The sequence below is a fragment of the Osmia bicornis genome, chromosome 5 (genome assembly GCF_907164935.1).
Source record: "Osmia bicornis bicornis chromosome 5, iOsmBic2.1, whole genome shotgun sequence".
Classification (NCBI taxonomy): domain Eukaryota; kingdom Metazoa; phylum Arthropoda; class Insecta; order Hymenoptera; family Megachilidae; genus Osmia; species Osmia bicornis.
In genome coordinates, this window is record NC_060220.1 from 2,448,343 (window position 1) to 2,681,201 (window position 232,859).

General features: G+C 41.5%; 7 protein-coding genes and 3 long non-coding RNA genes across 29 annotated transcripts; 4 read left to right on the forward strand and 6 right to left on the reverse strand.

Moving 5' to 3' along the window:
- Positions 1-38,000: 38,000 nt before the first annotated feature.
- LOC114876560 (uncharacterized threonine-rich GPI-anchored glycoprotein PJ4664.02-like) lies at positions 38,001-45,208 on the reverse strand. Of its 2 annotated transcripts, none has more exons than XM_029188187.2 (3): positions 45,118-45,208; positions 44,626-44,704; positions 38,001-42,352 (listed from the first exon to the last, which is right to left on the reverse strand). In XM_029188187.2, the coding sequence occupies exons 2-3, from the start codon at positions 44,698-44,700 to the stop codon at positions 39,947-39,949; spliced, it is 2,481 nt and encodes an 826-aa protein (XP_029044020.2). In that variant the 5' UTR covers positions 44,701-44,704; positions 45,118-45,208; the 3' UTR covers positions 38,001-39,946. The 2 variants fall into 2 exon arrangements, with proteins under 2 accessions (XP_029044020.2, XP_029044019.2); XM_029188186.2 differs by having other exon boundaries at positions 45,012-45,199.
- Positions 45,209-53,517: 8,309 nt separating this feature from the next.
- Positions 53,518-173,360, reverse strand: LOC114876538 (potassium voltage-gated channel protein Shaker). 11 transcript variants are annotated; one of them, XR_003789405.2, is made up of 9 exons: positions 131,634-132,636; positions 69,751-69,874; positions 67,394-67,659; positions 66,337-66,980; positions 64,987-65,116; positions 60,773-60,963; positions 60,156-60,329; positions 59,631-60,057; positions 53,518-53,944 (listed from the first exon to the last, which is right to left on the reverse strand). XR_003789405.2 is itself a non-coding variant. In XM_029188111.2 (9 exons), exons 2-8 carry the CDS (start codon positions 163,532-163,534, stop codon positions 60,163-60,165), a joined length of 1,689 nt encoding a protein of 562 aa, XP_029043944.1. In that variant the 5' UTR covers positions 163,535-164,276; positions 173,328-173,360; the 3' UTR covers positions 56,390-60,057; positions 60,156-60,162. The 11 variants fall into 11 exon arrangements, 8 of the variants coding, with proteins under 8 accessions (XP_029043944.1, XP_029043943.1, XP_029043940.1 ...); XR_006829376.1 differs by having other exon boundaries at positions 58,777-60,057; XM_029188111.2 differs by lacking the exons at positions 53,518-53,944; positions 131,634-132,636 and adding exons at positions 163,368-164,276; positions 173,328-173,360 and having other exon boundaries at positions 56,390-60,057.
- Positions 173,361-174,693: 1,333 nt separating this feature from the next.
- On the reverse strand, positions 174,694-179,565 carry LOC114876566 (U1 small nuclear ribonucleoprotein 70 kDa-like). The gene is given in 9 exon segments (XM_029188199.2): positions 174,694-175,386; positions 175,475-175,830; positions 175,899-176,139; positions 178,317-178,343; positions 178,346-178,390; positions 178,673-178,754; positions 178,826-178,888; positions 178,972-179,154; positions 179,311-179,565. Coding segments are annotated over 9 exon segments (1,305 nt in total). The 5' UTR covers positions 179,455-179,565; the 3' UTR covers positions 174,694-175,222.
- Positions 179,566-186,028: 6,463 nt separating this feature from the next.
- On the reverse strand, positions 186,029-193,376 carry LOC114876564. 6 transcript variants are annotated; one of them, XR_003789412.2, is made up of 5 exons: positions 192,150-193,376; positions 191,775-192,055; positions 190,996-191,104; positions 190,365-190,577; positions 186,029-186,606 (listed from the first exon to the last, which is right to left on the reverse strand). XR_003789412.2 is itself a non-coding variant. In XM_029188195.2 (4 exons), the coding sequence occupies exons 1-4, from the start codon at positions 191,798-191,800 to the stop codon at positions 186,547-186,549; spliced, it is 408 nt and encodes a 135-aa protein (XP_029044028.1). In that variant the 5' UTR covers positions 191,801-192,138; the 3' UTR covers positions 186,029-186,546. The 6 variants fall into 6 exon arrangements, 2 of the variants coding, with proteins under 2 accessions (XP_029044028.1, XP_029044029.1); XR_003789414.2 differs by lacking the exon at positions 190,365-190,577; XM_029188195.2 differs by lacking the exon at positions 192,150-193,376 and having other exon boundaries at positions 191,775-192,138.
- Positions 193,377-193,505: 129 nt separating this feature from the next.
- LOC114876565 lies at positions 193,506-196,029 on the forward strand. Its single transcript, XR_003789416.2, has 2 exons — positions 193,506-194,657; positions 194,796-196,029. It is a non-coding gene; the product is annotated as an uncharacterized LOC114876565 (long non-coding RNA).
- Positions 196,030-196,517: 488 nt separating this feature from the next.
- LOC123987816 lies at positions 196,518-201,674 on the forward strand. Of its 2 annotated transcripts, XR_006829433.1 has the most exons (3): positions 196,518-200,067; positions 200,157-200,345; positions 200,670-201,674. It is a non-coding gene; the product is annotated as an uncharacterized LOC123987816 (long non-coding RNA). The 2 variants fall into 2 exon arrangements; XR_006829432.1 differs by having other exon boundaries at positions 200,157-201,674.
- Positions 201,675-206,771: 5,097 nt separating this feature from the next.
- Positions 206,772-212,019, forward strand: LOC114876535. The gene is made up of 2 exons (XR_003789403.2): positions 206,772-209,947; positions 210,016-212,019. It is a non-coding gene; the product is annotated as an uncharacterized LOC114876535 (long non-coding RNA).
- LOC114876536 (UDP-N-acetylglucosamine--peptide N-acetylglucosaminyltransferase 110 kDa subunit) lies at positions 211,455-223,906 on the reverse strand. 2 transcript variants are annotated; one of them, XM_029188104.2, is made up of 11 exons: positions 223,354-223,906; positions 220,717-220,867; positions 220,381-220,624; positions 220,172-220,240; positions 216,760-216,956; positions 215,208-215,297; positions 214,958-215,138; positions 213,752-214,869; positions 213,222-213,675; positions 212,768-213,144; positions 211,455-212,684 (listed from the first exon to the last, which is right to left on the reverse strand). In XM_029188104.2, the coding sequence occupies exons 1-11, from the start codon at positions 223,475-223,477 to the stop codon at positions 212,495-212,497; spliced, it is 3,195 nt and encodes a 1,064-aa protein (XP_029043937.1). In that variant the 5' UTR covers positions 223,478-223,906; the 3' UTR covers positions 211,455-212,494. The 2 variants fall into 2 exon arrangements, with proteins under 2 accessions (XP_029043937.1, XP_029043936.1); XM_029188103.2 differs by lacking the exon at positions 223,354-223,906 and adding an exon at positions 221,316-221,857.
- A 2,262-nt stretch (positions 223,907-226,168) lies between these two features.
- On the forward strand, positions 226,169-227,481 carry LOC114876547 (nucleoside diphosphate kinase). The gene is made up of 3 exons (XM_029188149.2): positions 226,169-226,422; positions 226,909-227,010; positions 227,101-227,481. Exons 1-3 carry the CDS (start codon positions 226,240-226,242, stop codon positions 227,332-227,334), a joined length of 519 nt encoding a protein of 172 aa, XP_029043982.1. The 5' UTR covers positions 226,169-226,239; the 3' UTR covers positions 227,335-227,481.
- LOC114876548 (lipopolysaccharide-induced tumor necrosis factor-alpha factor homolog) lies at positions 227,345-232,132 on the reverse strand. 2 transcript variants are annotated; one of them, XM_029188151.2, is made up of 4 exons: positions 232,025-232,132; positions 230,126-230,232; positions 228,058-228,202; positions 227,345-227,961 (listed from the first exon to the last, which is right to left on the reverse strand). In XM_029188151.2, the coding sequence occupies exons 2-4, from the start codon at positions 230,205-230,207 to the stop codon at positions 227,859-227,861; spliced, it is 330 nt and encodes a 109-aa protein (XP_029043984.1). In that variant the 5' UTR covers positions 230,208-230,232; positions 232,025-232,132; the 3' UTR covers positions 227,345-227,858. The 2 variants fall into 2 exon arrangements, with proteins under 2 accessions (XP_029043984.1, XP_029043983.1); XM_029188150.2 differs by lacking the exon at positions 232,025-232,132 and adding an exon at positions 231,854-231,956.
- Positions 232,133-232,859: the final 727 nt, after the last annotated feature.

Below are 232,859 nucleotides of genomic sequence, written 5' to 3' on the forward strand. Positions count from 1 at the left end.
TTTCTCTGGCCATCGATCTGCCGGAATTGCATTACGCGCGAATCCGGAAACCGAGGAGAAAGCGACGGAAAGGTAGGACGCGATCGAAAATTTCAGCTAAACCTGAAGGGAACTGTACTCTCCTGGCCAGGGATTTCACGGAATAGATGGATGAAACAGAAACGATCGTTGAAACGTCGGCTGTATGATCGAGCACCGGGAATTAAGATCCTTCATCCCCTTTTCGCTTTGTCTCTCCGACCAACTATGAAATTTCGTTGTATTGCTCGGACGTGAGAGTTATAAAAACGTGATCAAATCTTGACAGGGAGAGATTTTATTTATAAAAATAGAATTTGTAAGCAGAGTTGCCGAGCCGAGTTTGAAATTATCTACACTCGGCTGCATAAATGGCTCGGCTCGGTAATGCTTTCAGAAATTCGAGTATTTGCAGTTCAAAATAGGTCATCGTGCGCAGCATACGCGGAGGAGGACTGGAAAATCGTAATGACGAGCTAATAGAATTTGTAGAGGTAGATCGTGAAAGTTACGCCGATTTAACGAAGCTTATACAACGTCGTGAGAGACATTATCGTAGTTAAATACAACAATACCTGGAACCGTCGCAGCACACAGTATCACACCGTGTCACTTTGTCACGATGGTATAATGAAGTTGTGTCTTTAACTATAACATAATACTTGCGAGTAAACTCGTGACGGTTCTAATGTATTGGGAAAGTTGTTCGAGGTGTTCCGAAGCTCCTATCGTGATTAAGATTTTCTAAAATTAGAGCTTGTTCGAAAATCGATAAGATCTTCTCGTTAATGGATTTCTCCATTAATTCTCTAACTCCGCAAAATATTAAAAATGATCTCGGGATTCGAATAAAGGCGTTTGTCAAAAGGTGAAAGAAGAACGGGTCCGTTTGCGAGTCTCGTTCCCTCATAAATTGTTCGTTTCAAGAGAAGCTGAACAGCCCGGGTCCCTCGAAGGACCAAAAAGTTTAGACACAACCACCTGCCTGCTGGTTGGCCCTTTTTCGAGGACAACGGGTCTAATCCTGATATACGGGAAGTTTCTAAGAACGACACACCAGCTTCTCGACTGTTAGTCATTCGTTCTAGCCAGCCGTTTCTACAACGAACAGATTGCATAGAGTTTTCTTCACTTTCATCCGACTTAACGCGACGCTGTCGGAAGAAGCTTGCTTTTTGGTAAATAACAGGAATAATGCTCGCAGTTTGCGACATTGTTCGCGCATACAACGTTTGAAACTTACGAATCTATTTGTTGACTGAATACACTTTTCAACGGGTACATAACTCGAGTTAAGAAATTAAGGACGGAAAGTGGTTGCGCTGAATGAGTAAATCTTGTTAGCTGATACTTTGCCAATAAATCCATTAATCAGCGAAAAGTATATTAATAGCCTTCGGAGGATGAGGAATGAAAAGGAGGCACGGAAACTTGGAAAAGCACTCGATGAAAGTAAATGTTTAACTCATTTGTCTGCCCTCTATCGAAATAAAGTAGGCAAACGTGTAGCCCAGGTTGAAGGATACCATGGCGTTTAATGCATCCATAAAGTCGGGGCAGGATGCTTGCTTATCGATTTATTACTTCGACGTCAGGTGATGTATCAGTGACAAAGGAAGAACGATAGGTTCCCGTAACCAACAGCATTTTACTAGTCATCGATGACGAACGGCATAATAGAAAACTTTGCTAAGCGGCCGCGTCGCCGGAACATGGAATATCTCGGCTAATTTGTCCATGAATCAAACCCAGTCACCGCAAAATCAATTGATCCCATGGTATATTTTCAGATCAAGGAAATTTTATCCCTTCTTCTTCTTCTTCTTCTTCGGGAAAACTGAAATTTCTTACCTCCGTGGAAAACAGCCAGATAAAAGGGTATTATCTTCCTTGTAACGTTATAAATCCGAACTGTCAGCTAGTCGGGATCATTGTTCATTGTTCTTTCTCGTCGGTACGGTGCGTGCAATAAGATGGTTGTTCGCGTTCAAACGAAACGTCAGACGCAGCTGACACTCTATTAATCTTATACAGAAATTTTCATGCTTCCTCCGGGCGAACGAGTCGGACAGACTTCCGAATCGAGTCGATAAACTCGTTCAACTTTCTCTGGGACAAACTCGACCAACGGCAGTCCAAGAATTTACCAATTTTTGTCCCATTGCTAATGATTCGAGTGGAAGAAACTGCGGTGCAAACTTTGCGTGTCTTTTTGACGATTGCGCTAATGTTCTCTGTTAAAGAGTCTTCAACCCTTTGCCTTAGAACGTCGAGAGACGCATCTTACAAATCAGTTGGTTTTAAAAATGTGCTCGAGCAGCGTTTATCTTTTGAATTTCCATGAATTTCGTGGAATGCAAGTAACGCGCCAATTGATTCCATCCTGATCAGTGCCGGGCTCTTGCCCTATCCGCGAACGCTTCGTTTTTCCGAAGCGATGGAAAGTTTCGCTCGGTGCAAGTTCGAATATGAACGTCGATAACCGTAATTTCATTATCCAAGTTTCTCTTCTATCTAAGAAGTTGGACACTTTGGCCGTGAGGGTAGTGGAATACATCAAACTACCGTACAACGAAACGTCCAGGAACTTTCCCTCCCTTTTCTTACTCTTTTTCTCAAGTATATCCTTTGCATACGACTCGCTACAAGTTTTCATGCACTTGCACGACGATAGCGCGTCGTAAAGAAGTCGTAAACGACACCATCGTTGCCTATTCCCGTTTTAAAGGAATAATCGGTACGTAGATAGCCGGGAAACGACGTTTCCCTGACGTTCGATCTGGTTTCCTTTTCGTCGTCATCATCCACTGATTCAACGTTTCAATAAGCTTCGTTCAAAGCGCAGAAAATATTCGAGAGTCTTGTACACAGTCCTTTACGGCATATTAATATCCTCCAGAAATGAGATTCTTTCACAGGGACTTCGTGCTATCGTGATTTTTCAGCGAAGCAGCTCGCGCACCGTTCGAACCAGCTGACAAGCTTTCGACAAGCCGCATTTCCTGAACAAAAGGCCATCCATCGATCTCGTTTCCGCGACGTTTCACCGGATCGATCATCGTCTTACATCGTTTGCCTGAATTTTGTCATTGAACGCGATATTTCTTCCTGCTACGGAAAAATACCTGGGTTTCGTATGGTGGTTGAAAAATACTACGAAACAAAGATTTTCAACTTCCGGTGTTACGTTTCGAGTACACGGTAGTCGTGTCACGTTTAAAAACGTCAATCTTCAACGACAGCTTTATCAACAACGTACGTGGTTCGAGTTTGATGGATGTTAGTCGCATTTACTTTGAGACAGGAGCCTCTATTAATCTGCACCAATTAATTCGCACCAATGAAATAATTACTGACACCCTCGTTTTTTCTTTTTTTTTTCTTTTGTCCCGTGTATTCTTTGATCGGAACTCGTGTTAGTCAACAGCCAATCACGCAAACCGAACGATAAAATAATTGGTTTATTCGATGGACGTTAATTAAATCCATCCACACCCTACTTTTTAACTCCTTGATTAATTTCCTCTCTGTGAAATATGATGTTTTATTAGATAGATCGATCAAATGAAAATTAAATTATTTTAACATACATAAAATGGGATTTCACCCAAGTTCCATAACACAGTCGTAAGGAATGAAGTCGAAACAAAGCGAACAGGAAGATGTAACGAACGCGTTTGAGAAACAGTGATCTTAATTATCCGGCATCGAGACGAGCTCAATTAGCAGGGACGAAACACTGGTTTCACGGATTGCCAGCTGCCGTTGGCGATTCCGGCGTACTTGCGATCGGTTCATCGATCTTTCGCTAATAAAATCAACAGAGAACTGTAGGACGCGATGAAGGCAACGATTACGAGGTCAATAAATTATCCGTATCATGAATCAGTCCGACCTAATGCCTACTGTGACCGACCGATGATCGATTATTGCCTATTTACATGCTCCGTTTGCCGATGAACCCTGTCATTGTGACCAGATATCTATCAACCGATTCCTTATCTCTCGTTTCCATTCGCTAGAGGAAGATGGACACAAGTATTGTTCATCGAGGTTAATTAATGACACGATGGGGAAATTTTGTAAGCAAATTGCGAATTGAACGAACGAAATCCCTTTGACCGGTGTTAATTGGATGCAACGATCGGCTGGCTCCAATTTGTTTCGTCGATTTTCCAAGCGGTACGGCTGCCTCTATTTGGCTGGGATTCGAATGAAATAATCAATCGGATCGAACGAGCAAATCGCTGAAACTCCGTCGACGCGTTAATGCTTCGAAAGACAATCGCAGTCGCGGTCGATCCGTTATCTTTACCGCTTGTGTCTGCCTGTCCGAACGTCAGAATGATCGATCGTGCCTAATCGTACCTCTGCTCTTCGCGTTCACGCGAACCGACTTGTTTCCAGGCGATGGAAATTCGTCCCGAGATTCGGTATATCGTTCAATCGCAAGCAGAATTTCGTTGATGAGTATAGAATTTCAGAAGAGACAGGAAGATTTTAAAAAAGTACAATTTTTCGAATGTGTAAACTGAAGGAAAATGAACTTTTAATCGTCCTCGATAGACGGCTAATGTGTCAAAAGTAAAGGGAACTGTGAAACTCTCGAGCTCTCCTATTTAGCAGTCCTACTGCGAGTTGGCCAAAGTGTTGGGAAGGTGAAGATCGATCGTTCAAAGTTCGATGGTTATCCTCGTCGAATTTAAACGCTCGCGAGTCAAGCTCTGGATACAATTTTCACGCGAACATCTCGAACGAGAAGAGAGAAGGGTGGTTAAACTTTTGCGAAACGGTCGAATCCTCGAAAGAGGGAAAGTTTCGAGGGAGAGAAGGGCTTCGGTTCGCAACAGTTTCACCGTAGCCGAGTGGTCGAAGGGAGGCTGCTCGAGCAAAGCTTGTCAGAATTGATTTCTCGCCGCGGCGCGGAATCGACTCGTTCTTTCTAACGGAAGTCAGTTTTCGTTTTGCGACAAGAAACCACAGAGGAACTGGGACGACGACTACGACGACGGTTCGGCGAAGCAAATGAATTCAAACGTGCATGAATATTCAACGGACGTGTTTTTCTCGCCCCGAGGAAAAAGGCGGACCATTTTATTACCGCTTCCTCTCGTTCGATTCGTCGTGGCGAGTAGTTTCTTGTCCGAACTCGCGGGCAAACGTCCACGCGTTTTGCGCATTGTCCTGACATCGTGGACCATCAATTCGCGTTTATGAACGATTCGAGGATAAAGCGTTTCTTTTACTTTCCAGCTGTACAGCCTTGTATGATGTTTTTTATCGAGTTGAAATGGTGCTCTTTTGAACCTTTTAACTCGACCACTTTACCGATCGAACACCACTTCTCTTCTGCGTCTGATAAAAAAGAAATGAAAATGGGATGATTCGTTTTATCGATGAGAGATAAGGGTATAAAACGGGTTCTCTATTTACTGGGTACACTTGTTTTGAGACGTCTTGTATATTTGAAACAGGGCGTTTTCTTTGGTTTCAGCCCTTCTATGAGAAATACAATGACTATCAGGTAATAAATCCCCTCGAGTAACGAGCCGTCGAGTAATAAGCCGATTACGTAGCCGAAAGACACTGGCAAAGAAGATTCAGGACACGTTCCTCTCGCTCGTTAATATGATAATCCGATAAAAATATGCACCGACCGGTAGACGAATTCGCGAGAATACTGGAACTTCGATTATCCGACATCTAAAATGGAAGCGAAACAAAGCCGTTGGGGTGTCAATTAAATCTACGAGCTGAATCTCGAAAATACTCAAACGCTTTCCTCTTTCGTCTATGTTTTCCCATAAGAGTCAGTCATAAAGCTCATTAAAATATAAGAAGGGCATTTAGGAAATTTTCCACGAAAAGGAGATTTACAGACAGAGCATAGTAGAAATACACGGGAAAGGAAGATTTTCTTCATTAAAATTAAATTATAGTAACACTCTGCTGATTCAGTAGTCGCTTTCAGGGTTCACTGACAACGAGGTCACAAATCCTTGGAAGCTGGATCGAAATCAGATCAATGGATAGACAGGGGGATGGTATCGCATCTGATTTGAATGAAGATCGTTTAAATCGCAACGAAATCATCGAGGTCCGGGGGTTTCGCAGTTTTCTATCCGTTGGTCTGCTCGGATTCCCGTGGCTTAATGCCTTGATCAATTCCATTGGTGCGTTATGATGCGAGCTCCGGCTGCCGGCTGCCAACGCATCCACTGGATTAAATTTTTCCTGGTGTATTCGAGAATTGTTTTTCGGCTTACTTGCTTAATTGGATCGCCGTATTTTACGTACTTCGTAGCTTAGCTGGAAGGGTGACCGGGATGCGGCACCAAGCTAACGCAATACCACTTTTTATCGCGTTCATAAAATTTTGATCTTGTTTCGATGGAGCACGCTATCGAAATTTCGTAGCGAAAATATTAAATAAACAAGAATTCTATGGATATTTGTGCTTACCACGTTTACAGCTACCTACTACGGTATTTCCAGTCCGTTATCGCGTTTCGTTTTATTCCTGCCCGTTCGATCCCGTATCTGCTAATTTACGGCACCTACGTAACCTCGTTGTTTCCGAAATTTTAAACTTTGATCCACTCCAAATGGATCATTATTTAATAAAATTTATATAGCGAATAATACTCATCGGATTCTCTTATCACGTCCGGTAATCAACAAACTTAGCCGTGGCTAGTGCGCCAAAAAAAAAAAAAGGAAAAAGGAAAAATTTATGGGGCGGAAGGTCCGTGTTATTTACAGAGGACTAAATCTGCGTGAAACAACCTCGCTTCCGTGGGTTGCTATTCGTCCAGAGAATACGGTTCGTTTGTCAACGTTGTTTCAGAACGTGCTTCCGTGTCGCGGGAAATTTTTCAAGGACCACAAATAACCTGGCAAGATGCTTGTCGAGAGTCACTTTGCAGAGCCGTGAACATAAAATTAAATAGCTTCGTGCAACCGTGAAAGATATTACCCGCTGGATGCCGCCAACCTTCGTCCAAACAATTTACAATTATCTGTAACGCCGCTGTTCCAGTTTCTTTTCATTCTTACGATAAAGGGTAGGGTTCTCTACCTTAAAGTGCAGTATGGTCAGATTTAGGTTACAGGGTATATATAGATGAATGGATAGTTAGGCAAGGACTTGCGAGAAAGTGGGTGGGTATTACGGATGATCCGTGTGGTAGCGAATGCGGCAACCACCGCCACAAGGTGTTCAATATTCGAACTTTAACACTGTTCGAGGTAGCATAAGCGATCCTGCTACTTCCGGCAAGCGATGAAGTGGAAGTTGAAGGAGCAACGGAACCGGCACTTCGACTCCGTACATTTCACAGTAATTTCGTTCGTTGCGGCGAATCCGTCACGTTTACGTCCGCGACGACCAACTATCGACGCGTCGCACGCGAAATCAGACAAGTTATTTCCGAATGATACGCCGACAGCCACGCAGAGGAACACGATAGAATCCGGTTATGGAAATAGAGCTACGCTCCTGGGTTATCTACATCGTGTCGAGTAAGAATATCCCATAAAAACCCTTTCGAAATTTGCCCTCGTCGGAGCGGTTTTAGATTTTCCCATGCATTTTCTCAAAATCTTCACCTAACTTCGAATTTCCTTGAATATCCTTGGGGTTTCTCTGAGATTCTTTTCGCTATTTCACCCAGTTCGGAATAATAACGTTTTTCAAAGACACCCGGTATATTCGCCGGAGATTTTTATTATTCACAATCCGGAAGCAAGCGATCACGATTCCACCTAGTTTTTCAATCGCAGCAAATTCCTCTGATTCGACGAACGAACGAACGAAGGAACGAACGAATGCGAGATTTTAATTCTTTTCGAGAGTGAAAATTTCAACTGATCTCGTCTCTTCCGGCGACTCGGCTGGATGAAACGTTTAATAAAGATACGCTGGCTGTCGCATTTTATGCAAATTCACCGGTATAAATAAAATCTATCGGAACGTTATGCGCTCTCCTTTTTTTCCTTTCGCTCTTCGCAACGTTTAAAGGAGGTTCTGTTAATTTTCCTGAATTACGGGGTCACCGCAGAATCGTTGAGCTCGCTTTAAAGTTCGCAACAAGTTTAAACGCGAGGATCGTTCGGGAACCGCACTGTTCGTCCTCCGCGTGCTTCTGTTTATATTAAGAAACTGTTTAACACGGTTTTCCGAAGCTTTTCTTAAACGAATCAATTAACGAAGTCGCCGGCAACTCGAAACAAACTCCATTAGACTCCTTGCGTCGATTAATCGCGAATGATGAAAACAATTTAGAGAACAATCATGCATAAATTTCATTGTTTCAGGGCGGAGAATCAATCGGAGCGAAGAGAATCAACGGAAGGTGTCGAGAGTACCGGGGAAGCTGGTGAAAATCCATTTCTCGATCTGCGAAACTAACGCAGCCTTGTTTCGCAGTTTGACGCCAGAATCGAGAGACCGGAAGCTTGGTGATTCATCGACTCGGTGCCGATTCACGTCGAAGCTTCCTGAGACCGATTGAACGTTCGTATCTAGCATCAGTCGTGTACTCTGCTTTTCGATCTCTCAATATTTCGATCATAGCCACATGGATAACGTACGCTTTTTCATCCACCAACTAAATGAATATTTTAAATAAATAATAGACCTGTAATTGAATAACGAATGGGCTTCGTGCGTTGAAAATGCACTCGTCAACGAGCTTTTCAATCTTTAATAGACTGTACACCGATACGTCAATTAACTAGATGGATCCATGGTACACGGAGATTGCTTTCAATATTATTCTAGTGTTTGAAATAGCGCTGTTTACAGGTTTCTACCATTTGTTCTACGCAGGTTCAATAGACGATAGTGTAACAAACAGTAATTTAATAGATGATAACGGTGTAATTTTTCATTTCAACTTCGAGGATTTGGTTTGATCCTTACGAATATCTTCGTACCGTTCTCCTCGAAGAGCATAGCTAAGTCCTTTGGAGAAGATGCCTCTTTATGATTCAAGTTTCCAGACTTGAAGCCGCTTTGTTAAATTTCGTGAGCTCCTTGCTGTTCTAGCACCAAGTTTGCTTTTTTTTCAGCAAAATTAGTAGGTAATTATTATCGAACTTCTGTTCGTCGATCGTAACAGCCGGCTCTTTGAATTCCCAGGACAATAGCGTCTCTCTTTATCCGCACTTTCGTCGCGATGGAAGGCTGTTTCGTGACTAGAATTTAACGCGACGAATCCTCGATATAGAATAAACGGATCCTCGTGCGAGCATTTTTCTCTCGTCTACTTGACGAAACGGCTACTTAATAACATTTTGGCATCAAAGGCTATGCGGCTTCTCAATCTCGTCAAAAAGATTTTGACAATGGTCGAATTGTTCGACGATTCATGAAATTCATGAATGTTCATCGATAATTTAACCGCTGTTTCGTTGACGATAACACCGAAACGGGACAATCAAGGATTTACGATTTCACGAGAAAGGGACACGAAATAAATAATAACGCAAAGTTGAACGTAAATATAATTGATCCGTAGCGGTGGAAGCATTTCAGAACAGAATGGAAATTGCTTCCGACATTATTCATCGGATCCGGGCTGAAACGAATTGAATTTTCTCCTATTATCGGCGACGATATCGCGCGTTATCGATCACACGTTCTCGACGCGTTATTATCATAAGTTAGTTCGTGGAATTTATTAACGTTATCGAGTAACGAGGCTGAATCGCGTCCTGTCTGGGCACGAATCAATTTTAGTTTCTTTTTTTTAACCCCCTCTCGATTTTAACGATTTGCAATGCGAACGACCGGCCAATTCGGTTCTATTTTCCTTTGTACGGATTCGTATAAATCGATTAACGTTTCCTAATTTGAAATTCTTAACAGCGAAGTTATAAGTTCTCGGTGCAACCTCGAAACTTGATTAAGTACTCGCTTCTTCTTCTTCTTCTTCGCGCTTCCGTCTACTCAAACTTCCGTTCGAAGATTGCGAATTTACCGAAAGCCACAGAGAAACAATATTTTTGTTGATCGACACGGTTAACCGAAAGCAACTTTTACCAGACGGTAATTTCATTGTTCAGAAATTTAATCTGTTATTTTGATGAAACTTCACTCCTCCCGTTATTTAAACTTTCATTTATTTTCGGAAATTATATCGAATTGAATAAGCAGCTCCGTTCACTCGTAAAATGACTTTCAAACGTTTATAATATAATTAATTATGTATAATTAATTATAAATTCCATGCGAGCCTCGCGTTAATTTCGTTATTATACATCTAAAATTTGCTACGTACTAATTTATACGTAAATAATTTCGAGAGACGTTATGAAATTTTTAACATATTCTATTATATTTTCGAGGATATTTTAAAAAATGAAGATTTAACGTTTCAAGCGAAACGAATAATTTAAAATCTTCGAACTCGTCACAGTAATCGTGCAGGTTCAACGATCCTCGATGCCGGCATCGCGGAGGAAACTCAATTATTGGCAGATATAATTACACGAATAAACGATCCCCGTCTATCAAACGTCACTCGCGCTCCATTGAATTACAGCTTTTAATTATTCACTTCCACGGCAGATTATTTCCATGATTGTCCTACCTCTGCTTTTATAAACAGCCAGCTCGTTAAATAAGACACGATTATACTCGCTGCCGTTTTGAATTATACGAACTGATGAAATAAAAATCGTAACGCGATCAGGTATCGTTTGAAAGCTTTCACCATACGAGCCAGACGGTAACGCAAGGTCCAGCCGGATGTAAGAAGAAAGAGGAAGAAGAGCGGTAAGCAGAAAAACCGATCGTTGTCAGGGAAACGAAGGAAATCTGCATTTTGTCAAACTGTCGCTAGAAAGTTGCTGGCTGTGCCTGGAAAAACGAGCGACAAGGGTGAAGGGTGAAAGGTGAGGATAGGGAAGAAAGGGGGTGGTATCGAAAGGAAGAGAGGGAAGGATGAGGATGGAAGAAAGAGGCAAGGGCTTGGAGAGGGATGAGAGAAAGTTTGAAGTAACTCTCGGGCGTACTGTTATCTAAACCCTTCACGTACCTCTTGAGTAGTTCGGGGATAAAGGGGGATGCTTTCTTCTTCGCGTTGCGACGAGAATATCCGTCGAATTACTTTCGATAACGATCCCTATGACGGTATCTTTACCCCTCACGCACGAACGACAACTTTCAAGAAGACAACGACTTATTCTACTGTATGTGTATGTGTGTGAAGGATATCTTCGAGCAGTATGTTGGTAGACGTGTATCGAGGATCTTAGACGCCGAGACAAAAGAGGGTGCACAACTCGGCGACATTCATTTTTATTAAAAAACAAAATTTGAAAATTAAGAGATGATTAGAAGGCTATAAAAACAATACTTACCACGATGCGGTGTGATCGATTGTTCATTGTTTCACGATGACGAACTTTCGCGAAGAAAGTTTAAGTTTGAAGCGATGGTTTTAAAGTCAGCTGAAAAAAGCTGTCCTGGTGAAGTATCTCCCTTTTACAGTGGATAAATTTCTCGCGCGCGACAACCTTTCTGAAAAGAGATAAGCGTCCACGGGAAAAAGGGATTTTTTTCTCCCTTTCTTTTCGTTCGCGACCTCGTCATCGTCGTCGGACAGTGCATCTCCTCGTCTCGCCCCTTGGCCTCTACGTACGTCACCTTTCTTCTTTCTCCGCTACCGCGTCTCATAAATAATAAATGGCTAAATGGGGATCCGGCAGACGGACAGTACACTTCTAGTTCCATCTCGGCTGCTTGCTAAGCGTTTACAGCCACGGTGAAACGAAACGATTTTGATGCACACCACGAACGGGGAATAAAACTCGCGACGATGTACTTTGATTTAATAACCATCAACGGGAAAATCCTTTTTCTGTAAAAATTTTAACGATACCATATCTTTCTATTGTTTTAATATCCGGATATATACGTTAATGCGTCGCCATGTTCTACGCGAGTTGAAAAGGATATTTATCCGAATCGTTCCGTGTCTGCACGCATAACACGAATCAGAAAGAACAAACGGAAGGGTAGGAAGAAATTTACTGTTCTTCGTTGATGCACGAATATCGTGTTAATCGGCAATTTCAGGCTGCATTGTTGACCGTGCGATGAAAAAGGGTCGCGAAACGAGTAGAAGAAAACTTTTCCCCCGCAACTGCAATTACCAGCTGCTTTTCCTTAACTCGCAAGCTTTCGAGAATGAAATTACCCAGTCGCGTTTCGTCATCGAGTAAGCTTGATTAATTAAACGGAATGTCTCGAGCTTCCGCCACAAAATTGTCGACAATTAAGCGCACAAAGGCGTGGAATTATGCAAGAAACAATTCGCGGCTGGCTAGTTGGACTGTTTCTGAATTAAAAACTAACGGAGGGGAAAACGTTCGATCGCGAGCAAACTTTTCGCGCGACTCGTTAGATACAGGGTGTTCCAAAATAAAAGGGTAACGTTTCACGAATACGATGCAGGATTTAAAATAAAAATGAAAAAGATATATCAGAAATTTTCTCTCCCGAGAGAAAAAGTGTGAGAAACGTTCGCTCAGCCGGATGTACGTTCAATTTGAAGCGGTCCGTTTCGTTTGGCCGAGCCGTGGAACGTGGAGACTCGAATTAGAATATATTAAACGGTATCCGTAGCTCGTGACGAGCAAGCGGTCCTGTCAATTTACAGTGGTGAACGTAGTTGGCTGGTGCCTAGCAGAAAATCCCAATTCGTTCCACGCGACACTTTGAATCCGGCCCCTGACAAATATTGCAGCTCGAATTACCGTGAATCGCGCGAAACCCCCCGTCCACCAGCGGCAAATTTTGATCTCGAACGAAATAAAAAAGAAAGGGGGAAAAAGGGCAACACGTCACAGCCTGAATTACCGCCCACTCACTGTCGTTGCTACGCGGCGCGAAATGAAATGTTACGATTCTTTCAACTCGATTTTCTACTTTTTATTTTCGAAATATCTCGTTTGATCCAGTGAGGAATGTTTGTTTGCGTGACCCGCTGGATACGTCGAACCAGAGACAAAGGTACCGGAATCGCGTTCAATTAACGTATCATCCGTGTATGGTCGACAGGTCGGAAGTCATCGAACTTTTCTAGGAATCCGATACCACCAAGCGAATGCATCCGATGGACAAATTGCAATTCTTCTTCTTCTTGCAATTCCTTTCATCTTTCTGCACGACGCGGCGCGGCAGCTCGATATCTATTAATTTTCTCTTTTTTCATAAATAGCAACTTTAATTGCGACGTTTTTCAATATCCGTGGTTTCATTTTTATTCGTTTAACTTCAAAAGCAATCGAGTCGATTTGTAAATCGGTCGAAGGGTTAAATAAAGGGCGTGTGTCGTATCTGATATTTCAATCGTGCAACGTTTCACGGGAATCGTCGGCTATTCTCGGCAAATTAATTGGTTCACCGTAAGAATTATCGCGGTGGCACGCGTTATTAATATTCCGTTTCCATTAGCGATTCCGTCGACCTAAAGTGCAGACTCATCGAGAAGAACGCGACCGTTTTAAACGTCCGCACCCCTTGCCTCGGTTGCCACGTCGCGTTCGTTCAAATATTTTCATTAAAGTAATTGATTTCCGCGTCGCACCATCGCCCACGAATATTACAACGATTCGGTGGTGCAGTTCGCGCGATCCGTGAACCAGAGAAACGGAAACGAGTTACCATCGCATCGGTGTGTCCACCGAACGTAGACTATTGACGTTTTTTGATCGATTAACGATCCGTTCATCCGGCTTAAAATATACGGTTAGACGAAAATGCGAGATCCCTACGACTGTCGGTCGCGTTTTACATGATGCTGAACACCGATGACAAGTGTCGCGGCTTAATGGGAGCACGGAATTAATTTGTCATCATGGGATCGTTTCCATACGAATATACTACGAATGGGTATTGAAAAAATCTTACCACCATATTCTGGACTCAAATGATTTTTTATTTATTTTTAAAATACATTCAGTTATACAAAATAATTCGAACAAAGATAAGTCTATCTCGAACGACTTGGCTGGATTTGCTACGCAACAACCAAGTCTATCTATAAAGAAAGATAACAGCTTCGAGAAGAACCGATCCGAGTGCTAAAGTGTAATCTACGAGCGAAGGTGTCCAGATTTGCCTGCAAACGGTTCGGAAACGCCGTCTGAAGGGATGCGAGCGATCTTCCCCTCGTATTCGTACCTTTCAATATTCATGTAACAAGAATTACGGAGCAGTAACTCTCTCCGTTCACGGTTATCTAAATCCTCCTCTTCTCGAGCAATTCGTAGGCGAAGGTAAAAGCCTGTTCGTTCTTGTTAGAGCGAGGGAAACATCGTTCGTATTACTCCTCGATAAGAATAGCTGCGACGCTATCTTTGCCCCCTCGTTCCGCCACGACAACACGATTATCCGGAACGTCTGGAGAAAGTTATTCTTCGGTATCGGCCCCGACATTACGCGGATGAATATTTTCCTCCACGAGCAACGTGGCCGAACAATCTTTCCGCTCGTTTTATCAATCGTTTTCTGCCTTTTTACTGAAAATCATTCTTGATCTTATTTTTCAGAATTATCAGGGATATTTGCAATTGAGATATTGTCGTTAGCGCTCGTAGCCCATCGCTTATCTGTGTACAGAAGCGCGCAACGATACCTTCTCTCGGTAATGGAGTAGTGGGGCGGCTTCGGCACAGTTCGGCTCGCGTCGGGAATAGTCGCGGTATAGTCAAGCTAGCGTCGCCTATATAATTTCTCTCGGTAACGGAGTGGTGGGGCGGCCTCGGCACAGTTCGGCTCGCGTCGGGAATAGTCGCGGTATAGTCCAGCTAGCGTCGCCTATATAATGCGTGAGCAACCGACGCTTGCAGCTCAGTTGGATGCATCGTTAAGAACGGCCAGATCACCCTAGATTTCAAATCTTAGTGCAAATCCTTGGAACCATGTTTCGTCTAGGTTGCTCTTAGGTCTACCCTCCCAGTACTAAATTTCTTTCGAACAATAGACGTTTAACATTTATCACACTGCAGCCGTGGCAAGTAATCGTTCGTAGCTATAAAATAAGAAGCCGATGAGGCAATAAATTGTCCAAACACCCTCTACAATTCTTCTAACTGAGAAAAGCAATCGTTGCAAACAACTGTACTAGTGGTCTTACAGTATTCCAAGAAGTTACCGCTCGACACCCTTGTTGTTTTTCTTCTAAATAAATTAAATCTTTCCTTTGGCCCGCGGCATGTTTGTTGTTCGACTGTTTATTTTATAGAAAAGAAGAACGGACGACGGGTTGAGGGCGTGCCGAGAACCGTGATGGGGAAGAAGTATCGTTCGTCTGGCTGCTTTGTTGGTTACGCTGAAACGCTGGTACAGCTATTGGATCCATTCCAAGTGACTTTAAAGTTCTGTTCTCTGGAAAAATTGGAAACATCTTCGGTCGGCGTGGAGGATGCGGATTTCGCTACGGAAAGACGGAACTCTTGATGTTCGATCTTGTTTGAAAATTGTACACGGTCGCATTCACGTACAAACCTGCAACAATCTCAGCCTCCTTGATCTTCTAACAATAGAAAAGGTATCCCTGATCGCGCGTTATGCGGATTTCTTCGCGAAAACAGATTTAAACTTTTGAAAATAGTTTTCCGCCCATATACGGAAATACACGAGTCGTATAACGAAGACGTTTTAATTTTATATCTTTTTCAGAAACACGTGAAATGTAATAAACCTCGCTTTGATGTATGAAACATTATATTGACTTATTGCAGGTGAATTCAAACGAGCCGGTTCCAGTTAATCACTCGAAATTGAAGCTATCGGTGATCAACATTCCCAGGATTCTCAGGGTGAAACCAGCGTAGCTTTCACGAATTATGGTGGCCCATAAGCCTTGACGAAGGGTTGTTTGCGGTCTCACGATCCATCGCGTTCGGAACGTCAGTGTTCGCGACGCAAACTACACTTGCAAAAGGGTGCGTGGCGATATCGTGTTTGTTCCTAGGTCGGCCAGGGTGTTTGGGTGAAATACTTGTCCCGCAGGGGTGCAATGCACCCTGCTACTGGCAGGGCAGTGTATTTACTCGGTTTTCGGTCGATATTGGCGGCCTGGCAGGAAGCTTCTCTCGTGTCGTAACGTTGGAATTACGTCGCGACCGAGGACACCGGAAAGAATCGAGCTCATTCGTCTCGTCTCTCCTCGTCTGAGGAGAAGAAAAGTCAGACCGAGCGGAACGAAAACGCCTGGAGCTGGAGGATAGGCGGGAAATTAGATGCCGCGAGGCATGGCGAAGATTCGATTGGAAGGTGTTTATTGGTCAAACTCGTTGGAAAATATATGAATTTAAAACTCTCGAAACATTTTTTACAAATTTAAGAGTTTCACGGTTTCAAGAGTTGGATAAAATTCTAAAATCTGTTTCTATTTTGTTTGATTCAGATCGAACAATGCTGATCGAAATCGATCAGCATAGATACAACAGGACAGCGAGATGACGATATCCACTTTAAGGACAACGACGGGTGTCAACGCGCGTGATGGAATAATCACGCTGCTAATAATCACCGAAATCACGCCGACGCGATACGACGTTGTTAATTAAGATGAGACGATACGGCAATAATTATTGGCCAACGATCGGCGGCCAAACGCAACCAAGGCTGGCCTCGTCTAATGAGATTAATCACTACTCGGCTTGTCGACGTCCACTCGAAAAATTCATTAAGGACGAATACAATTACCGACAGCGCCCTGCTCGCATTAATTAAAGCACCAGGGACGCGACAATAATTATCGTCTACTTCGGATAAAGCTAATCGGGCCTCCACCTCAAAAAAAGGTAAAAAAATTAACGCAGGCTGCCAATTAGTTTCGAACGAGGCGCGATTCGAGCAAGATAAATTGCCTCCTGTCAGATATTTCAAAGGAGAGGGGTTTTTTTCTAGCAAACTCAAAAAATTCAATTACACAGTCATTGCGCACAATGACAACATAGAAATCGCTGGTGTATACCTGAAATAGTCGAGCATAAGACATAATAATTTTCAGCGTGACTTCGCAGTCTGTTTATCTGTTATACATCAGAAAATTTCTCAATATATCAGACGGGAAAACGCGAATAGGGAGGCAGATAATCTCGAGAAGTCGTCGGGAACACGTTCGATATCTTCCTTTGAAAGCCGTGCTACGAAACGACGATTATTCCTGGCGCTTCATCTTCCCCGACGTCGTATTTGTTTTCCCAGCCATCCCGGTATCCTCATCGATTCTATTTGCTTTTCCACGGTGTGTGTAACAGCGTAGCCGGCAAAAGTTTTACCCGTTTCATCATGGTAAGGTGCCGATGACAGAAAGGAGAAAACCACAGGATATCGTTGGATATCCTATGGAACATTAGTACCGCCGCCTTTCACGCGAATTACCCCATGGAATTTCCTTGGTAACCGTTTCCCGGGACAGGCAAATTATTTTCTTTAATTCGCTCGGGCTCGTCGTGTGGCGGCGGGATTATGGAAATTAAAGGGAACGTGTTACGATTTGCGAGCCATTAGTCGACTCGATATCGACCTTCAGATTCTATTATCCCTTGAGGCTTCTACTTCTCCTAACCAGACTGCGCGCACCTTATGGAAATGGTATTCACGATTCGAACGTTTAAAACGTGATCCAATTATTTCCAATGATTAACATACGGATGCCTTTGAGATTCAGGCAATTCTTACAGGGAAATCTTCGGAATCCTTGCCATTGAAATGTTTCCAAAATTTCATTTCTTCTCTATGATCATTCATATCCTCTCTGCTGAACTTTGTGCGATTCGGCGAAGGCAAAGTTGTCTGTAACGAAAGCTTTGTTACAAGAAATTGAAAGTAGGAAAGTTTCGAAGGAAAATGAAGGAGATAACTGGGGGTTCAGAGAAGGAATCGACTAGTAACGGACGTAATTATCCACGATCGATAGTTAAATTGAAGCTCGACTGGCTCGCTCGATCTTAATCGTGACCAACGCCCCGCTATTAATCGTATCCGGTTCACCCTCTAGAGAGAGTCGTTTAATTCAGAACGTGATTCGATCCAAGAATCTCTTACAGTAACACGACACAGAAGTTACAAAGAATTTAAATTTAACCATTCCTAAAATTATCATCGTCGTGATTCAAAATCAATAAAAGGAAGAGCAGCAGCGTTCCTTCAGAAATTCCTTGCTTTCTAAACCTCTGCTATCCCTGTTTTAGATACGAATTCATGGTCTCTGGACAAGGCCGTTCTCTTTGGATCGAGAAAAAAAACCGAGACAACACGGTTCTCCGAAATTTATTTTATAGGAGAATGAAATCGTGGAAAATCCAGACTTTCCCCGAGTCTCTCGTCTACCAGTCTCGTCAATACGGCGCGTACGTGACAATGTCTGTTCCGAATAACCGTCTACAAGAGCGACAAAGTTGACCCGGAATGCATATTCGCAGCACGAAGCTGACACGATCGAAACGATTGAATTTTCCAGGTCGTTGCCTGAGATATTTCTCAAAGTTCCCGAATCTGTTGAGGAAGGAGGAGCTCCGGACGGAACAAAGACCGGGACAAAGGCGAGCTGCCTTGGCTTCCGGAACTTAAAGCTCGAAGAGTTTCGATGAGCCGATCGGTACTCCCTCTGCTCGATCGAAATTTGTTGTTATCCGAATTCGGATTGTTAGCCGAACGTCTTAAATTTTAAGTCCTAAGCTTCGCGTACAGCCTCGTTTAAACCCAACAGCCTTGGCATTTTTCTTTTTTCATTTATATTTCATCACTTCAAAGATAGAGGGAATTGAATTATTGCACGCTCGTCCAAACATCGAATAGCCGAAGGAAAAATATTGCAAAATGCTGGTTCCAGAGTTTCTTGTTTTTACAGCGTTCGATAAAACTGTGAAAACAGAAAACTTGGAATCAAAAGGGCAACACGGTAGACCAGGGTGAAACAATGTTGCAAGAGGAAAGTTTGAAAAATGGGAGAACTGAAGCTGTCAATTGGGAAACGAGACGACGAGTGACGAAAAAGTCATCCACGTTCGACACACGATAGCAAGACTTTGAAAATTTTCAATCGAACCGAAAGTTTATCGACGTCGATACTGAGAACCGTTGAGCGTGGTGACATCCGTACGGAGGCGTTTTTTGGCGCGGTGTCAAAAGTCCTGGATCCTCGGAAGGACAACACCGAAGGAGTGCAAACGTACAACCGGGGATTCGTTTCATTTGGCTCTGGCTCCGCTGGAATTTGAAACTCGAACGGCATAAAAATCGAGCAGAGAAGAATGGATCTCGTCAACTTTGGTCAAGAAAATGGTACGAATTTTAGTTTCACCGTATTTTCGTCTCGAAAAGTATTTATTATTTCAATATCGAATTGAGCAGCGATAATCAGACTCGGTTGGTGAAACGAAAATCCACGGTTCGAGACGATGAAACGGGAAACAATACGATTTCTTTAATTGGATTTGCATCGCACGCTATTTGTAGCTATGTACAATTAATGCATTGTAACGAGGGACCATGATTTACTCGCTTAATAAGGGGGGAACACGGATTCAGCGGGCGAGAATAATGAAAGTTTTAATTAAAAGCCAGCGTGTCGGAGTATAACCGCGAATTAATGACGTCGAGATGAAAAGATGGAATCGTTTTTAAGAAAACCTTTGCGGCAATCGACGGTCACATGTGTGTATACGTGAGAGTCATTTTCTGTTAAGTAAAATTTCATTATTTCACGCGTTGTTCCCGTCGATTCACAGGCGAACGAGTTTTTATTTCCTTTTGGCAATTAAGCTTCTCTTTAAAACAATTAAATTTATTCGACCTAATGGTACAGTTTGTTATCTCAAATTGCTAGAAAACTTTTAGAATTTACTTTTCTAGGATAGCGATATGATTTTATGACCGAAACGGTACCCACTTTGCTGTTTTGTTTTATGCTCGGTAAACATGGCGTGGACGATATGAAAATTTCCGCGGGGCTTTTATGGGGGTGGCCGTATCAGAGTCTTGTTCACGGTGCTACCGGAATTTCAGAAGACTGTTCCGGAAATATCAAGTCGCCCAGGGCATCCGAATCGTCCTGATCACAATTCTACCTTCCAACGCACAACTATCTTCGTTTCCTATCGTTATTTTAAAAAACAACCCCTACATTTTTCAAACGATGTAACGTAGAAATAAATTTTAACAAGATTTCATTCTATTACAAAACGAATTCTCAAAAGTTTCAGCGTGCTACCCGCAGGACCCGTAGGTGCATCATTCTTATTTTTTGTTTTCATTTTTGTTTGAGTCTTCTTACAAGTATACAGACAGTCGTGTAATCCCCAAGGAGGAAACAATAGAAGGGTATTCTATTCGAAATAAATGGATGAAGAATGGCTTTGGTTCGGAAGAGGACAGGAGGTTCCGTTGAAACGGGGATCCGTTAGAGAAACGCGTGTCAGCCTCACCCTTTTGTAGCAAAGTCACATCCGTCGTTAAAGGTCTGGGCTCCCTCCTTTTCCAAACAGAATGCGAGTTCGAAAGTGTGTGTACAATAGCGGTCTAGGAATACGTGACTCTTCAGAAAATCGATTCATCACGACACACTCGTTCCAATCAATTTCCAGCTTGCCCTGGGAATCTCTCCAAATGGATGTACGACAGATTAAAACGCCGTATTATAACGATTCAATCAACCCCAGGAGATATATTCATTTTCAATTTTTATTTCTTTACTTTTTATTTTTTTAATCATTTAAGATACACTTTCTTGTTAATAAAAATAATGTTTTGTCGTGAACGAAAAGGGGAGCTGTTACGAGGTAACTTCTACTAAAATGTTCAGCAAGGAGCAAAAGGACGAAAGGGATGAAGGAAGGAACAAGATGCGGCACAGTTATGGACTTTAACGTCGACGAAGTAGCAGCTAGAGGATATTGCCGCGTCGCAGGAACTACGTCAAACTTGTCCCTGTACCAGACACTTTGACATCGTAATGATATAAGCGACCAGCCTTCGTTTCTCTGTCCTGACATGTAAAACCGGTAACGCGAGACCTGTCTCGTCTTTTGCCTCGTCGACGTTCCCTCCTTTACCCTCGTTGTTTGATGTTCAACTGTTTTACACTGGACGACGCGACGTATAAATATGTCATCAGGGATCAAGAGTTAATAGTGCAAAAAATACAGAGGGCAAGGAACCCAACTTAACGACGTCAAATTAACTTGCTATCCAAGAATAACTCTCTATTATAGAGGTTCAATTTGAAAGGAAAATAGTACCAATTTTCCACTTTCCCAATTTTATCGAAGAACGAAATTAAATCGGTCTTCCATTTTAGTCTTGGTTGCCGGTTCACCGATCCTTTTCCCAAATACAAAGGCAAACACAACGGAGCGAGAAAGAGAAACGTATTGTAAGTACGCTAGGATTAGACAGTCCTGTTGGCCTTTATAAATAGACGAAATTGCTCCACGAAGAAGCTCGTTCGGTGGAAACCGTGACTCAATAATTCGCAACAGTCCTCGACAGCCGGAATCCTTGGTTCCTTTTGCACCTGGACCTTGGTTTGCGGCGAGATTCTACTAGGAAATCTACTAAACAGCTTGGGAATGATGCAGGATTTCGCTTAAAAAGGAACTCGACTGCTCTTTCTTTTTATTCAATCTCCGTTTCCCTCTAAACGTTCGCAAACGAGGGAAAATCAGTTCTACGGTTCCACTGCTTTATTAACGTAACCGGAAACCTGACAGTGAAATTTCGAATATTTCCAAGATACACATTGTACTATTGATTGACTTCCTGTCGAAGCATCACTCACAAGCAAAGCTTCCCAGTCAGGTTCCGTCGATATTTAAACGAGCTTCTCGTGTCAATAGATTTTGATATTTTGAAGTATTTGTAAGCGGGGCGCTTAAAACACATGTGCACTGTGAAAATTGTTATTAGTGGTATTAACGTTAAGATAAGAAATTGTCAAAATACAGCAGCTCGAACGGTACTCATTCGATCTCTCTTCTGACTGAACCATTCTAAATTGGCTCGCGAAAAGCTTCCCTTTCTGGTATCATCGAGAAAGTGGTATCGACTCTACCGATTCCTCGTAATTTCCAAATGGTTCTCTATGAAATTTCATCGTTCGTCCACTTTTTTTTCTCTCGCCGTTGCAGAACGTGGCACCGAGGAACCGACGAGATAGTCCGCTTGTATCGGGACTGCGGAGAATTGAGAAATTGCCCCGACGAAAAACTACTGATTTATCTATCGACAGTGGCGACGGTGATCTTCGTCCTCCGTGGTTCAACAGTTACTCGTCTCGTTCCGTTCTTTTTCTGTCCCGCACGGCTCGATGCAGTTTTTCTCCAGACTGGATACGAGGCAACGTAATCCGCCTCTTGATGGTTGGATAACACCACGAAGAAACGAAAAGAATTTTAATGCCCGCAGACGGATTTCTGTCGACGGCACGTAATTTCGTTTACTTTCAATCTTCTTCCATTTCGACGTACCAAAAGAGAAGTAACGAGCTACGAATAATAGCAAGAGATCCGAGTTGAAAAATCTTCACAATAGTACAAGACGTGTAATAATGTAATAATATCATGGGAGAACGAATCCTTTAATACGGTGTTCAACAGTTTTGTTCGTTCGATGATGATGTCTGTTCGTTTGTGGCTTTTCTACTTCAGCCATTTTTATTGTATCCAGATGGCGCGGTAAAACTCGCGCACTTGCCACCAGATGGCGAACACGGAGTTGGAGTTCTCGCAAGTACACGTTCACAAATCTGTCCACAGTATGTATACAGGATGAACCACTTTTCGAAAACACAAAGTTAAATTGGAAAGGCTCGATTCCCGCGGAAATTCGTGAATTCGTGTGCGCCAACGCTAACACGAACAAAGTCTATTACAGAATGCAAAAGGGATTGTTATTATTTGAATTGCATCCACTTGCGCGACTTTCATCCGTTCCGAGCGCATTACCGGGCGCGAGAAATTCCGCCGGATGTTTCCGGCAAGGTTCGCGAAGAACAAAGTTGCCGTGGAACTTAGCAAGCCCCCGTGGGCGATACCACGCTTTCAAACTGTCACAAGAGGAAGGTTCGTCGTGAAACTGCTGGTTACATTCGATCCGTCTCGCGCGACGCCTTTCGCATTGTCAACGTTCCAAGCGTGTCGTGTTTCACGGCCGAAGCTTCGAAGGTACCTTCCAGAAGGCAAGATTTCTCCGCTCGGTATATATATCAATTTCCCTACGAGAAGATCTAGTGTAAATAAAATAACTCCTTAACTGATCCTATAACAAAAATCCTGTCCTTTTTCTTCCTTTTATGGAATATTTTGTCGCAGGTATAGGGATATCCTTTTCATCATTTCGCACATCACAACCACCGCAACAACATTTGAAAACAACACAATTTTTGCCTATTTATCGATCATCTGTGCGGGGGATTTTCGAGCCGCTACACCGGCAAGTCTTGCCTAGTGTTTGTTGCCCGCTGGTGCGGTGTCGCGCTCCATCGTGTTCCGCTCCTCCAAGCATGTAGGATTTACCGGGCGGAGCTTGCAATTACTAATTCTGTTCACCGTGTCGAGACAGTTTCCGCGTCGAGAACGAAACAACGTCTCTTCGCGTCACTGTTCACGGCAAATATGACCGTGCGTCCCACTTTCGCTGGCTAACGAAGCGGGTATGAACAAAAAAAAAAAAAAAATGATTTCCGCCACGGGTTAAAGCCAACTAGACGTCGAACACGTATCACGAGGACGGTGGAAAATGGTTTCGCGTAATACTGCTACGAAAATAGAATAAAATAAAAAATCTTAATTCACGAACGAACGGTGCAGCAGGTACTCGAACTTTCTACGAGGAAAGTTTTTTCACTGGAAAAAAAAAGTTTTCCCGTGTTATGAAAATTTTGAAACCGCCGACTGGTAGTTTCAATAGCAAGTACCCTTTTACAATCGACCGAAGTTACCCAACGATAATAAAAATTTCGTTGATCGATCGAAAACTCTTGTTAACTCTTTCTCTATGAAAGAGCTGGAAAAAATTCCAGTTTCTAGTTATTTGTTTGCTTTTTAACATGCTGAAAGCCAAATTTTCTAAAGACTAAACTTTATATCGTTAACAGAAAAACACAACCTATTAGGTAAATTAAGACTTTTAAATTCTTGTAGTAATGTACAATTGCGTGCAACGATGGCCCTTATTGGTTGAGTAAACCAAAGGGGCGTCGCTCGTGCTTCGACCTCGGCGCAGTTCGGCTCGCGTCGGCATTTTAATCACGCCCATTACCTTCGCACCTAAGAAAGTTAATCGACTCCCCATACGGCTGTTGCTCGTGGTAAGGTACACAGTTATTCTGTTATCGCTTTATAATCCTTCAACATTAAAATATTATCATCGTAGTCTCTCCAGAAATGGAATAGGTTTTATTTGAAATTACTTTTGAACTCGTGAAATTGAAAAGTATGCTGGTGACTGCAAACGTGTGCAAAGCCACAGAAAATCGATTGGTATAATACGATCACGTGGCGAGCGATTCTCAGCCCTTCTGATTACGGTTATTTAACCGGCTGACAGATTTCAAATTTACTTGGCATTCGCGCGCGTTGTCGTTGACATGGTCACGTATAATCAGGTGGCCCAGAATTTATTATACTACGTGCGTTACATGCCGCTCGTATCATTACGAACGGCACCACGATGGTAGAGCCTTCGATTTATCGCCGATACATGAACACCCTTACCCGGCTCTAGCATCTCGACCGTCCTTGTCGATACTTGCCTTCGACCTTCCCTCTCTGCTGTCGAAACGTGGCGTGGTTCGGTTTCTTGGTTATACATGAAATTCGATTACCCAGAATGCGGACCGCCTTTCGGGGCGTCTATTGTCGCGTTAGCCGATGTAACATGACCCAGACCAGGACCCCACCCCTCCGCCCTTTTATCCGTGTTCGATTACACTACCGTTTTGAATATTTTTCCCGGGGTATCGCGAGCGAGGCTCGCCACTTTCCAGAGAAATTGGATATTTTATATGCCGTCATCGAGCCAGATAACTGCGCGATAGGTCGCCGCTACGCAATCTCTTCGTGGTTTCGGGAAGGACTCTTTGGTTAACCGAAACCCTATTATCCGGCATATTTTCAACACCGAAAGAGAGAATTCTTTCGGTTACTTGAGATTCAAGTATCTGTCGACTAGGTTGGAACGTGTAAGAAATTCACTGAAATATCTTCCATACAGGTGATATCTTTAGGATGCTGATGTAGATTGTTGACGTCGAAGTTTCCTCCGTGATGTCGTTGACCTTTGACTTTCGAGAATCATCCCATGCCGCAGAGGATTTGGCACGCGGCAAGATATTGCACGTGCCAATAATTATCTTATTGCGCGAATTGGTTCATCCGTAGTAGGAATTCACGAAAGTTAGTTTATAACCAGAGTCTAAGGAGTACACAGTTTAGAATAGACATAGGTAAATCCCACTTAAGCGAAGTCTTTCACCGTGCTCGTAACTGGAACGAGAGGTAAAGTACTTTAGGAAAACACCAATCCCGTTCATTCGACAAGCTATCGCATCTCCGTCGTCGAACCTTGCCCGATAATTACAAAGTAATCGGGCCGTAGATGGAGGGAAGTCGCAAGCGTTCACCAGAGTAGGGGACTAAAAAATTCAGGAGCACCGTTTCAACGGAAGATGGATTTCGCGTCGAACGACGCTATCGATCTGCGTGAGGGGGGTAGGGCGCAGGGTTGGTAACCGGGATAAAAGCGATCGAAGGAGAATCAAACTTGAGTAACCACAAATTACAGGTGGCAAGTAAAGAACGTCGGTGAATCCTGTCGACGACGTGGAAAGCTCGTCGAAAGGCCAAGAACGAATAGAAGGAGAACGAAGAAGGCAACGATGGGTGCTGGTAAAACGGATCGAGAGATAAAAAAAAATCAGCCACGGAGGGAGAAAGAGTGGCTGGTTCTCCAGCCAACGTCCTTACACGCTTCATCAATCTTCGCTTCTCGCGAGAGGACTAACGACGTCACCGCCGCGAGATAAACGGACTAGCTGGCCGGGTAATCTCGGTATTCCAGTTGGCACGGTTATTGTCGAGGAACCGGAACACGGAACGGGAAAGAAGAAAGCCATCTGTTGGGCTACAGGCTCAACGGTAGCTGATGATCGATCTTTTCTCCCGAGGTCGCGCTCATCTTCTTATAATCTCAAGATATCCTAATGGCTAATTTAGGAAAATGTGTTTCTGCACTTTTCTGGCGAATAAAAACACCTCAGCCATTTAGAAAACTACTTCCAGATTAATATAATAAGAAAAAAGAAATGTTAGGGTCTTTGATAAATCTTTAGATTTCTCAACAGCTAACGCAGCAGTTCGAACCTGGAAACCTCTGCGTAATACGGGGTATAAAGTGGCTAGTCCGAAAATATAGCATTGCGGGCGGAAACCGACCCCACGGACATTGGCGAGGATCAGTGAAATGGCGGGAGTTGCTATTCCACAAACGTATTTGCTCTCTCTTCTTTCCCTCCTTTCTTTAGTACGTATATGGTAAGAGCGACGACTAACTGGCTCAACTCGGACGCGTACACTTTACAACATCTGCAAATGAGTTGTCGTTGACATTTACTCGGGTGCCTAACTAACGCGGAACTGTAATATCTTGTTTATTCCAACGTTGAACATGGGTGAAATGTTCAACGTGACTCAAAAATAAAATAGAAAAATGGAACGATCGATAAGATTGCACTTGGTCTTTCTCGATGCATGGAACGGTATTTAGTTAAGTGTCCCAGAAAGTGTTCGCAATTAAGATCTTTCCACATCGTCGTGGGGATATTAATTACGGAAATGAACGGCCGTCGGTCTGCCGGGGCGGCTGAAAACTTTTTCGAAAGGAAAACGGAGATAACCACCGAGTCGTTTCATTGGGCAGCGCGCCGAAAGGGATATCCGCCGGGTATTGCTGAAAGTTTACGCCTATGGAAGCGTAACGTGCCTGTGTACACAAAAGTGGAATACGTATACCTTGACTTGGAGAAGAAGAAGAAGAAGAAAAAGGGAAACGGCCGGTCGACGGGGAAACATCTTTGTTGGGCTTGCAAGCCGGCAGACAGCTTTTAATATATTTGACAAAGTTTGAGCTTTCAAGAGAGTAGATGCGACCAGCAGCCTCGTAAATCCTACCTCTTGAAAGTATATGAGAGTTTCCCTGCCTACAGGCTGCTCACCTTCGCGCCGCAGATAAGTCTTCGTTTTCGAAACTTTTTCTCGCTTTGCAGATCAGGATCGCATTGGATATATTTTTACTATCTGTTTCCTGACTCTCAGATTATCCGTAGCCGACGTGGCTGTACGTAACTTCAGTATCTTCTATGAAAAATTTGTAACTTTCTTCGTTTAGATTTTCAATCGCTGTATTCAATTTTTCTTGCTCTTATTCAACAACTTTGCAACTTTCAATCTTCAGAGTTATTCTATTACAGCTTTTTCTTTCAGCTAAGAAAATTTACGAATTCAGTCTTTCTTCTTTTTCCCAGTTTTCATCTCGGAGATGGTGACACTTTCTTAGATCACCTTCGATGACAGGCGATAACGTCAAAGCCCGTTGGACACCATCACTTCAGTATTTTCCTGTAGAGTGGGAAGAAACCTGGCCAGCTACTGAAAGACCTCCATAATGGGAGCCCTATTACAGTCGGACTAGAGCGTTGGAGCAAACGTTGCTACTCGGAATGGGCTGAAATGGCTATCTCTAAGGTAGGCTCTATTATTATTGCCGAATCTCGTGCTGTGACGCTTTTACAGTGATTCACAAATGTTATTTCTCAATTATTTATTATTTTCGCCCTCTTTATAGGCCAAGGACCACCTTCCCAATTATTTGTTATTTTATCCCTTTGTGCAGGCCTCGCAAAGACCACCCTTACCAGGTATTTATTATCTTATCCCGCTTAATCTGGATATCTTACCTTCCAGGAACCACCAATATTTTCACCGCCCTGTATTCCTATATTCCTGTATCCCTAACATTACTGTGTTCTTCACATCCCTGTATCCCTTACATCTCTGTACCCTTTATATCGCTGTACCCCTTACACTCCTGAATTCTCCCTGCATCTCTTGTATCCCTTCAACCCTTATAATAAATAATATACTTATGGCCACTGGGTCGAGTAAAGGTAAGTAAAGGTAAGTAAAGGTAAGTAAAGGTAAGTAAAGTCTCGTGAAAAATAATTTTAAACTTAAATTTTTGCAAAATTTAGTTCCTTTTTTTACCGCCAGAGGGCGCTGACTCGACATCGAAAATTTAGTTCACATTTTTGCCGCTAGAGGGCCAAAATTTTTGCAAAATTTAGTTCCTTTTTCCGAAACCAGATGGCGCTGATTCGACATCGAAATTTTAGTTCACATTTTTGCCGCTAGAGGGCCAAAATTTTTGCAAAATTTAGTTCCTTTTTCCGAAACCAGATGGCGCTGATTCGACATCGAAATTTTAGTTCACATTTTTGCCGCTAGAGGGCCAAAAATGGTGCAAGCTTTAGTTCCTTTTTCCAAAACCAGATGGCGCTGATTCGACATCGAAATTTTAGTTCACATTTTTGCCGCTAGAGGGCCAAAAATGGTGCAAGCTTTAGTTCCTTTTTCCAAAACCAGATGGCGCTGATTCGACATCGAAATTTTAGTTCACATTTTTGCCGCTAGAGGGCCAAAAATGGTGCAAGCTTTAGTTCCTTTTTCCAAAACCAGATGGCGCTGATTCGACATCGAAATTTTAGTTCACATTTTTGCCGCTAGAGGGCCTTCGAAATTCGAATTTCGCGCTCAGCAATAGGGTTACATGCACCAAAGACTTTAAATTTCTCGTTTTGGTACATCGGCAAGATGTAAGGGATGCTGCGATATAAGGGATGCAGTGGTGTAAGGAGTAGAGAATGTAAGGGATAAAGAAAGGGCTAGAGAGATATGCAGCGTAAAGGGATTGAAGGGATACAGAGGTGTACGGGATGTAGAAATGTAAGAGAAACTATGATATAAGGGATCGAGGAATGTAGGGGATGAAGGAAGATAAGAGATATAGGGTTGAGCTCCATAAGTCCCTCAAAGACAAAAAAAATAATAAATTGGGAAGGATGAGCCGAGGCCCTTGAAGAGGGATAAAATTATAAATTCCATCTTCCTTATAAGCTTATTTAATAAGTTAAGAAAATAAGTAAAGTACATTTAATAGACTAAGAAAAGTAATTAAAAGTATTTCTATGTTTGTCAGGAAGATCTGCACCCGTCGACGGCCGAGAAAAGACTGGCCTTGGTTTCACCTCGCTCGAGATTGAACTGTTGGCAGCGATGCCCAATCAGCCATGATGTTCCGCTTTACTGCTGTCACAGCCGGTTACTTTTACTCGAATTTTATATTATTCTATTCAAAATGTAATTACAATTTTGTACTTTGTAATCTTTTATTTACTGACATTGAGTTATTGTTGTAACTATTGTAATTTATTATTTTTTAACCTTTATGTGTAAATGTTCTGTAAATTTGTATTAATTGTTAATTTAATAAACGATACTGAAAAGCAATTACTGTGTTTTTATTTAAGTTTGTTTTCCATGTATGTTCCGTTCATAATTTATTAAAGATCACACAGTTATTAAATGTAACATAAATAAATAATTAAAAAAAAGGTTAAGTAAATTATCTAAATAACTTGGAAATTGGTAAAGAAAATTGGGTAAATTAAATAATAACTAGTTGCTCTTAAAATGATTTATTTGCCGAGGCGCATGAAGTGGATGTCAAGTTTGTAACACAATTATTTTAATAATTTTTCGATCTTGTGCTGATTTTGACTGATTTCAAAAGAATAAAATCAAAGGAAGTCATAATTGTATCCTTGTAGTTGTGGGTGCGAGGTGTGGTAAAAGAGGTACTGGTAGAGGAGGCACGACTGCCATACCGACTGTGCTCTGTACTTGCAGACCTAATCTCGCTTCACGGGGTGCTTGATACTCCCAAAATGATGATCCCTCGTGAATAAAGACATTTCTGGTCTTTTTGTATCTGTAGTCACTGCTTCGAAGCTGTATGCTGTCTCTGATAGCAGGTGAGTACAGGTGGCAGCACTACCCATGCAGCTTGGTGCTATGGTGTCGATTGAAGCATCACTTATCATCGTATCTAAATGTACCTTCTTATTAATTTAACTTTTTATTCATGTAAACGGTAAGTTTTAAATATAAGAAGTTGGGCCTAAGACCCCTAACTACTTAACTACATAACCTAAACAAATCACAATCTTTTATCGAAGAAAATTCACTTTCATTCGGTACTTACACTACAAATCATGAAAATGGAAGACTCAAGACGATGAAGATGCTCGCAATCTTCATGAGTTCGCATTAGTGGGCCGATAAATAATCGTACGGAAGAAAAGATTCTCGTTTACCTTCATTTTCTACGGACCAGTCGACCCAGACAAAAGAATGTACGAGGAAATATATCCTCCTTTCTCTTTCACTTTATTCCTTCGCTGCGAATTATTCTTTTCCTCGTACGGTTCAATACGGGAACCCTGTTTCGGACGATATTAATATGGAATTTATATCACGCACGAGTCCTCTCGGCAAGGTTTACGATTAATCCATCACGGTCTCGTTAATCAACGCGAATTTGCCATAATTAATTATGATAATGTTATTGATTTTGGGTTTCCGTGGTCACGTTGATATCGTTGCCTTCGGTTTTCGAACGACCGAATTTCTGCCAGTTGGAAACCGAAGAGAACCGCAATATCGTTTATCGATCAGACCTAGTGTACCACAGTGTGGCGTCTAGTGAACCATTTTCGTTTTTCCCGCCTTCTCATTGTGCAGCGAGGTTTGATGAAAAAGAAAGGCTATACTGGAAAACTAATATACACGTCGACGCTTAAATTTATACCCGCAGCATGCGTCGCAAGGTACGCGTTCAAGACTTTCATCGCACCCGGGCACGGTGTGACGCTTTAATAAAAATTACAGCAAGCGCGACGACGCGTTCACGGCGAATTGATTTACAAGGATTTGTCTCCGCTGCACGGGCGAGCCGACCTGCTCTCCTCCTCTGTCTCGTTTCCCATTCGGCTCTGTAACAGAGAGCACGCGCCTAGACTTGCGTCATCAATTTCCACGTTGCGCCCAATGTCGTTGTTCCGTTGCACTGTCGGGGATCAGCACCATGCCTGCGGACGCGATTCGCTTCGAGCCATGCAATCAATGCGATGCCATTGCAAATTCCATGGATGGCAAAGTCCGACATGGAGGTAGAGGTACGGTGGTTGTAGTCGGGCAAGACAGAGATAGAAATAGAGAAGGAGAGGGCAAAGGGAAAGTGGGCTTCGTCTAGGACACACAAGTCGGATTCATCTGGTCGGTTATCTAACATGATGCTGTTCACGAGAACCATTAGGAGCATTATACTTAGGTTCAGAGTACAAGCATGAACCCAAGATAAGTTATAGTATTGAGGGGATTGAAGCCAAGTCACTTGAGACAGAGGTAGGAAGGATACTTTACTTACACTGACTTCGACTGGCCTTAAGTCTTTTCCTTTAGGCCCTTATTTAGGCACTACTACCAAATTTCTAACTCCACGGGGTACATCAGGCACCCAGGAAAAGCTGCGGCAGCTTGTGAACATATCCGGTATCCTCTCAGTGCTTTGCTTCTGTCTGTTCTCTAGGGAGTTCAAGCGAGCCTATGAGGCTTAACTACGCCGGAGTCTATACCTATCACAACCACTTAAGCGTAGTGATAGCCTGAACCTAAATTCAGGTTTCTGGCAATAGGAACACGTAGTGGATTTGCTTGCCTGCGGCCGCGGGTCTTTGTAAGTGAAGACGTGGGTCGGCTTTGCCGACTAACTTTTTCTAATGTCAGGCTAATGGATAGTGACAATGATGCGTAGTATGTACTCGTGCCGTCGACGTGCCAGGATTGAATACATTCTATCAAACAGTGAAGCAAGGACTGGTGGGAAAATTGGTATTGTGGATCCCTCTGATGATGAGTGCAGCAACTACCACCACAACAGACAAAATACTGTTCGTCCAAAGCCGACATCATCCTTGTCGGCACCCAAACCAGTTGGATTTGCTCCCCTACGCAAGACAAAAGATCACTTTTATCTTATATTCCTCAATTGTTGCTATCCACCTCTCTCGGTCCTATTGTCTTCACGATCCTCTCCTCGGTGCAACGAACCTCGGTGTCTATTTCGAACGATTCTATTTACGGCACCCCCTTGTCTTTCTTCTTCTTTATGTCTGCAACATCCTTGTCTCTCTTCTGCCCAGCCCTTCTTCTTTGTCCCTGTTCCTCGCGTTGTCTAGTTTAATGCACTTCTATAGGAAATTACAAGTGAAAACGTTTCGTTACCGGGGTCTATTTCTCCGACGTAGTTTTCCTTTCGCCTCGCCTTCGTTTTTCCTGTTCGCAGCGCGTAAATCGTTAGCAAGCTCGTTAACTTTGCACGATATTTATCGACGGACCTCGCTACGCGATAATGGAATCCCATTGTCTACTTAGGGGGCGCATTACGCCCCTCGGACCGATTGGTTCTCGTTGACACCGTTTCTTTTGCCCTTCGATCAATCTTCTGTCTCGAATACAACTTAATTCGTTCGTTTGTTCTGTCAACGTTTCTTCTGAAAATCCTCATTCCATTCAGTATTTAAAATCAGATCGTAAAATTCAATAATCAGTCTCTTTTAAAAAAGAGCGTACCTTCTGAATTTCACTGAGGCAGATGAACTCTTGACACGTTTCGAACATTTCTAATCGCCATTTGGACAACCAGGACAAGTTGGAACGCGTCTAACATCCATCACAGGTGTTAATATTTACACATGTTAATACCGTACGGATCTATGTCCAGAAAACGTGTAAGTACACGGGCGACAGAATGGTAATCCTGTCTTTGGTCCGAATCGATTCCCGAAAATCTAGGGAACCACAGTGAAACATAACACATGAAAGCGATTTTCATGTTACTCTTTCGATTCCGTTTGTTGCGTAAATTGAACCGGTCTCTGTGTTAAACGTTAAAACGAAACGATCAGTTTATTTTCGATTCAACTACCAGCTTTAATTCCGAGTTTTATATTAATGGATCGATCATTTGCAGCATTAGCACAGTTCACGTTTCCAATAAGCGGAATATATAAACGAAAAACCTGTAAAACGATTTAAAATCCGGTCGTTTCTATTAAAAACGTTGTTTACCATCGATTTGCTGGCTGCGTTTTTTCGTTCGCCGCAGGCAATTTCGAAATAATTTTTCGAATTTCTCGTTTATTAACAAACACGAGTAAAATATAAACGAGCAGAACGAATTTAATGTTATTTTTATATTCGTATGTTTGAATAGGGGCTGCAAATTATGAACGTGATAGTTACGTGCAGTGATTACATCTTTCGATAAAATGATGTTCGCCGTTCATTATGGGTCATCATCATGGTACCCTATAAGATGTAATAAGGATGTAATAAAATGTCACTACGGTACCGTAGCTTTTAGCAGCTGTTTCGTCCACGGAAACGATGCAATTTTTAGCGCTGGTTGACGAACGGAAGGAAAAATAGGGAAGCTCGTCGGTGTCACTTAAAATTCATCGTCGCGTTATGCAAAAGATAAACGTTTCTCCGACACGGAATCTCGTCGCATTTCGCCGAGACACCATGCGTCAGTTTAATCAAGGGAAGATCAGTCATCCACCTAGCTACCCAAGATCTGTGCTTATAACGGTTCCGTTGTTAATTTAACGAGCTACCTTATTTTTAATTAAACCATAGTACCCAGGTCGTTGAAAGCGCGAACAATTCTGCGACGCCCAGGGCTCGAATAAAGGGTCTCTTTTTCAACGAACATTCAACTCGTTCACATCTTCCTTCTTTTTTCTTCGTCTCCTCTCTTTCTGTTTGGATTTCAAAGTCCCAAGGTCCTAACCGTCCTTATCTAACCTCATCCATCTTGTCTGCGAGCCTCTTTATCAGAAGGTACTCTTACCAGAAAATCGCTACAGCAAGGTACAAGCAGGCGTCTTCGAACGCACACCGCCAAGGAAACCCTAGGGATATTAATAATCTTATGGCGAGTTGCCTGAAAGGGTTGGTAACCGTCGGAACGAGGAACTAGCGACGGAAGAAGCGAATATGTGTTTATGGGGAAAGGAACATGTTTGAAGGATTTAACACTTACCTGGAGAATAAATAAACAACAATCTCTCTTTATCGATTACAATTTCATACAAAATTTATCATTCAATACTCCTGAACATACTGCTCTTCGAATACTATACTATATCTTATCGTATCCTAAGAACTAAATTCTGTAGTGTCACGTTGGCTCAAGGACTTAAAGAAAAAATGATATCATCATGGTACTGATAATCTCACGAAAGGTTAATCTAGTCTTATCAGACAGCAGGATGATAGGAGAAAAGTAATCAAGCCCTGCCAGTAGAAACGTCATTTCTAGTACTAACCTGTTTCTTGGGATACTCCTCGGTTCGAACAATAAATTCACGTCCAAGCATTGAAATTAAGTCCTTAAGACTGGTCTTACGGTGAAAAGATGACCCAACCATCGTTTTTATTTTTCTACCTTCATCTGGTCACTCGTTTCGTGGAGCTGGTCCGAGGTTTCGCTTTGTCCTTTCACTCTTTCTTCCATGGTACTGTGACGGCCATAGTAGTCACTCTGTATGGATAAGAGGCTTAGTGGCCAGAGATAATCACGTTCAATTTTCTATTAGATCCGATTCGAGCGTGGCCAGGGCGAAGTCGAGAATCGCATTCGATTTCTTTTCCCAGAGAGAAGTCAGTGGGCCATGTTCTGAAGACTTTGCTTTTAAATCGTCAAAGTAGGATTAGGTGTGGATACAAAGAGGCATCGTCTGGGGTACATCTTCGACGTCGCGTTCGAAGATGGAGAAGAAAAGAGGCTGGTTAAGCGGCGCTTAACCTAATTACTAACGAATTTCAGGCGATTTCAGTTCTCTTCCAAACTGCAAATATTGAATACTTTATTTTTACTGTCTGTTCTATCTGATCTTCTTGATGATCTCATAAAAACTGAGCTTTTTCAAGCTTTCGTAGCCCAGCTTGCTGCGTACAGCGTTATTTCAATCCTCTGAGTATAAACTGGGTGTTTGGGAAAGTTTTTCGTTAGCGCTGGAGCTAACTTCACCAGAAGTCTGCAAAATCCCATACGCCTGCGAAGAACTTGTAACCCTATGGGTTACTAGGTACTGACCATGAATAAAACCAACAAAGTTGAAAGAGTTCTTCTTTTATTTCTCCTGCTGGTCTTTATGGCGTGCCAGCTTAACGTTTGTTTGCTGGGTGACTTGTTTGTTTCTCCACCACATGGCGACGACATGTGCCGGGGGATAAAAACATACGAAAAAGTCTGATTTAGATGCTTGCCACAACCAGTCATAGTAGTAACCTTACAAGAAATGTTGCGCAGCATACACTGATGTGTTTGTAGTATGATGTACAGGCGTCTTCCTTTGTTTCTTATGGTTGAGATGGTTACAGGCGGTTAGTTGTTAACGTAGCTCATAATGGCGCTCACCCAATGATCCAGCAAATTCCAGTTTTTAGTTCTTTTGTTCATAATCTATGATCCAGCAAGCTGATTCTCACTAATCCACGATGCATCGTATCGACTTTGCAATTGGACGTACGTACATAATGCGCAAACGCGATTTGAACAGTGAAACGTGGGTGGCGCCATCTTTGCAAAAGATCAATCGTAAAATTTGCAAGTGAAATGAATGTAAGAGCATGCATGGGAAACGTATTTTAAGGATGCGCGCATGAGAGTTTCATTTTTAACGCTTTCATCCCCTCCCTGTCCGTCGCTCTACATTATTGAACGTGTTTTCGCGTTCGCTGCGCAATCAGTAACTGCTATCCAGGCTTTCGTCAGGTCGTTAACATTATCCTACTCTTGTTTATTACTTTATTTTTGCACAGTCCCATTTTAATGAGAAATCGTAGGTTGACGGTTTAATGAGAAGGCAAGTATCAAAAGTATATTAGCATTGTTAACAGAAACACAGGGCACGACAACTTCGTAACAGAGTAGGAAGTCAAAGAGGGTCTATGATTGTCTTCGACTTTCCCTCGAATTAGCAGTTAGAGAGCTCGAATACAAATCCACCGAAAGATTTACATTTCGCGAGGCTGCCGGAAACTTTACGTCGGTTTATCTCAAGTTCGAGGAAGCAACGAGCCATGGCATGACAAAAGTTTAAAATCCAAATCTCTTGTCGCTGGAGATGAGGAGATATCGTTCTTCTAACAGTAAGGCAAAGAATATGTGTGCCCTGCTAAGACAGAGACTTTGAAACGTAAATTTCCAGTTTCAATAGTAGACATATTAAATGCCAAAATAATCCTGAGATCTTTATTTCTTGTCAGATCAATATGCACGTAATTCCTACACTCACAGGTGTAAATCAGAACTTTTCATACCTGGTATGTAGGATGATCCTGGTTGAGGTGACAGTAGAGCTTGTAGGAGCGATGGTGTCTGATCCGACTCCAGTCATCCTGATGTCTGAAACAAGAATCTACTAGGTAGCCTTACTAATGAGTCTGTAGCAATTTGACGTACGAGTAGGTGGTTGAAGGAGGACCAGTAGAAATTCCTCTAATTGCTGGTGGAATGTTGTAGTAATTCTTGATTTTCTAGGTTATATTATATTGAAGAGGAAATGCAGTATACCAATTTCATATTGGCCGGCACGAAAATAGCATGGATGAAGGACGAGCAGGATAACAGAGGCACGTCATCAGGCGACGTTAATATTATATTGCGTAGCGCGTCGCGTTATCGAAGCACGTATATGTTATCGTAATAATGCCAACCAGGTGCTTTGTCGAGTATTATATGGGTAACTGTGTACCGCAATATTGATATCGCGTCGTTCCGAGGCACGGACGCATTTCAAAGGCTGACTGGGATTTGTAATGCATGTAATGGGCCAGAGCCGTCTATTCCCATCCCATTAACCAAACACCTCCCAATTTTATGCAATAAACCTCTAACTGAAAATACGTGATGTAAGTCCTTTCAAATGGACTTGTCAAGAACAGAGTCCTTTCGAAGTTATAAACCTTTATTGCCGAAAAAGTATATTAAAACACAAATGCATCGTTGTTCTCTAGTTGACATTTTAACAAAAACACGATTTCAATTTTCTAATTAACGTCGCTTGCACAAAGCATTTCGAATCAAAGTGCTTTGTACAACGACAGAAGTACACCCTGTTTCGAGTCCTGTGTACATAGAGACATAATTTTACGGCTGTCTCGCATCTTTTAATTAACGCGAGTCATACACAACGTTTCAGGTGACGATCAACGCTTCAGGTTCGCGTAGCAATAGAGAAAGCAGTTTAAACGTGGAGAAAAACCGTGTTAGTTTTTGGGAAAATGTCATTTATTATCCGTAAAGATTTTCTATCCCACAATTTAATGTGAAATATTTGAGTAAGGTGATCGAAAACTGATAGGTACTGCTGAACCTCTGTTTTAGCGGGCGTGAAATGAAAATCTGTAATTACCCTTTGAAACTTTGTACCTTTGTATAAATTTTGATACGACAAATTTCATCAGTATTTTGACGTTAATATGTATCGCACTTCGTCCTCGATTTCTCTCGATTATTGAAGTGTATTGTCGGCCGCATCGTGAAGGAAATTGAAATATCAATTCACTGAACATTTAACGCAACAGATTAAATGCACAAAGCATTATTATTCCTATATAATTATCGCCCAATATCCTACATAGGCAAGTGAACAAATCATGTTTAATGAAAATCGTAATTACATTTGACAAGCATAATTGAAATGATACATTTGGGGAAGAAGAACCATCCATCTTTAGGAATAGATATACGCAATATAAAGACAACTACATTAGGCGTTTACAATATTTATTAAACACATACATAATTATTCAGTTTGTTACCGAAATATACGGAGCTTAGGAATAACAATTTTAGTCCAGGCGCGTGTTGGGGTGTGTATGAACACACGTGTATATGTTACAGATTCCACAAATGGAGCATGAATCAGGGTGCTTTTCGGTATACCAGGACCCTGGTTCCGCACATTCAACAACGGGGGGCTATGTGAAAAATGGGGAACCTGGGTCAATCACATGGTATCCGAAGACAGTACCCACAATGAAGGAAGTTAAAGAAGGTTATATGAAGAACAAACGAGGAACATGAATCAGGGTTCAACTTGGAAGTCCTATTCTGGGTGGAATACCCTAACCGACCACATGGTATGTGGAAAGGGCAATGGGGAAAGAAGGGAATTGAAGGCAATTATGAATAGGAATAGTACCGTTACAGTACAAATGAAGTCTATCATGTTAGAGTGCCCAACACAGACAACCATTCAAGAACGAAAGTTAGAGAGTAAGATCTGCGAAGCATAAACTTAACAATTTAAATAATAGTTCTGCCTTAACCAAAATAGGTCCTTAAATCGGTAGGACTTTTATAATTATGCCAGATATACCAGTGAATCTTAGCCCAACTGGTTTACCCATATTAATATGGATGGAATCCTGGCGTCACTATCATTTTTCAGATAACAATCACTTCATGTAGGACAGGAAATATGAAGTTGGTATAAACTAAAAAGGTTTCGTTATTAAAAATATTTATTATATAATTGGCGCCACGACATGACGCAAGACTTAATAAAAATATGCCTGATCGTGTACCTTTATAATAACATGTACGATAAGCTAATAACCTACAAATGGTATCGTTTCATTTTCCATTATAAAGCCACTATAATGGCATATAATAAAATGTAATGTTCAACGGGCATAAAAACTTAGGCTAACATAAATAACCTTTTTAAAACCATCTCTCCGTCTTTTAAACATCACATTATGAGGTTAACTCTCTCGTGATAACTCGATCAATTAACATTAATTAAAATAAATAACACCCGTATTTTAAATGAATTTTATTGTTACAATTATTACTGAGGATGATGTATCCTGTTACCATGCATTATTGTATGTTTCAATTTTGAATACCTGCTTAGCAAGCATAAATATAAAAGAAATTCGAGCATCTAATCAAGAGTATTACTATATCGTTACTAAAAATAGAATAACATATGAACGTCCTGCCATTTTGTTCGCAACAGTAACATAAGGCAGTGCTGTCAACAACAGCCTGCAAGAAACTTTCTTGGAATCGGCCATTTTACACCCCCTTTATTCTTTGCTCTACAAATTTACATATAGGGTCAATCGGTACCCCATGAATACCCCATGTATATTAACACAAGGAAGAAAACGGAAGCGTTTAAAAATCTTCTTCTCTGGACAGTCCTGCCTCAGTTCTTCAGGGTCTTCACCGGAAGTCCAAAAACAGAATCCACGCGCAGCATCATATCTATGATCGTGTTGAAAAAAGTGAAGGGAAAAGGAAATGGTGGAAGAGATTTCTTCCGTGAACAGCAGATGTTATAGTGCATTCGTTACTCCTTTGTTTCTTCAAGCTTTCTAAATTCTGCGCCATACCACTTATAGCTTCAAATATAACCACACGAAACTCTATAACTATAATGAACTCCAATCCATTAAAAAACTTAAAAGCAGAAAAGCATTTAATCTACCGGAGTGCTGAACTGGCATTCGAACCCATACCTATTGCATAAGCAATCCACATGGTATTCTCTTTTCATATGACTACCGTAACTATTTATTATAATTTAGTTGAGTCAGTCAGAGAAGCAGACAGAATGCCTGTTGAATCTTCATTCTCAGAGACAGAAGTGTCCTTAAATAATAAGGAACGAAATGTCTGATTCCAAGGAGTTTAAAATATCTTTTATTTTGATTCCAGCAGTTCGACAACGATGCAATTATCGAAATTTACTATTCGAATTCTTGGATTGCTGGGTTTGATTACATGACCGTTTCGAGCGGTTCCTTCGGCTGATCCTATTGTCAACTGCAAAGGGATGATACTTTCGGATCTATCAGTCTTCAAAAGCACTCGTTTAGAAACATAATCGCATCTCTCTAAACGAACTACACACTCCTTACACTTATATTTATTCTTCCACCTTTCTTCCAGTGGCGTCGTTGTTCTTTTTGTCTGTTTTGATATATTAGAAGATCTCAATCTCCTACTAGCTACACTGGAAGGAGTCGCGTCACGAGAATCAACAGATGATCGACGGGAATCATGTGTTGACTTTCTGAAATTATAAGGTGAATTCTGTGCAACGGCCGAATTGAAAGAATCGACAGGTTCACTTTTTATTTCATCATTCAATAAACCAAGTAGCGAGTTAGGACTTATATGCATTTTCAGCAACGGCGTGTTAGGGGTAGAAAAATTAACCGCAGTTGAGTTGGGTATTGGCGTTGAAGTACGGCCAAATGTCAAGTTTCTTGATGCATTTCGACCACTCGAATCACAACTTTCTTGCGGAGTATCGACTTTCTCTAATTTAATGTCGTCTTCCTTAAAACTCTTATTAGAGAATGAAAGGAACTCCGTAAGAGTAGTCTGCCTCATCTTTTTCTTACCTGGACTTGAAGTGTTCAACTTTGTTGGTGAATTGGTACTAGCTATTGGCTTTTGACTTTGTCTAGTTTTCTGAACAACTTTCTTTTCATGACCTACACTTTTCACTGTTGGTACATTTCGTTGTGTTTTATTAATATTCGTTGTTACACGGCTTTCACTGGCTTCCGTCGCTGTATTTTGACTGATCTGGTCAACATCATTGATTACACTGTCCGTAATTTCGTTTGTTGATGTATTTAATTCAATTTTTATATTATCACTAATCACATGGTTCGCACTTCCTTCTACTGGTGTATTTTTTTCAACTTGATCAACATTCTGTGTTACACTATCCGTTACACAGGTCGCACTTTCCTTAATTTTATCGACATCATTGGTGACATTAACCGTGTTCGTAATGTCACTGGTTCCACCAATGATATCTGCGGCGTAGTTGGTACCACCAGCCACGCTCGCAGCATCATTGTTCGAACATGGCTGTACAGCAGCCATGTTCGTAATATCGTTGGTTGCACGAACGGCTTCCATACTGTCCTCCATGCGTCTATTTTCTTCGATTTTGTCAGCATCGTTGATTATACGGTTCGCACTGTCCTCTATTGGTGCACTATTTTCGGTATCGCCGACTACACCAATGATGTTCAAAATGTCTTCTAATGCTGTAACTCTAGTGTCATCGAGTACTTCAACATCGTCGGTTACAGATATCGTAGCATCCACCTCCCATGTATCTTTTTCGATTTTGATAGCATCACGGGGTATACGTACCATAGCATCATCCACGCGTTTATTATTTTTCGTTTGGTCAATTTTGTTGGTTGCAGGCATCGTAGAATCCTCCTCCATGGGTGTATTTCTTTTGACATCATTGATTACGGATGTCATGGAGGTCTCCATATTTCTTCTGACTTTATCAGAATTCCTGGTTACAGGTATATTAGTGTCCTCTCTGCATGTATTTTTCTCGATTTTGTCAGTATCCATGGTTACTCCTGTACTACTATTACTTATGTGCGAATGTCTTTTAACTCTGCAAAGATGTTCCATATTTTCTAGAATTTTGTCAATATCAGTTTGTAAAGAGTATTCATCTTCCAGTAAAGTTCGATGGCAATGAAATAGATGCATTTGTAGGCGTTTCTTTTCGCAGAATGATCGATTACAGAACCAACACCTAATACTCTTTCTGGAACATATATACGTTGCATGAAAGTGACACGATATATGTCTCTGCAATTGCGGACGCGAATTGAACGGTGTATTGCAAATTTCGCATATCAATATAGTGTTGTATATTTTTGAATGAACGCTTAATGACTGGACCGTCTTGAAAGATACAAAGCATATTTTACATGTTCTTGTTGGTATCATTAAATTATCTTCCATTTGCAAAGGTAGAATATCGCGTAAATATAATCTAGGTTTCTTCGCTGGCTGAGAATCCTCCAATTCTGAGGAATCGTTTAAGGCGCGTTTACGTTTTTTTCTAGTAAAATATGAACTGTCTTTGTTGGAACAGACGGATCTTGGACGTAGAATGCGTTCATTATTCTCATTATTAACAACATCTAAATGATTTTGTTTAGATTTCGTGGATACATTTTGAGCTGTTGTATTCGCGTCAGTTAATAAATAATTCAAATCATCGTAATCTAGATCTGGTGGTTCTTCTTTAATCCTTATTCCATTTTCAGAATGCTGAAAAAAAATATACAAACCTTATACAACATCCTAAAAATTGAAACGTTCTTCATTATTATTATACAGAGGAAATTGAACTGCTACTGGCTGACGATAACAGTCATTTTTATCTGACTTCGAAAAGGAGGAGGATGCTCAATTCGATGTGTATATATTTTTTTTTAATGTTCCTAATTTTCCATCCTTTATCCGCCGAAATTGAAACCGTGATGCAAAATTTAAGTCTCATCCTTTAAAATTGTTTCTTTTTCATTTGGGAAGTGAATTAAACATTCACCGCGCTATCTCGGACAGTACTGTCCAAACCTACCTCCGGTATGTCTAATGGTTCCCTTATGTAGGTTATGGTCTTCACAAAATGTCTACTTCAAGCAGAGCTCGGCGAGATTTGCACTTTTCAGCCGATTTTCAGCTAGCTCCGCTTACCGCTATTCCCCTTGCAGCGACGTTCAGAGCGCAGCCAACGAATCGTTTGAGGCTCAGGAGCGTATCACTCGTAAACGTATGCTAGCAACCACTTAAAAAAAAAACGCATCGACAATAGTACCTCGCGGGTGAGGTGGAAAGCTATTGTCAGCATATGCTTGCGAGTGATACGCTCCTGAGCCTCAAATGGTTCGTAGGCTGCGCGCTGAACGTCGCGGCAAGAGGAATAGCGGTAGGCGGAGCCAGCTGAAAATCGGCTGAAAAGTGCAAATCTTGCCGAGCTCTGACTTAAAGGTAAGTTCGCATCGCCCGACTTTGTTCACGGCTCTATCGAAGCTCCCGCCTTTAGACTTTCATCGGCATGTGCGAACATAGTACCGCGGATACATGGATTCTAGTATGTTAGCATATGCTGCCAAGAACCTAAAGGCAGGGGGTTTCGAGTTGCCAAGAACTTAAAAGCGGGGGATTAGAGCGCGGGTTTAATCTCTCCACGGGCCTATCACGTCCTTTGACATGGTCCTAACCACAGGACATATGTATTTTCGTTATTAGTCGCACGAATAATGTCAAGGAATAAAATCATACAGCACCGTATGACCAAGTAAATAAACGAGACACATCGAAATCGGATGTGATAGAACAATAACGAGCAAAGAATTCTAGTACTATGTCAGCGCATACCGCCAAGACCTAATGGCAAGCGCATCGGGAAGGTTCCAGACGAGTCGAGTAGTCCTGCTGTCTCTGTGCCGGCCCACATGCCGCCTTTTCATATCTGCACCGTACACAGGCAGACCAGAACCTGTATGAGGGAACAGTTACGCAGTGGGGGAACCACTCGGCAGGCCGGAGCTCGGCTTGGATAGCACTGAACTGGCAGAAAAGCTAGCAGTCAATGTTTTCAGAACAGTCAAGACGTCCGGGAATGTTCCATGAATACCAACCAATAACAGCTTTCTTTCGCAATATGGTATACTGCGACGCAATAACCTTCTTTAGAGATTAAATATCATGCACAAACAAAACTTCCGCAACTAGCGTTACCAAATTTTATTGTATGAGGATATAATTTAGTACTCTGTCGCTTTTTCAACTTCAGACAAATTTTAATAAAACAAGATAAAAATTATTTCATTTGCAATACATATTCAAGAAATAAACGGTACTGGGTAAGACACAGGATTAAAAATAGCGACTGACCGAATCGCCGCCATTGAGCCACCTTCGAAGTCACGTTACATTTACACAAAAATGCATTGTCATACTTCTTTGTTAATGAAACATATAGATTTATACGTAATGTTGCCCGACTTTATGCGTATACGTAGGAATGTGCGGCAGTAATAAAAGTTCAGCAAGTGTTGCCAAAAAAGTTAACAAAGCTGGAAAACTTCATAATTTGAAATTTCGGATAACACACAAAGCATTTATGAGCCAAGACACTTAGCAAATAAACACTGAATAAACCAATATTGCTATTCTTATTTGAAAAAGAAAACATAAATGCTCAGCAATAATTTCAATGAAAATACTGTAATTTTATGCGATTAAACTAGAAAAGCATAAGAGTCCTTTTAAAGTCTGAATTTTTCACAGAAAGTATTGAATATGTTGGAGACATCATTGTTATATAGATGTCGTATATCAGTATCATGTTGTGTGAATGGTTAAAGTTTGTGAACGATAGTTAAATATCATATATATGTACTAAAACTTAAGTACAAAAACCGTAGGTCCAAAATCTTGTTCATATATGCAATAACATTCATATTCTAAAACTTAGTTTTGGTTTTATATGATAATGAGAATAAACTGCAAAGTATTTGTAAAGTTCTACTTACATCTGGTCTTGTGCCCAAAGTTACAGATGTCAGGACAGCATCAACAGGACGTACATATTGGAATATGCGAGCCATTTACCTATTAAGAAATTGTTTTTATGTTTAGACGAAGTGCTTCGTGAATTCCAAAGAAATTTATGACCAAAGAAATTTACTATATATAACTATTTCATGAAAGATACTTTAATTTTTTCCTAAAATACTTTAAGTACCTTAGAAAACAACAATTACTTTCAATTAATTAAAAACAATATTCATGCACAATAAAAACTTATATTTATTTGGTGGCTAGAAAGTAAGTACTTATTCTAATGGAAAATGGAAAATGGCAGAAAATATCAGAAAAGTCTGAGATTTGAGGTTAATTTACAGTAAGCGATACTCACAATATTTTATAATTCCTTCCTGCCACTAGATCTCAGAAAATACACAGCTTTGTGTGTTTTACTATTAAATTAAGTTTCTCATTATATACATATTACAAATACGTACTGAACAATGGGAAACCCCGCTCAATTTCGAGGAACACTTCAATGACGCAGGGGGACCCAAACTAACGAACACTTCTGTGACTTTCAACTTAGTTCGGACGATTCCCGTTACACGCCCCGAGGCCTGAAAAGTCGGTACATACATATTAGATTTGAAAACCAATTTCAAACAAACACCCTAATTAATATATTTCTCATGAATAACCACTAATAAACCTGATATAAATATTTATTATTATGTATACCATTAAATAGATCAGACAAAGAATATTTAAGTTTATCAAGGTTAAAAATGGTGGAATGCTATTGGTCCCCACAAAAAATACAGAAATTCTATTGGCTGCTATAAATATTGTGAATTGTCCAACAGAGTTGCAGTAAACAAAGAACAGTAATAAACACAGATGTGGTCAGCTATATTCGTCGGTAAGTTACCGACACAGCAACAGCGTTATTAACCAAGAAATAGATTTTAATTGGAATTACAGGATGAATACATAAATAAATGAATAATTTAACGTGTCCTGTGAAATGTATTTTTACTTCTTAGATGATTCGCACTCAGAAAAGGTAATTTTACCTATAAATTTGCCTGGACAACATGAGTCTGACTGTTGGCCCACCCAACTTAGCAGGTGTTTCGAAGCATCCTCCCATGTGTTATGACAACTGTATGTCGTGTTATTGTCAATATATGCTGATCTCTCCATATTTGTTTTACAATTAAACAAACAGCAGCAAAATATGAACAATTGCCCTAACGATACCGGCTTAAAATGTCAATGGCTTCTTCATATTACAGCTAAATTCATAGGAAGAAAATTTGAAGGAAGGAAGAAAGGAATGAATTATTAGTAAAGTTCCTGTTGTTAAAACCTTTTCGATCGACTAGACGAAGAAGTAATTGGCTGGACTGATAATAAGAACATAGAGAAAACTAATAGGGGAAGTAGGAAAGCAAAGGATGGAACAACGACTGCATTCTCAGGTGCATCCATTCTGGTGTTGATCGACGTAGAAACTTTCAGAAACTGTTCAAGTTTCCTAAGTAATTAAAACCAGTTAACACGATTTCACCTAACTTTCTGACATCGCAGCCAGAGATCAGTTTTAAATTGTTCCTTGAGGGAAAAGCCATTTGAGGAAAAGGCCAAAACTTCGATTAGGTCATTGAAATATTATCATAAACTAAAGTCTGTTATATTCTCATTATTAAATTGATACTATCTGAGATTTACCAGGTATGTTGGTTGTTGGTTCTGAATAGGACTGGCGTATGCTTTTATTCGAAGTTAGGTAGGCACCTACATTGGTGTCTTAGGTGTCCTAGCTTGTGTCTTCAAAAACAAATACCTGCTCATGCCTCATTGATTTACTACATATGCTTACATTTAATTGAATTAATAATGTATAAATGAATCTCGATTCCATTTGGACCTTTGGGGAATAGCCCGGGAATAGATATAATTCATAGGGTATCAACCTACTGAGAATCCTATTATCTCTGTGCTTGGGATGTTAACTTTAGATAACTACTTGGACAGACTGCTAGAAGTATAATAAGATATTGATAATATTAAGATGATAACTTGTGACCCTTGGTCTTACCCCAACAGCTATTTCTCAACTGTAAACTACATAAAACACACTACTGTGTCGTTCCAGGACTAAATAACTATATATGTATGTCAATGCAAAATTCATATTGGGTTAACAAAGTTTACTACAGACTATTTAGAAACAAATTTGTTTACCGAAAATGTTTGCTCGACTATGATAGCGTATGTACATACGAGGTTATGATATCCTGTTACATTATTCCAACGACACCAAACATTCATAAGTGGTGACGTGATACCTTATTATCAGTATAACACCGTTGATCCATAATACACCAGTAATCCCTAGGATGTCGGATTAGTAAAGGACATCAGAAAGTGGAAGAGACTAAGATGGATGAAGGATATTAACGGCACGGACAGAGTAGGTATGTCAAGTGTCAAATGATGACTCGTAAGCAGAACCCCGTCATCTTGGATTCATAAAAGCGAACCTTGTGGGGATTAATATTTTCTTGGCATCAACGGATTTGATAAGCAGCACAGCAGTTCTCCCTCGGTTTCTATTACTTTTAAGTCTAATTTATGGCTTATTATCTTCTTCTGGACTAGTTCGCTTTAGTCCAGAAGAGGTAGCCTCCCAGGAAAAGAATATCCTACAACAAACCAAACATCTTTGCTTCATGCTTTTGTGGCAGCAGTACAATGGTCAACCATCCTAACACTAGCTGGGCCTAGCGTAGTTTGACTCTGACAACACAAAGTAACTCAATTTGGACGAAAACAGAATGAAAGCAATTAGAAAACTAGAGTATTTTAAGTATAATCCAAAGAAAAACCAAAAATTCCTGGACTGTCAGTTAAGATATCTACCTTATCGACTGACAATAACGGACTCTCCTCAGCTGACTCTCGAGGGTAGCTATTGTAATATGTAGTCCGTTTGGACTCAAAAGTGTGAAGATTTTATACACTATCTTTTTTCACTAGGAGTAGGTAATACAAATACTATAGAAAAAATGAAAGAAAGATGTAAATAGTCATTGAAATTTCTAAGAAATGAGAAATGCATTAAAAAACACAACATAATCTTAGGCAGTATTTCATAACCAGGACATTTCATATAGGAAATGATTTAGGCACGTAGTTTTTTAAATCAATGGGAAGTTAGAGAGGTAATCAGAGAAACGGCGACAGAAACACGATGCTACGTGAAAGTGCTTTATTCCTTTCGGAGATCGTTCATCGCAGACATCGGCGTCGGGAATGCCGCTCTCATTGTTTTTTTTTCTGTTTTTTTGTTTCTTCATATATGCGTACATATTTATGTATGCATAAATATATGTACACAGTGGCAATTGCACGCATCAGGTGTACCTATATGTATATATACATATCATATTCATGTACTCGTACGTACGTATGTATGTATGCGTATAATACATACATATGTATACTCTAACAAGCGATCCTAATTATCGAGTAAATTACCGTCTGATATTAAAAAATACGCATGTATATGTACATGTACAATTACAACACACGCCAGGACGGCAGGAATCCTGGTCCAGTGAGACCTTAATAATGATTTCTTTTTTTTTTTAAAACGAAGGTTGAATGTACAGTATACACATTTACACTTATCGTTTTTTTTTTCAGCAACAACAATTTTTATTGTACGTAGATTGCAAAAAATTAAATAAATAATGACAGTGGTACATCGCGTATTGGACGGAAAGGCCCAAAACACTGCGCAGAGGTGTGAGAGGAAATTATAGGTTTAAATTCGGTCGAGGTGCGATTGCTTCCTTCGTCTCTCTCTTGTGTTCTCTCTTTCTCTCTTTCTTTCTCTCCTCCTCATTTTCTCTCACATTTTTGCCCACATTTGCGTTATTATTTGCTTTTGCTAGCATTCAACTTCTTTCACTCACATTCTCCCACTCATATTTCTTCTTTCACTCATTCGGTCACTCATTCGCTTATCGTTCGTTCTTTCACACTTTCGTTTTCTCAAGTAAAAGCGATCCACATTGCGAAAAACACAAACGGAGAGAGTCAAGTCTCGAGTATATGAGAATATTCACTGAAAAAGGTCGGAAACAGATCTTTTCGGTTTATAAAAAATCTATTTTGTTTTGAAGCATGCCCGGTAATACCAGACAAACACCGTCCATCATCCATTTCTCTGTTCTCATCCGTGTGTAAATATCCTCCGTTTTTTATTTTCTCTTGAGATGCTCCTACGTAGTAATAATGGTTTGGTTGTTTCTTCTTCTTCGTCTTCTGTTCGTCTTCCATCATCTTCTTTTTTCTTTTCTTTATATTACAATAATTAACATCGTCACATACAGACTTATACACTAACGATATGACTACAGCTCCAAACCAGCAGAGCGTTCATCAATGAAGAAGTGAGAATAATTATTTTACGCGTCTCTATTTTTTCATTCTTTCCATCACCCTTATGTCATTCCTTTCGTTCCGTTGCTCTCATATTTTTTTTTTTACTTCCGGAGGGAAGGTCTTTCTCTCTCTCTCTCTTTCTCACTCTCTCTTTCTCTCTTTCTCTCTCTCTCTCTCACCTTTATACCCGATTGATAAAGTCGATATGCCAATTTATTTATAAAACGTTATAAAGTTATTCGTGAGCGCTGCCGCGTGGCGTTTCAATTATAATACCTATACGAAAAGTCTCGCGTTTTTTTATTTATAATTCATCACTTTTGCCCCCCTTCTTCCTCTAGATTCTTTGGTGTATCAGCAGACATTTTCTCATGCCTTTTCTAGTCTCTCTCGAACTCCCTTGTTTTCTCTTTATATCACACCTCTGTTCTTCTCTTAAATTTCCGTGTCAGAATCACCGGTCAATCTCCGCGATTCGTTCAACTTCCTTCTTTTTTCTTTCAAAGGACAAATAATTTGACTCGTCGACAGATACAGCGAACTTAATTAGCGATAGCAACTTGTATCTTAAGGCGTGAGTAAGTTCGCTGAACTTTTGGCGAAGAGGTAATCAAACCTTTTACTTAAATGACCAATTATTTAACATTATACAATCATCCAGAAAGTAAGGTTCGATCGTTTATAACTTTGACATTTGGCGCGCGCGGGCTAATGAAGGTTACGCATGCGCAGTTGCTAGATTCTTTGGGAATCCCCTCCATAAAATAGATCTTTCCCTCCATAAATGGAGGAACCGTCTTTTACGATCCGAAACAAAACATATCCGTAATAAATTTTATTGTTTGCCAATTGGGTTTTGTACCTTACTTCCCAAAATGATTATGGCACATTTTTACAAGAAATTTATCGATGATTTCCAGGTTAGGCGGAGGAGATTGATTGACCGGCTCGACTTATTGTTAGTTTAGAGTACACAAATTTGTACGTAACAAAATACTTTTCGTCTGTTCGTTTCTCTTTTTGTTAAATTCGTTCGTTCGTTCTTTCTTCCCTCCCTCCCACTTTGTCAACGTGTTTTCACCATATATATATATATATTTTTTCGATCGTAAATCGGTGCAATTGTTGCGTCTCGTTTGTTACGCGCAAATTGCGGGCTCGATTGTACGAAGGCATCGTGTAGGGAACTATTTAGATATATTAATAATAATATTAATGATGCTATTATAGGTAGTTGAACGATGTTCTTTTCTTCGTCTTAATGAACGATTGATCGACCGATCGATTTTTCTGAGTAACGTTTTAAAAAGTACATCAGCTGACACGGGTGGAGCACTCGTTTATTTCTTTTTGCTTCGTTAGCTAACTTCTTTCTCTTTTTCTTCTTCTTTATTTTTTTTTTTTATGTTGCTTTTCGTTTAAAGACTAGATTGCGGGAATTCCGGCACAAACAAGGAATGTCATAGTACATTATATCAACATTTAATAAAATATCTGAAACATTAACAAATAGACTATATGAGTACTACATGACTGTCCTTAATAATGTTTACAGCTAATCGATAAGTAGTAATCATTGTTTTTATTCCTCCTATCCTTCGTTTTCCGTGTTTCCCATTTCAACTGATTTTGGAGTTTAATCGATGAATGGATTAGCGAATTCTGTTATATCATTGAGTTTTCGAGATTCTTTTCGTCTCTTCCTTTCGTGCCATTTCAAAATTACAGTACTCTTCTGGAAACCATTCTTTTTTCTTTTTTTTCCTCATACTTGCTTTCATCAGCGTTCTTCTTCGTTCCAAGAAAACTCAATTATTATGATTTTATTTTTTTTTTTTTACTTTCAAACGGGCTCCCATTTACTACTTTAGAAACTCGTATAATGCAACGACGATAGACTGGCTCGCGATTGCGATCACAACTGATGCGATAATTAAAATCGATTTGCATTTGCAAGGGATTATAGAAAAAGAAACTGGGAAGATATACCATATCGTGCAAAATATAGACGTCGTCTGGTTTTGGTATTCAACAAGAAAATGAACAGGGTGATCGCATACACGCGACCAGCCTAAGGAAATAAGTTTCCATTTTCACCTATTATATACTCCGTAATAGCTATATATATATAATTTTTTTTTCTTTATGTTATTCAAAATGCTAAATCTCGTTTAGAGAAGGCGACGCGTGCCGCCTCGTTTTATTTTACTTTGTTTCATTTAATGCCTACAAATGCATCGTTTATATCTCTTCTGGCGTCGTGGACATACAACGTAAATAGCCTAGATCGTCGTACAAATAAGTTGATCGATATTTAATCGTTGCCCTGAGTGCCTTGGTACCCGGCTTGCGAACGGAACCTCGATTTCCGTACCTCCACGATATATGTAAACTCTCAATCAATCGTCGCATCTTTTTTTCCTTTGCTCCCGCCGTACATCTCCGTCGCACATTCGATCCTTCGCTTTGTGAAAAGCAGCTAAAGGAAAATCTGAAGCGTCGCGACGCGTTGATCACCGCACAATCTCTCGTTCCCTTCGACCAAGCGCAGCTTATATTCATTTAATAAAAAATATTCGAACAGTCCTCGAGCAAAGAAGCGCGTCGAACGTCTCCTTGGGAGTTCGTGTGTATTCTTTTGTGGCAATCATCAGGTAAGGGGAATTCGGTTGAGCAGTGAATAGCAGGGCAAACGAATTGAAAGGGACTACAATTATGTATTCAGGTATTGTGCACGCAAACAGGAAGCATCTGCAAGGGCATAGGGAACCAAATGTCCACTAATATACCCTAAAGCAGGTAGACAGGTAGACCCTTGCAAATCTGCTTCTTGCCTGCTTTCTTTTCACCTACGAGTCGGCTTTATTTTCGACATGATTGGTTAACTAAGAATTTCAAAGTTTGTAAACTGTACAAAGAGAATAACGGTTGAAAATCTTTTGTTCGCGATGGTAAGGAAACGCGACGCGATACTTAGTACCCATCATGGACGTACGAAAATCGCTAATGTATCAATGGGAACTGAGATTCGAGAGGTGATCGTACGCTGTGCCATCATATTTTGATCCTTCGCTAGTCGCGATGCGACATGTTTTACAAAATGTTTGGAATATATAGAAATAGTAGATTTACAAAGCTCTCATTGTCACCGAACGACGAAAAAAAAAAAAACATGCACGGTTTACTCTCGCAACTTCCGGCGATTTCGTTAGGAAAATTAAACATTCTTTTTTGTCTTCCTCTGGTTCGTTAACAATACATTTTACATTATAGAATCTTTGCTCGGGCGAAAAATAGATTATTATGTGTTTCTTTGTTTGGTTTTTATCACTCTATGTCTTTCCATCCACCTTTCCGCGAGTGCGTAAGAGTGTACCTGTATTTTAAATATGCGTCTGTACCTATACAGGATGTTTCATAATTCGTAGGGTTAATTGATAGAATGCAGATTTTATCTTAAAGTTTCTCTATTTTTTGTAAGTTTCAATTGTTACCAATACTATGGGCATCGTTTGAATTTTGAAGATCAAGATTTTCGTATTCCCTGTCTAACGTTGAAGATGATTCCACATTTTATAAAACGCCCTGTATATCTTCAATGTGTATAAGTGTATTTTATGTACGCGTGTGCTGACTTTACATAGTTAATTTATTCTTTTAAATCGACATATCTTTTATACTTGTTTTATATTTTTTGGTTTCTTATTATCGTGTCCCACTCAGTAAGGCGATTGGCTTTAGCTTCTCTTTAAGGTGCTTATAAACGTAATAGAGATATTTTGAATGCGGGCCAGGTGGCTCTTAGCTTAACCCGGGGCAACTCGGCAGGATGTTTATACTGAACTAGTACCGTTAAGAGTATAGTATTCCGTTTCTTTCATTTTTTATTTTTAATCTTCTTTTCATTTATACAACTTCTCTCGTTAATTCTCTTTAAATATATATATATACATATATATGTATATCCTGTAGCAATCCATGTTTTATTTTTTTTTTTTTTTTGTTAAATCCATATTTTTTCTGTTTTTTGTTAAAATGCGTACAAACGGAGATGCGGAATCATAATATGTATAACGTACCGAGGGAGACGTGGCGTTCATTACTTATCGATTATTATTATTTTCATTTTTCTTATTATTACTATTGTTGTTGTTATTATTATTATTATTACTCATTAGTTATTACTATTATTAGTATTAGCATTATTATTATTACATATTTTATTACTAATGTTGTTGTTATTATTATTATTCATTACTTATTATTTATTGTTTGTTGTTGTTGTTGTTATTCATTATTAAATATTATTATTACTTCTATTATTATTAATATTATTATTTATTTAGTTTATTTTCCTTGCGTCAGAAAAATTGTCGAGAGTGATTATGCAAAGCCAATATACGATTAATTACATCATTAATTTTTTTGTTTTCTTCCTCTTCCCATTAAATTACTTTAGTTCAAGCTTCACACAGCCAAAAAATGAAGAAGCACTTAAAACAGTGCTCAACACTATATAAATGAGTTCTCGATTAATTAATTAATTCGGCAATTAATTAATTAATAAAACGGATTCCGATCAACTAGAGTGGCAGAGGCAGCCGCCACCGCGTGCAGCCCTCGTTTCCTTTTTTTTTTCCTTTCCTCATTTGTTTTCTTCGATTAATTTCACGTATAGCCTACTAAATTCTGCCTATTACGTTTGTTTTGTCTCTTTGAGTGTATTCAATAAGAGATTAATACTTTCTACTTGTCGATAATAAACGATTTCTCTGCTTGTCACGAGCGACACTCTTCCCTTCCCTCGTTTCCTCAGCTCGTTTTTTTTTCTTCTTGCTTTTCTTTGACATCCAATGCTCGATCCGGCTGAAATCAGTGAAAATTTGAGAACGATAACAAACGTTATTTAAGAATTATTTACGGTAATTCAATGGTTGTTTGTTCAGCGTCGATCGTAATATATCTAAATAATATCACTTGAAAGCGTGAATCAGCTCGATCTACGAGCGCTCGTTAACTCGCTTCTATGTATATCTTTTTTTTCTTTTTCTATTTTCGTTTCTTCCTTAATTATAATACTCGGTCGCTCGACCATTCCCTGCTGCACTAATATTTGTCTCGACTATTCGTACAATTTCGTTCCTTTTTTTTTTTTTTCTTCAGAACATTTCCATATACTAATAACAAACCTGGGACAACAATAAATAACAAAGCCAATTAACAACCTGCCAAATTCTACTCGAATAACTGGTAGATCATTCGCAGCAAGGGATGCTCGACGAGGGTGTCCAACACTAAACAATTACTCGTACGTATTGGAGATTTCTGGGTTCAGACGTTTCACCAACATCGCGGATAGCTTCGTCAGGGATCTAAATAGTCACTGGTATTGAAAATACAAGTATCAGTGCACTTTCAGATCTTTGATGAAACTACTTGCTGCAATGTTGGCGAAACAAAAGGACACAATTTACACCCGGAAACCTGCAATAGCTGTCATCATAGCAACCAGGGCAGTACAGCCTTAAGGTTTTCAAATACTCATACAATATTTTCCACTTAATTACGCTCCAGCCAACCTGCTATCACGAGGACTACGCGTGTTGCTCTGCTTTGCTGTCCATTCACTCGCTTTCTCACGATTTAAAAGTTAGCGTGCAAGTGTAACAACGGATCTCGTTCGTTTTCTACGGCGCGGCGACAGCGGAATATAAGTTATCTAGCTTCGTAGCGGACTAATTCCCTTCTCATCTTCGTTTCTTCTACCGTTAATTTTCACCTAATTACTTTTTGGAATGCATGCTCAACTCTTATCTGTTTCGATCCTCCCTCTTTCTCTCCTCATTCTCACCGTCTCACCTCTACTTCTTCATCGACACTTTCTCTCGCTCACACATTTTTTCTCACTCTTCTTCGTTTTGAATTATCTTCTCTACTTTAGAAGGACGCTTGGGCAATCAGCGCGATCGACAAGCAACGATCGAGTTTCCATTGAAAAAATCGCATGTAATGGAGCCAACAGCGCGGTGTTTCGTTTGGCAGAGCGACAAGTTCGACATCCGACATCCAGTCGCGAAGGAACATTTTATTGGGTTGTTGTTGTTTCGTTTTCAGGGCTGAGTAAGTAAGTTTATAGATCTCGTAGAAAAAAAGAAAAGAACGCGGTTCGTTGACGGTAGAACGTGGTGTCGGCGACCATCAGCACTCGTTTCGCACATTATCAACGTATATAAAATGGCATTTGCCACTTTGAAGTAGGAATTTCTTAATTAATACTCGATCGATCGTTTGATGAACGCGAGCAGTCGATTCGAAAAAGTGAAAGTCTTTCGGACAGAAAAGTTAGTCGCTTCGGGGACGATTATTTCGGGGCGAAAGTGTTCGATTAAAAAGCGCCTGAGAGAAGACCCTTAAGAAAACGTACAAACGATCGTAGAAAGGTACTTTTTTTTTTTTATTCGTTTTGTTTGGCCTGCGATCATCGACGACGAAAGCCCGATCGAGGTGAGAAAAAGCTGAAAGTTCGTTTCTTCGTATATTTTTCTAGGGCGACGAAAGTCTGCCGATGGGAACCGAACGATATTAACAATATCTGTCTTGTTTTATTTGTTTTTTTTTTTTGTTTTGTTTTGTTTTATTTTTGACGTGAAATATGGAAAACCACCCTCTGCCGTGTGTCGATCATGATTGGGATCGGAATTGTTCGTTAACTATCACTTGTATACTACCTTCATGACTATCTATCTAAAATCTATTTTATACACCTCTAAACAGCTACGACCGTCTAACAGAGTAGTTTCTCATCTTTATCTAAATATCTGCTCGCCGTAGCGTGTTATTCACTTTTTTCCATCTCTTTAATTTCGGTAGTAACAGTAATAGTTTGTAGATTGTATTTAATATCGCTATTAGTGATATAATAGTAGTTAGTAGTAGTAGTAGTAATAGTTGTAGCGATAGTAGTAGTATCAGCAGCAGCAGCAATAGTAGTAATAGTAGTAGTAGTAGTAGTAGTAGTAATAGACGTAGATAATAACAACAACGAAAGTAATGATCACACTACTATCGATAGTGGTAACAATATACAGTAGTAATAGTAGTAGTAGTAGTAGTAATAGTAGTAGATAGTAGATAGTGATGGTGATAGTGGTGGTTTGTTGTCGTTCTTGTGATAAATTACTTGTGACAGTTAGAGTTGTGGCTGCATTTAAGTGATAGTATCTGCGGTAGCGGTAATAGTATTAGTAGTATGAGTAGTAGTAGCAGTAGCAGTAGCAGTATTAGTGGTAACAGTAGTAGTAATAGTAACAATAGTAGTAGTAATAGTAGTAGTAATAGGTTTTTAGTTAATAGAATTTAAACGGTAATACTAATTTTAATTTATGTAATAAATTTATCATCTGCCGACTTAATTTGCGTTAACTTTACTTTATTTTATTTACTTTGTTTTTCTCTTCTCTTTGGAATTAGCTAGGCTGGTAGTTCCGATAAATGTTTCCCATCTTTTAATATTTTTTTTTTTTTCTCTAACTAAATTAGCGAGGCGAAAAGTTCAAATATCGTAATAAAGGCGCGTGAAACGTAAATCTCTGTTTAATTATTGTTTTGTTTACCCTTGTTTCGCTCCTCTCGTGTCGCATTTGCTCGATCAAATTCATTCTTCGTGCATTCACTTTGCAAACAATCGCATCGACAAACATTCGAACGATTCATACACTTTTTACTCGATTTTCTCGGTTAAAAACACTCGTACCAATTACGCGCTGTCTCTCACTCACTCGTTCGTTCATGTTTTTCTGGCAATATCCAAAATTTCGCTTCGTCTTGGCCTTGCTCCTTCTTATTTTTTTTTTCGTCTAATAAAAGATAGAGATGAGATATATCCCTCGATAAAACTCGCGTCTAAATTACCTAAACTGTATAATCGAATAATGGAATCGCTGTTATTTTTTTCATTTTTTTCTCATTTGTTTACGGGTTTCTGCTTTACTTGCATCCTACCTATTTATATTTCCTCGTTCTGTTTCTCTAGTTACGCACGATTTTCATTTTTTTCTTATTTTGTTTCATCGTTTTTTGTTCTTTAGTTTACCACTAATTGTATGCTCCTGGCTTGCTTCGCAACGTCAGACTTCCTGCTTCATCGTAGTCGGATTATTTCCGTTAGGGATGGCTCGATTCCTCGAACGAACGAGTCTTTGTTAATCAGTGACCTGGCACGTACAACGGAAATACCAGAATTATTATTATTATTATTATTATTATTATTAATATTAATTTCTTTTAGCGAATAAGATAAATCGCGACGCGTCGTTACGCTGAATCGGACGAATCGAAACGCCAGCATTCTCCCTCGTGGCTTTCAACGAATCGTGATGAGGGAAACTCGAAATTTCAAGTTCTTTGATGCATCTTGCGTTTCGACGCGAATTAACGGGCTAAGCGACGAAAATTCGTCAAGAATCACGAAAATGTCTGGATCGGAGTCCGTTGTACGTCTCGCGGTGTTCGAAGGGTCGATTCTAAGCGGAGAAAGTTGTGGATATTACGCTTCTTTCGTTTCGTTTTCACTGAGAATGGTAAAATGGCAGTCTTGGCGATTTTTTTTCTTTTTTGTGATGCGCTTTCTTCGCCCGGGGAAAGAGGCGAAACATCGAGACGACAGCGAAGAGATAGGGAAAGAGGCGATTGGTCTATCCATTTAGTTTCTTCTTCTTTTTCTTTCTGTCGGTACTCTCGTTTGTTCAATCACAGCCTTTAATGTCGCATTTTGAACCGTCAATCATTTCTTTAACTACCGAAGTTTACTTCGTACTAAATCGTTTTGAAAAGAAATTATCACAGTAAACGAATCATAAAACGAAAATTCCGGAAACATGAACATTTCTGGACCATTCACCGTCTCTCCTCTAGCCTTTTTCGTTTGTATCATCTTACAACACTGCCTCGCTAAATGAATCATTGCGTGATACTGCTTTCGCTACTACTTGACTCCCTCCCTTTTTTTTAAAATCGCGTTCAAATGAATAAAAGAAACAGTATCCGTCGCGATATTCGAACACGGTTACACGCGCCATCGGCAGACCACATTTCCGGCCATTGATCGCAACTTTCCACCCTGCCAGTCGGCTTTCCTCGTGCCCACATTGCTCGACCACGCACTTTCATCTTCCTTTCGATCGTTTTTCAAACTTATCAAGCCTTTCGCACCGATCTCCCACGATATCAGAAACATATCTACGGATCGTTTCTCATCGATTCGACCTCGTTTGATTCGCGTCCACGATCGTGCACAATATTTCGATCGATTCAAAGTATCATTTTCCACTCGACAGGCTTAAATTTGAAACAAGTTCCAGATGATGCTTGGGTTAACACCCCTAATGACACGAATTATTTAGTACACTGACCTTCGTACTATGTACCAGTGTTATTGAAATAAAGGCAAAGTAGACCATATTCTATACAATTACCCTCATTTGTGCACAATCGTCGACGACTCAACCATTAGACGTCCATAAGAATATACACTACGTTCGTAGATGTTTCTGTCTCTGTATGTGTAAGAATGTACATATATTACGCTCCAAAAAACAAATTGCATCCCAGTGGTTCTCCCGTTCAAATACGTACAGCAATGTTTTTTGTCCTTCAGTGCAAAAGAAAAAATAAAATTGTCTCTCCGGTGCAATACACACTTGTTTCCGTTAGCTGGTCGCCGTGCAACGCCTACGGTCTTCTACAAGTCTTCTTCGTTTCTTCAATTCACCCCTTCCTACCCTTTCCAACCCCTTCACCGTATCTTTATTCTTCTCCTCTTCCGCTCGATCGTGGCTTCGTCCGTTTTTCGCGCAGTGTTGTAATCATTAAAACGAATAATGCTGTAGTTTTTGTTCTTCTTTTTAACGTACCATCGCCTACGTGTATACTCGATATATAATTTACATCGATAATAATTAATTAGTATTATCTGATACGATTCCCCTGGTTTCGTCGCCGGCCCGGTTCGACCCCACCCCCGTATCATCTCGATTTTTCATGAACCGTATTTTGGGCGGTTTAGAGGCTCGAACGACGTTATTTATTTATTTACTTTTATTTTTTGTTCTCTCGCGAAGCCGCTGCGATTTAATACTCTTCCGTTTCGTTTCGTTTTTTTTTTTTTTTTTTTTAAATATCGTTTACTTGTTACTTTTTTAATTTTTATTTGTTATATCATTTGTATTGAACACTGGAGTCGGTGGTGTGGGGGATGGTAGGGAAACAAGTAGAGGTTTATCCAACACCATCCCCCGTTAATTAGCACGTAGGTCCCTACGTGGGGTGCGCGTGTTTATCGTAACACCTCCGAAGCGGCTGTCTCGTTTCTCGATTTCGTTTCACCTCGAAACTGAAATCCGCCACCTCTTCTCTCCTTTTATTACCGTTTTTGCTTCTTTTTTTCTTTTTAGAATCCTTATATCTTACTCTTATTGTTACGCGTTTAATCGTTTAACGTCGCTTCTCGACATTTGCCCATGTGATCATTCTTCTTATCTCTTTATCTCTTTACCTCTTTCTGTGACATTCTTCAACTATCCCGCCGAGGATTGCAACTCGGTCGTCGCTCTCGTCGCGTTGGAAGAAATTATGTGGCACCCATATTTAAGTCAGCCGATTCTTGGTCGTTGAATTTCTGCGTTACTCTCTTTCATTCTATCTCATTCTATTTCATTCTCTTTGCCTCATTTGTGTTTCTCGTTGACGCGTAATAATGGATTGGAAGCACCCCTCGTATTGACGACAGACTATTGGACAGACGGGGGCGCGCGATCGCGTGCTATAATACGCACGCGTACACGCGCTAGTCGCTAGCAGTGCGCAGCTAGCGCGACTACGACGACGCGTGAAGGAGGCCTACGTCAGGCACCGAAGGGAACTGTAGCCGTTCTTCGACAACCGTCCCAGCACTGGCCACCACGTTGCCATCGTCTCCTTCACTGCAATTATATAGAAAATCACTTCAATCATTTTTCACCCCCGTCCAAATTCAAGCAAACTCGAAGAAAAAGAAAAAAAATAGTAGGTAAACACCTACCTAGTAGTCAGACGTCAGTCTCGATGCTCATACAGGCTGGATTAATATTGTTATTATGGCGAGGGTTGCAGTTGGGCTTCTTCGTAATCTCAGGATGAGGGAGCAGTATGCCCTCTTCCAGCTCCATTATGTCCGACGACGATTCCGACATCGGGCTCTTCTTCACGTGTTGACCTGCAAAGCACAAGAAACACGAAAATTCGTCGGGTTTCAAAAATCTATACCCGATTCCTACTTGTCCAGATTAAATCGCTGTAATGGATGCTCTTAAAGTAATCCTCGCCAGCCATCCTTCTGTCAAGTAGCTTAATCAAGCTGCTCTTCGCTCGCTGTCAAGTTAGGATTACTCGTGTCGGACGTTAATTGATAGTCAAGGTATCGTAGATCGTGAAGGAAGGCGTGAAAAATCGAACGGCTAAGTTCGCGCCAAAGCGGATTAAAGTCAGGGTAAACTATTCTGCCTGCAGAGGCGTAGACACGCGATATCGGTACATATTCTTAGCGGGATTTGTCCGACGAGACAACTTGGATATCTATCCAACCTTTTTTGTCTTTCTCTATAAATTCTAATTGACGAAGCTACATCATCATCGTTATCTCTATGACGAAGATCGTACCTAAAGTGCCAGGGAGATACGGGCAGCTGGTCACGTGATTGAAGTTCTGCGACTGCATCTCTTCCTGGTCAGTCTCACGATGATAGAAGTAGTTGAAGTTGGAGACGATGACGGGAACAGGCAGGGCGATCGTCAGTACACCAGCGATCGCGCACAAAGACCCGACGATCTTCCCCCATACTCCAACCGGCCTGAAGCAGATCGAAGAGGACGTTTTCATTTCCTGTCATACCTATTAATCGCTCATAGCGTTCAATAGCTTCGTTCCTCGCTAGTCTAGAAACTCAGTGCTAGGTGTGGTGTTTCTATTTTGTGTGAGTCTGCCGTGTCGAGTCGAGTGTGGCGCTACTTATGCGGTATTGGAGGCACCTCTATAGATACACACGGACCACCGGCTGCTCGTCTTACAAATAGAGATTAGTCATGATTAGTGATGGACTATGAATCGGTTTAAATATAAATATATATATATATATATATGGACAAAGTTTCGAATCGCTTCGAAACTTAAAGAATATTATTTGATTTGCGAAAGTGAAAGTGAACTTCCAAGACGTTTAAGATCTGTTTCTTGACTAAACTCTAAGAGGCAGCACTTGAAGACTTTTAGGGTTCGAATAAAATTCGAAGCGATTCAAAGTTTGGATTGCTCGAAAACTTGCAACAGGGAGTTAGTTTCAAATAACCATCACTACCGGTCGTGTTACAAATAGAGATTAGTCATGATCAAATAGAATCATTCTTGACCGAACGTTTACTCGTATCTTCTTTGATCTTGTCTACTAATGCTACGCTTACTTAATGACTCACATATTTGTTCGGTCACTTTAAGGAAGACTAATCTGTATTTGTGAAAGGCAGCGTAACGAAAAAACCGTGTGTACTTATAGTGTTTCGCGTGTTGTCTAATAGAAGCGGGCTCTCTAGGCTAGACTAAGGGACTAACGTGACTCTCTAAAAAAAGGCTCCATTTTCATGTGCCGATGCACCGTTCCAAACAAGCGCGTGCCATTCCGTTGCAGAGATCCGATCGAATCTTCTAACGGTACGACATGCAATTTCGCTTTTCGACTCGTTCACTATTTTCAAAATCATTTCCTATTTTTTTCCTCGTTCGTTTCGCTTTGACACGAATATTTCCGCGACTAGTGGTTAAACTGTTCGTGCAACGAATGAAAAGCTTCAACTTCTCAATTATCGTAGGCCAGATCATGGTACGCGAACGCGATTATCCTCGACGAATCTAAAGCCAGTTTTAGATCCGAGTTTCTCACGGATGAATCTGATTGAATAACAGTCACCGTATACACGAACAATATACTGTTCGAGATGAAAGACAGGAACGAAGAATTCATAGCTCGTTTCGCATATACGCTCGACGAACGCTTTGCAATTGGTTTTCGCAGTCGTCATTCTCTCCAGCTTCCTTCTTTTTCTTTCACCGCGGAACGAATATACGCCCCGTTGTTCTTTATTCTTCTCGCGTGAAAAATGAAATTCCTCGTTCCGTGTCGATTAATTTCGTTTCACGAATGTGAATTAATCGGTTGTATTGAATTAATTGCAGAAAAAAAAAAGAAAAAGAAAAGAGATCATTCCTGTAGGTGTCACTGTACTCTGGGCCTTTGTGATCCATGACTGATGGTAGTAGCAGTGATAATGATTTTCCTAGAAGTGTAATCGACCAGGAACAGTTTTTGTGGAAAACTTGTTTGATCGCGAAGAAAAGGCATGCATAAATAATTTCTGGATGATTCGAGGAAGTGGAAACTTAGGATTAATGATGCGCGCGAGATTTTAATTTCTAGACGGTAATTAATTTTTTCAAACTGTTACGGATGCAATTATTAATTAAGTTCGATAGAAAGTTACGTTTCAAAGTTGATACCATACGATCAAGCGTTCGAACGAAGGGTTTCCGTAACTGCGATCAGTCGCGGTAATGGGAAGCTAGCTCGGTACTTTCAAAGTACGGTGCAACGAGGAAAGCTGGTTACGCGAGAGGCGAGCTTTTCGATAGAGGAAGCGAGTGACGCCGGTTTCGCGACAAAGGAAGTCGAGCTGGATGCGTGCATCGTAATGGAAAACTGGAACGGGCCTTCAATACATCGGGTGTCTCGATAAATATCCCTTTGACGCTCTACCAACAAGGTATTTCAACTCGCTGAGAGTGACATTATTTAAAAGCCTGATTTATACGTGTGAAGAAGTAAGGAATTCGAAAAGGTTTCAATCACACAAACGTTCTAGCTAATTTCCATCTATTGCTGCTTTCAAACTACAACTACCACGTTCAACCGTATGGTATAATTTCCAAAGGACAGAGTACAGAGGCTACGTAACTGTTTAATAGGGCATATGCACTCCCAGCTTCCCGAAACACAGCGAGTTAACAGTTTACTCGCGAAGCTAGTGTCTTCTATTAGGCGACATTACGGTCTCGAGTGTTTCTCCTCGATGAAAACGCGACGTTGCGAGCGGTTTTCATCGTCGCAAGATCGAAACTCGTCGCGATTTCTCGACCCTTTCGGCTAAAGGGCGTTCCCAAGGAACGTAACAGTGTCGGTTGCCCCGAGGACACTTATTGATTTACGGGAGACAATTGCTCAAGAAGCCCTTTCGGCCGTAACAGTAGAGATCTCGAGTTCTCTCTCGACGGATGCTCTCGAATCTCGAGGGTCTACCGCGAACCAGGAAACTAGTATGTCGATATTATAACGTTGTGCTGTTCCTGTGATCTTCAATCGTGAATCTTCCCAACTACGAGCTTATCTTTCGCTACTGTAATTTCCTGAATCGTTACCGTTCACGGTTCTACCCGTTTCCTTAAAGGTATACAGTCAAATCTTTGCTGATCTCGAGGTTTCTTTCAGTCGAAATCAAAGATTCGGCTTCGCTGATATATCTTTTTACGGATGATAATATGATATCCATGGTATTTTCTTTCATTGATAATCTCAAATTCTCGACTCTATAAGCTCGCATTTGATCCCAACTCAATATTTGCGAATCGTCTCGTATTACGATATCAGAGTTGCAACGTCTGGCGAGTGAAAAATGCAGCGATTCGTTCGAAGGGATAAAGAGAATTTATGAAAGCAGGTTTGAACGAAAAGGGAAGTACGGGGCCGAATCAGCACGGAATCGAAGAAAGTAATAAAACGAAGAAACGGATATCCCAGGACGATTGTATAAAAATTAAATAACGAGCAGTCGATGTTTCGATCGATCGTCTCGCTAGAGTGAGTCGAAGCATGTTGAAGAAAATGTTGCGAACGGCACTCTATTAATATACAGGGCGTTTCAAAATAGAGTGTTCTAATCAATTAACCAACCGATGTTAAATTACCAAACTTAATTATATATATATTAATGGTGCAAGCCGTTCGAGTTATAGTGTTACGATAATGGAGAATATAATTTTCGTCGCCTGTTTTGGAACAACCTGTACAGGATAGAAAGAACCGGAGGAGGAGATCGACGAGCAAAAAGTAGAAAAACGAAACATTCCGAGCAGGGGCTAAGAAACGGATGCGTGATGATCGAGAAAATTGAAAATTAGCGTGTTCAAGTCTATCAAGCACTATAATTTCAAATCCTCAAGAAAACTAAGAGTTCAAACTAAAAAGAAAAGCGATCAAACGAGGATAAAAAATGGGAAAGATACTGGACTTGGGAGAAAGAGGATAAGAAAGAGGGTCGTGCTTCCAGGATCGAAAAATTAATCTAGCACAGCGTTTCCCAAGTGTAAACTGTACTGAAATATTAATAAAAATTACTGAGTAACAATTGAATTTATGTTTGTAATTCCTTCCTATAATCACCTATTTCTAATTACATATGTATTAAACTGACCCCTTTCAGTATTGTTTCGCTTAGCACTCTAAAGTCGAGGAATTCCATCCCAGGTATTAACCGAGGTCTTAATGTAATCGTCTTACTGGTACAGCGTACCTAACGATGAATTAATTACAATAATTCAAACAGGATCGTGTCTGATCCCCTGAAAAGCATCGGTATTTCATTGCAACGTTAACTTTTATTTCGTGAAATTGAGAAACGCTGTATTTGCTAGTATAGTAATAAAAAAGTATCAAGGAGCGTAAGTTAAGTTAAGTTAATTTAAGTTAAGTTAAGTAAGTATAGTAGTGTGTGTTCGTTTTCATTTTGGCGGGCATTAACTAGAGTCTTAAGTGAAAGTGAGTACATCATACGTCATGTCACCATAGCCCACGGTCGTCATCGTGACAACGGCCCACCAGAACGCGTCCGGAATGGACTTGAAGAACGAATTCTCGGAGCCGGCCTCCGCGAAGTATACCGCCGACGAGAATAGCACCACACCTGCAATGCAAGGAAGAAAACACCGGTTCAGTGGGTTTAACGCCCCCGGTGGCTTTGTACCTCATGTCCCCGTAGCCCACGGTCGTCATCGTGACCACCGCCCACCAGAACGCGTCCGGTATCGATTTGAAGAAGCTGTCCTGCGTGCCCGCCTCCGCGAAGTAAACCGCCGACGAGAACAGCACCACACCTGGAACGCACACAAGAGGAACAGACGCTTCAAGACACGCTACTTTAGCGAGCCCCTTAAAGCCTCTCTAACGCGTCCATTCCATCCTCCATTTCCGCCATTACACCTTCATTCCACCTCCTCCTCCTCTTTCCATTCTTCAACACTGATCCCCTATATCTCGATGGATCTTCACCACCCATTCTCTTCTCTTCTCTTTTTCATTCTTTCCTCTTAGCTGCTTGACCGAGCAATTATCCATGCTTTCATGGCTTCATTGGATTTCCAGTCTTGCTTATCTCGATCATTGTGCATTGTGCCTTAAGGAATTCTTAGTGGGCTTGCCATAGTTTCTTTTTCGCTGTATCGTTGTTACCGGGACGATTGTTGTCCAAAAATCGCAAAATTATAAAACGATGTTCTTGGCAAGAGAGAGAGAGAGAGAGAGAGAGAGAGAATTGTAGACAAGAACATCGTTGGAAGTTTTGTCGAGACTCGAATTAAGAATCGATAGACGAACGGGGGTTGTAAATCTGTCGCGCCAACCACCAATGGATCTACCCTCCGGAATATTCAAGTAGAAATTACTTGCCTTAAAGTGGTGGTGAATATCAATGATTTAGCGAGTCTCTCGAATGCTTCCGCTCTGTTTTTCACGACGATTAAATTGCAAATTCTCTGTTTCTCGAAGGAAGGTTCACCGAATTCGCAGTGTTGTCTTGTTAAAATGCGACACTGCTGAATAAACGTCTATCGTTCTTGAATTCCAGGCTCTGAATTAAAATTTCGCGAGGAAGGTAAACACGCTCGTCGCAGGAGAGAGATAGAGAAACGTTACACAAGTATTCAGTAGTTTCGGTACACTTGATTTGTAGAAATGGAACGTAGAATATATCAACATTATTCGATTAACAATTTTAACGAAGAAGAAGCTGATAGTAAAAAAGAAGGTTCCCCTCTTTCCATATTCTACGTTTCAAAGATTTATTTTCTAAAATATAGGAAGAAGCTTAGATAGAAAAAGGAAAGGAATAAAAATGGTAAGACTTACCGATGAAGAGGAAAAAGATGAGCAAGCCGAGTTCCCTCATGGAGGCCTTGAGGGTTCGGCCGAGGATCTGAAGGCCTTTACTGTGCCTGGACAGTTTGAATATCCGGAACACCCTGACAAGCCTGATGACCCTGAGTATCGCCAGGGACATCGCCTGGTTCGTGCTCTTGTCCTGCGGGCTTACCGGCGCCTTCGGCAGATCGATCGTCTCCTCCTCCTCCGCCACAACGGTGGCCAGAGTGATGAAGTAAGGAATGATCGCGATGATGTCGATGATATTCATTACGTCACGGAAGAAGTTCAGTTTATTTGGACAGGCGAGGAAGCGCACCGATAATTCGAACGTGAACCAGATGATACAAATAGTCTCTATTAGGAAGAACGGGTCGGTGATGTCCGGCACTTCGTCCTCCTCGATTTTCGTGCCGTTCGTCGTCGTATTGAACACCTTGTAATGTTTGAACTCGGGCAACGTTTCCAGACAGAATATCACGATTGACAGGAGGATCACGACCACGGATATTATGGCAACCACACGGGCACCCTGTGAACTCTCCGGGTACTCGAACAACAGCCAGACCTTCCTTTGGAACTCGTGCGACGGCAGCGGCTTCTCCTCTTCCTTGATGAATCCTTCGTCCTCCCTGTAAAATTCCTTCAACTATTACACCCGTATTTAGACATTCTTGTCATCGCAGGACGAAAGTTATCAAATTGATCATTTTGTCTGTGAAGGAACGAGGATCGGAGGGAGAATTTAGCGAGAAAAGAAATTCCAACTTCCTCGCCCCTCTTTTATTTTCCGTGGTAACGAAAGTCATGAAAAGAGATCGTCGTCCACTTAGAAGCGGTAGATTGAATTTCCTCGAACAACGAGCTCGTTTCACTTCAATGGGAGATCCTCTCCTTTTTTCGAAGAGATTCAATCTTGTTGCATCAACAGTTTTTAACCGTGAACGATGCAAAAAATTGAAAGAAGAACGTTGACTTTAATAAAAGAATCCCAGGGAGTTATGAATTGAGCCATCGTGAGTTTATGAAATGACAAACCGTGTACCTGAATTTGTTGGTAGCCAATTCGCCCAGCTCGTAGAACTTGATCTCCTCGGAGAAGACATCGAGAGGAACGTTGACAGGACGACGTAGCCTACCACCGCTCTGGTAGTAGTAAAGTATCGCGTCGAAGGATGGCCGATTCCGATCGAAGAAGTACTCGTTGCGAAGCGGATCGAAGTATCGTAGCCGCCGTGACGGATCGCCAAGCAGCGTGTCCGGAAATTGGTTCAGCGTACGCAGCTGCGTCTCGAACTTTAGCCCGCTCACCTGTCCAACATCGTTCAAAGCCCGTCGATTATTATTATTAACGCTGTACACTTATTGGCCACCGCAACCTGGGCCACAGGTTTAATCAGCTTTCGTTAGCGGCGCAATTAGAACCGCACGCTCGATACGTCTCGCCTGCGAATCGCCAATTTTCCGCGCCAAACAATACCCACCGATCGATATTCGATAATACAGACTGCCGCGATATTCGCGACCGGCTTTAACCCTTTCATCCCATATATCGCGTCGATCGGCAAATAAAATTTTATCGAAACTAGTCAAAGTTTAGTTGATTACCACCCGTAAATATAACGACGAATAAACGAGATCATGGTTAGAACTGATTTGTTACGATTCGCGAAACGACTAAGGACCTTCTGTCGATTCTCCACGTTGCAACGGAAAACTAATAAACGAAACTAGGGTAATTGCATCCTACCATTAGGACGATTAAGAAGAAAAAGAAGAAGCATCGGTTATAACTGTCGCGGCAGGAGGTGGTTTATCGATGATGGCGAGCAAAAGACCACCTTCGAGTATCTTCGAGATTTAAAAACTGCAACCACCACCTCAAGAAGGCGTAGTGCAATTTTCATTTTAATCGATATATTAAGAAGGCGTTGAAATCGCTGAAGGAGAATTCAATTTCTTTCGAGACGAAACAAACGTCAATGGTTACGTTCCGTTCGTTAAAAATACTTAGCGCTGGAAGAGTTGAAAAAACATACGTGATCTCAACGATCATCAATTTCTCTAACAATTGGAGAAACTCCAAAATACTTGAAACTTTGATGAATCGAGGACCTCGAGTAAGCGAGCGTGTAAACGGCAACCAAGGTCTCAGTTTGGAGGACTTTAACGCGAGATTTGGTAAAAACGACAAGGCGTTTTAGGACGCGACGACGACGGCGACGACGAACGTCCCGTCGAGAACAGAAATTGGATTGCACCCGCGACGGCGCGGACACACGCGTGTGCACCGTGTCACCGGTCGATATTTACTCTCGTTATCGAACCTCCACGAGTGGACAGGATTTGTCACGGAAATCGCTCCTCTTTAATCGACCCCTATTCTTGCCTCGCTTCAAATTTCATTTTGCAGAAAGAAATCTTTCACGAAGGTACAATGAAAATTGTTGTTTCGTCAAAGTACCTTACGCGCAGTAGTACAAGTCAACGATAATGCAAACCTAACCGCAGGAGGATCGATCATGGCGCGAAACGATTTGTATCGGGAATTTTTCGAGGCAACGATCAAACAGTTACTGTAATTGGCGCAATGCAGTCGTGTCATCCACGAGGACAGATAATTTCGTTCACACAATACGACCTTGCTACTATATTGCCCCTGATTCCAAGACGAACTTGGACGGCTGCCAAAATACGGTCTGTAGGTCACTTCGTGTCTTGAGATTATCTTGCTTCGTCGAAAAGAAAAGAAATACGAGTGGAGAAACAAGGAGAAACTGGTATGATAATGTACGTATACATCCGTCGTGCCGAAAAACACACCGGAAATCGATTCGAATGCGGAACACGTTCCCTCAACGATCGCTAATGCTTTCGAAACCTTCGAGCTTTCAAACAGATTCAACATTCTATATTGATTGAGTTACTCTCACAATTTTCAAGAGAAAACATTGGATATCCATTGCAAAATGATAACACAAACAGTACGGGTTACGTTACCGATACGTTAATTGTAAATCTCTGAATGAACGCGGGCCGAATGGAACAAATCGAAAAACGATTTACATACATGGCTGACTCGTTCAACTGGAATTCTCTGTTTTATTTCACCGATTTCAATCTTTTTCTTTGGCGTGTCGAACAAGGCGACAAGTATGCTTCGTTATTCCGGACAATTGCGATCAAACGCGGGCTTCGTACTTTTTTCCAACTGGAAATTTCGACTCCAATTATCTCGCCGCTCCGATAGAACGATTTCCGACTGAACCGTTCTACAGGCTGACGCAAATATAAAATCACCTCAAGCGTGAAATAAAGTTCAAGACAGCGTTTTAAATGATTATTGAATGAAACGTAGGGATTCTTATCGAGGAAAGATAAAATGAAATTTAAGGTGCTCACGTTAATGACGACCCTCTCGCAAAAGTCATGATCGTGCGGAATGGGCTCGAAATGCGTGACGCCTGTGTATTGGGTGTGGGGGTTCGGCCCATCCTCGTCCTGGCTGCTGAGTTTCGGCAGCGATCTGAAAAAGAAACACAACCGTATCGTTAAACCGTCCCATCTAGAACAACGTTGAGCCAAATGAAATATACGTACATACATACTCGTATATTATACACATATAGATAGAGGAAACGCTTGCTTTTACAAGGAGAGAGGGCACCAATTTCGCGATGTTGATTTTAATCCTTCGAATCGTTAAACCAAGCATATTTTAACGACGTGTTGATACAAGGTAATGAAAGTTTAGAAAATGTAGTAGAAAACTTTCGAGTGAGATCTACCCTTGTATAGAGGGGTGATTTGTAAGGAGGAAGAGTGTTGCAACGTTTTCTAAAAGTTTCATTAAAATTGGTGAGCCAAAGTTGGGACCCTCTCCTTGTTAGTATATCATACAGAGGTTTGTAGAAAGGTAACAAAACTAGGTTGCGCTACCTCTGCACTAACAGCCCCTATACCGAGCTATTCTCTTAATGAGCTACTAGACTGGCAAGCCACTAGGTCGACAGCCTTCTAGGCTGCGATACACTTTGATAGATCGGTCAAGCGACAGATCGATAAAGAATTAACACCAACTATATATAGCTATACGTATTATATACATAGCTAGTCTAAGATCGAGGGAGAACAGGAAGCCACTAGTGGTAAGATAGCTACGATGGAATGTTCGTTAATTATCGGAATGGAAAATCGCTAATCGAGGATACTATGATTGGATCGTCGAGAGAAACGGGCAAGTTACCAGTTTGCTATGGTTTAGGATTAACTCGTTGCATCGCGCAAATTGTATGATTTCTAACATGTTTGCAAAGTAATCACTAACACGTAATTAACCGAAGAACAGGGTCAAAGACTTTACCTCTTCTTCTTTTTTTGATTCGTATTATACACGAATCAGTCAACAGGTTCAAGAAGGTGAAAGAAAAGGAATTTTCTTCTCGGTTCATAAATTCGATGGTTAACAATGGTACGTACATAAATCATCGGGAGACATGCGTGACTCACGTCAACGTGGAAAGCTGCGGATCCATATCGAGCAAAAGTTCGAGAGCCGATCGGTGTTCGACAGGCAGGATGCCAAATGAATACGCGAATCTTAATTAACGCTCGTCCATGAGCAATTGAAATAACGAGCCTGAGGCTCGTCGCCAAGAACACGGTCGTCTCCTTGGACGTCCTCGCTTTCGATCGTGCCGTATTGTACATTTTTCAATCATAATAAGCGAAAGCTTTTAATAAGGAAAAAATTTTTTAAGTAGCTAGAACGAACGAACGCTTCGTACGGGAAAGATCGAGCGTCCCTAAGTCTGAGAAGACGGAGAATCGTGGAGAGCTGGCGCATGGCGTCGAGGTGTTCTACCAGCAAAGTAGCAAAGGGTGAGAAGAAAAAAAGAGAAGAGAAACGAAAAGTAGGAAAGAGAGAGAGGGACGTCCCACCAAAGAGCATCTCCACGCTCCACTTTGTGGGGTCGTGAGGGTCCTGGGTCGATTCCCGACTTTTCGCCCTCTATCGCGCACCATTTCCACGCCAAAAATTCACTTTCCTTTCTCGCCTTAATCGAGTGTCTCTTCTCTGATTATTGAGTTACCAAATCATTCGAATTTAAAACCTAATTTGCGATTATCTATGATCGTGACTGATCGTTATAAGTCGTAAGATTAATCGAGAGGCAAGCAAGATCGCGCATCCTCATCGTCGAGCGTTTTTCGCAGCTGTCCGCTTTCTTATCGCTCGACGCTCCTGCGAGGATTGTGGACAAATGGTTTCTCGCCTTCGTTCATAGGTCAGCAGCAATTCTAAATGTGAGATTAAGGACAGATTAGCCCCGGAAACGGTTCTCTCGCGGTGCAATCGGCGTGCAGACGGCGCGACGAACAAAAGGGAGCGCCCAAGCCAGACGAATTTTCCGGGCTGAAAGCTCTCTTTGTTAGTTACCAACCGCCGTGGAAGCTTTTGCACCAGCCACAAATTCCTCTTCGAAACTACCCTCTGTACTCTATAGGTATATATTCTTCAAGTGGTCACCGTTTTACGACACCGACACTTGCATTCACTTCACCGAAATTGTTTCTTCTTCTTCTTCATCTTTCCCGATAGAAATTGCAACGAGACGGTATTGTTTGGAAGATGATTGGACGAGGAAACTTGCGCAATTTGCATGAATATTAAATAAGTTTACAAGACTTTGGAGTAGTTGCTTTGATAGGTTCAAAGAGAGTTTCAATTAGAAAACGTATTTATATGTTGAGTTACGTTTGCACTGTTGTTCGATGAAAATTAAAAAGTGTAATTTCGATTTGACGTTTCCGATTGAATTACGCAAACATATACATACACGCTGAGAAAAGAAGTCGCTATTTCAATTGTAGCATTTAATTACGAAGCGAAAGGTGGGACAAGAGCCAACTATTTATCAAAGTTTGTTCGTGACGTAAGCGCGAAACTCGACAACGACGAACGGCTTCGACAAAAGGCAGAAGAAAATATCAGGTCGTAGATCTAACGCACGCGTCGAACTAGTTCACAGTGACGGATGGTTTATTCCTAGAACACCAATGACAGTCGATGCACTTCGTGTACCCGAAGCGTAACTGAGAATAGCTTGACGTATCGCGAAAATAGACACATGCTGTTATGTAGCACGTTGCATCCTCGGCCACGTGTTTTCTACCTTTTCAGTCCTGCGGCTTTCGATGATACCAATCGCACCGAGGAACATTGGAAATTAATCAATCACTTTCAAATGATTTTTCATGATCTTTTAAACATTTTTTAAATATTTAATAACATAAAAAGAAATGTTGTCAAGAAACGTTACGCTTTCAGAATCAACAGACGATGAAAAATTGATCGAGCGTAATCCAATCGTATGACTTTCGTATAGATATGTAGATCCATTGAAAGGGTTAAGATAAAAACGCAGAGTGCTTTGATGCACAATGGCAACGCTCTCGATCAACAAAAGACAAAAATGAGGAGCAAAGTCGAGCATTGTCATTGTCTCTGGCCGGTTACAATAGCCATTGTATCTAAGAACGATCGTCGATTAAGACAAGCAGTCAATTAAGAAACCCTCTCGACGATGCCCTCGCGATTAATAACATCCTGAGCTGTGAGCTCGTCTAATTGGAAGGAGCTGTGCGTTCCCGTCTTTCTCGTTCAGATGCAAGGAAAGCAAGGCAACCAGTTGAATGAAAAGCCGTTCTCATTGTTAGGATCGCGAAGAAGAGTTTATTTCCAGTCGTCAATGGTGGTAGTGGCGGTGTCGAGGACAGGGGAGGGAAAAGGGACTGTGTTCCGGAGCCCACGTATATCTTCGTCGAGCGACTGAAAATAGCGCGTCGCTTCGCGGAAATAACGAGTCCGTCGTCTTCTACCGTGACCTAGAAAACACGTGCTCTGTCGTTGGCCAGGGAGCGGAATCGCGAGCGGAATCGTGCAACGACACCAATCTACAAGAAAAAGTATCAACGAGACTCCATGCGAATCGACCAGCACGCGTCAACTTGTTATTTCGCGAGAAAATTGCAATTCATTCTCTACACTTCGGGGCATGTCGGTTCTGTGAAATTGCTCCTATACTTTTTGTTTCTTTGTTCCACTTCGAAACGACACCGCAAGTTAATTCATCCTACTTGCCTCGAAATGCACAGGGTGCCCCATAACTGGTGTACAATCAGCAATCGAGTGTTTTCGAGAAAATTGACTTTCAATATTTACCTGGCACGTATGTACTTAACTCGATTAAGTATGCACCAGTTACGGAACTAGTATTCCGGTCCTTCGTTCCAATATCCGCAAGTTTAGTTAGCTTTGAGTTTCCTTTGGTTCCGTAAAGTTTGCCTTCTTACAAGTTGCATATAAATATATTGTCAAAAAATGATTGATATAACACTGCAAAATAGTGCAATGATCTTGGGAACGATGTTTCATTTCAGCAACCAAGTTGGAAACATTGATGGAGTATCGATGATTGTAGTACGATGCACAGCTCGTAAAATATAAACGACGAGTCAACAAACATGGGAAGCTCTGCTCGTTAAAGAACCGCGCTATTTTCGTTGTACCATTAGCTCCACGTGTACAACGTGTCTCGTCTGAGAAAAGGTTCTTTTGAGTCATACGTGAACCTATGTAAACGCACGAAAATATAAAGTAGGTACCTAGATCGTGGGATGAGAAAAGTGGGCCAATGTTTGAAACGTTTCCAACGTCGTTGAATTATGCTTACGAGAAGATCGAGGTGTATGGAAACATATCGTGTTCCGAAACAAAACAATGCTCCGTTAAATAAAACAAACGTTTCCTCGTTCGGTGCTCTTTAAATCTTTCTGCTTCCTATTTCTATTGGAACTGATAGAAGCTTTAAAGTTTGAAGCTTCGTCTATTTGAAATATTCCTAGAGCCTTTCACCAGATGTTTCATCGTCAATACTCATCCGCCATCGTATAGAGAAGGATTTCAATCTCGTAGCAGGAAAAAATTTCAAAGCAAAACTATTCGGTATTACAAAATTTTCTTTTCATTTCCTGTAATCGAATAAGGAAAGACACTTGATGAAATTGCACGAATAGAATAAGAAGTTTGTTGAATTTTTAAAATTCCTGTAGGAATTAAAATCGAGGCACGTACTATGACAAGCACTGTGTCGAAATTTAAAAGGCCAACCCGAAAATTCGGAAAAGCAACCACGATAACGATCGACCTAGCTTCCGCTGGAAATCTATAGTGTACACGGCATTGCAGATCGCTCGGATCGATTCCCAAAACTCGTCCCGCCAAAAGTTCCCTCTCTTCCTGCGAGGCGACACCCCTGACCTCGGACAAATGGAATTAGTTCGTGACCGAAGGTGTTCGACCAGACTTGCGTTACCAATTAGAACCTGACACCTTTCACGGTTCTCCCCGGGCAACGTTACACCAGTTTGATAGACGTCAAACACCGCTATACAAGGTGTCTTTGAGAAAACCGATATTAATTGAGGATAAAGTAACTTGGAGTTAAGAATTTTCTAATCTAATAAATGTTACAAGCTTTTCAAGTGATTAAAAATTATATTGTTCAAACCTACCCCACCAAAAGTAATAATTATGCAAAACTATAGAGCGCACCTCTCCAAAATAACCAATGCCATAATGCACGTTCATTAGCTTTCATTTATCTGCACATTGAATTAAATTAAATTATTATAAACTGTCGCTATGGAATGTCCTGGTTGAAATTTGTAAAGTAATAGTACATGAATTTCACTCTGGTTTATTGTTTCCAACGATTAATAACCAGCCATTTTGTATAAAGGACACCGATGAAAGGTTTGCGTAGTAATTGTGACGAAATTTTAAGCTTCAAATTAATGTGGTATAAATGGTATTTTACAGTACATTTATGTCACCGAAACCGTACCAGACTGTCAGTGCTTCGAAATTAACCATTTAATATGATACGAATTTCCATTGTTTATTACAACCGGCATCCATTTTTGCTTTATTATCTTGTCATTGCGAGAGAATTCTCTGTACGTAACAACGAATTCGTTAACGCTCGCTTACATGCATCCTCCATTTTTCACGCTCGACGTGACACGCGCATTAAGGACAGCATCCATTTCGCGCACGCCTCTCTTGCATCCTGTTTTTCCCCCGTGTACATGCAACTTCTTTAATGCGAACGAGAATCGTGATTCAACGCGGCTCATTAATTCTCTTCGGCATGGAGGATTTCATCAACCAGGCAAACGATGCTGGAAGAACGCTATAAAAAGTTTCCTTTAAGTTTCAGTCTGATGCTGCCCTTTGATTCTCAACACTTTAACCGTCTCACTTCTGGTAAAGATTCTTTTCCACGAATATCGTTATTAGATGTATACAAAATTTACATCGGGAAATTGGAAGCAGCCTGAGCACACATCTCGAGGAAGATGAGAAGTGCACCAGACAAGGCTATGAATATCCAATCTGCTGTAACCAAACATCAAATCATTGCACAAGACAGGATACTATTTGACCCAACAAAGATCGCGACAAGATCCATAGGATATTTTCCTCCTCTACTATCTCTCTATCGATAACTTTCAGACGTCCATTTTCCTGTTGTTGCATCCGAGTTCGATGTTGTGAAAGCAGAATCTCAGCAGCGAATTTTTCCGAGGGAGGAGACCTCGTTTTGGAAATCGTGCGCGTGCATTCGTGCTCAAGCATAATCCAGTACAGAGTTGACCCACATTAGGAGAGATCAGCGACAGGCGAGAGAGAAACGAGGAAAAGCTGACGCTGCATGCATCCCTCAGGCGAAGCATGACCCTACCGGACAACGAGAACATCGAGATCCTAACGAGCCCTTCGACTTCGGCTTCGTCTACCCTAAGGCTCCTTTCAAACTTGTCAGATTTATCTGACAAGCTACGCGAGCTTCCGTTTCATTACGCGATGTATTTTTTAAGAAAGAAGCTAAACTTCGATTGATAAAACGTGGTCACTGTGAAGCGGGCCAAAGACTTAGCATTCTCGAGAAGCTCGTGACCATTCAGGGCAGATACTGGGGGATCGTCATTAATTCAGACGAGTTCGAGTTCGAGGAGAGCCCAAGTAACCCCCCTGCTTCACCCTTGACAGCACTTGCTCGTTGCATCGAGTGCTCCCGAGAGAGATAGAGATATAGGGATATAGAGAGAACCGACATTGGAAATTCGATGCTGCAAATTTTCTGCACGCCATCGAACCTCGCGCTCCGCCAATATCGCTGCCCGATGGAAATTCGATGAATTTTCACGTTTTTTCCGAATTCATCAGGAAATTCCGTTTCAATTCAACTACGAAATCCAGCAAAGGTAACTTTAATTTACCGAACAGAGTATCCTCTCGTATAAATTTGCATTCAGAAATATTGTAAAGTTATGAAAAATTATCCTTAACGTAGAATTCTAAGGTAGAATTATAAAAACGATACCAGTGTAGTTCTATTCGAAAGATCAAAGCTCTAACATCGAATAAAAAACAAGCGAAACGTAATAAATCGTTGGATTAATGAGAAGTAAAAGCTCGTTTAACTTCTACTTCCGTTTAATCGACGGAGAAGAGGAACGCTTGAAATCTCGTTGTCTCTGAATCAATGTTTTAGTTGACGAGTCAATGCGGCAGCTGGATGAAAGAGAGTTGGATACAAAACGATTGTTTCCATCGAAAGCCGAGAACGGGAATCAAAGAATAATTGTGAATTATAGCGAAATTCGCGAGCCAACCAGGCAATGGACAAAACGAACGAGAGAAGAACGATCGATCCGCGAGCGTCGACAGGATTTTGCATGCGCAATATTTAAATTCTTATACTCGTTCCATTTCGAGCTATTACCCAAAATCAATTCCAGGGTCGTCACGTCCAGCAACGTTTCTCCATTACATGTTTCTAAAGTTTAATTTTCATGACAGTTAAGGACCTTAATATCGACAGCTATTGCGAAACCTTTGATCTCAATATTTCACATTTTAGTTCATCTGAATCATATTGGGTCCTTCAGTCAAATTCGGTTTCTAATATTGCCAGCTCCTATTTTCCATGAATCTCTACAATATTCCAAAACTTTTCGTGACTCGAACAAAAGTGGATTGTGAACTATAATAGTTCATCGACATACTATACGCTAGTTTACCGGATTCAAGTGTTCCTCTCAAGCACGAACAAAGCGTAAAATTCGTTTCAGCCGCTTAACACGGTCCACGGAAACGGAGGACTGGCACGACGAAGTCGTGACGCAGGCGAGGGTTTTCCAAGAGTTTGAAAACGGTTGGGTAGCGATGCACGCGCGTGGCCGCGTGAACGCACACACGTGATGCTCGAAGAGCACGCGAACGAGCCGCCTACGCGCGACCAAATCGTGCTCAACGTCAGCCACGCGAGAAGCGAACGGCCCGTCAACGCAAAAAAAAAAAAAAACCCCGTCACTCGACCAACCGAGAGAAGTTGCAGAGACCACTTCCCGCGACGCACGGCCCTGAAGAGTACGCTTGCCTTTGGAATAAACCTACCACTCGACATTTTTTCCTCTCTTCTTGCATCACGGCGCAAAACTCGCTTGGTTAAATAGGTCTCCGCGCGAGTCTCGCATCATTTTCCAGCAGTGATCCCAACAAATTACGGAATGATGCCCGTGGAACGTCAGCAGCGATGCAATACTAATCGCGTTGCGGCATGTACCTTGCGGCAGTAGTTCTTAGACCCGCCACCAGAGGGACAGTCGCAATAACTTTCTCGCAAGTAGTCAGGCAGCGATCCGCCACTACGTGTACATTACCTCGAAAACTAGTTCAAAAGGTCTTTTGAGACCATCACTTTTCCCAAACTTCCCGAAACTTTGAATAATTCTTGTCTGTAAATAAGCATCGAAGTGACTCGAGCATGTACCTCGGCAAAATTTGCAAAAGTATCGAATATCCATAACTTAGTTCAAACAACTCTTGAATCCAACAGAAGATCCACGTTCAAGATTCTCTTGCTAACAAATCGCGATTGGAAGGACGGTGAATTTTCCTTCGTAAATTTGGCAACGAGTCGACCCGATTTGTTCAACCAGTCGGAAGGAACTTCAATCGTTTGGACGGAAGCCACTGAAGACGACGTGGAAACTTTGGTCATTAATTATTCCATCGAAAAGCTCTTCGATTTAACACGAATTCAAACCGTTTAACTCTGCACTCTCATCTTTGACAGGCTTACCATTTTTAATAATGTACAATGAAACCAGTAAAAAAGCGAATAAATTCACATCAACAAGCTGGCCAGTTATTCCGAGTGAAACTTCGTTGCTGCCGTCGTTGAAATTGTTTCTCAAATTAATTCGACTCGTCCAGCTGTTTAAAAAACGCTGGACAGCACAGCTTTAATTGACTCTAGTAATCTCATTAACACCATCGATTACAATTTTCGCCACCCTCGCGTCCAAAGCTTCATCGCCGATTAGCGAGAAACTTTGAAAAAAAATTTCGCGAGTTTCGACGGTCGCACGCGAACACTTGGCGTTCATTTTTTCCTCGTTACTTCATTTTCGCAGAAAAATTTTCATTCCAGAATGTTTTAACACGGCCTTTCTGGTTATAATTAACCGAGTGAAATCGTGAAAGAGAGATTAAAAAGGAACACTTTTGAAAACACAGATTGGTATTCTTGTAATCAGTTAAAAATAACCAGTTTAACTAGCGTTCTGTTAGGTTGGGTTATGGTTCTCTGTGATTTTACGAGCACCATCAAAATCCTCCGAAAAAAGAACATCGCAAAATGTTGAAAAGCTTTCGTTGGCGGAACATCCGACAAAGAATCGCGAGCATTCCATCCGGGTCGCTGGAATATTATGACATTGTCGAGAAGCGAGGATGGAACGCGAGAAACAGAGAGAGAAACAAAGGAAGATGCGCGTTCCGCGAGAAACGAATACCTTTCGCAGAATAGTCCAGGAATGTCCGCGTATTTTTAGAAGCCCTTGTGCTTAGCGAGACTCGATAATTCGTGGCACGACTATTGCCGTAATCGCCAGAGCACGTGTTTCTTCTCTGAATAACTAGGAACACCAGTTTGCAATAGGTCAAATTTTACAGTGGTGACTCTTTCTACCTCCAGCTAGTGATACCACTTCCCATAAAAGGTTCACGGCTCATTTAGGTCCACAGGGTAACCTGGTAGTTGTAACAAAACAGGCAGAAGCCTAGGTATGGCCGATCAAATTTGATAAGAACTACTTAAAACTCCTCTGATCCTTAAATCCTTCGACGGGGCGCAAATTTCTCTACACTGTATAAGTTCTGGCTTACAAGATTGTCACGAAGCTTACCCTATGAAAATGAAGTATTAAGAAGGTGATGCGTCTACCCGCAAGCATACCATGTTCATTACAACATATCCCACTTCAATTTATATAACGTACTATTTAGAAGTCACTGAACCAGATCAGACTTGGAATTTACTTTTCTTTTCATTTCCAAGATCAGACGGTAAGCATTAAATTCGGATTGCAAGTATAAAATTGTTCCTTGTATCCTTTTCCGGATCGGTGGCCATTCATTCACCCCCTTGCTCGTCGTTCCCTTTTATCGCAAGGTGGGTAAGCGTGCAAACGAGACGCGGACAGTAAACAGGAATAGACGTCCATGGAGAAAAATGTTACGAAGCGGGATCGAGATACACGGGCTGGTATTCTTTTCTGCAGGCTATACCACTGCGGCACTCGAGCCGAGTCGTAAACGTATTTTAGTGCCGGGCACACCTCCGCAGCGTCCCGATGCTGCGATAAAGTCAGCACCGATCGTCGTACGGTAGAACGCCTTTCAGACACGGAGATTATCGATATCTGAATCATCGTTACGAGCAAAGTTCCGATTATTTCGCAATTCGCTATTCTTGGAAGCATAAAAGAGACGCACGATTCACGAACGGTGAACGAAGAGAGACAGATTGGTCGAACAACGTCTAAACACCTAAGGTCTAAGCATTCGCATCTACATGTATAATAAGGTTACTGTGGGCTAATATAGCAGCTGTGTACTAACCAGCTATCGCTAACAGGCTACGCCAGCTTAATAAACGTAACATCATATTAATAAACGTACAACATTAAAACCCTGCCGGTCTAACTAGATCAGACACGTTGCCCAAGGGTACCAGATGGTTACCCCTCTTACTAGATGAATGATCCAGTGAGAGTAATATTAATAACATGGTATAAAAAAGAAGGTAACGATGTTCTCTGGAACGTTAGGTGGGTCCACATGCAAAAGGTGATCTGGTACGATTGACCAGAGAGATGGATGGCTGAGTAGTCCGTACCTCGTGTCGCCGTGTTCCTCCGCACCATTCCGGTGGGGGCGTAGGTCCTGCCTCGGTTTGAGGACAGGGGTCAGCCCCCATTTCTCGATGAACTCGGTGCGGGAAATCTTGGCGCTTCGCGGCGGTTACGAGAGGGGGCGGATCCCCCTCCCGAGCCCCATGCCCCCGGAGAGCGGTGCACTCCCGCACAACACGCACCCGACGATGCTTCCTCTCCTCTCTTCTCCACTGCTCTTCTATTCTCTTTCTCTCCCTCTCAACGTCTCCTTCTCCCTCCTTCTTCTCCTTCTCTTTCCTCCTTTCGTCTCACCGCTACTCACAAAAAAAAAAAAAAAAATGGAAAAAAAAGAAGAAGAAAAAGAAAGCCAACCCCCGTGGCACAGCTCTACTCGGGCACACCGAGTTCTCGGCTCTCTGTCAAGGTGTATCGCTCTGTCGCACCAGCACCAACGGACACCGACACGAGACCGATCCACCACGAGGAACCAACACGGACACTACCAAAAACGATCACTCCGACGCGAACACCAATGATCAGCGACGCCAAGAGGCAGCAACAGCAGCGCAGTCAGTAGCGGCAGCAGCGTACAACACACAGCCACCTATCAAAATGGCTGCTATCTCTCTCTCCCTCTTGCTCTCTTTCTCTCTCTTCCTCTCCTCCTCTTTCTCGAGCACTCTGAAAAATCTCTTTACAACCAAACTGTCCTCGTCGGTCTTCCCACACTGGTGTATCGTAACACCGTTACACCTTCTTTCTTTATGTCTCTATCTCTATCTCTGACGATCAGTGTTCTTCCTCAGTCTGAACACTTGTCATTTACACTTTCGCTCTTTGTTCGTTCCTCGATATCTGTCACCCTACTAGCATCCCCATCTGACTCTATCCAGGAGTACGCATCAGTTCGTGAAAGCAGGGAGAAAATGGTGGAGAAAGAGAGAAAGAGACAGATCGCGGTGAGGCGAGCAAGAGAAACGAAGGAGAGACAGCGATCGAGGAGACGTACAGGAACCGTTAACTGACACGGTGCGTTCCGTCGTCAGCCTGACGCATCGTTCACTCCCGATCACTGACGGTGTTGCTCGACGATAGAAACGAGAGTACGAGACTGATGGTGAGGCGGGCCGAGCACGGTGGCATCCGCGGCGCACCAGCCATCGAGAGAGGGAGATCCGTTCGCGAGGCTCGACGTTACTGACGGCAGGCGAACGGGACCAAGTCGTCAAGGACGACAACGCCTTCGGTCACGGGAACGTGGACGTGGACGTGAACGATAACGGAAGCCGCAACACGCGTCTTGTCGCCGCAGCAGCAGCAGCAGCAGCGCGGAAAATCTCGATCAAACGGATCGCGGCCGGCCGACCGAAGCGCCTCCACCGGGAGGCACCTATCATCTGAACGGCTACACTGTTCGGCTACACTGGCACACACACACGCAGACTAACACACTGTGCAATCTTTAGCAACTCTTTGCCTTGTTCCTTCCTTCCTTCCTTCCTTCCTTCCTTCCTTCCTTCCTGCCTTCCTTCCTTCCTTCCTTCCTTCCTCCCTCCTATTTTCCTCAAAGGCGCACGTAACCCTTTCTGTCCGTTCGCCTGGTCGCGCCTGCTCCCTTACGTTCTCGACCTGGCTCGCACGCGCGCCTCACACCCGACCACGAGGATCACGGACCAACCGACCGAGTAGTTTTCCGTTCCACCTTTGCGCTACGCCGACGAGAACTCGTCTGAGGAGGCTACAGCCGCTCTACCTTCCATACACTCTCTATCTCTGTCGGTCTCCGCCGCCGGCCGACGCGACGGAGGCTACGGTGGAAGATAGCGCCGTCGGAGGTGGGCAACGTTCGTATCGGTGGTGGTGGTCGTGGAGGTGGTGGTGGTAGTCGTGGAGGCGGAGAGGAGATCGCACTGCTGCTGGCAACTATCCGACCAAGAAATATCGCGAATGGAAGGCGGTGTCGTAACGAAAGCTCGCTCTAGGCGCCAGCCAGCAACTACCATCCGTTATGCCTATTTTTCCTGCCACCCCTGTTTTCTTTCGCGTTCGTCCTGTACCTCTGTACCTACTACTCCTCGTCCCTTCTACCCCTACAAACCTGCGCTCTTCTACCGATACCCCACCTCTCTCTTTCTCACCCTAGCTCACCGATTCTCTCTTTTTCACCTGGCCAAATCTCCCTCTCTCTCTTTGCCCAATCGTCACGCCCCACCACCGTCACCACCCAACCTTCCTCTCACCCCTTTTCGTCCCTCTACCACCCTTATCTTTCTCCTTCTCTTCGCTTCTACCTGCCTCGTTGTCTCTACTTCGCAAGCTCTGCGACCATCCATCCATCGCACGCAACCCTCTTCCACGCTCCGTCGTTCCCTTTCCACGCGATTCCTCCTCTCACGGTTGTTCGCTCGCGCGCGAATCCGCGGCATGACACGCCGAGTCGCACCGTGCCGCGACACGCAGCGATTTCATCTTTTCTTTTCTCAAATTGTCAGTCATTTTGTTGTAAGAGCTTTGCTTGAGAATAAATACCAGATGTATCGACTGAAAATCGTTCACTTAATTTGGCTAATTAAACCTTGGTCCCAGTAACATAGATTAGGCACACGTTCCGGTAACACGAGCTTAATCTTTCCAATTAACAATCCATCTTCAATGACGTATATAGAGATTGGCGATACATAACAGTTACCGCAGAACGTATATATAATACATATACGCCCTTCAGAGGGAAAGGGTTAATCCGGCATCGTGTGGAGCACGAGGTTCCAACTATCGGCACGAGGAGATCAATGGCTGTTGCGTAATCGTGCCGGGCAACCAGGCGTACCCTCTTCCCTACCCTTGCACGCCACTCTTCAACCCCACCGCGGCCCACAGCCCCAGTTCACGGTCCTACCTCCCCCCTCTGCGGATAAGGTAGTCGTGGTCGTGATCTAGGATGAGAGAGGGTCAACGCGGTGTAAAAAGTTGCCAGGACTGGGACTATGGTACTATGGTGACGATAAATCGGCCGCGGGGCAGTCTTGCCACCGATACGCGAAAGACACACGAGTGTTCGTGAATGCTCGTGTCCGTTCGTGTCGACCATGCGCCATTCGTTCGAACTCGGTGACGGTCACGCGCGCGCACACACACACACACACCTGTCTCCAACTCGGCTCCGCTCGGATCCGCTCGGAACCGCTCGTCTAAACGTCGTTCCCTTTCGTTTCCCGCATGCCTGACTTTTTTCCCTTTGTACCACTTAATCTTCCGTCGGATCCTCTCCTTCGGACGGCTACGATCGCTATTTCTCCGGGGAACTTTGCACGTCGTTGATCGATAACAGTCGCGCGACCCGTTACGCCCGACTCGTGACTGAATGGGAACACCTGAGCGTCCTCGCCTTTTCATGGGAATTTCCAGCATCTAACATTTCTCTCGTCTCTAGGATTTATATTTTGGAGATACCTAGGACATTGTGCAGGCTGTCATGTTACCTGTCCTATAAGACGACTGGGGATAGAAAGTTGGGGATGAATTTATGCGAGTAAATCTCGAACATTTTATTCCTATAAGCGATTATACGTATAGTATCCAAAACGGTACTTAAAGAAGAAAAATGCTAAAAGAGTTTCATAACGTTTAATCGAATCGTACATATGAATGATAGACTTCAGAGATCCTTTTCAATAATGTCGTTGAATAAATTTATCGTTTCAGAATTATTTTTCTATTGTGAAAGAAAGTATATTTCCAACCCCCTTGCCGAAGAAACAGAACGTTACTCTTTGTGATCGATACTTTCGTTCATTAAGAGTACTAACGATGAAATATGAAGTTGTACCGTTAATGGATACAAGCGTTACATTAGTTCTATTATCGTGCAACAACTACCTGCACGAATCACAGGGTTCCAGCTTTCCCAACTATATTCGCTACGGTGATCGATAACTTGAAACATGAATTGAAACAGAACGACGAAATTAAAATGATGAATTAACAGTTTTCAAATTTAGACTGTTTTTATGTAAAATGATACTGAATATCATCTCGAGGTATAGATACGATAAATAAATGGAAATGCAAGTGGAACCTCTCCACTTTTAAGCGTTAAAATATGAAAATCAGCTCTCTGAACGACGATGTATAATCGATGAATTTATTAAAACGAATAAATCAAGGATTTTCAATGGGAAAGATGAACAAACTCGACGTTCGATTAGCAGAGTCAAGTGCAGAGTTACGCTCAAGAATTTATATCAAAGCAATTTTTCTACCCAGTCTCTTTCCGCTTTTTTTCTCCTTTCCTCTCATGCCTACCGTTACGGTCTTACGCCAGCCTCGATTTACAAGATGAAGTGCGCTGTAGCGACACCAGATAATGTTGGCCATGTACTCTTGGCTTTCAGTGTACCTGCCGTACACGATATTTCGCAGTTCGTGTTACCCAGTAACGAGCAAGAGGTATTGGTGCTACATATTCATGTCGGATTATGAATGAGAGGGCCACACGTGCACCACTGCTAAATTCCGCCTCGTACTACTTGCTTTAACTACCAATATTTTCTCCCAGTCCCATTAAAATTACTCGTTCAGGTATTAATATCAGACGATTCACGAGAAATTTGCGATGAATTATTATTATATTATAACAGACTCAAAGTTCAACATTGAAAATTAAGTACATATTCGTATCGTTGATTATTTAAGGTTGCACCACGTCTGACCATACGCGTACATTTTCACTGCAGCAGTGAACGCGCTAATGCATCTACTGACACAGTAGTAGTATCTATGCTTGCTACAGCACACTCTAATGGAGATTAAGCATTGAAATATGCAATTATTTAACCACCATAACATTCAGCAAGTTTACCAATTCTTAATCAGAAGAAAGTTCCACTTTAGAAAGTTATTCTAGATTACCATCATTCCCTTGAAAAATCTAGATTTCCAGAAGCCTCGTATAACAATAGAATCAAAGTTCCTCAACAACATCTTTGCTGTTCCAATCGATGGCGTTAAAAAAACAGCTTCTAATTCATCCCAAACGATCGCTTAATTAATAGCCAGCAAAGTTCTTCCCTACCAGTAACGAGATCTCGCGCCTTCATTCATCGAGTAAGAAGAAAAAGAAGAAGAAGAAGGAGAAGAGGAAGAAAAAAATGGTGTGCAAACTGGTCTGGGTAAACGGGATGAAATCAATGTCGACGGCCCATTGATCGAACGGTGTGTTCGTTCGATCGTGGCTCTGGTCGAGGAATTTCTCTGGTTCGTGACTACCATGACATCGTCGTTGGCGACCTACATCGCGACGTTCCGTTTCACCTAAACGAACGAACCCTCCGCTCTGAAAGCTCCCTTTGCGCTCGACCGGGACGGAAGGAAATGGAATAGCGTGTGGCAGCATTGCAGTGTAACGGCATTGATCTACCTATCTCTTTCCCCCACTTTCATTCTTCCTTTCTTCGTCCTGTCGTAGGACATGTGAGAAGCTGAATGACCAACTCGCCAGGATGGTGGTTCCGCTATGGGCAACTATTGTAACGAAAGTCGAATAGACGTTGAGAGAAGAGTGGAAAAGAATGCGAATCGAAAGGAAACGTCAGCGTTTTTCGATTTTATTAGGTTGTTGTCTATCGTGATAAAGGAATTTTCGACTTGTTTTGTCATCGAAAATTTAGAGCTTTCAGTTCGTATACCACCTTAGAAAATTTTCTTCAGGATCTATAAACTGAAAAAGCAATACCGGTATAATTTCAGAGTCTCTTCTAGTTAAGAGTTAAAGACCAAGATATCACCAAGTTCCTTACAATTCCAAACTACTCGAGACAAATACGCAAATCACTGTACATTGCTCGCGCAATCATCCCTGCATTTCCGTTTCTTCCCGCGTAACCCAGGTAACGACTCTCTGTCGCTTCTTTTATTTCCTTCTCTAGCTTCATGTAAATTTCCCCTACCCAAACCTCTTCTTCTCTCCTTATCTTTAGTCGCGTTTCTTCTGCTATAATTTAAGTCTCTCCGTCTTTTTTCCTAATCTTCCTTTTCTCCCTCATACCTGTGAGATACCCCTCTTCCACCCTATACCGTCTCACTTCATCCCTCTCTACTCTATCCATCCTATTCCCGCTTAGAGAGAACGTTCCTCGTCGCACTAACTGCAAGCAATCAATACATCCCTCTCTGCTTGCTTTCGCCCCTTCCACGAGACACAAAACCACCCCTCCGACACCCAGAGAACTACGCTTGATCCTGGCTCCACACCAGCTCACCCCCACCACTTTTACGCTGCTTTCCCCTTTTTTGCTTCCACTATTCCCGTCTCTTTCTCATTCGTTTTCGTATTTCTTTGCTGCTCTCGTTCTTGGTACCCCACCCTTTCTGCTGTACCTGTTCTTCACCCTACACCCCCTTTCTAGTCTTCTATTTTTCTTTGCCTGTTCGTCCTCCACCATGTTCGAGTCAGCTGATCCACCTACAACGGCATGCTCGACCACCATAAAGACCAAGGTCAGTGCGCCATCTTTCAGTAGCGCATGCCGGACCATAGACCGACTTCTACTACTTGCACCGAGTGCACCGTCTTTGTGCGATGCTATGCTACTCAGGAGTGGGTTCTTTTTATTTTTTCCTTCTTTTTTCGATGTAAGTATTGATTAATGGATATTTTGGAAGGGTTTAAATAACATTCGAAAGGTGCTCGAGAAGTCGAGGAGAATCGACGTTGGGGAGTTTGGTGATGTTGATTTACGAGAACTGGTAAGTTTGGGAGATATAAATAAAGAACTAGTTCCCAATGGGGAATGGTACATCTTTTAATAGTTTAAGACTTCCATTCGAAATAATTAATTATAAAGAAGAAACTTTCTTCTCTGCTTTCCGATGGTATACTTCTTGAAACAAGTTAGAAATATTATTAACAGTAAACTATATTTGGTGAACTTAATTAAGAAGGATATTCAATGATTAGCTCTTTTACAACAAACTTGAAAAGTTACAAGTTTCAAGAATCACTGCGCTTCTCGAGAACAGAAATTCTGGCACAAGATTCGTTTGAGTAAGAGATCTCGACGCAGCAGATCGTAATTTTTCAATTTCGCAAAGGTTCTCGATAAGATGCGAAACGTTCGAGCTTCTTCGAACAAGGAATCGGCTGAAACAGCCGAATTAAAAAGTTTACCGCTGCCTTCAACCCCTCCCTTCCTATTACAAATTGGCAAAGTTTCGTTGAAATTCAGGTCGACCGCTTCCGTCGATCCGCTTGTTTCCCTATCGGGGTCGGACCATACACGGGGACCTTACTACTTGCCTCGTGACGCGGCTTTTATAGATCTGTACTACTTGAATTCGCTGATCCACTCGTCACGCGTGTCTACAGCAAGGCGGAACGAAATGCATGGACAGAGCTTTTCTCTTTTATTATTTACGACTAATAATATATGATGTACAATTTAACAGCGGAGAAAAATCGCCTTCTATAATGTCAAAGTCGAAATATCTGACTTAACCTACCTGTACAGAACATAGTGCTATACTTCATTCCGTGCAGGTGTCCATTTAAATCGATCGGGAATAAAGATCGTCCAAACATTGTCCGCAAAAGTTTCGTCGGCTTTCGTCGCGTGAGTCCCGGCAGTTTGTTAAGAACCTCAAACAAGCCGAACTAATTCATGGTTCGCTCGGAAGCAAACGCTTTGCGTAAGTTTGAATAAATTAATTAGCGTTTCGCGTTACAGAAATCAGGGTAGAATTCGGGCCCGCAAGTATTTCCGAGTGGGCGTATCCGGTACGTTTCGTGTGCTTCGTAGTGGAACTGTGAAAGGACCTTTGTTCCTCCCTCGCTTCCGACGATACAATTATCACGATAAAGGACGGGATTGACTCGAATAGTTCCCAGAAAATACCTCCACTTTGTGCATTATCATTCGGGTTCATTGTAGAAGTGTCTGAATTAATTTCTTCCGTTCGATTTAGATCGATCCAGCCGAATTTCTTGAAACGAACCTCGCCGAATTCCGAATGAAAAGTGAAGAGAGGCCAATAAATATGAGAGCGTATGTGGGCCAGCGAAATACAATCCGCAACGCGACGTGGAGCTAAGCCAACGACGCGGCTCGCATCCGCAGCCTGGCCGCCCTATTTCAAATTACACCGCGGAACTTTTGATATCGGGACCAGGGTAACTCGTTCGTTCTTTGTGCCGACAGAATAATTTGGCCAATTGATGCCCGCCGTTCCAATCCACAACACCGTTTCCCATTGTCCTCGATACCAGTTAACCGTAGCATCGAATTGTCGTAAAGGTTTATCGATGAAACGTGGGCTATCACTGTGTACGTGTGTGGAGCCTCCTAAAATGCTCGATTCACGAGCAGACGTGCTTGTTTCGAAAGCAACCACCTTCCGAACGACCTCCTTCCGATAAGACTTTCTTTCGCATTTTTATTTTCTGACCCGATTCCAGAGTCGTTGGATAAATAATTTACATACGCTTTTTGCAAGGTTTTCGGAAGAAATAAGATTGTCATAGTGGGGACAATAACGCTAATAGGATTTAGGGTTCGAGAGTCTTGGGAACGAGGTATTAAACTCATCGTGAGAAAGCGTCAACATCAAGGAGAGTTCGCGTCAAAGAAGACAATACCTACAAGGTGTAGCAGTGGGAGCTCTCGATGATTGATCTTAACCAAGTGCTTCTTTTAACACAAGGGTGCCCGGCAGATCCACGTTTACAGCAACAAGAGATTAAACGTGTCGAGATATCGGGTGCAACCTGTTAAAAACTTCCCCCGGGCCGAGTATTGTTTCCTTTGTAAGACATTTAAGAAAGCTTCAACGCGTTTGAAACAAATGGCACACTGTATGCGCCCTCTATTGTCAAACCAATGGAACGGACAACGTACCATATGTGCTTTAATCAAATGTAATTGATGATGTACCATATGCGTTCTGTCAATACACTGTAATCGACGACACACCGTGTGTGTCCTGAGAATCAGTGTAATTAATGATACACCGTGTGCATACCGTCTAATTAAAGTGTACTCACGTATGCATCCTATGTAACAAGCTAAAAGACACTGGTTCGAAATGAAAATAGAAAATGGCTAGTCTAGAACTATGTAGGTAATGCAATTTCTCAAATTTACGTAAACCTTTTAGCAACTATGTTGCAACTAAATCGTAAATTGAACACGAAGGAATAATTTCAAGCGTTACATCACGAATCGAAGAGTTCCAACGCCAATTTATTCTGCGAATTAACGTTGAAATAGCCCGCCTCGGGTACGCGGCCTAATGGAAACCTTCTAGCTGGCGAATTGGAAATCTATTATTGGCTGCGTCTCGCAAATTACATTTGTCGATAATCATGCGTTAGCCCGCGAATTGACTTTCGCGAATATACCTATGTATTCGCCATTTCCTCTCTTGCAACTTGTCACCGTGCTCGTACAACCGTAATATCGTATCGATAATACCTCTCTATTATTTGTTACCGAAATACGTGAATAGAACGTTGCTCCCGAAATGACCAGACCAACAACATATTTCCCCAACTTTAATTATATAAACGTTACGTCAATTGTACGCGACGTATTTCCACGGATATTCGCAGCCAACATTTGTCCAGACGTTTCCATAAATCCAGCCATGAAAATACTTCAACAATACATACCACGATACAGAAAACGAAAACAAGCTGTTCCAAAAATAATCTTGCACCGTGATCGTCGGAAATCGTTCCATCAAGGACGGAACAGTTAATTCCGAAAACATTTTCGTAACTGTAATCGCGTTATCTATTTTCTTTCAGACTCACTTTGAGCCCTCCAAATAAACGCCAACGCGTGTCCAATAATCTGCTATTTAAACGATAAATTTTTCAACCATCCTGTTACTCGACGATCAACCAATACGGAGATGTTCTCTCCTGGCAGACTCGACTGCTCCCCTATAACCCGAACCACCCCTCATACGTTAACCTGCCAAAGCCGTCCACGCGTAATTACCTCGAGACCGGTGTCGCATCAGATACAGCGACTAGCATAATGTACGCATGATTGGTGAGCTTGTGGATCGTAAAGGACACGAACAGAAGGGATGGGGGTGTTCGAACACAGCCATGGGGCTCTGCTCTTACGCTAATCCTGACCGTTATGCGCAGGAAATAAAGTTATGGGTAGGGAGAATGGAGATTGATGCAGATGCATAGATGGATGGATAGATAGATAGATAGATAGAAATGGAGGGCAGGAAAGAGGGATAGAGACAGAAATATATGGCAGTTCAAAAAAACTATTGGCACACGTAGTTTGGAGTGGAAAAGAAAATAGAGCAGGAAAAGGAGAGAAAGAATATAAAGCTAGAAATAGATTGGTAGACAAACACAGACAGGAAAGGAGTTAGGGAAGAGAAAAATATAAAATGAAGCCACGAAAGGAGGGGAACAAAAATAGAAATATAAACACATAGTAAGAGGAAAAATAGAAAAAGAGTGAAAGAGCAGAGACGTAAAATCTCTACTTTAGATCAAAGTGGAAAGCAGAAAATGTAGAAAAAAAAATGAAGATAGTAAAAGAAGAGAAAATAATCACGACTAAGACAGGGGTAAAAAATGAATAAGCAAAGGAAAAGGGAAAAAGAGGGAAAAAAACAGGGACATAGAGAGATCGAAGAGGAAAATAGAAAGGGTGAGAGGGAAGGGGGTATGGTGTGTGCGTCATGTCGGATCCATTCACCGGCTTCGGTGAAGATGGGGCGAATCGGGTCGTGGACATAGTTATCTAGGTCAGCTTCCCTGTTTCTCATGGCCTCGATGGGAGTGGTTAACTCTGGTTACCCCGTGAATGTAGCGCGAGGCATCAATGAAACGTCCAGAATGACTTTGATCCAACGAATTGCCAGTAACCAGCCCTGCAACGACACTCGATACGCCTAAAGAATTTCTCGCCACCTGACACGAACGCCTCCTATGCGTTCCCTTTGTAAAATTCCTACGTGTCATTTATTAAACGCAGCGCAAATGCTCGATGAAACTTCGTTGAAACATCGTCGGTTATTAGAAGCGGCACGTTCATTTCCGGCGATGACGGGGCAACATGGTTCCGCGTAAACGTGGAAATAAGCGATGTGGACGTGCATCGAATTACTGACCCTTCCCACGGGAACCGTTTACATCCTCCAGCAGCTTTAACGAGCTTATAAACTGACCGTCTCTGTCACTAGTACTAGTTTCACCCTTTAATTACGAATTAACATCGATTCCTCTACCCTCATTTTACTTCGGAAGAAGAAAATATACGTATAAAGGTAATTCGACTGAAATTTGTTTTTCTTTCGGAAAAAGGAAAGAAAAATGGTAAACAGAGAAAAGAGAAGAGACGCAAGGGAAGTGGCTCGCACTCGAGCGTTAAACGGTACGTCTGTTCAGTGGCGTAAGTCGATCCTCGATTCGAGAACCCTTAGCCGATTACTCGGAGTACGCGACGCAGAGCCGCATTATCCGTCAAGTTATTTAGGCTTTAACCCAGTGACCCAGCTGTTCATCGGGGTTTCGGATCAAGATCAAGATAACGAATCGTTCTTCCCCTTTGCGCATAAGACAAAAATCCCCTGAATGTCAAGCAAACATATTTATCGAGATCCCGAATTCTTTCTATGCCTGTACAAAATTCTTGTCTGCCCTGTCCGGAAGTAAAGTACATAGTTTGGGAATATTTTAGTACCCTAAACAAACCACCGTAAAGTTTCTTGTCCACGTGGATCCAGGAGCATCAAGTCGAAGCACCGATGCTATTTACTTGACGTTTTCCGTGTCGGTCGAAAATAGATCCGCTCGATTTGTATCCTTCTCGAGCCGCGTGTTCGTTCTATTGTTTTCCCGCTTTCGAGCAGACATTCGCCGATGGCCTCCCGGATCAATTCGAGATCCGTTTGGAACGAACTCGGAAGGCCGCCTCTCTCCGGACGTCACTAATTATAGCAGAGCCGACTTCTTCCCGCGTAAACGGACCTTTTCGTTTCATACCTCTGAGAATAACCGGCGGTGCTCGATCGCGAGAACGTGCAAGCCCCGTTCCCCGAACCACCAACGAAAACAACGTTCGACAAACGAGAAAAAATAAAGAAAATCCTCGTGTAAGAGTATAAATTCCACGTGTTTCGCATTTTCCCTCGACACTTTTGATCCGATACTTTACGACCTCGCGAAAATTCATCTTGGATTTCTTACTTTTTAAACTTCAAACGTTCCCATTATGCCTTTCATTGATGGAAATGTCACGTGGTATAGTCATGTGACCTTTCTGTACGATATGGCTTACTATTGATCGTAGGTAGAGTAGTATCGCTCTCATAGATTTTTGCTAGAAGTCAATTTTTAAAAATTCACGAGTTTTGAATTTTTGATCAAACTTGAAAGCAGGGTACATTCGCCTACTCTAGCGGGCATTCATACTAGAGCATCCACCCTTCGCGAACAAAGTGAAGACCGAGATTTTCAGATGATTCAACTCCTTCCCCTCAATTTTTACACCGTATGAAATATGTTTTTATATAAAAGCAAGTAGCAAATGTCTATGATATAAAATAAAAATTGTAGCAATTTTCTCCCTAATAACTGGACGATCAAGCTAGGTACGTGGTTTGTCTAGTGTCAACCCATTCGGTCAAAATAACGAGTTACACTCAAGACTCTCATAAAATTACACCAGTTTCGGGCAAATGAAACTCACCGAATGTCACTGTGGAAATATCGAGAAAAGGAATACACAGGATAAACGTCAACCGAATGGGTCAAATGCGTCTAGTTAAACGATGAATTTCCTGTGTCGCGTAACACGGTATTTTCAGCAAGCGTCACCGCGTGCATTCTAGCTCACTGCAAGCGTGGTTCCACGTGGGACGGGATATTCGCGTCGTTCTTCTATCTACTTCCGTTCTCACCCCATCTTACTCCGACCAGGCACAACACCACATCCGTCAGCGACTCCCTTTGCACGGCATTTTATTCTCTGAACCGTGTACGTTCGCTTAACTAACTCTTCCCTTCTGTTCAAGTAGCTACTGCTCGTGATCCATCGCCATGCTGAACGACTCGCAACGTGCGAGTGAACGATCAGAGGCTACCATCCGAGTGACCAGGAATATATAAAAGGGGTTGAAATTCACTGGCGTAAACAAAAAGCAGCGCACCCTGCGCACCCTGCATATCCCTCCGAGCTAGCTTTTCTTCTCTCGCGATTCAGAGGGATGATGATTGCCAGGGTAGATTATTAGATGGCGCCAGTCACCGGCATCTACTCGCTACCCTTATCGACTCCATTGCACCAACTGACCCTGCCTCTTCCTCTTTCGTACAACTATACACACACCGAGGGAGACATGTGTTCATGGATAAAGGTGGTAAGCATGTGCGGAGACCCGAAAATATTTCGGCTTGCTGCCCTGCCAAACGGGTCGACCAGTCGATCGGGCTCGATTTTCGTCAAGCCGGAAACCGTTTCAGGGTCAAGTTAGAACGCGACGATATATTAGGCTGTTTCCAGCAAAATGATTTTGCTTCGAATCGATCCGAGCTTTCCAATCGTTTAGTTCATTTTTTAAGAGAACCAGAAGGTGTAAATTGGGATATTGCGTGAGTCACAATTAGTCACGGTTAACGCTTGTCTACCGTGGAGATTCTATCAAATTTGATATAATTTAACAAAAGATATCCTCTTCGAAAAAAGACATATAAAGAATATAAGATGAGATTGTAAGTTGGCGTGGCGTAATGCTGCAGCCTATCCAATTCTGAATTTATGCCAATCGAAAAACGCTGTCCAAATTTCTGTCACGGAAAAAATTGATCAAACTTTTCAGGCCAGTAAGTAGGTTACACAGAAACTTGCAAGGTTAGCTTAAGTGTCCAAACCGTGAACGGAATTACTGCTATAAAAATGTCCCTGATCTTATTATACGTATGCTGTGTCTTTCCCCTAACGACTCACGATAAAATTGCTCGTTCAACCGAAAGTACGAGCTTGTCAGGGTGGAACAGCTACTAACAAAACAAATTAAAAGAAGAGGTAGGTTCGATGTCCCATCTCATACTTTTCCTTCGTATACACGGTGTTCCCTCCCGAAAAAGAAAAAAAAAAAAATGTAGATTCTTCGTGGCATAATAAACCAATTACAGAATGTTATTATCTTTCTGCTTCCTGTGCAGAATATGAAAGACGTAAAAAGATTCACTATTCAACCCACGTAACGGGTTGGTCGACGAACGAGCAAGCTTGCCACAATTTTCCACGTTCACGGATCCGAACATCCAGCCTCGTCTGTACCGTATTCGCAAAGCGTTGACGAGCAAGCGAGCGTTCCATCGACAGGAAGTTCTGCTCGAGGGATCGTTAGCTGTTCCCGAGAACAATGTTCGAGGTTCTGGATAGAAGGGAAAAATCGATGAGTTTATTAGCCGACCGTTTCCACCAGTTCCTCCCCTTTGTTTCTATCTTTTGCAACGCCTGCGAGTACGTGTGCGTACACTAACGTTCCGGAGGTTAATGATGCACGACATTCATAGATGAGACGCATTCACGAGGACAAGAAGGAAGAAGTGGAAAACCCGTGGGAAAAAGGCGCGGAAACGACAAGGTTTCACACGCACGCGGAAAAATATGTCGAGAATCGTGACTCGCCATGTTTCGATCGATAAATACTCGTGAATATTGCAACCTGTACACGGTCTGGTACGTGTAGGATAATCTTTAAATCTTCTTTGCTTTTTCATTTACCTTCTGGAAAAGAGGATCTTCCTAGGCTACGTGTAACACGAGATTTCTCTTTTTGATAATGCTGGGATTATTGAATGTTTGGAAAGGACATTTGTTACAATATTCAATAATTTTATAATCTAACTGACGCATCACGATTTTAAAACGAATTAGATATGAATCGAACTAAAATATGTAGGGGGTGGTTTTTGATTGTACAAGAGAATTTGCTATTTTATCGTTGATACGTCCTAATTGTAAAATAATTGAAAAGAAAACTCGAGAATAATGTGAGAATGTCTGCAAAATTCTCACACTATATTACCAAGCTTGGATCGATGAACGCCCAGTCACATGGGAATCGCCATGAATCGCATGAACATGCTGCCACTCTGTCTACGATCACGTATTTTACGCGAGTACACATTGTACTTCCACGCTTGCTTTAATGATGGGTTAATGATCGCTTTGCATACAGGGTGAACTACCTAACGCGACCACGTTAATTATCTCCATAATTTGTAGAGACATAAAAAGGTTCGTTCATTACTGATATCGTGGAGGCCTTTTAAATAGATGGACAATTTTGGAAGATTTCAAGGCTAACTTTTTTTTTTACGAGGGTTGATTATTCGACGTGTTCTGGGTAAGAATGTACAATAAAAAGTATTCTGGAACACATGTACCCCATTTCTTTTTGTATCGTAAATTTTTTGCTACAAGTAGCTTGTACAATACAAGGAGGTAAGACGATCGAAATCAGACAAAGTCGTAAGAACTACTCCAACCCCCTCTGCCTCTCGAGGAGATAGTTACGTTACCAAGTGAGAGGTCTCGTCGAAGGTGGCTGCCAAAGGAGAAAAGGAGCCTCTTCCCTTCGAGATGAGTCGAGGATGTGCCAACTGATAATAACAAGGCCGAGCGTTAATTGGTGCCTCTAGCCTCTGTTCGTAAATGCTAATTGCCAATTTGTCGCTGGACAATTCTCTATCTAGCCATTTCCTAGGGAAGGCAACCCCTCGTATCAGGTACAGGGGATGAAGAATCAATACACTTAAGAAATTCTTAATAATTTGATCTCTGATCTCATCGATTATTAACTGAAGACTAATTAATAATTCTTAATTTCTTTAAAAAAATTCAAATTTGGATGTGCTAAGTTATCTAAAATTTGATAGTTGCACGGATTATCCATGTATCTGCCCTGGTAATAAAAGTATCGTTGATAAGTAGAATTGCTTTGCTCGAGGAGACGATTGATTACGAGCAGAATGCGAGCTTTCCGCTCCAAGTTTCTAGCAAGGAGCTACGTTCAATCGAAAGCGTGGCTGGCTGTATCAAACGCGGATATCCGGACGGTCGGTAAAGTTGAGATTGTAGTGCATTTTACCATAGTGCTGCCCTCTATTTAGAGACGCCGCTTTGACGACGCTCAGCGTCGCCCCAACCCCTCGATCTTCCTCCGTTCAACATAGAGAATCATTCCGGTATAAATCTGACACGATTTCATAACATAAAAGTACTGCAAAATGGCACTTGTGGCATATTATTTTGAAGCTTGAAGTGTAATGAAAAAGGCTATGTAAACGCTCCATTAATATTCATAACGCAAGATGGCTGGCCTTGCAATTAACGAGATGAAGTCATTAAAGCGACGTATGGAGCCAGTGCATTCAGTTGATTACCCTCTTCAGTTGTTATTTCGTTCCCCTTTAATTACTCGCCCCGTTATCAATCTTTCTCTCCATCCCTGATCATGAATGCATTAATAACGAATCAATCTAATTTTTGGGAGGAATCTAATCAGCAGTCAAAAGACGAAAACAAACGAGCTTGGAAGACAGCCTGATAATTGATACGTCAAAATCACGGTGGAACAAACGAGCAGTCGTTTTGCGCTGAACATTCCTAACTGATATTGATATGTATTCGCATATATACATTACCAGGCTGCCAGCTTTCTGCCTGCAGTCTGACTAATTTCCGTGGGGGATGCACGTGCGACTGGCAGTTCAGCCGTTTCGACATTTTTAATCGATCTCGCGACAGCACCGATGCATTCTCACCACTTTCAAATCCCTTGCTCGTCGACTCGAACCGAGAGCTGATAAAAAGTAAAATTTATGTAAATGTCGTCAGCTGGCAACCTTATTCGTCTAAATATACCTTTCCGAGGTTATCGTAGACGATTGAACAGAGGGGTAAGTTTTGATTCATTTTTGTCACTTGATATCTTAATAATTTTGGTACGTGCGAAGCAATTGAATAGAAAGGCAAAAAAAAAAAGGTACCTTTAAACACGATAAAAAACACGATACAGTCTCTAATCGAACCACAAAATCTACGTGCCCATCGTCAGCAGATTCACCCTTAAATCGATTTCCCGGCAAACGAAATTCTCGCTCAGTTTCCGAATCCATTGCGCAATTACCGAATCTCCAATTCAATCGTCCAGTTTATCGACCTTTTACAAAGTAATCGAGCACGTTCGCAGCAGGAACAACAAAATCATTCACGGTTGGAAAAGGAACGGGCTAGGCTGGTAAATAAGGCTTTGCTGTATTTAAGATCCAATTAACTCCCGTCGTACAACGATACGGACCTATGAATTCTCTATTCAGAATGTACAGGTTTGTTCAAAAATAATGGTCGTACTTTAACGCGAAGCCAGGAGATACCGTTAACCCTTTTAACGAGGGTGTTCGAGTCATGCGTGAACCAGGCCCTACGGAAGTGTAAGACGGCGAAGAAATCTCCAAACGAATAACCATCGGTTTATTAACAGCCTGTATAGTATACCCGACAGTTAGCGTAGCGATGGTTCATTGTGTGAGGACATGGACAGCGGATACACGGTCGTGCTTCTTCGTGGGGTACGAAGGCCGGTCAGCCAGCTATTGGAAATCAATTAACCCACGACCGTGGAGCGTCTCGACCCCCTTCCATTCCTGTACACAGCACCCTTCTATATACACGTGCAGCCCGTGTGCAGCGTCGAGATTATTGATAGACGAGCAAGTAGCAGCTGGCTAAGAAAACGCCGACACCATCTATTAATCCGGCTGAATTTTCAAGTATACAATTTTGATGGATCGCTATCCATTGGTTACTGATCGCAGATACTTTTGGCCGAATATTACGGTACATAAGAATGTCAGCAAGTAATAGTTTCGAATAATTAATGATACGCGACGGGACGTTAATCGCGTGTGTCTTGGCAAGACGAAAATGCAAATAACGAGATACGACGATAGCCACGGTTAGTAGGAAGAAAAAGTTTGGAACAAGATCAATGATTGTCCGTTGCCAATGATAACCGTACTTGCTCTTATTTCCGAGGTAAGAAAGAAACGATCAATCTGGATTTATGTCTTGAAACCGTAACAGTTCCGACTTCTTCACTCGAACAGCAATAAAACACGAGGCTCGTAAAGTTAACCCCCGCAAAATTGACTGTATCATTTGTACTTTCCAATTGAAAACTCTTTGGATGATAGAAAATTCTTCGAGTAATAGACCCACACCGAAAAGCTATAAAACGGAGATAAATCTTGTTAGGATTAACCCTTTAACTGCGGGTGTGGTTTATAGCCAAAGGCGGGTGTGGTATATAAACAACATGTTAATTGTTGCTAATATCAAATAGCGGCTGTGGCTTATATACTACTAAAATAAAAATAGAATGAATACAATAAAAAAACTATTTTAAAATAGAATATCACTTCAGTAATATAATTTAAAATTAGAATGTAATCAGAAGTTAAAGGGTTAACAAGAAGAAATAATGATCTGAAACGATGCTTCTTTACAGGATTTAGAATTCAAATAAATTGGAGGGAAATGTGCAATATAACTGAATGTCTAAAAAAACACATAACCCCTGTTAATAGAAAGGTATTTTGTTCACGACTAACAATAAGTTTCTAGCTCGACAATCGATTCTAAGCTACGGCAACAGTTTGTTTTGTTCACGAAGCGTGTCACGACTATAGACTTAAGGTGACTGACAAAGAATTAGTCTGAAGCGAGTTCAACCCCAACCACGTGTATCGCTGTGAGAATTGTTGCTGCATTATTGAGTTAGAAAGTCCTCGTTAGAGTTTCTAAAGGGAACGCGGTGCGAATTGCTTGAAAACGCAACTTCATGCCACGTGTTCGTCAACTTTAATAGCTACGCTAATTTTTAATAATTCTCTGCTCTCTTTTTTTAAACCGTACTCGTTGGCTCGTACAATTTACCTTATCGTGGATAAAATCTGTACTAAACATTCTCGTTTCCAATTAACGGGTGGTTCGGATCATTTTCAAGGATACAACATGCGATGTAACCCAGATCCGAGTGATTCACAGCCACAGGAAATAGGGTACAAAAGTAACAATTTATAGATATCCTGTATAAAAAGAAATGTAGGCGAAGCTCGGTGATTTGTAGCTTAAGGGGCTAGGCCACCTTGGAGACTTAGAAATAAATTTCTCAATAATACAATATCTTTACAAGTTTAATAATCAAGGTGGTCTAACCTCTTAAATCGATTAATCTGTAAAAAGGTAAGCTTATCGGTCGAAGAGATATCACGTGTTTCACGTGAAACTCACGGATGCTGCCGATGTTCGGTATGTCTGACGTGTCGGTCCTCAGCGAATCCATAGATGCCGGCTACCGCGGCCATACCTCAATCTCCACGGGCAACAGAGAACTCGATGTCCATTCTAGGTTCATAATACCTCGTCCAACAGATTTACAAACGCGTTGGATCCTTCGTTTCCGCTGTCATCGGGTATCTACCTGATACGCGCTTATTTACCATTCGATTCCCAGGCTGCTTCAGCCTCGCTGAGAACCTTTCTGATCGTGCCGTTCCATAAGCGGCCTTGTCCCTCTTTTTTTTAAAATAACCCTCGAGATCTGCTTCCACCAAGGTCGAACATCCCTTTTCGCTTCGATCTTCGCCTCGTATTATCTTCCTCTTCTTACACACTGCGTCGTATTATCTCGACAATCACCGAGCACGAAACGTTGCGTTTGTCCGTTCACTCGACCGGATGTGAACTATTCGAAGGGCCAAGGATCGTTACGCGTGGTCCACGGTCGAGCCGAATTTTCACCGATTCTCGTTAGCTCGTTTCATCGATCAGTCTGATACCGGAAGAACGAATTATTGCGAGTTGACAAAGTTCGAAACGCGTTGGGTAACAGAGAAGGCTGTCAGATTTTCTAGTCTACGCTCGAAAAGAAACTCGTTAAGAAGTTTAGGTAACAAAGGCGATTGTTATTGCAAACTCTGGAGAGTAAATTCATGCTGAATCGAGGGTAGTTGACGGGATCGTTTAAAACTTAATAAAATTCTGTAACGAGCAAGCGTCATAAACAATCTCTGGAAACGAGAACACCCCCGAATCGTCGTTCTTCCGTCGTTTAATTCGAACAACCGATTTTGGCACACGATTCGGTCGAGAAAGATTCGAAAGCGATGAAAAACGATCCGCGAATACTGGACATCGTTACGTCGCGTCGAATTGGCCGCGAGATTCATTTTACGAGTGTGGAGAAGAAATTTGCGGAATTCATTTGTCCCGGTTTTCGATCGGCAATGTGGTTGCAAGCACGATTATGAGCGGATCGCGATAAACGTGGCCTCTCGTCCATCGATTCCACTCACGCGACTGTCGTTCGATGAAACGTTACGTGCACATTATGTAGAAAACGTGCAATTTTTTCAACCAATCCTCCCTTGAATTTAACTGTTCACGATACTGATTACACTCTATTTTATTGCAATTTTTTCAACCAATCCTCCCTTGAATTTAACTGTTCACGATACTGATTACACTCTATTTTATTGCAATTTTTCCACGCTTTGGAAGCGTGTTCTCCACAGTAGAACAGCAGTAATAAAAGATATCACAGTAAAATATTCTGTTTCTTGTTTCCGAATTTTATTCAACTCCAGCACCGAGAAACGGTTCAAAGGTGTCTGATCGCGTTGATCAACGGGAAAATATCACTTTGAAGCTTGGGTTTTCGTTAAAGAAACCACTCGACCATCGCGACCTCGTTACTCTAGCAGCAAGAGCATAATTAATGGACCGTCGTCCAGAATATCAGTCACAAACTAACAACCATCTCCTTCGGATCTCTCACTGAACTCTTTGAAATCAAGAATGTGATTCAAAGTAGACTATTGCAAAAGATAGGCTATGGATTGAGTCTATTGCTAGACAACTGCACTATCAAACCAACATTCACATATTTGGATATTTTAAAGTCAACAGAGTCGCATTTTCCACGACTACGAGGGGTTGAAAGAATCTTAAATAAAAAATGACGTTCACGCCGTGTGTAAACATTAACTTAATCCAAAGTGCACTGGTATTTGGAGCTGTATAAAATTATACGTTACGAGAACACGAGAGCTTGAAAGAATATTAACTAGATACGCTGCTTGCATTATGTAGGTACACGAGTCGAAGCCAAGATTCACGAGTATTTGAAACTCGATAGAGCCATATATTTATCGAGCATGAGAGCTTGAAAGAATCTTCAACGAACGGAACGTTTACCACGAAAAAGTAAAACTTATATTCGTATCATTTCACGTAATTCAGGTACCGTGATCGATACGACTCCGTACGAGACACAGCATGGCACTTTTGCCGTGCCTTTGTCAAGAAGTGTTTCAAATAAATTGGCTGTCGTTTCGTGGAAAACGCGGCTCGATACGTGCTACCACTGCGGTGAACAATTTCTAGACAAACCATGAAAGTAAGTTAATCTTTCTTAAGTATCAGATTAAAACCAAGTAAAACACTGATATGCTCGGTCATATTTATGGAAATTTGTTAAAAATCCGCCTATTTCACTGATGTTATCACTTTGTAAACACTATCTCACCATCTTCTCGCACACTTCGGACGAAGTTTTACGGTCACTTTGCAATGCGATAAAACAATTGAACGGGGTATCCACAGTAGAATAAAAGCATTCGGTGAAACGAGTGTACCGTACGCGAGAAAAGATTCACTTTCACTGAACGTGGCTCGTACGACACGGTTGGAGAGAGAAGCGAGCGACGCGGAACGTCTATTGTTGACAGGTCGAAAGGTAACTGAGGCACGACGAGTTCTTCGTTCCATGAGCACCACGTGCTTTGCTCGCTTCGCTCCGCCTTCTACAAGCGACTTCATAAACAGAGGCAATCTATCGATGTAGCCTGCTACATGAGAACCCAAACAAACCAGCCTGCCGACAGGATGTGCCACTTTAATCCTTTGACTAAGAGGCTCCTATACACACCCTCTCGTACGTCTATTAATATGTACGAAAGGAATATGTATATGCTCTTAAGCGACCATTAGTGGTACAAAAGTTGCATATATTCGACGTTTTTTAATATAGGTACACGGACAGTCTTGGTTACGTCCTTAGAAATTAGCTCGATGAAAAATGGCAAATCTCCATTAAATAAGAAAATTAGATCAATTTATTGAATTTTCACCCAGACTTTTCCAGACCCGAAGATTTCCATTCGACTGGAAATGACTGTACGTCGCGGAAAATAGACTCTCGATAGACTCAAGGCAAATCCATACTCTGTTCCAGCAAAAGGACGTAATTACTAGCCGTATCAAGGCCTCAATTATTTTCGCGATACTGCACGCCAGGTTGAAAACGCTACACCTGACGCGTAACAAATGTCGTCCAGTAATTGTCGCTACGGTTTGACGCGATCGTCGAAGTAATCGTTCGTCGCGAATGAAAAAAAAAATCTACTTCGATCTTGATAACGGGGGTGCTATAAAGTTTCTCCAAGAAAATAAGGAATATCACAGATGGTGTCGTTACCGACCATTCGCGTAGCAGGGACGTGTAGAGGGTGTTTCAAAAAAGTTACGCAAAGCGAGGTTGAAGGCACTTTGATCGAAAAGTTGTCGACTTTACGACAATCTAGGAGCGAGTCGATCGACCGTGACAAGTTTTCGTCGACGTAGGCTAAAATCACGGGGAAGCAAGTAGAATTCGACAGAATCGAATCGCTTCTGGTCGCGAATCCGCTTCGTCGTCGATCCAGCGTGTCTGGAACGAGCACACACGTTGCCGGTAGCGCTTCCTTCAGGAAAATACACGCTACACTGCTCACCCTCCGGTTACAGAAATTCGACGAACGAGATTTCAGCCTCGAGCTGCTGTTGCTGCTACCGCTGTTAGCGATAACGTCGTCCTCGATAAATGAAAAGTTCGCCGAGTTAAGGACAATTATTTCTCTATCAAGAGATTCTCAACTAGCTTAGTCCAGCGCATAGGCTGAAACTGAGGGAATTTTGTTCCCTCTTTAGTTTCAAGGGGAAATCTATTTTCATTCCGCTTTCCTTCGAGATTGGACGCCTTTATTAGCTGTTACGGAAGTTGAAAAGCGTATTTTTGTAAGACGACACAATTTCTAGCTTTCTACGAAGCTTCTCCGATTCAAGAGAAGCAAAAATTCAAGAGCAATAATGTAATTCTGTGGAAACAGTTATCCTGGGAAATTGGGATAAGTACGAAATACAAAGAGAGCTAATTCGGTCACCGCTGTCCGCGATACTGAAATTTATGATCGCTTTGTCCTTCTCGATGTATCTCTTCAATTTTTATGGTGTTTGCGTGACGAATCGTTTTGGTACGATTTCAAAATTCGAATCAACTTTTGAATTTCCAAATATGTAGGTCAAAGAGCTTATTCTTTGCAAATGCTCTCCAATAAATGTTAATCAATCTCCCCATGTTTTTAAGAATTCTTGAAAATTAACTCGAACGCCATCGTGTTACTAGGAAACTTGCAACTCCTGTCGAGTAAATTGCTTGAAATTCTCAAAGTACCACACGCGATCGTGTGAAACAAGCAAGTTTCAAAGGATCGTTAGGATATCTTGAAAAAGCTCGGTTTTTCTGTTGAAATTGATAGTCGAAAGGGAATTCTTCGCCGAAAACACGAGTGTAGCGGATAAATTTGGCGGATTAACGTGTTCACGTTACGAACGGAAGAGTAAAGGGTGCACGCGCCGTCAGCTCTATTGTCGTGCACGCGCGCGCGAATTAATGCACGGACGCGCGGCATTTCGGCTGCGCTCGATCGTAAGATGTAATTGCCTTCCGCCTCGTTGATCCCTCGATTTCGTTCTAACGAACGAATAGGGGTCGCTAACGATATCGTTCTACCCTACTAATAAAACCATTCTTTTTTTTTTCTTTTTTTAATGAAAATTCCAATTCAAATCAACGAGTTTAATTAATCTGCTAAGCGAACGATCAAATTAATCAAACTTAACGTATCAATGGTAGCCTTGGAAATAATAAAATAATCGGTAGTGGCAAAGTTCCATAAGGGGTGGTGAACGACAATGTACACCCCCTGAGGGATTGAATTAAATTTCAATTTCAGGTGAAAGTGCTCGTGGATAATCTATGTGCTTGCACGTTTCCTAATTCGCCGTGGAAAGATGGTATTAATGCGACACCACGTATCTCGGTTGCGAGCCGTAGTCGAGGATGCAATTAAATTTCGACTGCAGGAATCGCGGCCTGCGATCCTAACGATGCGTATCGACTCCTCGAGGACACGAGAACGAGATTCCCTAAAGTCTTGCAGAGAATATAGGTTGTCACGTAACCGATGCTGCAAACGAAAACCTGACGATTCTACGTAAGAACCTACATCGGGAATGTAGAACAATTACTTTGTCTTTCTTTATTGACGTGCAGTTAGTCTTTGGATAACAAGCAACAAACTTCTCTGCGGTAGAAGCTTGAAAAGCATCGAACGACCGTCGAATCCTCATTTTTCCTTTAATAGTAGTTACCGCCGTACGCGGCCCGAATAACTAACAAGCCGCGTGAAAATATTTCGGAGGATCTTGGAAAGAGGAGTTGGCAGCGGCTCCGAATCGATGAGAATCGGTGTTTAATTCAATCGGGGAAAAAAGGAAAAAACTATCTGCGGGGATTATCAGCCGATGTTGGTCGACCGTTTGGAACCCTTAAAGAGAACGCGTGAAATTTACGAGACACGTTTTGTCTCAATGTATTTTCGATGCTTTTAATTCAACTTACGTATTAGTTTGATAGATGCAAATTAATGTGCAAAATTTCATACACAGGAAGTTAAAATAATCCTCCAGAAGAAACTTAATACAATGATATATATTCTTTGAATCTCTAGCGTCTTGTACGAGTAGCCATAAATTTCTATACATCGAGTTAACCTCGACTGCGCGAATATATTCGCTTTCATGATAATACCCCAGCGAAATGAACAGATTTATCCTCTTCCGATGCAAACGAGTTAACCATTACCTCACGGTCACCAGAATCTACAACTTTCTCTTCGTTCTTAGAACGATGCAATATGAATATAACACAATATTACCATCTATATCACTGTGTCCCAAACTTTTGAAAGAGTACCATGTTCATAAAAAAAAATTATTCCCTCAATTTTATAGAATACCAAGTAAAACTGTTGTTTTTTCAAGCACAATCTAATAGAAAAATCACCAAATTTTCGATATTATTTGATCACAAAAAAGATTCTCTATTCCGTCAACAACTCTCAATTTTGTTTGAAAAAAAAAAGGAAAAAGGACACGTTGTCTAAGCCTTCACTGTCACCCAGCTCGAAAGCGTAACACCAGTTCACGGTTTGAGGCGCAATGAAAACGCGAAATTAAAAAAATGACGATTAAACCGGAAGTGGAAGCAAAGGGATGACCGTGCGCCGCGTCCGTGGCTGCAACACGTTCACTGTTCCCGTCCGCTGCTGCGGATATATCATCCTGCAACGAGGTCCGCCCCCAAACTGAGGCACCATCCTCGTTCTCGTGCACGTCGCGCTAGCTACACGACCACACCAGCTAACGATTGTTCCTTCGAGGAACGATTCCCTCGAAAATGGGGCGTAAATGTAACTCCCACGTTATTCGACGAAACGATCCAAGTTCGATTGTCGCCGCCAATCAACCCCCTTCGTTCCACCGTTTTTCCAAACCCCCCTCGCTCGAAACACCGCTTTTCATCCGACGTGCCAATTAGCAAATGAGTCGGCAGAGGTTCGATCAACCCGATTTTTCGACAAAATACAGAACGATTTAAATTGTTCACTTACGTCAAGTATTCGAGTACGTACTACTTTAAATCGAAAGATTTTGTCGCGCGGAATGGTTCAATATGGTAAATGAATATATTGAAAATGGAAAGTTTGATATCTGACCGTGAATCGTGGAAGGCCAGGTGGATAGGAGGAAATTCTTCACTGGTCTCGCTTCGTTACGATGAAATTCATTTGCGACGGCCGTGACAATAAATATCGTGGTCGTCGAGGCAAGAAACAGCCAGCTCGACGTGGAATTATAAATTCACCAGGGAAATTTATGCGTTGAATCCACGGTGACAAAGTGACGGGAAGATCGAAACTGTCGAGCACGAGGATAACAAAACTTCTGCTGGCCATGAATCCTTGAAGGACTCGACGCGCCGAAGCGCGATGTGAAACTGACGTGTAATCGCGAGGCTATAAATACGTACAAGATTCTAGGTCGTAATCCGGCCAGGAAGGGAATATCTTCCGTTGTGTTTGTTGTTACGAAGAGGTCGCTAACGATTCTTTCCGCGGATGACTGTCTTTAGAAAGAAAAAAGAAAACAGAAACTGGAGCAGCAGAAATCTATCGTTCGCGTGTGAGAACCTTGATTTACGAGAAAAAACGAATAAAGTTGAAACTTTTTAAGTGGATTACGAATTTTAATTTAATTTTTACTTAATTCGATCTACGTTCAGTTGATTGTACTTCGAACAAATCACAAATGGCATCGTTTTTTTGTCAATTTTGGGAGGGAGGATCGAATTAATCGGGGGACCAACGGAGCCTACTATCTGAAATTTCGTGGTAAACTTGAGAAAGCGACCTGGCTTCCGGCATGGTCGCGATTGTTCCCGGGATCAATTGTTCTCTGTAAAAGAGTACGCGACACACTTTGTCGCTTGAGATTCCGCACTCGCGTCCAAAGGACGTCGCGTCGGTGGAAAAATGGTGGCAAAGATTTGGTCTGCTTGAATTGCGACACTGAAAAAATATCCCTTTTTTTTATAAGCATTCCATTTTACGTAGCCTTTACGTCATTCAGATGAAATTAGCCAGGGAATAAAATTCTGTCGTTCGTATCGATTAACCAACGGGCTGATACTATTTTTAAATATCCGTTTTCGGAAGGGCTCGTTTCTCTCTTCAATTATTTTAATAACAAATTCTATAAACAAAGCGAAGGCACCCTTATGAAACTGTTCGATAAAAATCCGAAATCCCTGTTGAAACTAGTAATCATCGAGAGGATTAAATATTCAGAAATTATTATTGAAGTTGACAAGCTGTTGTTTTCTATCAAGGAACGCGTAAATATTGGAAAACATTTTCTACTTAAAACAGATAATTTATTATTCAAAATAAGCTGAAACTGGCCTGAGGAAGCTTGAAAGAGCAGAAACTCGACTGACCGTGAAATGGTAACTTGTCAAACGAGGGTTCACCGAGAGTAGGGGTTGTTCGAGGACGTTGTACAGGGGTGGATAGCAATAACCGAGGACACTTTGAAATATTTATGATTCGTTGTGGCACAGGAAATATACGGCTGTGTAGTCTCGAAACCAAACACGACGTTCTCCCTCCAATTAATCTTCAACTATTCCAATCAAAGTTTTCCATCGAATCGGTATATTCAAGGAAGTTTATAGGAAAATTGAATACTATACCAAAATTCACGGTACCAAAGACACTGGTTTCACGACGCGATATACGAAGCTGTGTTCAACCCGATGTACCGAACACTCACTGACTGGTGTTATTTTCCAAAGGTAGGAAAACAAGCGAAAGAGGGGCGGGGAATCGCGAGATACAACTTTTCTCTGATGAAATGCTTCGGGGGTCGATCAATTACCGCGATGTTTTAACGAGCAGGCTGGGACGAAAGGGGAGAGAAGTTGAAGAAAAGGTAACATCGAGTCGTGTAAACAAAGAGGAAGCGCTCGAACGACAACGACACTCGCGAGTTTCGATCGAGCCAGCCTGATGAAATGGGAGGAAAGAGGATTGAAAGGAATTTCGAGCACTCGCGAACGCGACACGGCGCGAAAGAAATGTTGACGAAGCCGGAAGCGAGCGGTAGACAACGTGGCTTTGCTTTGCCCAAGGCGCGTGCCATGTCATCCTTCCGAACCTCCTCTTATTTTCCACCACCGTGGATCAACCCCCTACCCTGACCCGCGTCAACCGACTTTTTACCCTCCACCCTCGCTCCTTCCCACCCTTACTCGATACAGGATGTTTCAAGAGATATACGAAGAGTGTAAAGTAGAAATTTTCTACAGTGGAAATGACTGAAGATTTTATGGCCAAAATGTATAGCACCGAAATTAATTGTTTCAATTATTCCTTCGTCGAATCATTTGACAAACAGTTGAGAAATCATGACGATTGGATTTTGGACCACTCTGTAGATCTGTATCTCTTTCTCTGTCGCTTGGTTTCGCTCGAAACTCCCCTCGCGACTAGCTCGATATTCTTTCCGCGCTCTTGCACGGAACACGATCAACCGCACCGGTGCACGCCACCCCCTACAACCCAACCCCAACCCCTTTCTTCTTCTTCCTTCTCTTCCAGCTCATGCATCTCACCCTTCGCCGTACGAGAACAAAGTTAACCTACGTAAGCGTTACGATAATACGTTAACCATTGTCACAGACTTCTTCCCCGTATCGTTATCGCTATCTTCATTAACTTCGACGATTTATTTTTGTCCTTACGTCGATTGATCGAAAGAAGAAAGCAAGTGTCTCCTTTCAGTAATCAAGATATTGGAAGGGTTGCTTGCTCAAGAATGTATAGTAGCCCGTAACACGCGAGACTCGTGCTTGATTCGTGGATGGTGAGATAAGTAAACACGTGCACGGTTTTGTCTGCTTTCCAACTCATTTTCGTACTCCATTAATTAGCTCGATACTGCCTCCATTCACAGGTGTTAGCAGGCATTTCCTGCTACCTTCTGTACAACTTTGATCATTCAGATTGCAACGATTTCTCAAAGCATCCAACGTTTAAAATCTCCACCCTGCGCATTCTTCTCGTTACAAATTGCAATTCGCGTTTGCACGTATTTGCAAAATGCGTCAGAACGATAAAATTTCATATAGGGCAGCGTAACGATCGCGTTCATTATAAATTACAGGGAGTACGGCGTGAATGCTCGAGTTTCCAGCAAATAATGTCGTCGATAAAAGCCATCGGCAAGAAAGCGACACGATCGTTTAATGAATTGGATTCGAGCAGCTAGATAGCCCGCGTTGCTGCCAAGTTGGCAAGACTAGCAGGCTTATCGACATCTTTTTCTTTTCTCTTCATCCACGACACCGTGGTGACAAAAAGTTCGAGTGCACGTTTCACGCGATCCCGCCTCCACCTTCGTTCCGCGATAAATAAATAAACGCGATGATCGAAACTCGCCTCGTAAATTAATTAACGTTTCGCGTGTCGCTCGTTTTACACCGTGACTCGTTACCGCGGCTACCAGCCGTGTAATAATAGCCAAGCGTAACAGGATTTACGATTATTCCATCTATATAGATCGGAGAAATAAAATCCAATTGGCGCGGAAGCATCGTTCGAAGCGAAGAAGCGCTTTCAAGATTTTATAGGAGATTCTGTCCCGAGCTCCATCTCGGATGATTAATCGAAGCAACGTTAATAAACGCTTTTATACTCGTTCCTTTTTTTCATCCTGTACCGTTCTATAAAGACCCGTTATAATGAAAAAGGTTGTTCTATATACTCTGTTTCAAAGAATAGACGATCGCAATGCGAATAAGGTTTTCAAGCAAAAATTAATTATGCAAGTCACTCTCATGAAGTAAATAATTGAAGAGCGAAGAACGAAAGAATCGTTCCTCCCGTTTATAGTGGAAGGATAATTTTTTATTTAAATATAAACAAGTTTGACGAATTTGAAGGTTGAAAAGCGAGGGAAAAGAAGAGTGAAAAACTAGCGTCGTGTAATAAACGATCCCTGGCTATAAATTGATTTCCCTCGTTCCTACTTCTCTCTCGATTACAGGCGATAACGGATCTGCCACGTTTGATCCTGGCTAATCTGGTGAGGATCCAAAGCGGGGCTGAATCTCCAGATAAGAGATAACAGAGGTTCAACGCGTAAATCAAACTCTCCGTATCTGTGGACGTTTATTTTCCACTTCCAATGCTTATCGATTTACACGAACAAAGTTATTTCCCCGAAAGACTGAAAGCATTAACCTTCGAAAAGATTCATTTTCGACTAGTGGACGAGCAATCTTTCGATCGGTCAAACGTTTTTGTAACACAATAATTTGTATCAATTTGGGGATATAAAATATTACTTCCTGCGTGCTCGATTCGCTGAAAGTGTAGTTCTGGAAAAATAGAAGGTACAGCGATGGGTTGCGGATGAGCGAATTGCAGCGGTGGAAAAATTATTGCGGTTGAACGAATGGCTTTTGAAAAGCGAGAACGCGAATCGTAGCTGCTAGATTATCGCTATCTGTTTTATTTCATCTCGTATAACACTTTCCCGGTTAGAGAAAGCTTTTATATGGTTTTCGTCCGAGCCATCTACCTTTGAGAATGATGCCAGACGTTATGAAACAGGCCGTACATCATGCTGATCAACTTCGTTCCACCCAACTGTCAGACATGATCCGGCAAATTCATCGGTGCAACCGCATTGTCGCTGTCGGCTCTGTTACCATTATTACCCTTATCCAATAAGCATTATCCGGAGGAGGTCGGGGCCAGAAACGCGAGCAGAAACGGGAGTCGTAGTTGAAGCTAGCTTTTGCCCGGTCGGGATCTTCTTTTGGTAATCGTCGATAATGCAGTTACCGTGCAAAGCCTGCACTCGCTGGATCGCTTATCGATCGCACTCTCCTCGTTGACCTATATTCCAATTCAGAGCTCAAGAAGCTTGCACCAACGAAATCTGTCCTTCCCATTCCTCGTTCTGCTCCGTTCTCGTCCTCGTCCTGTCCGATTCCTCGACTAGACGCATATTTGGCTCCAAGATCGAAATGATCCTTCCACGACTTCCATGGTAATTTAGACGTCGACCAACGGCGCCTTTTCAATGACCAAGACGTTAAGGACAGCATTGACCCTATAAATTGACCACCGCTGGACTGTCCATTTATTTGCGAATTTTCCAGAATATTCATCGTTCTCGAGAAACAACGACGCCAGTGTGGCGCCTCGAGTGTGTTTAAGGGTCGTAGTCGAAATTCCGAAGAAATTTAGTCGGTGATCTTGAAACGACGCTATCAAAGGGACGGGACACGAATTTATCGAGCGACGCCAGCGGTGGAATTCGTCCGAGCTGAACGGAAAATTATCGCTCAGCTTTATGAAGTTACCGTTTCTTGCCAGCCTGATTATTATCGGAATGACGGAAATGGTGCGGTGGGGCGAAGAGCTTTGCCGGAAGTCGAGGCGAGACGATCCGTCCGGATGGATTATAGAAACTGCTCGTTACAGCCTTAGGCCGTAGAATTGCTCGAGCTTTATTGTTATACTTAGCGAGGTAATTAGATGGTTTGAATTGTTCGAAACGCTTTTGAAATTAATTAACCACGATTACTTGGAGTGAAATACGGAAGGACCCTTTCAGTTTTTCTATTGCTCGTTAATTCAATTTCTCTTTTTAAATTATTCCCGACCATTGAATTTCGTTTTACGTTTTGCTAGTAACTATCAGATTGGCAACAGTGTTAACAGAATGTTGAATCTTTAATAAACTTAACGCGTCAATAATAGAGCAGTTTCAGACGGTACACAAAACAAATCCGTCTATAAATAAATACCTGCAGATGGAACAGTTGGCGAAGTTATGGAAAACAGGTGGATGATCGTTGCATCGAAGAAACGAAATTAGTAGAGGGGAAACGGAAGTGGAGAAAGCTTTTGTGTTACCACTGAAAATAAACCCAGAACGCCAGGAATGGATAAGTCACGCAGTCGTCTAAAAATACCACCCACCAACGATATAATCGCATCGATACGCAGTTTCCGGAAAGGGAAACAATAACCCAAATAAAAGCTTTAAGAAACGTTCTCCCAAGAAAGCTTCAGTCATCAAAGCGAAACAGATCTGATAATTCTTTAAAGAAACCAGCTTCAGTTCCTTAAAAAAAAAACCATAATAAAAAAATGGAATAACAAACACGATGGAACCAAATACGACGTTCTCCTTGACCGTCTGGTTCCGGTAAACCGAGAATCGACGTAAAAATAACTCACAGTTGGGTGCACACGATGCCACGGCAGCAGTACCGACTAAATTCTATAAGAAAGTTCACGAAATCTAAAGTAACGAGAATGAAAACGACGGGACGGCCATTAATACTATAAGAAAAATTCTGCGAATTCAGCACGGAATATATCTTTCGCGACCGTTGTTCTAGCACAGAAACGCAGTGACTATTAGTTTCTCCGAGGAAGAAAGTCTTACCATTTCCGACAGATTGCTGCAACCTTCGAATTTCGTTTCGTTCAATCGTCCATAAACGGCTACAGATTCGCTGAATTCTCTTTCGCTTTGTTTGCCAAAGAACGGAGGAATCTTTCAAACGAACCGTGAAGAAAGAGAAAATAGATCCTTTCTTGATAAAGCAAAAAGGTTAATCTTTCTTTTTAGCTCAATTCTGAATGAAAGATTTTCGTTTTATTTTTTTTTCCTCAGAAGATTTTCAGTTAGTCTACGACCTTGGAATCGGAGGAAGATGTAAGTAAAAGCGGAAAAGTTAACCTCGAGAAGATCTAGCGTAAATCAGCGTAAACAGCGGAGAAATTGGGAAAGTTTCAACCGTTTCTCTACTTTTCAGCTGGATAAGAGAGATCTTGAACTTCCATCGAGCTGGCCATTTTTATGAAAGCGTCAGCGACCATTTGGAACATATGAACTGGCAGGAAGAAAGACATCTACAGTTACTAGATAGATAATACTTGTTAACAATTGATATTTAGTACCATGCCTGCCACCGTTCGACGACTCAAACGTAAAATAATCAAATGATTAACTGAATAAATTTCAATATCAAAGAAAATAATATCTCCAGTCTTTTTTGATCAATAATTCTTGACGACACGAACTGTACGTTCCAATTTCTTTCTCTGGCCAGAAATGGCACGCAGTCCGGATCCCGATGACAACGAAAATATTATCACTAACGCTACGCGTAATTGATTCGTTCATCAATTTAATACTTTACCGGTGACTAACGAAATGGTCACGAAATATTCTCTATTTTTACTCTTAACAATCATTCACCCCTTTTTCAATAATTATCTTATTTGAACATCGCAAATTTAATAGTGACAATTAACGCAACGGTACAATTCATCGTTGAAGAAAACAGTAGAACAGGTGAGGCACGTTTCAAGCATCCCCGACCCTCGCTTAACCTGCTGTTAGACTAACCGGAAGGGACCATTGTCTCCGAGTGGCGCTCCGCGAGGACAATCGAGAGCGAAGGAGGAAAGTACTTTCGCCGGGAGCTTTCAAAACAATGACGAGCTTGCAGTAGGACACACGAAACGGAAGATTACGAACATATCCCGTATGATTCTTGTCAACTCGTCGCAAAATTCAACAGTATCTCATTTTCTCTCTGTTAATAAGACAGGGATAAAGGAAATTTGAATAATTTTAAGCTAGAAGCGTCGAAAACTAGTGGCCTTACGTAAAAACGGGTCAACTTTGCTCGCGAGCCGAACCTCGATTACGTAATACACTTGCATAACGCATCCTTTCCATAGTCTTCCAACACCATGCGAATTGATTACCATGATGGTGGTTTCAATGAAACGAATTTAATTTCCACATGTCACTGGCCCAAGTGGCATATTCATTTTTATCATATTTCAATCTTTAAATTGATTTGTCATGTCCGAATTTCTGCTTCGAAATCAGCCATTTGATACGCGACAACTTAATACAATTTTAAACTCGATGGTTCAGCAATTAAGCATTCGATCGAGCGTTGATTACGATTTTCATTCAACGTCATCTGCTTTAGAGAAGGAAAAAAATAAAAGGCAACCGAGAAGTCGGGCAATTTTGAATAGTCACTTGTTAAAAGTTTCACGGGAACACGAGGAAACTCGTTTCCGGCCTGGCCTCGAGTAATTCCAATTAACGTAATAATGCACGGCCTGGGCTCCACGGTTTTAAGGATAATTATAACTTTTCGCGGCCGACTGTAATGAAACTGGTCGGGATTCAAGTGGCCGTGATTCACGCGTGAACGAGCGTTCGTCAAGATGTCGTCAGAGATGTAAAATTCGTCGAATATCACGGAAATAATGAAAAATTTGAAGTCACGCGTAAATACGCTGATAATTGGCTGGTTTTAGAGCAAACAGTGCCTAAAACGTTTAAAGTGAGGAGGAAAATAAGAGAAGAGAAGGGCTCGTGAAATAGAAGTTAACAGCTGCCAGAAAGCCCGGTCACGGTGGTTTGGTCGATCGTTGGAAACGATCGATCCGTGCCTCTCGTCGCTCTCGAGTCTCTCGACGAACCGGCTCGAGGATCGACCACTTTCCACGCACAGACCCTACCCTCTCCTTTCCACGAACCACCGCATCCCTCTATTCGAGATTTTGCAATTACACCGGCCTGATTTCGCGTCTTGAATTTTCAATTAGCTCATCTTGACCAGAAATATCGTAAAAAATATCGTCTACACGCGTATCGTACTGAGAACTAACAGAAACTGTTAAAGACACGTTGTTTTGTTCGCTTAAAGAAAATTCATAAAAGCTATTGAAAGCTTCGAGGAAACCGTGCGCTAAAATCAGCACACGTGTCGTGTAAACAAATTACTAAACGGAAATTGAGGAGTGTACAACTGCCTGGTTTAAGTACAGTTATAGGCGTATGAAATGAAAAAAAAAAACAAATGCAGCTGCACGTGATCGACGTGGGTGGTTCGCGAAGGAATAACACCTTTTAATCCCGACGAAAGCAACATTCCGTTTTTCTCATCGGTTATTAACTCTTAATCATTATTTGGTGGAATAAAATCGTACAGCTTGATACTTGACAAATATTTGTTGTTTCTTTTTTTCCACTATCTAGTAATAACAAGGTTGTATAACCTCGTATTACAGGTTCTGGGACATCGGCGTATAAAAGTGCCAAAAAAAGAACAAAAAATACACACAATTACCAAGCTCACGGAGCAGCAATTGTGCAACCATCTTTTATGCCCCAGCAAATTACACGGCCTGGTAGGCGGCAAAATATGCCAAGATATTCCGGCTGATTTATTAACGGCACGAAATTTCGCGATACCAGCACACAGATGAGCCAACACACATTAATACGTTCCTATTTACACTCATCGTTAGTCAAAAATGTTTTTCTATTGTACAATTAATAAAGGGTAAAAATAAATAAAATGTAGATTTTTTCTTCCTCGGTAAGAGATAATTTTTTTAGGGTAGAGGAAGGAGGAGACAAGACTGACGAAGCAACTCTATCATTTTCTTCAACGCCCCTCACGATACACCTAACCCCCCCCCCATCCTCCCCTAATTGCAACTTGCTTCAAGCTAACATTGGATGAGTGTACTAAGCCGTTCGCCATCCACGAATAATTCTATGAATTCCCATTAGACACGTTTGTCACGCGATCTCGCCACGCTAACGCGTTCCGCCTCTAAATTACCCGCCGCGAATTATACACCCGCCTTTCCAGCCTATTTTCCACCCTTTTAGACTGAAACTCTGCTTTGCGAGTAGCACGTGACCGCTCGATATCGACACTGCTGAGGAATTAACTAACCGCCGACCATGAATTCATTAAATTAGACAATTCCTTCGGATGATTAGACGAGCTGATTAATGTACGAGATGGGATTATCTTCAATATCGATTGTCTGATGAACGTCTTGATAAGTGTCGCGACGAAACGAGGTAGATAAAAGATAGCCAGATACCTTCTATTTCTACCGTGCCAATCTCTACTTTTGACAGATTCCTACAATATTTGTCGGTGGAAATCAAACGGTGCCTTCTCGGGCGTATCGTCGAAAACAATAGAAATATTTCGAGCAACGACGATCAATGCTCCCCCGTGGAAAAAAATGTGGAGTTTCACGGTGGATGGTTGAGCAACAAAAGGATCAAACGATCGTTCGCAGGCTGGTTCGTTACATTGGCCTCGTGACGAGCGTCACTTTCTGTCACAAAGGAAAAGAGAATCGTCGCGTGAAACATTGAAATCGCGCGCGAAACCGTATCAAATTTGTATCGAATGCTGATGGTTCACGCTTTGTTATCTTTTGTTACAATTCTTTTGATTATCAAGTAAGCAGTTCAATTATTTTTTAAACTCTAAGAGTTCTCTCGTATTCTCCGAATTAGTTAGAACCTTCTTGAATAAGAAATTGATGAGTTTCATATGTATTTATGAAAGTAATGGATACCGTAATATTGGCTAATAGCGTAGGAAAGATTGAAGGAAACTGAAATCGCGTAAACGTTCTCAGTGCCAAAGTTGTTTGCTTGTACGCTAGTGCATTTGAAATTCAAATGGACAAAGTTAAGGGACACCGTCGTGGGAAACAATTTCCCCAGACGTTACGCAACCTTAATAGGGCGGAGAATCGCGCAAACGCGACTTAACCCTAAATTTCGAGCAATCGCCAACGACAGGGAGTCGTTCTTCTATGGCGAAATTCATGTTCCCCCAGCATTACGTAATCTACAGACCTCTTTCCACCAACAAGCATCGATTTCAAGCAAAAGAAAACTGATCATCTTCGTTTCCCTCTTCGAAGCTCGAAAAATAATCATTTGCGAGCAGAAATCGAACAAATTTTAACGAAAATTTTATAACAACGCGTCTTTTACTTTATCGTCTACTACTTCACAACATACACAATTGGATCAACAGATAAAATAACACCAAACAAAGATACACATAAGAACACTATACGATTGTCTGACTTTTTACTTACAATACTACTGTACCTTGCTGTTATATCACATTTCTCTCATTCCAAAGTACTGTACGTTGTATCGATGAAATTAAATATATCACTCTTTTCATAATCCTCGACGTGTTTTCATTTTAACGCTACACACCAAACAAATATACGAATAAGGGCGATTGTCTGACTTATCGCTTGCGATACTACTGCACTTTACTATCGTGTCGCGTTTCTCTCGGTTAAAAATACTCAATATATAATTAACTCTTGCTAAATAGACTATTTCGTCGTTCGACGATGAATTCTCATAACTTTCATAGTGACCTATCGCAGACGCTGTATTCGCGTACTTTCGTGTTTCGTTTCATCGTCAACCCTTGCATGGGGTATAGATAATAAACAGAGACATGAAACAAACAGTACAAGACAGATAGACAGACAGACAAACAGACAGATATACAGGTGGCGAACACAGAGAAAAGCCTGGCATTTCGGCGAACCAGCGTGAATCGGCGACGCAACGAAGAGCGCTGGCAACAGATATTACAACGAACAAGACAACAGAAAAACAGGAAGAAGACAAGAGTAATTAGTAAGGCAACAAAAGGGAGACACGTAAAGTTGATTGTGCGTGAGATTGCGTGTTTCGTTGGGAGACTATGGTGGACTCACCCGCCAGCAACCAGGATCATCTGCATGTTGCATGGAGGCGGCCTCTTTGTCGCTTTTTCGCAGAGGGGGCAGTCCGGAGCGGTGAGTCCTCTAGTTTCGCATGCGGTGACAGAACATAGCTATAGAGTGGTAACTAGAGACAAACAGACGGACGGAGAAAGAGAAGAAAAAAGGAAAGATAGGCTGACCCTGCTTAAAGTATCTCTTTCTTTCTTTCTTTCTTTCTTTCTTCGATGTTTCTTCGCGTACGAATGAAAAATTCACGTATCCGATGTCGAACGTGTACAGAGGATGTTTCATGTAACCAGGTCAATCTATAGTTCTAATCCAATAGAAGATAGAAAAAAAAAAGTTTCATTAGAGTAAATTAAATGGCGACCAATGGAGCATCGCAAGGAGATACAGACGTTCCATTCGACGTGATTTAATTTTGCCTAATGAAATCTTTTGTATCACCTAGCAGTTTAGAGCTATAGCTCAACCTTGTCGTCTGGGATACTCTGCACATAACGTTGCTTTCGAGGAACAAGGTTTACTCCAAGTTTTATACCACTATTGTCACTTAAATTATTGATTCGAGTTTGAAACCGTGAGACACCGGTTCAATGTTTCGAATCGTTGTATAGTTTAAGCAGGGCACAGAGAGATAAAGGAGAGAAATATAGACAAGTAAGGAGAGAAAAATCTTTAAATACTAGCTAAAGGTGTATGGATATACAGGATGTCCTATTCGAATCGAAAGTGTTTATTTTATTGCCATTGTTACATTAGAATATTCGTTTTACTTAATGTCTTTTACCCTTCCAAGCGTTTCGCTGAAAATTTCTTGACACCGCTGAACTTTTTATTGAAAGCAAATAAAATTAATTTTCCTGTCTCTCTTCACCTTCGTCTAAGAAGAAATTACTGACGTCAGATTGATAGGACATCCTGCATATTAGAATGTTGCACAAGTACCATCCGCTTGTCTTTTACTGTATACAATTATTTTCAAATTGAAAGACAGCAGTTGTGCAGCAATCTAACATACGTATATTTATAATCTAAGATAATGGCGAAGAGAAAGAGAGTGTGTGTAGAAATCGAAACGGAAAGAAGTGGAAGTAAAAGGAGATTCTACGAAGAGTAATAATTACATGTGGCATGGATCGTGTCGATCGTTTCGTGACAAATCAACCTTGAAAGCCGTGGTTCTCGACGGGCAACGAGGAAATCGTCCAGGAATTTTGCCAACAAACTTCTCCCGCCAACAAGATCGACCGTACACGGACACAAATACACCGGCAAAGTTTTACCATTTTTCTCGAGAACTAGAGCCGAGCGCGAGAGAATTCCGGCGATCAACTTTTTTCTTTATGGGAGGCTTACTTAAAATGAAACACAAATTTTCCGGCTATAAAATTCCCTTGACTGGTAATGCGTATGAATTTCAAACGGATTTAGAACTTAATGTTCTACGCTTGGCCGTTTCGTATTCTACGCGCGTAACTTTACACTTTACAGCGTTTACAGCCTGGCCGCAGTAGATACAGCCGTGTCTGGCAAGACACACGGATTGATACGGATTCTCCACGATATTAACTACTCTAACGTGCCAGTTTTCAGAACGATTCGTGTAACGCTATTACATAATAAAAATTTTCATTTCTTTAAATTAAATTGAATTTATAGTGGCAATTACCGGCAACTCCTTGAGACAATCAACGCGTTAACTGTACATCCGACGCGATTGTTATTTTCAACGTGTTGATCCGGCCGTGAAAACACCGATAACGGAAGAAATACGACCAAGTGGAACAATAGAAGCTCCGATGAGTGGAGAAGCGGAAGGAAACTCTTAAAGTCAAAAATGTTGGAGCATTGTATCGAGTGAAGGGTGAAAGACTGGAATAGTATTAAACTACAATAGTAATCACCTTCAATTGTTCCGAAATCCGATTACCATTAAATGTAATATGTACACGTAAAGATGCAGTTTCAATTTTATGCACAATTCAATGGTGAAATTAACGTATTAATCGCGTATTAGTTATGGGTCAAAATGACTTTGTAGCGATGGTCATAAAGGCTGAAAAGAGGGAACTAAAAGAACTCTTACGTAAAAGTATCTCGACCGATACCTCGTCGCACTCGCGTCACAAAGAACCAATAGCTCAACTTGACACGGAACGATCCATGTGTACTCGTCTGTATATAGTGTGTATATAGTGAACGGTGTGTAAATAATTAATGGCCGCGTAGCGGCAAAAGAAGAGGTAGTAATAGTAATAGTAGTAGTAGTAGTAGTAGTAGTAGTAGTAGTAGTAGTAGTAGATAGATAGAGAAAAGAGAAAAGTACAGTGGCTAACTGGCGATGGCCCAGCAGATCGCCGTGGCGGCTCGCACTATTGTACCTTCCCGCATGTTGCGTTTACTACCACGAACCCCCGTGTGTCCCGCGTACGTCCTAGGACAGCCGGTGGTGTGTGTGTTATGTGTGTGCCACTTACGAATATTCTTCAACCACTGTCACACCGCACACTTCTCTATCTGTCACTCTTTCGGTTCACCAGGTCCACCTTGTTCGAGAACGCATGAAAGCAGAGTTCAGACGAGTCCACACGATTTGTCCGGATACATACTCGCACTCTTACCTCGAGAAACCGTTTCGTGTGCTCGTTAAAGAAACTTAAGGGTAGGTTAAGAAGGAAAGAAGGGCGTGGATGTACAAGGTGGACAAGGTAGTAAGAAATGATGAGAAATGGTGAAAAGTGGTGAAAAGTTTGTTGAAAATCGTAGGGATGAAAAGCGATAGTAGTCGGTTTGGTTCGGTACGGTTGGTATCGAGCCACGCTCGGCCGTCAGCTGATCGCTCGACCGACTAACTCTGTACCAGCGGCGCGAGTTCACCGCGAGAGAGCGGATCGTTTCGAGGCCGCGTGTCGCGCGCCACTACTGCTCTTGGTGTCCACGCACTTGGTCGCGGGCACGTTGCTCGAATTTTCAACCAGACTTCTCCGAGTGTATAGCGATCGATCGGTCGACCGACAGAGAGAAGATGAGAGAAAGAATTTGAACGGATATCGAACCGCGACATCGGCCAGTCCCGTTACTTTCATCGCGTCAGACGAGTCCACCTTCGCCAAGGACGTTCGAGGAATTTCGACCGCGGCATTCCCTCAAGGACGAGCCAAGGATTCAACGTTGCTAGACACAGTGGTGCGAGGGAGTGCGAGGTTAGCTACCGTGTAACAGGAAGGATGGCCTATGGACGAGGAGGGAAGGGTGCTGCGAAACTCCGATAAACTACACGGTCACGCAATCATTTCATTTAATAGCAGGCTAGGACACGAGAGAATTTTGCTCGGTCCTCGTCCTCGATTTCGCGCAGGTTAACGAACACACGCGAACGGGAAAAATAAATTGCCACTCTACCACGCGGTTGCACCCCGACAGCATTCACGGGGAATCCCTGCCTTTCCTCTCTCTCTTTCTCTCTCTCACTCTCTCTCTCTGTCTCTCCCACTCCCTTTCCCTGAGTCACTGCGTAACGTAACACTGACACGCGTGAACCGCCTTAATTTCTGGCCCGCGAACGTCAGACGGGTCCACTTTGCCGCCGCCGTCGCCGTCGCCGTCGCCGCAGCCGACGCCGCGGCTGCCACGAGATCCTGACGAATCCTTTCGTGTACAAGAGAGGTTAGAACGCCGTCAAAGAGGATCGGGAAGAAAGAGGGGAGGGAGAGAGGAAACGTGGACACGGTACGGAGAAAGAGACGGAGAGCATAACGAGCACCGTGACACCAACACTGTCGCGCACAGACACAGGGGTTAATTCGATCGCGAGCCACCGGTGGTGGTGGTGGTGGTGGTAGTGGCCTTTCGAAATCTCATCCCGTCTCGTCTCGTCTTGTCACGCCTCGGAACGATCACGTTTGCCCGCGTTTCGTGGATTTCTGAATCGTCGGGGTCGGATGTGCGTGTCGCGCGACTCCTGTGGCTACGAGAAAAGGACGGAACAACGTTTTCCAGGGGAAGGGATAAGAGGCGTGGAGAGGGTGATCGCGTAGGTGGAGAGGGTAACACACAGAAAGAGAGAGAAAAAATACGGAAGGAAACGCAAGAAACGATAGAGGGTAGGACAGTAATGAAGTAGAAGAAGAAGAAGAAGAAGGAGGTAAAAAAAAATAAGGGCTGCGGTTTCGTTGAAAAACGACCGCGCGGGTGTTTACGCGGTAACGAGAGGCTGGCGTACGAGACACAGTCCCGCGGTTCCGTCGAGTGAAAACGTCGAGGTGTTTGTGCGTTTACTGGCACGGACAGACAGAGAGACGAATTCAGTAGTTAGGTTGGTCAGAGCGGCAAAGGACGCGCTGGAGGTGCCAGGCTCGGTACTTGCAACCACCGTGGCGTCGCTCGATGGCGCCACCGTCGTCGCGAAATCTCTCTCTCTCTCCTTCTCTCTGACTACCACCCTTTATCCCTACCCGATGCATTCCTAGTTTTCGTGTCTCGTCTTCGTCGAGGCGATAGCCTCGTCTCGCTCGGTCAGCAGCCGCGAATAGGGGCGAGGGTGGGGTTTAGTTGGGCGGGCAACGCGTGTGCCTTGTTCGCCAAGTCCACGGCACAGCATGCTCGTAGTCCCTCTCATTCGTGGTTCCGTGTCGAGAACGGCTCTGTTCGCGTTTGTATACCAGCAAACGGGTTTGTGCGCGGCTATACCTGCGCCTGTGGACGTACGCTATGAACGGAAGGGTGGAATTGCCCACCCAAACCCCATCCTCTACTACCGCCGACCATCCCCGCCATCGGCACGATGCTGCTGCTGCTGCTACTGCTGCTGCTGCTGCTCGTGCGTCGGTTTCCGAAGTCGATATCTAGCCACACCGGCGACTCGAGTATTATCCTCGAACACTTTTCAACCACCCTCCAGGATTTCCGCGTGTCCTGTCGCGAGCCTTTTATTTGCTTCTTACGGATATGGCTATTCTGGGGGGTAGAATTGAGATTGGGGAGGGTCGGTGATGACTTCGCTAGTTAGAAAGAGGGGATAGAGAATGAATGGACGGTACGGGATTGGTCCAAAATGGATACTCCTTTGATAAGGTAGAATACACTCTCTAAGAAAATTGAAAGTAACATCGATCGTTGAAGAGAAAAAGGGAAATCGATATAAAATTTCGCTACTAACGGAGTTTGGCTATCGAAAATGGTATGTTTAGCATTCCAACAGTTTGGAAAGCATTCGTTTGTTATGATTCTCGTGCCAATTGTATTCGAAAGCGGAAGTGAATTGGTACATTCACTGGGGTTGTAGAAACAACCAAACCTGGTATCACTGAGGATGAATTATTAAGGATATCATATATCGAACAGGGGAAGTTGGTTCAACGTATTAATAAAAATAGTAAAAGTCATTCAACCTGTTAACAAATGGTTTGTAGATTCGTTTACTATACATATTTGATATTACTTCTTCCACAGAAAGGTTCAATGAGAATGGTTCGTGCAAATTTCGAGATGCGATGGTTCGATAGGAAAGGAAGCAATTTTTCTCGAACGAACATTATTCACCTCAACAGCGAACTGCTTGAAGAATCGTTCCGGTGATAATGCACCGTTTCGAACAACTACAGAAACCTCGAATTACATTTCCTTTCGCTTTAACCTTCGCCCGATCGTTGGCGTAACGCGAGCGTGCAAGTAGTAGAGCGCGTGATTAGTCAGACGTCGAGATTGACCTAGCGTGAAACGAGCCTTGGTCAACTTTCATCCAAACTATTATATTTCATCGTGAAACTCCCGATGAATACTGTTTTCCGTGATCGATTAAAACATGTTTTGTGCCCGTGTAAACCCTTGTCTCCCATTTATCGTTTAATCGACCGATAATGTATAATAGCTTCAACTTCTGACTCTAATACCTTATACAATCGGTGCAGCAGGTATTAAAAACAGTTAAACGAAAAGCAATCATTTCACCCTTTAAAAAATCAACACGCATATCATTCGCTGAGCCTCATATGCGGACAATCGAACGAAAAAAGAAATGGGAATATTTATCGAATTCCATTCGGTCGCGTATCGAAATCTCCGATATTGATGATAACAGCATCGAACCAACAGGAATCTAGGACGCGTGAAAATCTTTTATCTGCACTGACCCAGACCTAATTCAGAATCCTGAGTAATCAGAGCCCTGTACACGCTGGCCTCGGTGGATAGCACGGTTTAACGCTAACAGCCCTCTCATCTCTACCTCAACGGAATGATCGATAGCCGACTAATCGACAGGTACGAAATCGTTTCGATCACCCTGACTAGACGAACAGGAGCGGCAATTTTCGAGCCGACCGCAACTCCAGATCCTCGCGATCGACCCTAGACTGAACGCGTGTCTCGTAATTCCCAACGCAACTGACCGCAATATCGTTTGACCTAATCGAGTGATCTCGATGCTCGTTCACCGTACCTTCCCCATACTCGATGATTAACGACGTTCCTTCTGTGTATATCAGGCCTGTTCAACTGGGTACTTCCTGAGTAACGGGTAGCTACCGTTGCTCAAAGGGCAGAATCCCGAGTACCAATTGTAACCATGATATCGTAAATCAATTCATGTTATAAACGGTTAACATTGCTCTAATAGCCAACGCGTTAACTAAAAGAAAATCAGGTTTGATATAGGGGTTGAAAACGAGTGTGGAAAATGTCCAGAACGCCATCTGGTGGAAAGCTCTTGAAACTAAACGAACGACCCGCCTGCAAACTTCGTACAAGCTTTTGATGGTGAGTTCCAGAGAGCTTTCGTAACGTGCATAGGTACCTGTCGTACCAACCCGGTAACAAACTCGAGAAGTTTCCAAGGAAACCAACGTGTCACGCTTTCGCTATAAGCTACTGAAATTTTGGTTTTTTTATTTCTACCTTCAGCCCTTATTTATTAACATAATAATACAGTAAAAGATAGATAGGGTGTTTCAAAGTTATAACATCAAACTTCTTAAGATAAGTAGGGGGATGCTCTGTTTCAACTTTGAATCACTCTGTACAATAGAAAAAAATTGATCGATACTTTATTCCTCTTATTGAAAGGATACAATATCTACTGCAAGACGGCCAATTAATTACTTGGCACATATTATTACTCGGGTGAAATGTTTCATTTTAGCTACAGCCACCTAGTAATGAAGTTTCTAATTGAAATCACTTACACCGTAGCTGGTTACGGAAGTCAAGAGCTACTTATAATCAATGCAGTTACCGAACTCAAAATCTACTTATGATTGCCACCTAATTACTTGTACAGACATAGCACACACTTCTAAAGCTCGATCATTAATAGATAAGCCTCTGAACAGAGACAGATTTTGATGATTACAATGTTTGAAATATGAATTAAGAATTATTATAATTTTTGTTATTGAATTTCATCAAGCACTAGACAAAAACCACCCTTTAAACGAAACAGAGGCGACCAAGCGATAAGGGGATGAGAGTAGGGGATAATAATTAAAATCAGAAAGCGTGCAGCTTTAAATTACTGTCACCGCTTTTTGCGCCGTGGCAACTGACTACGGTGGTCACCCTGTCCTCCGCCCGGAAGTATCACCAACGAGAACAATAATCTCTCGATCCACATCGTCATCTTCTCCGGAACATTAAACTCATCCCAGTAGGTGCTGTTTGCCAAGACATCGCGTTAATGATTTTCGCGCAAACAGCATCTCGCTTCGGGCCCTAAATTTAAGACAGGAATCCTTAGACGTTCAACGACCATCTCTCTTCTTTGTCATAATCAACGAGAATGAATAATTAATCCGTGTAATCGCATTAATTAACCCTCGCTGATCAACTCTTTGCGATCTGAATCGTTCGTAATGTCGGATCTATCGTTTGCTCGTTCTACTTTCTATTTTAATGCCGACGTTAATCCTTGTACAAATGAGAATTTGACTTTCCCAGATTTCATAATATGTGATCTTTTTAAATTAAAATTTCTCAAAGGTCTTATAATTACGATATCGTTTGAAGTTACTTTCTTTCATGGAGGCAAATAGGAGACGACTTCTTTAATTAGTTTTCGTCAAAGGAGTCGACTTTCAAAGGAAGTATATTTCAAAGCAAAGATAGTTTGGAATAACCCGCACAATGACCTGTCAGTAATCATTAGTAGAAGAAAATTAGATCTTTAGCGATAGCAATGGATAGTGGTAGACTAGAAAACGTGGCAACGGCCGTCAATGCGTTAAAAATCCTGGTAACCTGGTTTCGTTTTTATCGAGTTTCATCGAGAAGAAAGAAGACAGCAGCCAGGAAAGCCAATTAACGGTGGAAATGAGCATTCGACACGGTCGTAACGGGATTCCAGAAATCGAAAGCAGTCAGACCGCAAAGGGTTAATCTAGACGGGTAACGAGGTATCCCTATCCCGGCACGATTCATTTCGAGAAACAGACTTTATTTGTCCGCGTATCGTAATTCGATGACGGCCACTCGGGACCCCGTCTCGACTTGCCATCTCAATTTTTAATCGCCAGCAACTCGATCCTACTACTAATCACAACGAAACGATACTTGCGAACGAAAAGCAGTTAACACTTGTCTGCTATTTTTCTGAAATAGAATCTGAACGACAGAGTCTACCATCATTCTGTTCGACGATCTGAAATTTTCTCAACATTTTCTGTCGATCTTAGCATGTTTCATCGATCCGTTCGAGTACACGCGAACCCCCGACGATCACAAGAGGTGCAGCATGAGTGCTCTTAGCAGCCGAAAGTAATCGCGAAACGAGTCGAGAAATACTAAAAAAAAAAAAAAAATGAAAAAAAATGGATCCGATGGTTACACGGGAAACTAGCAAAAATTTATTTTCCTAAAAAATTCTACGAAGCGTGGGGTACTTACACATAGAGAGCGCTTGATACGAAAACCGTCAGAACCAGAGAATATGGCAAACAGATGTAACAAATGCCGATGGAACGTAAAATCAGGTTGCTGACGATTATTAAAATCACCGAATGGACGAGCAGGGATCCGAGACCCATATCACACTACCAACACATCTTCAGCTGTCTCACATAGAAATCCACGATATCGCACCACTGATTTACCAAATATGTTCTATTATAAAAAACTGAGTTTTCTATAGTTACAACTAAATTTCTTTCAAGACTAAGAAAATGCCCCCAATGAATGGGGGTATTTAAAAGAAAAAAATTCCAAGGGTTGCGAGCTCCGATATTCGCGAACCGTGACAGATCTTCAGCAACGGCGAACTGAAGCCGTGCATTCGACAAACCGCTAACTATCGTGTCTGCAATGAGTCGAGGAGATAGTATTGGCTTGTATATTTCAGTAACGTACCGATACTACTTGTGGCTAGTTGGAAATTATATCACACACGATTGAAAAATTTACAATAGTTTAGATTTTCACTCGAAATTCAACAGTTGAAATATCATAAAATAGTAATTATACAAAATAGAAAATTTAGAGCCGAAATTTAAAAATTAATTATTCGTATTCTTAATAATGAACATAACGTTGAATTTAAGACCCAAGAATGAACACGAATATGTCAGAAATTCTGTAGAAAAATACTAATTCGTATTGGTGTAGCATAATTTCACTTTCATCGGTGAAAATGAATGAAAGAAAGGGGACCAACGATGAGCAACGACGCGACTGTTCGAAAGGCAATGGTTTACAACACAAACGGTTAAAAGGCTTCAGAAAGCTTGTAACAACTGAGAAGAAATACCACAGGCTGAATGAAAGATCGCGTTAAAAAATGGACTTGTGGGAAATATGCTTAGGTAACGTTGAATTAGGGTTTCGCTATCGTTCATGTCTCGCCTTGACTCGAAATTAACATCAATCACCAGGTAATTACAAATCCCAATAATAGAAACACAGATACTGCCTGACAGCAATTGACGCGTTAATAAAACTTTCGACTTCTATTAAAGATCGTCAAAGAATGCATTCACCGAGTAGAATATTTTTAGCTTTAGCTTTTGTAATGTAGGTGAACCGAATGAGAAGAGTGTAATAAAAATTTGAACGGTGTAGAAAGGTTAAGAATATCCCTAAAGCCAAGTATCTTACACAAAAGATGCCATTCAATTTCCACGAAAGGAAACAATTTCTTTTCTGAATGAATAGAAACGTTTTCCTTTTCACTATCATCTCTGACAAGATTCCAAATGCTTTTCGTGATTGTAGATCGTTTAAGAAATAAATAAAATGAACGTACACTGGAACGATGCAATTGTAAGCTTTACTGATCGATACAGTTTATAAATGGTGATCTGTATCGGTCGATTTAGTGTCGTTAAATGCGGCCTAGAGCTCCTAAGCCGATCTCTAAGGTTCTTCGATTTACGCGATCGAGCTACGAGAAATATTTTCACGAACCGACGTTATTCGGCTTCGCGTATCAATAATTGTAGGCTTTCTCAACCTGATATTCCTTCGACTGTAGGACGATTCTTTCTTCGAGTGTAATTGTTGATAAAAATTTATCAGGTTTCGAAATACCCCACATATGATAGAAAAATGGAAATTGAGTTTAATCTAAAATTAATGCTGCCCTGAAACGAAAAGCTCTTTGCTATCCAAAAAAAATTGGATTAATTAAAGACACAAGAGCATTACATTTCGTAAAATTCTTATTTTTCTTTTATCCAATCCACGGAAAATAATACAACCATCCGCTATTCGTGGAAAATTCACAATTCGTGTGCAGTGTTTGTCACTCTTCTGTCGTCGGTTACGTTTCCATACTCTTTCGACGATTTTTTCACGTGTAAATTCACACTCGTTAGCCCTCAAAATTCATCCACGTCGAAACACACGTGCACATTTTATATATAAAAACAACTCATGCAACGTTTCGTGGCGGCGAACGATTAAACCCGTCTCGGTGCAACGAACGCGAAAAGGAAAGGGTGTGTTGTCGAATACATATATACCTACCCTTTATTTTTTTCGTTTTAAAATTTCACGCAGGGTAAAACATTGCACTGAGAGAAAAACCTACCTTGACGGTACTCGTACTTTTTCCATTGCAACGTTTAATTTGAATTTCTTTCAAATTTTCAACGATACAACGTTACATGGAATTTTTTCACGGACAAAATTTTCCGACTGTTTATTTAAACACTTTACCTCCTGCTATAGACACTCGGGAATGTAAAATAGAATTCATCGTACAAAAATAAAAAAAAAAATAAAAAAAAATGAGAAAGAAAATCGATGACAGACCAGATTTTTCAATTGTTTATTCGATCAGGAATTCGCGCACGGTTTAACGCTGAAACAAATCCAGCAAGATATCCTCGATCTGTCATTGGAAAGCTGAAATTGAAATCTCACCGATTTATTCGCCGTCTGGCTGTGTCGTTATAGTTCCAATGGTGATTCGCGATATCGCTATGGGAACGTTATGGGGGAAACGATTTCTCTCAGCACACGGGGGTGTAAGAAGGAGAGATGGAGGAGGACGAATCCGGGTCCGTTTCGATTCCGATTTCCTGCCTTCTCTCGCACAATTCTCGAGCGGAAGGCAATTTCTTTCGGGTCGACACATCGAACAAAGCATTCCAGGTATCATTTTACCAGGATAGGATTAAAAGACGAACTGCTAAGGGGGTAGAGAGAGTACGTAACGTTTCTTCTTCGGTTCACGCCGATAATCGAGTAGTGCGTGAAAGCTTTATCGTCCAAGGTGCAAGGCTCTTCATTCCATTTCATTCCATTCCATTGCATCGCATTCCAAGCTTCGATTGAAAGCACCGGGATGAGCGATGAGACTCATTACGTTTTTTTTTTTCCTTATTTATTCTTTTTTTATTTGTCAATTGGTCGTTGTGCTTGCCCGAAGATACGATCATTGGTTCGATGAAAAGCAACGGGTCGACGTTGACTTTGGAAAGGACCCCGTGTAAAGAGGTTCCGTTTATTGTTTTTTATTTAGTTTCGCTCGATCGTCATCGCATTTTGGTGTCGGGGATACAACCAGTAAGAAGCGGTCCAACATCGAACATCGCAAGCTTGTGTGTGTTTTTTAATGCCTCGTGCTGACAGATATATGTCGGGAGATGTCGGGGAGGTCTGTGTCCGGCGCCCAAGGTCACCCAACGTGTGGAACATACAAAGCCTCTGTGAACATTGTGCATTCGCTGTCAGTGGAAGCTGCTGCGCGTGAAAAAAGGCTCGCCAGAACGCCGTCTTCTGGATTGGGACAGGTTGGGACTGAGGACAGTGCTGCCCATGCCTATCTTGAATAAGATTCCCGATGGGTCCATCGTGCATTTAAGTCCCCCCACCCTATTCGCGATTCACTTTGGATCCCTAGTGGAATATGCAGCAAATGTGTACCTATTCCACTTACTTCTTGACCCATGGACCCACGTGTAGTGTTTGCAGCGTTTAAGGATCTAGTGGGCTTTGTGAAAGCACCCACGGACAGCACTGTGCTAATGGTACGGATCATGCTTCTTTGGAAATCATCGTGCTTTTTATTGGACGCCCTCGAGATCGTTGTGAATGATCATCTAACCGTGGCTTTTTGGCTTTGCTTCGATCGATCAATGAATGTTTGTATCAGCGATATTAACCTTTGAGTTCAGTATTCATGGAACAAACTTTGCCAACTTGTTGATCACAGCTGGGTTAACACTTTGATGGCCGAGAGTTTCATGGAATTTCGAAAGTTTCGTAATTTTATGTATTCTTTTATATTATAATCAAAGCATATTGATACGATTACGTTTGAAAGGTTCCATTAATGTACGAAGCTAAAGTATCTCGTCAAAATGTTAATGACTCATTATTATTTACCGAATTTCAACCAGGCGGACATAATACACACGGTTCGAGGTATCACAAAGCGTTCGTTTACGAATCGATAGTAAATTTACAACGCCTGACGACGGAAACACATGGGAAACTACGTGACCCGTTCACGTCAATGTGTCTCCCCGCGGCGTTTCCTTCGAACCGTAATTACTGCATCGAGCACATGTGCACAGCGATGTTTCCACGTACGTTAACGATTCTCGAGGGCAGCACGCTCGAATCTTTGCTGAATAGGAGCAGAATGGACGCGAGTAGAGCGGCATAAATTATTCAAAGGAATCAGTTATCGCGTATCAACGCACAGAATGGTGAATTCCGATCGGATAATTCGATCTCGAAAGTGGAGAATCCACCCTACTCGCGGACGCTAGAGGAACACTGGAGGGTTGCAGCACCGGGTAACGAGGCAGAACATGAAAACAAGGTATAGGCGGGTAAAATGTCCGTGAAGCGAGTCACGCGACTTGGCCAGTTCCCTAACGTGCTGTTCGTTAAATTAGGCCTAGGTCAAATTCGATGCATCCTGGCCAAATCGCGCGAATCATCCCCGCGTACTGGCGAACGGGTGAAAACGGCGAGAGGTGAACACGTAGGAATAAAATTCCGTTTGAAACGGAGAATAAAAACATAAGAATAAAAAATAGAGAGCTTAGAGATAGTCAGAGAAACTCACCGTCTCGTCTTAACGCGACGATAACGGCGATAGTCGTTGGCGTTCACGTCGTTGGGGTCGAAGCCCCTTCGATGTTTAGGCGGCGAGGACATGGTGGTGGCAGCCTTGGTACCGCTCGACAACGCGTTTGGCGACGCGCTAGTGTTGGTATTGTTGTTGTTGTTGGTGTTGTTGTTGCCGATGAGAGGGCAGCTGTTGTCAACGATGTGCAAGGAAGCGAGAGGCGGCGGCGAAGGTGGTAGCTGGGCGGGGACGAGGCCGGATACCGAGATCGCGCGTTCCGAAGTCGAATGACAACGACAATTCGGTGTCGTTGGTGCTGTTGGTGCTGTTGGCTCGCCGATTACGAGGGTCCGATCCCCGTGACCGACGTGGCTCTTTGGCACCGCGTTCAGCTCGTGCCTGCTAACCCTACCGGCTCCCGGCCCACCCATTCAAATCCTCGATTGTCGCCCGTTCACTCCACCTCTCTCGCTCAGCCTCCGTGACGGCTCCTGCCTCTCTCCTCTCCCAAACACGATCACTCTTTTATCTCCCTTTTACTCGCAGCTTTAATTCCTCTTTAAGCTATAACCCTTTCCGTCTCGATACTCGGCCAACTATCTTCCTTCCCTCTCCTATCTTGTCCTGTCCGGTTGCAGTTCCAAGTCCCGTCCGATATCCTGCGGACGCGGCACACGCGATCACGGAACGAGGAAAATGCTCGTGGCTCGGGCCACGACCCGATCCTCTTTCCTCCTCTCGGCTTCATGCACGGCCGACCACCTATCCCTCTGTTACCTTACTCCACCTTTCGGCGCACCTTCGCCACTTCGTCACTTCGCGACCGTCACACGCACGTGCAACCCTCCGCTTCTAGGAGTGCACGAACTATCATCCGTGTCGAAACGGATAGCAAGAGAATACGGAAGAAATTGGAGAACGGAGGGAAACGAGTAGAGAAGAGTATAGACGAGCAAGCGGGCGGTAGGGTACCGTGACAACGTGTACGAAAGCGTCCACGCCAATGTCCAAACACGGTGTTCCTTCCGTTCCGCGATCACGCCGACTCACTTCGCCCACCGCCACGAAACTCTCACCCTGTGACGGGCTGATTTGGTTAGGTACCGCTCGGTGGCAGCACCGAGGCAAGAAGCAGAGTCTAGTCAGGCCAGATATTGGCCAAAACGATAGATAGAGAAAGAGGATCGAACGGAACAAGGGCAGCTCGATGTCGATCAGATTGCGCGACGCGGATAGACGATATGGATGAAGCGGCCGCGCATGGGATCCAGCGATCTCGCCACCAAGCCGTTGCAATTCCAATGCGGATATCAGGCGGAACCGTTACCAGTCTGGCTCTATTAGCCAGTCATCCGTTCGCCAACAGCCGAACACACGATTCAAGGAGTGAGGTGCTATCGACCGCGACCTTGAACCGTTTCGAACGCAAGCACGGCTGTAAGGGCTCGCGAAAAGAAGATCGAGAGAAATTCCAAACGGCAATTAGGTCAATTTCGCAGCCCTCCCTCCTCAGAGGGATCAGTGAAATATTTAATCGTTAAAGGTAGGGGAAGAGGTTACGCTCCAACACATCCATTTGCACCTAGTCTCACGCAGTCACACGACGAACCAATTAACCACCATCCACGCCCTCCTCCACCCTCGGACTAAAATAGACTTGATTCGGGGGAGCGTCGCGCGGTGGCACCACCATAAAACGCACGCGACTGTGATGCACAGGGAAAACAAACGCAACAGAGGGTGCGAGGACAGTTTGGGATAACTTTGATCGAGCATTGATCGTGAAAGATGAGAAACAGCGACACTGAAAGCGTTGGTTTTTGGCAGACAACGCAACGAGAGATTAATGAATGGAGGAAGCCAGGCGGTTGTGTCCACGTGCTCGCACGTACCGTGTTGATCGAGCTGGCGATCGTCCAGTCCCGTCCGCACGAATTCACCGCTGACCCTTACGTACGTTTCCCTTTGCGTGCAACAAGGAATCGCCCAACACCTTTCGACATTCAAGGTGATTGTCCACCCTTGCGTCCAATCTTCCGTATCGAAACGTGGACGCAACGAGGCATCATAGCGACGCTATTGTTTCGACATTCTCCTCCCTCGTGAAATTGTTGCTTGCACTCTTCGCGATCTTCGGTCGCGAAGGAAACGCAATCTTCGATATCGTCGATCACTGATCGCGTCGCGTCGGGACCTCCCGCCCGCCCAAACTTATTTTCCCGTCGAGTGAATCAACCACCCGAAAGATGGCGATCGCGTAGCGCGCCGCGAGCGCTCACCCGGTCAATACGAGAAAACGAAGAAAAGGGTCCAGAGATTCGACGGCACGCTAACCTCGATTCCAACCCCGTACGACTACCGCAACACGCTCTATCCTCGGTGCACGCGGACTTGCTCTCGATCGAGGAAGCTTCGATGATCGATACGCGACCCGAGGCCTTGAACGCCGCCAACTTTTTGACTGATTTCACGAGCACTGATAGGCACACGATAGGCATATCGTGTAGCCCGGTGGGCGCCCTACTACACTTCTCACCACTAGGACAGTAGGTCGCCGAGACCTTGAATCATTTTTATTTTCTAAACTGAAACTCTGAAACCGCGCTTTAAACGATATAAGGAAAATTTATCCAACAACTGGTATAATATGAGTAGAAACAATTGGAAATAAAATGCATATCGAAAATCGTTATGATCAGAATCAGATCCTTAGCGAAGAAGATTCAAAGTTTCAAGTAAAAAAGAACGATACAAAGATTGCAACGTTTAAGAAGAAAATAAGATACGGTACCTCCGTTCTCACCCAACAAAATCCACATGGTTCAAGGATCGTTACGAAGATCAATATGGATCCGGAAACATCGAAGCAACGATTCAACACTCGTATTAATGATAATGAGACGCAGGATGTTCGTTTACCCACCCGTCGCCACGTGACGATGAAATCGGTGTGCGAATGAAGACCCTTGGGTATCATCCACGGAAACTGAAGATCTACAGAACAGAATTCTGGAGAAAGCGTGGAGGTTTCAGGTAGGCCGTGTCCCCTAGGTCGCGTACCTTCGAGAGGAGGCTGTTTGTCAGGTTTACGAACAATGAGTGACGCGAATGGTAGCACGGCGTCGCTATGACTGACTCTCTCTCCTGACCCAACGTAGACGACCTGGCTTGTGGCAGGCAGGGAAGCAAGCAAGCAGGCGTATCAGTGGTTGGTCAGCCGGTCGCAACGTTTTGCTTGCTAGCGATGGACTTGATCCGATTCCCGACTTTTCCCCCTTGATCGATGCGAACGTGAGCTGCCCTCTTGCTCGCAAAAACACCTATTCACGGTGTATACTTTCGCTTTACAACACTACCTTCGGTTTCAGTTTCATGCTTCTTTCGATTGGACACGTTGAATGTCCCGAGGGGTACTAGTGTTTGGCGCCAGTAATTCAATATTTGAGAAAGTACGATAGAGAAGTTGTAGCAAATGATTTCAATAACTAGAGCTGGAAAGAACTGTATAGTTAGAATGTCACATTCGAGATCGATGCTTCATGTATGCATCACATATTTCCTGACATATTGTTGTTGTTACTTTATCGGTTCTGTCAGTATAATTTACAATGTTGTACAGAATTTTTTCATTCTAACGAGTTTGTTATTAAAGTTGTCAATACTAAAATCCCTGAATTATTCAATAAAATATAAAAATGTTTAATTTCAAATTTGTTTTCATCGTTTGCACTGTTGTCGCGTGTTGCTCTCGTATCCGGGAAATTGGGTCGGCTGTTCCTAACAGGGGCGGCATCGATTCCCGAAGAAGGTCGCCAGGAAAGCTCTCGAGGAACTCGTTTGAATTACCCTGTCGTTTTGCATTTCCTTCCGCCGTTTGAGTCATTGCAACCACATTTCTTGTATTGCCACTGGATACACTGTGCGCATCCTCGTTGTGGTAACACCCATTAACCCGTTCGCACCGTTTAAACCGCAAGAGACTTGGATGACGCGTTAGGCGAGCAACTATTCAGTCTACTATAATTATTTGTATAAATAGCTGAAGAGTACTGTTCAATTACTTTTCTAACAGCATAAGGTACGAAATTTATACTCGACGATGTATCGAAACAAATGGATCGATATTGCAAAATCTGAACGTGTAAATGGAACATTGCATTCAAAGGAACGAAGAAATAAGAAAACGCCATTGAATTGAAAGCAGCTTAGAGGGGCTGTTAGGGATGCAACGACTATAGGTTATGGTTAGCACGTAACAGAAAGTTTACCACCCTAGGGGCGGCGGTTTGTGGAACGGTCGGCTGCAGGGCAGCGTCGTGGCGCATGTCGCCGACCCCGTACGCTCACTTGTTTAATGCCCTGTGCCCCAGTAATCGAGTTTGCCGGACATACAGCAGACGCTCTGTGCGTCGCTGGTGATACCATCTGATCAGATGGTTACGATTAAAAAAGCTTACACAGCTGTATTAATAAATCGAATAATTATATTCGTAAGATTCGATCCTATCGATTTGGGTCCATTGTCAATTTTATATTTAGGTTACAACTGTAAGCAGATGTAAAGCGATAACGAAGGGAATGTTTCCGAGGATCGCAGAACGCGTTGTAATAAAGTGGCACGTTACCGTTGACAATCCCTATGTACACAGTTTCTTTCGTACGTCGACCTATTGCACGCGTTTCTAACCGATACAGGCCTTTCAAGTTGTATCGGTTAATCGTACATCATGTATGCAAACATTGTGTTTAGTTAAGTCAAACACCTATCAGACAACGTTACCCTTCCATCAATAATCAAAGCATGACAAGAAAGAATTGAACATTCTTCTGAATTTCAAAATTTTTAAACAACAGCTAAAACTGCTGCTAAAGATATTACAGTATCGCTAATTAATGTAACGAGTAGTAAAAGGGTACGTAGCATGCGTAGGTAGGATAAATACACAAATATGTTCGTTCCGCGGTGCACGAGAAGGAAAATATCGCGATTACCTGCAGGCGATCCCCGACCTGGGTCAATAGTGCACGGTTCAGCTACCCCCTTTTTTCTTTCTTTTTAAACGGCATTCATTACATTCCCGCTGGCAGTCGCAGTAAAAATCGTCAACATGCAACGACCACGCGTTCGACAATGCAGAGATAAAATTCCACGAATTGCGGAACTCAATTAGAATAGGAGCAAATTGTTTGGGACGAGCGCAAAGTAAACTACGAGTAAATGAATTCTTTGAACAAGTATTACACATTCTACGAATATGAAAGTTTAGAGAGTTTTCATGTGAGACGAGGTAACATAGTTCTTTCAGAAAATCATCGTTTCTTGACCTATACGTAACGGTGTAAGGCTAGCAGCTGCATAACGATCGTGTTAACGACCACCCCGACGACGAGGTGTCTGACAAATACAGGTAATTCCGCGAAACGATCGAAGAGGAAGTAGGCGGGTAAGCGGCGACCACTAGAGTCTGCCTAGGACAGCTGCCAGAACGCGAAAGTCATTTGCCAAATAGCCAACGAAACTGAATGAACCATCCATATAACCACCCTTCCATCTCTGAATGCTCTCTGTTCGTCTTGAACAGAGCCAGAGTCTCGTTGACGCTCTTGTATTCCGTGTATACGACACCGAATCGACCGCAAACTGTCCAATCAATTTCAACCTCTGTCTATACATGTGTGCCAGCTGGATTTATTTCTCTCCTAACGAAACATCTTGCATAGAAGAAGCTACCTTCGAATAGATAGATAAATATCTGGAACGTCTATAAAACCTTTGGACTGGATTATACGGCCCAATTCTTGTAAATGAGATGGATTGAAAGCTTCTTTTTTAGGTGGATTCTGAAGTAGAGATGGAAGAAAATGGAATTCTACAAGAGGGGATTAGAAAGCCCCTCAATAAAGAAAGCAATAGGCTGACTCTGAGGAAGGGTTGAATGATTTTACAAGCTGTACAAATAAGCACGAGCTATTGTTAGTCGTAATTTGCACCGAGATTATAAATATTAGCCGGATTATCTTTAGATGAATGGAAACATTGAACTAGCGTCGACAAGGTCGAAAGCTTTCTCAGCTTCCTGGAGTTTGCGTCAGATGGCAGAAGCTTTCCAAGAATGATCGAGCTTGTTATTGAATTCCAGCTTTTTAAACGCGTGTACAGTTCACAATGGAAATGGTTAATAAAAAAATTATTAAAATGCTTAATCAGCATTTATGTCCAAAAGCCAAAACCTGTCTCGTTACCTTTTTTTACGCTCCGAAGATTTCCGTCGACGCCGCGGTAACATCCTCAAGCCTAAAAATGCTCCTCTCATCCCAGCGTGCATCGCGATTAATCATTTAGAGGCACGAGTTGAAAATTCAACGTAACTGTCCCTAGGAGGAAGGTAGAACTGATAAAAACGAGGAAACTAAAGCTCCGAGGATCCGTGTTGCCACGAGGACACTTCACAGACAAAGCAACCAGGAACGTCATGAAAAATTCGCGGACAATTTACGACAGCGATGAAATCGGGAGATCTCAGATTCATCTCTTCTCTAACTTACAAAAAATTATGCATTTTTACAAAGCTTAAAGTTAATTTTTGATTATCACAGATCCACGAAAAAACAAGGCAACGCGTATCGTTTACTCGTTTACCTTTTCCACCTCCTCCTACACGGTTCTATCTATATCCCGCCCTTATTTTATCGTCGACGACACATTTAAACACCGTTGAAAGCAAAACATTTCAGATTTGTTGAAGTATAACGAAGTAAATACCACGATACAGAGAATCGAAGGAAGCACTGGGTTCTGAATGGTTTAACGCACCTCATCGATGGTCTAAAGTTTTCGTTCAGAATCATTCCGGTTGCAAATCTGCGTGAAAAGGTGGGGAAAGAGCAACAAGGTCTCAAAAATATCGTGTGCCCCGAATACATCGAAATCTAATCAAAAATTATGGTGTAATAAATTTAAAAATAAATTTCATAATTTCTGATTAAATATACCTTCAACTGGAAGTTTCAATTTCATTCTAGTTCACAGGATAATGTTTCATTCGTTTCAATTTGCCCGGGGACGTTTACCGAATGGTATTTGGTAAGCAAATCAGTGAAAATCGTAAGCGAAGTATATTCGTATCGAATATGAGCATCGTTGCATGTTAACAAACGAGTAAAGCAACGCAGGATTTAACACAACATTAATTCCCAAACGAAGTTATGTATATTTATACGAGTACGAGGGAGCAACGTGCACGTTTATGGGTTTGCTTATCAAACGGGCAAATATTTCCTCCGATCGATCGGTTTGTTCTTAATAAAAAAATAAAAATCCTCGATACCATGTATCGTGTACACTCGGTAAACTGTCAATATGTGACTTTAACGCGTTCGCTATCGCTCGGATCATCGAACTTTGTTGTTGTTCGAATACTTTGATGAATATCTCGATTCGTGAAAGCACGTCTGTACATCTGTTTCCTTGCTAACCCGAAGGAGCTGAAAGTTCTAACGTTGAATGGCACGAATTGTGCAGGTTATAAGACGGTTAAGATTTTAATGGGTAGATAACGATCTTAATGGACCCTGCTAATCTTCCGCTCGGGGAGCATTGAAGTTTAGCATCCCTGGTATCTAACGGAGGCCACCGACGACAACCTATAAATTTCAACTCCTGCGAACCGTAACGTTCGACTATCACGGAACTTCTTAAATAAATACCAACCGAAACTTTCTCAACGAAATTGTTCAAAATTTCTATCAAACTGAGTCTAAACAATTTGCAATTCATTAACCCTTTCGTAGACAATTTATCATCCATTCAAAATTTTCAGGTTGTTTTCGAAATTCGATAAATAAAATGGAGACAGACTTCAAGATTCTAGGATTAGAAAAATGGAAAATAGTGAAATGACGGAGGGTGTCGTAGGGATACGGATACGCTCCTGAAATATTTGGAATATGCGACAGGAAGGTGGGCGGTGTGAGAGCTGTTATATTTTGGAAACGAAGGTGACGCTTTGCCTGGGAACGGTGGAAAGGACGGAAACGGGCGAAACGCCAGGAATCACATTTCCCGTGGTAAATAGGGTAGACGAGCTTCGCCACGGTCGCCATTGATAAACGGACGCGATTCGGACGGGTTTCAAGGTTTTGCGATTCATAAGGGTCGACCGTGAATGTTTCGAATTAGAGGTCTCTGTGTCGCGTGTGCTAAAACGAATCTCTCGAATATAATTCATGACATTGTTAGTGCACGTTTATCTTACGATTAGAAGAGTTATTTTATAAATCCTGTGTTCCCATTTTAATTTATGAAATAACATTCCGTACAACGAGCCAAGGCATTAAAATATCCAGTAATCACAAAGCAGCCTGCTCGTGATTAATCGTATGCAAACATACTATTTCGCTTCGGGGTTAGTTTAAAAAGCAGATGAAGATTCTATGAAGCACACTCTGTTGAAATATTCATAGTACAATTAGGATGCTTCGAGAACGTCGTGAATAAGGGGAAGATCAAACCACCGATTCTCGATACGATAAACGTCAATGGCGCGAGTCTAATTAGCTCGGCAGCAGAGACAAGCCAACAGGTCAAGCCGAGTCTGGTACACGTTCCATTCTGTGCATTCCCAGCGTGCCGAAATTCCAAACCAATTCCCATTCCTTGACACGAGCACGCGTCGTCCCCTGCTTCCAAAACACCGATCACCGCGAGCAATCATACCATGGTCAAACGATGGAACTTCCAATGGAAGAGCAATCGGTTAGACAACTCGTTTCGATAAACGAAAAAATGGATTACATCCAGCATTTGACAAAGCAATCGTCACAACGTTTTGTCAGTTTTATCTAGGGGATCTAGAGAGACACAAAAGATATATCCTGTAGAAATAAACAAATTTCGTGAGGTGCGCGCAATGACGTTAACCGCATGCAGTCGTTGCACGATCGATCACGCAGCCCGCAGTGCGAAATCCAGCTTGCGGCTCGAAACTTTTCGTTCCTTTGAAAAACCTCCTCGTCCATCGAACAATACCAACCGCTCTTTCGCGGATTTGTTCGTTCGTTCGATCGATATGTCCGGTGAACATTTTCAATCCTGTAACGTTTGCATCAAGCGTTCAAAAAACTGTTAACACTCCTGTCTTCGTCGAGTTGATTTAATTGAAGGATTAATGATATCGTTGTAAATGATATAATTTTTGCCAAGTCTCGTCAAAGTCCAGATTTTTTACAATTACTTTTAGAGTCGCCGAGATTTCCTTGAATTCCCCGGACTTGTCCAGATTGTGTGCTCTGATTAAATCCTCGAGTAACTCGTTCCACTCGGTTCTGGACGTTTAATTAATTGAAACATGAGAGAGAACTCGATCGAACGTGTCGTGATCGTCGCGAATCTCTGAGTAGATTCGTTTACTTGTCCTTGTCGTGATAAAATACAGGTTCAACCTCGACAAGTAATTACTCCGCAACGCTGGCTATTATCTTCCGTGTGTCTACGGTTTTATCGTCCTTTTTACTACCATTTTATTCGTCGGTCTAATGCTTGTTCGAGCACCTTTCACCCTTCGTTTACAGCCGACCATTTTTCAACTGGACAGCTTTTCGAGCTTGGCGATTCTGAAGAAGCGATCGAACAAAACCATCAATCGTTTGCTTCGAACTGCCGTTGAAGGAATACAAAATTCTATATATACATTTGCTGATTAGTAAATCGTTGGAAAATTTGGAAGGAAAAGAAATCACAAGGGCATCGATTCGACGATCCATGAAGGTGGGCAGGTCTAAGCTACGTAGAGGTACTCGACCACCAAAGAAGGGCAGAAAAACGAAGAATGGGGATTGTTTATTGAGGATACACGCGAGAGGAGCGAGTGCAAGACGAGTGCACCAGTGCACAGAACAGGGCAGAAAGCGGGGCAGAGGGATATGTCGCAATGCGTCTTGACGTCACTGGTGGGACGTCGTTGGTGGGATTCGTCGGTGGATCGAGAGCCAACGGAGGGGTGCTGCAGAACGAAAGAGGGAGGAACAGATGCACGTGCACCCGGTGTGCATCTACGCCACTACGAACTGCCATCTGTCGGGAATACTCTGAAACGAGTTCAACCACGAATTCGTTCGCTGATAAGACCGATCTTTCTTATCGATTTTAAGCCACACCAACATTCCAATGAGAATGATGATTGTTTATGAAGAATTGTGCTAAAGGTGTCTTTAACTTTCGGCGTGCAAGATTTATTATCTCTCTCCAACTTGTTCCCTCTACTTCCATAGATAGCGTAAATTCCAGGCTCGCCACCAGATGGAGGACACAAAGTTAGAATTCTCGCAAGCACTCGCCTAAACACCTATCCACACATACGGTAGAAGCCTTCTGCTAGGTAGGGATCATAATGCAATACCAATTTCCTCGTAAATCCTCTTCTAACCATCCATCCAAAAGGATCACGTCCTTCTGACCTGACTCCCCAACTCCTATCCCTCATCCAAAGCCAGGAACATCCCCAGTAAATCTTTGCCCAACTATCATCCTTCCGGACACATAGATACGTACACCCTTCGACTTTACGTTCCACAGGGTCAGGCTTAGACAGAGAAGTTGGCGAGCATTCGGCATTAATAAAATCTCTCAGTTTATAATATTTCAAAACGTCGATGAATCAGTTTATAGACACTCGTTCATTACGAGATAACAAACTTTGTAATAACGTCGGTAGGTTAAATAATTTTCGACGAGAGACAGGGATTAAGGAATTTCTCCGGTACTCACGAGACGATAAACATCTAGTAAATCTTCGTCGAGCTCGCAAGCTTACGCTTCCGGTAATCTCACCTCGAGGTTTAATCCCTTGACGTACGGTGTAATTGAAAATCATTTTCCGTGTGAACACTGTTTAATTCTGAACGATCGCATTTTGATTTTGTAACGTATTTTTCATATGCAATTAATGGTAATACCATTGAAAATTCACCCTCTCCTTTTACGCGTTCAATGGTATTAAATTTGAAGATTCAGTCAGCAGTGACCCCTATATAGCAGTGAACGTGTTAATATCCTGAACGAGGCCAGACACCAGCATCGAAAAACCGATCCGAATGAATTATTATCATCTCATATGAGGCCACGCGACGTCGACATTCTCTCTTGCTCTCATCTTTGAAATTACGTGGTTGCTCTCTCGAACGTTCCGCTCGAACGATAATGCCTGGCGCGTTCTCTCGCTCACAGAGAAGATCGATGATCTCTCGTCGCTTCTCTTGGAAACTTCCGGCCAAGGGAATTTAAGCTGGTGAGGTCGTTCATCGCGACCTTAAAAGACCAGGCTATTTCTGTCCCGTCCTTTCTGAACGTCCGAGATGAAAAGTTTGCGAACTTTCTGCGACCGGCCTTCTTTCTTTCTCCCGTGAATCGAGGTTACTCTTCGACCGGCTGAAACTTCCGGTGCTTATGATCGAACGTTATCGAAAATCCTTCTGTGCAACCGTGGCTTAGTTTTCAGTTTTGATTCTATGCGAAAGGAGCGTTGAATTTATTTGGTCTCATTAATAAACGCCATTAATTTTATAGTCGAAAAGTTGAGGTAGCGAATTTAATTGGCAGTCGAGGAATTCAAATGGAAACGTTATTTTGTGGGTTCGGAAGTTGAAATGAAATTAACGGAATATACCGTGGTTAAACGTTTTCGTTCACAAGTAAATTAAGCGGTCGTTAACGAGCATCGATTGAAGATTGAAAACAATAAGTTTAAAAGACGGAATAACTGCTCAAATATTCGGTAGTTATTTCAATTTGACGATCTAATTAATAGATGGTTACTATCTGTAACGATCAAGAAACGTAAAAAGAAAAAATGGAGAGAAGAAAAGTAACCCGTTTCCGGCGCAAATTGTCTATGTTCTTTTTAAAACCCTTTACCTCTTTGTCCACCGGTAATTGGGCTCTCTCTGGCATGTCAATTGCCACTCGCATTCCGGTCTAATTTTAAGAAAGAGAGACACGTATGTAAGTGTAGATGTGTGCGCTGATGCCAATTAAAGGCAACGAAACGATGGCATACGCGTGACCCGTGTCGAAATTTTCCCTAATCGCCACACCTTCCATACATTGATAACACAGAAGCACGTGTGGCGATTAGTTTACCAAAGGCATTGAAAGCCAAACATTCCGTTTATTTCGTATTAAAATCAGTAGATGGCTCCACCCACGTGAACAACGCCATCACCGGTACACGTGTGTTTCGCGAACCACGATGCGCCGGACTATACATTGACTTGTACTACTGCGGCCGCCTTATGCTATATTTCTTCCCTCGTTGTTCAACATTTTTTGATTTCTCGAGTCAAAAGTTTAACGGGAACACGAATAAATTTATTTCTCGTGTGTACAATAAGTAAGAGAAGATAAAGCTGGAAGGAAAATCGTGGAAGAATAATAAAGTAAATGTAACTACCTCAAGTCTCTCTTGTTTCAACAATCCACCTGCAGATTGCCGTGTGTTTACTTTGAGCTTCGACGCTGACTTTCCATCTCTTTATACGTACACTCTCTGGATTAACCCATTTCAACCCCTACCTTTGAAATACTTTTTCGTTCTTCGAATTGGCTATTGCAACAAAGCTCGTAGAATGAAATTTTTATTTGATAACACGATTGTATCTGATTGTACCCCAGGAGTATCGACGAAGAAATAAAAAATCAATATAATAAAAGTAAAATAAATAGGATTGAATTGAATTTACAAAATAAATGAATCGCAAGAGACTGGTATTGATAGTTTTATCGAATCGAATAAATTCAATTGAATTTTCAGTTCAATTTCATTGAAATGTCGAAAATTAAGAGAATCACCCTGGCGTTGGCAAACAGGGTAATTTCGTGGGAAAATTCTAGGACACCCCTATCCGCGTGTGCGCGAACGCGTTCTCGTTTCCCTACACTTGAACCCTGGGGCGCACGTAGCATCGATTCATCGCGAAAATCATGAATGAACGTAATCACTTCGATACGTACTGCATTCAATTCGGTTTTCAGTATTAATTTCGATCCAACTACCACATGCGAGCACAGATAGGTAGACAGCAAAATGGGATAGCAAAATAAGAATAAAAATCATTTTTCCGTCGCATACACTTTGAAAAAATAACCACATCATATCGCGGTCATTTTCATCATAAAGAAGAACCATTTCGTATTTCCACGTCTAGTGAAATCTAAACAACGAATTTTTAACTGGTTATAATGAGTCTTGACACGCACAACTCGTAAACGAGATTTACGCGTCGTAAAAAATTTGTGAAACGCAAACGAGCGAAGCTGAAGAGAGAAATTACGATGAAAAATGATGGCTACGCTGGTGAAGAAGGTCAGAAGTGTGGCGATGTTTCTGGGACACGTCGCGGTTAATCTATTCAAGCCCTGATTTAAATGACCTTCGATTGTAGACGGCAGTGAGTTAAATTTAGGTGGCCCTTTGGGATTCTAGATCATCCTCTCGCACCTTTTGTATCACCGTTCTCTCTATTCTCTTTGCGTTACTTTAACGAACAGTTCACTGACCAATAAACGTCTCCTCGATCATCGGCAAACTTTGTTAACTACCATCTCGTGGAACTTTGAACATTTTACGGTCCAAATATGCTCTGTAAGCATAATCGAAATAGTGGCTGCTTTTCTCTCGAAACTTGATATTGGCAAAAATTACAGAGATAATAAATAGTTAACAACGATCGTAACTAAGCGGCTATGAAACGCAACGACGGAACATGAAACCAATCGATAATTACACCTAGGTGCCGGAAGTAGGTATTCATCCAATTATCGGGTCCGATAAGCTCGATACCAATTTCCGTAACGATATTTCCAAGATTAAGTGCCCGCTGATCAGTGACGTCGACGTTTGTACAAGCGTTTATAGAGGACGTTTCAAAAAAGGGAATATTTTAATAATTCTACTAGAAATGTGGTGAGATTTTATCGGGGCGTAATTTGTGGCTCTTGATTATACGAAAGGGGGTTAACAAACCATTCGAGCGTCTAGGTGAAATTTAAAGCAAGACTACAGGATACGAAGGTACTTTTGGGAAAAGTTTCGATAAGCTTACGAAAGTTCAGCCCGCAACACGCACAACTTTGCGTGTGGGCTACCTTTTGTGCTTGAAATCGAGCCACGGAACGGAGTGTACAACAAATAAAGAAGAAGCCAGTGGTTTCTGCATTGCGCTGTTATAAATTACGAGCGTCGGAGCTATTTATACGATAGGAAGGCCAGTGAGGCCGTTACTGCGGAAGTTGCCTTAAGGGGAAGCATCGTTGCCAGCGTCGTCAAGATATATCTTATTTTAGATGTTCAACCGCGATCTTGAAAATGCTTTAGCAAAGATCAAAGCCGCTTCTGGTGCGCCGCCTACGTCCTCAGGGAATTTCTCGTATATGCCGCGCGTCGACAGAAAGAAACTAGAAAAAGACAGATCGAAAGAAACGAGATTTCCACTGGAAACGCATTCTCCAGTTTTCTTTAGCATTAGCTAATTATTCTCTGCTCGTACCCGCGAGACGTCGAAATTTTATATTTTAAGAAACTGTACATGTACCCTGAGTTCGTATTAACCTAGTTATAATGAAATTATAATTGAAATATCTTTTAATATTTCATAGAACAATGACGGAACGATATTTGCTGATCTATCGGTAAACAGCTTCGACTGGGGAAAAGGGATGAATGATATAAATGAGATAGATTTTCGCGTCGGTTGAACCGCTGCGCCAGGGTGCACCGTGTGGCGCATCTGCATGTCGCATGCAGTCCGCAAAGGCGAAATCGAGTTAATAGGAGTAAACCTCCCCTGGGAACTTCTTGTAACGACGTCGACAACCAGGACAATGAGACGGTAGTGCCTGTTCGTTGCCGCCGCGTGATTAAACGCCGATCAAATCGCGTCAATTTGCAACGAGCATCTACTCGGTAATTTCTATCGTTGATGAACGCTTTTCATACTAACATACAAGGAAATAACGTTTTCACGCGTAACATTTGAAAAAATTATCACACCAAATTGATGAAATAGGGACTTTGAAATTATTCGCTCTATTTCAAGGTACCCCTATAAATACCAAGAATCCGGTCTGAAAGGTCGGAGACGCACGGCACGTAGATTCTGGGCTCTGAGATGTGAACTTTTAGAAATAAAATATGAGATAAAGAGCCATACTGCTTATAAAATGGCCTGTTATTGATTTGCTGTTGTGCAAAGGGCATAAAATAAAATTTCTATCGTGGATAATATAAATGGAATTGATAATACATCATTAGCTTCAGAGTAGCAAATCGATGCTTTAAAAAGAAAATTGCAAATTTAAGAACAAGTATATTTACAACTGTCTGGTTTAAGAGTAACGTACACTTGTAAATCCGGGTAAAGTGCTTGAACAAGTCGACAGCGGGACACGAAAGGGTTTGCCAATTTACATAATCGTCCCACTGTTTGTTTCGTTAACGTCAACACAGTAAATGCTCGAGATTAATTGTATTAGCAGAAATTGATTCGAGAACGGAGTTAAAATTCGCTATAACTCAAACATGAACTTACGAACTGGCTGTATATATAATAGAATAATTCAGAGTCAATAGTCGCATTAATTGCAAACGTTTCGTGCCGATCAATATAGCCAGATCTATCTTTAAAGTAGCAGGTTCTTTACACGCGATTCCGTCACGATGCAATCTTAAATATATACATTTTCTGCAAGAAATCTGTGTAATTTATAGCTTACAATTTGTGCTATTAATACTTAAAAAGTGTATCAAGCTTCCTCGCGGAATAACTGAGGACGAAAGAACAACAACAAGTTACGATGCTTCTTGAACGTAAGCGAAGCTAATAAATTGAAGCTGATCGATCATCGTTAAATTACGTGTCTCTGAAGCGAGGAAACAAGGCAACGATGAAAAAGAAAGAAAAATAGAAGGGAAGAAGTTGGAAAGTTTGTTAGCTCCTCGATCAACGATGCGAGAAAATAAGAGAAATACGCGATATCGGATTAAAATCTCATCAGCGCAGCGAAACAAACGAAGATCAAGGGAGGAGAATTGATCCGAGCTCACACGGATCCCTGTTTCTCGGGAACTGTCGAAACTTTACCAAACAAAGAACATCTTCCCTCGAGAGGAAGTTGTAAAAAGCAAGGAAACGATTCACGACTCGGTATTGTACGAGAAAACGCGTTCTCCCCATGGTGAAGGAAACTTTCTACCGGACAAGCAAGGGGCACTTTACGTTCAAAGAAAATTCTAGTGTGACTGGCTGAACGAAAGTCGATCTTTTGTGGTTTATTCGTATGAAATTGGACCATAACTTCGGAGCTTTTAATTGCAATAACGGTTAGAACAATGGCAAGAAAAGATATAAAGAAGAAATGAAGAACGTTTGAATTGTCAATTGACCGATTTATGGGCCAGTATACGTATCGTGCTGCGGTCGAATTTGGCAAGAACGTCGCGTCGGCTTCACGGTTGTCCCGTGAGCGAATTCGATTTGGCAGCATTTCAACGCGCGCAACGTTTCCCTGCATTCCACAACGGGCGATGGTCAAAGGAAAATGCGCTCGCCTAACTGGCGCAAGCACGCAAGAGAGGAAATCTCGCTAGTCGAACGTCCCACCAGGAGAACCTCTTATTTCAACTACGTCACCGATAAAAGCCGTCCTACTATCGTTTCCCGCAGCTTTATCGACCTTTAACGGATTTCTTCTACTACCAAGAGACGGTGGGTTTGTCTTTCCTCGAGGACCTCTGTTCTCTCGCTCTATATCCACCCTCGATCGCCTTACAAGGACTTTTGACTTTAATGTCGTCACTCTTGAAATACCGGTCGCCAACAAAAATTTTACTACGCCAATAATTCTTTATTTCGTTTCAATGTCGTCGCGACACGTTGAAACACGACCCGTCAGAATCTTAATCGCGATTTCAAAGAGAATTCTCGGCGAGTTGACACATAAATTCGCGTTTCCATCGTGAACAATGACCGGACGTTTTATTACGCTCGTTACTCTTTCCCAGCAGAGGGCTGTTAAAATAAGCGAGACTGGTATTTACCTTACGCTCTCGTTTTTTTTATTTGGCCAGTTACCATTTTGGAGATGATCCAAAAGAAAAATTGAAACGTCTACGACGATGGTAACCATGACCAATCAACGCGACCACTTTACATTCCGCGCATCTATTCTACTCTGATCACTTTGATATTAAAATAATTGACCCTTTATATTCATAGCGTTTGATTCTAGTCATTTGACGTTAGTCTTAATTGATAAACAAGCATTAGGTTGACAAGCAGCGAAGAGAAAATGACCAACCACTTTGCGACAGATCACTTTGCACCCTTGTGAAAGGCACACGACACGCGAACTTCGAATTCACCCTCTCGACCCGTGTAAAGAATCCCTTTTATTCCTCTACACACATAATCTTCGTCCAAGTTTCATTGTAAACACACGTGAGTAAAAATTATCGCGCGATCGTCAGAGTGACTGCGGTAATGAACAACTGCTTCCAGCAGATCAATCAAAAGCCCGATATCTCGGTGCACGCTAACAATCGATACAAAACTCGTTACAACTTCCTCGATGTACTGCGTTCAAACTATTACTAATGTAAAGGGTTAATGAACCACTACGCTTAAATTTCTGCGTTTAGAAGTTTAAGCATTATTGAACGACGATATTAATCAAGCTTATTATTATTACCGTTCCTGTAGAGACGCCACCAATTACTAACCCTCTGCGCACGAAGCAATTTTGCTTGAATACGTTCGAAGAGCAAGGATTTCATTACAGCCACGATGTTAATGAAAATTTACATATGCTCGGTGTATATCGTATAACATCATAGAAAATTAAAGAACTCTCGATTACAAAGGATGTTTTAAAATAAAAACATTGAATCGTGTTGATAGGATGAAGTATAACAGTTGTAAGAAATCGAAGCTTGGGGAATTTCAAATGACTTGGTTTACAATGTCACGCGACGCTTCTTCGGGCTCGGATTAAAGACGTCTCTCAGGAACCGACGTGTTGGCCATCGAGGAAGAGACTCGACAAAGTACTCTTAAATGGATTTGAATGTAGACATCCATTCAAGCTGTCGGACACGTGGATGGGTTTGACAAACACCGGGCTACCGTTCACCAGTGACGTCTTAAAGCTACTCGGGTTACACTATTTTCTATGAGCGTGACCGACCTAATCCGATCATCCACTTATTCTGATCGATTTAACGAGCTTCTATCGATTGCTTTTAAACGTCGATCGAATGGAATTGTAACTTCACGTTAAAGGCAACCAGAGTAAATCACATTCAGTTCAGAAAATCAATTCGAAATCATTTCTTTAGTTAAAATATCCATCTACTATCTGTTTGTGAAAATCAAAACTGAAACAACAAAACGCATAGGGGACATCGATCGTTGCTGCGCGAATACTGGAATCATAGTAGACAGAAGTAATCGACGGTCATTTGTTTGCATTAATATTCTTTGTTTCCCGAGCAAATGGGATGCAGCGATGCAGGAACGATGTCCAATAATGAACGAACTAATTGATCGTTGTTGATTGCACGCGCATTCCCTGTTACCTGTATATCTACCTATCTGATTGGCATTCGAGCGAAAACACTTTACTCGCCGGTTCGCAATTGAAACGCTGTCCAACATTCCATTCCAAGTTAATACAACTAGATATTGAATAGAATCAAATGAAACGCGAATTAAAAGATCGTGTCAAAATAATTTCATTGAAACAATTATCCAGGTTCGATGTAGTCTTCTAAATTTCTGCAAATTATTTCAGCTTAATTCGATTCCTAGTACAATAGTTAGTTGGCAAAGTGGTAAGTTTCTGTGGAACCGTGAAAGAGGTATTGCCAGAACCTTGGCTGGTTAATTCAATTACCCGTTTGCCCCCCTTTTCAACTATTTCTTCGGCCTTAACCCCCTGCGGAGTTTAGATCGTCTAGTCTGCCGCGTCGCGTCGGCCGCCGGCGCGGCGCGGCGCGGCGTGGCGTTCCCAGACACGTCGAAGGAGCTTGCCAAATCACTCGTCTAGCTTCGACCCCCGACCATTCTACACATTATAATCTGCCACGTGTTGCTGTTCTCGCGTGTGCACCACATCTCGTGCACACTTTCGCACGCATCTTGTTATTATCGGCCTTTCCTGCCGCTGATTACGAGGAAATAAAACGCCCTCTTGATAGTACGCTCGGATACCAACGATCATGCATCGATCCTTTCGTTCTAGTTCAACTTTTCCTTACGGGAAAGGTTATTGGACCGATATCTCAACGTATTTATGAAATCGTCTTCTATCATAAAACGACATAGTCTAAAATTATAAGAAATCGTGCGAGCAAAATAAATAACGATCATAGAGAAAACACACAGGTTGTATTTTCTCATTCTACAACGCGTCACAGCCAGCAAAATATCCGAGAAGAAACGAGAGCAATATTTCCCAAGCGGGACACGTCGCTTTCCATATCCTAGATGGTTCACCTTAAAAATTCTCGAGATTATAGTATGACTGGCGTGGAGGATGGATCGATAGCTAGCACGGTAGGTAGAAACGAAATTTTCCAGAATTTCCTGACTTAAAAGCGACTCGAACGTGTTCGGGGCATAGAAAACGCATCTCTGACAGTAGCTTAAAACGCGACACGCGAACGCCATCGATACTCGATAGCTTTTATATTCTTTTCCCAAAGGATACGACCGGAGAACCCCATGAACTACCTATCGTTCGAACAAATATTGACGCGATACCGCCTGTCGCTTACTCACCTGATACATTGAGCTGTTTAACCATCGCCCAACGTGCTTTGGCTACATTTCGACTCAGTTTGCAGACTGGTTAATGCGCTGATTATTATGAGGGTCATCAGTGTATAGGGTAATAGCGTTCTCTGCAGAGATCAGAACATCGCTTGAAGCAAGTGAGATACTCTCTACGCTTCGTCTAATTCTGCCTTTGATGCTTCCAAAATGGTTCAAATTGACCGTCAGTATAAATGTCAGTGTTATTAGTGACATCGCTATTACCTAACAAGAAGTTTTAAACATCGTGACAGGGCTAATGAAATCTAGTTTAACCGAAAGGGCTCGTACACCAGAGACTCATAATTTCCGCTCGCGAGGTTAAGCGTTCTTTCACGGCTGAACGCCTTAGAATTTCCGCAAGCTCCGCGCTCCTCGCGATAATCCGTCTCTACAGTGGTACGAGTAAATTCTGTACGATGCTGCACCGAAAGCAGCAGGAATATCGAACCGCAGTCGCAGGAATATGGCGCTGCTCGGCCGTGAACGTTATTACACACGCGTTATTGGACCGCGTTCGCAATCTATTCAAAGATACGAGAGAGCTTCTATTGCTCCTCCAAACTCTCCCCATTTTATTACCTTGATCCATCGGAAATAAATCTCAAACTTTTTCTCCATATTCACCCCCGCTTTGCTGCTCAACAACGCTCAACAGCTTCGTGAAATATATTTCTTTTGCCCGCTTTACAATCGCGTCTTACACTTTTTTCTTTTTTACTTTTCAACAGCTAAAGACACGAGATGCATTTTGAAATTCAAGCCCGCTAAATCTTTACTTCAATTGAATTTGTTGAAAAGCGCTTTGGTCCCTGGAGGCTACTTTTCTTTTGTTTTGGAAGTTATGATGGTAATGATAATAGCATCGTTCTCAAGCAGAAGATGCAACCTCAATTTTATCTTTATCTTTAACAGACGCGATAGCAAAGGAAATCGTAGGATAAATGTTCAAATGCTGGATGCAAATATTCAAAAACAGTGCTGAGTATATATAGTAAAATAAAAGGGAACAAGATCTCTATATGCGATACAGAGAAATTTAAAGTTGAAGGGAAGATAGTTTGCTCGTATCGTGATAATCTGGCATGAATACAGTCGTTCTAAACTCTATAAAAGACTCTCTTCGAAAACTTATGTTGAAACATTTGCCGGTGAAAAAAATTTTATTGCCAGTCTCGTCCTGACCTGAAAAATTCTCGATATTTCTACGTTATATATCGAGCGACGTCTCGATGGATTTTTGTCCGTGTGAAAATTGTTTTGGCATCCAAGTATCTTACCGCATTCGGGTGTACCGAAATTTTGGCAAAAATACTTCGACACTTGGACGTTAATACGACAGTATATTATACAATATCTCTTGGGTCAAGAACAGAAATGTTACGTAACAATTCGTGAGACGAAAGATTTCTATCCTCGAGACTTTTATAGGTACTTTATTGCTCTACTAAAAGCGAAAGAAAAAAAATGTCCTTCTTTTTTTAATTATTCGATAAAATTTGCTGGAACCAACTTACAAAGTAATGAGATGGAAAAGTTACGTTTCATGTCGGTGAATAAAAATTTTCGTTTCCAGAGGGTTCGCGTGTCTCTCGTTCGACTCTATTTCCCGCGGGTTTACGGAAGCGGAATTTTTCGAAATTTTACACGGTTCATTCGGTCCGTATATCACAAAGCTCCATCGACGATACCGTACACGTAGCCTGACCGAAACGGACACCGAATTATTTACGAAACGACGTTTGCGCTTGCAAAGGCCTACGAGACGTAACCATGAGCTCGACGAGCCACAACGTCCAAGGAATTCGTGAACGAGTTCCTCTTTTCACGAGCCTCGAAGCTTGTAAAACTTGTTACTGTTACACGCGAACCGCTCTCGTTCCAAGAGGAATGAAGACGGAAAGAGAGCAATGGTTACGTTCCTCGACGAGCAAATGGGAGGACGATGGAATTGAAGTATGCGAACTGATCTTTCTTTTCATTAATTTACAGTAAAAACAATTGTATTTACGAAAATTTCTACGAATTTCACGTTGGCATAGTTACGCAAGAGAAAGCCTTTGCGTAAGAGTCTGATATATGCCAGGTTATACTACTTGTAGCGTTAAGTTTGTTCCACTTGAATTTCACTGCCTTATCAAGTTTCTGTCACACTGCGTTTAGTAGCACAATACATCAAAGTGAGCGCATTGTTACAACCGTATCATTCGTGACAAACAAATTAAGAACATCGTTAAATACCATGATAAACAATTTAAAACTCAAACTTTGATATTATCTTAATGCCTGCAATACCGTTTCTTCGATTCTTCAATTTACAAGTAATTAATATTTCAATTGAGTAACAAATGAATCATTAACAATGAAAGGGTTGCTAATTGATTTTCAATCAATAACTCCAGACATCAAACGGTCTATTAATAGATTTCCTATACTATGTAGGACAAATAGTGAACAATATCGCCTCGTTAACACCTAGTTTTCCACAGTGAAGTACCACATGGGTTGACAATAAAATCTGATTTTACTCTTACTCGAACGTATCCTTCTTTCGCTATTTCTTAATTAGCCCTGCTAATCACTGAACTATCCGTAATCTAACGTGGCAACCAATTAATAAAACGAACGAGGGTTGAAATCGATAAACCTGACCGCAATTCCGGAGCAAATACGGACAGATAGCGTTCTTACAATCTCATCCATAGAGAAGGAGAAAAAAAAAAAAAAGATAAGTCAGAGGAGTGACGCGTTGAAACGAGCGACAACGTGCTGCTACCGCCGCCTATGCAGTCTATTAAACATAGATAGGAGTACCGCATTGCCGTGAATCGGCGTGGGGAAGTGTTAGGGGTTCGCTGCGCCCTCCTCTCTCTCTCCCTCTCACGCTCTCCTTCCTCTTTCTCTGCTTTCTCTCTCACCATCAACTCCTCGGTTCTACCTCTTTCTCTCTCCCTTTCTCCCTCTACCTGTCGCCTTTTCTCCCTCGACGCGTGCTAACCTACGCTACACCAGATACTACACAACCTGTACTGAACCTGTACGAACTATACCAGGGATGAACAAACTGCAGGTCAGATGCGCAAGCATCTCACCGTCATATTTACTCATACTTGTTCGCTTACGTCCGTGACATGGCCAAACTTTCATACTTTAACACGTTCATTGTCATTAGAGACACTGACGACTCTGATTACAGGTGTTTATGCAAAGACGTATTTGCACGGAAAGATGCTGAGACCCGGACAGAAAGTCCGTAGTTCTTATGTGAATCGATAAAAGAGAATGAGAGAAAGAAAAAAGTAATTTTTTAATCGTTCATCATTCATAGAGAGAAAATAGTATGAACGGATTGCAGTTGGTATTTTTTCCTCGAGGAGAATGCGTGGAAAGCAAAGTTTGCCGACCATGGCCGCGGCGATGGTGTAAAAATAGACGGGGTAATGAAACATTAACGCGGAAATATGGCACGAACGTAAGTGACCAGATAAACAATTATAGATCGACGTGTCGTAACGATTTTGTCACTCGAATAAAAGTACATCAAAGTGGAGATCGAAAACGTCTCTAAGGACGTATAATTAGAAAAAAGCGTGATGACGTTTGAATAGGGAGATTACACGTAAAAGGTTTTGCAAAAATCGATGCAAATATCGTTTATAGGTTTCCCATTTGCCTTTCAAATTTCTTTTTCGACCATCCCAACAGGGGAATGGTTTTTTCATATTTTTGTAAACGTGAATGGTAATTCGTCGAACGACGTTCGCTCACCTTTCACCCTTTCGAATCTTAATCTCATCCATTTGAAATTTACACGTGGATGTAAAGAATTAATTGTTCTAGTGGAATTCATTTTATAATCAAAAATGTACATTATCATAAAAAGAATGAAGAATAAAATGATATGACGGTAAAGTAAGAACAGGAAGGTTAGAATCGCGATGATAAGGAGACGGTAAGAGAAAGCAATGGTGCCGGGTTACAACCTCGCTCTTGCCCTCGTCCTCGTTCGTTATTCTTAACGTCAGTGCCGTGGCCGCGCTAGAATCTATGCGTGTTTGCCCCTTTACCCTCTTGCAACCACCACCACAATCAACCCCTCTTCTTTTCCATGCTTTTGCATCGTACCAAGCGGCCACCGCCGTACCGCGTTACCTTTTCCCTATTCACTTTTACCTCCGAATAAAGCTTTCTTCTTTCCCACGACTTAACCGCTTTTTCTGAACGTCTTTCAAAATTTTTCTGCTTCTTCCCGGGGATGTTTATTTAACTTTTCTACTAGGAAATCTACGCGATTAATCGCGCTGTTTCGTTTATTCCTACCACTGTAAACTGGACCAAAAGTACCGCGTAATCTTTTCTCAAAGCTCAGTAGATTTGGCTGGTTGAAAGTGTTATCTATAATTCAACGGAAACAGAGAGGATAAGGGAGCGTTTTCAAAGATGAAACGACAGATTTCAAGTGAGAACAGAGATCGTAATGGAAGTCTCGTCCAACGAGCACCGCGGCAAAGAAACAAAGTAGCAAAAGGAATAACAGCTTGACAGAAAGTTTGCTGTTACACGCTTTTTTCTACATGTAGCTTGTAACCAAACGATGCTTGCAACAGGTGCTTAGACAAAGGATAGTATCTAACGGTGCACGGTGTGAACTTCCGAGAAGCTTTCTTTTCACCCGCCTCCCTCTCGCTTCGATGATGGACGTAATGAGGACTCAGCTACCGACTGAACTTCTACTCTGTGAAAACGCACGTCAACGAGAAATTCCTTTCCGCGAGAATTCTCGGCTTCTTTCAACGTAAGAATATAATAATTTCGAACGCGGCTTTGAAACGCTTTCAAAGATGATAAAGAAGAGGAGTTAATTTAGAAGAACGGGGTGGAATGTCGTGTTTAACGCCAACTCAGCCAAACAACACACATTTCTCTGTTAATTTTTCATTCTTTAATCGTAACGCGTTTACATTGACCTAAACTATACAAAACTATTGTTGCCAAATTGCGTTTATTGTAACCGACTGATCGATATAAAAGCCAAAGGGTTCTTAAGAAAAGAGGGTGATCGTTGTGTTGGAAGTTAGAATCCTGAGAGCAGATCAAAGTGGCTGAATAGCAGTTTAGCTGTGTGTGTGAGTGAACCTTCTTAAGAATGAACAGCACAGGGTGAGTGTTGTGAAACAGTGTTATAAAATGGAAAGTACTTAAAGAGAGTAAAGCAATTTTCCGGTTTCCTTTTAAATAGATAATAGGTACATTAATGAAACTGAAAAGACACAGAGTTTCGTCGATAGTGTTGCTGTTAGCTCTTTAACAACCCGTTGATATTAACAATCGATTATGAACCGCGAGCGCCCGATAGAAATTTTCAGGGCAAAGTGTAATTAGCTCACCGATGAAACCGCATGCACAAACACACGCCGCTATCTACCTTGATATTAATTCAGTGCGGTTACTGTCAACGATATTGAAATAAAAATCGACAGGGTAGAAGGAATTTTCTACGTAACGTGGAAATTCCGATTGAATACGCACGATTTATCCCTGAAACCGGATGAACAATTATACCTGTGAAATGCGCCGTCCATTCAATCGAAGTGACAATTTTTCCGATACTGTAAGTTTCTAAACTCTCGTAAACCCGACTTTGGCACCCGACTTTTAAAAAATTAACTTTTTTGGGGGAATATGGTAGTATATCGTTTGTAGTTGTTTGTAGTGATTTGAAATATCTCAATGTCGGGGTCAATTTTTCAATTTTGTTTATTTATTAATTGATCCAACTACAAACGAAAATATTTTTACTACAATCAACTACAAACGATATACTACCATTTTCTGAAAAAGAAAGTTAATTTTTTAAAAGTCGGATGCCAGGTTCACATAGCTTGCGAAGAGCAATTTTAAATGTACCGTATGAAACTGTTGATAACAATTTTTTTACTTTCATTTTGATTACTCGATTGTATCGCAATTGTTTCATTCAATGGGTTCTAACCAGCGTATAGAAATACGCAGCCGTGAAATAAGTGAAAGTGGCAGCAGTACAAAAGTTAATTGAGAGGAAACCGTGAGAGGGAAAGCCGGTAAAAAAAATATCCCCAGTTACGGTCTCTATTCCCGCTTCATGTTTAATTCTTCTCGCATACCGAGAGCTGGGATATTTAAATCATCCCGCGTATCTGGCAATTTGACTTGGCATTCTATAGAAAAAGGAAAATTTCGTATCGTAAGAATTTTTTTTCTCTCACGCATTCGTTGTATTTCACACCCTCTCGAGCACCCTCAGGGCTGTAGCGAGAACACCTCTGAAGCACGTAGTAAAACTCCCCCGCATTGTTCAAGCTTTCTAGTGTCACGCGATTAAAATATAACCGTGTAAATTTTCACTCCCCCTTCTTAATATCGACCGGCCCTCGCACCCTTTATACTTTCTGACCCGTTCCACGAGAAATACAGCCCACCCCGTAAATCACGCTGCCTTTTGGCATACCGACTACTATACGTAGTTAATCCCAACGTGCACACAGCTGGCAAACAATCAGAGTACATAAAAAAGGAGAAAACGGATGCTCCACCAGGTGCAATGTTTATGATTTTAACGAGCTGTTTCTTGCGGAAGCATCCTGAGCGATTCATTACGACCGCGATACAGAAGCAAATTTAGTAAGCGTCCACTGCAGCCCTGATAAGACTACCTAACTGTCCTATGCCTCAGAGCGGTGTGGTTATGGTCTCGTGAGGCATCCGTAGGCCTCTACCACCGGAATATGTACAATTATCAAAGCCTACTAATTATGCAGAGTCTCCTTATAGGCTCCTATGAATAGTTAGGCAAGGGCTAATGAGAATTTGCGTTCAGAATAATCTCCTAACTCTGAATAATTTTGTGAACCTATTTTCATAAGAAATAATCCAAAGTATTTAGCACGAGAAGAGAGAAAACACAATTGTATTCGATATTCGTCGAACTTTCTTCAATTCGTATCATTTATTTCTCTTAGCACCAATATGTCGGAGGCGCTCGATCAAATTAACCGCAAGTCATCGACGTTTGCCTCCACCACCGGCTCCTCCACCTACATACGTATCATAACCGAGATAACATCGAGAAAGCTCGTCGATCAAAGTTTCGTTGAAGATGAGGAAAGCCGAGGCGCGAAAACGGAACGAGGGAACGCGAAGATGGAAACACGGCCAGCGAACGATAACGGTAAGCTACGGGCAAACGGATAAGAATCGAGAAAGGTATGAAGTATGCAAATGTCCTCGCGGAGGAAAAAGAGCAACAGATATGGTATCCGTTTAAAGTAGCTGCCATCTTTTAAAACCGCTTATCCACGATAAGAGGGAAACAAAGCAAAGAATGCTCCTTAAGATCATCTACGGACGGCAAGACTCTTCTTAGAGGAACAAAAGATGGCAATCGGCGATTTAAGTTCTCCCTCTACCACTTCTGACCGTTTTTAGCAAACCCTCTTTACTCTTCGAACATAATGCATCTAGGTTTAAGAAACGTTGCATTTTAACGATCCGATTTTTGAATCTATTTTGTTACGTTTACAACACAGCTAGCATCCTAATACTAGGCTATACTAATTCGACCAGTTAAATAGATTGTCGTTGTTGAATTTCAAACAGGTAGCAATTGTTGGTAAAAGGAAAAAAAATAAATAGTCGTGTCAATGAGAGAGCATCAATTGGGAATGTTCGTAGGAACGAGCAACCATTCGCGATACCAGAAATGAACGCGCTGCACGATGTAATCAGAAGGTAACCGAGTTAATTCGGTTAATTTAAGGAAGATTTATGGTAGCCGGGATGTGGTGCACGCGGTAAACGCAAGGTCGACGTCCGGTTTCATGCTGTAACGAATGACCGAATCGCTAACTAATGGGTTCGATGCACACGAAGAGGCAAAACACTCAACGAACAACGCTGAAACGCGGAGAAAAGTTTTGATGTTGATAAATGAGACTGTTTTACTTAATTTGACAGGCATCTGCTGGTAATTCTTTCAACTTCATCCACGATGAAACTTGTACTTTTACAATATACGAATCGCGGAAACGTCGATTTAACGCGATAAACAAAATTTCCATGTTGCTCATCGACGAGTTATCGAAAAGCCTGAAATTACTGGACGTTGTGACATTCACTCGGTGAGAATTAGCACGCTTCGCTGTCAATTTATTCGTGCTAGCCTGTGAAACGGCACGTACCGTATATTTGGGTCAAACGACGTGCAGCAATGAAGGCGTGTACGAGCAAGCGGTTAGTATAATAACTAAGCCGTCCAATTCTGTCCGAAGTGGCATGGTTAGTACACAAACCGTAAGTGGCCGTTACCACGATTGACTTTCTGCTCAACATCGTACCCGACCAAGCGTCAATAATTCCTTTCCGATACAAGAAAATAGAGTGGCTATGTATCAGATAAAATGAACGAAAAATAAAAATATCGTACGACGCGTTAAAAAAATAAATATTCGAAAACAGGCGCTCGTACTTCTTTTTTTAACCGCGCCCGAGTAATTTTAACGGTCTCGTTTTCGAGGAATAATTTCAAAAAGTTGGCCCCGTTTTCCGGATGAAAAATAAAAACGAGACGAGGGTCGATTTTAACGCATAACTAACCAGTCAACACTCGGCTATGCTACAGAGATAATAAAAGAATCTTTTTGGCACGCGTTGAATCCATATCGAGTTTTCGGTGAACAGATTTAGTTGGCAACGGCGGATTCTATGCAGAATCCAACCACAACTCGACCAAACTTCAAAAGAAAAAGCAGACGGCCAGGAAAATTTAAAGTTTCTCTATGCCACTGTTGAAAAATCAAGAGGAATTTAACGATTGTTCGATCTTTTATACCAACACCCTAAGGATAAATTGATACGTTTATTTCAAGATAATCAAGCAGGATTTCGACTTGAAAATTAAACGAAATTTCATAAAGCCATCCTCCAGGGTTGTCTCTGAGGAAACAAGTCGGTGACATTTGGCTCACGGGCGAGATGCAATTTCAATTTACTCAGGGTTCGTGACATACAAACGTAGGCGAAAGACCTTTCACGTTTCTGTTAATTATGCCTGGCCGCGGTTACTAATTACGCGGTATTGATGCACCACGTTTCAGGACGTGAATCGCCTCTTTTAATGATTTCGCACACTTGTCAGAGGAAAATGTTCAAGTGGCTAAGCACGTACGCGAGAAGACACAGTGGAAGGCGTACGTACGTCACGGGATAGCTATGTGGACAAGTGCTGCATTTTCGGGATAGGGAAAGTGTGTATTTTACCCTCGTTAATTAACCGATCGGATCTTCAAGAGGACTGTCCAGACATTTTCTTCCTTTAATTGGAAATGATCGAAAGAAATCTTTCGATAACCTCATCAATTTCGCATGCAGTCGGACAGAGATTTACGAGTTCGAGTGAAATTCGTTGAGCAGACAGACGATTACCTTGGTAACTCAATTTAATATGAAAAATGGCTAATTGAACCCGAACATTTGCGGTGGCCGGAAAAGTATCGACTGTGAAAAGATTAATGAACCGTGAATACGGGATACAAAGTGATTATTCGACGTGAAATTGAAATCTCTGAGAACTTTCCCTCTGAAGTTCAGTGCTTTTAACGATATACTACCTCTAAAATGTTCACGTGTTTTCTTAGAAATATCAAAGCACTCGAATAACAGAGTTTAGAATAACTCTGTCGTTAGAGAATCGTGGAGACCCAGAAATACAGTGTGTTTCTAAGGTAAAGATCACAGAAAGTAAAGGAGATTCATAAAAAAGGTGGCAGAGAGTTGAATTTGCACAGAGAACACAGCTCGGAGGCAGTGCAAATTCAAAAAAGGAAATTAGCTATCCTTTAGTATCCTCGTCTTAATGAGTTTACTCGAAGAGATGGTTGCGAGACAGGTGCTAAATGAAAATAGCCAAGATTTATGTCTAACGAAAATTAACTGCCATCGCTTTTTTTTTTTATACATTTTGCATAAAAATTAATCATAGTTAATTCAGTGTATAAAATACGAGTTCAAAAGCCTTGGAATCTTTACCATAGAATTTTGAATCAATCGATCGAAACAAGATCCTAGAATTATGCATAGAGGACAGTAGTTTTCCTATAGGAGGAAAAATAATAGGGTGCACTTTCCAAACAGTGTCCTGAACGCGATCGAACCCGGAACGTGACTCCAATTTTTGGCTGAGACCACACAGACATCCTCCTCCATTGAATATGTAAACTTGTACTGAAAAGTAGTGGAAAGCTTATTAAGCTCCAGGTGAAAATGATGAAAAATTGTGAAACGTGAGTTTAATAGAATTTACTTTAAAAATCAATCGATCAATAATATAGAACTAGTGTTGTAAAATCGTGAGCAGACAATCGAATAGCTGCGCAAAATACAGCAACTGAATAGTGGAATTAGAATCGAGAAGGGAAAGTATTTATCAGAGAACAAGTAGGTCTCGCGGAGCAGGTTGAATGGAAGAGAAAACTATTGTAAAGGTGGTTGGAGGAGCGATGTCCGCTTCTCTCCCGGCCCCGTATCGCTTCTTGTTTGCTCTGGTCGCAGCCTAAACCCTTCGAGAACGCAGAATAGGGCTGTTTTTAATCGTGGCAACACTCGCTACTGCACGCGGAGTGGCTATACTCGCAATGTATGCCGGGGCTTTATGTACGGGGCTGTTTGTATAGGGGCACGGTTGCGAAAGCCGGTGGCACAGCAAGCGACGAAGCATTGTTAGAGCGGTGCCGGGAGAGAAAAACGTGCACGGCAACGTCAGACTCGAAACCAGTTGAAAATGAGGCGAAAGGGAGACAAAGAGGTTGATGTTTGTCCGCGGACTTTTCAGAATCGACAACGGCCAAATATACAACACGTATCACGAATTCAGCTGACTAACGTCGAAAAGTTTAAGATTAAAATTTCTCTTTTCATTTCTGCTTCGTTGATCGATGAAAAAATCCTCTGACCTAACTCCGAGTCACCCCCCGTTTCAATGTACCTAAGATCAACGATGATAAACTGTTACTACTTGAAATGTAAATAATACGCGTGAAAAGATTCTGGAAGGAAAACTTTTTGTTTAGCGAATAAAAGTAAATCCATTGAACAGGGATATCGATGATTTCTTCCTCATCCGCGTGGTTCGCCTCGAATCTAGCCCGATATTCCGAGCGACCAGAACTATTTCCATGCAATCGACACGACGAGCTACTTCCGATAAGCTACGTTATAGAACTGTTCGTCAGCACATGAAAACAATGCTTCACCGTCGAGTGTTCTTTTACGCGCTCTCTTTACGGTTTTATTACGTGTTGGATCTTTTTGACCGGATTACCAACCAGCAAACTAGGCAAAAAATCGATCCGGCGCGTTGTTAAAACGAGACTTTTTACTCATATTTATAACAAGAACAGGAGTTGTTCCGAGTGACAGAATAATTCGAAATTGTGGAATAAATTTTTCGTACAGGTAGCTTCGTTCCGTTGAAGTGTACCTTATTCTATACAGTTACCTAATTCTGTATTCTAAAAAAATCTTCAAACAATACGATACGTGGTATCAAAAATACCTTTGTCTACGTGTTTGACACAAGAGACAAGCAGCTGCTAGGTTCTTGACTTTTATAACGCATGTCAAGATATACGCATCAATTCGGTCAGATGAGTTCTATTCTACGTAAACTACATTGCTTTGTTAGCTGATCGTAGATCAGGATCATGTCAAGGTATCAAGGTATCAAGGTATCAAGGAAGATAAGACTGGTAAAAAATTCCAAAGTTATTCCAAAGGATCAGCTAACAAAGCGATACTCTAACTAGGGAAAAATAGAAAGAAAGTAGTATGACTCACTGATTGAGCGTCCGGTCGTTGCTGCCGGTAGTCCCAGATCCCTGAACGCCAGAAGCGGCGGCGGCAGAGCTCGAGTCGTGATGCCTTCTCTCCTTGTGGACAATGCCCATTAATTTCATCCATGGATTGTTGGCCGCATGGGCGCCCATGCCGCCGCTTTGCCACATTGCGCTCGCCAGTCTCGTTCCTTTGAAGGGAGCCCTTCCTGGGCTCCAACCGAATCTTTAACCTTGCCGAAAGCACTCCTCCCGCTTGCACCACTGTTTCTTCCCTGCACCACTTAACCTCCTCGCTCTTCTTTTCGATCCCCTCTTCCTCGATTCCTTCCCGATCCACTTGGCACACTTTCGCGACGTATGCGAGATCCAAACGTTCCACCCCGTGTTTCCGGTTTCTTTCGCTCGTTGCTGCACGGACCGGTACCACGATCTCCAGCCTATCTAGGATATTCTCAATGTCCCCGATAGTTTGCCGGGGTAGGTCAACGTTCGAATAGTCCTGGCTTTCGTGGAGGAATTTTCGTGGCGAGTAACGATCGAGAACTGCCAACAGCCTGGAGACTACGAGATCGTCATCGTCGAGAGGAACAGGAGAGAGACGTAGCCGTTGACGAGGTCGCGAGTGCAACCTCAAGGAGCTGGCTGGGCCTGGGTAGGTGCGAGGTGCCTTGATCGGCCCCGTAGGCTCCCTAGCCCGCCTCTCCAACACTTCCACCATCTAATCCTTAGTTTCTTCACAAGGCTTTTTCGGCCCCGCACGCCTTTCTACCGTTCCCAGGTAAAACAAATGCTTCTCCTTCTCTTCCACTTGCTAGCTCTCGGCTTTGTCCGCTCGTTATCTCTTCCTCCCTTCCTCCTCGCCTCTCTCCAAAATCTACAACTTCTTCGGGGCTCCGTGTCGTCTTGCGTTCTGCAAACGCAAAAGAACCGTACTCGATTTAGAACGAGCAGAAACCTTTCGAACCGCGCTATTTCAAAGGCTGTCTACAAGCGTTTCAAAACGCATCGAACAGCGACAAGCGTCTAGCTTTCTAAAACCGTAAACTAGTCGAAATGCGGGACTATCAAAGTTCGTTTAACTATTTCGTTTCGTTTCGTTTCGACGAACCGCGTGGAAAAGTTTCGCGACGATCGACAGTTAAATCGTAGCCGCCCTTTACGTTGCTGGAATTGAAAGTCGATTAAATTGCTTTCCGATCTTGCTACCTTTCCAAAGCATGCGGAAATAATGAAACAGATCCGGGAAAGAAGATAAAAGCGAGGACGGAAGTAAATAGTAATTGTCGATAACTGATCGATAACTGTGTAACTTGAAACAAAGAAACAACGAAGGGCAAAGGGTAACGCAGGATTTAATAAAAAAAAATTTAATGAATCTCTGGACGATGAGTTCCTCTTATCAGGTCCACGTGTTTTAAACGATTCGCGAAACGGTGGAGCTATCGATCTCCTTTAAAAATATCTAGAAATCCAGACAATAATAACCGAGGTTTCGGCTAAAGATAAGTACCGAACTATTTGGTCATTTCGTTCGTCCTTGTCTGTCTTAGCTGGCAGGACGAAAACATCACGCGACCATGGCACACAAATTACTTGAAAAGTTCGCGGAAACAAAATCGCTCTGTAGACAGACGGTTATACTATTCTTTCAAACTAGCCGTGCCAATACTGTTTTAACCCACTGTATACGTAATAAATGACAGTTGCATATTAACCCTTGGTCGTCCAATTATTCTGTGTACTGCATCCAATTAAGCGAATCCAATTTATTGTGACCTAATTCATCGAGTGCTACAGCAAATCCTTTAGAATAAACAATTTATCTTAGAATGTTTCCTTTCGACAAAAATTTCAAGATTCTCGGAAATTTTATGCAAGACCACTTAACTGCCCTTGTACTCGAGAGGCTCCCTTTAACCGCAAAGGGTTGACACCTTGATAACCTAAATTCAATAAAAATCCCAGCAAGAAACAATTTTCTTTCCAATAAAAATCCAGTCTTTTCAGCTACCTCTATTAGTTATACGTTCGAGTACTTAATGACTTTCTATAGAAACGAATAATGCGACGAGCAACTTTACCGGCAAGATTACGGAAAGGAGGAAAAAATTGGGGGAAAAAAAAATAAAGAGTATCCTGCATTTCGATGAGACGGCGGCTCTTTCAGTGGAGGATTCTTCTCACCTGTTTTCACCTGGCGGATCAATGCAGCCGAGGAGATAAGCGACGAAGCGAGGAAGAGTGCTCTGCACTGCACTTTATTTCTTCAGAGGCCAGACGAAAGGAAAAAAGGAGAGCTGGCTGGTGGAATCGAGGGCTGTGTACGAGCCACTCGTCGTGTTCGTCCTTCAACCACCGTCACGTCGTCGCGAGCGCATCTTGCACCGCACACAAGAATATAATCAACCACCAGTATTTCACTACGAAACGTCTTCGTCACCCACGAATTCTTACTTCCTTCCTTCCTTCCTTCCTTCCTTCCTTCCTACTTGCCTATCTTCACTTCCTCTCCCTTCCACGGTCCACCACCCCCACACTTCAACCCGATTTTCACGTTCACCCTTCAACTAGACACGTATTGGCCTGAAGCCAGCCACACGGTCGTTGTTCTCCACGATGAAGGCGCGTAGCCACGCACGAGCTCGATTTCAACCTTCCTCCGCCTCTCGACTTCGATCGACATTTCCGCACGAATTTAATGCCAATTAGCCACGACCACCGGTCTTCCTCGATTCTCCCGCTCGACCAGCATCTGTGACACCGTGTCCAGTCGTTACACCCTAACGTTAACTAGTGCTGTTCAACGGAGCCGATATCAGACAGCCAGATATCACTCCATTTCCTCTGCTATTGTATACAGCTTGCGACAAAATTTGAGATATCGCGTATAGTTAGTGGAAGATCGGGCCCTTTCCGGGAACGGGGGCGATCTTACCCGGCCCGTGGCGCGACAAAGACTGATCGTTCTGCTTACTCTACAGATATCTCCCCCCACCAACCGCGCCTTCCCCCACCGCTGTAACTGTTCGCACGGGCCCAAACTGTGTTTCCACAATTTTCCTTACAAATTTTTGAACAATCTGATAATTATATAATTATAGAATTACGAAAGAAGGAAACTAACTTGGTAAAAATTGTCTAAATTTCACGGTCTAAAAATTTTAAGGCTCCTGTCGACAGCACCGAGCTAATCTAACGCATTTTCTTCCATTTCGCTTCTCGTTCCCGACTATTCCTCGTCGTTGGATCGTTACATTGAACGAGAACGCGGGTCAAAGAATGTTTCGCACGGGTCTCGTTAGCAGAGAAATAGAAGGAGAGAGAGAGAACGAAGGATATCGGCAAAACGAAACTTGCAAATATAACTTTGTGCTTTCGAACTCTTGCTTTGTAACGTCGATTCACAATCGTGACGATATCACACAGAGTGAAATACAGAGGATCGTCTAACTGATAATACAGGCAGAAATCTGATAGTATAGTATTATTTTCATCGGTGAACACCGACCCTTGTATCAGCCCTTGAAAATGAAAAAAGAAAAACAGAGGACACAAAGTGTGTACTCTCGAGGAAGCTGAATTCAAGGGCAATTATTATCCGACGTTGCTCGAGCGATTCTCGCTTTTATGAACGGGCAGCAGCGTGTCTGGCATCGGTGATAGAAACGCTACAGGTCGTCTTCTAACGTCGAGCAAAGAGCGAGACACACTAATGTAAAACGATCAGGCGCGAGTGAAAGAAAAAGAGTAGAGTCTGCCAAATGAAAAGCCAGCGGTTACTACGTGCCAGAATCGAGATGGAATCGTCAGTCCGCTTTGAGGGGATATTAATCGTCGCGATGAGATCGTAAATCGTTTTACAACAGGCAACACTGCAGAGAGAAGGGTAAGAAACGATCGATTTTCGGATTTCTCCCGATGGACTAACGCGTTTATTCTTTTTGTGTGATTGTAAAGGATTAAAATCGACCGATCGTGCGATAAAACTGAAGCATTTGTAGGGATTGCGACGATAAGGCTTCGCTGTTCGAGAGCTGCTGAACGAACACAATTAACCCCTTGCCTTTTAACGAAGATGTTTAAATCAAATGTTAATGGAAATTCAAAACGTAATTTAAAAACTTAAATACTGCCAGAAGAAAGTTGTAGCTCTCAATATTTGAGCAGTAAACTTTGAAAGCTTCAATTGAACCGTAGCTACTCAAATTTTCATTAAAAATTCTAAATGTAATCGACCAGGTTGGAAGTTCATTAAGAATATTTATATTTCGATTTCCTTCAATCGCGGTATTCAAGCTAATTCTAAAGTACTCGATTGCTTAAAAAGAAAGGTAAAAGTAAGAAGATGCTTTCTGAAGAGCACCTATGAAAAACATGAACGAAAATGTGGTAGATCATCTGCACTAAGGCCTCCACCTTCCACTCGAATATATTACATTTGGGAATTCGTACAAGGTACTCGAATACGAACGGTATGCGAATGCGAATATCTGAAGTGAAATATGTGAAAATGTTCCGAATTTAATTACTAACATGATGTAAAAAACTTTTATGTTTCTCGATTAATTTGCACGACAAACGCGCAATTGTACGATAAAATTTAAAAGGAATAAACGTAGATCAACACAGAAGCACGAATACCGCATAAATAAATAAGAACAAGTGGTAGGGTAAGTGAATGAACGTAGCGCAACGAGTAAAGCTATAAAGAAGAGTAAAACGTATATAATCCTGAGCAAGGTTATTGGCCGGGATACTAAAGATTATACGAGAATTTCATTCTTCCTTATCGAAGTTTCGCTCGTGGCTGAAAACTTTTATCTGACAACCCTCAAAACGTAAGTGTAATCAACAGCCGTGTCACTCGCGTATATCGCAAGACTTTTAAAAAAATCAATTTCCAATAAAAATATCGGTTTCATCGACAATTTTGTAAACGTATTTACCAGTAAGATTTCCTCGGGGAATGTAAAATCATACGAAATCTTTTTGTGTTTTACAATTCAAATCTCATACAATAAGACTTCTTTCTCCTCGGTATTCTCAAAGAGCCTTTACGCGCAGTCAAGTTACACGGCAACAAAGAAGTGAAAACCAATATCCAAAACTAACTTAGACTTGGAAACAACAATTTCTGTACTGTTTGCTCGAGAAAGGTGGTAGAACAATCGTACAAGGGTATAATCATAATTGAAGATCGCGTCGGAAGCTGCTAATAAATTTATTGACATCGTTAAAATGACCAACCGAGTGAATGGATTATTCTACAATTTGATAGATCCAGAGAAGAAAACGCGTTTCGAACGAGCATCGGTAAACAGGCATCGCACGTTGTGTATCGATTGCAAAATAGGAATATACACGTGTACAAGCGGGTAGAATCCGTAGGTCGCGTGGAAATTGTCGGACGGGAACCATCGGCTCGCGTGGCAGCAAGGAAAAACTACCCTCTTATAACCGGCCACACTGAAACGAAGCAGTCGCGTGAAGGAGAGCTTAGAATCAACGACCTTGATTACGCCTTACTTCAGCCTGCCATGTCATTTGCCCGAGATAACTATGCACTGGATTTCTGAACCTCGTGTTCTCGCGTGTTAAAAAGACGGAAGTCGAACCGGTTGAAAATGATTTCGTTCCTCGTGAATCGTTGTGTTCACGAGTCGATAGCTGGTATCGGTGTGTTTAAAGCGTTCGATGGTCGCGTGAGCAACGCTAGTCAGACGCGGTCATTTCCTTACGTTCTACCACGGCTGAAAAAGCAGCCTTTTGCTTTCTTTTCGTCAACGTTCTGCTAAAATCTTGCTCGGCTCGCACTCGATCACTGACGATCACTTACGATCACTGAATAGCACCGAACAAGCACACGATAAATTCGCGGGAGAATGTCGAAGAGCGAGAAGAAGAAGAAGAATAGAAAAAGGCGATGAGAACCCGAGGAGGGAAAAATTGCACGAGGGTACACCGTTTCGGTGAAACACGAGCGTCGAACTTGGACGTACCCATCGCCGACACCACGGCACGATTGCAGCCAATGAGATGGCGCGATCTCAGCCGCATTGGCGGTGCGTGAGAGAGGTCGCGGGCAACTGAAGCACACGCGGCACCTCCGTGTCCTATCCTTGTTACCAGAAATTCCACCACTGCTCCTTTCCGCGATCCTCTTTCGATCGAGCGATTCCTAGCGAGAAACGGGTTACCTCTTCTCCGCCCTTAGCCGTTCCTCGATGTACCTCGTTTTCACGAATCTCTCGAGTCGAAAGACCGTTTCTCACTTTTGACCGCACTCGTTAACCAGAGCCAAGAAACACACAAGCAACGCGAATGTTACAAATGATTTCACCGTGACCGTACGTTCCAACCACCGCCTAGCATTGACATTGGCAATGCAGTGGCGCGGTCCGCCGAATCACGCTGCGCCCCATTCCGCTTGAAACGTCCAACAATCGGAACGCGAACCTCTTCTTCATCTCACGGACAGAAACAGTTTCACGAATAGAAAAGACGATACCACCAAACACGATGTCATGTGGTCAGAGCCGATCACTCCGCAAGCGTTCACCAGCGTTCACCAATCACCCTTTCTCTCTCTCTCTCCCCTTCTTTGCTTCTACTCTGCCTTTCGATCCGATCATCTGGTAGATCCTCGTGTGTCTCGCCCGTTTCGTTCGTTCGGCGAACGAGAGCGAAAGAAAGTGAGTGGAATAGAATACAGAGTAACGATGAAGAACGAACCGTGAAGGAGGATCGTATGGCGCGGACGATTCCCAGCGAGCTAGTCGCGTGGCTTTGAAAAAGAGAGCGACCACAGGTCCGTAGAACCGCGCTAAGGGCGACGAAAAGAGGGGCGGGGGGGTGGGTGTAAGGAAAAAAGGCACCCCGACTTAAAAGAAAAGGCGGGCGGCCACGAGACTCCCGCGCGGAGCCCAACGTTTCGCCTCACTGCCGGGCTCACTGCAGGCTCTGACGCACCAGCCTGCCGCCCCCCTGTACGCCGCCACCTCCGGCATCCCAACACCCCAACCCCCGCTTCGCCACCCCAACTCACCCCTTACTATCCGTTACTACCCCTTCGACCGCCCACCTTGCTTCCTACCCTCGCCATCTGGCTAGCTCGCTGCTGCCTGCATCGCTGCCTGCATGCCTACCTGCCTGCCTCGCTACCTCGCTACTTTCATCTACACATTCCCATCTTTTCCATTTCTTTACACATTTATCCTCTGTTTTTTAACGGATTTCAGACGCTAATTAGGAATCTCATTTTCATCGAATCTCAAGCTTCTAATTCTCAAAATCATTTCAACCCTTTCCTGGTTCGACAACCCCAGCTCCACGCGATCCAGACTAGTTTGTTTATTTCTTTATCTGCATCTATCGTAACTCGTTCGGAATAGGCCTTCTTCTACTTGTAGCAGCGGCGTTCTCTCAAGATCATGCTGGATGGTAACGGTTATAATTGTGTGTCGCACAGGCGCACTTATACACGCACATCAGTGTACACAGTGTCGTTCTTTCGGTGCACACGCGCACCTAAGGCGTGCGGAATAACCATGCCAGCGACCGAGCTACCGGCGCACACCTGCGCCGTGCTCTCTCTCTCCCCTCCAATAGCCGAAAACCGTCTGACCACCATACGCGTTCTGTCTACCCCCCCAATCCCGAGCACCCTTTCTTTCTTTCTTTTATTTATCCTGTAATTGTACCATTTTCCTCCCTTTTCAGCTACACCCTTGTTTCTTCTACCCTACTGTTTCCGGTTCCTCGTTTTCTGACGTTTGTCTTTGCTAATAATAAGGGTTCTACCTCTTCAGCCTTCCCGTTGCTCTTCTATCGGTGGAAAACCTTCAAACTGCCATACCACGGTCTTTAACACCCTCCTTTTTTCTAATTCCCTCCTGTTACATTACTTGCCCCATTTCCTTCCGGGTTCTATTACTTCGCCGCTTCTTTTATCCTTCATGCTTACTTCTTCACCCTTCAACCTGTGTTTTTGCTGACACATACCGATTTTATACTTCTTCACCCTTTCTATCGCTCTCAGCCAATCATCCTATATTCTTCGTCGATTTCATTCTCCTTTCTTTTCAATACCATCTTAATAGCCGCCGCTTTGTCCCGCTTCTTTTCGAACGAGAACACATTTACCCTCTTGAAATTGTCGCGAATAATACGAATTTTCGCAATTAAGAAATTGCTTTCTTCGAGGGGCATCGTTCTACACGGTTCGTTTCTTGTCTTCTTGTGCTTCGTTAACGACGTTATAGCTTTCACGAGTTTCCTCTTATTCCCCGAGCCGGAACATCTACGTTCCCTGAGGAGTTACCAAGGAGAAGCAGATCGATCGCAAATGTAGATAATTGGTCTTCGTGCAAACAATGATCGAAGCGCATAGGCGTTCAATAGAAACATCGATTGGGATTTCAGTTAGCAAATTGTACGTGAAACCCGTCAGGTTATTATTGAATTCTATGAAACGCGCGGACGTCTGCTATTTTTCATTGTTTTTTAAAGAAAGGAGGACAAAGGTTTTCGTCTCTTTGCAACGTATCGAAATAAAAGAAATTAAAAAAGCCGATATCATAACTTTGTATCATGTTGAAACGGAACTGTTGAAAATGCACACAAAGGAAACATCTGCTACGAGAGAAGAAGTTCTTTATCTTGGCTAAAGTAATCCCGTTTGGTAAGATTAATCGGTCGACGACGTTCGTTCGCGAGCTTCGATACGAGAAATAAGCTCGAGAGCGAACGGAATCGAATTGACGTTAAAGTTGGATGAAATAGAATTTCCGTAGAGCCCCAGTCACATTCGTTTCGTGATACTCTGTCACGTATACGGATAGTGCAACTTAAGACTGTGCTTTTCTTACGTCTATTCCCCGAGGAATCGGAAAAATTCACCTTCTACAAAGCGAACTTTCTATAATTGAAATTAACATCCAACTGAAATTTTTATCGTACCTAGCTGGTCCACCCACTTTTGTAAACATCGAATTGGTAAAGTTTCACGGTATGCCCTGTCGAAACATTGCTATCAAATTATGAGCGGAACAATGGCCCTGCTGAAAAGTCGGAATTCGCCAACTGCGAGAAACTGATCCAAACTCGGAACCACTAATAATTAAGCACTGTACGGTCGAGGGTAAGAGGCACCGAGTTGGTAACCGAGGCGAGCCACTACTTGTTAAGTTACTTACGCCTGCGGTTTTTCAGTTTACCGGATCAAGGAAAATATTCGCTTAATTTAACCAAGTAGCCTAAATAAGTTCATCCTTGGATGACCAGCTTCAAAATGAGCTTAATCAATTTTAAGAACCAACTGCTTAAATTTAATTTAACACTATTTCAACTTTCAACGTAGGGGATAGAAAGAAATAAGAGCGTGAAAAATGGGGTGACTTTAAAAGATTTTGAAGCAAGTGGCTCGTAATATGCAATCAGATTAAACAGCGATCGGAGGAGACGGAGAAATGGGCAAGAAATCGGGAGGTTTCGTTCGTGCTTCTACAGGTGCTCGATTATCGGCACACTCGAGGAAATATCGAGAAAACTCGGGCCAGCTGTTCGAACAGAATGGATGTCGTGGTACGAGAGCAATTTGCCAGGCTAGATTTTGCGACTGGCGAACGATAGGCTAGGTGACGATAGTCGAATCAGAACCAATTCGAGGTTATTGCAGAAAGATTGTAATTTCCGGAGAACGAAGCGCTTAATGGGCCACGGCTAGTTGGCAACCAGGAACTGACGAAGCGAATACATACTTCCTACAGTTCCATAACTTAATAGTAAATAAACATTCAAAAGAGAATTCTACGTTATCGAGTTCCCCTTTATTATAACACGTTTGAAATTCTTTTATTTATTGTATTATGTTTGCAGCTAAGTTTGAAAACTTTTCGCGCTCTTACTTAACCATAAATAATTCTACTGTACAATAGTATACGAATAAAGAAATTTCACTTACCAGATTCTGCAGCTTCCAGGGCACAGCTTTTAACACGTCGACATCTATGGGAGTCACCGATGACTGACATCTCAACTGTAACATAATCGAGTAATTCGTAAGTAAAAGGAAACAAAATGGAGGCACGTGGTGCTTCGAAATCGTCCCCACCCCTCCTCTAATCCACACTACTCATATAACTATTATGAAGTGATGAAAGTATGAGATGTAGAATATTTTACTTGTATAACAACGATAAGATGCAAAAAACGTATAATATACCCATAATTGCAAATAACATATACGCAAATACTTTGAGGAGAGCCATTCGATTGAGAAGTTAACAACGAATACTTTTGTGGAGATTTTTCGTTAATATTAAAGTTATCAACTAAACCTATGCAATAATAACGTGCGCGGTGTCTACTTACATGTTTTTAAAGCACTTAACATGAACTTCATGACTTATTTTGTTTAAAAATATTAAAATTGTTGCGCTTGGAGTACACCCGCGTCACACTCACTAGCCACTTTTGGCGCGAATTACAACCACTAGGTACCGCTGGAGTCACGTGACATGTTATACTACTGCGCAAGTCAAATATGTATTAATTTCTCAGTTATTTAAATTATGTTTTATAGTTTTATTTTTGGATCTTTTTAGAATATAAAAAAATATAGAATATAAAAGAATTATAGAACATAAAATTTATTAGAATATAGAATATATGAGTGGAAGGGCAAAAAGTGCTTCGCTTCTTTTTACGTATATTTATTTTGTCTGAAATAAAAGTAAAACAATTAAAATATAATTTCAATTTCATTCTGTACATTAATTTCTAATTTAAACATGATTTCAATGCTCAAAATACACTCGCTGAAACGAGATTCGTAAAATTATATTTCTACCATGCGAATTAATTATGACGCCAAATTTGAAATTGTATTTCTTACCGTCAATGTGCAACGATTGAAATTTAAAAAGAAGCTAATTGTAACAATTCCTCGCAACGAGTTTAAAGTGATCTTGATTGTTTATAAAATGATTGTAAACAAAATCTATTTAAAGTACAGTAATTTTATCGTTGCAATTGATTTTCTTGAAAGTTTTCACTATTTTTAATCCTTGTATCGACATCGCATACAGGTAAGAGACCGGAATGATTTGGTCCAGTTAATACGCGTTGAGCCGGCCATTTACGGTGAAGATGACAAAAAATAACTCTCGCTCAATACTGCAACATACAATACACGTATCTAGGTACATTAACACAAACGTCGCAGATATTTAACCCTTCTTAAACTTCCGCGAACCTGAACGTTGAAAATTATTTCCAAAACGACACCTTGCAAAGATAAAAACACACACACTAAGATAACTAACAAATTAAGTGTGTAGTTTATTTTATTTGTATATATAAATATACATGCAGCAGTCATGAGAAAATTAAATTTATGTAGCATAATGTCGTATATACTTATTTACACGTACAAAACGACTTGAAATAAAACCGCAATCAAGTTTGCATACTTATGGACCTTTCATTTCCATATTGCGAGGTTTCACATAGACTGCTACACAACAACTATAATTCATGAATGTATCTCTGGTAAATATTCCAAAGCGTCTAAATTCATTTTTTCGGAAATCACCTTCGTGCCAACCGTAATGTAAAATTTTACAATCCAGCGAATAGAAATCAACTGCATATAAATCAGTAGTCCAGACCTGCTTACCTTGCAATATCCTTACCGGGTATCTGGTCGCTGTAGATTACGTACAGAAATCAGATACCCGATATGGCCGAGTCGATATTACACTAATAACAATATGAAATACAATACGTTATTGAGAATTGTGTTAATTCGTCGTGCGTGGTAACGAAAAAGAACGTTATTAAGAGATATCGTCGAGATCAATAATCCGGCACGGAATCATAATTATTATAGGGAGGGGGATCTGGACGACCTTCTGGAATTCTGTATTTCTCTTCCACTTCTTGGTCATTATCTTCTTCGTATTTTACAGCGGTAAAGTATGATCCAGACGTCGAGAAAGTGTTACTATAATCAGGGTAATCTGAAAAAATTTGATTGGAAAAATTAGTATTTCTAAAGCAATCTATACGAATTAAAGGGAAAAATAGTGAAAATAGAGAAAAATATACCATCCAAAGGTTCTTCCTTAATTCGAATCTCTTTCGTATCTTCCTCTTGACGATCGCCCCGATCTTTCCTGTCTCTACGTTCACGATCGCGATCGCGCTTATCCCTTTTGCGATCCCTGTCACGATCGCGATCGTTACTCCTGGAACGTCTCCTCTTACGATCCCGGTCTCGATCGCGATCACGTTCACGGTCCCTTCTATCGCGTGGACGTTCCTCTCTTTGAATCTCTTCAATGTCCGGATCAGGTAATCGATCGCGACTACGTCTACGCTTGCGATCGCGTGATCTACTTCTAGTCCTTCTCTTACGATCACGCGACGACCTTCTGCGCTCTCGGTCCAAACGATCGCGATCTCTGTATACAACATAAACAAAGGATTAAAGTCAGACCACTATCAAGGTTTACCTGTCTACAAAGCTTACCTGTCTCTATCAAGGCGTCCAGAATTCTCCCTCTCCCGTTCTAAACGATACCGTTCTCGTTCTCTTTCATTATCCTCCCGACCAGAGTGTTTAATGTTCACATCAGGCCCACCCCTTCGGGTCCCACCGAGTCCACCACCGAGCCTTCGCGGAAGCCATCCTTTCACCGTCCTAGCACGTTCCACGTCGACCAACACTCTGCGACCATCTATTTTCTTACCATCCGCATGCTTATAAGCAGCTAAAAGTACCGATTGAAAATTACCATTTGCTCGTCCTCCTAAATAATCTATATTTAAATACTCTATGGAACTTCTAACCGTCCCAGGGAAAGTTAATCTCAGGTGGCAGAAGAAAAAGACTTCTTTTTTCTTTTTATTTAATTTTTTTTTTTTTTTTTTCTGAAAAGAATTTCGACTTATACATAATACTGTGAACGTCGCGACCAAGAGAACCGTTGCAATCGGTTATTATTTTATCACGACCCGTGAAATTTCGATAAGCACGAGAACTCAAAAAAATATAGAGACACGAATTGCAAGGACAGTCCAAGAAATCAGAATTTCGAAAACGCAAAAGAGAATGTGACCGTGTGTCAAACGAAGTACATATTTGCTATGTTCATATACCTACGTGCGAATTGTTATCCATTAGATCTCTCTTGCTATGTTTCGATTAAAATTATTCAAACTAATAATCAATATGTTTTTTGTCTTGTTTTAAAGAGATAATTGGGGTCATAAGGTATCAGTACATATTATTCCTGATTATGCGGGTACCAAACGTAACGCGCGTTATTTTATAATGTAAAATACAACCAGAGCACGTATCATGGGGATAGAAAGTTACATAATAAATTATGTTTCATACGTGATGCGTACAAAGAAAATTATAAAAATGATACTGCAATTACGATGCTGTCTCTATGCACACAGATATGATTGGGCGAATATCCGTACCGTACGATGATCATTTTACCGTATAAAATTCACGTGTCTACGTCACGCTCGCGGCGCATCAATCAGTAATAACAATGTACGGATTTTTCGGTACCTTAAATCTACGTTTGTAAAGTTCAAAAAAAAAGTATAGCAGATACAAAAATACCTACCGCGGCTACTTACGTACGGAAGTTAACACAAATCTTAGAAGTACGTTTATATCGTGAAATGAACTTGTAAGAGACTCGCGAGCATAGAGTAGGCCAGCGCGTATGCTATTCATTGGGAAGGTGCCCAGTCTTCATATGTTCGTTCAATCTCCGAAGAAGTTTACATTGCATTTACCTGGTGCGCTTTTTTTCTTTTTTACTTACGAACCAAACCGTGCGCAAGCATCGTATAATTTATACTTTACATTATACTGTGTTCTATTTTGTACAATTAAATTTAACGTACCGTTAAGAGAAATGTTTCTTTTCTTTTCTTTTTTTTTTTTTTTTCTATCTCGTCTAACGAGGGCAACTTTCTTTTCTGTTTATGCACGCGTTTTTCACAAAGAGTTGACTGATTATAAAAGATGAAAAGGCCCGAAATCAGATACTTAGGACAAATTAGTATTCTATATCGAAATTGATATGTTCAAGGACTTAAATGTAAATAATCGATCGAAGTAGAATATGATCAGATGACCTTCCAAGTAAGATGATTACTAAGCTAAGTTTAAAATTTTAGTCAAATGAAAGAACGACGAAATAAGATGTTTAAGAAATAATAGTCGATTAGCTTGGAACATGCATTTTGGTACTAGACCTAACGAGAAAATTTCTTTTTTCTTTTCTTTTCTTGTTTGTAGACTCCATACGGTGCCTGATATTCGCTTGGTACACGTTTTTTCCACAGACTTCCAACGAGTCAGTTTATGACTATGAGTTAGTAACGATAGACCCATTATTAAACAAAAAAAAAAGAAAGAAAAACAAAAAACAGGTGCTACAACCAAGAAACGTGATAAAGTATCTCGTTTATACCCAATGATGCGTAACTGTTAATGTACTATTTGACAGAAAATGCGGTTAAATTTTGTTTGAAGACTTTCGAACGTTTCCTACATGTAGCTTGATTACGATACTTGTAGTCTACCTTTATGTACAGGCACAAAATCTAACTGCTTGCAGAGCGTGTCCCTGAACCTTCTTCCTACAAGCCCACCAATCAATTTCAATGTAGAATGCTAACTTTTGCAAACCGCGTTATTCAAAATAAAATATGGAATTTCAGCCCGAAAGTGTATATCTATATATATGTATATCGAAAAGTTTCCTGACTTCCAGCACTTTAAGAGTGCGGCCATGACTATTGACTACCCCAGAAGGGTATGACTCGAACCGCAAGTTTAACAAAATCAGACAAGATAAATAGGGTAAGCATAGACGCTAACAAACGTTGTTGTATGTTGGATCTTACCACACATACAAACCTATCATATCAGGCAGGTTCAGGGATTTTGCATGGAATAGTGAACGGCACTAGTTGCCGGCAGCGGCCACCACGCTGTACCAAGAACAAGATAAAAACTGCATTAATCAAGACAGCCAATATTTCTTTTTTCAGTTGATTCGTTTACCATATATGCATTTACAGAATGGTAATCCTGCATGGATGTATGGCGGGACCCCCCATACCGTCTGGTTTAGTACCAATGAAAATGGGTAGCCTAACTATAGCCCTGCCCCACTATATCTAGCTGGAAGTGACGCTAAGTAAGGTGAAACTCCAGACTATGGACTCACTGAGGTTCTCAAGAAGGGATTACATTTTCTGGGTTTTACTTACAGTGCATATCTCTTTCGTGCTCATACTCAATGAAAGCATATCCCCTAGGCTTGCCATTTATAGTATTGTGAATTACCACTATCTGAAAGGTCAAAACATATCATTATAATTCCATAAAATTCTAAAATAATATTTATACTTTCAGCTGATTACCTTTTTTACTGGACCGTAAACCTCAAATTCCCTCCTAAGTTTGGACTCTGAAGTGTCATAATTCTAAATAAAAAAGCATTATCATTAATACAATTCACACAATACTCGCGTATAACCTTACATTATTAGACATAAACAATACTCACAATTCGTGCTACAAAAAGGGTCTTAAAGGGATCTGCTGTTACATTTGGAATGCCAGCAGGATCCCATACTGCAATTTCCTGTTCTAATTTATATGCAACTTGTTCTGCGCGTTCTCTTCTTCTACGTTCTAGACGTTCTTCTCTAGTCTCTACACGAACCGGTGGAGGTGTATCTTTGGGATCCTGCGAAAAATATATTTACATTTTTCTAACAAATTAACCCTTACATTCAATATAAAAACGGATACGTTTAACTCTAAAACCTTCTGCATTCATTAGTAGAATATAAATTTGAATAATATTTGCATGGAGTAAACATTACGTTTACGTTTATATTACCTCGAAATATTTAAGAAAACCTCCAACGCCAATATAGCCTCCATTCTTCTTCTCATGTGGGAGTTTGCTAACGGGTGGTAAATATGGTACAGGATCCCGCGGAGCGAAAAGTGCTAACAGGTTCGGTGGCAGAAACTGCGTCATTTTTTAAGGTATCAGTTGAATGTGACCCTTAAATTCTCAGTTCTAAAAAAACACCGAAACAAACAGCATTTTCACGTCCCAAACACCACTACAAAATGGCGACGACGTCACTACAGCTAGTATCTTTGCCAAGTCGGTAAAGTTTTATGAAACAGAAAGATGTCTCTCTTGTAAATGAATTTGTACGCATGCGTAATTAATACCATCTAAGGAACACGTGTATATTTATTCTTTTTATTATCCACGTGATTAAAATGCAAATTACAAATTCTCTATATCATTTATTCCAATGACAAATTTTTAACTCATCCTAATTTGATTGCATATTCAATTATTCTTAAACAGCAAGTTACTATTCGTAGATATTATTTTCGTTTGAATTATTTCGTTTATTTAAAAATGTACATCCCTTTTCTACATGTATATAAAATACTTAGAATAAACTTCGTATTTTAAATTGTTATTATTTACTTGAAAATTTATTAACATTAGATACTGAAAGCGTCATTCTTATCATTGGGTTCATACATACATATTCAGAGTTCTGTGAGATGTCTCTAGTTACACCTTATGTTAGCTATCAATGTAAATATTGCAATAATTGAGTTATATTTGTTAATTACATATTCAGACAAGATTATTGTAAACAAAATACTGTAAGATTATCCAGTTTTACGATTGTATAATTAAATTTAGTTTACTGCAATTTTTTTTAAACTTACTACGAACGCTAGATGGCACCAGTAGTATAGGAAACGGTTTTCGAAGCGACACCACATAGTGTATTAGTCTATTCGCGACGTTTAGATGTTTCGCGGCTTAGTTAGCAAAGTTGCTGTGAATTTTAATTAACATCTCGTTCTTTCGTTTACTGAAAAGTGTGTACTCAATTCCAGTGCCATAGTCCACAGTCTTCTGAGAAATGTAAGTATACTTATACGTTTTAGTTGATCATATCACGTCTTACAAATCATACTTGTAAGGCGTATGGAATAAATTCGATCGTATGGCTGCCATGACGTCACTTCCGTTTGCTTAGGATTAATGCATACACAAGTTATGATTAACCCGAGTGATTCTTTGAAAAACATAGTAATACTTTTCTTTCAATGTGACGTCATAATATTCTAATAGATATGAAAGTTTTAGTTGAAGATATAAATAAAATTTCCGAAGATTCTGCAGTATACACAGCAATTCAATTATCGCGTATAAAATAAAAACTTCTCGATAAAATCCGCACATTACATCATAGTAATTACACTGCAAATAGTTTACGTTAGACTTTGTACTTTATAGCCAACAATTGCCAACCTCCGTTGCTTCGAAGATTTCTAATCGTTTTGTCTCTAGAATAATCTCTATCGGGATCAAAATGTTACTAACGAACATTGTAATACTTTATAACTCTTGATCATAATAACGTATCGTGTCAACGATAACGACACTTACTACATTCTACGGGAATCAATAGTACTCGAATAGAATTTCATATATGTAGGTTTGCTTGACCGCAATTCGTCCGAAATTTCCAATTCAAAAAACGAAGTAGGCGAATGCTTTACTCGTGCAAGGAAACTTTCGTACGAGCATCCAAATGAGCTTACATCATCGCAATTAAAATGCAAACAGAAATCGCGTGAGTTCTCTCTCACACACGTAGCCATACGTATACGTTTCCTCTCCTTCTCTCTGAAATGAACGCCACGCGTGTGAGCGCGTATTTCTGTAATACATCGGCTTGCCACGGACGCTAAAATAATGCAAGATGAATTTGACTTTCGTCCAATATTCAACGGTGTCGTATGCGTGCTCACGTTCACGCGCTCGCGCGTTCCGAATAAAGAACGCAATGCGCAGGCTGCAAGCGTGGATGCGCGCGCATCCACTGCGCTAGCGCTCACGCATGCGCAGATTCGTCTATCGCGTCGTTTCCAAATCTGTTGAACGATTTGCAGAATAGGTTCGTTCTAACATCGTACAATCACGTTTATGATTGTCAGTAATAACGCTTTTGTTCCCTTGCGATTGTATAACGCTTAATCGTGAAGCAATTACGCACCGAATGCACCGCGCGTTCGCGTAAATGTTGATTACTCAACACGCCCGATACAGACTATGTAATGGTGCTTGATATATTCCCCGCCAGCGAATCCAACGAAATCCCTGCCATCTACTCGTTACTCGAAACATGGTACAATCGCTGGATCAAAGTTTATGAAAGCTATCCGATATTACAGATATTTATTGTTTCTGAATCGCGAGTCAACGCCGAAGATAACTTTCTCGAACAGCACGCGGAAATTTCCAATGAGTATAATCATTCGATGCACGCGGAGTTGGGAAACGTTGGTGACCAACTGCGTTGGCAGCTGCATCGAAACTACGCGTTGCACGATATTCAAGCGCGAATGTTAGCACGCATCACGGCGTATTCGTCGAGCTTGAGAAACAACGAGAAGTCAGTAAAGAAGAGTAAGCGAGAGACGGAGAAGGCGAAAGAGTATTGGTGGGGATAGTAAAGGAGAAGGTCGTGGAAAGAGACGATGATGAATATCGGAACGCACCCTCGCTCAAGGAAAAGATTCGATTGCACGGGCGTCGCCACGTCTCCGTCGAGTCGTATGCCGAGCATACTTGTGAGAATGTGCCCGTTTCCCGGCTGCCATCTTGCTTCTGCGTGATGTCACGGCGTGGCCTACTTTCCAGCACTCCACGTGCAAGGGTCGTCGACCCCGTTCTCCTCTCTAGCCCCCTTTTGCCTAGCCGTTCGAACCGAGTCGTGGCTACGAAATGCTCTAGCGCCGCTAGAGCACCGATACAGCCCTCCCTCGGCAAACCGACCAACAGTCAGCATTACTCCATACTCTGCTCTCTATTCGCTTTCGCTCCGCGGCTCCAACAGTACCTTTTCCTCTTCCTCTTTCTCTCCTCTCTTTCAACTTTCATCTTCCGCTTGTGTCCAGTCTAGTTTCACCTCCATCGACTTTCCCGGCTGTTCTCGGCTCTACCTGAGAACTGTGCTCTCCACTCTTCTTGCTACTAGCTTCTCGAGTAGTTTAGTCACGTTCGAATTTGAACCCTTGAAGAGTAGAGCCGGGTCAACCATAACCCAGGCCCCGTGAAACATTTATCCAACGGTGCTTGGACTATTGCGCAGTCGGGTTTCTAAACGAGACACGTTCTTACCTTGGTAAAATACAGTAAGACCTGTCTGTATGCTCAGTAGTCGAGGCCACCTGTGGGCGTACATGATCGTATAGACCGCATATAGACAGTTTTTACTCTGCCTCCCCCTCTCTAAGTCTCAAAAACTTATGGAATAAATCTCATACTTTTTCGAAGGAAAGCGGCACGAATAATGGGACACTTTGTGTATCCTGCTCGTGTGCCAGAAACTCCGTTTGGTTTGGGTGATCGGTTGGGAAACTCGGAATGTAACGCGGTTTCATACCTTGGCATTACGCGTGTAATTACACACACCGATGTATACGTTTTCTGACTTGACGACACTGCTCGATGATCGTGCGCTTCACGCTCGTCCGTCCACTTTTCCCGGCGAACGGAAGAATTCCAAAAAGGGTCAATGTTCGATTTATGGAGGCTACTTTCAATCTTACTAGATCTACCTCTTTTCCACTACTTTTTCTTCTTCATACTTAACGCCTTTCTTAATCGCTGATGAGGACTTTCACGCGTTTATTCTGCTAACCAGATACAAGTTTACAATATATGTCTACGATAAATGGATAAGGATTATTTCGTCAACATTATCAAACACATATCTCAATCACTTAGGGTATTAAGAATAAAATAACAACCGTTTTATCCAATTTTATCGAGATCACAAATATCCATATCTCGAGTATTAAAACGAACAGATAATGGTAAATATTCCAAAACCTTTTTATTGCTTCTAAGCCTTGTTCTTGCTTGTGATTTTTTCTTAAAAACAAATTAACATTCGTGGGAGAAGAATGCAAATAACCAAGTCAATTTAAACACCAGTAAGGGGTAAGTTTCCCCGTGGTGGTCGACTCGTAAATAATTAGTATCACCTCGCCAAATGTAGAAGCAGAAGAAAAAGAAGAAGAAAAAGAAGGTGTGGTGGGTGTGATGACGCGATGATATCTAACCGAATATAGGATCAGTTGAGGAGCACACTCGAAGTGAGTGAATTTTCAATAGTGGGGTTGGATCGATGGAAGGGCTGACCTAGTGACCTGGAACCCGGTGCGCCGGTTAGTTTACGAACTGCAACCTCGATCGATGTAGGATGCACCGCATATCCAATCAGGAATTACATTTCCACTGGCTTCCCGAAAAGCAGGAGCAGCATTTTCCATTCACTCTATTTTTACGTTTCTTCTAAAGAAGAAAGAAACTCACCAGAATAGCCGCAATAACTATTTTATGACAGAGTAAATGGTAAAGGATATTAGCGCTAGGCCTTTAGAGTTAGGTTGTGCTAACACATTCTACTCTGCCAACCAACTATCTTTAGTATTCTTTCCATTACTTGTCCACTCGTTTACACCAGTGTGGTAATCGGACTTTTCTTACCAACGCTAGTGTGTTGAACCACTTACGAAATGTAGATGTCACATCAGGTTGACGTCTGCATTTCGATGCCCAATTATCGGCTTTCGTTATCGATTCCATGCAGAAAAACTTGTTGACTTTGCAGTTCGTTGCTTTTTTCATCGAACCGGAACTCAAAGCCACGCGACGATGTCTGAAATGTCAGGTTACGATCACCTGAAAAGCGACACGAGGAAATAACGTTATGTATATCGATTGCGAAACGAACGAAATGTCAAGATCGAAGCAATGCCGAACAAGAAAATCCATTTTGGAATGGGGACTCATTAAGCAGCGAGAATATATTTTCTTTAAAAATAGAAAAATTCCAAACATACTTGTTCATCAAGATTACATAATTCAACAAAACTCCAATCGAACCAGGAAAGTTCAAGCAACATAGTTAAAATTCTCATCTGTTTTTTAAGTGTAATTTTTTTTTAATCAATTCGTGATGCTTTGCAGAGTTATAGTTAAAAATGCAAAACGTTTTGGTTTTTTTCCCAGAGGCATCAGACATTTAATTAAAGCTGAATATCCCCTACCTGTACTTCACGTTTTATTGCACGGTTCATTAAAATTTTTAGCCGCAGCCACGAGCGTACCTTGGGTAACGATCCCTATCTACAGGTCGGTTCAAAAGAAATGCACGTAGAAATTAATCTTCATCACTTACATTGATAGAGACAAAAGGCTTAGACTCTTCCTAGGCTCTCCTAAAGTATCTTCCGAAACAAAAGCAAATAGTGGGAGGCTCCTTCCTCTACTCGGAACTCTATAAAATGTTTCAGGAGAAACATTTTAACATATAGTAGACTGTAGGCCTATAGAAACTGTACTATACATAATCATGCGTAGGAACGCAATTTTGAAAGGGTCTATAAAAAGAATAGGGCACAATGGCGTGATAGAGGGTCGCTGCAGAGGCAGTGTGCGAACAGAATTTCGCTCAGAAGCATGCGCGCTCGGTTGGGGTGAATCCAGAGCTCGATTCCCTTTTACCCCATTGAAATGTTGCTCCCTTTGCCTCTTCGTCTCTCTATTGAGCCGCCACCCTGCGCTATTTGTCCCCTTCCAGGAGGCAGGTGGCACCAGGGGAGGAGAGGATCGAGTATCGGGGGATATTCGATTGAAAACAGCGGGAAGAGCTGGAACCTGAGGGTACGAATAACAATAAATTGTTATTTTCCCAAACAAAACTAGGCAGAACCCTTGACGATGGATGAAAACATTGCCGGAAGAACGATTTTTGATGGATGGAAAGAAAATTGGCCAACCAAATGTAATTTAGGGTTATTTTATGAAGAAGAAATACATTCTACGAAAAACTGATCTAATGAAGCTGACTGATCAAATATCGATATCGATTCCTTCGGTTAACCCTACCGACTAATTTCGCCTTGACGACAGTGTCAGCAGTTAAAGAGACGTCTCGGGAATTATGATCCAGCAGAGAAGTGAGACGAAACGGTATGTTACAAGCTTGACAAGAGAAGGTAGAGGGTTGCAAAAGGTGGTGAAGAGCGAAGAGAGATCGAAGGGGCGTATGAGCGTAGGTATATCGAGGGTAAGGGTGAAAGGAGTGGGGCGAAGGAAGGAGAGGAGAAACCAGGGCGCAAGTATTGATCCCACACCGGGTGTTTGACACATTTACCAAAAGCTTCGCGTGATCTAGTTTCGGTCTGAGGTCACGAAAGGAGCGGCAAAGAAAATCACCGAACAAACGTTATCTGTCTTTTTTCGTTAAATTTTCCATGCGAACGATTGACCCACATTTCGATTACCCCTTGTACAGCGGATGCTGATTCATTCGGCCTAGCATTTGTTAGAGTTAGTTTTGCTTCTTGCAAATGGGGGTGAAAACTCTTGGACAGAAAAAAGTAATAGGTGGTTGTGTTAAAGGATTAAAAGCAAATATACATGAACGATACCACACATACTGTAAGAGTCTTAGCAGTATATCTCGGTTAAATCAAACAATTATCGCAGAGTGTAAGCTTAATGGTCCATCTTGTACACCCTCGTTTATTCACGCTCGTTTCTTCGTTTTAATCGTGCCAATACAATCTAGGTCAGTTTTCAAGTGTCGTTCAGAAAAGAAAAATCTCCTCGTATTTCGAAAGGTGCCTAGGTGAATGGTAGAACGGTAGTGGCGCCGATTATTTTCCCACGAAGCTCTCCCATGGTGCATGAATTATGGGAAATATGGATGCGGCAGTAAGATAGAGGGGAAAAGAAAAAAAAAAAGTTGGAAAAATAAAAACGGTGATCTCATACGGGGAAATCCCGTGGCCCGAACTCGGGAACGTTGCCAAATGGGTCAGAGCTGGTATTGAGCTGGTACAGCAGCTAGCAGCGTTGTACTGCTGACCTCAGCCCCTCTTTGCCCTGCCCTGCTCTGTCCTCCTCTTTCACCTTCTCCTCGCGCCCTCCTCACCCTAGATGGCGATCTAGAGCGATTCTAGAGCGAGGCCACCGACGGAGACCAACTATTTTGTCGAGCTGCTCATCTTATGTCACCCGTTCGCGCCTATTGTTTCGCGTCCAATGCTGATCCATCGAGTTAGCTAGCTGAAAATAATTGGAATGAAAATTAGCGTGACAGAGCGGTACGATAAGAAAGGGACAGAGAAGAGGGTGCAATGCTACACAAGTTGATAAGTATGTTTTAATCCCCTCGAAGTACTGGACACTTTAACCTGTTCGAATCATAGTCTGAAGCAAGGAACATATAGTTAACCATGGATAAAAAGCATGGACTTTCTAAGTGTCTCCTGTCATGAGTGACTACTGTCCTTGAGTATTATTTATAGACATTGCAAATGCATGTACTACTGAATATTGGTGTTGCTTAAAATTGAAAGACATACCAATGGGTACCATAGAAATGCCTAGAATGAACGCATCTTCACAAGGTCAAAGGGATGAAATCAAGGGAAGGGAATGTACATATCTAGGATATTTTGCTATTTCAATAGAGAAGACAAACTTCTTAAAATTTTTCTGATTGATGTCGAATTCGTTTCTTTGTCACGCAAAAATTGTATAATATTTATGATTATTTGTTCCCTTTATTGTATCACGACATCAGAAAGTGAACTATTATCTTCCACGCGACGCCCATATAATCAACGAACAAATAGAAGATAACAGTGTGGAACGTGAAAACTAGCCTAATCGTTCGATATTTGCTACCTATGTTTAGTTATCAAACGAAAATATATGCAGTGATTTTATTGCTTTTTATAAGTAGCTGACCAGTGCTACTGGTCACCTCCCATGGCAGTGAACGCGTTAATCAACTGAGACAATTAAGGCTCTAATTGCATTTACAAGATTCAACTGGGAGTGAACATCTCTTATTTCACACACACGTGGCCACGAGTGCCCAAAGAGGTTTTGTTTCGTATCATATCATCATATCACTAGATTCCTAATAATTCCTATTGAAACGTACTGTGCCACGCGTAGTCATTTTCTCTGTTGGTAGCCAAAGTGTTAACGGTACCCCAGTCGATAGGAGGAAATCGCGGTGAGACCGAGATAACACGGGCCGAAAATTTGAAGCGAAACGAGGTGAAAACAGAAGCGAAATAAAGGAGATAAAAAGAAGAGGCAAAAGGCCGTTCGACAGTTTGTCGAATGCAGCACGTGTCCCGTGCCACGTGCCTAAAGGTCGTTGCCCGCCTATACCGGATTTTGTTTGATCCCCACCTTTCTACTCCTACTACTACTACTACTACTACTACTATTACTACTACTACTACTACCACTACTACTACTATTCATCGTGTCTCTCTAGTTAAATCTAGTAGAACACATCTACCAAATAAACCCGTCGATTAAAGATTTATCATGGTACCTTCATGTTATAATATGCTTCACAACCTATTTTTTTCTAATTAACCATCACAGTAGAAACATCCATATCTAGTGAAACACTTTACAACAGGGATTACCAGAGATATGGAAAATGAATTCTTTTTCGGTCATCGATGACCTCCATAGCAATCAACTAGCAAGCTTTTATAGGTCCTCCAGTTCACCTCCATCGTCGTAAATTATAGTCTCGAAACAGCTACCATAAACCCATTAGTTTTTCACAATATTGTAATCCATTGTCCAATGGCTGGACAATAGGTAAAATCAAGTTCTCGTGGTTCGGTTGGTTTGGACAGGTATCGTTACATAATTGAAGGTATTTTACAACACATCAAATTTTCTAAGCGGAACGTGAACAGGCTGGCAAGTTAACAGACAACGAGCTAGAACAGTGGAATCCCCGCGTAAAGCAACCGCTATTAATAGGAAACAGCCGCACCTATTTATCTTGCATAGGAGAGTCAAGTGCAGCTGGCCAACCAGCTACTATTACTCCACAACCAACCTCCCGATTAACTATTGAACGCCTGCAACTCCTATCAACCTTGTTCCTTCTGTTTTCTGTAACACCCACCGCGGCTATCAACAGCATTCGTTCGCTTACACTTGACAGTATACTCGTAGCGATGACAATTATTTTTTCCTAATAAAAAAAAATTCATACACTGTCTCGAAGTAGAACAAGGAATGAATTCAGATAGCAGCATTCGCTCTGTAACTGACGCACGTGTAAATCTATCGTTCTTCTCCAATAGAAGTATAGAAGTTACTTTCATACTTATACACGTGTTCCGGATGATAAGATAAAAGGTGACACATTTTTCGAGAACACGAAACGATCTATTCCGTGTGAAACGTACAGACCGTTCTAAAATTGATCTTCCGTCAGCCGCAGTATTTAACAATTGTCCAGGGCTAGCTAAAGTTTCAATGAAAATGTTCTGAGAGTTTGAAAAAAATTGCTTACCATATCAAAAGATTGGACCTTCTCGAAAGTCATAGCTCTTTATTCCTTCCGCCATGATAGAAATGCCCCTTAACTTCCGCAAAAGATCTCCGCGTAAACTGGACACTGTTCTCGCGAGCGCACTTTCAATAGAAAACACGTTTCCACGCCTATGCGTTCGAACGAATCTGCTGTACATACATTGGTACATCCATACATATATACCACGTATCCTACCCTCGCGTGACTAGGTACTGGAAGCACGTGGCCCCCCACTACGTGTCCCTTGGGTCCGTCAGACATTCACGGAAGAAAAAAAAAAAGCAAAGAAAGAGGGACGTAGATTCAACGAGGGGTAGAAAAGAACAAGGGTAGAGGGAGAGATTAGTTGAACGAAGACGAAGAAAATTTCGTCGAGAAGAATGGGTAGCAAGAAGCTTCTCCGCTAGAAAGGGAGGGGTAGTTAAGTTAGGGATGCGGAAGATTCAGAGGGGATCCGCGAAAAGGGAGCCGAAACAGTCCGTCTGGCGAAATAGATAGAACTTCAGGAAGTAGCTGTGAAGGGAGGTCTTGATTTCCTGGAATTGTGCTAAGTTAGGTTACTCCACATGCTCCATAATTTCCATCATTAGAATCGCGATTTTTCGTAGCCCTCGCAGTCTCTATGCCTACTGCACACCAGTACAAATTACGTTGTGCTCGGTGGAGTAGAAAGATAAATGGATCCCCATCCCTACGTTCGGAATCTTCCACTTATCATCACAGTGGCGCAACAAGAGACAAAAATGTCGTATTTCATGTCACACTGTCCAACGAACACTTAAACGCCGAACCAAGATAACAAGCACTCGAATAATTTAATAATCGAAGTCTTCCTCCTTAAGTATTTCACACGGAATCGTGCATCGTGCCTGATTGCGAGTTAGGGATCTAACCCGAAACCCAAACCAAGTCCCCCATTAAGGCACCTTCTAATAACTATTCTAACTTCTAACTATAAGTTGTCAAGGTCATGCAAGGTCACTTCGACTATCTTAATTATCGCAATTACGTGTCTAGACTTAGAATAGGTATAAATTGGAAGCGGAGGTCGATCGTTTTCTTAGAATTTCAATGGAAAATGAATTTTTCTTTCAGTCGGCTTTTTAATTGCACAGGCTAAGCAAGTGGAGAAAGATGAAGATTCCATTCTGTAGGAGAATTTTTTTTCAATAAACGGCCGACTCTGGCGGAGCGAGTAGGTGACACACAGGGGTATAGGATTGGAGAGAAAGGACAGGCAACAGAAAAGAGCGGAGGACGGAGTTTGTCAAAAGAGAAAGGAAGGAATAGAAAGATGGGGTTGGAAATAAAAGAGACTCTGAAGGGGAGCTTAAGAGAGAGAAAGAGGAAGAAGAGGGAAGAAAAAAAAAGGAAGGGGACAGAGTGAGAACAAAGTTGGTGGGGTCGATAGTTGGCCGAGTTGCCGAGAGAGCCGGTTGTGTAACAAAGGAACACGAACCAAGTAACAAGAATCCCAAGGTGCATTCGTCGATTTACTCTGGCTTCCTCGAAACCATCGTTTCAGCGATAAATCCGTGGAAACGCTCCGTCCACTAGATTTGCAACCTCTGCTTTGTCTGTGATTCGTTGTTTTCGATCTACCGATAACGAAGAGGTCACCGTCCATGCATAAATGTCCGCTAACCGATCTTTGTCTTCTGCCACCGCACCACTTAACGCGTAAGAATATTGTAATTAGAACGGGTCAATCGTGAAATGTCACGTTCGATAACAGTGTCGTTACTCAGCGGCACGATGTACGCAACCATCTACACCCTCGCGTACAAATTTTTGTTCACGCTTGAATTTACTAATAAGGGATGTGTCAGCTGATCGACAAAAAAGTATCCAATCACGTGTCATAGTCTATGATAAAACTTTGTCAGAGATAACTGTTGCGCTTACACGATTCAAAAAGTGAGTATAACCATGACTGTATAAAAGGAAGCATTCTTCTGTAATCGTATCCATATTTTTTTTTCACCCGTATCTTCGAAACTAAGCGCGTTTTGCATTTCCCTTATCGTTGCTGTGCTTTATAACAACACGTAAATTGCAAGACATCATCCACCAGAGATAATATAGTTTACCATTTTAACAAGATCAGACTTCTCTCGTATCTTTTGACAGTTTCCGGCACGCGCCATGTCCACGTGACTGTCTGTCATCCACGACGCGCCCAAACTTCTGCTACCCAGCCTGAAGTTTAATTATTACAGAATATTTACCCTTCACCGATCAATACTTGTTTTTCTATGATATTAATATTAATGTTAAAATACTTGTGTTTAGCAGTGTTAACGATACGTTACAGTAGGAACCAAGTTCACTAAATACCGAGCCAACGCGATGGCACTTTTCAACGTAAAATGAGATCAGTGTTGGCTAATATTTAAGCAGTTAATAACCCAATATTAAGGTCACTCTAAAGATTTTGAGAAACAGCTAAAATATCCATTCTTAACCCTGAACCATTCACAGCCCCGCCCTGCTTGTGCCCAAAGCTCTAAGTAGATGGCGCTGCAAGATGCTGCACAACTTTTTGCACGTGTCACAATGCAAAGTCATGGCGACAATTTATAATCAAGTTGAAAGGGTAAAGAAAGGCGATAAACTAAGAAAAAAATGATTAAAAATAGCAAAAATGAAACTTGGGATAAAAGAAAAAGAATTGTTAACAGAGAGAAAGCATTGTCTTTCGATGAAATACGATTCTGAAAGAAACTAACGCACGCGAAAGAAATGAGGGTGAAAAGTGTAAGCCAGGAAAAAACAAAGGTGAAAAAGAACTATGAAGAAAGAGTGGGTTACACCGTGAGAGAGGACGGAAGAGGAAAAAGGGTGCGAAGCCGAGTAAAGACTTACTTACACGACTCGTTGCTTACGTAAGTACATACGCTGATAAGAACGTGCTTATCTGTGGAACTCTAGCATGCGAACCTTCTCGGACGACACAAAAGTATGCGCGTTAAATCAAAACGATGTGCCACAACGTGACACCGACAAAGTTTATTGGCTGTCGTTAGCAACGTTTATTTCTTTCACATATTCTTATCGGATATTCTTCATCGAATTATTTCAGTTTCCAAGATATTCCCGATGATATATTCCCATTAAATGGGACACCCTATATGTTCCACGTGCAGACAGCTGCATGTAAAATTTATTCGTACGGTGTACGTATAAACTCGGAATAATCTGTAATTCTTTTTTTTTTTATTTTTTTTTTGCTCGTTGCATTTACCTTGGCGTGACTACTTCATTACGGAGACGTCGTATGGTCATTAAAAAGATGGCGTTATGCAACGATCGCGGTGCACGACAGCGTGTTGCACGACGTTGATCGAGCAGAATGGAAACAATGAAATTCGTGTAAATTAGTCCCACATCTTGCCAGCAGCAGTCGTTCCTACAATCGCAACGCCAAAAGCATTGCCAAAGATTATATAAGTACGGCCATTTTGCGAAAAAAGTTAGTACATCGCGTCGTTCTCGTCTGAGAGTAATTAACGCTCAAGGTCTTCCCAACTAACAGCACATCGGTCTCCTGCTGAAGTCCTCCATTTCGTTTCTCTGAAACGTATCATCTCGTTCGAACCGGCTACGCCAAAAATACTAAGCCGGTCTAAAACTGTCTTGGTTTATTCATGCAGGAGCTGATATTTGTCTAGGATATAAAGTAAATTAAAAAATGAGCGTTTTGGTTGGGGAACTTCGATACGCTAAGAAATAGGCCGCGGCAGAGCCCCCCTTCTGTTGCCTACTACTACGAGGTAGGTCGATCCAATTGGGGTTCGAGTAGCCTAACGTGGTGGCCTCCCCTTTGAATTCCCGTTGCGATCAATACTCACGATGCCAAAGCCAACTACCGACTTCGCACAGGTCTTCGTGAAACATAACTGTCCTTGGATGCATATCAAAGAAGTCTGCTATTCTGTCGATCCGACAGAACTCGCTAGGGTCGCTACATAAGTACCTATGTAGTTCAAATTAACGCGCCATAAACAACTGACGGAAACGAAAAAATTACAAATTGTCGAATTCAAATTCTTTCATGTACCGTTTCGAGCCCTGTAATGGACGGCGACTCACGGTTACGAATAAACGCGCGAATTCTGTATGTCGTGCAGTGCCGTGTTTCCGCAGGCGTATCCAATATTTTATCTAAATACACGCATGTAAGTATGCATGTATGCATGTGTACGAGACCGTTCCTACATATATTCATATATGCACGTAAGTACCTACGTACAGCTGCACGTTGCGTCACACTCTCCGCAATTTCGGTACCCGCTTACCTACTCGTGTAATCGCAACAAGGAAGAGGAAGCGAAACTTCGTTCCCCCCGATGACCTTTCTCTTTCTGTCGATTATCATCGAGCGTGCGCATATGCGTCCGGGAGCACGCAGGAACGCACGACACGCGTGTTGCTCACTGCTCACTCTCCTTGAGCGTTGCACAACGTGCCTTCTTCGTGTCTCGACCCCCTCGGATCGCGTCCGTCCATAACGAAAACGTCTAATTATATTAACTGTTTGCTCGAAATCGTGCAGGTATATCGGTACAAGAAATTACTATAGCTGCGTGACATTTATTGATACTCATGGTTAAGCGTTTCTTTTTTTTTTTTTTTTTCTTACAAATAAGTTTCACAAATCGAGAAAATGGCGCAAACAGGAAACGGTCGATGCGCACGGATAAATACACGGAGACGTAGACGGAGACATACTCGATCATGTACAGCACATTAGACGCGATAGATAGATTACGGCGCGGCGGCCGCTAGCTCATTTTGCAGAGTGCCGGAGAGGTGCGTGCGCGCACAACCGTACACACGTGTATACACATACATACTCGTTTGCTGTGCTCATAAGAGAACGTGTGCGCGGAACATTACGAGCGCACACACGCGAAGAGGAACAAAGAAAAAGCCCTAGCGACCAGCAATGCGGCAACGGTGAGCGCCTGCGCGCCACGCTATGTGAGTCAAGGACGACACGTGCGGCTCGAAACGACCTACTTATATCCCCGTTGCTTCGTGCGCGATCGGCTTGCCACACGAACCTTTCCGAACGTAGAAATAGGACGTCCAAGTCGAGTTCCAATGTTCCACCAAGCCACCCCCTTCCCTTCCCAATACGCCAGCTTCGTTAATCGACTAACCGCTATACACGCAGCACCGTTCTTTCACGTTTTAATACTTCGATCGCAACGAACGTTTCAATTCCACCATTTTTCTTCATCTTTTCTTTATTTCATCTCGAAACGTCGGTTAAGAATTTCCATTTTTTTTTTTCACTTCTCCCGCGTTTTTACGCGTGTCGTGTAACGCGCTACCATTATCTTTTTTGTTTTGTTTCATTGTTGTATCGATAAATGAACGTCATCGGTTTTCCGATCCTCGATCCTATTGAAGAGAATATTCACGATGAGAATAAAAACGATAGGAACGTTTTCCAGGAACGTCGTGTGATTACGTAACGTTAATGTTAATCGTGTGCGCGTTAAATCGTCGCGTAAAACTCCGAAATTGGTGTACGAATTATACGATCGACCACTTTACAATCGGACTTGAAAAGACAAAGAGAAAATGAACAGTGCGACAAGACAACGGATTGTATTCAGCTTCGTTACGAGGTCACCGCGGAAGTTTCGAATATTTGGAGAACCGAATCTTGATGGTCGGAGGCTACTGCGAAAGCTGGATAATCGATAGAAAAATGGGTCAACGATTTGGTGGCGCTTTCAACGTGAGTAGCGAATAGCAAATGGTAGCCTGATTATTTTTGCCACAATCGTTGAAATACCGATTGGTACAGAGATAGATATAGAACTCGCATCCGCGTATTATACGTGTTACATATTTATCATGGTTTTGCGCATAGCAGCAAGAGGGGTTGGCTGACCTCCATCCCCCGTGTTCGCATTCGAGAACACCACCAGGATGGCCCTTTGGACCCGTACCATCGAGGTCTAAAGGCGGTGGGTATAAAGGCTGTCTTGATTCGTCGGTTTTCTTCCCACCGGCAGCATAAGTAGCGCGTTTCCGCGCGGGTTGTGGCCAGTTCCTGTTCGTCCGTCATACGACCGTAGCGAAGCGCGGGCGTGTGGAATCTTCCAACACACGTACATGCAAATATACGTGGATGTTGGTGTGCAGAAAAGCTCGCGAGTAGCGTGTATGCATACACGTGTGTAGATCAGACATATGGATGTGTGGTACGCAGTGTCCTCGTCTGAATATCATTTGTGTAAGATCGAGAGTGGCCTCGTGTGGTTCTTACGTGTATGTGGTAGTGAGTCCCATGGATAGTGAACGCCGCGGGAATTCTTGGTGTGCAATCGGCCAATCGTAGGCCAAGTAGCAACGGCTGTGCACCAATCAGCTAGCAGAAATCCTCGCGAATGCGCGCCACAGTTGCCACCGGATGCCGATCATACTTGGTAGTGGGGATAGACTGAGAGTGCGGCACAGGCTACGTGCTCGAGCGCATCCTCGTTCGTCGCTGCTCGCCGTCGGAGTCGGTCGTGTTTCACGCTTTAGTCTTCTCACTACTAGTTTTCCGAAGTGGAAGAGAAGAACTTGTTCGCCAGTCTCGAACGTCTTTGTTCAGTTACGATCAAGCCATCGTTCTGTGTTGCCTTATCATTTTTGGAGCTAAGAGATACGCAATTACCACCATGAATCGTGTTACCACTCGTGTCGGGTATCGGTCTGAATCGTACTGTGCCGTGGCGCGCGGTCGCGCGGTTCGCAATTTGCGTGCGTGGCGTGGCTTTGAGACCAAACATAACCGGAAATGAGCACCAACCATTAAATGTTCGATTGTGGTATGACAGGTTTTTTCAATCGTTCATTGTGCATTTTGTTTTTCATTTGCTTAGAAGTTTGTAAAACGAGTGATTACAATTTCGCGCAATTTACTACGACTATAATATTCGAGTTTATATTAATAATTTTTCGACGATTTTAGTATGTTGTAATTTTATAGTAAAATTATTGTTACACTCTTACAGTGAGAATTGCAATTGCCAGCGCGGCACAATCGGCTCCGAAAGATATCTCTAAGCAGTTGATCGTGAAAATCTTGAATAAAAAGAAATAAAGAAATCATGCGGGAAGATTCGACTGACATGGTGGATGATGATCTGGTAACCACAAAGGTTTACCCTTCGGGCACGCGTAAAAGTAAAAAGGAAAAACGTTGTTCATACGTTGGTGCTGGTGTCCGTGTTCCTCTGGTCTCTCAGTGGGTAAAAGATGGCGGTTCCGTCCGTTGGTTCGTTGGTTGAGTGGTGAGAGGGGCAACTGTGACGCAACCTATCGTCACGTGATCAAACCGTGGCTCCGCTCTCGCTGGGCCAGTGTGTGATCTAACGTTTGTTACGACCAGTTGGTGGAAGATACGCAACGGCTGGTGTGCAGAAAAGACAAGAGAATACATATTTCATTTTCTACGTTGCTCTTCGTGCCTCGTCCATTATTCGACGCAACCACTCACGGCTCGACGTTTTTCTCGGTCGCTAGGTCAGTGGGGGTGAGAAACTGGCTTGGCTCTGTACAACGATAGTCAGTCTTTTTCTCTCTCCTATCGGCCCCGCGGCACAACTCTCCTCGACATCGATAAAACGGCGCGACCCACTTTTCAGGATTCTACTCTTTTTCTTTTTTTATTTTACTTTTCTTCTTATTCTTCGCTAAGGACGATCGAGTTATACGCGCAAGGAATTAAATGGTAGATATCCGTGGGCTCAGCAGTGAAAACCGTGTTCCCCCAGCTGTAATGTACTTATGTTGAAAAGGCTCTGGGATCATGGAAAACACTGCGCGAGTACTGACCGTTCTTCAAGTATCATCATCATTCTCTTTTTTCCTTGTCGCGTACAACCGGACGCAACCGCGAGCGTATGTAAATTACTTTTCCGCTCGTTTGGGGCGTAAATTACTGTGCGCATCCAATTCTGTCCACCGGAAAATTTCATTCTCACAATAAAACGTCGCGGTTCATCTACTTAGAAACGGGAGGAAATCATTTTTTTTCTTTCTACACGTAGACTTCTTATTCTCAACTGGATTACTTTCGTCATTTTAATCAAAGTATACTCGTTACTTGATCTTATCATTTCAGTAAGTGTTCTTTATATTTTTTTTTTTTCTAGTAATACACGAAAACGTGCACCTGCTACGCCAAACGCACAGGGTCCGCTTACGTAGTAGCCGAGAGTAGAGGCTTCGGTAGTCGTGTTCGTTGTTGCAAAGCCACTTTGTAATTGCTGTTGGAGCGCCGTTCACCTCGAGCCTTCTATACTTTCTAAAACCGCTTACTTTCGTAACTTGGCAAATACCGTCAGCCTCGTACCCCGGTGTACCGGATCGTTGCCGTGATTACGGGGATAGATTTTTTTTTTTTCTCCTAATAAAGCAACCCGCTGTCGTTTTCCATGTAACAAGTGCATAGAAACATTGCTTCACAGATGGCAATCGTTAAACTATATTTTTTTATTTTATGCCTTAACCATCAAGTGGTGGACTATACCCTTAATAATTAACATTTTAATATGCCTGACTACAGATGTCCGTTTTCACTGTGACGGTTAACGTACTCGTAATCCTTACTAAAGTGTGCCGTACCACGCACGTCCATTTTTACGGCAGCAGCTAACGTGTTAGAGGAGATAAGCATCGGTGCACTGCGTGTACGAAATATTAGCAAATTAATGAAAGCTGTTTACTTTTTTCTTTTGTTTCATTGTGTAACATTTCAGTCACAAAATTGAACGCAACAACAAACTCTTTTCATTTCATGGTACACGTAATAAAGAAACACCATTAAAACTTGTAATTAGAAAACAGGAAAAAGGACTGAACACTGTTTAAAAAAGAAAAATCATAGAATTGAAAAGTTTGGAAAGTTACCACTCCTTGGGAAGAATGGAAGAGGTAGGAGATGATGATGGAATGAGATACACTGTGTGCGCACGTACATGCAAGGAGGAAAGGGAAGTGGGACTGGCTTGCCTTGTGCCACTTTGTACGTACGCACCGGTATCAAGATTGTAGGCTCGATACTTTGTAGCGGTCTTGTAATATTCTCAGATTTCTTTTTTTCTTTCAATTCTAATGATTTTTCGCTTCGCCGGCTACTATCATCACATGATTGTACCATTTAAATTACACCTGCTCCAAAGTTCCAATTGTATCCATTGCAAAAAACGACTTGCAACAGAGCTTTCTATTTCACAGAATGAAACAACTGACTCGATCGATGCACCTTGTACCATTTTTAATCGAATATTTTTCACATCGTTTTTGTTTAAGACGTAACAACGAAGTAAGACGATTTAATTAGCTAATTGGCAAAGGTCACACAATTGAGTAATGAAGGCTAGACAATATAATAATTGCAGGTTTCGGTTAATATTCGTGAAAAAGCTGGCAACCGCTGGTCAGCAAGCGCCATTTTATAGAAGGCCACCGCATTGCGGCCATCTTTCGTATAGTAACCGAAGCGTTTCCATTTCCATTTGGGGTTGCTCGAATGGCTCGGATTCCATTCACGCACTGTCTAATTTTACTCGTTGGCCTCGAATCCACTCCCTATGGCTCATCACGTGTTGGTATATACCTGAGTCTCTAAGGAAAGGCGTTTCCGATCGATTTTGCTGGAATAGTTCACTTCCCAATCTCTCACCTTTGTTTCTTTTTTAGTATATGCTACTATTCTTGTGCCACTTGAATATTTTATTATTTGCAATTTTGCAACTCGCTTTCAGCTCGAACAACCGTCGTGTCTTGCTAATCTGATTAGTATCTTTGAAAAGAGGTTAAACCCTTTTACAAGTATCGGGTAATCTGAAATGCCGATACTCGCGATTTGACCCGTTTTCCTTGGGTTTCGATGTAATCCGTTGGATACGACTTCCGATGCCGTCTCATTACCAGCGCATTTCAATGTCATTGGAATGTCTTCGTAAACCTTGCCAAACGATCAAAATTTAGATTTTCGTGTCTTGAAAATCCATCGACGTCTGCGTCAATGTCGTGGATGACATCATTGCGAAACGGTTGAATAGTGGGAGAGAAGGGGTATCCATAAAGATCTTGGATCATTGCGAGGGACGTAGAAGAGCAAAGAGGGGAAGGGTCGAGGGTAAAGCGGAAGAGACATAGGTAGCGATATGCTGAAGATGCTTTTTGAATTTTTTCCACAAGAAATCATATCGAAATTTAATATTTAAACTTGTTAAATAATCTTTTGCATAATTTAATGTTGACACTACTCGTAAACTCATAAAACGACAATTTTTTATATGTAATTTATATTACAAAAGTTCAAGTCAAGGCAGCGCGAGTGGGACGATTGGTAAAGCGTTGAGTAACTTGGTCGTTCAGAAAGTAGTGAACATTTTGAAATGCTAGTCTTCCAATTACTGGAAGAAGTTACATAACCCTTTCCTCGAATAAAGAGCGATGTAGTAATCATAAAACCGTTATAAAAGATGTAGATAACATTGCAACGTATTTTTGTAAAGAGTGTAACTCGGTTCGGCTCGATTCGGTTCAATCTTTAGGAAGTAGTTTGAAAATAACGTAACGTAACGTAGACGGAACCAAATGGTTATCGCCATAGTTCGCGGAGCTAAAGAGCAAAGCGAAAAAGAGATGGAGAACGGAAGAAAGGCGAAACAGAGAACGGCCGAGGTCTAGGCGCAGAAAAATCGCGCAGCAGAGGTGGGGAGAACGAAACGGTGATGCGATATAAGCACGAGAAATTCAGTGGTGGGGCAGACCAGGCAACCACCAGGCCTTGAAGCAACCAAACAGAATAAAAAGCCTCCACTCCTCGACTATGCTATTGGCTACTGCCACTTTGTGAAGTTTTACGAATTTTCAAGTTCTGCTGAAGGACAATCTTGCTTTTCCCGTCAATTTGGGTATATTTATAAGAAAGAATAATTTTAAATGCATGGGGATACTGATCCCCCCTGAAGAGGTCAAAATTGACATTACATAATGGCCGATCACACGTCAAGTCGAAAGAAGCATCCTTTCTAAAAGTGTTGAAAATAGAAAACATCATTTTACAATTGAACAATTCATGGAAAAATATCGTCACAGTCTCGTAACATCAATCATTTATCAGACGATGGAATTACAAGGTGAATGTTATATTCTAACATTTACCTTTTATTTCTATTTTAAAAATCGTTGTAGAATCGATTTATATTAATTAAGCATAAATTTTCAGGATTTTGTTACAATGTTTCTGTTAGAGAAAGTGAAACGAGAGACAAGAGATTGAAGAGAACACGATTATCCCGTCGGAAATCCGATATCTCGTTGTGTAACCACAGCAATATCAACTATTAACGCCCTTGCAGTTTATATCCTGTAGCTTCGTGGATTAATTGGAGCTTATTTGTCCGCTACAATGTTGGTTAGTTACGTATCTTTTCTCTATCGCGTGTAACAAAAATAAACTCGTCCACGATGTTACGAGTTCCGGTGTGGGGCTAGGGGGTTCTAGGCTAGGTACTCCTACAGTTTCCCTAGAGTCTTCATAGGTCCTTCCAAGCCCGAGGACAAGCAGTAAGAGGCTCCTCCCCTTACCTCTAGACCAAGCCAAAGAAAACCTACCTTGCACCAGAATATACAACGTAACAGGGTTAAAATAGACGTATACATAGGTCTAGGTTAGACCTAAGCTGTAAAATTAAACAAAAAGAATTCATTTCACCGTAAACATTGAAAAATATTCCAGTCCATCAAGTGACCCTTAACTAAAATAAACGGTCGATGTATGAAGACGGTTATGGCAACCCTACATCACCTGTTAAAGTTGATCGATCAAACACTTGGTGGCCTCGCGTTGCGAAGAATGCTACGCAAAAGAATTCTAAGAAACCAGAAAGTCGGCCAAGAAGAAGAAGAAAGAAATGAAACGAAAGTGAAGACTTCCGGAGGATAGAAGAAACGAAGAAAAGACAAACTGTTGCGAGAAGCGTGGGAGGAGAGGGCGTCTCCTTTCACACAGTAGAAGCACAGAGAGGGATTTTACGACGCGTAGCCGTAGATGCCATCCTTGTTTCACGAAAACCCACCCCAACTTTCACCCTCGTAGCACGCCCGGACGATTCGATGTTCAAAGATGGCCGCCTAGCTGGCTAGGAGGTCACCGGGTGCTCGCTAGGCCACGCCCTATACACTCGCCAAACTCGAGCGAGCTTTCCATCGGCCGATTTAGCTTCCACAGCCAGTACCAAGGGCGCCTCAAGGACGAACGCTGGTATACACCTTCAAGAAGAATCGGGCTGATCCCTCCACGCGTTTCGCTTCTTCCCGGAAATTAAACAACGATGCCACACTAGTCACCCTACCTTCTTTCAATCTCCCTTTATCATCTTCCTCTGATATTATTAATTATTTTCCATTTGCGTGTTTTTCTACCAACGAGGTAAGAAATATGGAGAACGTCATTGACGGAAGTACAACGACCAAGGGATGAGTAACATAGCACGTGATCGGTAGTTGTGGAATTCAAAGACACGCGACAAATAATCGAGGAGAATACAAAGGAGCAAACTGATTCACTGCAACTATCTTTCAACGAGTAAATCTCTTTGTGTCAGGAAGTTAATACGTTCACTTCGCATGACATATATGTGCATTATCAAAGAACGGGAATTTTTCTTAAAACATATAATTCAAAGATATAAATGTATAATCAAGAAATATGTATATTAAAATAGGAATTGAGGCCAGCTAACCTACTTGTACAGCAGTAGTGAATTGGTTAAGTAGGTTTTTGGAGCACAAGCTTTTTCAGCAGAAAATCGATCGACCCGTTTCACTGGCCTAATTACTGTTCGACGTTCAAGCTCTTGCTCTCCTAAACTTGCCGCTTTTACGTATTCTGATGTATGCAGAATACATTATACTGTACAAAGTTCTCTACTCTCACTCTACGAACGACAGAATTTTCGCTAACGTCGACATTCGAAGGATGGATTATAATACCAAAGCGTGTCATATCGCGGTATCAAGATACTGGGTGCGGCAAAGTTTGAAATATAAGCAAGAATAAGGATGACACCTTATAAAACGATAAAGTAAATTTTATCCATTAAGGGCTTTCGTATTTGAAACTTTACATCCTCTATTTTATAACATAAAATCTACTTTATCTACCTAGTTTCAAGTTTGGGGTATATTGGTTGAACCTATGAATTGTAGACAAAATTCTGAAGATGAAAAGTGGAATTTTGGTCTCCAAGTCTTAATCATATCTAAAGAGAATTTACTGATTCTGGCCCATAGCATCAAGACATCCTCATTAGCACCCCTACGAGCTGCGTCCTCACCTGTCTTTCAATTACTTCTCTCTACCCTTCGCGTTAACACGATTGCTCGTTATCCTCGAATCTGAGGCGGGTTACGTAACCCTCGCTATAACAGCGCGATTATCGCGCGTGCAGGTTGGCTTTTTTTCGAACTCGACCGCAAGGAGGAATGGAGGAGAACGAGGAACAAGAAGAAAAAGAATTGCGTTGTTTTAACGAGCAAACAATGATATTTGAAAACTATTCAATCGAGTTCTAAGGTATTACATTGATTAACATCATACTTTCTCACATGCTTTAACACGCGAAACATCTGAATAGTAGTGCATCAATTTTTATCTCATAACTAAATGCACGAGATGTCTATAGTCTGTTCAACGAGACGAGTTAGTAAATGTATACAAATTCATGTGCTCGACGCTGGATCAGCGCAGATTTGTTTTCAATTCTTCAAACGCTTCGTTCGAGGTCTGTATATCGCGAGTCGGGTCTGCGTCGAGCACGTGAATTTGTATACATTTACTGACTCGTCTCGTTGGATTGACTTTAGTGATGAATGTGTTCTGCTCCCGGTAAGAGCTCGAATTTATCTACAGAAGCATCAAGCATCAAATGTAACTAAAAATTTCGAAAATATTACAAGTTTAGTTATTAACTCGGTATGTTTTTTGATTTAAGGAAAGAAGTCGCGAAGAAGAAAAAAAGATGGCAGAAGAGAGCAGAGGGCGCTGGTGGTGGAGGAGGAGCGGCGGTATTTCCGTTGTTGCATAGTCCATCCATTTGGCAGGTTTATCTGAGGGCATGCGCGCGCGACATGTGCCCACCTACCTACTTACCTACCTGCATCCTAGTTTGCCTGTCAGCCAAACCTGCTTCTTCTCCCTCTAGCTCCTCTCTGCTTGTCTGTGCTCCACTCGACCTGCCTGCCTGCTTGCCTGCCTACCGGTTTGCCTTGATCCCTTGAATAGCCAGGAGGTGGGTTGGTAGGTAGGTAGGTAGGTAGGTAGATAGGTAGGTAGGTAGGTAGGTACGTCTTTCTTACGTAAGCGCTCCACTAGAGAGCGAGTTATCGCGGCAGGGTCGAGCGGATGAACGGATGGACAGAGATTTCCAGAGCTCCATCGAGAAAACTAACAAAGATCTTGCTCAGAGCTGAGTTTATACAAATTCTTTTGTGCAATCGAATTTTATGCTATTCAGCTATAAAAATCCAAGCAACGCTTAGTTATTGATCAGTTGCGAGGATGGGACGAGGCTCGCACGATTCATTATTTATTGTCAAGGTCGCGAATTCTCCCCGTCATTCTTTGATTCTATATCTGGGTACGGTTGACGGGAACTGAACTGACAAGACAAAAACACAGCTATCGGAACTAATGGATGATATTTTGATGGCTGGAGCCACCATTTCTCGCGAACGCTTGGCGGATCAGCAAGCGGGCCAAGAACACAACCGTGAATCGTACTTCTATGTGGAGTCACGGCGCTTGTGCGGTGACACAGATATCTACGCCCTCTCTTCAACCCCCTTCGTTGCCCAGTGGCTTTCGTAGCTGCTGTAAACTGGGCCAGGGCATCTATGAAACGGACGCGCAAATTTACTGGATCAACTTTAACTCCTCGGGGCTAGGGATATTAGGGTCGCGCCGTTCCTTGAGCCTTGAGAGGCTTTTCCTTTTTCTATTTTCCTCTGCGAACTCCTGCTACTTACCCCCCAAAACGGGGGTCTCATTTTGTCTCGTAATTAAAACATCATTATATGCGGATTAGAAAGCTGAATTGTGGATAATGTATTTTCAAAGTTGCCAAGATGGAGAATGGAGAAACTTGCCAGATTCTAAAATGCACTTATACATTTTTCAGCACGTCGTTCGAGGGGACAACTTGTCCGTGTATTCGAAGCAGAATGCAGCTATATTTTTCCTCAACGAGAGCTGAGAGGCGCAATTGCGGAGGTTAGAATGGGTTGCACGCGTGTATCCATAGTTGCACCGCTTCCTGCACATGAATACAGCTGTCCCACATTTCGGTAAGTACGCCTACTGTCGCGTACAATTTTACGAACTAGGTCGAATGGCTCGACGGTCATTCCGCGCAAAGTTAATCGCCACGTCTGCCGGTCTGGCGATTCGCTCTCGCCACGAACCGACCGCAGAATTTTATCGTCGCCTTATCGCCACGAGGAAACGTGGCTCTGTCTTGTGTACGTACAGCGAACTGTAAACAAGATACCGATCTCAAGCGTACCTCGTGTTTAACCGTTTTCGAATCGATTTCGTTTGAAGAAATTTGTTGCAATCCTGAAGACCACCACCCCTTCTTGACACAAAGACTTCAAGTCCGCAATACTAGAAAAAATCTTAATGATCATTAGTGTGTCTCTCTAGTAATTACTGCCTGCTGTAGTTAGTTGCAAACTTCCTTCGTGGAAAATGAGGGAAACATTTATATTCCCTATGCTTGATCGCTTTTTGCGTCCCACTATTAAAACCTTAGCTGCGGTAGAACCTTGCGAATAAACGCGCCATTACTCTCACTTGAATAAATTTAAGTAATTCATATTATAATAGATCAACGCAGTTTCTATAGAGTCATATGAATAGGGCGGGCTAGCAAACTCCAATACAATTTCGAACTGTCGATAAAGTTGTCCGCGAGTTTGAGCTGACAATCGCCGGGAATTCGATCACAGGTGTATAGAGGCGTCGATTTGCGCGTAACGAGCGTGTTCGACCGCTATACGGAAGCGGCGTATCGCGCGAGCGGACCCTTCCAGAGGAAGCGGACTTTCGCCCTACCCGCTCGACGTTGGATCATCGTTAATTTTAGAGGGCACCAGCGGCCTTCGAGCGGCAACTCCGCTGCTCTCCGTCTCTTTTAACGAGCACCGATGAGAACGAATTACTCTCGCTGCCTACTCCCCGTAATTATTCCACTTTTCGGTTTTCCGTCTTCCGTTCTTCACCGATCTTCCTAGCTGATATTAAATGCGCGTACCATCGTTATTTCTCATCACCGTCCCATTACCGCCGCGATTTCGCTAAAAATGCTTATTTCTTAAAAAACCTTGCCATTTCAACTGGTTCTTAAATAACGCTGATGGACGTTTCTCGCCTTGGTTAACAGCTCTAATATTTCTGTACATCATTAAAATTATCCTAAGAATTATTTTCTCTTACTTTCTATTCAATCATTGTTTTTTTTTACTCCAAAAATATGTAGAAAAAGAATAAAATGGTCAGAGAAGTTACGTTTCGGACGTGTAAAAAATTTCAACGTCTAAACGTACGAAACGCGACGAGACTGTCGTACTAGTTTGGTCGCTCGTCGAGCTGGACCTTTGAGTCCAATTTTTTTGCCTGGACGTGACTGCACACACCCGTCTGGGTATAGTGTATTATATACTCGCATAGGCGTACACGTGCTTTACCCGTCGAGCAATTCTTACGTAAGAACAAGATTCGATTCGACGAGATTATGTTCTTTTCTCAAAGCTGTTACACATGCTTCGCCTTTCTTCATCGTACACGCAGGTAAACAATTCTCGAAACGCGTATCCCACGTGCACATATACCTACACATACTTACGCGAGTACGTGTCCACGATGAAGCGGAATGGTCGCCACGTCGCGTCCGTTTCTCGATGCTATTAAATTAAAAATAATAGTGGCCGCGCGAATATGGCGCGCAATCGTTAAGATTTTAGATAGATTTTCAGCGGGCAGAAATAGCGAGAAGCGGTGAAAGAAGAAGCGCGTTCCGTGCGACCAAGTCCGCGAACCTGTAGAATATCTAAAACGTGGTTTCGCCTTATATGGTCATCTTGTTTTTCAACTTGTCTCTTCCTTTTTATTCGAGCAGGCAGTTCGTTCATAAAATTGCTTGTACGCCTTTTGCACAAGCCTCGTACGATGCTTTGAATAGAGATCAGAATTGGATCGAGCGTATTTCTTTAGTAGATGCACGCGATAAGCGTAATGAGGTAGGTGATGAATCGAGGATGGAGGTGATCATTGATTTCTTTCATAGAAACTTTTCATGAGTTTACTCTTTCTTGGTTTCAGCAATTTCTAGTCGTTTTTATGTATACATAAAAGAAAAAATTGCCTGACTGTGGAACGAGGGAAACTCGTTAGCAAGAAGGCGCCCTTGTCTAGCGGTATATCCGTAACGCGACTATTACCTTGGAATCGCGAATGCACGCGATTACATTTACCGATTTGTGGTCATAAATTAATAGCACGGCTTCGAGTAAATGCGGCACAACCACGTGTAACCCATTCTGTACCTGTGTACAGTAGATATGCGCACGCGCCTCTGTAAATGTAACTATACAAACAGTGGTACTCATCATGGAAATTACCTGTTACGCCTCGACGCGCTTATTTCGAAGCAAAAATCAGGCTTTCCTCGAATCAAATGATAAACATGCTCGGATTTTCTTGCTTCTAGAATATAAGTTTCGTTGCGAGGCACGTGGAAATATCCATGAAATACGCTAGGGAACGCAAACGATAGCGAACAATTACCGATATTCGCGATATCGATATCAATTACCGAATATGTCCGAGTCTACTCCAATACTCAATGAAGACAAGTCCCGTCGGCCAAAGATTCGAAACTCACGTTCGGTGAGTATTATAATTTTTGGAGTCGAATCGCTATCTCACGGCTTGGTGAGTACCACTGTTATAGAGCGATCATGCGCGATCCCCTAGCCTCTGCTCTGCCCCCGCAACCTGCGTTCTCCGCCTAGCCTTCTGTTAGTAGTTGCGTAACCCTGCAGAGTCATGCGATAGGATAGCACAGTGCCGTGGTGCGGCGCGACCAACCAACACGAATAAACCAGAACGAGAAGGAATGAGCGGAAAGGAAAGGAAATGAGCGAGATGGACGAAGACGATGGGACAAAGAGAAAGCAAGAAAGAGACGTTCGAAAAAGGTTAAGAAAGGAAGGAAGAGATGGCTCATCTTCGGGGGGTGGCAGTGGGAATACGGGGACGTAGAGATCGAGAGAGAGAGAGAGAGAGAGACGAAGAGAGTGTAGAGAAGAGGCGGTTCAGCCTTGAAACACCGCCGCACCGCGAGCGGCGGCTTCGTCACAAGTTCCGTGCTTCAACTCGCATCGAATCGTTTTTACCCATCTTCCCACGTCAAAGACATACGCTGATGTTCACCCCAATTCACATTCACCGTTACTGTTTAATGCTCTTCTTATCAAGATTTTCCTCTTCCATCGATCGATGTTTCTCCTTCATTTCGCATACATGTATGCGCACGCTACGTATTGCCGAAAAGATGGCATGCGATCTCTTTTTGTAAGAAGGAATGGGGGATCTTGGTTTGCTCCGCCTGACCCCACTCTTAATGTCTAGTTTAATCGCTACCCATAGGTCCTGGAGGCTATGCCACTGCTTTGAAGTCGTCGTCACCGCATCGCTCTGTTCCAGTCGCACTTAACCGGTTCGTTCGCCTTCTTCGTCGAGCGATTCGACCAATTACGAAAAATCCTTGCGATGCGAAGTAGGGATATCGGGTAGTGGGGCATAGATCCCTACAAGTTTTAGCCATGCCATCTTCTCGCGAACGAATGGAACGTATCTTTCGCTACTAACTTAACACGAATCCATTTTTACAACGAATTCTTTATTAAACAAAGTAACAAGAAACTAACAATAAGAATGAGATGCAAAGAAAAAAAGTTTCCTTGCAATGATAGCTAGAATACATTGGCGTACCTGAAATAATCTGCAATTTATTGTTCGCGGCAGTTTTATCTGGTCCGCGGTATCAACGATTAATAGCCAGCTGGTTAATTTATCGCCGAGGGTTCGTATCAAATAGATGCATATATCATCGACGCGATAGAAACGTATTGGTTCGGAATCTCATGGGTCCCTATGAATTTTCATCATCCCTCTTCTCCATACCCGACCAACCATTATACCTTCGTGGGGCGGAGAGTAATCCGCAGTCACAGCAACGTTTTCTCGTATAGCATCGTATGCAAAATTCTAAGAAGCGCGGTGATAGATAAAAATAGATAAAAGCGACGGTATCGCTGGCTCGCTGGCTTTCCGGGAACGGTTTCGTCAATCAGGGTCACCGATGCATCGGTGCACCGGTGCGGCTCGTTATGTCTAAAAGCAATTTCATGTAACTCGAAGGAAACGAAACGATCCTCGTACGAGTTCAGGAAGAAGCACGTTTCGGTCTCGATAGAAGCGTTAACGTGAACAATGCAGTCATTTCGGTAATAATAATGAAGCTGTTAAGCGGGTAGTTGTTTATTCAGAAATGCGGTCAGGGTGCGTGGTGAGAAACAAACGGTACGCGCGCACGTAAACGAAAAAAAGGACAGCATGCAAAGATGCGAAATGCAATCAAGGATTGTCCGTAAGAAAAACTTTCGAAGTCTAATAAGCACAGCGCGGATAAGATGGGTAGAAGCGCAAAGTGCAAGAAACTAGAGCAGAGGGAAATTGGAGAAAATGCATCTAGAGGGAGGAGAGATCGTGTGGAGAGAAAAATTGAGAAAGTGGAATGAAACGGAGTGGCGAAGGAAGGGAAGGGGGTAGTATAAAAAAGGCGAAGAGAAGAAATGGAAAGAAACGTGTGCCGCGAAGAGGGTAGCTGCTTTCGACTTCGTAGTAGGCCTCGATCGATGTTGTTACCATGGCTACGGGGGCAGTACTGCGGTGCTCTACTACTGATTATTTATGTCAAGGATCCTCCCCCTCCCTGCTTCGAAGCTCGAAACGCGTGCTCTAAACGCGAATCACCCCGATGCAAATAACAATGAGCATTTCGTTCTCCCTCTAACGAACAACTAGTACGAAGGTTCGTGTCTCTTTCAGATATTATTCTAATTTTATCAGAGATACTTAATTTGATATCTCCCATTATGTTAGATTCTAAATAATATATCTAATTTAACCCTCTTCATTTAAACGTAAAGCTGAAATTAATAAGTGTCCCATGACTTATTGACTTTAAATAGCATTATGAAGCAATTGAAAAGGCCTTTGGCTCACGGTTAAACTCGATGCGATATCATCGTAAAGATAGAAGCATTTATTCTGAGGGGGGCCACTAGCGCAATCACGTGACAAGCATAACGATGAGATCAAACGCGAACCCTCGTACTTTTTTCCGCAATGGTAGCAGAAACCGACGAGAATCTATGCAGATGGGTTAGTCTTTCGTGAAATTTAGATCGGTAAGCAGAACGGAGTACTTTTAACCCAGCAGTCGACTACGGTAAACCAATAAAAATTAATCGCATGATTTAAGTGACGGAACGAGTGCATTTCATGTCATCTGAGAGAGGGTTTTTTTTTTCTTTTTAATTGCACAGCAACCATAGCAACGTAGTCATTGACATAACTAGGTAAAGACCAGGGTGAAAGGATGAAAATAAATAAAAAACATTGGGTCAAAATCCATGGATTACCTACATACGTATATAGCAAGCCATTAAACTTTTTTAATACATCTTTCATTCTTTTATAAGAAAAGGTACGACACATAAATACGTCCAAACAAATACCGTAACCTATAAAGTAAGTTATATTTATACGGTCGTAATTTAAGTTCCTCGATGGTAAAGGATACATACATATGTACATGAAAGTATCGTAAAAAAATAAGTAAAGATGATGGTATTACGGTTAGTACATCGGTAAATCGTAAAACGACGGTAAATATCAAAATGAATCTTGATAAACGCGAATTAAAAATTGGCATTTAAATGATGGCTATTCCTAGCGGTTAATGATAACTGAAGTTGGAGCTTTGGTACTGCTTTCAAAGGGAAAGAGCGGAGAGGATGGAAAAGAACACGCAGAGGAAAGTAAGTACTCCCGTTGGGAAGGTTGCTTTCGACCCAATTTCACCCTCCCATAGTGGTGGTACCGTCATGGAGCAATCGATACTGCGCCTAAGGGACGTGCCAGCGTGCTCTATCAGTACGACGTTTATCGCTCTAGCTTGCGCAGAAGCGACGATTACAGTTAAAACAAAATAACATTTTTCGTTCTTTATCTTTCTAATGACATATTAACCTAATTTTTATCCATAATTTGAAGCTCTTTAATTATCCACACGCAAGCCATTTTGCTTCGAGGTATGGTTTTCAAAACGAAAGGACTATGGACGTTCGGCGGGTGACGAGGTAGATTAAAATTAATATTAATATTATAGCAACACTTTCGATGTTTAAATTTATTTATTTATTTATTCGCGAATCATAGTTCATTGTTGGTTAACACAAACACAGTAAAACAATAATATCTTGATTCATGATTATTTGAATGTGTCACGTTGTTTTCTGTAAACGAGTATTTTTGATTATTATGGTTGGGAATTTGGTGCACAATCATTCCAAAAGGTAACTTCTCTCTATGTAGACGTCATGCAATATTTATAGCCGATGATTATTACCGTTCATTTGAATGCGAAATAACTTTTTTTCCTCAGTTACGATTCAGTCATTGAGATACCGAATCACAACACATGCAAGTAGAAATTTTTATTCAGTTTCTTTGTAAAGAGAAAAAAAATTGAAGGTCTTCGACAAAATAAGTGAAAATCTGTCAATTTAAACTTTGGTAAAATTTATTCAGAAGTTGTTTTTAACTTTATTCGATTAGGCAAAGAAAGTGAGAAGTTCATTGCAATTTTTACAATCTTGTTAATAAAATTCATTCTTTGTTTTCTTGCCGACGGTACCTTCGAAATAAACGAAAAGTTGTTTAACAGCTATGCTTACATCTGCATTTCCGATGTAAATTGTGCGTAATGGGACAATTATTCGCTATCGAAAACGTGTAATGATAATACACAGAGTGGGCGGATGAGGTCATACATATAATAAATTTAACCACCAGACATTACAAACTACCGTTTTCCTACATGCCTAAAATTTCTCGTCTCCCCAACGAAAAATACACCTTTCCCTCTGCAACTGTGTAACTTACAAAGAATCATTAAAAAGAAGAGAAAAAAAAGAACAGAAATCTTAAAGCAAAAGATGATGTAGGAAATTCAAGTAACTATTTGTAGAAGCAATTTACCTGTATTTTCTCTATGTTGAACTAACATATCAAAAAGACTAATTTCACAAAGAGAAATTAGACTTAACAGATCACATATTCATTAAAACATCCTTACAACACAACACAACGTCCACATTCTTTCAAATGATAATTCTTAAACCTTTCTTTTTTTTATTCTATAGACGTACATTAAAGTTTGCTACAGTCAACGTGTTATTTTTTTTTTTCTTTTCGCTACCTCACACATTTTTCAATCTTAATTTACGCGCTATCAAACTAAAGTATTAACTAACGATTATCATTTTTTGTTAATATTTACACGTGTATCAGTAAGTCGATCATATATAATACAACTTTCGCATTCTTGCTGTCAGCGGCCTCTAGCAATAATATTTTGATGAACATAGCCTACTCTCGAACATTGTCGCTTATATTCTTTCTTTCACCCCCAATTTAACCTTTTTTCGTGAGTCAATCGTATTCGAAATAAATCACGAATAGCGTGTACAATTTCATAAAGAATGACCAACCAGAAAATGCGTCAACTACTCGACACTGTTAACGAGTCATACGTCGAAAGTTTTCGAAATTGGAGAAAATCGCGACCAAGAACAGTGTCATATATATACACACACACACCGTCCGAGTTACTGGAACAAATTTCGCCATTATATATACGGCTGGCTCGTGTATCCAATACAAAAAGGAAAAACAATAACATTAACGACTTGCATTCTCATTCTCCTTCCCCTTTACGACGTACAATTTCACAGGAAAATATAGACCACAGTCGACTTTTACATACCAGTTCGAGAACATTCTGTGTATTAGCGTATAAATTAATCGGGGGACAGATAAGGTAACGTAAAGCAAGAGAGATGAAAACGTAGTTAATTCTTATATGACTCGTGTGACGTGACAATTCACAATTTTTGTTTCAAACCTCGCGTTGCTTTTTATTTAGCTTTCGCGTGTATGATGTTAAATGTATCCTACCGTAATCTAAGCTCGGTGATTTATCGTACAAAACAGTAAATACCGGAGTAATGGAATTTATGTTAGAACCACCGTATCCACGTGAAATGGATTTTATACCGGCCATCTGTTTGAAATACTATGCTTGCAGACAACAGACGTTACGGACTGAAAACCGTGTGTTAAATAGAAACAGAAACTTTTAAACCATTTTCTTAAGATGTAATCATTAATTTGTCTCTATCGTTTTTTTCTACAGCTGCTACATGATCAGGTTTTTCACCTCGCGAGTAACGCTCCCACATTTTCTTGTACAGCATCTCCATGCCCAATGCGTACAGTTTACAATTGAATAATGGACTTTCAGATCGTGCTTTCCATACTTTGGCTCGTGTGGCTTTCAAACTGAAACGCAACAAATGAAAGATTAATGATTTATATTTTTTACACGGCACCACTAATAACCGTAGAAACTACGGTTTACTTACTATTCTCTATCCGTTCCTAAACGAATAGCAATATCCTGGTATTCTTGCCGTGTTCGTGCAATCAGTTCAGGGCATCCCAGGGTATTCAGCTGACTAGCAGCAACGCGGGATGCTAACGTTTCACCTGGAAGTGTGACTACCGGAGTTCCGGTCCACAAAACATCCATACTAGTGGTATGTCCATTGCAAAGCGGTGTATCTAGGCACACATCGGCTAACTGTCCTCGCCTGACATGTTCCTCTTTGGCAGCAACGTTACTGAACAAGATTCTACCAGGAGTTAAACCTAACTGTTGAGCAGTTGCTTGTAAATTTGGCTCGCCAACAGCTGGGAAGCGCAACAACCACAGCACAGAGTTTGGCACGTGTTTTAGAATCTGAAATTGTACATTCATTACAGATACGTACGAGAATGTGTTGGATCCGCTGGAAAAAGGAGGTATAGTAAACTTACATGTGCCCACATATGAAGCGTGAGCGGATCAATCTTATACAACTGATTGAAGTTGCAGTAGACAACTGCATCCTCTGGCAAACCGTATTGTTGCCTTGTCGTGATCACAATATTTTGAGGCACTTCTTCACCCGTGGCTGTTTTGTTGTTCACTTGGGTTGTGGCCATGCCATTTTGAACTACAACGCCGTTCACAGACATTTGGCATTGTCCAGATGCGATCATGGTTTCGATAGCAGTGGTGGTTGATAATTCAGCTACTTTCAATGAGATCTCAACAGGCTTGTTTTTGGCATCGGGTACAACTACTTCGCGAATTTCCTTCACGCAAGTGTTCTCGATCATTGGTGAAAGATCGGTAGCATTTATAACAGCTACATTATCCGCCACTTTGCCTTTTGTGTTTAATTTATCCGTTAGAATAAGACGTTCCTTAAGATGTGGGAACATTTGCCTGGAAGAAGAAACATTTTAATGAAAACTATGTCGAGCAGAAAGGAAACTGCGATCGGTGTTTCTTTCAAACTTACCTGTGATCTCCTATGAAGTAAGTGTGAGGCATGTAAGCAAGCTTTTCGCTGTACTGACTAGCGAGTTCTACCGGTGATGTAACTTCATCCGTAATCAAGTAGTCCATAAAACTAGCTCCAGATGTTCCAGGATAACCAAGCCACATTACCTGAATCGGCGCTGGTCGCAATGCAAATATTTCGTTTCTAGCACCCTTCGTGTAACCGTTCATATTTACTAGAATATGTACTCCATCGGCATTAATGCGATCAGCTGCTTTGCCGTTGCATGGGATTTGCGATAGATCGATAAAATGTTCGGCTTCTCTTGCGATTTTTGCTCTGAAAGTGGTCCCATCATCGGCGCTGAGAGCGTAACAGAAGATCTCAACAGTCTGCCTGTCGTGAAGTCCAGGAATCGACTGCATCAGATGACTAGTAGGATGATTCCCAAAGTCTGACGAAACGTATCCAATCCTCAAACGAGTACCAACTTCTCTTGGATATTTGTACGGTTGTTTGTGCAACACGTGAATCTTCTCGATGCAGAGATTCGCGTGTCTAGCGGCGATAGCTTTCCTGAACTCGTGAGACAACGGATAAAGCATGGAATGATGTGGATGTACGCTAGGTAATCTATTCTTGTCCAGTTGTTCGGCGACAATTGAGACCAATTTTTTCATTCGAGCTTCGTAATCGGTCCAATCGCAAACGATCTGAAGGCAATGTGCCAAATTGCAATACGCATCCGGGAAGTCAGGCTTCAACTTCAACGCGGTTCTGTACGACTGAATCGCCTCGGGGATATTTCCAGAATCTTTGTGAATCGAAGCTAAATTGGAATGAGCATCGGCGAAAGCAGGATTGATCTGAATAGCTCTTGTGTAACACTGAAGAGCTCCTTGTATATCTTGCATTTCTTTCAGAGTATTGCCCATATTCGAGTAAGCATCCGCGAAAGTCGGTTGAATACGAATTGCCTCTTTGTAATGCATCAGCGCTTCGTTTAGCTTTCCTTGTTGTTGCAATACAGAAGCAAGATTGCTGTGAGCAGCAGCAAACTCAGGGAATACTTCAAGCGCTTTCAAATAAAGTCGAGTTGCTTCTTCGATATATCCTTGTTCGCGTTTTATGTTGGCCTATAAAAGAAACATTAAATGGTACAATGAAACACGAATCGAATACTGTACACTGCGGTGTTCTAATTGTATTTATCATTATAGGTACCAGATTATTAAGGGAATCGGCATGCGATGGACAGAGACGAAGAGCCGTATTATAGCAATCTTCAGCTTCGACCACTTGGCCCTTTTCCTTGAGCGCATTTGCCAGATTACAATAGGCATCTGGGAAATTCGGTTGTAGTTCAATGGCGCGACGGTATGTATCAATCGCCAAATCGATAAGCCTACAGAACATAGAACATAGATTTTCCAAAATTCCCTTTCGTTCAACAATAATATAATTTATTACTTACCCCTGTTCATAGTAGACACACGCCAAATTTCCATGTACAACTGCATTGTTAGGACTGAGATTCAGTGCCCGTAAATAAGCAGCTACAGCTCTGTTAACAAAGAAAAAAATTCGTATGTCATTAACGCATCCTTCGTCGGATCGGAAAGAAAAGTATTCATTTAGGTATAGGTTGTTTTCAAAGTGCCATTCAGTCGCGACACCACACCCGACGCAACGCGTCGCGACGCATCGAACGAATCGAACACGTGCCACATCGATATATCTTGGCACGTCGTGAGTATCCTATACAGAGGCAGAAGTAGGAAAATCAGTGGCAAATTAACCTTTTCACGCTATATTTGATCCAAGAGATGCATCCGGGGGTTGACGATCGAGAAAGAGCTCGCTCTAATTGGACGCGTAACGAAGGTGCGATCGTAGTCGAGGGTGAAATCACCGTGTACACGACAACGCACTGGTAGTCCATTCCTTCTCCATTTCGATGTATCTCGATGTATCGATTTGTATGTTTTTAAAATATTTATATCAATTGGTATATTTTAAATGAATTGGTACACCCAGAGAAGACGCGACCGTCAGCTTTCAGCCACGAGAGCTGCGTTTTTGGCGATACCCGTTAAGGACCTACACCCTCCCACGAGGGGCAAACGGTCTCGTGGGGGTGGAGCGATTCCTAGAATCGATAGTTCTCGTTCAGTTTCTCCCTTTATTGTGCGTAATCACCAAGATAGTTCGGATTTCGAATACGCGTAAACAAGAAATACAGACTACGTTTATGGAGGCATTTTTCAGCTTTTGCCAAACGGTTCCCATTTTCCAGCAAATCTGCATCGTATTTATAAGCGCAACTTTTCTCTTAAGGATTGGATCTTTTGCTGTTTACTAAACCGTAAACATTATTACTGCAATTTCTAGTCGATTAAAATTGCATACACACACGGTAGATTGAAAATATGCGTGTGCTGCGCAAAAGAAGGTTATTCGCGGGCGTCGCTCTGGTGAGACAAAGGACGATGAACTTGAAAGGACGTCGTATGAATATCGATTCGATGTTTAAATGCCGGCTCATGCGCTTTGCCTCGCGGATTTCTCAGCAAGTATATATTTAGAAACGAAACGAATTTCTTTTAGGGACTGAAAAATTTCTCGAAAAAAGAATTTGTTTTAACAAACAAACTGTATGACTTCTTACTGCCATTTAATGTCACGTAACCAACATTAAAGGAATAACTATAGAAGCCACTTTTCTCTAGCACAGACTTTAAAACCGACGCCAATATCAAATAAAGACGACGATCGATCAAAACTGTGCAACACCAAAGGATTAATTATAGAAAAAAGTCCGTCAACACTCGACGGGATTTGAACCCGAGATCTTCCGCGTCGTAGTCGGATACTTTATCCACTACACCATTGCCACCGTCTACCTTCACTTCTACTTCTACTACTGCTATCGATAGTAACATCTTCTGCTCTTATTTTTAGAATACGAACAACACAGCTTGTTGTTGCAACAAAAGTATAGAAAGTTCATTTAATCGTTTGCTCACCTATCGAAGATTCTGGCCTCCTTGAGCACGTTGCCAAGATTAATGTACGCGTCCAAAAAGTTCGGGTCCAAGGCGACGGCCTTTTCAAAATGATGGATCGCCAGCCATATTTCTCCTTGCGCGTTGAACACGCAGCCAAGATTACTCCACGCGACAGCAAAGTCTGGACGCGTTTCGATCGCCTTCAGATAACAAGCCTATAGACAAAAAATGGATTTAGAGATGTTCGCGTACTCTGAGGGACGCGCCGCGCGTAATGCCCGACCTCTCCTCGCCGCGCCGCAGCTTTCACACACACTTCACCATCCTCGAAAACCTCGGAGAGAAATAAAGGTTTATTTCTTCACCTTCGTCCTCTCTGTCTCTCCTCCATTGCTACTTTCCTCGAAACAATATAATTTCACTACTTTTCATAATAACCATTTCTCTCCTAACAATGTGCTAACCAGTCGTATCGATCAACAGTATTTAGATAGAAAAGGATGAGAACAAATAAATAGATAAGAATTAATGCGAATAGAAAACTAGTCAAAATGTACAGCTGCCTTGCAAACCAAGAGTACTGTAATTTGTAACTTCGAACTGAAGATAACGTTTTACGATTTCCAGATTACGAGGGGAAAAGAACGAACCAGAAACAGAGTGAACGAAGCTCATTCTTCAAATCCATAATATATAGTGGGGTAGCTGGGATTTGGTGTGAGACAAGGAAAAGGGTGAAAGGTGCGCGCTAGAAACGTCATCGTAGAGAATAAGGGCTGAGAGTGGCTGATCCGGTGCCCATCGATTCTCCGGAATGCGTCCGGTGGACTCGATCGCACACAGTACACCCTTCGTCATATACAATTCATGGGTGAAAAATGTGAGTGCGTGTGTGTCACGTGGCCAATTCACCTCGAAGAATCTCCATTCGTTGATATGCTTAAAGAAAATGTTTCAAATTTGATTAATTATAACTCGTACATCCCGTTACTAATCATAAAGAATATCATTTAAAATATGATTTGTATCGTTTCCTTGGCTGAGGTTAAATATTCTTTATGCGACGACGCTCCTAAAGGGTGAAACAGGGACGTGCATCGCGCGTGCCGAGAGGCGGGCTGCATTCTTATAAAACCAGAGTAAATATCCGTACCTAAACAATAAGTAAAAGGGCATTTACAGTCGGCCGATCTCCATGGGATACGGTAAAGAGAGACTTGAAGGACGGCTGATGATATTCGAGGAAGAAGACCAGTTGAAGTGGATAGAAACGAAGTTGGATAAGCTTTTAAACTTCTTCCGTTTCGTTTCCGAAACGGAAACGATTTTCTATTATCTTCTCCTGAATTCCATGCGTATGATACGATTGATCGTGATCATCTATCACAATCACGGTTGTCTCTTCTCGGCCTTTTCGACTTAAAATGATCCAACTTTCAATCTCGGTGGAACAGCGAATGGAAACCAGTCGGTCTGATGGAATATTCAGAGATCGGCCTTGGGAATTACTTTACCTGCAGAGTACCCTTCGGTAGGTTGACGGTAGGTACGGCTTGCAAGCTCTCATAATAAACTTAGACCGAGAGACAGTGTGTTACTGAATAACCAGATTCAGATTCACCCTTTGACGAAGGAACCCATGGTAACCGACCAATCACATTGCTCCGAGTTCCCCTCCTAGAGTTGATCATCCCATCCACAACAACAAGACAGCTGCGTTAATGTCTCTTCACTGATACTCTTCGCCTCAACTTTGTCTTTTACTTTTTTTTTTTCTTTAATTTCTTTACTTTTTCTTTCTTTCTTTTTTTTTTTTTTTCAAATAGGTACCTAAGACGTACGTGCCACTGGAAGACACGCTTCGCTGAGCTCGTAAGCCACCACGTTATAAAAGAATTTCCGATAAATTAAATACTGTACATTACTGTCGATAAATTTTCTAGGTTCGATAAGAGTCCTTTAAGTAGCAGCGTGTTTCGAAATGTCAAAGATACCGTATAAAAACAACACGAACTTGAAACGTTCTCCCCTTATATAATCACGAATTTTTTCTACAACCCCTAACAGAATAATACTGGTGTGTCGAACATACTATTGTCTGCAAACGGTAACATGCGTCGTTGGTGGCAAAACGTACTAAGCGAAAAAGAAAACGAACGAGAGATCTAGAAAGCGCTCAAGAACGACAGGAAATTCAAAGGAAAGCTTTTCTCGATGCTGCTCTGAATTTTGTCGGCAAGTTCGCTTACAGAGGGTATAAGACACACGGGCACCGTTGCGATACAGACTCTTTTAATTAAGTAGAAGATTATAAAAAAAATTCGTACCATCTGCAAATATTCACTTGTCGACTATCGCCGCGCCGCGCTGCTGTGAAGCAGACCACTTGACTTGCGCATTTGATTACCGTTAATACTGAAAACTCTTAGGAAATCAAAGGATCCTGTAAGTTTCCAGTTTAGAAAAATATTTCCACTCTTACACACGGGCGAATGATTCGCGAAAGGTCATCAATTATTTTTTATTAAAACGCTAAACGATAAGAAAACTCCGTCAAGTGATCTCGCGCAATAATCACCTAACACACAAATCTGATTATTTTTTATGTTGAAAAGAGTAATTGGAAAGAAAAGGTCGCATTTGTCCAATATATATGTAACGGATCAGTATACCTAAAGTAAATACACATTCAGAATGAGCTAAATTAAATGAGATGAGCTTAAATACTAAAGTCGCGCGTTGCTGATCCTATTGTAGCTTTTTATGGTAAGAACAAAAACGTACCTAGTTAAGGTAGAAAGAAAAAAAATAGTCGCTGTAATAGGATCAACAATTGTGGTTAAAATTTGCAACAACACCAAGACAAAGAGAGATATCACTGTTGCCGGTTACGGTGTTATCACAAAACGCGCAATAATACCAAAAGAGATTTCCTACTGTTTCTCGTGCTGCGTTTGATGTCTTAAAATGTACATCTGTATCCTTCAAGTAATTTCGTTGGATCTTAATAAGCAATGCTAGAGTAAAAACATCAAACGCAGTAACTGGTTAGATAGGAACATGCGCGCGATGTAGAATCTGCTATTAAAACTGTGATTTTAATTCGCCCTTTTTTTCAAATCGATACGCAACTCATTTTAATAGCAGGTCATCGCGCGCCGCGCTTACGTTTTACCGCAACGAGAAAAAGCTTTCCCTTTCAAGTATACGGATACTACTAATTCCTGACTGTTCCATGGAGCTGCTAACTAGTACTCGTGGCACGTAATACGCAATGCATTTGTACCTTGTCAAAAAAAAAAAAAAATCGACGAAGCATGACAGCAATTGCCGACATCCTATTGCTTGACGGCGGTACCAAATACATCCGAATATGTGCATTACACGTTACATTAATTTACAACAATGTGCAATTAATAGAAAAACCTACCTTGGCTTCGTCAAGTCTTGCTAAAGCTTTCAAAAGATTACCAAGATCGCTTCTCACACAGTAAAGATCCTGTAACATACAAAAATACACGATGTACATTCATTCTATGATTATGAAATGAAAAACCTTTGAAAAGTTTTCCAAAAGCACCTGTTCAAAATATTACTATAAAATTATAGAGATAATTAATAATAGAATGTATTCCTTACAGGGTTGTATTGTAAAGCAGTCACGTATGCCTGAACTGCCTGTTCCATATCTCCTGCAGCTACTAATGCAGCTGCTAGATTGATGTAACCATCAATGAAATCAGGTTTCAACCTAACAGCATGTCTATAGTTCTCCAATGCTTCTTGTAGTTGACCACGTTCCTTAAAAACATTTCCCAAATTGCTATATGCCTCTGCCAATAAGGGATTCTGTTTTATTGCTAAGCTGCTATAATGAGCAGATCTAAACAGAAAAACAAATTTATTAATATTACATTTAAACTGAACTGAAAAAAACCTGTTTCTCAAATTGAGCAAATTAACATTTACACTTACTTTTCAAGTCTTCTACATTGGAAATGAATTGAAGATAACAGCAGTAGGACTCCTGTATTATTTGTTTCCTGCCTCCAAAGTTGCATGCAATGCCGCTCTGCATTTTCATAATCCCCTGCCTGGTATTCTCTATGTGCAAGTTCTAATAGCCCTGAAAAATTTAAATTCCGATGTTTTTAATTTTTTTACAATATATACATATATTAAAAAATTAGTATGAACTAAACAAATATACATATTAATAGAAAGAGATGATCATTTTCATGAATATTCGACTTTCTTAATTATAACTAACTTAATAAAATATTCCTTAGCGTACGATTTTTGCGAAATTTTGTATTTAAAAAACGAAAATTAATGTTTGCATTCCATATGAAATAATAATAAATACAAAATACTGCTTTAGAGGCAACTAATTAACAACACATTGTCGCATTGTAAATGTTTCCAAACATTACGCATCGTCCTGTAATCCCTATGGAAGTCTACGCAAAAGTAATATGCTTCTATGCCGGCTTCAATATATCGATTTTCTGTTGTTACTTGGTACATCGTAAATAGTAATGGTAAGATAGGTGAACGAAATAAAAATTACGAACAGTATGAATCAACGGCAACGTTAATGGTTTGATTATCGGCGATCGCAATTAGTTCCTTGCCCTGCGTATCCTGTGTAACAACCAGGAGATTCTGTCCATTTTGCCACTCGACGGTTCCATTACAAACGTCATCCGAACTATTGACCACGTTCCCAATTATGCTGGTTGAATTTTTTAGAACGTTTTCTTTCTTCTCGGCCAATCTTAGACTCATTTTGTCGGTGAATTTTTCAGAGTGCGTTATTCTGTTCTTCCCGATATCGTACACACGCCGTTTCCACGCAATCGACTTCGACCAATTTCGAGCCCTTTCGACGCTCGAAATCTGGTATCTCGATTTTTCCTTTCGATAGCGTGTATTGCTCGGTTCTGAACTACTTTTACTTTTCGAATTCACTTTTTTCGTGTATATTACTGTTAATTACGTTTCGTGGATAAAGCACTCCGTATTGTAACACTGAAGAATTTTTCGTTTCTGTACATACTATGCTCTTCGGTACATCTATACGAGTTACTGTCCGGCTAGGTTATCCCCGCCAGATCGAAAAGCAAGCTGATTGGTTGACTAAACCGTTATGGCGGACTCCTGCGTCGTTGAATACAGACGGAAGAAGAGAAGGGTGAGGAAGACACCCGGCTCAGGATCGTCAACATCGTAGTTGATACCTTCTACCTTTTATACTTATCTTCTAGTTTTTCAATAATACCGTTGCTTATTCATCAATTTTTTATACAAACAAATATTCAAACTATACATTTTTACCCTTATACTAATGTTCTTAATACTAGGTTCCTACCATTATCTATAGGTACAATTTTATTAAAAACTGATTAGTAATTTATTATAATCGTTCTTAACATTCGATTAACAAATATAATAGATATATGTTTATGTAACTATGTAATCATGTACTAATATATTTTAATTAAACCCAAAAAATTCGTTATGTTACAAGGTGCAAGTAACATATTGTACGTGACTGGGATAACGACAAAGAAACTACGCCGAAGATTCTCAATCTTTTCTAAGATTGAAACTCAATCTTATTGATATTACAATCTCTTTATAAATTCTTATTACAGAATATATCTAATAAATGCCTTTTATATAAATATTACACTTACAAATCAAAAATATTTTATTTATATTTGTACTTAACAAATTCAAATTATAATCTGCAAATATCAAAGGAACGTTGTCATTTAATTCCTAATTTAAAATAATACCGATTCAAACATGACTAGTTAAAGTAAATTTAAAGTTTTATTGGAAGCATTACTTGGCAGGTAACAATGAGAAAAGTTAGAAGAGAGCCACTGACATGTACGAAGGGACGGTTACCCCCACTTTTCCCAACAGAGAACAGATGGAATAGGTACCAAGTGGAATATTCCATCGTCACTTTCATGAAGCAGAAATGGTAGCCGAAGGGAGAGGGGGAAGAGTAGGTAGCTAAGGGAGAAGACTTGAAAAGGGGAGAAAAATATCCGTAAACAACGGTACGATAGTAACACTTCTATTCCTAGCAAGTAAAATAGATTTAACACAGAATCTGCATGTTAAATAATATTTCATGTATGTCTTTGAAAGCGTAACAAATTTTGAATATTTATTAAAAATTTATCATGTACATTCATCTACAATGCATATGAATGCTATTTACACGTACTTCAGCACAGTATTCTGCTCTGCTGCCGTACGTACTAAAATAAATGAATAGTAACATGTAGTGAAATGTCGATGATATTTTTCAACCATCGCAATATTTTATATCAAACTTTAATTTTGTGCAAAAATTTAAATAAATCAAACTAAATGATAAATGTAATGCAAAGATTATACAGACATTTCTGTATTACTTTCATTCATCTATATTTATCTTCCATGAAAACTTATGCAAGATGTATATTTTTAGCGACATAAATTAGAACATTTCAAAGAGGATATCTATAAATTTCGTATCCCTTTGATCGAGCTTCATTAATGATAAAATAAAAAATGATCATGGTACGTAGTCAAAATCATTTTACTACGTACCAACTGTTGAAAGCTGTTGTATCTCGTTCATCTTGAGAATGACACTGGTGCCTGCAATTTGTTGATGATTCTGCTGCTGTTGCTGCTGTGGCTGCTGCTGAGCTTGCATGATGACGGTCACCATCAAAAACGATTGAACAGGAACAACGCGACAGTTACAATAATCGCGTGTCAAATATATTTCCAAAATTCAATACTGAAATCGGGAGCCGAGATGAATCGAATTTGACCGTAATTCTATGCTTTCCGTAGTACAGAAACAAAAAGCAGGTATGCGCAGCACTTATATCGGTATGCACTAGCGCGATCTTTCAGCGTGCGCCATCATGGATTTTCGAGCACTCTGACTAACCGAGAATTAGTAGATAATATGCAAATCACATAAATGCGAAATTATACGATTATAATATGTACTATTGCTTAAGATTCCACAACTTAAGATTCTGTCACATCAACCAAATGTGTCACAGTAGTCAAGTGGGAGCTCGTTAACGATGTGAAACCTTTAACATAACGTGGACCTCGTATACGTAACACGGGTCGACGCGACAAACCAATCGATGAACGTATTTCTAGTTAGAGACTTGGACCGTTCCTCGCGCGGGAAATACGTCATACTCCTTACAACCAATAATCGAATTGTACATATTCGGCTAACGTATGTCACGAACCCTGAAATTTTATAATTAATGTTATATAAAAATCAATGTCAAGTAATAAGGAGCACCAAAGAGACCATAGCACAATTAGTGGTTATGTAAAATCAATTATTTGTAAGATAAACTCAAATTACAAATAACTAAGTTAATGAAATTGGTAAAAGAACTAAAATACTAAATATTTGTTCACTTTTTCTTTCCTCCGCGGTACTTAGGTTCAATACAGTACTGCTTTTACTCTTCTGATACATACTACATTCGTGAAACAAAATCGATTATTGTTGAGATCAATGTATTTAATATTATACGCACGAAGATGTTTCGTACAAAAATACATAATGAAAATATTATATTTCAAAAAATTAAGAAAAATTAAGTTTTTCAACAAAAATATGGCCACTCCTGGAAATTACACACGAACGTCAGAATGGCTCAAGTTCAAGATTGAATTTCCCACCAGCTTAAAAAGAGTTTAAATAAGCAGTGACTACAAATACAAAAAGACTGGGCATGCCTTTATTCTCGAGGGATCATGATTTTGGGTGTCTCAGACACCCACATGTGAGATAGGTCCGTACCAACCCCTGTGGCTCGGGGGCTTAGAATACGGCCATGGTATTCCCTGCCTGTCGTAAGAGGCGACTAAAAGGGGGATGTAAAGGAACGAGTAAGATGAGTGGACTTAAAAGTACAGAAAGAGTGTGAGATTTAAAAGTACGGACAAGTATGAGTGGAATTAAAAGTACAGAAGCATATAGCATAAATAATGTAATTGAAAATAGCGCGATAATGCGCGTGGCCGATAACTTTTCGTTGGGCAAAAAGGGACAGATCCAAGTCCCTAGATTACGCCACCCTCAATAGAGGGAAACTTATGAAGTGTAGTAGGTCTGTACGTAACCAGTGACTATCTATAGTCACTGACGTAACTTGAGCACGGTCATCCCTACATTCCTTACATCGCTTCATCCCTTACATTCCTACATTCCTTACATCGCTTCATCCCTCACACCCCTACATTCTTTTCATACCTACATTCCTTTCATCCCTACATTCTTTCCCTTATAATAAATATATTATAAAGGCTGCTTCGAGTAATGGTAAGTAAAGGTAAGTTAGTTCCATTTTTTGCCACCAGAGGGCACTGATTCGACATCGAAATTTTAGTTCACATTTTTGCCGGCAGAGGGCCAGAAATGGAGCAAGGTCTAGTTCCTTTTTCCGAAACCAGATGGCGCTGATTCGACATCGAAATTTTAGTTCACATTTTTGCCGCCAGAGGGCCAGAAATGGTGCAAGGTTTAGTTCCTTTTTCCGAAACCAGATGGCGCTGATTCGACGTCGAGAATTTAGTTCACATTTTTGCCGCCAGAGGGCCAGAAATGGTGCAAGGTTTAGTTCCTTTTTCCGAAACCAGATGGCGCTGATTCGACGTCGAGAATTTAGTTCACATTTTTGCCGCCAGAGGGCCAGAAATGGTGCAAGGTTTAGTTCCTTTTTCCGAAACCAGATGGCGCTGATTCGACATCGAAAATTAATTCGCATTTTTGCCGCCAGGGGGCGCTGTTTTTTCGAAATTTTCATGAAATTACTTACCTTTACTTACCTTTACTTACCTTTACTTACCTTTACTCGAAGCAATCTTTACAATATATTTATTATGAGGGATGCAGATATGTAAGGAATGTAGGGATGAGAGGAATGTAGGGATGTATGGGATGAAGCAATGTAAGGAATGTAGGGATGAAAAGAATGTAGGAATGTAAGAGATGAAGCGATGTAAGGAATGCAGGGCTGAAGAGAATGTAGTGATGAAAAGAATGTAGGGATGAAAAGATTGCAGAGATGTTATGAATACTGAGATGTAGGGGTTGCTGGGATGTAAGGAATGCAGAGATGTTAGGAATACTGAGATGTAGGGGTTGCTGGGATGTAAGGAATGCAGTGATATCAGGGTGCAGACGGAAGTAATAAAATCAACACGTTCGTCCTCCTAAGGAGTTTATTCAATAAGCTAAGAAGATAATTATAGCAAATTAAATGAACGCAGAAAATAAGTTCCCGCGAGGCTTTTCTGGGGTATCTGGGACCCCACAAATCACGACTCCTCGAGAACGAAAACATATCCACCAGTCTTTTTGTATCTATAGTCTCTGCTACGTGGCCACTGTTACCCTATCTCTTGCAACGCTGGTTCTCACTTCTTCAGTACAGTTGCCGGTTGTGCATGGTCTTTTTGTGTTCTGTCTTAGTTTTATTTTATTTGGTTTACAAATCAGTTATGGCAGAAAATAAGGAACGTACCTTCATTATGATTAAGCCTGATGGTGTCCAACGTGGTCTTGTTGGAAAAATAATCCAACGATTCGAGGAAAAAGGTTTTAAGCTTGTAGCAATGAAGATGGTGTGGGTAAGCATCCTCGCATATTGTTTAAAAAAAAAAGAAAGAGAAAGAATATGCGTATTTTGCTTCTCTGTACCACGTGGATATTTCCAGATTGGCATATTGTCTTTAGCAGATTTTCATAAAAAGATAACTAACATTCGTTTTCACTTTAAAAACACCTGTCCGGCTTTATCGATCGAGGTGTAAGTATTAATTATCGTAACTTTTGTTACAAGTTCTTATGACCTTGAAATTTTGCGGTATCAAGGTATAACTGGTACATTGTTAACATAACAAATTCTATTGCAAATTTTGCACATAATGAGTTGTTAAAGAAGTTAATTTTATGTATTGTTAAGGCACTAATTTAATTACTGCTTTCCAATTTAATATTGGCACGAATCCTAAAGACAAATCCATTATCTACTATATATTGAGTGCTTTATTTAACAATGTAATAATAAATTTAGTTGAATAATATAGTAACAGTATTTAATTTTTTTCTTTTAGCCAACAGAGGATTTATTGAAGAAACATTATTCAGACTTGGCATCTAGACCTTTTTTCCCTGGTTTGGTTAAATATATGAGTTCAGGACCAGTTGTTCCCATGGTAATTATTTTTATACAATATCAGAATATACTGCTTTATTTAATAATAAACAAAAAACAATAGGATGGTTAATTCATGAATATGTTATAGGTATGGGAAGGTTTAAACTCTGTAAAAACTGGTAGAGTAATGTTAGGAGAGACAAATCCAAAGGATTCTGCACCTGGAACAATTCGTGGCGATTATTGTATCCAAGTCGGACGTAATATTATTCATGGATCTGATTCAGTTGAATCTGCCAACAAGGAGATCAACCTATGGTTTGGAGAACCAAAGGATGTTGTTGATTGGGCAACTTGGGCTGAGAAATGGATCTATGAATAAAATATTTGAATGTTATCAGAAATTATCTCTGATTTAATAATGGTACAGTTATTGATTTAAATTCATGTCCTTTCACATTGTATATTGAAGAGCCACTGTATATAAGTTTGCCTGAGAAATAATAAAATACATTCTTACATAAATTAATTAATCAATTTTTTTTATAAATTCGCTGTTAAATTTTGCGATTATTTTATACTTCATTGTGCACTGTTACTTTGTGACCAAAGTCGGTACATCTATCCTAATAATAGTAGTGATATTTAAATGACATATTATTAATATAAAACATTATTTCAAATGATCATTAATACATATAACAATATAAGTTTCAAACTATTAACCTAAACTCCTTACTATAAGAAATAAGAACGTTGGTTTTTCAATATGATTGGGATAAATGCTGTCTGATGTAGTAAAAAATTATTACATGTATCTAAATCATGTAAAAAGTTGTATCAATACGCGTTTTAATACATAGTATCTATGTACAATAATCGATGACAATACTTAGATTCAATTAATTATTGGACTGATTCTCCTAAGTATGCTTTACAAGCTGGGCAGTAGTGTTTCTTTGTCTGACACGAGTCTATACAATAAGGGCAAGGGGCACAGCACCATAATCTAAAAATTAAGATTAATACAATGAAATGTTTTCAAAGAAACAGGATAACAAATTACATGTTTAATTATAAGTAAATATATGTTTTAAATAATTACCCAGTCACACAAAGTAATAACGCAAAAAGATGAGTTCTCGTATTTGCTTGTGTTTGTATCTCTGTAGAAATATTTGCGTGACAATGAGGACACGTTAATCGTTGCGGTTCTGAATCAAATTGCGGCGCACCTATGACAACTACGTCTGCAAATTAAAAGTCATTTTTTCAATTATCTTCCTGTAAAAAAACTGGTTTTAAGTACTAAATATATGTAGATCAATATGTTTCACTCAATCATTTTCTTTTAAAAAGCTATGTAATTATTAAAATACTAGTACAGTAAAGACTCGATAAGTGTTCGAAAGGATCTATTCGTTAAGTGTTCGCGGTTTATCCCCACCACTGGGGGGGTTCCCCCTCGGAGCGAGCCCGGGAGCAATATGACACGGCGCGGCTTTCCTTTGAAGATCTGTGTCGCATTTGTATCGATGAGACAACATTAATGCATCGATGAAATTTTTTTACTTTGCCTTTTTTTTTAATAACAATTCTATTAACATATTGGTGAGATTTTCCTGATTAAAATGAGACCAAATACGATATTGTTAGAATAATTTTAACTAATCTGAACAATAATAAAATAATTTACTTTATGTGAATGCTCACTTTATATACTAAATTAACGGCGAATGAATAGCAGCAATGATTAGGTAATTTTTTGTAAAAATGAATAATTTTAATCAGAAAAATTTCATGTATTAATAACATTTTTATTTACAAACCATAATTTATAAATAAAAAAATGTTATTGCATTAGTATTCTTTCATGAATATGTAGGCATTTAATTTTTAACCCTTATGTCAGCTCCGAATCCATGTCTCTTTCTACGTTGACGTCGCGCCGGCGAAATACAAAGAGTTACAGAATCGATTCTTCTGTTCGCTAAATGTTCCTCAGTGATCTCGAAAAGTGATCACTTATAGGAACCAGGACTAGCTTTTCGAACACTTAACGTGTAGAAGACTGTCCCGTTCGAGAAACCGGTTTTATTCGCTTCAACTACACGATAAGTGTTCGCCTGCGGCACATTTAAGGGAAAGATGCTTACACTCTTTATATTTTGCCGACGTCGACCAACACAGAAAGACAGCGAGAAAAGACGAACATTTACAAGCCTAATCATCATAACCAATTATCATAACAATATCGTGTTTGGTCTCATTTTAATCAGGAAAATCTCACCAATATGTTGGTGAAAGTTTAATTTAAAAAAAATGAAAAATAAAAAAGTTTGTTTGTTGCATTAGTATTGTCTCACCGATATGTAGGCATTTAATTTTTTACGACCACCTCGACTCTCAGTCCCTCTTTCTTCTTTATTAGACTGTCTCTTTCTATGTTCGTCGACGTCGGCAAAATACAAACGGTTAGCAGAATCGAATCTTCTGTTCGCTAAATGTTCCTCTCCGGTCCCAAATTCTGAACACTTATCGAGTCTTTACTGTATAACCCGCTCGTTCCTTGCATATCTATAACCCGTGTCCGAATAAAGAATAGCAAATGAAAAAGAAAGAGAAGCCGCGATCCTGACAATCGGCAAAGATCAAACCTTGATCGCTTCTTCCTTTTTTTCACACGCGGTTATTTTTTTCTTCTTCCGGGTTCAGTGCCCGTGCCGACACATTACGTATCGCTGAAGGAATGCGCGCCCAGCTAAAATGTGGGACCCATAGATTTTCTACAGAAAACCTGAAACCTCTGTAACTTTTGACTCCGACCAAACGCAACGGTTTTGAGCTAGTCTCGGCGAGACCTAGTAGTTTTCAAGTTGAAAAGTGACACGGACGGATGTCTTTATAAGATATATTTTTGAAAATCTTTATTCGTATCTGATTTACAAAAAAAAATGTCACTATCGGATGACCTATCGAAAGTTTGCGTTATATAAATTGTAACGCAAATTTTGAACCCGCTAGGAAATTGGGTCGTCTATGTCCAAACGTAATTTTATTATTGTTTTAGGCGTTTAATAACCGAGAAATATGAGTTTGTGTGCCAATGCACTTTGCCGACTTCCCGATTACTGTCAAGTAACCAAGTTACGATAATCTAATCCTTTACTCACTTGGTCGTCCGTCATGATAAGATGGTGGTGCTGGCGGTGGAACAAATCCAGGTGGTGGTGGAGCTGACATTCCTTTAGACATAATATCTGGTTCTTTCCTTAAAGACCTAAAATATGCAGGGATCATTATTATTCTTTACTTCATTCCCTTGGATTTATGAAGTACAATTACGATATTTAATAAATAAATGTAGAAATATAAATATGCCGGTGTAACGACGTAAGTAAGGGACTTATTTTATTACAGTGTCCCTGACGGACTGTGAGAAATCAGGAAATGGGATAGGGGGCTGATAGCGATCTTACAATTAGATATGACGTTGGTTACCAGGCGAATCTGAATCGTGTGTTATCGTAGAGTTGAATTGCACAATCTTTTGATTTTTAGATATAATGATATAATAATAATTCCCGGAAGTCTCCAAGCCTTATCATCTGTCGATTACAAATGTATAATCAGTCAAGTTGAATTACTGGTAAAATTATGATTTTTTGTGTACTGCCAGTACCAGGTACTCTTCTACTTTTTCACAAATTAAAAAAACTTATCAGTGTACACATATACAAGATATTCTCCAACAAATGTATGTACACGATTTCAGAATTACATTTGAACATCACGTTGACAAACGTGTGTCAAGCAAGTCGATAAAACTATTATCGACAGGCTCAACGATAACTAGTGCAAAACAGGAAAGAAAAGATTAATTGTTTGTAAAATTTCATATAATTTATCGTGAGTATTGTTGCACCGGGCGTATAAATGATAAACGATAAGAGGTTGATAAAGGTGAGTCATTACCTTAGCAACAAGTCCCTATGTGTTTTTTACAGATATCATGTGCAAAGAAAACGGATAAAGTTACGCCGATATATGTACGTAAGTACCTACTATGCTGTGTTTTAAAAGCAAGTGGAATTCCCCGTAGAATACAATGATAATTAATCGATCGATAGAAAGCAAACACGCAATTTGCTCAGCATCGCAGTGTGGCTGTGTTTGATATTAACACGATCTTCGCACTAAAATCGATAGCACTCGAAAGACGATATCTTCAGAAAAAAAATCGTTATAAATAACGAAAGGGTTTCGATTTCTTCTTAGCAGAATCAGTATCGAATGATCATTCTAATATTATTTCCTCACGAATAAAATGAATGTTAAGATATACAAATTTTTCTAGTATTTTACATGGTACTTTAATGATATTTCGAGTTTGAGTGATGTTTAAATGTTGACTGGAATCAAATAATTTGTTAAAAAAAAAAAAATGATCATATTTTAAATGAACAAAACAAAACCATGTAATAATAATGTAAGCGTAGCCTCGGAAATGGGAATAATATTATGAACACAGAACGAAAGTTTTGTATTATGTACAATGTTGTTTACATTTTAAAATATTTTCGTTATAGAAACGAAATAATTTTATAAATGAATAACGAAAAATGATTAAGATACTTGGCATAATTCTCGGCATAATGCGACGTCACAGGATGAGACTCTATGAGTCATAGACACTTGTATTTGAAACGAAGTCGGTTAATTATGAGTTATTATATGTAACAATAATCTACGTTAGGTATACTACCAACTGTTTAAATTAAGGTGACTAAGTACATGTGAAAAAAGGAAACAAACAAGAAATCATCAATATTGTTTTGCAAAAATCGAAATACTAATGTATAAATTAAAGAAAATCTTCTTTAGATAATGTATGTACTTACATACATTAAAAACAGAACACTTCGCAGTTTTAACTTTATAATTGTCACTCTAAGTATTATTCATCTAATATTTATACATTTAAAAATAAACATTTTTTCACTAAAAAGTCGTTATCGATAAGGCGACTTGGTAACCGTAATTATTCTCTACTAATTTCCATACACACGTACCTATTGTATTTACAGCAACTATACACATATGTAATGACAGTGCCTAACGTTGAGCGTTCGATGTAACACTTTGAAATTCAGCAGCCAACTATAGTTCGCGTTGCTTTTCTTCCTAAAATTCTCTACCTGTATAAATATCAGCGAATCGAAAGTGGGAGAAACTCGAATGGGGGATTTCTACGAAGTGACGTCGTAGGATACGTAATATGATTTGAACGCGTTTATCAGACAGTTTAAGTATATTGTTAAACCAGGTTTTATGTTTAATTGATACTTTTCATAAGAATTACAATAAGTGTCTAATCTTTTTTCTCTTTACATCCGTTTATAAATTAAGAAGGTAGACACGGCACGTGACCTTTCCGATTTGGCAGATCAGTCCAGTCAAACCTGTTTTTGTACGTTAGATAGGGTTCGCAGAAATAAAACCGCCCAAAAAGATATTCAGAAACTTCATAAATAGCTAGTTTTACAGTAGTTTTTTCGTTGGGTCTGATAAAGCCACTAGCATCTTTTGTTATAAATTTGAAAAAACTATTCTCAACTATCGCGCCATATGCCATATGCCATAATTATATTCTAGGTCCGTTTTCGCCGATAATCTCACCTCGCTGCATTACCCGTACCTAACCTTTCAAAGAAATGCCTGACATTTCCTGTGACGCAACGTTGTTCTTCGGGATTTAATAATTAGCGAAAAGAATATTTGGGGCTTATAAATATGTATTTTTGGTTCATGACTATTCAGCTTATAATATCTGAACGAAGAAAAATGACCAATATTTATCATTTTTTTTTTGTAAACAGGAAAGTCAAGATGATTAAAATATCTCTG

Bases quoted from the DNA above. Each gene is read 5' to 3' on its own strand.
- LOC114876536 (XM_029188103.2), bottom strand. From the start codon at position 221,529: ATGAGTCTAAGATTGGCCGAGAAGAAAGAAAACGTTCTAAAAAATTCA. The intron at 215,139-215,207 runs GTAAGTAATAAA...TATGTTCTGTAG, and splicing joins TGTGTCTACTATGAACAGGG to GCTTATCGATTTGGCGATTG. The intron at 213,145-213,221 runs GTAAGTTTACTA...GTACAATTTCAG, and splicing joins CGCTTCATATGTGGGCACAT to ATTCTAAAACACGTGCCAAA.
- LOC114876560 (XM_029188187.2), bottom strand. From the start codon at position 44,700: ATGGCTCGCATATTCCAATATGTACGTCCTGTTGATGCTGTCCTGACA. The intron at 42,353-44,625 runs GTAAGTAGAACT...ATTTTTTTTCAG, and splicing joins CTTTGGGCACAAGACCAGAT to CATTCTGAAAATGGAATAAG.
- LOC114876564 (XM_029188195.2), bottom strand. From the start codon at position 191,800: ATGTACTTACGTAAGCAACGAGTCGT. The intron at 191,105-191,774 runs GTAAGTAAGTCT...ATTAAACTTCAG, and splicing joins TTACGTAAGCAACGAGTCGT to GCTGGGTAGCAGAAGTTTGG. The intron at 186,607-190,364 runs GTTCGTGTTCCT...AATTATTTTCAG, and splicing joins CTTGGGATTCTTGTTACTTG to CTAGCTAACTCGATGGATCA.
- LOC114876547 (XM_029188149.2), top strand. From the start codon at position 226,240: ATGGTCTTTTTGTGTTCTGTCTTAGTTTTATTTTATTTGGTTTACAAA. The intron at 226,423-226,908 runs GTAAGCATCCTC...TTTTTCTTTTAG, and splicing joins TAGCAATGAAGATGGTGTGG to CCAACAGAGGATTTATTGAA. The intron at 227,011-227,100 runs GTAATTATTTTT...AATATGTTATAG, and splicing joins CAGGACCAGTTGTTCCCATG to GTATGGGAAGGTTTAAACTC.
- LOC114876538 (XM_029188107.2), bottom strand. From the start codon at position 132,067: ATGGGTGGGCCGGGAGCCGGTAGGGTTAGCAGGCACGAGCTGAACGCG. The intron at 69,875-131,633 runs GTGAGTTTCTCT...TTTCTTTTTCAG, and splicing joins CGTCGCGTTAAGACGAGACG to ATCGCTGCCGAAACTCAGCA. The intron at 60,330-60,772 runs GTACGATCTTCG...TGTGCTTTGCAG, and splicing joins GTATCTCCCTGGCACTTTAG to GTCAACACGTGAAGAAGAGC.
- LOC114876548 (XM_029188150.2), bottom strand. The intron at 228,203-230,125 runs GTGAGTAAAGGA...TTTAATTTGCAG, and splicing joins TTATCATGACGGACGACCAA to ACGTAGTTGTCATAGGTGCG. The intron at 227,962-228,057 runs GTAATTATTTAA...CTTAATTTTTAG, and splicing joins TTATTACTTTGTGTGACTGG to ATTATGGTGCTGTGCCCCTT.